General features: G+C 45.4%; 11 protein-coding genes, 2 non-coding genes and 3 pseudogenes across 33 annotated transcripts; 4 read left to right on the top strand and 12 right to left on the bottom strand.

Annotated features, from left to right (window-relative positions):
• Positions 1–43120: 43120 nt before the first annotated feature.
• LOC110548998 (uncharacterized) lies at positions 43121–48272 on the bottom strand (annotated as a pseudogene).
• On the bottom strand, positions 47765–64706 carry Timeless (timeless circadian regulator). 3 transcript variants are annotated; one of them, XM_021637798.2, is made up of 29 exons: positions 64596–64706; positions 59507–59665; positions 59224–59377; positions 59020–59134; positions 58869–58931; positions 57463–57564; positions 57146–57301; positions 56793–56926; positions 56517–56604; positions 56103–56279; positions 55289–55506; positions 54991–55094; positions 54698–54867; positions 53832–53960; positions 53584–53735; positions 52796–52893; positions 52594–52711; positions 52305–52506; positions 51938–52080; positions 51178–51263; positions 50944–51061; positions 50773–50855; positions 50437–50579; positions 50093–50270; positions 49949–50017; positions 49736–49854; positions 48654–48873; positions 48447–48548; positions 47765–48354 (listed from the first exon to the last, which is right to left on the bottom strand). In XM_021637798.2, the coding sequence occupies exons 2-29, from the start codon at positions 59601–59603 to the stop codon at positions 48281–48283; spliced, it is 3612 nt and encodes a 1203-aa protein (XP_021493473.1). In that variant the 5' UTR covers positions 59604–59665; positions 64596–64706; the 3' UTR covers positions 47765–48280. The 3 variants fall into 3 exon arrangements, with proteins under 3 accessions (XP_021493473.1, XP_060233723.1, XP_060233724.1); XM_060377740.1 differs by lacking the exon at positions 64596–64706 and adding an exon at positions 61238–61437; XM_060377741.1 differs by lacking the exon at positions 64596–64706 and having other exon boundaries at positions 59224–59346; positions 59507–59641.
• A 1540-nt stretch (positions 64707–66246) lies between these two features.
• On the bottom strand, positions 66247–71161 carry Mip (major intrinsic protein of lens fiber). Its single transcript, XM_021637799.2, has 4 exons — positions 70802–71161; positions 69751–69915; positions 69272–69352; positions 66247–66432 (listed from the first exon to the last, which is right to left on the bottom strand). Exons 1-4 carry the CDS (start codon positions 71159–71161, stop codon positions 66247–66249), a joined length of 792 nt encoding a protein of 263 aa, XP_021493474.1.
• Positions 71162–83871: 12710 nt separating this feature from the next.
• Positions 83872–87908, bottom strand: LOC110548999 (high mobility group protein B2-like; annotated as a pseudogene).
• On the top strand, positions 87904–90034 carry Spryd4 (SPRY domain containing 4). The gene is made up of 2 exons (XM_021637716.2): positions 87904–88042; positions 88525–90034. The coding sequence occupies exons 1-2, from the start codon at positions 87958–87960 to the stop codon at positions 89061–89063; spliced, it is 624 nt and encodes a 207-aa protein (XP_021493391.1). The 5' UTR covers positions 87904–87957; the 3' UTR covers positions 89064–90034.
• Positions 90003–104893, bottom strand: Gls2 (glutaminase 2). 3 transcript variants are annotated; one of them, XM_021637713.2, is made up of 18 exons: positions 104616–104893; positions 99841–99940; positions 99373–99494; positions 98741–98870; positions 98070–98149; positions 97648–97811; positions 97410–97468; positions 95588–95620; positions 95314–95372; positions 94714–94780; positions 94530–94580; positions 94206–94382; positions 93126–93257; positions 92689–92781; positions 92464–92525; positions 91806–91882; positions 90753–90816; positions 90003–90642 (listed from the first exon to the last, which is right to left on the bottom strand). In XM_021637713.2, exons 1-18 carry the CDS (start codon positions 104795–104797, stop codon positions 90486–90488), a joined length of 1809 nt encoding a protein of 602 aa, XP_021493388.1. In that variant the 5' UTR covers positions 104798–104893; the 3' UTR covers positions 90003–90485. The 3 variants fall into 3 exon arrangements, with proteins under 3 accessions (XP_021493388.1, XP_021493389.1, XP_021493390.1); XM_021637714.2 differs by lacking the exon at positions 104616–104893 and adding an exon at positions 104379–104491; XM_021637715.1 differs by lacking the exon at positions 104616–104893 and adding an exon at positions 102145–102271.
• LOC132652245 (H/ACA ribonucleoprotein complex subunit 2-like) lies at positions 101467–103701 on the top strand (annotated as a pseudogene).
• Positions 104894–105264: 371 nt separating the features above from the next.
• On the top strand, positions 105265–162044 carry Rbms2 (RNA binding motif single stranded interacting protein 2). 9 transcript variants are annotated; one of them, XR_009589936.1, is made up of 17 exons: positions 105267–105429; positions 107325–107461; positions 114592–114631; positions 141111–141277; positions 145965–146023; positions 146534–146625; positions 148534–148691; positions 153799–153878; positions 153964–154073; positions 154282–154328; positions 154479–154569; positions 156209–156283; positions 156810–156920; positions 157407–157487; positions 157822–157906; positions 158325–158464; positions 160839–162044. XR_009589936.1 is itself a non-coding variant. In XM_060377737.1 (16 exons), exons 2-15 carry the CDS (start codon positions 107340–107342, stop codon positions 157900–157902), a joined length of 1314 nt encoding a protein of 437 aa, XP_060233720.1. In that variant the 5' UTR covers positions 105266–105429; positions 107325–107339; the 3' UTR covers positions 157903–157906; positions 160839–162044. The 9 variants fall into 9 exon arrangements, 8 of the variants coding, with proteins under 8 accessions (XP_060233721.1, XP_060233720.1, XP_060233719.1 ...); XM_060377737.1 differs by lacking the exon at positions 158325–158464 and having other exon boundaries at positions 105266–105429; XM_060377736.1 differs by having other exon boundaries at positions 105266–105429; positions 158113–162044.
• Positions 134399–134840, top strand: LOC110548982 (large ribosomal subunit protein eL34-like). Its single transcript, XM_060376912.1, has one exon. It carries the CDS (start codon positions 134399–134401, stop codon positions 134768–134770), a length of 372 nt encoding a protein of 123 aa, XP_060232895.1. The 3' UTR covers positions 134771–134840.
• Positions 162045–162237: 193 nt separating the features above from the next.
• Baz2a (bromodomain adjacent to zinc finger domain 2A) lies at positions 162238–199538 on the bottom strand. Of its 8 annotated transcripts, none has more exons than XM_021637772.2 (30): positions 199342–199538; positions 194860–195008; positions 182873–183010; positions 180767–181360; positions 179298–179483; positions 178397–178615; positions 177136–177486; positions 176284–176344; positions 175793–175901; positions 175353–175454; positions 175012–175222; positions 173309–173409; positions 172940–173062; positions 172280–172507; positions 171909–172163; positions 170679–170893; positions 170315–170389; positions 169972–170152; positions 169816–169875; positions 169588–169732; positions 168058–168689; positions 167710–167932; positions 167436–167591; positions 167205–167356; positions 166387–166676; positions 166170–166302; positions 165924–166070; positions 165319–165545; positions 165095–165238; positions 162238–165007 (listed from the first exon to the last, which is right to left on the bottom strand). In XM_021637772.2, the coding sequence occupies exons 3-30, from the start codon at positions 183006–183008 to the stop codon at positions 164842–164844; spliced, it is 5622 nt and encodes a 1873-aa protein (XP_021493447.2). In that variant the 5' UTR covers positions 183009–183010; positions 194860–195008; positions 199342–199538; the 3' UTR covers positions 162238–164841. The 8 variants fall into 8 exon arrangements, with proteins under 8 accessions (XP_021493447.2, XP_021493449.2, XP_021493450.2 ...); XM_021637774.2 differs by having other exon boundaries at positions 194860–194944; XM_021637775.2 differs by lacking the exon at positions 199342–199538 and adding an exon at positions 198264–198333 and having other exon boundaries at positions 194860–194944.
• Positions 199539–201312: 1774 nt separating this feature from the next.
• Positions 201313–207694, bottom strand: Atp5f1b (ATP synthase F1 subunit beta). Its single transcript, XM_021637759.2, has 10 exons — positions 207491–207694; positions 206878–207060; positions 206477–206651; positions 205793–205914; positions 205395–205579; positions 204812–204970; positions 204587–204709; positions 202835–203047; positions 202214–202415; positions 201313–201558 (listed from the first exon to the last, which is right to left on the bottom strand). Exons 1-10 carry the CDS (start codon positions 207615–207617, stop codon positions 201458–201460), a joined length of 1590 nt encoding a protein of 529 aa, XP_021493434.1. The 5' UTR covers positions 207618–207694; the 3' UTR covers positions 201313–201457.
• On the bottom strand, positions 205655–205726 carry LOC132652583 (small nucleolar RNA SNORD59). Its single transcript, XR_009590181.1, has one exon. It is a non-coding gene; the product is annotated as a small nucleolar RNA SNORD59 (small nucleolar RNA).
• Positions 206728–206802, bottom strand: LOC132652584 (small nucleolar RNA SNORD59). Its single transcript, XR_009590182.1, has one exon. It is a non-coding gene; the product is annotated as a small nucleolar RNA SNORD59 (small nucleolar RNA).
• Positions 207695–214308: 6614 nt separating the features above from the next.
• On the bottom strand, positions 214309–232180 carry Ptges3 (prostaglandin E synthase 3). The gene is made up of 8 exons (XM_021637766.2): positions 231843–232180; positions 222189–222302; positions 221693–221762; positions 220664–220762; positions 219218–219307; positions 216852–216914; positions 216083–216107; positions 214309–215468 (listed from the first exon to the last, which is right to left on the bottom strand). Coding segments are annotated over exons 1-8 (483 nt in total). The 5' UTR covers positions 231845–232180; the 3' UTR covers positions 214309–215448.
• Positions 232181–242752: 10572 nt separating this feature from the next.
• On the bottom strand, positions 242753–255634 carry Naca (nascent polypeptide associated complex subunit alpha). Of its 2 annotated transcripts, none has more exons than XM_021637725.2 (8): positions 255496–255634; positions 254637–254708; positions 244584–244669; positions 244112–244189; positions 243647–243793; positions 243241–243369; positions 243011–243133; positions 242753–242890 (listed from the first exon to the last, which is right to left on the bottom strand). In XM_021637725.2, the coding sequence occupies exons 2-8, from the start codon at positions 254704–254706 to the stop codon at positions 242876–242878; spliced, it is 648 nt and encodes a 215-aa protein (XP_021493400.1). In that variant the 5' UTR covers positions 254707–254708; positions 255496–255634; the 3' UTR covers positions 242753–242875. The 2 variants fall into 2 exon arrangements, with proteins under 2 accessions (XP_021493400.1, XP_060233715.1); XM_060377732.1 differs by lacking the exon at positions 255496–255634 and adding an exon at positions 254897–254963.
• A 6941-nt stretch (positions 255635–262575) lies between these two features.
• Positions 262576–281439, bottom strand: Prim1 (DNA primase subunit 1). The gene is made up of 13 exons (XM_021637704.2): positions 281284–281439; positions 280536–280693; positions 278278–278384; positions 278141–278214; positions 276739–276875; positions 275380–275438; positions 273933–274042; positions 273350–273441; positions 273041–273179; positions 271000–271069; positions 270283–270374; positions 268160–268258; positions 262576–264244 (listed from the first exon to the last, which is right to left on the bottom strand). The coding sequence occupies exons 1-13, from the start codon at positions 281384–281386 to the stop codon at positions 264225–264227; spliced, it is 1260 nt and encodes a 419-aa protein (XP_021493379.1). The 5' UTR covers positions 281387–281439; the 3' UTR covers positions 262576–264224.
• Positions 281440–283833: the final 2394 nt, after the last annotated feature.

Below are 283833 nucleotides of genomic sequence, written 5' to 3'. Positions count from 1 at the left end.
CAAGGGTCCTCACGAAAAGGATGCGTAAACAGTGAAACATCCAGATCTATACTTCTGGGAAGGCTAGTGCTGAACATGGACTTGAAGGTTATATCAAAGAATTAGGCAATGAACCAAAAAGATACTCATTCTGTAAGTGCAGACAGAGATGAAAAAAGTAATCTGACTGAATTCTACCCATGCCAGCAATCATGAAGCAAACGTTGAAGAGGAGTTCAAAACATCAGGATGATAGATAAGATCTTCCAGAACCCAGAGGAAGCCAATTTTAGCTATAGTAGTTCCCTGGTAGAATTTTTGGGGTCACTGGTGTATACTATCATATCATCTGCAAGTAGTGATACTTTGGCTTCTTCTTTTCCAAACTGAATCCCCTTGATCTCCTTTAATTGAGAGTTTTGCTGCATATAGTAGTCTGGGCTGACATCTGTGTTCTCTTAGGGTCTGCATGATATCCGTCCAGGCTCTTCTGGCTTTCATAGTCTCTGTGAAGAAGTCTGGTGTGATTCTAATGGGTTTGCCATTATATGCTACTTGGCCTTTTTCCCTTGCAGCTTTTAGTGTTTTTTCTTTGTTCTGTGTACTTACTGTTTTGATTATTAAGTGGCGGGGGGATTTTCTTTTCTGGTCTAATTTATTGAGTGTTCTGTTTGCTTATAGGCCTCTTCTTTAAATTGGGGAAATTTTCTTCCGTGATTTTGTTGAAAATATTTTCTGGGCTTTTGGAGGCAGGAATCTTCTTTTTCCTCTATTCCTATTATTCTTAGGTTTTGTCTTTTCATGTTGTCTTGGATATCTTGGATGGTTTGTGTCAGGAACTTTTTTAGATTTATTATTTTCTTTAACGGATATATCAATTTCTTCCATTGTATCCACACCTGAGATCCTTTCTTCCATCTCTTGTACTTTGTTGGTTATGCTTAGCTCTGTAGTTCCTGTTTTCTTCCCTAAGTTCTTTCTCTCCATGATTTTCTCCATTTGCATTTTCTTTAATTTTACCAATTGTATCTTCAGATCTTGAACCATTTTGTTGATTTCCTTCACCTGTCTGACTGTATTTTTCCTGTTTTCGCTTCACCTGTTTGAACATTTCTCTGTTTCTTTTCTTTCTTTTAGTGACTTAATTATTTCCTCTCTGAAGGCCACAAACTGTTTGGCTGCATCTTCCTATATTTCTTTATGGATGGTCATAATCTGTTTGACCTTATCTTCCTCTAATTCTTTACATATTTTATTTGTTTCCTCCATTACCCTCTTCACAAGCATAGGTGTAAGATCTTTTTGAATTTCACTTACAGGGTGTCCAGGGCTGCTTGCCCTTGGAAACCTGGGTTCTGGAGATGCCATATTGCTTTGCCTTTTCTTGGTTCTGCTTTAACACTGGCCTACTACTACTACCCATCTACTGTCTCAGGTGTTGGTTGTTAGTTTCTGGTGCCTCTTGGAATCCTGGGATGGGGAGGATCCCCTTGGCAGGAAGATGGTTGTTCCTGAAGGAGGCCTCCTCAGCTTTTTGGGTATGGTCGTCAAATGGCTAGTGCTTCTCAGGTATTGCCACAGCTCACCTCAGGCATATGACCTGTGTGGTAACTGTGGTCATTGGTATTCAGGGGGGCTCTCCTCTTCCCAGGAGAAGTCCTGGAGATAGCTGTCCTGCTGCTGGGTTTCTTGTTCTAAATTTAGTGAGCTGCTGCTGCTGCTGCTCTTACACTGTGTTTGCTGGTTGCAGCCCTCTTGAAGAACCAGGGAGCCCCACAGTTTGTCGGTGGGTTGGTGCTCCTCTCCCTCTACCAAGAGTCTTGTCTAGTTAGAGTGCCCTCTACAGTCTCCACAGTCACCCTCCCACATCCTCCCAGGAGCCTACCCTGTTGCCGGTCTCCACCTTGTCTCAGAGACGTCCCTTGTTATCTCTTGTCTCTAATCTCCTCTGGCCTCCCACCCCACTCTGCTCTCCCCCACATCTAATCCCCAACCTCATTTCCCTCCCCACTCCCTCTCCTACTCTGTTCCCTCTCTTTATCCACTTCCACTGTCTATTCATTTTCCCCTTCCAAGTGAAAAATTAGAAATATCAGTGTATTGGTTACCATTGATTATCAAATAGAGCGAAACTACAATTACTATGAAACAAGCCGCTGGGTGTGTCTGTGAGGGGGCACCTTTGCCAATGCTTATAAGGAAAGACCTACCCTAAATGTGGGTAGCACTATCCCATGAGCATGGGTCTTGGAGTGCACAAAGCGGGGCGGGGGGAGCTGAAAAGATGCCTCAGCAGTTATGAGCTCTGACTCCTTTTTCAGAGGTCCTGAGTTCAATTCCCACCAACCCCACGGTGACTCACAACCATCTGTAATGTAATCTGATGCCCTCTTCTGCAGGTGTGCATTGAGACAAAGAACTCACAAAAATCATACTATGGTTTTTAAACCATAATAAATAAATCATAGTAAGTAAATATTTTTTAAATAATAATAAATAAAAAAATGACAACACACACACACACACACACACACACTGAGTGGTCTGAATGAAGCAGTCACCAATTTCTGCTTCCTGACTGTGGACACAATGTGACATCTGCCTCCTGCTCCTCCTCAGGATCCCCTGCAGCAGTGGACTGTACCCTAAAACTGTGGACTAAAACTTTTTCTCGCTTAAGTTGCTTTTGTTAGAGCACTTTATGACAGCAAAAAGAGAACTAATGAAATCAGTGACATGAGGAAACAAGTACATACCTGCTATCTTCAATGAAAAGAACAAAAGGAAGCTCACAGCTCAAAAAGGCACCAGAATCAAAATGCACTTGGCATAAGTTCTCTCTTCTACCCCCTAGTCAGGTACCCAGGAGGGTCAAAACATTTCTTAGATAATAATTCCTTCTCTTTCTCTGTTTTGATCTCACCCCTACTCATAGACTCCTTGTCTCACCTTCCTTTACCTCCCTTTAGAGAACCAGGCAAAAGGGTTAAAAATCAGCAGCATGGGAGGCTAGAAGCCACGTTGCATGTGAGGGTTTGAGGTTAAAGGGGATATAGATTGCTCACTGTTGAAAATAAAAGGTGTTTCCCTATTGTATCTAAATAGCAGGATCCCTGTTTAATACAATAATACCACAATATTTCACAGACCTCTTTACCAAACATGCTCTAAACTAAACGTCTTTCACGCTTCTTGTTTTAGTTGCTGCTGTTATGTGGCCTCTGGAGAGCTGCCTTCACCTCTAACTAGATTTCTTGACCTGTCTTCCTCTTAGGTATGTCCTAAGTGTTTTGAAAATCCCAGGTGACATTGCGTGTTTTTATGGAACGGCAAGTATTGTGTGAGACTTCCCTCTGCTGTCCCATTTCCAAAGTTTATTTTCTTTAAAGGACAAAGTTGATTTACCCCAACAGGCTTCAAATGAACGTCATAGTCATCAACTATATGACATATGGTTTATAAAAATAATAAAAAGTAATATTTTAATATAAACATTCTAGGGGCTGGAGAGATGGCTCAGTGGTTAAGAGCACTGTCTACTCTTCCAAAGGACCCAGGTTCGATTCTCAGCACCCATATGGCAGCTCACAACTGTCTATACCACCAATTCCAAGAGATCTGACAACTTCACACTAATGCACATAAAATAAAATAATTAAATATATATATATATATATTCTACATTTGTTTTCAAATGGTTCAAAATTACTACAAACATCCTCAGTTACTAACATAGAACTGTGTTTTAACATCACTGTACCCTATTTAATATTTTAATAGCACTTGATTTCTTATTTATATAAATCAGTCAATGCCTCTCTCGGTCCAAAGTTATTTTCGGCCAAACCCATGGAGGTGCCATGCCCACCGCAGAAGTTGACAAATGCAAACTGTAGAAAGAGAGGAACCTCTGTCTTCATGGAGGGCTGTGCGACTTAGCCTGCCCACTGGACCTCACAGCCACTGACACACAGCAGGAAGCCTGTATCCTTGCCATTGTTTCAATTTTAGCAAACCACGCATTCATTTATTTGCAAGATGTTTCAAAATCTCAGATGGCCTCAGGAAATGATGTAGACGGCACAGTCAGTAATTCGTCCTTCTGTATCCCCAGTGTTTGTTTCCTTATGATTAAACAGTTTCAATGTGCTTTTCCTAAACAGCTAGCCAAATGAAACACCAGCTTGGCTGCTGTGGGCTCTCATTTCTGGTTGAATAGCGCCATCTGATGGCTATTCTGTTTGTTGTTTTGTTTTTGTTTTTATTAGAGATAGTTTAAAATTCTTAGTTGTTCCTGCTCTTTCAGAGGCCGTAACAGTAAGAGGGACCCCAGATGAGACAGGACTCACTGCCTCCACAGTCAGAAGAGCCTGCCCAGCAGTCCCACCGCACCCTGCCCCCTTGGCTCAATATCCCTGCCCAAACACAAAAGAATATACTTTCTTCTCAATACCTTGCAGAACATTTTCAAAAAAAAAAAAGCTACAAACGCATGAAAACTTAAAAAACTCTCTAGTGAATGACCACTAGATCAAGGAGGACATTAATAAAGAAATTAAAGACTTCCTAGAAATCAATGAAAATTAATATACAACATACTCATACTTATGGGACACGATGAAAGTAGTGCTAATAGGAAATTAGCACTAAATGCCTTTATAAAAAAAAAGTAGACACTCCACCAAGGACCGTGTATGGATATAACCTAGAACCTCTGCTCGGATGAAGCCCGTGGTAGCTCAGTAACCAATTGGTTTCCCATAGTAAGGAGAACAGGGACTATTTCTGACAGGAACTCAATGACTGGCTCTTTGACCTCCCCACCCCCAAGGGAGGAGCAGTCCTGTTAGGCCACAGAGGAGGACTTTGCAGCCAGTCCTGAAGATACCTGATAAAACAGGGTCAGATGAAAGGGGAGGACGTCCTCCCCAATCAGTGGACTTGGAAAGGGGCAGGGAGGAGATGAGGGAGGGAGGGAGGGAGGGAGGGTTTGGGAGGGAATGAGGGAGCGGGATACAGCTGGGATACAAAGTTAATAAAATGTAACTAATAATAAAAAAATAAAAATAAATAAATAAATAAAAATTAAAAATTAGAGCTATCTCATACCAGGAAACTTAACACCACACCTGAAAGTTCTAGAACACAAAGAAACAAACACACCCAAGAGGAGTAGATGGCAGGAAATAATCAAACTCAGGGCTGAAATCAACAAAACAGACACAAAGAAAACAATACAAAGGATCAGTGAACAAAAGAGTTGGATTTTTGAGAATATCAACAAAATAAACACACCCTTATCCAAATTAAAGATAAGACAGATATAGAGAATATATCAATTAACAAAGTCAAAAATGAATACGGCAAAGACATAACAACAGACACCAAAGAAATCCAAAAAATTATTACATCATACTTCAAAAACTTATACTCCACAAAATTGAAAAATCTAAAAAGAAATTGACAGTTTTCCTGATTGATAGCACTTAACCAAAGTTAAATTAAGGTCAGAGAAACAATTTAAGTATATCTATAATCCCTAAATTAGAAGCAATCATTAAAAATCTTCCATCCAAAACTAAAACAAAGCCCAGGACCAGACACTTTCAGTACAAAATTCTACCAGCCTTTCAAAGAGGAACTAACACCAATCTCATATTAGTCCATAAGATACCAACAGAATCAACATTGCCAAATTCATCTTATGAAGCCACAGTCAGCCTGATACCTAACCACACAAAGTCTCAACAAAGAAAAAGAATTACAGACAAATTTCCCTCATGAACATTGATGCAAAAATACTTGCAAACTGAATCCAAGAACACATCAAAAAGATCATCCACCATGATTAATTAAGCTTCATCATAGAGATGCAGGGATGGTTCAACATACAAAAATCTGTCAATATAATCCACCATACAAACAAACTGAAAGAAATATATATATAAATAATATATAATATAAATGTACTATATAATAATATATAATATAAATATATTATATATATATATCACTGGATACTGAAAAGGCCTTTGAAAATCCAACATCTCTTCATGACAAAAGAGAGCTATCACAGATACAAGGCCCATGCCTAAATATATAAAGGCAACATACAGCAAGCCGATAGCCAACATCAAATTAAATGGAAAGAAACTGAAAGTGATTCCACTAATACCAGGAACAAGGCACAGCTGTCCACTCTCTGCATATCTATTTAATATAGTACTTGAAGTTTTAGCTAGAGCAATAAGACAACTAAAGGAAATCAAGGGAATATAAACTGGAAATGAAGAAGTCAAAGTATCACTATTCATAGATCATATGATAGTATACATAAGTGACCCCAAAATTTCTACCAGAGAAGTCCTACAACCTATCAACACCCTCGGCAAAGTGGCTAGATATAAGATTAACTCATCAAAAATATCATCCTGTATGGTCAAGTAGGATTTATCCCAGGCATGCAGGTGCGGTTCTATATACAAAAACCTATCGATGTAATCCACCATATTAACAAACTAAAAGAAAAAATTCTCACATGGTCATCTCATTAAATGCTGCAAAAGCATTTGGCAAATCCAATACCCCCTTCATGTTAAAAGTCTTGGAAAGATCAGGAATATAAGGCACATACTTAAATACAATAAAGGCAATATTCAGCAAACCTATAGCCAATGTCAAATTAAATGGAGAGAAATGTAAAGCAATCCCACTGAAATCAGGTATAAGGCAAAGCTGCCCACTCTTGCCATATCTCTTAATATAGTACTTGAAATCCTAGCCAGATTTCAAGTAGCAACGAAAGGAGATCAAGAGGATATAAACTGGAAAGGAAGATGTCAAAGTATCACTATTTGCAGATAGTATGATAGTATACATAACTGACCCCAAAAATTTCACCAGAAAATTCCTACAGCAGATAAACGCCTTCATCATAGTGGCTGGATAAAAATTAATTTTAAAAATCAGTAGGCCTTTTGTATACACACAACAAATGGGCTGAGTGAGAAATTAAGAAATCTACACCCTTAACAATCGCCACAAATAATATAAAGTATCTTACTGTAACATGAACCAAGCAACTCAAAAACGTGTATGACAAGAAGTTCAAGTCTCTGAAGAAAGAAATTGATGAAGATATCAGAAGATGAAAAGATCTCCCATGTTCATGGATTGGTAAGATTAACATAGTAGAAATGGCCATCCTACCAAAGGTGATCTACAGATTCAATGCAATTCCCATTAAAATACCAACACAATTCTTTACAGACCATGAAAGAACAATTCTAAACTTCATATGAAAAAAAATAGAATAGCAAAAATAATCCTATATAATAAAAGAATTTCTGGAGGTATCTTCATTCCTGACTTCAAGCTATGCTACAGAGCAATAGTAATACAAACTGCATGATACTGGCACAGAAATAGATTAGTTTATCAATGGAATCAAATCAAAGACCATGAAATCAACCCACATGCCTACAGACACTTGATTTCAACAAAGAAGCCAAAACCACACAACGGAAAAATGAAAGCATCATCAACAAATGGTGCTGGTCTACCTGGATGTTCGCATGTTTTAGAAATGCAAATAAAACCATATTTATAAGCCTGCACAAAACTCAAGCCCAACTTGTTCAAAGACCTCAACACACTAAATCTATTAGAAGAAAAAGTAGGGGGTGGGGGCTGAAGAGATGCCTCACAGGTTAAGAGCACTGGCTGTTCTTCCAGAGGTCTTGAGTTTGATTCCCAGCAACCACATGGTGGCTTACAGCCACCTATAAGAAGATCTGGTGCATAATGAGATCTTGTGTATACAAAATAAATAAATAAATAATTTTTAAAAAAGAAGAAGAAAAAGTGGGAAAGAGCCTTGAACTCATTGGCACAGGAGACAACTTCCTCAACAGAACACCAATGTCTCAGGCTCTAAAATCAACAATTAATAAATGGAGCCTCTTGAAACTGAAAAACTTCTGTAAGGCAAAGGACACTGTCAATAGAATGAAATGGCAGTCTACAGATTGGGAAAAGACCTTCGCCTACATCTGACAAAAACTAATATCCAAAACATATAAAGAACTCAAGAAACTGAACACCAACAAACAAAATTCAATTAAAAATGGGGTACAGCGCTAAACAGAATTCACAAAAGAGGAATCTCGAATGGGAGATAAGCACTTAAGAAATGCTCAGAGTCCTTAGTCATCAGGAAACTGCAAATCAAAACTACTCTGAGATTCCATCTTACATTCATAAGAATGACTAAGAACAAAATCTCAAGTGACAGCTCATGCTAGAGAGGATGTGGAGAAATGGGGACCTTCCTCCATTGCTGGTGGAAATGTAAACTTGCACAACCGCTTTGGAAATCAATCTGGAGCTTTCTCAGAAAACTGGGAAGAGCTTTACCTCAAGACCCAGGTATACCACTCCTGGATACATAACCAAAAGACATTCCACCATACATCAAGGACACTTGTTCAACTACGTTCATAGCAGCTTTAATTGTAATAGCCAGAACAACCTAGATGTCCCTCAACAGAGGAATGGATATAGAAATTGTGGAACATCTACACATTCTCAACTATTAAAAACAAGGAAATCATGGAATTTGTAGGCAAATGGATGAAACTAGAAAGGATCATCCTGAGTGAGGTTACCCAGACCCAGAAAGACACACATAGTATGTACTCACTTATAAGAGAATTTCAGCCTTATAGTACAGGATAGACATACTACAATTCACAGACCCAAAGAAGATAAAGAACAATGAGGATAGAAGGAAGGGTGCCTCACCCTCACTAAGAAGGGAAAATAGAATAAACAGCCTTAGTGGATGAAGAAAGGGAACAAGGTAGAAGAGGGAGTGCAGAGAGATTTAAGGATGCAGATCAGACCTGGGGAGACTGTGGGAGGACAGAGTGCTTACAGAAAGAAGAGAAACCACGGTCAGGGGCATCTTTGTGACAACCTGGAGACCTAACACAGAGTAAGCTTCTGGGAGGATATGGGGGTGGCTCTAGCGGAGACTCTAGGTAGCAAGGGTCATGGAGACTGAAGAGGGCACCCTCTAACTAGCACCCTCTAACCCTAGTGGAGGGAGGGGAACACCAACCCACCCACAAGAACTTTGATTCAAAATTTACTCTGCCTACAAGATGTACAGGAATAAAGACAGGACAGGGATTGAGGGAATGTCCAACCAATGCCTGACCCAAACTGAGACCCACCCAACAGGAGAGAGCCTAACGCTATTAACAATGTCCTATGCTTACAGACTGGACCTCGCATAGCTTCCTCTGAAAGTTCCACCCAGGAGTGAAGCAAAGCAGATGCTGAGACTCACCAAACGTTGGGCAAAGTGTAGGAAGTCTTGTGAAAAAGTTGGGGGAGGGATAAAAGAACCTAAAGGGACAGGAGCACCACAAGAAGACCAACAGAGTCAACTAAGCAGGATCCAGAGGGGCTTGTGGAGACTCAAGCACCAGCCACGGACACCATGGACTGGACCTAGACTCCTTACACAGACGTAGCCAATGCTCAGCTTCATGTCCCTAGTAAGGAGAACAGGGCTATCCCTGACATGGACTCCTTTGCCTGCCTTTTCATCACTTCCCCTTGGTGGGGCTGCATTTCCAGGTCACAGGGAAAGAGAACAAGCTCAGTCCTGATGCAACCTGATGAGCTGCAGTGGTTGGTTGGCGTGGAGGGGGTCCCTTTTTCTGAGGAACAGTGGAGAGGGGAAGGAGAAAAGGGAGGGAGGGTGAGAACAGGAGAGGGAGAAGGGTACTACAATCAGGATGTAAAGTAAATTAATTAATTCATTAATTTTTTTAAAAGATTAACTCAAAAAGTCTATAGCCATCCTATCTATAAATGGTAAACACCTGAGAAAGAAATTAGGGAGACAACATACTTCACAATAGCCACAAATAATGTAAAATATCTTGTTGTGACTCTAAACAAGCAAGAGAAAGACCTGTATGACAAAAACTTCAAGTCTTTGAAGAAACTAGAAAAGATGTAAGATGGAAAGATCCCAAATGCTCATAGATCAGTAAGATTAATATAGTTAAAGTGCCCATCTTACCAAAAGTAATCTATAGAATCAATGCAATCCCCATCAAAATTGCAGCACAATTCTTTACAGACTATGGAAGAAAAATATGGAAAAATAGAAAGCCCAGAATAGCTAAAACAACTCTGTACAATAAAAACTCTGAAGTTATCACCATCCCTGATTTCAGGCTCTACTACAGAGAGAGCGTGGGAAGAGGAAAGAAGGTGGGGGGAGAGTGGAGTTGGGAGGTTAGAGGTCTGGGAGAGAGAAGAGAAACTGAAGGAGGGGCCTCCCTGGGAGAGCCTGGGACCTGCGGAGGTTATGGGGGTGACTCTAGCTGGGACTCCTAGAAGCAGGGATATGGAGACTAAAGTAGACACTCCTGTATCCAAGCAGGACTTCCAGTGGAGGGAGGAGAACACCAACCCACCCACCAAATCTTCAACCCAAAATTAAAGATGGAGCAAAGATTGAGGGAAGGGCCAAACAATGACTGGCCTGACTCGAGACACACCCCGTGGGACAGAGCCAACCCCTGACACTATCAAAGATACTTTGCTATGCTTGCAGACAGCAGCCTAGCATAACGTGGTGGAGAGGCTCCACCAAGCCGTGGATAGAAACAGATGCAGAGACCCACAGCCGAACATTAGGTGGAGCTCAGGGAGTCTTGTAGATGAGTTAGGAGAAGAATACAGGGACCCGGAGGAGCCAAGAACTTCACCGGAAGACCAACAGAGTCAACGAACTGAGGACCATGAGAGGTCACAGAGGTTGAACCACCAACCAACAAGCACACATGTGCTGGACCTAAGTACCCTACACATATGTAGCTCATGAGCAGCTTGGTCTTCATGAGGGTCCCCTAGCAATTAGAGCAGGGACTATCTCTGACATGGGTTCTATTGCCTGCTTGTGGATTATTTTCCCCTTGCTGGGCTACCTTGTTGGGCCTCAGTGGAAGAAGATACACCTAGTCCTGATGGGATTTGGTATGCCAGGGCAGGTTTGTTGGAGGGGTTTCCCCTTTTTTGAAGAGAAGGGGAGGAGGGAAATAAGGAAGGAGTGGGGAGGTGAGACCAGAGAAGATGCGGGAGGGGTATTAATAGGGATGTAAGGTGAATAAATAAATTAATAAAAATGCACAGTATTGGTATAAAAATAAACAGGTTGATCAATGAAATTAAATTGAATACCCAGATGTAAATCCACATATCTATGGACACCTGATTTTTTTACAAAGAACCCAAAATTATACAATGAAAAAAGAAAGCACCTGCAACAAATTCTGATAATCTAACTGGGCGTTAGCATGTAGAAGCATGCAAATGGGTCCAGATCTATCACCTAACACAAAACTCATGTCCAAGTGAAACAACGGCATCTACACAAAGCCAAACACACTAAATCTGACAGAAGAGAAAGTGGGGAATACCCTTGAACATATTGGCACAGGAGACAATTTCCTGAACAGCAAATTATAGCAGAGGCAAAATGATGGACAATTAATAGATGGAATCTCATGAAACTGAAAACTTCTGTAAGGCAAAGGACAGCTACTGTGAAAATCAATATGGAGATTCCTCTGAAAATTGGGACTCAATCTACCTCAAGACCCAGCTGCACCACTTCTGGGCATATACCCAAAGGACGCTCCATCCCGCTACAAGGATCCTTGCTTCATAGCAGCTGTATTCGTAATAGCCAGAAACTGGAAACAACTTAGATGTTCCTCAACCAAAGAACAGATAAAGAAAATGTGGTGCTTTTATACAACAGACTACTAGTCATCTATTAAAAACAAGGACATCATGAAATCTACAGGCAAATAGATGGGACTAGAAAAAAGCACCCTGATTGAGGAAACCCAGACCCAAAAAAGACAAATATGGTATGTATTCACTTATAACTGGATATTAGCTGCAATGGGAAGGATAACTATGCTACAATCCACAGATCCAGAAAAGCAAGTAACAAGGGGGGTCAGGGGGGCACACATGAACTTCCCTGGGTTAGGAGAATAGAATAGATGTTGCTGGTGGCTGAGGAGGGGATGAATGAGGTGGGGGAAGAAAAGAGGGCGAGAGCACTGAGAGAGACAACTGGAACTGGGAGGCTTCTTGGGGACAAGCTAGAAACGTAGAATGGAAACGTCCAGGGTAACCAGAGCTAAGACTCCTAGCCACTGGAAGCATGGAGCCCATGCTGCACACCTCCTGTAGCCAGGCAAGCCTTCCAGTGGAGGGACTAAGGAACCAACCAAGCACAAAATTTCCAACCAACAATTTGTCCTGCCAGCATGATGTGCTGAGTAAAAGTGGAGCAGAAATTGTGGGAGTGGCTAACCAATGACTTGTCCAGCTTTAGACTGATGCCCTGAAGGTGAGCCCACCCACACCATCCCCTGTGGGGCAGGCACCAGAGGGTGGAGAGCCCAGAGACCTAGAATAAAACCAAACACAACTAGGGGAGGGAGTCCATGAAATGATTGTTAATGACATCCTACTATACTCATAGACTGGTGTCTAGCCCAGGTGTCATCGGAGACAATTCACCCAGCAAACTAATGGAAATAGATGCCAAGACCACAGTGAAACATTAGGTGGAGCTTGAGGAAGAGGGAGATGAAGGACTGTAGCAGCCAGAGGGGTCAAGGACACCACAAGAAAACACACAGAACCAACTGACCTGAGCTCATAGGGGTTCACAAAGACTGCATGGGTCTGACCTAGGCCCTCTGCACATATGTTACAGTTGTGAAGCTTCTGTCTTCATACAGAACTCCTAATCATGGGAGCAGGAGTTGACTCTGACTCCCTTCTCTGCCTTTAGGACCCTTTTCCACATACTGGGTTTTCCTGTCCAGCCTTAATACGAGTGGTGGTGTCAAGTCTATCAGCAATTTAATATGCCATCTTTGGTTGATATCCATGAAAGGCCTGCCCTTTTCTGAAGAGAAGTAGAGAATGGGCTGTGGGAAGGAGCTGGGAGAAAAGGAGGGAGTGGAAACTACGGTGGTAGGGATGTAATCATGGGAAAAGAATATTTTTAAATTTGATTTATTTAAATTTTTTTTAAAAAATTCTTATTTGTATATCCAGCTTTTGTCATTTGTTTTGTTTTTAAGATTTATTTATTATTTATACAGGATTCTGCAGGGCATAGGGGAAGAGAGGGAAGGAGGGAGGGACCGGGAGGAGTCGAGGGAGGGGGCCACAGCTGGGATACAAATTGAATAAATTGTAATAAATGATGATGATGATAATAATAAATGGGCATAATAAAAAAGTGTTCTTTAAATCTGATCTTTTTCTGGTAAATATATTTAGCTGTTATCTCATCATTTTCCCATTGCATTTCATCTTATTCTCCTTTAAACACTTGCCACATTACTTTTTCCACAGCAGGTACTACATGTATAGTAAATGGATCTTTTCTTTATCTGTGTGAACATTTTAATATTATCTATGATACTTAAATTTTATCTGTGCCATTGTTTTAACATTATCTAGATAATGATACTGTTTAATTAATGTCTGTCATAACACACCCTAGAATTCAGTACCACCCATGTCCCTGTATGTAACTGAGTATTTTGTCATTTCTAAATGCAGGCAGAGACGAAAATTCTGTTTGTTGTGATAAAACCTCCAGCATTATTAGTTTTGAAAATCTGAATTGTCATGGTAAAACTACATCAATTCCAATGTCTCAAATCAATTCCAATTTTTAAGATGACAGCTCTCTGACTCCTTCTCCATATCAGTCCTGTCTTTTCTACCTCTAGTAAATCTTCAGGCCCATCATCACTGAAGTCATGCCTGTGATGATGTGAGACTGCTGGTCCCTAGTTCTTAGGTACCTTCTTCTTCGTATCAAGCCACACATGCTTTTGTCCTTTAATTCCAAAATTATAATTAAAGAACGGAATAAAAATTACCCCTAAAACCAGTGTCGTCATTGTTCATTCTACCAAAGTCCCACATATGTCGAAGGATGTTCACCAGTAAGTGCAGTATTTAAAATAACATAAGACTGGAAAGAAGGAAAATAAATGTCTTAACTTATAGAATTGGATTATTTGCTTTATGCTCATCAATGTAATATTAAATATCAATAAAAATAAAAATAATAATAATAATAATAATAATTGATGATGAATTAATAGTAAATAAAGTGAGAAAACCCAAAACTAATAATTCAATCTCACTTTTTAAAATAAATGAGCAGGCAAGCCAGAAATAAAAATTAAGATAACTGGCCTCTTCTCATGCATGTAAATTCTAGTCTTTTCTGAGGCATGCATATAATTGTTAGTCTCTTCTGACTTGTGCATGTAAATGCTGGTTTCTTCTGCTTACTTACACTGAGAGCAAGGACACTACTAGAAGGATGCTTCAAAGCAGGGTAGGTGTCATGTTCTTAGGGTGGCCACAACAGCCCTTCATCTCTTCATTAGGAGAAACAGCAGCAATAACAATGAAAAGAAATTTGTACAGCTACCATAGCATTGTAACTGGTGTTAGAAGCAGCTACCTTCATTCAGGTTTGAATGGTTTTCAAAATTTTTTATTTGAAACCATAATTTTTTCTAATTTTTAAAATTATCCTAATGATATTTCTGTTCCATGTAATTGGCAAAGTTTTCTATCCAAATTAGTAAAACCTCTAAGTCCTAATTCTCTGTGCAGCCTGAGTGAGTACATTGGTAAGAATGTCAACATGATAGTGAGTGGGGGAAGTTTGGAACATGGAAGGTAGAGTCTCATATCAAGATAGACAGTCCTTCAATAATAATGCACATATAAAAGAAGTGTTTGTGACCACTTATTAACCATTCAATGAGTAATAAATTCATATGTACCAGCACCAAAGCTAAAAGCTGATAATGCAGATATGAAAAGAATAGTATCAGAGTCCTCATAAACTATCTGGACAAGATCAGAGAAATTGAATTGCTTGTTTGTTTTATGGCTGAATCATTTTCTGGGGCTCAAAATGTGGAACAAAATCAGAAGCTGATAGGCTTGTGGTGAGGTGTGTCAAGAGCAGATGTCCCAAAAAAAACTAATTCTAAGCTTCTTTAGAAAAGAGTAAGAATTTTTTTTTAGCCCAGTTAAGATAGTACAACTATTCAAATCTGAAAAGAAAGTCATTAGAAAAACATAGGACAAAGTATGATTGGCTCACAAACACCATGTCACTCCAGATTAGTCGAGGTTATGGTATTTATGGTATCAGACAGATTTCTTGTCACCTTGATAAAATGTGTGAAACAAACCATTTAAAATGAGAAAAGATCCTGACATCCTTTGATGTCCTTTGATTTCAGCACTTGGGAGACAGAGGCAGGTGGATCTCTGGACCAAGGCCAGCCTGGTCTACAAAGTGAGTTCCAGGACAGCCAGGGCTAAGAGAGACTCTGTCTCGAAGTAATAATTACAATAATGAAAATATTTACTTGGCCTATAGTCTCTAACGTTTCAGCTCATGGTACTTGCTGATGCACCTATGGTGAGGCATCTCACGGCATAGCATGTGCCACAGGAAAGCGGCAGAGAGAAAAATTAAAGGGCCAGGGGCAAGATACACCCACCAATGGGACACCCCTTCCGGCCCGTCCTCCAGCCAGGCCCCAGTTTCTAGCACCTTCCAAAACTGTATCTGGGTATTAATCCATCCGACTGCTGGCTTGCTTAGACCAGAGCCCTCACAACCCAAAATTACTCCTCAGTGGACATTTGGGGAGAATGTCACAGCCAAGTCCTAACGAATATATGTTTGCAAAATTATACCAAAAATACTATAGCAGTCAGACCATGTACTAAAGAACTCCTAACTTTGTATTGAGAATGGCAGAGACCTGGTGAAGAATTTAGCACTGGAGGGCACGGTCATGTGGTCCTTTATAAGCTTAAAACCACAACTGTATTTTAAGCAGAAGCAAATGCAATATTTCACATCATTTTAAATAAGATTTTCAGATAAAGTGGTGTGCAGATAAGTTAGAAATATGTTTTAATATTGTAAAAGTAAGTGACAAGACAAAATATATCATACAAAAGGGAAATATTCCACTGCATCAGTAAAGACTGATTTGCAGGTCTAGAATGATGCCTGAACCATTCAAACAAACACATACTTAACTTTAAATTATATGAAGTATGTATTAAAGTATATACTTAAATTGTATTTTCAAAATATTTAAAACTTCATTGTTTCCTTTGTAAAGAGCAAAAAATAGTTTGTCACTTTTATTTTATTGTCAATATGTGCAAAAATTTAATATCGCTGCCCTTGACCAACGTGTCTAAAAATGTTTGTATTCACTGCACACTTGGCGACAAATACAGTGCTGCATTTGAAACTACACCTTCTTCTGCAGGGCTGCTTCACTTCGAAAGACGTGGGAAGTGAGCAGTGCTGACAAGGTCTGGAGAGAGGCAGTTTACTTGGCAGAGCTGAAGATGTGTTCTAGCTAACGCAGGCTTCCTTGCAGATGTCTGTTCTCTGACAAATTGCTTAATTCCCCAGGAAAAATGATGATCCGAGTGATGACCCACAGCTGTGTGGAGGCCGTTGTGGGTGGGTGCAGCAGGAGGCTGCGTGGCCAAATGCTGGCTGAGCAGTAATTAATCACAGGCAGTTTGCCCACGTTTTGGAAATAGGCAAACTCGTTCTTACATAACTGACGGACTTTTCTCCCTAGGTTCAGCATCCTTTAAGCGGAGTTTAGATTATTCTCCCTCGGAGACGTTTCTAGCCCATCAGGATTCAAGCGAGTCCGCTTTTCCGCCTCTCTGTGAGTCTGTGAGAGGCTGCCTGCCTCCCTGCCCTGCCTGGAACCTGGTGACTCATCTGACAGTTTATAAATGTGACTTTTTGGAGTTGTTTGTGGATAGAAAAGGACTGGAGATTTTCGGGCCCGTTCTCAGTGGCGCAGCTGCTCATGCCTTTCTCAGCACGGTGACAGCACAGGGGAGGGGCGGACCGGCTGCAGCTCTGCTGTGCAGACTTCAAACATGCATCACAAGGAAGGGTTTTCTTCTGTATCATCCTCCTGCCTCCAACTCACCAGTTTATCTTCCTTCACGCAGAGACAGTCAAAGCACGCATATCTAAGAGACGTCTGGGCCTCCACCTGAACGCCAGTTTCGGGGTCTCACTGCCCGCGCACTCATTTGTGCTTAATCAGGCTCTGCTCTTACCCTTCCCCATTCTGCACCATTCACCTCCTTTAAATTTTGGTTGTGTGTCCCCTGACCAGTTCCTTCCCTGATTGATTCTGGAAAACAATAACTGGCCATACCTTAGCCCACACACAACACACACACACACACCTAGTGCCCAGCTTTCTCCTGAGTTACGGTTTTATGGAAATTATAACTTCTGATGTATTACTCATTCACTTTATGTCTTTATAAAATGAGTACAAATTGTATCAGATCCTGGATCTGGGTGGATTTGCCCGCTGCTACATGTCTAGCACCTAAAATTACATCACCACATAGTATATACTTTTAAAAGATTCATGGTAAAATATGCTGATTAAAATCCTAGAACATGGGCTGGAGAGATGGCTCAGAGATTAAGAACACTGGCTGCTCTTCTAAAGGTCCTGAGTTCGATTCCCAGCAACTGCATGGTGGCTCATAGCCATCTATAGTGAGATCTGGTGCCCTCTTCTGGTGTGCAGGCAAAATACTATATAAATAATAAATCTTTAATAAATCTTTATAAAGACAGTTGCTTATTAAAGTGAAGCAACTTAGACTTATTTGGAAAAAGTTAATCGTAGATCTACACACAACAGAATCTATTGCTAATATTAAAGAGTCACTAGGCCATCCCTCTGAGCTAATAAAGATGATTCAAAGGAAGAGGAAAGGAAAGTCATGTCAGAAATAAATAGAAAACTTTTCAAGGGGGAAAGTTAGCACCAGCTTAAACATGGGTCAGTAAAAAAATGGATTTTTCAGAAAAAGTTAATCTCAGAATTTCATCATTTAAGAGGGTAGAAACAGGTGGCATTTCCCCTTTCAGTTACAGGCTGGTGGGCCAGTGCCAAGGGTACCACTATTCTAATAAAAGTTTGGGGCAAATGAATATAGATAGGATTTGAGTAAGCCTCTTTAAAGCCTGCAGTGGGGAATCATATGAAAGAAGGGGAGTTAGTATGAATGGAAGAGGACAGGAGCTCCACAAGGACAAAATAGAGCAGGGCACAGGGGTCCTCATGAGACTGTTTCTCCAACCAAGGACCTTGTAAGGATATAACCTAGAACCTTTGCTCGGATGTAGCTCATGGTAGCTCAGTAACCAAGTGGGTTTCCCTAGTAAGGGAAACAGGAACTATTTCTGACATGAACTCAACAACTGGCTCCTTTACCGCCCCGCCCCACTCCCGAGGGAGGAACAGTTTTGCTATACCACAGAGGAGGACATGGCAGCCAGTCCTGATGAGACCTGATAAGCTAGGGTCAGATGGAAGGTGAAGAGGACCTCCCCTATCAGTAGACTTGGAAAGGGGTAGGGAGGAGATGAGGGAGGGAGGGTGGGAGGGTAGGATTGGGAGGGAATGAGGGAGGGAGCTACGGCTGGGATACAAAGTAAATAACCTGTGATTAATATAAAAAAATAAAAATTAATACATAAAATATTAAAAAAATAAAGCCTGCAGTGAATCTAAGGGAAGCAAACTAAGAGAGAGACGAGGGACCAATGGCACTTAAAACTAAACAACTGAAACATTGCCACTAGACTCTGTAAAGCTTAGGGTGCTTGTCATTTCCAACATCAATATATAGAGTTCCTAGGATGGAAAAAAAAACCCTTCTTGCCGGTACTGGGAGAATGAGCACTGAGTAAACACTTCTTGACTTTATCAAGACGCCAACCTCAGTTGTGTAAAAGCTATGCTTATCAGGAAGGACTCCAACAAGTATGGTGGCAAGAAATGGAGGAGGAAGAATTTCTAGACAAGAGCATCTTTCCAGTTCTTATACATTGGTTGACTAAGGCATTCTGTTGTCTATTATGAAGGGTCTTGGGGGACAGATCTTATAAGGCCTGATTTAAGAAGAAGAAGAGTCTTCTCAATTTAGGGGAGAGATCCATCAAGCTTCTGAGAGTAGAATATGTATTTTTTGTGCTTGAATAAAATATTCTGTACATGTCTACTAGGTCTACATGATTTTTTTTGTTACTCAACTCCAGCATTTCTGGTTTGTTTTTGTCTGGGTGACCTGTCTATTGGTGAGACTTGGGTATTGAAGTCACCCAGTATCACTATGTGAGAGTCAACATGTGATCTTAGCTGAATTGGTGTTTCTGTTATGAACTTTGGTGCCCTCGGTTTTGGTGCCCATATATGTTTAGAATTGCAATATCCTTTTAGTGGATTTTCCCTCTAATGAATGTGCTGTCTTTCCCTTTCTCCTCTAATTAGTCTAAAGTCTCTTTTGTCAGATATTAAAATAGCTATACCTGCTTGCTTCATTTTACCCTGAGGTAATGTCTATCCATGATTTGCTCACTACTGCCTATGCTAGATCCTAGGCAAGTACTGAGGATATTGGGTCCCTAGTAGAGTCCTTCTGTGGCTTGGCAGGTGACACAAAGTAAGAAATTTGGGCCAGATCTAAAGAGTCCTTGAGGAACGGAGGTAGGGTTGAAGGAGGGCCTCCTTCAGGCAAGCCGCAGAAGGACTAAGAGTAAGTCTAGAAAGACTGTAATGGAGAACAAGAAGGAAAGTGCAAATCGCCTTACCTGTACCTCAGCCCGAAGTAGCCACTGCAAGGTCCTGGTAGAAAGTGTTTCTACAGGTTGGTGTGGGCACTAAACATGTATTTTGACTAGAAGGAAAGGCTAAAAGGGTTGGCTGAAAGAGTTAGGGGACCTGAGTCCTCATTAATAATTGGAATCCCCAAGGAATGGTTGTAAGATGGGAGGAGGGGCTGTTGAAAGCAGGCTACACTAGCTCTGTCTTTTTATCTATTTGCTCTTAAGATAGGCTCGTTCACTGACTATGACACTTACCACTTTTGCTGGAGTAACTAGCCAACCAGCAGCTGGAACCTGCCTTTCTCTTCTGTGATATGACATCCTAAGCACAGAGATTGCAGTTGTGTGCTACTGTGCCCATTATTTTTTTAACACAGGTCCTGGATTTGGTTGGTCATGTTCTCCTGGTGAATTCCATCCCTTCAGATTTCTACAATCTTTCCTCCGCTTCTCCTGCATGGTTCCCCAATCTTCGAGGGGAGAGACTCAGTGAAGACCTACAACTTAGACCCTCTCTAATCATGTCTGGCTGTGGGTCTCTGAACCCACTCCCGTCTGCTGCTGAAGGAAACCTCTCTGATGACAACTGTGCAAGGCACTGATCCTAGGTCTCTGAGCTACCATGCTCCAGTTCCTGGCCATCCAGGCAGAGTCCAGAATGGGCTCCTTCTCACGACATGGGCCTAGAGCTAAACCAGACATCGGTCGCTACTTTCACAAGTTCTACACAACCATCGCCTCAGCACACCTTGCAGGCAGAACAGATTGGAGGTCGAAGGTTTTGTGGCTGTGCAGGTTTCTCTTTCGGTAGCCTGCAGAGTACCTTCCTGCACTGAAGAGCATTGAGGCCTTATGCAGGCACCAGCTTGACATCTCTGTGTTCAGGGTAATATGTAGAAGTTGTCCGCAGCAATGGGCTCCACTGTCAGTTTTCTGAGAGTGACACTCTGTCCTAGCCGAGGTTGTTGGAGAACCTCCATAGGACACCTGGGGCCAAAAACGTGAACAAGTATAAAACTGGCCCACCACTGAAGGCCTGTCTACAAAAGGCGACCAACTCAGACTCTGTGTCCTCCATTACAAGGAGTGCTCACTAGGGGACTCATAAATTCCAGGAAGATTCCACTGTGATAGGTTTCCACACTGCCCTCAAATGGCCCCCAGTTCTATCCATCTATCCCCATATTCTCTTTATCCATCCTTTTCCCACACCTGATCCATCTTGCTCCAGTCCTCACCCACCTCCAGTCCACCCACAAAATCTGTTCTACTTAAGCTTCCCAGGGAGATTCATGAGCCTCTACCCGCCCCCACAAGAGCATTTTTCTTTACTTAACCTCTATGGATCTGTGGTTTGTAGCTTGATTATCATTTACTGAACAGTTAATATTTAGTTATAAGTGATTATTTAACATATTTGTCTTTCTGGGTCTGGGTTACCTCACTCAGGATGATCTTTTCTAGTTCCCACCATTTGCCTGCAAATTTCATGATTTCTTTGTTTTTAATTGCTGAGTAGTATTCCATTGTGTAAATGTACCACAATTTCTGTATCCATTCCTCAGTGGAGGGACATCTGGGTTGTTTACAGATTCTGGATATTATGAATAAAGCTGCTACGAACGTGGTTGAGCAAATGTCCTTGTATTGTTGAGCATCTTTTGGATATATGCCTAGGAGTGGTAAAGCTGGATCTTGAAGTAGCACTATTTCTAATTTTTTGAGAAAGCACCAGATTGGTTTCGAAAGTGGTTGTACAAGTTTACATTCCCACCAGCAATGGAAGAGAGTTCCCAATTCTCCACAACCTCTCCAGCATGTGTTGTCACTTGAGTTTTTGATCTTAGCCATTCTGAGGGGTGTAAGGTGGAATCTCAAGGTCATTTTGATTTGCAATTCCCTGATGACTAAGGACACAGAGCATTTCTTTAAGTGTTTTTCTGCCATTTGATGTTCCTCTATTGAGAATTCTCTATTTAGCTTTGTACCCCAAGATCAAAAACTCAAAAGAAAGACAGGAGAAAGACTTTTCTTTTTTTTAAAGAACTTGTAGCAATTCTATAGAATATACAGAAATATACTTTCATGTGCTAAAATGTAACTTTGCCAGTCCAAGCGTGGTGTCTGTTTCCCTGGCCTAAAGCCCAGCAAGGCAGGTATAAATTTTGGCTTAGAGTAACTATTTATTGCCTCTGCTCAACTGGAATCCACCGCATTGACCTTGAACTTTAACAATTGTGGGTGTACTTCACCCTAAGTAACTATAGATGGTGCCAATATGACATCCAAGATCCTCCAGGAATAACTTAAACGTCTAACAATTGTTTGTTTGTTTGTTTTCTTCACTAGTCTGAAATTTTAATGGCATAGTCAAGCAAATTCATTTTACTTTTCTACTATGAAGAGGCACTTATTTATTCTGTAAGATCCCATGAGCTTCACACTCTTTCTGTAATAAGAACACAGAAAATGGTTTTTGAATACTTGACAAATAATCCCATAAATTTAGCAAACATGCCACAAAGCACATAATCGCACCTTAACAATTCATTTTATCTTTCTTTTCAAATAAACCAAGATAAAAAATTAATTGCTATTTACATTGAGACCAATAAAGCCGATTGTAAAATACTGAGAAAACTTCAGAGATTGTCATGTCTTCTTGATAAAAACAGTAAATCTCAAAATTATTTCACCCTTCTCATTAAACCTCAGAAGAAACTGGATTAGAACTCACATTCCTAAGTCCAAAGCCACTGTCCAACCCCCTCCCCCGCTCTTCAGACCCAGGCACCCGCCCAGCTCTTTCTGGTTTAAGACTCTGGGAAACATTCCTTCAATGCAAGCATCAATGGTGAGATTTCCTGACTTGGACATTTTTTTGTCTAGACTACAAATGTTTCTCAAGTTTATTAAAACGTGAGGAGCAATCTGTTCCCATACATATATATGTTGGGGCCACAACAGAGCAATAAAGAACCTTACTCTGTTGTTAACCTCGATAAAACTGATATAATGTGGGAATGAAAGTGATCACGGAGCAGCAAAATCTATATTAGGATTTTGCTTAACTGTGCTTGTTCTTCATCAAGCACATAGAATGGTCCTGATCTTATTAAACTCTATTAAGCAACATGACAGACAACAATTTTTCTCTATAATTAATTACAATATTTAAAAATATTATCATCCACAGGCACATTTCCAATATTTTATCTGCTATGACAAAATTTCTCACATAGAGAGTACACATTTGTTTCTTATAGAAATACAACTGTAGAGGCTGTAATATTATTTTTCTCTGTGTAGAATATAGCTTAGAATTCATTTCCCTCTTTGAAATTTGAGTTTCTCCCTTAATTAATTTGATTTTGACCATAGGTTTGCTGTAAATTGCCTTTATTATGTTTAGGTATGTCCCTTGTGTCCCTAATATCTCTAGGACTTTTATCATGACGGATGTTGGATTGTGTCAAAGGCCTTTTCTGCATTTAAAGCAATGATCATGTGCTTTTTTTTTCTTTCAGTTTGTTTATGTAGTGGATTACATTTATTGATTTTTATATATTGAACAATTCTGCATGTTTGGGATGATGCCTACTTGATCATGGTGGATGATGGTTTTGGATGTGTTTTTGGATTTGGTTTGCAAGTAGTTTATTAAGTATTTTTGCATCTATGTTCATGAAGAAAATCGGTCTGTAATTCCTTTCTCTCCCTCTCTCTCTCTCTCTCTCTCTCTCTCTCTCTCTCTCTGTCTCTGCCTTTGTGTGGTTTTGGGTATCAGGGAAAACTGGACCTCATAAAATGAATTGAGCCATGTTTCTTCTGTTTCTATTTTGTGGGATAATTTAAGGAATGTTGGTATTGACTCTTCTTTGATAATCTAGTAGAATTCTGTGCTAAAACCTTCTGGACCTGGGTATTTGGGGGGGGGAGGTTGGAAGACTTAATGACTGCTTCGATTTCACTAGGGCTTATAGGTATATTTATATTGTTCATCTGATTTTTATTTAACTTTGGTAAGCAGTATCTATTGAAAAATTACCCAATTATTTTCAATTGTACAATCTGGTGGAGTATGGGTTTTTAAGGTATGTCCATATGATTCTTTGGAATTTCACAGTTTCTGATTTTGTTAATCTTGTTAATTTGGATATTCTCACTTGGTCATTTACTTAGTTTGGATAAGGGTTTGTCTATCTTGTTGATTTTCTCAGAGCCATCTCTTTGTTTCATTGATATTTTTGTTTCTGTTTTATTGATTTCAACAAAATAGGATTTAATTGCTTCTTGCCATCTACTGCTCTTGGGTACGCTTGCTTCTCTTTGTTCAACAGTTGTGTTGTTAAGTTGCTAGTATGAGATCTCTCTGATTTTTTATGCCAGCATTTAGTGCTATGAACTTGCATGGTATCCCACAAATTTGCATATATTTTGTATTAATTTTATTTAATGCTAAAAAACATCTTTAATTTCTTTTTTATTTATGACTTGGCCCATTTTTTCATTCAGGAGTGAGTTATTCATTTTCTATGAGATCGTAGGCTTTCTGTTATTTCTGTTATATCAGACCATATCAGCCTAGTAAGTTACAAGGAATTATTTCAATTTTCTTGTTTATAATGTCTGTTAGCTCTAGTATTTTTCTGTTTAGTTTCTGTCTGAATTACCTGTAAGAGTTGGGTATTAAAGTCTCCCACTGTGAGTGTGTGAGAGTCATTATGTTGTTTAAGCTGTAAGGTTTCTTTTATATACTTGGGTGCCCTTGTATTTAGGGCGTAGATGTTATTAATTAAAATACCCTTTTGTGGATTTTTCCTTTGAAGAATATGTAGTGTCTTCCCTATCTCTTTTGATTAGTTTTGATTTGAAGTCTGTTTTCCCAGATAGTAAAATGGCTACACCAGCTTGCTTCTTAGACCTATTTACTTGTAATGTCTCTTTCCAACCCTTTAACCCTTTACCTCTGTGGCCTAGCAAGGCTGCTCCTCCCTTCGGTGGGGAGGGAGGGAGGTCAAAGAGCCAGCCATTGAGTTGATGTCAGAAGCAGTCCCTGTTCCCCTTACTAGGGAACCCACTTGGATGCTAAGCTGCCATGGGCTACATCTGAGCAGAGGTCCTACGTTATATCCATGCATGGTCCTTGGTTGGAGAATCAGTCTCAGAAAAGACACCTGTGCCCAGATATATTTGGTCCTAGTGGCGCTCCTGCCCTCTCCAGGTCTTACTAACTCCTTCTTCTTTTATATGATTCCCTGCACTCTGCCCAAGGTTTGGTTATGAGTCTCAGCATCTGCTTTGATATACTGTTAGGTAGAGTTTTTCAGAAGTCCTCCATGGTAGGCTCCTGTCTGGTTTCTTCTTTTCTCCTACTTCCAATGTCCATCCATTTGTCTTTCTAAGTAAGGGTTGACCATCTTATCCTGGGACCTCCTTCTTGTTTAGCTTCTTTAGGTGTACAGATTTTAGTATGTTTATCCTATCTTTTAGCTCTAGTATCTGCTTATAAGTGAGTATATACCATGTGTGTCTTTCTGCTTCTAGGATACCTCACTCAGGATGATTTCTTCTAGATCCCACCACTTGCTTGCAAATTTCATGATTTCCTTGTTTTTAATTGCTGAGTAGTATTCCATTATGTAAATGTACTACAATTTCTGTATCCATTCCTCCGTTGAGGGACATCTGGGTTGTTTCCAGCTTCTGGCCATTACGAATAAAGTTGCTACAAACAAATGTCCTTGTTGTGTACTTGAGCATCTTTTGGGTACATGCCTAAGAGTGTATGTATAGCTGGATCTTGAGGAAGTACTATTCCTAATTGTCTGAGAAAGTCCCAGATTGATTTCCAAAGTGGTTGTACAAGTTTACATTCCCACCAGCAATGGAGGAGGGTTCTCCTTTCTCCACAACCTCTCCAGCATGTGTTGTCACTTGAGATTTTGATCTTAGCCATTCTGATGGGTGTAAGGTGAAAATTCAGGGTTGTTTTGATTTGCATCTCCCTGGTGGCTAAGGACGTTGAGCATTTCTTTAAGTGTTTCTCTGCCATTCTATATTCCTCTACAGAGAATTCTCTGTTTAGCTCCGTACTCCATTTTTTAATTGGATTGCTTGATTTGTTGCTTTTTAACTTCTTGAGTTCTTTATAAATTCTGGATATTAGCCCTGTGTCAGATATAGGGTTGGTAAAGATCCTTTCTCAGTCTGTAGGCTGTCGTTTTGTTCTGATGACAGTGTCCTTTGCTTTACAGAAGCTTTTTTTTTTTTCATGAGGTCCCATTTATTGATTGTTGATCTTAGAGCCTGTGCTGTTGGAGTTCTGTTCAGGAAGTTGTCTCCTGTGCCAATGAGTTCTAGGTTCTTCCCCACTTTTTCTTCTAACCAATTTAGTGTGTCTAGTTTTATATTGAGATCTTTGATCCACTTGGACTTCAGTTTTGTGCAGGATGATAAATATGGATCTATTTGCATTTTTCTACATGTAGATGTCAAGTTGGACCAGCACCATTTGTTGACGATGCTGTCTTTTTTCCATTGTATGGTTTTGGCTTCTTTGTCAAAAATCAAGTATCCATAGGTATGTGGGTTTATTTCTGGGTCTTCTGTTCGGTTCCATTGATCCACCAGTCTGTTTCTATGCCAATACCATGCAATTTTTATTATTATTGCTCTGTAGTACAGCTTGATATCAGGGATGAAGATACCTCCAGATGATCTGTTGTTATACAGGATTGTTTTAGCAATTCTGGGTTTTTTGTTTCTCCATATGAAGCTGAGAATCTTTTTTCAAGGTCTGTAAAGAATTGAGTTGGTATTTTGATGGGAATTGCATTGAATCTGTAGATTGCTTTTGGCAGGATGGTCATTTTTACTATGTTAATCCTACCAATCCATGAGCATGGGAGATCTTTCCATCTTCTGATATCTTCTTCAATTTCTTTCTTCAGAGACTTGAAGTTTTTTCAAACAGGTCTTCTACTTGCTTGGTTAGGGTCACACCAAGGTATTCTATGTTTTTAGTGGCTATCATGAAGGGTATTGTTTCCCTAATTTCTTTCTCAACCTTTTTTTCTTTGGTATATAGGAGGGCTTCTGATTTTTTTTTTTTTTTTTTTTTAGTTAATTTTATATCCAGCCACTTTGCTGAAGGAATTTTTTTTTTCTATGATTTTGTTGAAAATATTTTCTGGGCATTGGAGCTGGAATTCTTCTCTTTACTCGATTTCTGTTAGTCTTAGTTTTGGTCTTTTCATGGCATCCCAGGATTTCCTGAATATTTTGTTTCAGGAGTTTTTTAGATTTAACATTTTCTTTAACAGAAGAATCCATTTCTTCTATTATATCTTCCATGCCTGAGATTCTCTCTTATATCTCTTGTGTTGGGGATGCAGTTTCTGTTACAATTTCTAAATTTTTAATTTCCAAAATTCCCTCCAATTGGTTTTATTTTAGGTTTGGGTTTGGTTTGTTTGTGTTGAAGATTTTTGTTGTTGTTGTTTATTTTATTTCCATTTTTTAGGTCTTGAAGAGTTTTATTTATTTCCTTCAATTGTTTGTTTTCTTGTCTTTCTTTAAGAGATTTATTCATTTCCTTTTTTTATTCATTTCCTCTTTAAGGACCTTTATCATCTTCATGTTGTTGGTTTTGAGGTCTTTTTTCTTGTGCTTCAGCTGTGTTGGAATATTCAGGGCCTGCTGTGGTTGGATAGCTGGACTCTAGTGTTATTGATTGTATTTTTATGCTGGCATCTAGGCTACTGGGTTTGTGATAATTGTAGGAGTAGGTTGGGGTGCTTGTTTCTGGAATTGTTTTTGTTAGGTGGGTGGATGTTTTGTTCCTTGGCTTCTATTTCCTGTCTGGATTTTCAGGAGTGTGATGCCGGCATGTTGCCTGTTTGTCTGGTGTGCTCACCTGTGTGTTCACAGGAAATGCCTGCTGGGATACTGGGATGAGTTGAAGGGAGGAACATTGGAGGAGAAGGTCTTTTTGATCCCTTGGGGATGGGGTCAGAGAGGAAAAGAAGACTGCAGCAAATTTCCTGCTATAAAATGAGGGATTGGATCTCAGTTCCAGTAGGAGAGAGGTGAGTCCACCTTCAACCTACTTGTTTTGGGAGGAGTGGTCCTTAGGTTAGCAGGAGTACTAGCTGGGGTTAGGAGCTGGGCTAAGCAACCAGTGTGGGGGAGGAAAGTTATAAGGGGAAGATCTGTGTGGTCCACAGGAGATGGGAGCAAGGGGACAAGTGTTCTGCTGCAGAGCTGAGGATGAAACTGTGTAACTTTATCAGGGAGAAGAGAAGGTTTGCAGGCATCCTACCTGGCTTTATGGCAGGTATGGTCTGTGAGTTAGCAAAGGATGACTGCTGAAGTTGAGGGCTGAAATAAAACTGTGAGTTGAGGGAGAGTGTTTAGGAGGTGATGAACTGTGGGATACACAGGGTATGTGGACAGTGCGGGGGAAGGCTGCAGCTGTTGCAGACTGAGGTATGAATTTGGATCTTCAGTTAGTGTCCTTAGGGAATAAATTCTGGTGCTGGTAGCTGGGATAATGGGATAAGTTAGGGGAAGGAAGATTGGGGAGAAGATCTTTGTTATCCTTTGGGGATGAAGTTGGAAGGGAAAGGTCTCCTGCCATGGAGGTGGGGATGAGACAGGAGAATTAGATCTCAAGAGTAGGAGGAGGAGTGTGGTTCCACGTTCACCTTACTTGCTGCCCTGGGTTAGCAGGGTTATCTGCTGGAGGCTAGGACAAAGCAATTAGTGGGGCTGGGGGGCTAGAAAGCAAAGTTCTGTGGGATCCACAGGAGCTAGGAGGAGGGCAGGAAAGGCTGCCACAGGTGTTCTGCTGCAGAGCTGGGGAATTGGATCTGGGGAACAGAGGGAAAAGAGAAGAATTCCAATTGTAATATAATCTATTTTAAAAGTTTTTTTTCTTTTACACTTAATATTTTCTAACCTATTTAACCTATATGTCATGATAATAAAAACTGCATCTTTTGTTTTTTTGTTTTTTGTTTTGGCTCTAATCAATGAATCAATCTCTTTCTGTCCCTCTTACACTTTTATCTCAGTGTAAGATAAAACTATCTTGAGTTGACTTTTGGTATAAAATGTGAGGTTGGAGTCAAGAGCCTTTCCTTTTGAGTAAATAACTGTCTATGATCATTATCTGTCAACTTTATAGAATCTATACTCACCTGGAAGATAGGCCTTTTGACCTTCAGGGATAAATTTAACTGAGGTGGCGACAATCACCCACCATACCCTGACACCATACCCTGGCACCGTACCCTGACACCATACTCTGACAACATCCTGACACCATACCCTGGCAACATCCTGACACCAGACCCTGGCACCATACCCTGACACCATACTCTGACAACATCCTGACACCATACTCTGACAACATCCTGACACCATACCCTGGCAATCCTGACACCATACCCTGGCAACATCCTGACACCAGACCCTGGCACCATACCCTGACACCATACTCTGACAACATCCTGACACCATACTCTGACAACATCCTGACACCATACCCTGGCAATCCTGACACCATACCCTGGCAACATCCTGACACCAGACCCTGGCACCATACCCTGACACCATACTCTGACAACATCCTGACACCATACTCTGACAACATCCTGACACCATACCCTGGCAACATCCTGACACCAGACCCTGGCACCATACCCTGACACCATACTCTGACAACATCCTGACACCATACTCTGACAACATCCTGACACCATACCCTGGCAATCCTGACAACATACCCTGATACCATACCCTGACACCATACCCTGGCACTGTACCCTGACACCATACCCTGACCACATCCTGACACCAGACCCTGGCACCATACCCTGTCTGGGATCCTGAACTGCGTAAGACTTAAGCTATAAGTGCAGGAAGGGGCCTAAGCAGCAACCATGTTCCTCACGCTGCTTCCTGAGTGTGATGTGAACATCTGCTCCTGCTGTCACGAGGCCTCTACTATGCTGAACTCTCGCCTTTAGCTGTAAGCCACAATAAACCTTGTCTCTTTTTGGTTGTTTTTTGTCGTGGTGTTTTATCACAGCAACAGAAAATGGAAGCAGGACGCTATGTAAAACAGCTATGTAAAAAATGAAAAGATAGAATATTCTTTCCTGCACACACAGTGACGTTCCTCAGAAATCAGCTGACTGTGTATCCAGTGGTCTGCTCCTGCGTTCTGTGACCTTTGTAGTTCTTCCTACACCAAAATAATAGTGTCATTTGTGTCATCTTACACTGGAAATTTGGCTCTTTTTGCAGCTAAAATGTTAATACATTTAAATGATGAATTGTGTGGTAGAAGTGACTATGCGAAATTATTTCACATTTACATATGTTTTGCTTCTTAATTATGTATTAATTTATTCTTATTTTCTATTTATTTTAACCTATAGGTAAAATATAAAATCTATAAATATTATTGAATTTCTACATAGTGTTTTGTTATACATATACAATTGCCTAATGTTTAAGCCACGTTGAAAATATTTGTGACCTAAAACCTTCATCTTTTCATTATGGCAAACATTTTCACAGTCCTCCAATCTTCCATATCTTTTGAAATGTACAGTATATTATTGTTACATAGCTGTACTAACTGTAATAAACTACAAGAGCACATGATTTTAGTGCGCTCAAATGAAAAAGCATTTAAGAAGACAGTAACTCCTAGATGTAAGCAAATAATTATACTGTCGTAATGTTGAGGCCAGCAGTAACACACACTCCTAACACAATGCTAATATGGTTGACAAGACAACCTCTTGTCTGGCTAGTTGATAAACATTCAGTGATTTTTTTTTTCTTTAGAACAAATCTAGATATAACTCTGTCAAAAAGCAACTGGCCACATAATTAATTATGTCTGAAATCTTGATGAAATAGATTTCTCTTGTAGCAATTTTGGTAATATTGTACCTTATTAATGATCTAATGTTCTACCTAGTGGTGTGTCCATTATAATAATAAAATAAAATAAAATTCATTGAATCTATAATTACTTAAAAGACATCCACCCTGAAAGAGCACTCTTTAACGGGTTAGGAATTAGAAGATTGAATTGATCTTTTTGGACAAGATCAGGCATGCTCAGAGTGGTATGTCCATAAACTGAATCAATACTTTAATAAATCAAAAAAACGAGCTTGTTTAGGCAAAGGGGGGAAGGAATAAAGTGAGTAGTACTGTATTAACTTTTCTGATTGCTTACAATCTTACATTTACTAAAAAATCAATTGCTCAATTTACTTTTGTGAGCTGAGCCAGTTTTAACATGCCATGTATTTTTTAAATGACCATAAAATATTACACATATTTATAGAATGCTACATGATAATTCAGCATACACATATATATGTATGTATGTATGTATAGATATATATGGTAATGAAATCTAGGCACATACATCAATGAGCCATGGTATGACATACCTATAGTCGCAGTATTTGGGAGACTGAGACAGCAGAATTACAGGTTCTTAATGAGTACCGTGTTCTACTTAGTGTTATATCAAGTATATACTTACTTTATTAAACAAGGGAATTGACAGCTCATAGCCAGCTTGGGCTACATAGAAAGACTTTCACCAAAGAAACAAACAAGGGTAAACATATCATTGTCTGTAATTCATAAGGCAAATTAATAGTCTGACACAAGTTCTCTAGAAAACATACTCAGAGAACTAAGTGCAGATGCCTTTTATGAACTTTAGAGCAACACCTCTGTGGAGGGAGAAGCAAAATTAGACAGACGGCACACTTCCTGTAGAGCAGGTCTCAGCATCCCTTAGAAGTACCCTACTTCAGAAATGTCTTGAATTAACAGAAGGGTCTGAACTTCCACATTGATCAGGGGTTAGACATGAACACCCATGAAAGGGGTTCCAACCACAGCTAGGAAAGATCCCTTGGTTTGGGGCAATTGCAATGTGTAAGCTTCTCAGCAAAAACATTTACGTCCCCTGGGGAAACCAATGCGTCACTGCAGTAGATGGACTCTGAGTAGCAAACTAGAGCATCCACTTTACCATTGTGCGTCCACTTCCTTCAAAGGTAAGTTTACTCCAAATTGCAACTCTGCTGGGTTTCCATTTGTCTCATTATCTAAGAAAAATTACAAGAAAAAATGATAGTGGTCTCTATTCACAGATGATATGATAGTATACATGAGCAACCCCAAAAATTCAACCAGAGAAATTTCTTCAGCCTATAAACACCTTCAGCAAAGTGTCTGGATACAAAATTAACTCAAAAAAAAAAATCAGTAGCACTCCTGTATACCAAGACAAAAGGGCCGAGAAAGAAATTAGGGAAACTACACCCTTCACAATAGCCACAAATAACATAAAGTACCTTGGGGTGACTCTAACCAAGCAAGTGGAAGACCTGTTTGAAAACAATTTCAAGTCTCTAAAGAAAGAAAGTGAAGAAGATATCAGAAGATGGAAAGATTCAATGCAATTCCCATCAAAATACCAACACAATTCTTTACAGACCTTGAAAGAAAAATTCTCAACTTCATATGGAAAAACAAAAACCCAGAATTGCTAAAACGATCCTGTACAACAAGAGATCATCTGAAGGTATCTACACCCCTCAAGCTGTACTACAGAGCAATAAAAAACTGCATGGTACTGGCATAGAAACAGAATGGTGGATCAATGGAATAGAAAACCCAGAAATAAACCCACACACCTATGGATACTTGGGTTTTTTACAATGAAGTCAAAACCATACAATGGAAAAAAAAGATAGTGTTTTCAACAAATGATGCTGGTCTAACTGGATGTCTACATGTAGAAAAATGCAAATAGATCCATATTTATCACCCTGCACAAAACTAAGGTCCAAGTGGATCAAAGGCCTCAACATAAAACCAGACACACTAAATTGGTTAGAAGAAAAAGTGGGGAAGAACCTAGAACTCATTGGCACAGGAGACAACTTCTGAACAGAACACCAACAGCACAGGCTCTAAGATCAACAGTCAATAAATGGGACCTCATGAAACTAAAAAGTTCTGTAAAACAAAGGACACTGTCATCAGAACAAAACGACAGCCTACAGACTGAGAAAGGATCTTCACCAACCCTATATCTGACAGAGGGCTGATATCCAGAACATATAAAGAACTTAAGTTAAACGGCAAAAATCAAGTAATCCAACTAAAAAATGGGGTACAGAGCCAAACAAAGAATTTGTAATAGAGGAATATGGAATGGCAGAGAAACACTTAAGGAAATGCTCAACATCCTTAGTCATCATGGAAACGTAAATCAAAATGACCCTGAGTTTTCACCTTACACCCATCAGAATGGCTAAGATCAAAAACTCAAGTGAAGCAGTCCAATATGGCAGTGACCAGAGCACACCATATCTGAGGGGCACAGGATCTGAAACTCTGAAATTGGTGAGTGGAGGGGCAGCTGAAGCCAGAAGATCCACATTGAGGTTTCCTTGGCAAGAGGGAACAACCTGGGAGCTGAGACCATTTGGCTCCAGGTCACCTGCAAACCCCTCCAGGGACTGAAAGTGGTGAATATGCAACATCCCTGCACTTCCCCTCGCCCCAACCATGGGCCTTTCTCCTCGACAGAGCTGGCCCACAGTGCCCACTACTCCAAGCACAGGCCTCCCTGCTCGGCGGAGGCTGCAGCGATCGCCCCAAGCACGAGCCTCTGCACTCGGTAGCTGAGACAGCAGAGGTGGGCCTCCCAGCTCTGCTGCAGCTGTGGACTGCTGGATGGGCCTCCCAGGTCTGCTGCAGCGGTGGACTGCTGGATGGGCCTCGCAGGTCTTCGGGCAGCTGTACAGTGCCTCCGTGCGTGGCACTGTGCCGGCCTCCCAGGTCTGCAGTGGCAGCAGGTTGGCAGCCGGCCCTAACAGGAGCCTCCATGCTCAGTGACTGAGACAACAGTAGTGGATACCCCAAGTGAGGGTCTCCCTGCCTAGCAGACAGTGGACACCACTGACAGATCTCCTACACACTCATTTGCCCCTGCAGATCCAAATCTGAGAGTAGGGAACAGGGGGACCCCTGTGTTTTCCAATTAGGCCAGCTAGAGAGTGGGTGCACCTTCAAGTGAGTGCATGCAGAGTCCCAGATCCAGGGTCCCTCACACTAGCAGCCAGACATCAGATCCCTCCCACCCACAGCCCCACTGTGGGCAGCATAGGGATCCTTGCGACAGCGTTCTCAACATTGAAGCCCCTGTTCTGTGCGTCTACCACTGGAGTCCAGGCAAACAACTCCTGGAGCTCAGACAGGTCTGAATACCAGGAGGACAGCACAACAGGCCACTGAGGCATTAGGGCACTTGCACATGTGCATTGAGCCCATGAACAGCACCAGCACCTGCACCCCCTCCTGTGCTTAAGCTCCACATTCCAGGCATCTACGTGCTCTAGCACCCTGTCCTTCACGGCACGCTTCCACGCACACACCCATGCTTGCTCACCTGCACTGTGCACCTGTGCCTGCGACCTTCCTCCCTAAGCTACAGCTGAACCACCAACATCCATTCTCAAACCAGTGGACCTCTCTCATCTTCCTCAAGAATACTCCAGACACCAGAGAAAGACAGACCCAGTCTGAAGTACAGACCCCAGGAACAAACAGCAGAAGTTACAGATAAGCAGATGGCTAGAGGTCAGTGTAAGAACACATCCAACAAAAATCAGGACATCATGGCTTCACCAGCAACCCCAACCATCAGTGGACATGCTAATTCATAGAAAACACAGGCAAATGATCTCAATTCTAGGCTTATCCAGATATTAGAGGCACATAAAGAGGAAACAAACAAAGCTCTCAAAGAAATACAGGCAAATACAGCCAAACAAATAGAGGCACAAGCAGAGGCACAATTAGTGGCATATAGAGAGGAAATGAACAAAAAAATAGAGGCCATCATGGAAAGACAGGAATCCACATTCAAACACATGAAGGAAATCATGAAAACAATTAAAATCAATAAAGAAAACACAAACAGAGAAAACCCTGGAGCTGGAGAACTTAGAGAAAATATCAGGAACCACAAAGGTAAGCATCACCAATAGAATACAAGAGATAGAAGAGAAAATCTCGGGTGCTGAAGATACACTTGTAGAAATTGATACATCTCTCAAAGAAAAACTAAAATCAGAAAAGTTCCAAACACAAAACATCCAAGAAATCAAGGGCGCCATGAAAAGACAAAATCTAAGAATGGGAATAAATGAAAAAGAAGATTCCAGGCTCTAAGGTCCAGAAAATATTTTCAAGTAAATCATAGAAGAAAATTTTCTCAACTTAAAGAAAGAGATGTCCATAAGCATACAAGAAGCCTCCAGAACACCAAATAGACTAGACCAGAAAAGAAACTCCTCATGTCACATCATAGTCAAAACACTAAATCTACAGAACAAATAAAAAATATTAAAAGCAGCAATAGAAAATGGCCAAGTAACATATAAAGGTAGGCCTATCAGAATCACACCAGACTTCTTAACAGAAACTATGAAAGCTAAAAGGGCCTGGGCAGAGATGAGCAGCCTTAGCAGGCCACAGAGGAAGACTTTGTAGCCAGTCCTAATGAGACCTGATAGGCTAGGGTCAAAGGGAAGAGGAGGAGGACCTCCCCTATCGGTGGACTTGGGGAAGGGCATGGGAGGAGATGACAGAGGGAGAGTGGGGTTGAGAGAGGATGAGGGAGGGGGCTACAGAGGGGATACAAAGTGAATAAACTGTAATTTATTTAAAATCAATAAATTTAAAAGAAAATGAAAAATGACAGTGGAACAAACTACATCCTCTTCAAGTTCAGCTGTGTTAGGGTTGACTAGGACTCACCATTTCCCTCCTGCACTATCCACGCCATGGAAACAGCAGGTTCCTCTGCTGACACAGATAGCCTACCCAGCAAAATGGACAAGACTCTTTATCCTTGAAAGAACTTGATTCCTGGAGATCATATTTTCAGGACATTATTTCTTATTATGCCTACCTATTGGTAAAATTGGCAAGGGCTAATCAGATAGGTTCCACTCATTTCTTCACTGACCACATTGTGTAAAAAGCATCCTATCTCTTCCTGTTTATCAAGAGAGTTTGGTACACCAGTCGAGTGAAAGAAGACACTAACATTACTGGAAACAACATTAACTAAAAGTTTAAGGACATAATGTCTTCCCTGGCAAAAGCAATCCCATCCAAGGACCAAAACCTTTCATGTTTGTGCACAACCCATGGCTCATTGGCCTCATGTGGTTACATGTGGCTGATGTACAAATTCATAAACTTACTTAAAACATTTCAAGATGTTTCGGGTGACTTATTTTTGTAATTCAATCATGCAGTTATTTAACATAAATTTGTCAAAAGGTCATGTCACACTACAGTAAAATTGGATAATGCACACTGGAGATATGTTGTCAAAAATAGTAGGGACAGGAGCAAACATTTCCTGAATCAACTACTGACATAATAGTAAAAATTTTGCATTAGTCAGTTTTTCATTAATTTAACCAGACACCTGAGGCTAGATCAAGAAAAAAGTTTGAAGAAAAGAATTTTGAAGAAGAGAGTTTAATTAGCTCATTGTTCTGGGGTGATCAAGGGCATCATCTTGTATTTGGTAAGGACTTTGTTGGCAAAAACACATGTGGGAAGAAGAAAAGAGGGCCGGGTCAGCTCTTTCTGTTTAACCTGTACCCCTAGCAGCTAATGATATGAATGCAAGAACCCTCTCATGAGCCCTTGAAGGCCATGCAAGAACTGTGAATCCATTCTAATTGTGATGTTCCAAGGATCCTAACCTCCCCTAGACTCAGTGTCTTAACAATTATACCACTTCTAACATCTCTACATCCCCAGTGAAAGAAACCACAAACAACAGCAAGAGCCCGCTCTAATTCCACCAGTTGGTTCCAAGATCAATGTATTCTAACTTATGGGAATATATGCCATTTCTTCAAAAAAAAATAACATCTTATCATTGAAAAGTATCATCTATAATCTGATACATCATCTATCCCTTTGCGAAATATTTCCAGAGGTGTAAATGCATAGTGCATTTCTTTTTTGATAAATTGTGGAGAGCTGCTTGTTTGTCAGGATGCTTTATTATTGAGCTCTCAGTGAAAAACATGTTTTCACCCTTGCCTTCACCTGTAGACAGGAATAGACAGGAGGTGTTGCCAAGTTCACTTCCTTTTGTTTGTGTGAGGATCACACAGACAGATGGTCGAGGTAAACAAGTTGGACTTTTCAGTGAACTTCATTGTATCAAAGTGCTTTGTTCTGACTGTAAAAAGGGATTGTGGAATAAACCGAGTGCCTAGTTTTCTACTAGAAGCTCTCTCAAACAAATCCCATGTGTAGTGTCTTGGGTTTTTTTTAATTGTTATTTTCTTTCAATCCTCATTCCCCACTCAGTAACTGTTTAACTCTGCTGAAAGCCTCCAGCAATAGATATAAATGTTCTTGATTATATTGCAGTCATGATTACACATTCTCTAAATATATTTTAAAATATTTTGATTTATGTTTAAAATGAAGTAAATTATTAATTATAGCCCTAACCCCAACGCTAGCCCTAATCCTAACCCTAACCCTAAACCTAAACCTAACCATAACCATAAGCCTCAACCTAGCCCTAACAACAACCCTAACCATAACCATAACCCTAACCCTAAGCTAACCCTAACCCTAAGCCTAACCCTAACCCTATACCTAGCCCTAGTCCTAACCTTAACCCTAGTCTAACCATAACCATAGCCCTACCCCTGTCCCTAAAACTAACCCTAACCCTAACCCTAAGCTAACCCTAGCCCTAGACATAACCCTAACCATAACCCTAACCCAAAGCTAACCCTGACCCTAACCATAACCTTATCCTAACCCTCAACCTAACCATAGCCCTACCCTAACCTTAGCACTAACCCTAACCATATTAATAACCTTAACCCTAACCATAACCATAACCCTAAGCAAACCATAACCATAACCCTAAACCTAACACTAGCCAGAGCCATAATAGCCCTAGCCCTAGAACTAACCCTAACCCAAACCCTAAGCTAACTCTAACTGTTAAGCTAACCTTAACCCTAACCCTAGACCTAGCCCTAACCCTGGCCCTAACCCTAGACCTAACCTTAGACCTAACCCTAGACCTAGACCTAGACCTAGCCCTAACCCAAACCCTAACCCTAACAGTAAACTCACCATAACTCTAACCCTAACCCTAACACTAACACTAACCATAACCATAACCCTAATCCTAACCCTACCCTAGTCCTAGCCTTAGCCCTAGCCATAACCCTAACTCTAGCCTTGGTCCTAACCCTAACCCTAGCCATAGCCATAGCCCTAGAACTAACCCTAACCCTAACCCTAACCCTAACCATAGCCCTAGCAGATGCCATACTAGGGACTTGCCATTGGTCTCCATTGTTGGCAGAAGAATATTCAGCAACAGCTAAATCAGTTTTAGTCATTGGGAAGGCATGTTGTTGAACACATACATAACACATCCAAGAAGTTCTTGTCATAATGTTCATTAACTACCTTGTGCTAGTAGCTTACTGACCAATGAAGAACCTATGTGATTCATCTACTTAACTTCTTGGACCATCATTCATGTGATGAATTCAAGCACTTGTTACAAAAATCTTTCCAATTTATACTAACAGTCCCTTATGCCCATTGAAATGTTTCCAGTTCAAAGTCATCTGATCTCTCTTCCTCAGTGCTGCTATAAAGACAGCCAAATAAATCACCTCTGCCTATGATTTCAGGTTTTTAGCCCAATCTAGTTTTGTGCATCAGAATGGCTTTCCATTTGTCACAATTGTTGAGAGCAATTTCCACAAGTGTTTGTCATGCAACAGCAAGTGCTGATATGAACATCACATCGGAAGCCAACCAAGCTATGAATCAAGCCTCATCTTCCCTCTGTCATGAGTCACAGCCTCTTAATGTCCTACTATAGCCACAATCATGAACTGATAAAACAGTGTCAGAATAACAGTGATCAATTTCACAGAAATTGAGACCATCTATTCATCACCTTTCTCGTGGTCCACAGCCTTATCATTATAAGTTAGATCCATCTGCTTTTGTTTTTTGTTTTGTTTTGTTTTGTTTTGTTTTTTCTAATGAACTAATTGAATTTAGTCAATCAGAGAAAAATCAGCTCATAATGAGACATTCTAGATACAGGATCACCTAGTACCCTATTGTCAGTGTGGTCGATCTCTCTACTAGGATTCATTAATGTAACCAAAGTAGCTTTATTTCAGTACATCCCACAAATCCCTCAAAGTGGGTGCTTTAAACAATGTGGATTTGTTTTTCACACTTTTTTGAGGTTAGCACAAAATCAAGGGGTTAGCAGGTATGTTTTATACCCTTGCTATGATGTATGACACCTCAGGAAAACACAAGGGTTGCCTCCTGATGCTTGGAATGGCCTCTTGTGTTTGCTTAGAGGATGCTAATGTTTCTTTCCCTTCCTCTTCTCTATAACAGGGTCTATAGGGGGCAGGCTGCCTGTGCAGCCCAGAGCCTCCTCAGCGCCGGGACCACAGTGTGGGCTTCCACACATAGCTCTTTCTCATATCTACATGCTGCTCAAGCCACACCTTGTACAGCAGCCTCCCTTCTGTGAGGGAAGCAAGTCCCCTGCCAAAGGCCTCTCTAACTGTTCCCACCTCTGCACCAACAGTCTCCCCTGGTGCCCAGAGTTCTCACTTCCCCAAGTAAGTTTATAGACCACTGGTGTCTACTGATGATGACAGATCTCCTCTCACCCTATCCCTCATCCCCATGCACTCATTGTCCCATGTTCCTCCTGAGGAATTTGTCCCCTCTGGACCACCAGTTGCCTGAAATCTCCCCCTTTTCTCTGAGACTGTCTTAGGGCTATTATTGCTGTGATGAAACACCATGACCAAAAGCATGGGGAGAGAAGGTTCTATTTCACTCACAGTGCCCTATAACAGTTCATCATCAGAAACAGTGACAGCAGGAACTCAAACAGGACAGAAACCTGGCAGCAGGAGCTGATGCAGAGACCATCGAGGGGGCTGCTTACTGGCTTGCTCCCCATGGCTTGCTCAACCTGCTTTCTTATTGAACTCAGGCCTACCAGCCCAGGATGGCAACACCCATAACGGACTGGACCCTTCCCCATCAATCACTGATTAAGAAAAAAAGTGCCAAACAGGCTTGCCTACAGCCCAGGCTTTTTGTTGTTGCTGTTGTTGTTGTTGTTTTATTTTATGTACACTGGTGTTCTGCCTGTTTGTACATGGGAAGGGGGTTGTCAGATCCCCTGGAACTAGAGTTACAGACAGTTGTGAGCTGCCATGTGGTTGCTGGGAATTGAACCCAGGTCTTTTGGAAGAGCACCTGGTGCTTTTAACTGCTGAGCCATTGTTCCAGCCTCGTTTGTTGTTTTTTGACAGTGTTTCTCAGTGTAGCCTTGGCTGTCCTGGACTCTCTTTGTAGACCAGGCTGTCCTCAAACTCACAGACATCCGCCTGCCTCTGCCTCCCAGAGTGCTGGGATTAAAGGGGTGTGCCATCACTGCCTGGCATTTTTTTTAATATTTATTTTTATTTTATGTGCATTATGTTTTGCCTGTTTGTCTTTAAGAGGGCGTTGGATCCCCTGTACGGACAGTTGTGAGTTGCCCTCTGTGCTAGTAATTGGACTAGGGTCCTCTCAAAAAGCAGCCAGTGCTCTTAACCCCTGAGCCGCCTCTTCAGCCCGTCTAGCTCTCAGCCTAACAGGCCATGATGTTGCTCAGCCTATGTAATAACACCATAAACCTTCCTCCCTGATCTCCAGCAGAGGGGTGTTGGCCTTGATGCGCTGCTGAGCCCCAGTCTTCACTGCATGTTTGTAGACATGGGCACCCCATGGGTCTCTCTGGCGGCCTTAGCATGGTTAGAAAGTCCACGCCTCATCTCAGCCTTTTTCCTTGGGTTTGACAGAGCGGATCTGAGCAGTGGGGTGCAAAGCTGTTGCCTAAGTACAGCAGCTTCCTGGTGTGGGCGAGCGTTGGACCCTGCGTTCACGGTCTGCTTCTACCCATGGCAGGAAGGCGGGAAAGGCCTACTTGCCCATCCTGCCACAGGCTGAGCACTTCCTGAGAGCTAAAGAACAGAGACCAGGACAGCCCCTGGAAAATCCCTATCTAAGCAGCTAGCTGTCCTATCTGGTTGAAGAAAATCGCCTGCTTGCCTTTTACACCACCTGGCCTACGGATGAAGCTGCAGGCTGCAGCAGTTGGGCAGGGAGTGCAGGGGAGGGTGCAAAGATTATGGTTGAGCAAGGATTTGGAAACAGGATCTGGCATAAGGACGCCCTCCCTGCCAGAAATGAGAAAAAAAGGACCAAGTCCTAATCTGGGTCTATAAGAAATGGTAATAAATACAGAAGGAGGCAGTGAGGCCAGGCCAGTCGTAAGTGAGGCCTAGCTGGATCAGACCTTGCTGTATGGACAACAACTTTCAAACTGCTTCCTTAGGCTGTGGCCTGAAGAGCGCCTAGGGCACAGATGAGACGATGTCTCTTCCCTTCCTTATAAAGTCCCAGTTACAATCCAAAGTTCCATCTCACCAAAGTTAACCCTGGGGGCCAATGCATTATTTATTAGGGTTACTTACAGAGCATGGGTGACCCTAAAGCAGTGTGCCCTGGTTTATAACTCTCTAGACCTTCCCTGAAACCCTCAGGCCTTGCACAGTTAGGGCAGAATTGCCTTTAATTGGCTGGATGCTCAGATGAGAGTCCCCAAGAGCTTCTCTGTCCCTCCTGGGAGGAAGGTAGGTGACCAGCAAGGCCAGCTATGGCAATCTTTGGTAAGCTGGAACAGCAGCATCCTGGCTCCGAGAACAGTCCAGCACAACCTCTCAACCATCAACTTTCAGCTTCTGTTCCTTTTAAGTTGGTCCTAAGAAATGAGAACGTGGGGGTGGGTGGTGGCAAGACGACTCAACAGGTGAAAGTACTTGCCATCAAGCCTGGAGACCCAAATTTAACTTCCAGAACCCAAAGGGGAATGAGAGTGAGACTTATGAATGCTGTCCTCTGACCTGCACACACATCTGACCTTCATGTGTGCTCTGGCATGTGAGTGCCCGCTCACACATTCACACACATTGTAACACACTAACACTATTAACTATAAATAAAATTAAAATTAAAAAAGAAATGAAAGTGACACGCAGTTGCTCAACGTGTCCTCACTCCACATCACTAGACGTCTGCTCCACTTCCACATTGTTATAGGAACCCCCAAATTTCTGTGCAGTCAGTCCATCCAGTGAGGAATGAGACAGCTCTGGGAGGTGTAGACCCAACCCAGTTCCCTGTCCTGTGAACAGGGGAGATGGCTGTTTCTCTACAAATACTCGCCCACTCACAATGATTGCTCAGTCTTTGGCCTCAAGAGACACCGGCATGTACTCCATGTCCCTCCATGTACTCAGTCCATCTCCAGGTCACGAAAGGAGCCATGGAAACCCAGAACCAACCCAGAACTAGTAAGTTCTGGGCCAGCCAGAGCTGTGAGTTCAGCTTGAGCCTCTTTAAGAGCCCCAGAACAGTGATTCCAACACAGAAGCAGCTTTTTATTATCTTATCTGTTTAAGAATTAACATAAGTAGGCTGTGATGGTGCCTCAGTGGTCAACTGCTTGTCTAGTTTCCTGAGGCCCTGGATTCAACCCCAGCACTACAAAAACAAATGTGCTGGCACAGGTCTATAATCTTAGAAGGCTGAAGTAGCAGTCCCTTAAGTTTGAGGGTAGCCTGGGCTACATATCAAGGGCAGTGGCTACATAGCAAGACTGTTGCAAAATATCAGAACAAATCTGGACATGGCGCACCCCTTTAATCTTGGCACTTGGATGGAAAGGCAGGTGGATCTCTGAGTTCCAGGCCAGCCAGGAACCTGTCTCAAAAACAAAACAAAACAGCCCTCCCCCCCTTAATATCACAAAATAAATGACAATGAACATGATCAAGGTGCAGTGTTCATTTGGGGAATTAGAAAACATGAAGTAGGTTAAGAGGGAAATTTCAGCACCCACCACACATTAAAAACTGCCTTTGCACCCTAGGATCAAGGGAAGAAAATGTACCAATTGTAAAATACTGCCAGCATCTAGCTACATGCAGTGCGCCATCTCTGTGTGCAGACCTACTAAAGGGTTATGAGAAAGAACAGGTGATGCCTGTGACACCTTGTCTATCAAAAATAAGCCTGAAAGTAGTTTAGTAGAAGACCCATGAAAATAAGTTTCAAAAGGACTGCAAGCCGGACGACATATACTTGATCTTCATTGGGAATCGTGGTGTTCTTAAATTCTGGGCTTTTCATCAGCTTCTTGCCTACTTCATCTAAACGTTCCCAAGACTCAATGGTGTACTTCTGGTTGACTTTGACTGCAGAAGCCTTGAACTCTCCTACCAGGGCAGTGGAAGGGAGCTTCTCAGCAGACTCAGCCAGCAGCTCTGCCATAGAGGTACCTTCCTCAGGCAGGGCAACTGAGCACCTGACCTTCATTTCCCCGTGCGCCTCAGCCGGGCGGCCAATGTCTTCCAGGACCACTCTCAGCACGAAGAGGGATACTGGGATAGGGGAGCTAAGGAGGGCACCATGCATGAGGGGTCCTGACAGGTGCCAGGGGCCAGCGGGGGGATCTGGCTGGAGACCATGGTTGATGTAGGTTTCTGTGACAGAGGCTGACAGGGCAGGGCACCATTCTGCGTATTCCTTGGAAAGGCAGTCACAGAGGATATTAAGACACAGCTCAGGAACAATATGGCCTGTTGGGAAGGAGCAGCGCTCAGTGAGGGCTGGGAAAACGCTCAGCATGAACCGGTGCCAAGAACAGAACTTGAAAGTCCTCGTCTTTAGACTTCCAATTCCCCTGAACATGTTTTTAAGGGTAAAACATGTTAGAGACTGTTTGTCACCTTACCTGCCTAAAAGACAGCAGCCAGAGGAATGAGGTGGCCCTCTGCCTCAGCAGGTCCCTAGGTGGAGCAGCTGCCTTCCAGATCTCAGCTTCTTGTAGGTAATGACTCTGAAAACATTTACCACCTCTTTCTGAGGTGGACTTTGTCTGACCAGCTATTGTCCCATCCAGACATACATGGCTTCCTCCTTTGTGACTCTGCTTTCCCTAGACCATAGTCCAGTCATTTTAGACCTAAACCAGACCAGGCAAAGCTCCTCTGTATCTTCTAGACAATGGAAAGCTTGTTTTCTCTCTTTTGAGGCAGGGTCTTCTGCAGCCCTGGCTGGCATAGAATTCAACTAGAAAAGGATAACCCTGGACTTCTGACCCTTCTGCCATCACCTCCCCAGTACTGGAGTTTCCAGTATCTGCCACCGTGTGTGATTTGCGGTACTGGGAAGCAAATCCAAGGATTCATGCAGGCTAAGCAAGCACATCACCACCTGCCCGTACTTTAAAGACTTACCAATCAAATGTTGTAAAAAACAGAAACTACCAGCAAATCAAACCGAATCAGAGAGGCTTTCAAGTTTTACTTTTGTTTTTGTTTGGTTTGATTGTTTTTTCAAGACAGGGTTTCACTGTCTAGCTCTGGCTCTCCCGGAACTCACTATGTAGACCAGAGATCCTCTTGCCTCTGCCTCCGAGTGCTAGGATTATGGGCGTGAGCCATACATTAAATCTGTTTTGTTTAAAGACAGTCTCAGACACGTGGGGAAAAGGCATTTGCTGAACAAGCCTAACAAGCTGAGTTCAGTCACCAGAACCCAGGTACTAGATACAGAGTTTGAAAATTTCATGTATATTTCCAAAACCAAATAAATTAAAAAATTATGTGTATGGGTATTTTCCTACACGTATATATGTGTACCACATGCATGCAGTGCCCACCAAAACCAGAGGGCATCAGATTCCCTGGAATGGAGTTACAGATGGCTGCGAGCCATCATGTAGGTGCTAAAAATCTAACCCAGGTCCTCTGAGCTACATTACTGAGCCATCTCTTTAGCCCCCATAAATAGATTTTAGGAAGAGGTCTAGAATTTGAAGACAGAGCAGCTATATTAATATAGCCTAGAAGGATAATAGACCCTATTTGTTGACACAGGGCTTACCTCACCTTCTCTGTCAAAACTGGCCGTGGATTCCTGATCATTCTGCCTCCCTATCCCAAATGCTAGGGTTATAGGTGTAAGCCACCATCCATAGCTGAAGAGTAGACTAAAGAAAAAGACTAGTGCAGTGAAAGACTAGTGTAGTGATGTCATGGGACTAGGAAAGGGACTGGCATATTATTAAGTAGGTATATGGTTTTAAAAACGGTGGAGATGAGGGAGGGAGGGAGGGACTGGGAGGGAATGAGGGATCGGGACACGGCTGGGATACAGAGTTAATAAAATGTAACTGATAAAAAAATAATAATAATAAAAAATAACGAGCACTAATGGCTAAGGGTAAAGGGCAGAATATTGACGTGAATCTGATGAAGATGCTGCCTTTGGGGAGATTTCAGAGGCCAAACTGGCAGTATCTATTGCAGTAAATGATGGACACACTCTATCACACATTTGCAGATTGCAATGATGTCTATGACATGCCTATCACATTGCAAACAATCTAATGGTCCACTGATAGGGAGGAATTTATATCAATTGAGGATAAAGCCATACTGTTGAGGAACTCTGTCCTGTGGCCATGGGATGGCCAAAATCAGAGCAGCTGCACAAAATTGGGCCCAATAACATTCCGTCTTGAAGAAAAGAGAGTGCTCATGAGGCAGCATATAAGGTTATAAAGGAGGCTAAGCAATTATTTTTTTTTTTTGTGTGTGTGTGTGTGTGTGTGTATATGTGTGTGTGTAATGAGGCTCTTTGCTGGTGGTATAGTTGCCTGCAGGTTGCCCTTGCTCCTGTAACTCTGATTAAACCCATGGGTTTATAACAAGTTAGGCTTGGGTGAAATTGTTTCTTTTTAAAATTTCTTTGATCAGAAGGAAGGAAAAGAAGACCTTCCCTACCAGTGGACTTGGGGAGGGGCATGCGTGGAGAAGGGGGAGGAAAGGAGGGGCTGGGAGGGGGAGGGAGGGAACTACAGGGGGATACAAAGTAAATAGAGTGTAATTGATTAAAAAATTATTAAAAATTTAAAAAAAAAAACGTTTTTTAAGTCTTTATAATTTGTGGTGTGAGGTGTGCTAGGCTGACTGATGCTGGTTGCCAGGGCAACCAACCACACAAGGGAGACAGCTCTCAGTACTACTTCCACCCTTGCAAGGGAGTACGAGGCCAACTTTGATAAAACAGTGGTCAATGATCTTAACCAATCATGCTTAAGTAATGAATTCCATAATTCCCCCTGAAGGTCTGAGTTTGGGGGGCAATGATCAAAAGGCAACACAGCCACGATGAGACAGGATAACCCTTCTAGGAAAAATAAACAAAAGTTAGAAATGGAGAAAAGCTCAGGACAAGGCATCCAGACTGGTCAGAGCAAGAAGGTACTGAAGTCCTTGCAAACTTCAATTACTTTTCTTGTTTTGGTCTGGTTATTTGAAGCAAGGTTTCTAGTTTCTCTGTTGCCCTGGTGGTCCTGGAACTCATTCTGTATACCAGTCTGGCCTTGAACTCAAGAGCTCCACCTGCTTCTGCCTTCTGAGCACTGATTAACGGCGTGTACCACCACCATCTGGCTGAGCCCTTGGATCTTTTTTTGTTGTTTTGTGTTGAGACAGGGTCTCTGTGTAGCCTTGGCTGTCCTGGGCTCACTTTGTAGACCAGGCTGGCCTCAAACTCAGAGAGATCCACCTTTAGTCCTGAGTGTTGGGACTAAAGGCATGTACCACCATGCCTGGCAGAGCCCTTGGATCTTAATGACCATTTTCTGTCTGTAGTTTGGCTCCACTGAAAGTCAGGGCAGAAAGATAGCTGCCATGCATGCTGTTTGTTCAAACAGTTCACTTACTCTTCCATCATCACCCAGGACTTTCCTGCCATCTTTCATGGCTTAAACTCTGCTTCTTCCTGGAGCACACGCTAAGATCCATCCTACACACTGGAGGCTGCTGAGGGGTAAGAGTGCTTGTGGCTTTCCCAGAGGACCTGTGTTCATTTCCCAGCATCCACATCCAGTTGTTCACAACTGCCAACAAATGCAGCTCCAGAGGATCCAGATCTTCCCACACAGGGCATACACTTACAAACACATTAAAAAAAAAAAAAAAAAAATCTTTTTTTTTTAATTAAAAGCTTTATTCTCGTTTTTTTTTTTTTTCAAGACAGGGTTTCTCTGTGTAGCCTTGGCTGTCGTAGACTCATTTTGTAGACCAGGCTGCCCTCAAATCTAGATAATCTGCCTGCCTCTCCCTCCCCAAATGCTGGGATTAAAGGTGTGTACCACCACACCCAGCTTGGTTGTTTTGTTTTTTTGGTTTTTTCTTGTTTTTTTGAGACAGGGTTTCTCTGTGTAGCCCTGGCTGTCCTAGACTCACTTTGTAGACCAGGCTGGCCTAGAACTGAGATCCCCCTGAGTGCTACAGGCATGCACCACCACACCCAGCTGTTTGTTTTGTTGTTGTTGTTGTTGTTTTTAAGGTAGAGTTTCACTAGCATGTCTGATGGCCTCATGAGGAGCTGAATCAACAGGCATGCGCCATGTGGCCATCAGAATGAAGCATCTTGAGGTGACACTGCTTTTTTGTGTACTGCAGAAAAACAAGAAAAGAGAAGTCTGTCTTGCCTCTGCCTCCCAAGTGCTGGGATTAGAAGCAGCCCATGCTACCATGCTTAGCTTATCAAGTGTCTTTTAACTCTAACTCTTAAAGTTCTTCCAAAACACAACAGATGGCTGGCTGGCAAACTGAGTGACAAGTCACATTGAGATCAGCAACTTTTAATTTTACATGTTTAATGAGAAATACAAATCAAGGGCGTTTGTCAGCATGAGAGTAATGCACCCCAACTCTACCTCAACTGCAGGAACGGGCTCAACCCTGTGTCCTGGGATCAACCACTAGAAGAAAATGAGGGGAACCCAGGGCCTTCTAGAGAAGGTATGACCCCTCCATGTATTATGTTATAAAGCTCCCTGCCTCATGCTGGGACACACCTCCTGCAGGAAGACAAAGACACAGTCCAAATAGAGCAGTCCAGCTGCCTGTGTATCATTTATTCCTCGTTTGCTAAGAAATGGTTCCCAGAAGAGGATCACATTCCGATGCCAGCTGTGCACACTGATGAACCTGGGGAAGTGAAGGACTGCAAAGAGTCCATCCAACATTGTTGCCTGAAATTCCTGGGCCTTCAATGTAGGGAAGATCGCTTTCAGCAGAACCCAAGTAGCTTCTGTGCCGTCCAACTCCCATCCATCTGTGGCATGAGACATCTGTCTTTTCAGTCATCCTCGTCGTCATCCTCAATTTGAAACCGTTTCTTTTTGTGGCTAACTGGCGTTCCCAGCGCTGATGCTATGAGAATAACAGGGGAGAGTGAGAAATAGGAAACAGGACAAGGCAAATGGCAGAGCAGAAGAAAAAGCTGGCCCCAATCAGAGTCGCACCTTGCCTCCTCTCCTCATCCTCTTCATCGCTGTCCAGCAGTTGCCGCTTCCTGGGGACTTTTTCCCATTCTTTCTCCGCAGTGTCCTCCTCCTGTGAAGTAACTGTAAGACACAAAATTAGAGAGCTGAGTCTGTGTCATCACCGGCCATCACATCCACACGAGCAGCACAAAGTCATCCACCAAGAGGTGAGCGGTGACACCTGACCTTCTGGCGACACCAGGCTTGCTTTCTTCTTACAGGCTGAGGAGAGGACTCTCAGGGCTTTGGCTCGGTGCTCCTCAGTGGGACTCTGCTCTCCAGGGACTCCTGAAGGCAACTCTGGCTCCTCTTCTTTTTCCTCCTCCTTTTCCCACTGATTCAAAGAGGCTGACAGTCTCCGAAGCTGGGTGGAGCTCAGTTTGGCTGGAATTCGCCAGAAGGTTTCCTACAGGGGAACAGCGGGTGAAATTGCTGCATGGGGAAGCCCAGCCTCTCTGATCACTAGATTTTATTCTATTATTCATTGAATAAATATAACCCTTTATCGGGAAGGATTGATAGGAGTTGTGAACTTGACTATTATTCATAACATACACCCAATGTCTAGCTCAGTGCTACATCAATTAGCACTCAGATAATAAGTACAGTTGATAACAAGAAATACAAGAAAAAAATCCAGGTCGCGGAAAAGTGAATGGGTATGATCCGTGCCCAGTATCAAATGGAGAAAAAGGAACATGCTATAATGCTACTGGGCTGGGCACCAAAGTAATTCTTTCAGTTCATGAGTTAGACAGGCAATAGGACTGCTTCTGAGGAAGTGATGTTGGGCTGACCCTTCAGGGCTGGTTGAAGTTCAACAGAAGAAGGCATGTGGGGACACACACGTCTGTGTGTATGTATCTCCTTGTATGTGTGGTTGGAGCATACCAATAGAACTGGGAAGATCAACGGGCTATGCATGAACAAGCCCACCATTTGCAGGGTGGAAAGTAGTCCCGGATAACTGTGACAAGAGGCAGGTGTGAGGGTGGAATGGCCATGGAAAGACAGGCACACCACCTGGAGGCTCTGAACACGCAGAACCACCAAGCATTACACACAGAAGGGACTGAATAGAACTGAGGGCAGTGTGGAACACAGACTTAGGGAAGGGGAGGCTGGAGAGGATGGGGGAGATGCACAAGAGGCCTGATGCAGGAAGCTTGTGGAGCAAAGACAAGGCAGCAGGGATGATCAGGGCGACAACAAGCCGTGCTCTGAATAGGAACAGACATCCCAGCTGACACCACCCCTCTGACACTCACCTGCCCCGAGGCGGGGGACTGCATCCCTAGCTTGCGTAGCAGATGCTGAAACTGTTCGTTCTCCATAGCGTCCTCATTTTCTTCTGTCAGAGGCACCAGAGGGATAGCCTGGGAGCAGCCTGGAACAGAGCCAGCAGCACATGGTAAAATGTGAGGAAGGGTGGACCTGGGTCACGTCAGGCCCAAGCAGTCCCTGTGTCCCACTGCGTTTACCGTCCACTTCCCGGTCATCTGCTGCGCGAATCAGGCAGTTCTGGAGCCACAGGAGGGGAGCAGAGAGGCCTGAGGAAAGAGGGGAAACTTGTACTTGGAGGTGCTCATCCCTTCCGAACCCTCCTCCTCTGACATGTCTCCCACCTTCCTGACGCAGGCTTTGACCAAGGTTTTCAGCAGAGAGAAATGAGATGCCCTCAACTTGTTCTGCTTGCAAGCCTTCCTCTCGCTCGTCATCTTCTTCACTCTCTTCCTCTGACAAATGTTCTTCCTCTTCCGGATCTTCCTGCCAAGAATCTTTCAGGGACTTGTCTCCATTCACCTGAAATTCGTTGGATACAGAGGAATAAAGAACAGGCCTCAGGGACCTTAGTGGGCTTCTGGCTCTGTGCCCACTGAGGGAGCTGCTCTGAAAGCCTTGTGGCAGGGGTCCTAGAGTGCCTTGTGGAGCAAGGCCCAGGCTGGAAGAACCAGGATAAAATGGTTACCACGCAGGAGGGTGCCAGCTTCTTTCTCCGTTTCTTGTACAGTTGCCGTCGCTCAGACACGAACCCCATGGCCAGCAGTTTATCCACTATTCGAGCCCGCGACCGTTTGGCTGTGATATTCTTCATGATATTACCAAGAACATCTGCAGAGGGGGAGAGAGGTGGAGAGGAGGGGAGAGAGAGAGTTTGGATGTTCTAGAGCAACTGGAAAGGAGTACTGGAAGTCAGAGGCTAGCTCGGCTCACCCCAGGTGACTCAAGGTAGCAGGTAAACAGAAGGGGTAGGACAGTTTCCTTAGGAATGAGAGGCAGCAGGCCTCTCTCAGGCCTCACTCACCATCAGAGTCCTGGAACTCCTCAAAGAGCCGCTGCAACTCCAGCTCCTGATCCTCCGTCCACAAGACAATCTGGGTCCCTTTCCTATTCAGGTAGGGGTCAGTCAAGGGGAGGCCTCAGCAAAACAGGTTTCCTTATCCCAGTTCTGGAGGCCCAGAGCAAGTGCCTTTACCTCTTGAAGTCCTTGACACTGTCGGCCAGGCCCATCCGTACCAGGTGGTGGATGACCTGCTTGCGTGTTCGAGGAGCACTTTTCAGGTGTGCCAAGATGGTTTCCACTACATCCTGACCTGTGGTGGAATGGGGCAGTGAGGAGTCTGTGGGCCCAGTCTCACAGTCTCATGAGGTCTCAGTGAAGAGTCTGTGGGCCCTCCTCACAGTCTCATGAGGTCTGAAAGCCTCTTACCTTCCATGTCCTTATGGGTGAGGTACAGTTCTTGGAGCTGGGCCTCTTCCTCAGGGCTCCACACAGAGGCTCTGTGGCTAGAAGACCTGAACAGTGAAAGAGAAAAAAGAGCAGAGAGGTCATGGTTTAAAGACCAGCCCAAAGCTCTCTCTGGTTATTTCAGAGTGAAGGATGAAGCAGGTAACTCAGGTGGGCAAGAAGCAGAGTCCTAAAATATGTTTCCTTCCTTTCTTCTCCAACTTAAGAACCCAACAATCCAAATCAGGAGATTTTTTTTTTTATCTTGGCCTTACAGAACCTGACACTAAGGGCAAAATTGGAGGAAAAAAAAAAGCATTGTGAAAGAGAGGGGGCAAGAGACACAGGACACGAGGATAGGGATTAAGTGAAGCCTATCTTTTTCAGACCAAGTTTCATGTAACCCAGGGTGGCCTTGGACCTTTAACTCTGCTCTTAGTGCCCATCCCCTACGTGTGGGACCACAGGCTAGGGCACCACGCCCAGCTTGACTCCCACATTTTGAGAAAGCACAAAGGAGCTCTTTGCAGACCACCCCACTGTCATCAGTGGCCACCTCTATGAAGGCTAGTGACAGAGAAGAAAACTTAAGGTGGCAGAAGACAGGGTAACCCCAGGAGGACCATCTCACCTCAGGGACCCACTCCCCTCTGAAAGGAAACACTGGAGCAGAGGATCTGCAGATGACCCTGTGACTGGCCGCCTGCCTCAGCTACCCTTCCTCCTCAAGGCCTGCACTCACCCACTGTCGGAGCTGTATCCCTGAGTCATCTCTCGAACCACTGCAGAGTTTTTCCAGAACAGCAGCTCCACAAAGGCTTTCTGATTGACTGCCGCCAATGCGAAGAACTTGCCAAGGATGTATCTGGCAAACGTCACTAGCTCCTGTACACAACAAAAGCAACCATGGCACTTCAGCACCACTGAGCCCACAGGCCTGGGCCCTACGATCCTCTCCCGGCTCCCAGCTTGCCTCCACACCACTCACTGCCTGTCTTCCGCCCTCCAGGCAGCTCCCTCAGCCTGACTTCACTATGTCCTCATCTCTCTGACCATAACTAGAGCATCACCCACAACCCACTGTGCCCCAGTCCTCGGCGGCCCCTCACTTTGTAGGCTCCAGCAGCCGGGTCACTGAGCAGACGATCGAACAGGTAGAACAGGGAGAGTTGGAAGAGCAGACCCTCCATGCCCAGGTCGTGGGCCAGCCGGTGCAGCATCTTGGCCATGCAGTGATTGGTGTGTGCACTATTCTGCCGGTAGCTCCGCAGAAGAAGCGTGTAGGCTCGCACGATGGTTGGGCATGCAAACCTGCACCAGAACACAGAGGGAAGCTACTCAGCATCTGATGGCCAGCGCTTGTCCTCACAGGGGCCCAGCTGATCCCCTCAGCCGCACCGTTTCAGGTAGTCCAAAAAGTTAAACTCCTTCTCTGACACCTGAACCACTTGTAACTCTTCTTCCTCCTCTTCTTCCTCTTCCTGCTCTGCATCTCCTTCTACCGGCTCCTGCTGCCCTGTACAAAGAACAAAAACTGGGTTTTCACTATGCTGATGTAGAGTACAGCTGGAAAGAGAGATGTGGAAAAATGAGGACTCACGGGGAAGGGGTGTGGAAAAGATCTGTTTCAGCAACTCCATTTCTTCCCCTGGGGAAATGTCCGGAGAACCAAATACATTCCCTTCAGGCCACACTTCCCTGGGGATGGACAGAAAAGGCTTTAATCACAGGAAACTGGAGTTGAAATTAGGACTGGGAAGAAACATTAGTTCCTCTGTCAACTGAAAAGAGAATGTAAACTTCTACCTCAGAGATGAAACAGGCTAGAAATTTTTTTTCTCAAGAGCATACTTCTCTTACAGAAGATCTGGGCTCAATTCCCAGCACCCACATAGCAGTGCACACCTGCCTAGAACCCCAGTTACAAAGAATCTGGAATCTTCTGGCCTCCACAAGCATCTGGCCTCCACAGGAAGGCATGTGGCTCAAGTACATATATTCCGACAAAATGTTCATACACATAAAATACATCAAATATACATATAGAGAGAAGCCAAAATAATACTCAGGTGAGAAATGCAACTTCATGTCTGTAGGTATACATACATATACCTGTCTACACAGAATAGACACTGAAAGGTCACACATCAACAAATTCACCATGGTTAACCTTGGCTGGTAGAACTGTATTTCTTCCTTCCATAGTTAACTGTGCTTTCTGAAAATTCTCAACAAAATCCTCCAACTAGCGATCAAAACTTATGTAGAGTTACCGTTGAGAACAGAGACCCACAGCTGAGAGCTTTCTGAACACTGAGAACCCCGGACCCCAGCGAAGGCCTCTCCAATCCCTCACAGCCCATGAGGGTGAACAGGCAGGACTCTTACCGGGCAGACCGCAGGAGGGCCAGGGCTTGGAGGGCCTGGCCAGCCAGAAGGCAGTCTTGGATCCTCAGCATGGCTTCTACCCGCTGCTCTTCCACCGGCACCTCCGAGGCCGCATCAAAGGGGATGATGGAATCTACGCTCAGCTCAGGATCCTACAGATGAACGTGCCATGGGAATGGAGCAGGAGGAAACCCAGACTGTCCAGCGGCACTGCTCTCAAGAAGGACGGGACTTCTACAAGCACCTACCTGGGCGCACTGCAGCAGCTGCTCTGCGAGGGCTGGCCACGTGGCCTCCAGCTCCTCAGGGCTATGACACACATCTCCAGAAGCAACACCCTGCTTCTGAGCCCTCTTCTTCCTCTTTTTTCTTTTGTTCTAGGGAGAAAGCACTGTACAGTAGAGGCAGCAGAGGCGCAGTGTCTGTCCAGCGGCATTAGTGGGGTGGAGTGTGGACAGAGGACGAGGGCAGCAGTGGGCACTGTATTTCCTTGCCCTCTAGGAGAAACAGGAAGTCAAGAGAAAGTGCCATTCCCATGGGAAGAGATATGGTGAGGAAGAGCATAAAATGGCTATTTCTTGGAGTAAGAGATCACCTTCGACATGTTTGATTATAACGTCTTTGAGTAATGCACAATCCTCAGGATTCCCCATTTGTCCATCCTCTGTGACTTTTTTGAGGTGACGGAGTCTCACCACATAGCCTTTATCCTAGAACTCACTTTGTAGACCAGGCTGGCTCAAATTCACAGAGATCCGCCTGCCTCTGCCTCTCAAGTGCTGGGATTAAAGGCTTGCACCACTATGCCGGCAAGCACAAGTGCTCTAACCACTGAGGTGTCTCCAGCTCAATGATGACATAATTGTAAACTATAGCAACTTCAATTACAGGAAGGTCCCGGTACAAGAAAAAACCTTTTAGCTGTTTTTTATTGTGTGTTTTTGTGTGTCTACAGTGTGTGAGGCTGTATGTATGAATACATGGCCGAGGTTGGTGGTTGGTGTATCCTGAGACAGATTAAATATGAACGGGCAACTCCACACTGGCAATGCCACAAGCCTCTGTCCTTCACCCTCCCCTATAGCTCTTCCCACACCCCGGGGCTGCCCTGTACCTGCACCATCAGGTTCCCCCGGCTCCGACAAAACCGCTCCAACATTTTGAGGAAGAGGTGTGTGGTCTCCACCAGGTCACGAAGGAATGAACGTGGATGGTATCTCTCATCGAACTTTCGAAACAGTGCCAGGAACAGTTCTCGGTACTCCATCATATAGAAAATGTTGTCTAGGAGTGGGAACAAGGAAAGAAAGAGCTTGGAAAAGGAGAGACGAAGTTGGGACTTGGAAGAACGAGATTCTAATCAAGAAATGGCAAAGGCCGGGATCAGAGTCCAGGCCTGGCCCTCACTTTTGATGATGCGGCTGCTCTCCCGCACGACCTCATCTGGGCTCATGTCCATCTCATTCACTGTGGCCAGCAGCTCCTGGTAGGCCTTCAGGGCCAGGTGCATCCTGCCAAGGTGGAGGTTAAGGCTCTGGCAAATGTAAATGCCAACACCCTCCCAACAGTACCTCCAAAATGACAAGAACATCGCCAGTCCCAGTACCCACTTCACTTGAATAGGAAAAAAAATTCTTACTCAAGATCCTGGTGTTGAGACTTGGCTAAGGCACCTACTGTGATCGCCACCAGCCTTCCCACTTACCGGCGGGCCCAGGAGGCGGCCTCCTTGCGGTCCGTCAGCATCATCTCATAGTAGTTGGTAAGGTTCTGCTCCACAAAGTGGAAGGTACGAACACTGAGGGTCTCGGAAACGAAGCCAGGGCGGAAGGAGACAGCTCGATTGAAGGCCATAAAGAAAGCCATAGCCCACATGTAGTAGGTTTCATCATGCTGCTGAGCTCTCTCCCGAAGCAAGTGATCCTAAAAACAATTACGTCAGGACCCCAGGACTTCCAACTCCCTTCCAGGTATGAGGGTTGAACCCTTGCACACTAATATAGTTAAAGTGTTTCCCGGATCCCCAATTTCCAGTTTCCTCTAGTTCTCCTCAGATCTGTTCCTATTTCCCGTTTTCTCTGGGGTTATTGCTCCAGAGCCCTTATTTTTCTTCTTTCTAAAGAAGTTTCACTTTACTTTTAATTAATAGTATGTATCTGTACATGGATCTGTACACATGACTGTCATGTCCCTGGAGACCAGAAGAGGAATCTCAGATCTGAAAGCACTGCGGCTTTGAACCTGGGGTGCTGGAATCAAGCTCTCTCCAAGAGCAAGAAGTGTTTTTAACTACTGAGCTTCCTCTCCAGCCCCACCCAGAACCTTTTGCAATCATGTTAATAACCCAGTCCTTAGAATCTTCATTCTGTCAGGGCCCCACTCCCTGTGTGGTCCTAACTCAGCTCCTCTGGGCTCGCCTGCAGGCTATCCTACTTACCAACCCCCGGGCACAGCATTGCTCTGGGCCAGTGTCTCTCCATTCCACCCCTGATTGGCCAGATATTTCCCCAGGCTCTCACCTTAACCGCACCCATGAGAGGGTTGTAACAGTTTTCCAGGAACTCGGAGCAGAAGTCTCTGAGGAAAAGCCTCACGTTGAGGGCAGAGCGGCGATGAGCAGACAGCTCCTGGGCAGCCTGGCGACGCTTCGGCACCCTCCTAGGCTGCTTTCCCAAATCTGAACTGTAGTTTCGGAGCTGAAGGTATGGGTTGAGGCATTAGAAGTCCGAACTACCCCGCCCCTTATAGTTCCTTCTACACTGTCCTGAAATTTTCTTAGAAAAAAATGCCTAGAAAGGCATCAGTGGACGCAATACAATCAATAGTTCTGTTGCCATCAACTTTCCAAGCCTAAAAACAGAGCGGCTTTAATTCCACAGATGGTCAGCTTCCTGTGAAGCCAAAGTCTCCGCCTCGTATGAATGCATACTCACATTGTGAAGGCCTTTGTGAAAGACAACGTCTCGCTCCCCAATAGATTTCAGCCCCTGGACAATGTAGGAGCCCCCAAATCGAGAGTGCCTTCAAGGGAAAAAAAAAAAAATTAAGGTTCCAAAATGACTCCTCAGTTCTCTCTAAGTGTTAGGCAATTATCTTTCAGCAGCAGCTCTGTGAGATAGTTTTAAAATATTACCAGGCCTCAGACTGGTCTGAGTGCTAGGTGTTTGCGGCTGCAAGTCAGAGCACATCAGGAGCAGCCTGCCACCTACCTGTTGCCTCGCTGCAGGGCTCGAGTCCTCTTCTCCGCCATCTCCCGCTGGCGCAGCACCTCCAACTCCGCCACATCCGTGCTTCGCTCCTGAGCCAAGCGCCCCTGCCCTACTCCTGCGAGCTGCTCAGGGTTCTGGATTTGGAACAAAGAGGAAGAATCAGAGTGAGAACAGGCATTTCTGAGCCTCCGTTTACTCCTACTAGGAATGGAAGACACAAGCATTCACAACTGTTGATGGCCTCTGACGGAAGACACAGCTTGGGTTCCCATCGCCGCCCTCCTCAGGTAATCCCCGCTGCTAACAGTGCTAGTCTGGCCACAGGGATCCAGTGGGGTAGAACAGGGTCTAACCTGGTCTCGGAACATGAGGGAAACAATCTCCAGCACATGGAGGCTCCACTGCTGCTCCGCAGATGAGCTGGACAGGAAGAGGAGCAAGTCGTCCATGCCACTGAGGTGGATTGCCCACAGTAGCCGGTCGTGGACACTGGCGTCATCATCGATCCGCTGAGCAGTCGGTGGAGGGGACGGGAGGACATACTGAGCTCCATGGCTCCCCCAGTGCCCAGCTCACCCCTTGCCTAAGGCTCCTCCCCAACTTGTCAGAAGACAGGAAAGCCTGGAAGAGGGGAGTTCATGATAGCTCAGACGGCCCAGGCCCTCTTCACCTTCTCCTGCTCAGCGTCGGTGGGGACATGGAGAATATTCCTGACCAGCAGCAGGATCCGTTCAATCAGCAAGTTGTCTTCTTCCTGTCGATCCTCCCAGCCCTGGGCAATGGGAGAAAAAACTGGCTGCAAGACTGAGTCCTGAGAATCAGGACTGAAAAGAAAGAAAAGGCAGCTGGAGGGAGAGATGGCTCAGTGGTTAAGAACTGAGAGGACTGAAGTTCAGATCCCAGCACACAGCAAGCCAGGTGTCTAGAAAAACACCTGTAACTTTTTTATGGTTTCTATGTGCATGTATACAAACACACTTAGATAATTTTTTTAAAGATTTATTTACTTATTATTTATACAGTATTCTGTCTGCATGTATCCCTGCATGCCAGAAGAGGGCACCAGATCTCATTATAGATGGTTGTGAGCCACCATGTGGTTGCTGGGAATTGAACTCAGGACCTTTGGAAGAGCAGTGAGCTATCTCTCCAGTCTGATAAACTTCTGAAAATAAAAAAAAAAAGCCAGGTATGCTGGCACAGATCTTTAATCCCAGCACTGAGGAGGCAGAGGCAGGGGGACTGCAAGTTCTAAGACTGCCTAAATCACAGAGTTCAACCTTATTCTGGCAACGTAGTGACACCTTGCCCCAAAAAAAACAAACAACAAGAGTGCTAGGGATACATTTTAGTGCTAGAGTACTTGTTTAGCATGCATGCATCAGGACCCAGACTCAATCCCCAGTACTACGGAACAGGGGCACAGACACGGGATGGGACACAACACGACCCAGACTTGGTTAGTGCACTCAGGAGGGTGAGGCAGGAAGGGCATGAGTTCAAGACCATCTTCAGCTACATAGTGAACTTAAGTGTGAAGTTAGCCTGGGCTACCTGAGACTCAATCACAAAAAGGGGAGTGTGGAAGAATAGCTCAGCAGTTAAGAACACTTATTGCTCTTACTGAGGACCTGTATTCAGTTCGCAACACCTAGTTCACATCATCCATAATTATAGGTCCAGGGGCTCCAACGCCCACTTCAGACCTGAGGGCACCTGGCACACATACATATAAGCAAAACACTTGTACATATAAAAAAAAAGTTTTTCTCATGCTTTTTTTCATTTCTCTGTGTTGCCTTGGCTGTCCTGGACTTGCTTTGTAGACCAGGCTGGCCTCGTACTCACAGAGATCCGCCTGCCTCTGCCTCCCTGAGTGCTGGGATTACAGCTATGCCACCGCACCTAAGCTAATAAAATAATTTTTAAAAAGAGAAAGAAAGTGAAGAAGCAAAGAAAGGAAGGGAAGGACGGGAAGGGGGTGGGGTCAAGCAGTCCAGAGAAGTCTCTCTAATGGCCGAGGACCTTCCCAGGCACAGCACCTTGCTCTGCCCAGGGCAGGAAGAACGAACTCACCAGCTGCAGCAGCTCATACAAAGTCTCACTGAGTACTCCAAATGCCTTCTCACTGGCAAAGGCCTGTGGAACAGGGAACAGCCCATAGGTAATGCCCACCTTCTCCCTCCTGTCAACGCTGACCCAACACCCCAGAGAAAAGGCTCCTCACCTCTTTGTAGGCCTGCAGGTAAGTCAGAACCTGCAGAAAATGGTGCCGTACACTGGGGTCCTGAGGCACGCTGCCGAAACAGAGCAAGGCTGGCTGGGTCAAATTTACCATCAGCCTGCGAAGGCGATGAAGGAGGGAGTGGTTAGGTTTCCTTGCCAGCACAGACACTGCACATGGTAAAGGACAAGAGGCTGAGGGACGAACCTGATGACAGCATCGAAGAGGGGCTTATCCTGGCGGTGCTGCGTGAGGATCGGCAGGAGGTCACTCTGCAGGATCTGAGCAGCTCCCAGCTGCTGCCGCACATCTCTCGTCTCGTCCTCATGCCTGAGGTAGCGGATCAAATCCTTCACACTCTCTTTAGAGACAGAATAAAACATCCACCTATAACCCCAGAGGCTGCCCAGGTCCATGAGCTCCTCATACCTGCAGCCCGAGAGACCTCAGGTAGGTGAGGTTTTCCTCCTGATTCCTCAACATTACTCACCCAGGCAATCTGGTTCCTTGTGGTAAGTGCCTCCTTCCAAGTACCCAAGGGCACTACACGTGGCTAGAAGTTCACAGTTCATCATATACAAGTCCATACATCAGAGGCCCAACTAGCAGGAAGATAGGCAATGGAGGCAGGCGATGGAAAAGATGAGGCCTGTATCAACAAGGAAAAGGGATGCGGTCAGGAACAACTGGAGCTTAACACTCAAGAATATTCTGAGCAAGACCCTGCACTGCTTCACTTTTTTTTTTTTTTTTGGCAGGGGAGGTTTGAGACAGGGTTTCTTTGTATAATAGCCCTGGCTGCCCTGGACTCACTTTGTAGTCCAAGCTGGCCTCAAACTCACAGAGATCCACCTGCCTCTGCCTCCGGGCACTGAGATTAAAGGCGTGTATCACCACACCCAGCCTAATTTTTTGCTTCACTTTTTCAGAATTGAAAGTGCTGCTTCCAGGTCCAGGGAAAACAATTTTTAACTAACAAGTTGTTGTGCACAGGACTCAAACCTAGGGAGGGTCCTGTGCATGGGAGCAAACGATCTACCACCCGCTGCATCTTCCACTCCCGGGGAAAGCTTGTTACTAAAGCTTCTTTCTTCTGACTAGAAACAAAAGAGACTCCAGTTTATGAATTAAGACCCGACCCATACCACAGCCAGAACCTGAAACTGGAGAAACATGGTTCAGAGTTAAGACAACCAGCAAGAAAAGGGGGGATCAGCTCTGAGATGTTCACTTCAGAGAGCTCTGCAGCCTCGGGAGGAGTCAAATCAAATCTTCCACAGCTCTTCCTCATACAGACCTACTCTGGGTGTACCACAGGAGTTAAGAGTCCTAGCTTTGGGCTGGTGAGATAGCATGGTGGGAAGGGTGCTTGCCAATAAGGCTGAGAAGCTGAGTACTGTCCACATACCCTACATGGTAGGACAGAACTGACTCTAGTTGACCTCTGACCTCCATGTGTTCTCCTCCTTCCAAAAGAAACAACCCCACTCCCAAGCTCACAATGATTGTATGTAAGATTGTGTATGGAGGGGCAGGGGGGCCCCCAAGTACATGTGTGCTTGTCTGTGCATGCATGTGTGGAGGTCAGAGGTCAATCTCAGGCATCACTCTTCAGGAGCGTCCACCTCACTGTTCTGAGGCAGGGTGGCTCACTAGGATTGGGGGCTTGCTGATCAGGTGAGGGTGACTTGCCAGAGAGCCCAGGGATCCTCCTGTCTCTGCATCCTCAGTGTTGGAAGTACAACCACAAATGACCAAGCCTAATTTGGGGTTTGTTTTGTTTTGTTTTTTGTTTGTTTGTTTGTGTTTTCTTTTTGTTTTTTAAAATACGGATGTTGAGGCTTAAACTCGGATCATTATGGTTGTACAACACTTTAATCAACTGAGCTATCTCCCCAGGTCCCTGTGTAGAATCCTAGGATCTCTTCAGCTTCTGAGGCACTGATATTTGTAAAGGAAGTTCCTTCTCTGCCCTCCAAAGTCACTCATAAGACCCAGTAATGTCAGTGGAAGTTAGCGCTGACAGAACGGGAGGTAAAGGCAGCAAACAGGAGATAATCAACCTCCCCTGCCTCTGCCCTGAAAGCAGCCCCTTCCTCTTATAGAGCATATCCGAATTTATCCAGATCCCCAAGCCCTCACCAGATAGCACAAAGCCAGAATCCTCGAAGCTGGCATTAACAGCACAGGCGCACAAGCACACACACATTGCACTCTTTACCTGTTCCCGTGGAAGATCAGGCACACTCATGGATCTTGTCCCCTGGGCATCTTCAGCTGCACCTTGCTCTTTTGGAAGCACCCTCTAAAAAGACCTTCCCTAGGTCTGAGACCCCACCCCTACAGATAACAGATAACGAAGCTCCAAAGGCCTGAGACCCAACAGTTGATGCTGTCTCCCACACCCAGGCCGTGCTTACGTAACTGCTCTACTTCTCCCTTGACTTGTTAGCACCCCCACCCCAGTGCTAACCTACTTCTGAACTGCAATGCCCAGCGAAACAAGGGGTGAGTAAAGCACTCACTAAATGACCAGAACTAAAAAGGCCTTTTCTCTGCTGCCTTTTCTCAGGGACCTGGTCTCTGCTGAAGTGGCTTCTGAACGCTCTTCCAAGGAGACCACAGGCATTAACAGACCTTTCTTCTCTGTCCTTCCCAAGGGTGGCCTAAGAAGCTGCCAGGAAAAGACTGAAGAATACTTGCTCGGTGTACTCAATGTCAGACTCAGTGCTGCGCCATCATAAAAAAAGAAACTTTTTTTATTTATGGTTGGTTTTGGGGGGGTTGTTTTTATTTTTGTGGGTTTCTTGGTTTGGTTTTAGTTTGGTTTTTGGGTTTTTTTTTTTGTTTTGTTTTGGTTTGGTTTCTTTTGGTTTGGTTTTGGTTTTTGCTTTTGTTTTGTTTTCCATTTTGGAGCAGAGTCACTCTGTATTCCTGGCTGTCCTGGAACTTACTATGTAGACCAGGCTGTCCTCAAACTCAGAGATCTACCTGCTGGGCTTAAAGGAGTGTTCTACCCCGCCTGGCCTGGGGTTGTGTTCGAATTAAGGGCTGAAATTCCCACTAAACGCTCCTTTCCCCCAGTTCCAGAGAGGGCTGTCAGGCTGCGGAACTCCTGACCCACAGTCTCTGACCCACTTCTCCCTTTACGCTGCCTCTGACATCATCCAAAACAACTGCAAGGGATTAGGAGTGAAAGTCCTGGCTCTCTTACATAACCTCCTGCCTTCCCATAGCTGCTGGAATGGCTTCTTCTCTTTCTCCTCTACCAAAGGTTTTGACGGCCAACAAAGAGGAGGCTAGCTAAATGGCTCAGCAGGTAAAAGCACTTTCCACTCCATCTATGAGACCAGAGTTCAGATCCCCCACCACACAGGGAAAAGGCAAGAGAGGTAGTGGCCGATGGTAACAGCTAGCTATGCCTGGACCGAGCAGTGCAGCAGCATAGACAAACACCCTGCCTCACACTGGAAGGAGAGAACTGGCTCCTCAGAGGTGTCATAAATTTAAGAAAAAGGGGTGGATGGCAGGCACATAAAAAAAAAAAAAAACCACAAGAGTTTACCCTCCCCTTTTTTAAATTCTTCTTTGCTTTGGAATTTGGAGGTGAGAGTATTTTATTTCTCTCTTCCTTCAGTTAACTAAAACCTGCATACTTAGTCTGTCTAGCCTCTCCTAGACAGATAGCTATACAGCCACCCATCCACATGGCTCAGGCCCATGGCTCAACTCTGGCAGGTAGGACCTCACCAACAACACAAACATCCCAACACACAAAGCTCCTCTCATAGCCTACTCCCTCCATCCTGGAGGCCTCCTCTTCTTCCTCTGTTATTTCCCACAGTTCTAAGCCTCTGTAACCTTCAAGATACAGCCATTCCTCCCTAAGCCTCTCCCCAACTACCTGCAGGATGGGGACAGAAAGCCTGAACCTGCGCACAGTTTCACCTCAGAGTACCAGGACAGTTTCTCTTCCTCTACTGCAATGTAGTTTTTGAATGTGCTAAGTCCAGTAGCTTTCACACAGGAGATACACAGTTAAAAGACTGCAGAATGCAACTGTCTGTGAGTTCTCTCTGGCTTCACCACAGATGCAGACCAGCCCACCCTTTATCAAATCCATCTCAGCTTATGCCTCTGGAAACGACAGGGTGCTGTGGCAGCCATGTGGCTGCCCAGATTTCTCTTCAAGAAAGTTTGTTCTGGGGCCGGAGAAGTGGCTTCACACTCTTCCAGAGAACCTAGGTTCAGTTCCCAGCATCCACATGGCAGTTCACAGGAGACCAAGAGTCTCCACAGGCAACTGCACAAATCCATACACATACATGTAATCAAAAATAAATTTGGGTTTTTTTTTTTTCCAAGACATGATTTCTCTGTGTAGCCTTGGCTGTCCTAGACTCCCTTTGTAGCCCAGGCTGACCTCAAACTCACAGTGATCCACCTGCCTCTGCCTGCCTGAGTGCTGGGATTACAGGTGTGTGCCACCGTACCTAGCTGTATTATCAGAAGCTCAATACACTTTGTTTAGTGTCACTGATAGTGAACGAAGGTACAATACTTCAGGAACACAAAGAGGGGAGTAACCAGTACTAAGGAGGCAGAGCCTGGTGGATCGCTTGTGAGTCTGAGGCTAGCCTGATCTACATAGAGAATTCCAGGCCAGCCAGGGCTAATATTGACACCCTTTTATTTATTTTTCATCTCTGTGATGTGTTCCTGTTCAAATGTGAATTTGCAGGAGTCAGTTTTGTCCTTCCACCACATGAACCTCTAGGATTTCACTCAGATCCTCAAGCTCAAAACAAGCAGCCCAACCCACTGAGGCATCTCTGTGAGGTGACCACTTGGAGGGATGGGTAAATTGAATCACTGGATTTCAGGCCAACTGCACTTAAGTGACAAGAACTCCCCACCAGAGGGAGTTCAAGTGCCTTGGAGTATGAAATAACACGAAACAAACACATCCTTTCCCTCAGGCTGGGAGTCCAATTGAATGAGAAAAACGTCAGCTGAGTAAGCGGAACCATTAATGACCAAAATGGAGTTTCAAAGTAAACGTAAAACGACGGGCTTCGTTTTTTTTCTTTCCAAAAGAAGATTCTAGTGACAGCATCAAAGACAAAGAGAGCCGTTTAACTAATGGCTCTCGATGTAGCTGTCATCCCCAACGGAGGTTTCACCAAATCTAGGGGCATGAGGATCAAACCCAGCCTACGAAAACCCCGAAAGCCCGTGAATTCCAACTCCTGACGACCACCAGGCCGATGTGTCCTCAGATCTGGCCTGGATGGCCATCCCGGGGAGCCTTCCGCTCTGCTTTCGGAGCTCCCCGGATCCCGGCCTCGCAGTCCCTTCACGGAAGGGACGCGGGGGTGCGCGGGGAGGCGGCGCCGCTGGGCCCAGGCTCGCTCGAGGGGGCGGGGTCAGGACGCGCGTGCGCGCCAGGAGCCCCGCCCCCTCGCCTAAGCGGCGCGCGGCCACGGCCACACACCGTCCCCTGCACGCTTCCCCGCTGCACGCTGTGCCCGCAGCTCGCGGCTGCCCGTGTCGGCCCGGGGTCCTCGCCACACACTCACCCGCTCCCCGCGAGTCCTCCGGAGCCCCGCACATCCAGCAGCCCCGAACCGCCCAGCCGCGGTCTTTCCCGCCACTTGGCTGGGAGCGACCAGTGCGCGCCTGCGCGGGCGGGGCGGGGGGAGGGGCGGAGCCAGCCGGGCGGATCCATTTGACTCCGGGCGAGGGGAGAGGGATGGTTGGTGATGGCATAGGAAGGGAAATCGATAAGGATTGTTTTGTGTGAGTCGGGCATCTGCACTAAAGTAAAAACCAGACGCTCTGGGTTTTCTACTGAATTATAATAAGAATCAAGGTCGAATTAAAGTAGAATTTACAGACATTCTTCCCATTCCAGTCAGGTGGACTATTCCAAAGTCTTACATGGCTGCTTAGAAAAGTTGTGTTTTATTTGGGAGGAAGCAGAGAGGTTGCTGTGTGGGATGGATTTACGGTTGTCTTACTATAGGCATACGTCTTAAAGCTTGAGAATTATATACAGGAGGCTCAGAATAGAGAGGCTTGCAATAAATATTCTTTGTTCGTTCATGGTCACATGCGCCCCTGCTGAGACGGTGCTATTTTACCAACAATACAAGATAGTGCTCAAAAAATCCTATCCAGATTTAAGCATTTGGATAGAGGAGATCGGTATCTGGGGCGTGAGGAAGAGTAAGCAAAAATTTGCTGTGAGAAAAGTGAAAAGACATACAAAAAGTATGTCTAGTGAATAGAGTACAGAGATGCCATTTGCCAAGTTCAATTTTATCTAAATAAATCCCCCGTCTTGCCCCTCAACTCCTGTAAATTTACTTCAGACACCAGATTTTCTGTTTTAACCTCAAAGAGCAATTCTGAGGCTTCAGTACCATTTACCAAGGGCTATCAGGCAGGCCTTAATTTTTCTAGACTCTAGGCTTGTCCAACCCCTGTTTCGCTTGGAAGGTCCCAGGTCCAAGGCTTCTGAATGAACACGCAGCCCCGACAGTGGATGTAGGCCAGCTTCTGTGGTGTGGCTTTACAGAACAACTAAAAACCCAATGTTGACTTTTCTCAGGGCTCCTTCTAGGCTAATCTCTGGGATAAGCAAGCTATGTCGTCTCCCATTTACTCCCTCAAAACTTTTAGGTACACTTGCCTAGTGATCTGGAAATAAAATCTTCAATTCCTCTCCCACCCAGCCTACCAAACCCTGGAATGCCTTGCCTCCTCCGTTCTGCCCGTCTGCTTCCTGAGAGGAGCGACTCCTCTCTCCCCTGATCCCTCGGGAATCAAGGTCCATAACTGCCACTGGAAGCAGGGTAAAGATCAGAAACTTAAGGTCTTGGGTTCCCTGTGCTCACCAAACTGGGCCGGGGGAGGGACATACATGTTGACACCTCTTTTCCCTTCCCTAGCTTTTGTGTCCCCAAACTCAGACGCAGCCACACGCACCCACATTCATATGAACAGTCATGCACACGGCGAAGGTAGCTGGGGCGGGGAGGAAGGGAAGTTTGCACCAACCAGTCGTGAATGCAACTTGAAAGATTTCACACAGCAAAAGGAAAACTGAAAAACATGAGTTAAAAAATAAAGAAGTACATGCCCCTCCCCACAGTCTCTTCATCCGAGGGCTGGCTTGGCCCCTCTCGGAACCCAGAAGCTTCCTCCTCCTCTCTCCAACTGGAACTTTCACAGGGCCTGAGTCTTCAGTTCCACAGGTTCCCCTGTGCCCTCTGGCTGTCCATTGGAGTCACTGGGTCTGGCTCCCTTAAGGATAGACAGTCTCTCAGAAACACTCTTGAGCCGGGGGAAGAGGAGAAAGTCATAGAGAAGGCTGCCCAGGCCCCCTCCGATGATTGGGCCCACCCAGTACACCTGTGGGAAGAGAGAAGGCACGATCAGGCTTTGGGACTCTCAGGGCAAAACAAGACATCCTGCTCTTGTCACACAGGACTGGGTACTGTCTTAGCAGAAGTCAGCGCTGCTGCTATTTTTGGGGCTCTGCATGTTAAGCTTGTGGGACTGAACAAAACACCAACCCACTTGTTTGATTGCTGTTAAAAATCTAGCCTCAAAGGGGCTGGAGAAATGCTCAGTAGTTGGTTACAAGCACTGGTTGCAGACTGGAGAGATAGCTCAATGGTTCAGAGCACTGGCTGCCCTTCCAGAGGACCCAGGTTCAACTCCAGCACCACAGTTCCAGGGAATCTGACACCATCACACAGACATACAGGCAAAGCAGTAATGCACATGAACTATAAATAAATAATTTTTAAAAAAAGAACACTGGTTGCTCTTGCACAGGACCCAAAATCAACTCTTAGCGTCCACATGGTGTCTCACAACCATCTGTAACTCCAGTTCCTAGGGGATGCCCTTCTGGCCCCCAGTGCACTGGACAAGCACTCAGTACACAGACATACACGTAAAACACCTGTATATTAAAAAGGTAAAATATAGCATGTCATGGTCCTGCTCGTCTTTAATGCCAGCGCTAGCAAGGCAAAGCCAAGTGGGTCTCTGGGAGTTCCAAGCCAGCCTAGTCTACATAGCAGGTTCCAGGCAGTCAAGTTTACATAGCAAGAATCTGTCTCAAGACAACAACAAAACCCCCGAAACCAAAAACAAAAAAAAAGAAAGAAATTAAGTTGTTCTTTTAAAAATATCTAGACTATTGTCTGCACATCAAAACCTGTCACTTCCTTCTGGTTCACTACCCATCTTATCCCTCTATCCTACCTCAAACTCCTTAAGCATACATATATTCTATTTGCTGTTATTTTGAACTAGTTTATATATTTCTTAGAAAAAAATTGTAAATTGTGGTAAAATACCTTTTACAATATAAAAGTTACTTTACTAAACATTGTTTACTGTTATTTTGCTTAATAAAGGCACTCATTAGCTCAAGATGACCTCAGACTGGCTATGTAGCTGCAGATGACCTTGAACTCCTGATCCCCTGGTCCTCACAAGTGCTGAGACCAAAGGCATTCACCACTGCCCAAGTTCATTCAGAGATGGGCAGTGAGCTCAGCATTGCCCTTGTTAGTCAAGCATAGTACCCACTGAGCAACATCCCAGAACTGTTTCCTTTGGGTTTGGGGTGGGGTGGGGGGGCTGGGTTTGTTTGTTGTTTTTGTTTTTCTGTTTTTGTTTTGTTTTGTTTTGTTTTGTTTTGTAAGACAGGATTTCTTGTGTAGCCCTGGCTGTCCTGGAACTTGCTCTGTAGACCAGGGTGACTTCAAACTCCGAGATCCCACTTTCCTCTGCCTGGGATAAAATACGTATGCTACCATGCCCGGGCTCTACAGAACTGTTTGTTTTGATGTCAGAGTCACTGTGAGCCAGCATTGCCTCAAACTCAAGGCAGTTCTCCTAAGTTATCCTACTAAGCGCTATGGTTAGCACAAGCTGGTATGCCTGCTTGCTAACATGTTAAGGGTACGCATGCCTCTGTGGTGTTAAATGTATTCACTTTGTCCTGTAACATTTCCAGGATTTTTTGAGTTTGTAAAACCTAAAGCTACATAGCCTGTCTAACCTCCACTCCAGCTTCTGACAACCACCCTTCTACCTCCTGTTTCTAGCAATTTGTATTTCTTTTTCTTTCCTTCTTTCTTCCTTCCTTTCCTCTTTCTCCTCTTCCTCCCTTCCTCCTCACCCTTCTCCTTCTCTTTTTGATGTCATGCTGAACAGGCTGGCCATGAACTGCTGTGTAGCCCAGGATGAATCCTGATCCTCCTGCTCTACCTCCCCGAATGCTGGAAATGTAGGTTTGTACCACTTTGGCTTGTTTGAATGAATTTTAATATTCTACCTTATGTAAGTAGAACTATATAAGAGTTATCTTTTGGAGACAGGTAATTTCATTTAGCATAATGTCCTTGAGGCATATGTTATACCCTATCAGAACTTTTCTTCTTTTTATGGTGGGAGAATACCCCAAGTATCTATAGGCCACGTTTGGTTTTTCCATTCATCTAGCAAGGGGAGTCGGTTGCTTTTACTCTCGGCTATTGTAACTAATGCTGCTGTGGAAATGACTGTACATCATGGCAGACTCTTTTAAGTTATTTTCATGTTTACCGTACATATGCCCAAAGCAGCATCAGTATTACCTGTATTTAATGGTGATGCCAGAGTCCACGCTGGATGCTCTACACAGATAGCTTTCACATGTACTTTTTTATAATACCTTATTTTATAATTGATGGACAGAGGCAAAGAATGAGTCCTTAGTCAGAATCATGTACAATACTAGTAAGTATTAGAACTAAGGTGCTCCCTAGGCCTCTGTGCATAATTCTGATTTCTGTCTTAAGTGTAGTTGCCCATCCAATAGCCTCTAGTTCTCACGTCCAGTGAATACTCAAAGAAAAGCCCCGGCTAACCAGAGGCCCTGATGAGCAATAGCCCTCGCTCAGTTTGTTTCAGAGACAAAGTCTCGCTATGCCATCCATGCTGGCCCCAACTTTCTGGGTGCAAATATTCCTCCTGTATTAGCCTCCCAAGGGCCGGCACTATAGGCATGTACCCTGCTAAGAGCTTCTCTTCTGGGCTCAGTAGTGCAATGTGCACATGCCAGCATGTCAGGGTCTCTGACAACATTCTTAGCTGCATGCTGGCAGAGCAGCACGTCCAGATTGAATGCAGCCTGCAGTCTAGCCGAATCCAAATGTGCTCTGAGACCTTACCCTGTGCTCTTACTTACCCAGTGGTTGCTGAAGTTCCGGGTGAGGATGGCAGGAGCAAAAGAGCGGGCAGGATTCATCCCTGCACCAGTATAATATATCTGCAAAAGACACAGTTGTAACTGAGGCACCCACCCAGCCCTTCCAAGATTCTCTCCTTACAGCCCACATGGCTAGTGAGAGCTGCTATCTTGTTTCCAGCCAGCAGCAAATGGGTTAGTACCAGCCTCATCACTCTCCAGGGTAGACGGTAGCACTGATATTCCATCTGGGGACAAATTTATGGACCCAGGAGAACAGTTCTACTCATGATGTGTAACTTTCCACCCTGAAGTCAAGAAGTTAAAAGAAGTTCATCCCTCCCTTTATGCCAATTGATACTGAAAAGGGTGGATAATACTCATGATTAAAGGTGGGGTGAGGAAGAAAGGACCCTTACAAGTCTACCTTGGGGTCCCTAAAATCCTTCAGTAAGAGGTTTCCCACCTCTCTCACTTACCCCAAAGAGGTGCCCCAAGGTGAGGGAGAAGCCAACAGCCAGGGCCACAGAACCCATGCGGCCATTCCGCCTCTCGTCATATGTAGCAAAGATGCAGAGCACGAACTGGAGTGTCAGGAAGATCTCCACAGTGGTGGCCTGGCCCACGCTTACCCCAGCATGCAGCTGGAGAAAGGAGGGAAAGAGGAGGCACTGTTAGCACTGCCATGCTAGTACCAGGCACCCCTTATAGTTCAGATCCCAGGAAAGGAAAGACATATAACCTGCCCGAGTCAAAGGATTTCCATCTTAGTTTCTCCTAGCAGCACTTCTTTGTTGTAGAAATGATTGCACTTACTTATGGGGGAGGAAACTGAGGCTTTATAAAGTAAAATAAACCTTGGCTGTGGTGGCAAATGCCTTTAGTCTTAGCACTCTGGAGACAAGGAGGGAGGGAGGGAGGGAGGGAGGGAGGGAGGGAGGGAGGGAAGGAAGGAAGGAAGGAAGGAAGGAAGGAAGGAAGGAAGGAAGGAAGGGGAAGGGAAGGGAAGGGAAGAGAAGGAAGGAAAGGGAAGGGAAGAGAAGGAAGGGAAGGAAGGAAGGAAAGGAAGGAAGGACATGTAAGGAGAGCTGGTGATGCAGCCCGTTTGGTATGACTTGCCTAGCATTCACAGGGCCCTGGGTTCCATTTCCAGTACCACATAAACTGGATGTATTTACTGTGCCTGTCATCTTAGCTCTTCAAGGTGGAGGCAGAAGGAGCATCTTTGGCTATATAAGAAGGCCAGGACTAGTGTCCCCATCTCACAGCAACAACAAGAAGAACCTAAATAGAGTTGGAAGGAAAGCTGGAATCTGAACTCAGCTTTCTTGATTCTCCATGGAGGGCTTTATGCTTTTCTTTCCCCTTCAAAGCACTTATTGCTACAAACACACACACACACACACACACACACACACAGAGGCAAACAGAAATGCACACACAAGCATATTTGCATATATGAGCAAGCATGTTAGAGTTAGAGCAACAGTCAAGACACCATGTGCCCCCAGCCCCTTAGCCACCCCTTACCGTGTTGAGTGCTAGGTTTCCTCGGACAGCTGGTGGGGTGACACTGTACAGCACAGCTGCTCCAGCCACAGCTCCCAGAAGCTGGGCCACCATATAGCAGAAGGCGCGGAGCAAGGACATCTGGGAACCCACAAGAAAGGCAAAGGTGACTGCGGGATTGACATGGGCTCCACTGATGTGACCCACAGTCTGCACCAATGTAGCCAGGGCCAGGCCAAAGGCCAAAGCCACTTGCAGGACATGTAGGGGCCCAGGGGCCCAACGCAGTGAGGCTCCCAGACCAAAGAAGACGTAGAAGAGAGTGGCAAAGAACTCAGCAAATATGGCCCTCCAGAAGGAGGCAGACCGAAGTTCCCACATGGCAGTGGGGGGTGGGTGGGCACAGTGCCTAGGTCCCTAATAACCCCCTGGACTTGCCTGGGTGGACAGTCCCCTTTATAGAGGACTCTTAATCCCTGGGAGGGGCAGGTTGAGGTAACTAGCTCTGCCTCTTAACCCCTTCACAGCTGTGGAGATCTAAATCCATTCCCAAACATCTGATAGAGAGGCGGGATTCCCTTCCTCTCTCCTCAGCTGGGGGATGGGGAGCCAGGAGCCAGGAGGATGGGGTTCATGGAAGGAGCACTGGAACAGTCTGTCTGTCTGTGTCAAGGTTGGGGTTCATAGTCCTGATTGACATCTGACTTAGAACATTACTCAAATTTCTTGTAAGGTAGGTGAGTTAATTTTGTTGAATATATTCTGGGCTTGCTTGTATGGGGGATGGGGGGCCTCAGGTTCCTCTGAGTCTATCAGGGTTAAGGGTGGGGGAGGGGATAAGAAGTGGGGTGCAGCAGGAAAACTGAATAACTGAAGAGAATTCTTTAGTTCTCTGGGATTAGGAGACCTTCTCCCATTGGCTGGTTTGGACTGGAATCTGTGGACCCTGCAGCTCTGGAGCAGAATAGTTCTGCTGTGTCTGGCTTTCCCAGAGCTGCAGGTTCCCTACCCCCAGCCCATGCCAGCACCTCCCCTTCCAAACCCTTAGCCTGCCCTTTTAAACCAGAGAGAGAGAGAGAGAGAGAGAGAGAGCACAGAGAGAGCAGAGAGAGCGGAGGGAAAGAGAGGGAGGAAGCCTAAGCTGAAAGTGGGGTTGGGGGTCCTAGAAGGAGGAAAGATGGCACTTATTACACTTCCACCATCACCTTGTGCAGTTTACTAACCCATGAGGGGTAACAGGAAGTGATGAATGAAAGGAAGCATCATCTGGTGAAGCAACTTAGAATGTGTGTTCCAGGACAGCTGTGATCAAGACGCAGGAGCGCTCAGCCTCAATCCCTACACTAAGGTCTGGGAGCTGGATCTGGGGAAGCATGCTGGTCAAGGAAAAAGAAAGAGGTTCAGCTATGTTCAGTCTCAGAGATAGACATGTGACTAGGAGAGGAGTTTTTCTTGTGAAGCAATGGAGGGGAACAGACCCTGCAAGATGGCCTTGACAAAGGCTCTCCTCCAGTGGGGAGTGAGACTGAACATAGGTTAGGGAGTTGTGTTTCTGTCTTCCTGCAATATGTAGCTTGGGTGGATGGTGGAAGGCCCCTGTAACCTACAGAGCAGCAATAGGTGTTGCTGAGCTCAGAGGCACTCAAAGGAACTGATGGAGGAGAAACATCCTTGGACTCTCTCACATTGCAGGAGCACCTAAAGTCTCTTGACTTCAGGTTCTGTATCCTTTCTTGCGTCTCACCCAGTGATGCCCCCAGTCACCTCTGTCAACCCTGGAAAATGCAGGGTTGTGCTGCTTCCAGAAAACACCCTCAGACAGTAGGAGCAGACATGCTGGAGCAGGGTGGGTAAGCATACAAAATGACGGAAATCGTTTCAGGCGCTGGATAGAGTAGTGAAGGCAGACCCTTCGATACATAGTACTGCACCATGAACAAATACATATTTTCTGACCCAAGAACTGCACTTGTCTGTCCAAGAGAAACTCATCTATAGACACACTAGCAGAATGTACGAGAATGTTTAGAGCAGCCATTCACAGTGGCAGAAAACTGAAAGTGACCCAGACTTTCACCAACAGGAGAATGACATGACAAACTGTACAGTCAGTAGAAACAAGAATGTTACTCAATAGTCAACGCATATTAATAGTCAGTGACACTCAATAATAAGGATAAATCTTAGCAAGAAAATAGTTTTAGAAGTTCTAGGGAGTTGTCCATCTGCAGGTATGATTGACAGAACTACTAAGGTAAAGGCTGGAGGACCTCATCCCAGACATCTGTGCCAGGCTCTCCCCGACCCATGCTCAAAGCCAGGGTCACTCACGTGGAATGAGAGACTTGTGCCTGGCATGGATCACCCAGTTGGACATGGAGCCTATTAAATTAGAGTGACAGTGCCCAAGCCTTAAGCACCAAGCTCAAGGCAACCTAAGCTATATAAATATAACAAGCACCAAGCTAACCCAGGGCTATTTAGGAAGACTGTCTCACGGCTGTGAAAATCTTTTTATAAACATTAAATAAAACAGCAAACAAACCAAAAAGCCGAGAGTGGTGGCGCAGGCCTTTAATCCCAGCATTTGGGAGGCAGAGGCAGGCAGATCTCTGTGAGTTTGAGGTCAGCCTGGTCTACAAATCAAGTCTAGGATAGACAAGCTACACAGAGAAATCTAGTCTCAAACCCCCACGCCCACCCTTGAAAAAAAGAAAAAAACAAAAAACAACAACAACAACAACAAAAAAAAGGTCAAGGCCAGCCTAGTCTACAGGATAGCCAGGGCTACACAGGGAAACCCTGTGTTGAAAGAGATAGATAAATAGATAGATAGATAGATAGATAGATAGATAGATAGATAGATAGATAGATAGACAGACAGACAGACAAAAAGACTAAATGGATGAGGATGTGGTCTGGTTGGTAGAGTGCATACCTATTTTGCAGGAAACCTGTGTTCAACTAGAGTAAAAATACACTTTTCAGAATACATACAGATGAAATAAAACCACACAGAGAAGCCAATACGGCACGATATGTGCCTGTCATTCTGGCACATGGGAAGTAGAGGCAGGAGGATTCTGAATTCAAAGAGAGCCCTGAAGATACATAGTTGAGACCTTGTTTCAAAAAATAAATAAATAGGTGCTGAAGAGAGGTCTAAGCAGTTAAAATCAGCACCTGTTTCTCCTGCAGAGAAACCTAGGTTTGCTTCCCAGCACCCACATGATGACTTACAACTATTTATAACCCCAGTTCTGGGAAATCCAACACCCTCTTCTGACCTCTGTGGGCACCAAGCACCCAGGTGATGCACATACATGCATACATACATACATACATACACACATACATACACACTCATACATACATATACACACATACATACATACATATAGACATACATATACACACATACATACACACTCATACATACATACACACGTACATACATAGACACACAGCCAAACATTCATATGCATAAATTTAAAATAAATAAATCTTTTGAAAAGTTTAAAAATAAACAAGTTGGGGTGTATATAAGCCAGTGAGAGAGGCCATGAACAAAGGGTATTCTGTGTCCCCGACAGATAAAGAGCAGTAGTTCCAACGGTAACCCTTGCATTCTTACTTTGTAGGTAGCAAATTCCCTGACCAGATAAAATCCAGGATAATCCACATCTGATTGTTCACAACCACAACCAGTACTTGACATTCAGAAAAAGAAGCTAAATTTCTGTTGAATCAACTTATAAACTCATTGGGGCTCAGTATCTTCTGCATCAAAAAAATATTTTAAAAATAACAAATATGCCATGTGGGGGAGCTCACCTTTAATTCCAGCATTTGGGAGGCAGAGGCAGGCGGATATCTGTGAGTTCAAGGCCAACCTGGTCTACAAAGGGAGTCCAGGACAGCCAAGGCAACACAGAGAAACTGTCTCAAAAAAATAAAAAACAAACAAAAAACAAATATTGTAGATTAAAAGATAAATTGTCTCACACAGAAAAACATTTTAATACACAGAAGAGAATCAATAAGGGTTCTAGTAACACAAAAAAATATATTTTCTCACAACCTGGAATGCTCTTTATAAGAGGGATCAAAGGGGAGCGAAGTCATCACCAATGGTTAGATTTCCTTGTCTGCAGCAAAGAACCTCCCCTCTCTATTCCTTGTCACGTGTCAACAATTACCCAGATGTGATGGCTCCACCTGGAATCCTAGCACTCTACTGGCTGAGATAGGAGGCCAGCCTGGGCTACATACATGTTTGAAACCTGCCTGGACTATAAAGAAAACCGGTGAGATGGTCCACTGAGGTAAGGTGCTTGCCACCAATTCTAACGACCTGAATTCGATTCCTCAGACCTACACAGTGAAAGGAAAGAATCGATTCTCTCGGGTTGTACACTGATCTCCACACACAGGCCCTGGCATACACACAATAATTAATCTAATTAAACAAAAATAATTCTAATAAATAAATCTAATTAAACAAATCACTAACTGGAGATAAGCTCATAACAGTGACTTAAATCTTACATATATGAACATAACTAACATATTAATTGGTTTCCATTAGCTTAGTATATTTATTTTTGAGATGAGGCCCAACTGTAGTCCTGGCTGGCCTTGAACTCAGAATCCTTCCACCATAGGCTCTGAGTAGCTAGGATCTTAGGTGCATACCACTATACCCTGCCTTAGCCTAGACTTAAAAAAAAATAAAAATAAAAATAAAAATGAAAGCAGGGGCTGGAGAGATGGCTCAGAAGTTAAGAGCACTAGCTGCTCTTCCAAAGGTCCTGAGTTCAATTCCCAGCAGCCACATGGTGGCTCATAACCATTTATAATGAGATCTGGTGCCCTCTTCTGGTGTGCAGGTGTACATGCAGACAGACTGCTGCATACATGATAAATAAGTCTTTTTTTAAATGAAAGCAGGTTGTGCTTCCCTTGAGCAGTGAGTCTGACACCACTGCTACTGATCCCGCCATCACAGAAAGTTTGCCAGGCTTACCCGCCCCCCAGTCACGGCTGGGAGCGACAGGGAGCATGGTGAATGGTAGGTGGAACATGAAGAAAACCAGCTCACAGCCTAATCCCTGTGTGAGACCTAACCCTCACCCCAACTCCTCGTTCCTTCCAGATTTCCACCATCTGCCCACGAAATGGCTTGAATAACAATTAAGTTCTCCCATCCAACTACCAACAGGGTTCCTCTGTGCAGCCTGGCTGTCCTGGAACTCAGGCTGCAGACCAGGCTGGCCTCAAACCCACAGAGATGTGCCTGCCCCTGCCTTTGAGTGCCACCACCACCCAGCCCCTTGCGTGAGACCGTTATGTCCAGGCGGAGTGCCTCAAAGGGGCTTTCCCAACACTGGTTTCTTCCTCCTGATGAAAGCCCCGTACTCTGCCGTACACTCTCACCTATAGGGTGATGCACTTGCCAGAGGCCCAAAGCCATGGAGTCACTCAGGTTTGGACTGGAACCTTTAGAAACATGAATTAAAATAAAAGCTTTTCTTGTCATAATTTATTGGTCATGAGGTTTCTTTTATAATGATGGGCTGGTGACTACTACAATCCCCCTAGGGAGGTTTCAGAGATAAAGCAAGTCTCCCCAAATCCTGAGCTGTTGCTTCTAATACAGTGCATATACCTGATTCACAGTCAGTGTGGCTTCTGAGAGGTTGGCCAGGTAGCATTCTATTGCGGGTAAAAACATGTTTTTGTTTTGGTGCAGGTATGGGATGTGGGACTTACTCAGATGGTCCACAGCAGCAGGCTATTTGCCTCATGTAGACTCGGAGAGGAGCTCTTTGCCAGCTACAGATAGTTAAAATCTGAGGACTCTGAAGTGAGAATAAATGCCAGAGCCCAGAGAGTGTGGAGCTCAGAACAAGGCTGCTCCTGGTTGCTGTTGTGAGACAAGAAGTTGGAGATCTCCTGAAATGAGAATTAAACTGGCTCCAAGGAACCTGACGACCCTAACCAGCAAGAAGCAGCTATAAGAGCTGCGCCTCCTCTCCCACTAACTTTCTCCTTCCTACCTGGTTTTGGGGTGTTGGAAGGGATTGGGGTGGAGCATGAGAAAAAGATATAAAAGATGTAAATAAATGAGGTTTTTTGTAAAGTACACCAACAGCATTCCTCTCTGTTTTGCTTATTCCTTAAAGTTATTTAGACTCAGCACCTGCACAACATCATCGTCCTATTCAAGGCAGGGATAGCTGGCTTCCCCAGGTGAGCAGCTGGCTGCAGCATCCCAGTGCAGGGCCAGTGTGAAGGAGTAGGCCAGGACGGCTTCTGTGCTCAGAACATAGCATCCTGTGGACAGGGCCAAGTGGTGGGCACAAAGCTATGGCACAGCCAGAGCTGGATTCAGCCATGCCTAAGTGACCTCAACAAACATCTGTGCCAAGCTGCCCAGCAGCAGCACTCAAAGCCAGGGCTGGCTGCATAGGAGGGACTGTGCTCAGCATGGAGCCCCCACCAGGGCATGGGAGGAAGGAGCAAAGACCAGACTTCTTGTCCTGGCTGCCAGCATCAAACTTTCTCTCCTTCTCCTCTTTCCCTCTGTTTCCCCTTAAGAGCCTCAAGAGGTGAAAGCAGAGCACACTGTGTAGTGTGCAGAAAGCTCTGGGTTCAATCCTTAACATCATAAAACAAAACAGCTATCAGATTCTGACTGGGGTTTTTTGTTGTTGTTTGTTTTGTTTTGTTTTTTGTTTTGCTGTTGTTTTTTGAGACAGGGTCTCCTATGTAGTCCTGGCTGTCCTGGAACTTTCTATGTAGACCAGACTACACTGGAACTCACAGGGATCCACCTGCTTCTACCTCCATCTTGGGATTAAAAGAAAGCAACACCATTCTTGGAAAATTGAATAGGCCTGTTTGTTGATTTTGGCAGTGCTGGGGATTGAACCTAAGGCCTTTTGTAAACTAAACAAGTGCTCTACCATTGGACATCCCCAGTTTAAAAAAAAAATTAATTGGGTGGGTGTATGTACATGTTTGCATATGTGTATGCATGCCACTGGAAGGTCAGAGAATAGCTGTGGGTCTTTCTTTCTCCCCCCTCCTTTTTTTGAGACAGGGTTTCTCTGTGTAGCCTTGGCTATCCTGGAACTAGGGCTACAGACCAGGCTGGCCTCATATTCAGAGATCCACCTGCCTCTGCTTCCTGAACACTAGGATTATATACATGCGCCATCACCATCACTCCACCCTGCCCCACCCCCCTGCCTAGTGTCTCTTGCTTCTCATATCCCACCTTGTTTGAGGCAAGGTTTCCTTTTTCATCACCGGGACTTCGTGGCTCACAAGTTCTGGGAATTTGCCTATCTCTGCCTCCCTCTCCTCACAAGAGCTCTGGGATTACAGAGACACTGGGCCCAGGTAGTCCATGGGTTCTGAGGATTCCAACTCGGGCTCTCTCAGTGGCAAAGCAGATGTTTTACCCACTGAGCCCTCTCACCAGCCCTAGTTTGTTTGTTTGTCTGTTTTTAAGAGTTTGGGAAAAATACAGATTCTACCCTTTTGGGTTTTTTACCTCCAGTACTTCAGCAATCAATTCGTTTTCTTTCTTTCCTCTTCCCCTCCTCCACCCACAGCTCATGCTGCTTCCAACCTGATATGTAACTACTACACCAGGTTATGTGGTACTGGGGCTTTGACCCAAGGCTTCATGTATGCTTATAAGCACTCTACCAACCAAGCTACATCTTAAGCCCCTCAAGTTTTCCTTTTCAATAGAAACTATAGAACAAGAGGAAGAATGGGTAATGTAATAAAATGTGTAATTTCAAAAATAATTATGCCAAAGCCAGATGTGGTGGTGCACCCTTGTGGTCCCAGCACTCAGGAAGGTAGAGGCAGGCAGATCTCTCTGAGTTCAAGGCACCAGCCTGGTCTACAAAAGGGAGTCAAAGACAGCCAAGGTTACACAGAAAAACCACCAAAAAACAAACAAACAAACAAGCAAAACTAATTATGCTGTTTTTACAAATTTTATTTATTATTATTATTGGTGGTGCGTGTGTACACCTTGCGTTATGTGTGTGGAAGTCAGAGGACGGCCTTGTGGAGTTGTCTCCTTCCATCTTTACATGAGTTCCACGGTTTAAACTCAATGGTCAGGGCTTCCACAGCCAGGCGCAAGTGTCTTTACCCTGTTTCTTACTTAGTTATTTGTTTATTTGGTTTTGGGACAGGATATCTATGTAGCCAAAACTAGCCTTGAATTCTTGGGCCTTCTCCTCTACCCCCTAGTTATATGTACCACAGCATTCAGTCTTCTAAGTTTTGGGTTGATAGAAGATCTTATTGTTTTTAGTTGTAGGTGTGTGTGTGTGTGTGTGTGTGTGCAAGTGAATGCAATTGTTCTGGGAAGCCAGAGGCCACATGTCTCCTGGAGCTGGAGTCCCAAGCAGCTGTAGCCTCCTGACATGGGTGCTGGGAACCAAACTCAGGTCCTCTGGAAGAGCAGCAATTGCTCTTAACCACTGAATCATAGCTCCAGTCACTGTTTGAAGCAAGGTCTTTTCTGTAGCTCAGGCTCACTTCAGACTTGCTAAGTAGCTGAAGCTGGCCTCAAGATCATGACCCTCCTTCCCTCTGCCTTCCAAGTGCTACTGCATGCACTTGGAAGTCCAAACATGCACATGCATACACACACACACACACACATATGTGTATATATATATATATGTATATATACACACATACACACACACACAGGTTCTCTCTATGTCACCCTGGCTGTCCTGAAACTCAATATACACCAGGCTGGTCTTCACTGAGATCCACCTGCTTCTGTCTCCAGAGGCTGGTTAAAGGTATGCTCCACTATGATTGGCTTTTATCAGAAATATTAATGTCTTGCAGTATTATCTGTCTCTACACTTGCATGAGTTATCTCTTGGTGAGTAATGCCCAACCTTTCAAAAGCTGGATGTTCCTGGGCTGGTCATCCCAAGTTTACTACTCTGTTCAAGAACAAAAGCCCATTTCCCAGTCCCACGGAATGCTACAGAAGCACCATCTATACTAATAGGGAGAAGGTAGCTCTTTACAGGTCAAGGACTCTTCAAGCAGAGCTCCTAGTCTTCATTCCTTCAGAGTGGGGTCTGTGTAGTTGCCATTGTTACCCCAAAGTGGACCATGGTTGATGTTCCAGCTTCCTGTGGCTACGCTCTAGTCATCTGTTGTCCTTAGTGTACCTAAAATGTAACCACGTTTGAGTTTCATAAACTTTTGACCAGATGAGGAGGAGTATGAAAATGAAATGAGATATGCCTAAACAGTGTATACATTTATTTTTGAGAAAACATCTCATATACTTCAGGCTGACATCAAAGTTACCATTCAGCTGAGTGTTGGGATTTCACCCCACCACTCGTATGAGTGAGTTCGTCCATATGCAGGGTTGGGATTGAACATTCAGCTTGGTGCATGACAGGCAAGCGGTCTGCTGACCTGTTGTGTATATGTTAAGTTAGCTATCTTAAAGTATAAATTAACTGACTTGTGAATGAACCATTTATTAACATAAGCTGTGTTTATCGCGTGTTTATACACCCTCTCTAGTGATTTCAATATTCATGAACAGAGATGTGATTCTTGGGTACAGGTGCCCATTCACTTTTGTCCCCATCACGTAGACTCTCTGTCCGAGCCCCACATTCAGAACGCCCTGTCAGCATGTAATGGAGCTCCATTGTGTGGACAGTTTAAGTAGGACAAAGGCCCCAGCATAACACAAGCCAGCCCAGCAGCCCCTTTGGCTAGCTCCTGAGGCCACCCCCCTTCTCTCGCTTTCTCTGGTTACGCTTTGCTGACTGCTGACTCCTGGCATAGTCTAGAACAATCACCAAGCTCCCAGTTCATCACCCCTCTCCCACCCGTAGTAAAGGGCTCCCGTTAGCACTTGGATCAGACCAACACCCTGTGTATTGTGGAACCCGACCTGTAATTCAAGATACAGAGTAATCAAGAAATCAGTCTGTCTTGTTTCTGCCTTCTTCTCTACTTTCCAGTGAGTCAGATAGGGTAGCCTGACCGGGCCACCTGAGCTCACTGCAGGTCAGGTCAGGTTCTGCTGAGTGTTTTATGTGTCACTTCACATATTGCTGCACTTTTGTTTTTGTTTTTGTTTTGCTTACTCTCCTTGGATGCCTTCATCTATAAACATCTCTCTCTTTGAAGTGTGTGTGTGTGTGTGTGTGTGTGTGTGTGTGTGTGTAGAGTCTGGTCTACAAAGCAAGTTCCAGGACAGCCTGAGCTACTCAAAAAAATAAATAAATAAATCATAAATAAATAAATAACCATAGACAAGTAAAATGATAAATAATAATATGAGCTGGGTGATGATGGCACACACCTTTAATCCCAGGTAGAAGCAGCAAGATCTATGTGAGTTTGAAGACAGCCTGAGAAAATTCCAGGACAGCCAAGACTACGCAAAGGAACCCTGTCTGGAAAAACTAAGAAAAAAAGTAATAATAAAATGAAAGCCGGGCAGTGGTGGTACATGTCTTTACTCGCAGCACAGCGACAGCGCTCGGGAGGTAGAGGTAGGCATATCTCTATGATTTCAAAATCATCCTGGTCTACAGAGTGAGTTCCAGGACAGCCAGGGATACACAGAGAAATCCTGTCTTGAAAAACAGAACAAAAATTAAATTTAAAAAAAGAGAGGGGTGTTGAACACAGGTAGCCTACATGGGTGGACAATGCTTTCCCAGAAGACATGAGTTACTAACTGGAAATCTTAGGTTATGGCTTCCCTTTGAGTTATTGATCAGTGAGACCCCAGAGGCCCTTTAACAACCCAGGCTATTGCTATTGCTTTTAGTTGCCTTCCAGAACTAGCCAGTAAGACTCTTATTGCTGAACATTTCAGTTGCAGGACATAGAGAAATCTAGCTGAATTGACCTGAAACTTCCTCCCTACTGGCTAGATATCACAGAGCCGGAGATGCTATGCTAGAAAAAAAAAAAAATCCATTAATGATGTTATTTATTGGTGAACTCTGCATTTCTACAGTGCAGACCCAGTGTGCCCAGTGTGTTAATAGTGGCTTGAATGTTGTGGGGCAACCAACTACTTTTAAATTGGATTTGAAGCCTGCTTCACAGGAGAAAAGTCATGCCTAGTATTACAAACCAGGTCAAAACCCCTGGCTGCGGAGGCAAAAGACCCTAGGAGGGAAATTGCTACTGTTGTCTTGCAAAAAAACAAAAAAAAAACAAAAAACTGCTGTCAAGCTTCAATTGAAGTATTTATGTTTACACTCATAATTACTGCTACCCTCAACCTTGGGTACAATAACTCAAGGCTCAGGGAACATCACAGAAGAGGAGGCAGAAAGAACGTAAGGGCTGGAGAATGGGAAGAAGTGTCGTGCCATCCTCTGGACACAGCGTACTCTTTGTGCTCATGAACTCATTGTGGCTATGATTACCCACACAAGACCTGCCCAAGATCAGGCCAACAAGAAGAGTTAGCATTTCAACAGGCAACAATAATTAGACTCAGTTGGTTATATAACAAGATGAGGAGGAATAAATGAAAGGGAGAGACACGTTGAGGGTGCTTGGGAAAAAAAGGAGAGAAAAGTCTGAAGTACATATGACCAAGATGCATTATCTACATGTATGAAATTATCAAAGAATAAATAAAATAATATCCATAAAACTATAGGACATTTTCACACTGTTGCCCCATAGACATCTCGAATTTAGCTTCCCTAAACTTATTTTCCTTCAATCCCAACATGCTTCTCCTTCTAGATCCCCTCCTAAGAAAATTACAGATCACTTCCATTCCTCCCCATCTAAGCAGACATTTACCTATTACACAGCTGGGTCATATGACTTCTCTGAGAGCCCTGGTGGCAGAAGACCTTGCTTCTCTGTTTATCTGACCCCTTCTAATTCATGCTCCATGATGCTTCCAACTTTACCTTTGCATGAGAATCTAATTCCTATGTTGCCGTAAACAGCTTCTGACTATCTGGTAACTGCTCTGGATTTCCTCATAGCACACAAGATTATTTCAGAATCAGCCTCAACTTTTCATCTATGCCCCTCAGCATAACCCTTATGGCTCCCGAAATACCCTGTTCTGTCTGTAACCTAGAGCTTTAGTTTAAGCTCCAACAGGACCTCTTCTGTTGCCCATGAGGATGCATGCAAGTATTAAGAATTAATTGCTTGTTAGCAACGAGGCAGATGGGATGGAGAGAGGGCTCAGTGTTAGGAGTGCTTGTTATGGAACTGATAAATGCTTGCTTCAGTTCCCAGGACTCACAGCCACCTTCAGCTCCCAAGGACACTTGCACTCATATACATATAACACACACACAGATGTTGGTGTGCTTTAAAAAAATTATTTACTGTTACTATATCTTTTTCTTCTTACTCCTTCTCAATCCCTTCCAATACCTCAACACCAGGTACGAGAGAGAAAGGGTTAGTGGAAGAGGGGTCGCAATTCTTATAGCTGCTTTCTGCTGGTTAAGGTCATCAGGTTCCTTGGAGCCTGTCCAATCCTCATTTCAGGAGATCTCCAACTTCTTGTCTCACCACAGCAACCAGGAGTAGCAAAGGGGAAGCAGAAGCAGCCTTGTTCTCTCTCCCACTCCACACTCTCTGCGTCTGGCATCTATTCTATCTCTCTAGAGTCCTCAGATTTTAACTATCTGCAGCTGGCAAGGAGTTCCTCTCAGAGCCTGCATGAGGCAAATAGTTTTCTTCTGTGGACCATCTGATTCAGTTCCCATCCCATACCTGGGACCAAAACAAAAACATGTTTATATCCACAACATTTTCCCCTTTTCTGTTTAAAAAAAAGAGGGGGAGAGGGGTTCTTTCAGTATAAATGAAACTTGCTGTTGCTTTCTTAAAAGGAGACAAAAAAGGAACCAAGCCCTTTTGGATCAAATAATTTCTTCTATAACCTCATGACTTCCGGCTGTTCTTATCTGGATCAACTTACTTTTTGCTGTTGAGCCTCCAGCTAAGCTCCTATAGGCCAGAAGTTACCCAGATGTTCTTGCAGAGAAACCAGTCCCGCCAGAACCTACCATATTTCTGAGTTAACACACCAGCCATTTTAAACCTCTGAGGCAGCATTGAGCATTTCCATATCTAAAACTTTTGGCAGCTACTGGGAAAGCTAATGGTGTTAATCTCTTAACCTGAGGCTCCTCCTCTGGCAACTCAGTTTGATCAAGATTAATCTGTTTTCTTTCTTTTTTTAATATAATTTTATTACAAATTTTAAAAAATCAACATCCTAAAAAAAATTTACTGGTAATACAAATTCCTATGAAGTTTTGTTTTTGCTACCAAGAAATTAAAGAAACCATTAAATATTTAGGAACATTCAATATCAAAAGCTTTAAATCTAACTGTACTTTGTACCCCCTGAAAAAGCTACAAACTCCTTCTTTAAAAAAGTATTTTTCTACAAAGAATCTCATCAGCTATACAAAAATCTGTAGTTTTTATACTGATGCTAATGTTGAACTGCACTTGAATTTCACATTTTTAGCAAAATAGTTGCCTGAACACAGACACTCCACACATTTTAGGACAGCCATTTATTCTTCATCCTCATCTTCTTCCTCCTCATCTTCATCATCTCCTTCCTTGTCCTCCTCCTCCTCATCATCTTCTGGTCCATTCTTCTTTGAACCTGTTAGCCTCCCAGGTCCCTTCTTTCCTGCTTCACTTTTACCCTTAGCACGGTATGTAGCAATATCCTTTCCGCACTTCTCCTTTAGTTTAGCCGCCTTCTGCTCACACGGTTGTTTATCTTTGGCAGATTGTTCAGACCACATCTCACCCAGCTTCTTTGCAGTATCTCCAATAGACAGGCCCCGGATGCTCACTTTTGATCTTTGGGCGATGTTCAGAGCAAAAGAGGAAGAAGGCAGGCAGTGGTCTTTTTGGAGCATTAGGATCTTTTTTCTTTCCTTTTTCATCCCCGTATGGAGGAATGTAAATCTCCCTGTCAGAACGAGCTTTGTCGCTCTTGGCCAGATCTTCAAACTGCGACTTTTCTTTGCAGACACGGCCTTCCAGCTCTTTGCAGACACGGCCTTCCAGCTCTCGGAGCGCTTCTTAAGAACTTGGCAAAGTTGAGCAAGAGTCAGGGTGCTTCTTCCTGTTCTTGAAACAAGCTTTTTGCCTTTAACCTTTTCAGCCTGTACAGCCTTCTGCTCTTCCTGCCCAGAGGCTGTGGGAACTTGGCACCAAAAGTACTCAGAGCAGGGCTAGGCCACAACTGAGGAGAATTCCAGCTCTTAGTTACCAGGTGTTCTCCCTTTACCGATGACGCTTTCAAACCCTACTCGCCAATTTTCTAGTTGCATTGCCAGCTCTGCACTGAAACAAAACTAGAGAATCCCTCTGGGAGTAAAGCGGAAATAAAACCAGCGTTAGCAGCTGCAATAAACCTTATGCGCGTATCCTGAAATGGTATATTCATCTCTCCACACCCTACTGTCTCCTGTACGCCATTACTCATTATTTTAAGCCTGATATCTGGGCACCATTTGTTGGCATACTTAAAAAAGACTCTTTTATTTAGGTTTCTTATATATTTTTCTCCTTACTCCACCTCAACCCCTTCCAATACCCCAACACCAGGTAGGAGAGAGAATGCATTAGTGGGAGAGGAGATGCAGTTCTTTCTTAGCTGCTTCCTGCTGGTTAGGGTCCTTGGGTTCCTTGAAGCCAGTCCAATCCTGGTTTCAGAAGATCTACAACAGCACCTAGGAACAACAAGGGGGAAGCAGAAGCAGCCTTGTTCTTTCTCTGACCTCCACACTCTCTGGGCTTTGGCATTTGTTCTCTCTCCAGAGTCCTCAGATTGAAACTATCTGCAGCCAGTTGTGGTGGCACACACCGGTAGGATTTGCTGAAGGAGGCAGAGGCAGGAGGATCACGAGTTCAAGGCCAGCCTGAGCTACACAGTTTTGGAGGGAGGGTTTAAAAATGTAACTAACAAAAATAAATAAATAAATAAATAAATAAATAAATCTTAAAGCAAAAGAAAAAAACCTATCTGCAGCTTGCAAAGAGCTGCTCTCAGAGCCCACATGAGGCAAATAGTCTGCTGCTGTGGACCATCTGAATCAGTCCCACATCCCACACCTGGGACCAAAACAAAAATATGTTTATACCCACAACACACATACATATAACTAAGATAAAATAAATATTTAAAAAATAAGGCAGGTAAATAATCTAAATTATGAAGTAACTTCTTTGATGGTAAAAATAAAATAAGAAATGCCAGGTAAAGCTATTCCCTGATTCAATATAAAATAACAGAGATATAGCCAGAGCTGGCAGGCGCTGGTAGTAATCCCAGCTACTCAAGAGGAGGCACTGTTCCAATGCTGCCTAGGTTACAGTGTAAGCTCCAGGGCCAACTTGGTGAGACCTTGTCTACAAATCAAAACAAACAAAAATATAGGTAAAAACATCTAGGAAGACAGTTCAGTGGTCATGACAAAAGGAAACAAAGAAAGAAAAAAGGAAGGAGAAACAGGAAGACAGAGAAGGAAGGAGGTATGTCTTAAGTGACTATGAAAGCTCTATGGATGCTTCTGGCCTCAAGCCCTGATGGAATAGAAGCCCTACAAAGACCAGTTCTCTCCTCACTACCTAAACTCAAACCTTTAGCAGAGCAGGGTAGGGCTTCTTCAGAGGAAATTCCCTTAACACTTTTGCTCTTATGTTTTAAAGTCAACAAAACAGAGCCAGGAGATGCAACCGAGGCAGGTCGGAGCTGTGGCAACCAGGCTTGAGCTCGTCCACAAGAAGCAGAGCGACTCGGTTGAGGGAAGGTTTGCAGAGGAACGCAGAGGTCTGCAGCAGAAGCCGAAAAAGGCCAGCGAGAAGGAACCCAAGTAGCTCAGTGGCTCCGTGACCAACCCTTTTGCCCTTTGCCTCTGTGCCCGGAGCCCTTCCTGAGTCTGCGGAAGGTCCCTTTCATGCTTCCTCGCCCTCAGGTAGCCTCTCTCCACTGGGCCACTCCCGAAAGGTGAGGTTACTCTTTCCAGTTTTTGTTTTGTTTTAATTTTCCTGTGGGGCATACCTCAAAGTATTAAAAAGCAGCTTTGTAATTAGAAAAACAAAAAACAAACAAACAAAAAACCAAACTGCATCGCTCATGTGGCTGAAAAGGCTAGGCCTGACTGAACCCTGGTGGAGAGAATGAGTCACTGCATGTCAAAAAAAAAACAAACCAAAAAACCAAAACTCTGCTTTTATGCTTATTTATACATTAAAAAACAATGAACACAAGCCATGTTAATCCCAGCACTCAGGAGGCAGAGGCAGGCCGATCCTTGCGAATAGTGACACCCTGTCTCAAATAACAACAACAATAATAATAATAATATAGCAATAGTAATAAATACGAGCAAAATCTGGCACTTGGGAAATTGGGGCAGGACAATCTAGAGTTTGAGGCCTGCAAAGGTTACATAGTAAGACTCTGGTCTCAAGAAAGACATAAAAACAGTAAGCATATATGTAGACACATCCTGTCTAAAGAAAATGAGAGGCTCTGGGAAACAGATCTATGCTATTTGGTGGGGAGCAGTGTTTTTGAGACAGGATTTCCCTTTGTAGCCCAGGCTGACCTGGAACTCAGTATATACAGACCAGTCTGGCCTTGAACTCGGAAACACATCTGCTTCCGAGCGCTCTTCACCACTACCCTGGCATAAACCACTTTTAAAAAATATTTCTTTTATTCTGCCAGGCTTCGTGGAACACGCCTCTATTTAATCCCAGCACTCGGGAAGCAGAGGCAGGCAGGTCTTTAAGAGACGGAGGCCAGCCTTGTCTACATAGGGAGTTCCAGGCCAACCTGGGCTACAGGAGACCCTGTTTCAAAAAGAAAAAAGACTCTGGTTACATAGTCTCTCTGGAAGTCCTACGTAGTTGTGACATGACCGATCCGTCTCTCCACAAGAGACACCGAGCACCGACCACCCGGAGTAGAAAGCCCTGAAAGCCATTTCTCCCAGCAGGGGCCGACGCGTCACCAGGAAACAGCGTCTCGCACCACGTGGTCCGGGCGCAGCGCCGCCATTGGCCGGCGTCCCCGCCGGGGGGCGTGCCCTGGGCGCCGGGGACACAAGATGGCGCTGCCCCTTGCCGGCCGCCGGGTCGTGTACCGCTGGGGAAGCAGGCGATGGGGGGCCCCTGCCGGGGAAGCCCGGAGAGGTAGGCGTCTTCCTTTCTCCGCTGTCACTCCAAGTAGCTATCGTGCGCTCAGAGACCTCCACCCGTCGCTTCTCCCCATCTGCCTCGGTCTAGCGAGAGTCCAAACCTCGGGCTCTCCGCCCTCCGCCTGCCTGGGCTGCTACTTAACTTTAGCTTTTATTTTCTAAATTACTATTATTTTAAAGATGTATTCATTACGTATCCAGTCCCCGCGTGTGTGCCTGCATGCCAGAAGAGGGCGCCAGATCTCATGGTGGTAGTGAGCCACCGTGTGGTTGCTGGGAATTGAATTCAGGACCCTTGGAAGAGCAGCCAGTGCTGAGCCATCTCTCCAGCCCCGTTCTTTCCATCTTAACGTTTAACTTTTCCCGCTTTCCCTTCATCGCCTGGACTGCTTCAGATCAAAACCATCCTTTAGGGTTCTAACCCACTCTTTTTTTGTTCTGCCCCCTCCCACCCATCCACCCCCCATCCGTGCTCAGGCATCAGTTTCAAACTAGAAGAAAAAACTGCCCACAGCAGCCTGGCACTCTTCCGAGGTGACACGGGTGTCAAATATGGCTTGGTGGGACTGGAACCCACCAGGGTGGCCCTGAATGTGGAGCGCTTCCGGGAGTGGGCTGTGGTGCTTGCAGACACCCCTGTCAGCAGTGGCAGACACTACTGGGAGGTCACGGTGAAGCGCTCCCAGCAGTTCCGGATAGGAGTGGCAGAGGTGGACATGTCCCGGGACAGCTGCGTCGGTGCTGATGATCGCTCCTGGGTCTTCTCCTACGCCCAGCGCAAGTGGCACAGCATGCTGGCCAAGGAAAAAGCCCCAATTGAGGGTATTGGACAGCCAGAGAAGGTGGGACTGCTGCTGGACTGCGAGGCCAAGAAGCTAAGCCTGGTGGACGTGAGTCATCGCTCTGTGCTGTGCACACTACAGACAGATTTCCGGGGCCCAGTGACGCCTGCTTTTGCTCTTTGGGATGGAGAGCTGCTAACCCACTCAGGACTTGAAGTGCCCAAGGGCCTCTAATGTGGCCATTGTCCAAGTCCCTTAATCATCCTCACGATCACCTTTCTGTTCTTAGTGTCTAAAGCTGTTTTACTTTGTCTCAAGCAACTGGTAGCTCACAATTCGGTTGGGATCCTTTGTGCAGTATTTTAGCCATCTTCCTCTGGTCCTTACTCTGTGAAAGCTAGGTATACAGCCAAACTTTGCCCTCCTTACTGCCACTTTCCTAGAACATCGGGTGAATTTTCTTGAGTTGCTTCCTTGGGTCCTTGTACTGTGCCCGGATGTCTTAGACTGTTCAGTCCTGGGGTCCTGGCATTTGAGTCGCTACCTCTCCTTCCCTTACCCATATGTAACTTGTTTTGGAGGTTCACCAGATTCTCCAGAATAAATGCTTTCTACCTCTGGCTAGAGAAGGGTTAGCCGCAAACATGGCCTTTTGTCTGATGCACCTCAGATTCTGGCTCCCTCAGAACTTTCCTGACTCAGTGAGCACCTCAATACCACAGACAGCAGTCCTACAACGATGCAGCTATCCGCACTGTTGAGTCCATCTGTCTTCTGCACACCTTGGGTACCCAGCCAGTTGTCAAAACCATTGTGCCAGTTATGTGACGAAGGGGAAGAGACAGTAGGGAGATGTGTGGTCTGGGGTGCTGGAAACTACCCTGGAGAAGCTCCTTCTGCCATCATCCACAGCCAGAGAAAAGGGAAGTTTGACATAATCCATTTTGGAGCCTGTTCAGACCTACAACTCTCACCCCCCCATGGCCACAGAATAAACTCAAAGCATTATTTTGGGTTGAGGAAAGCCTGGTGGAATGAGTGAATATGTATGTGAAATATATATTGTTTGGACTTTGACCCTGAGTTCTGTCTTATTCTACTATGATGGTGATGATGCTCAATATCCTTAGGGGAGGGAGAAAGAGAATGACTAGATTTAGCAAAAAAAGATGATTCATGTAATTAAAGTTTATTTGAACACAAAATACTGTCTCTGTCTATAAAATTGGTGTCAGCAGTAGCAGCATGTCCTGGCTATGAGGGACAGATCTCTGCAGACGTCTACAGCTGGGTGCTTTGGCTCCTACCCACTTCTCTTTCTCTGGCAGATGCATGTGCATGCTAGAGTCTCTCCAAGGAAGTCTCTTGTTCTCTTGGTGGTTTCTTCAGAGAGGAAAAGGGGACCTGGATGAAGACCTGGGCTACTTTTGAGTGGATGAACCATTAAACTATACCTGGAGGTCTCTGTGGCTAGCTCTACTGCAGGTGTCCACTGAGGGAATGGGGTGTTTGATTCCCACTAAAGCATTGGCTTGTGTCACCAAGTGGCCATGTTGATCTCCACTGAAGCAGCTTTCAGTAATATTTTTGGAGGCTGTGGGTTAAATGTGTATCCGCTCAGGCCTTTCTTGAGCAGAGGCTGTCCTGGGCCTGTGCTCACACCATGCTTTCCAAGTTCTCCTTGGACAGGGTCTCAGCCGCTGCCTCGGCCTGAGTCTCGGACAGCAGGTAGGAGTCATGGTATTCCTGCAGCAGCTTGACAACCTCCAGGTGGTTGAACTGCACAGCATCATCCAGGGGAATGTTGCCCCACCTGCAGGGAACAAGGATGCTGGCTAGGCAAGTGGAGAGCACCATTCTGCGCATATGCACAGAGGTTCAGCTGGGGTCACCCTCCTCCCCTTCAGGACTAACTCTTCTCACCTGTCCTTGACAAAAGGATTCACTTTGCAAGCTTCAATCAGGAATTTGACAACTTCAATGTGCCCTAGGAATATGGGTAGAAGGAAAATGAGGGCACTGGCAGGTATTGAACTTGGTGTAGACCTTTAGTAGCTGGAGTCTGCTCCAAGAAGGAGGAGAAACATCCTTGACATTTGCCCCCTGCTCCTAGTTACAATCTGTCAGCTCAAGGGTCTGTAGACTGTTGGAGGTTGGTCTGATGCATATTACTAGCTCTCAAGGTCTGGGTACACCTATCTTTGTTGTGCAAACACACCTGATTAATTGATTAAATGGCCTACATCAGGGCAGGGGAGAATGGGGTAGGTGAGGCTAAAGTTCCCAGACTTTTGGATTGAAGAGAGAATCACAGGATACAGACAGGAGAAAGGGAAGAGGACACCACAATGGGTTAGTGTGGAAAAGAAATCACGTGGGCCTGGAGGAAGGACTCCAATAATGGCATAAAAAGGCCCAGATGAAGAATATAAGCAAGTACCATGGGATTATGGTTGGAAGATAGTTTAAGTGAGGATGGTTAAGGAGGATAGCATTGGATGGGGGGCTGAGAGATAGATGGTGAGGATATTGAGACAGTGTAAGTGAACTATCTGCCTGGCCCAAGGTAAATAAGGCAATCATAAATCTAACAGGTGTCTATATCTTATTATTTGTGGTAGTGGGTTAAATAATACCACTGCAATAATCTTAGGGCTAATAATAACCATTTTTAAAATTTACTACAACAGTAAGCAACATTGGCTGTTGCCCTTTGTGAACACCATAATGGGTTCCACACGGTGGAGGGAAAGGGGTCTTACCCTCCACCTCTCTTCTTGAACCCCTTGAATACCTTCGTCTAAGCTGGGTGGTGGTGGCACATGCCCTTAATCCCAGCACTTTCAAGGCAGAGACAGATCTCTGAGTTTGAGGCCAGCCTGGTCTATAGAACAAGTCCCAGGACAGCCAAGGCTACACAGAGAAACCCTGTCTCAAAAAAACAAAAGCAAAGCAAAAAACAACAACAACAAATACCTTCAGCTGCAGCAACATGCAGGGCTGTCCGGGAATCATAGTCTTTCTGCTCCATATCCATGGCTGACAGAGCAAACCTGAGGGTAGCAGAGAGGAGCTTGGGTCACCCATGTTGGTCCAGAATCCGCAGACAGCATTCTGAATTGGGACCAGACTGGATGCGTTCGTGTCAATCACAGTGATTGCCGTTAGTTCCTAACTTATGGCAGGCACTTTGATTTTACAACAACAAGCAAATCGTTAGGCTGGAGAGAGGGTAAAGTGTTTGCCGGGCAAGCATGAGGACCTGAGATCTGACTTGATCCAAACAACCCACGTTAAAAAAAAAGTAGCTGGACTGTAATCCCAGACTGGAGGTAAGGAACAGAGCCGGAGTAGGTCCCAGGGGCTTGGTAGGTGGGTTCGCTCCAGTCCAGTGAGACTGTGTCTCAGAAAGCAAGGCGGATGCCCCCTGAGGAGGACACTGTCCTCTGGCCACCACATGCATACATACAAACACAGCTGTGTGAACAGGGCCATGTGCACACGCACACTTACTTAAATGCAGTGTGTCAATTCTAACCATAAAACTGAAGCTTTAGCAGTTTGCTGTACAGGGTCCTGACAAGCTGTCTGAGGTAATTATCTCCTTACAGTCATTTAGTCACAGTAGAATTACCTTCGAAGAGCTGAGACATCTCCACTGTATGCAGCGAATAGCAGGTTCACCACGGTCTTGTTCTGGAACACACAGCGTGCCCACCTAAGATCATGGCCTGGAGTCCACCCTTGCTCTACCCCGTGACCCTCCCCCGTGGACCCTTCACCAAAGTCGATGCCTACCGACGTGTTATGGGTGGTTTCATTTTGAAATATCCTTTAGGCCACTCGGAACTTTCCTTACCCGAACTTCTCCTCCTTCTCGCCGGGGGTCTAACTTCCGCGCACAGTGCCGCAGGTTATCATAGTTGTGGAAGTTAAACAGCGACACCAACTTCTAGATTTAGAGGCCAAAGGAATTATTTACTTATCCCTTGCCCTTTCTGGGAGCTCAGAAATTATAGTGCTCTAATTATAGTGGCTACCATTAAATTTTTTAAAAGATGTTTTTACTTATTATACAGTGATCTGCCTGCATTTACACCTTCAAGCCAGAAGAGGGAACCAGATCTCATTATAGATGATTGTGAGCTACCATGTGGTTGCTGGAAATTGAACTCAGGACCTTTAAAAGAGCAGCCAGTGCTCTTAACCTCTGAACCATCCCTCCACCACCACCACCACCCCCATTAATTTATTTTTAATTAAATAGTATTCAGTACTTTATGCAGAACAACTTACCTGGCAGAAGCTGATGCCCCGTTGGCTGTTCCCCAGCTTGTCTAATGGAGGTGACAGACACATCATCCCCATGACATTGGGTACAACCAGGAGGATGGCTCCTGACACAGCTGACTTGGCTGGCAGGCCCACCTGAGGGACAAGTAATGGCATGGGTGAGACCACAACCCACCTCAACTTCTTAGATTTTTCATTTGCCTCTGCCTGTCTTCTCTTACCCTGTACACTAACAGGGAACACTTGCTCAGCCTCTGACTACTGCCTTCTACCCCTGGCTGTCCTTAAACTCACAGAGGTGTCCTGCCTCTGCTTCCCAAGTGCTGGGATTTAAACGTGTATATATATTTTAAAAACTGAGGAGGACCTGGAGAAGTGGCTCAATAACTAAGAGCCTGAACTTCTCTTGCAAGGGACCCCAGTCCAATTCCAAGCACCAAAACTGGCAGGCTCACTGTCATGTGTAACTCCAGCTTGAGGGGGCTGCACACCTCTAGCCTCAGTGAGCACCTGCACTCACCTGTACATAACCCCCTCCCAATAATGAAAATAAATCTTTAAGGATAGATAAATAATTACAGCAAACACAGAGAAGGACTGGGGTGCTGTGAACCAAGGTGGAGGCAGTTCTGTTTGAGATCCATCAACCAGAAATTCTCCAGGGCCTGGAAACAGGGTCAGTGGCACAGCACTCACCTGGCTTGGGTAAGACCTATGTTTGATCCCTAGTGCCAAATCAAACAAGAAGAGGCCAAGGGTAAGGGCATAACTGTAGTTCAGCACTTTAGAGGATGAGGCAGGAGGATCACTGTGAGTCTGAGGCTAACCCCCAACTGCACAGTGGGAACCTGTCATGGGGAAAAGAGAATCAACCCAACCATGCCTCTCCTTGGAAGTTACATCTAAGATGGAAAAGGGCTCTCTGTATTTGAGGAATGTAACGTATTTGGCAAATTCCAACTAAGGATTCTTAGCCTATTTGCCTGGCGAGATGTTTATGAAGGAAGCAAGAGTAATCTTCACCCCATCCTCTCTCCTTGGCACCGGACATGGCAGATGGACAGCAGGACTGGGAACACTCACATGGAAGGCAAACTGGCCAGAGAAGTCATACATGCCGCAGGAATGCATGAGGCTGAGGGTGTTGCGCACGGCCTCAGCACTCAGCACACTCTCGCCTGTGATGGGGCAGATGCCACCGTTGGCAAGAGTGGCCGCCATGACACTGCCCGACTCACAGGTGACCTCCACAGAGCACAGCTATGAAAAGGAAAGAGAGGGGTCAAAGGGCAGTGTAGGCATGAATGCAGCAGTGAAGAATGCTGTTCTTTCACTAGAGAGGAGTTTCTAATGTGCAACAAGAGGGCAGTCTGTCCCATACCCTTGGCCCTGAGAGAGTTTGCTTACCTGGAAATAGAGGTCAAGGGCAGCCATCATGTCTACTCCCTTAGGGAAGCACTGCAAGGGAGAGTAGGGTTAAGAAGTCTCTGTGGACGCGTGATATCACACTGCCAGGGTCTCACACAGTCCACACCCTCTGCCCTCTAGCAGCAGAACCCTCAGTGATTCTCTACTGGCCTCTCCCCGTTACCTTCTTTTCCTTGAGGTAATAGCCGATGGCATAATTCCGATCCCCGGTTTCCTTCTCTGACTGGAATCTGAAGCAAATACCAAATTTAGTGCTTGACTAGAGATGGAGAGGGGGAAAAGAGGAAATGTATGGTTCCTGGGGTACAGAGTTGTGTCACCTGGGTTAGAGTTAAAGTCGTCCCTCTAGTCTCAGAACGTTCGTGGGACCTTCCAAACCTGAACAAATACTTGGTGTAGCTTTGTGGCAAAATGTAAACAGACAAAAAAAAAAAAACCCACCCAAAGCTGTCTAGTCATTCTGTCTTAGAAACCTGGAAAGGTTTTTGTCTTTGAGAGTCTTGAGTAGGGCCTAGGCAAGAGCTATCATGTTGCTTTTCTCATTATATGTGAATAAGAAATGGGATGCTATTTCTCCAAGTAAACAAATGACAGTGAAGGGACTCAGAGGATGCTGGGAGGAATCCCCTTGAATTTCTTCCTAAGCTAACATATATTCTCTTTTCCCTTCCCTCTTCGCCTTCCCCACAAAGTGCACACATATATAATGTGCACATATATACACAAACAGTACAATGTACTTGATCCTTTAACAGAGCCTTACGTGGCATTGCTGAACCCCATGAATTCATTCCCAGCCATCCTATTCAGATACTGCAATACCTGGAAGAGAAGAGGAGCAGGAAAGACACCTTTGACTAAGGAGCCCTATTGGACACACGGAGGGGTACCACCCTGCACCTCTCAGTCCTTATCCCAGCTTTGCCCGGGGAGAGCAGGGCCTCCAAGAGGCACTGGTTCCCACTGCTCTGTAGACAGCTGTAGAAGACAGCACGCCCTAGAAAAGGACAGTAAAGAGCTGAGTGCAAAGAACTTACAAAGTCAAACTTCTCAGCTTTGTTACAGTCCATCTGCAGAGAAAGCAAAGGGAGAGCAGTCAATGCCCCCCGTCTAGGACGAGGGCAGAGGAAGAATCACAGGGGCCACATGGAACTGATGTGTTGGACTAGCCTTGCCACTGGGAATGTGACATTTTACAATGCCTTTTGTTGTTCTGAGACAAGCCTTTGTTGTCCAGGCAGGTCTGTGAATTGTGGCTGAGTGCTCCTCTGGCCTCAAAGTAGCTGATGTTATAGGCATGTGATCCTGTTTAAACAGCTGAGACCTTTTTGCATGCAGGTTTATATCTAGTGACAGAAAACCAAGCCACTAGCCTGCCTAGTGCTGCAAGCCTTTAATCCCAGTACTTGGGAGGTTGAGGCAGGAGGACAGCTTGGGCTATGTAGAGAGAGATCCTGCCTCAAAAGACAAACAGAGCCGGGTTGTGGTAGCACAGGCCTTTAATCCCAGCACTTGGGAGACAGAGGCAGGGAGATCTCTGAGTCCCAGTACTATACAGAGAAACCCTGTCTCAAAAAAAAAAAAAAAAAAATCAAGGAATGAGAATTCAGAGGATCCTACCCCATTCCTTTGCTTTGCCCCTACCCAGTCTCACTCATCCCTATCTGCAGTTTTATCCCTAAGTTCCACCCCATCTCTGATTATTACCATCCTTTGTATTTATTTTTTAATAAAGGTTTCATGTATCCCAGACTAGCCTTGAACTTCAGACCTTTCAACCTCTACGTCCCGAGCTCTGGCATTATAGGCATGTGCTATCATGGTCCAACTCCCATTCTCCTTACCCCATTCTGTATAGCTCCAGCCTATACCTGACTCCACACCGTCTGACAGAAATGCAGTGTGTCTGTTGTACTCAATTATACTGATAAATGATTTTTTTTTCTACTGCCAGGATTGAAACTGGGTCCTCAGATATGCTGGTCAAATGTTCTGCCACTAACCTATATTGATAAATGAAACAAAAACAATTTCTTTTTAGCAGGGCCAGGCTTGAAGTGTGCATGGCAGTACAAATGTTCTACCAATGGGCTTCATGCCCACCTCTGGAGCTAAAGATTTTAGTTGAGAATTCACTAAACTGATTTAGATGGGAATGAGATAAGACAGTCCCAAAATAGGACTGTGGACAGACTGTTACAGAACAGAGAGATATGTTTGCCTCAGTCTCCGCCCGCAGTCATTGCTTCCTGCATATGTCAGCTATAGAGTCAACATTCCCGGGACTCTGACACCTGAGTCGCTAGGGGAAGGACTCCTAACACCACCTTCCTCAGGAGGGGCTGTGATTGGCCCCAGAGTGTCACTGCCCACACTTCCCCTGCCCTGGGAGACCTGCAGCTGATGGCCTATCTGACACCCCTTGCTCAAGGCCAACTCACAGTTGCAGGTGACGTGAATAACTGCCCTGGCCTGGCCGTTCACCCCTCTCTCAGAGTGCCTCTCACCCAGGGGTGGCCAATCAATGCCTGACGGTGTTGTCCTCCCCCTGCCTTTGGCATTTGGCTCTTGGTCCTAGGCAGGGGTCATGACCCGCTCACTTCTGTGAGGTTCAGGAACTCTGGGTGGGGGCATGGAGCACTATGGGGTGAGGGTAAGGGCAGGGATGTGGAAGCTCTCACTAACATCCATAGCATATAACTCGGGGCTGCCCAATGCTTTTTCCATGCCTCTCATTAACCCTTGAGTGATTCAGTACCCCCCCCCCCCATCTCCCTGGAGAGCTAAACAGACAGGGGAATGTAGGCATGAGGGGAGCTGAGAGAATATTATCTTTCAGGAGGTTAGAATGGCACTGACCTTGATCAGGGAGCTGACAACAATGGCACCAGCATTGACCATGGGGTTATGGGGGATTCCTGGGGAAATAGAAACCACTCAGTCTTGTCAGCCACTGAAGAACGCCTATTCTACATTGTTCCCACTCTGAAACTAATCAGGGTTAGGTCCAGATGAGAGAAAAGGCAAAGAAACAAAAGAGGATGTGAGGTACAGGGCTGAGAAGGCAGGTGTGAATGTGCGCCCTGGGGATGCTCACCTTCCTCGTTGAGGGAGAGTTTGTTATAGCGCAGACCACTGGGTTCTTTGCCCACAAACTTGTGCACGTAGTCAGTGCCTAAGGTGCTCACAGAGATGGCATAAGTGAGGGGCTTGACACAGGACTGCAGGCAGAAGGGGATCTTCGTGTGGCCCACAGAATGCCTGGAGACAGACAGGAGCCATGAACGAGGTGGGGCTTCTTCGTTCAACACCTGTGCCCTGCAACTCCTACCTCACCTAGCGTCTTTGTTTGTTTGTTTGTTTGCTTGCTTTTGAGACAGGGTCTTTTTACAGAGCCCTGAGTGTCCTGGAATTCACTATGATGCCAGACTGGACTCAAACTCAGAGATCCTCCTGCCTCTGCCTCCTGGGCACTGAGATTAAAGGCCCTACAAGGCCCAGCACCACCCAGCATCTTACCGCTGCCCGTCCACAGTGCACAGGGAGACGCCCCAGAGGTCTGGGTTTGACTTGGCCAGGTGAGGGATGTAGGCTGCTACCTGGGCATAAGTGGGAAAAGGAGAGAGGTGACCATGGAGACCTCAGCTGTTCTCCAAGTCAGAAACTTTTAGGTAAGAGCTAAAATCTTATCCCCTACGTGGCCAACAGATTCCCTTTTGTGTACTGCTTCCAGAAACAAACACCCAAGCCTTCAGTACCTGGCATCCTTACCTACATGTAGACTGAACCCTGGAGGGATAGCAATGAAGCCCATGGAATATAAAAATTGGCAATTCCAGAACTAGGTTCTCAGGTTTTATCCCTGTAAGTCTCCATGAGGGCTGGATTGAATCTCATTACTTTCAGATGGGGTCTCCCTATGTAACCCACACTGACTTCAAACTTCTGATCCTGCCTCCGCCTGGCTAGAGCTGGGACTACAAGCCTCGCTTCTGCCATCAACACCCATAGAAACATAGTAACATGCTACTAGAATCACACATAGAAACACACAAGACTGTGTCCTCAATTTTAAAGGCTCTGCTTCTCATTGTCTATCACTGGCTCCCCAGACCCAAGCAGAAGTTTCTAAGAAGCAATGTGTATCTGGCCCAGAGCCCCCACACCTCCCTCATTCCCCTGGCCCTCACTTTGCCTCCAGTGAGCTCTTTGGCATCCTCAAATATGCGATCCACATGGCCCGTGAACTCCTCAAAATCAGGAATGACAAACTTCTTTCGGAATGCCTGAGTCAGGAGCACAATGTTGGCACTCACACACCTGGATCCCAGATAAGAGCGTGTTAGGGGCTGGAGAGACACAGCTGGGCCTCACTCAGGGCCATGGAAGTTGGGAGTAAAGAAGGTTGTTAGTGTCCATCTGGTTTTGAACTAACAGCCACGTGACTTTTAGTGTGTCATTTTATCTCCCTAGTTTTAAATTTCCTAACCTCCAAAACAAGATGTTTGAAAGAAAGACATAGGAAGAGATCCCAAGGCATTATGCAAAAACTACTAAAATCAGGGTAAGCATAGCATACGGGCATCAGCATTGAGAAGCCCTGGTATACACGGCCACGTGTGTGTGTGAATACACAGGACACCTTCTGAAGGTGTTCACCAACAGCAGCGCTCACACCTGGACGGGGGCTGGGCCTGGGCAGCGAAGAAATATATTCCTTTATTGTTTTTCATAGTGAGTAGGTATTGCTTATATAATGAATAAAACAAAATTCTTCCTACAGAATTGTTTCGGGGACAGTGCTCGTGTCTGGGGCTCTCACTTTTGAAAAAGATCTCGGTCCAGGAGGCCTCCACTGCTGGACTCCTGGACCATGCGCTGCATCTTGCTCATGCAATCCTGGAGCCGGGGGTCTGACGTCTGCAGTCCAGTGGCCTTCAGTGCCTTTGAGGGGAAAGAGGAGGTCCGGTAAGGTCAGCCAAGGACAAGATACTCAAGTAACTCAACCCCAATCACTACAAAGGCAAAACAAACAGGGTTGGGAACAAGCGAAAAGGCCCGGGCCGCTTTGAAGGCTAACAAGTCTCTTGTGACGTCTCAAGGCGGGTGTTGTCTTCCGGACTTCAGGGAAGGACGACGTTGGCTCTTTAGCCTGGGCAGCCATTGCCCCTCTATTTTCCATCCTCACACAGCAACCCATTGCCTACCCTGCACTTGTCAACCATCCTTATATCATGTTCCAGAGACCCTGAGGAACGAGGGTGCTCCGAACAGGCAGGGCGCCACTTACAGTTGTGAACTTGTGGATGGGGATGCGCTCCTGTCCCTCAGCAATAGTGTAGAAGAGCAGGTCACCAAGTCGAGGCAGCATGCCGCTGTGAGATGCATCACTGTTGGGGGAAGAGACGGGAAGGCAGGGGCCCTTAGGACAATCCCCACTCCTCCTCCTCCTGGAACATGGACCTGTCACCAGCTGCCATCCTGCGCCTCCTCTTTGAGCCATCTGGCAGATTCTGTAGTCCTAACTTTTACTTTTCTGAATAACTGCACTTCCAGATGTCTGGTAGACACTGAAAGCTGAACACATCCAATATGAGTTCGCTTGTGCTTCCCATGAGGCTTGGTACATGACTACCCACCTGGGTGCCGAGATGGAAATGCAGAATTATCTGTGACTGTTCCCACACTCCATGTCTCTATTGAGCTGGTCCCTAACACTGGACAGATCCACCCTCTCTTCTCCTGTGCAGTAGAGTGTACTGAAAAGGGTTCTACTTTGATCCTTAATTGCTGTATGATCTTAGGTAGCTCTCTTAATATTGCTTATCTACGAAGTTAAGGTGGAAATGTCCACCTTATGAGTATGGTATGAGGCTTAAGACTGTACTCCATCACACTCCATCATATTTTATGTCTGACATAAAATAAGCCAAGTACCAACTTCCTGTCTGTTACCTACCACTATACGCTTTGCCATCCATGCCAGCTGTCGCTCTAAAACTTAACATTTCTCCACTCAAAATCCTAAAGGCAGCCATGGTGGTATATACCGTTAGCCAACAATCCCAGCCTGGACTAGTGGCTCATGCCTTGATCCCAGCACTCAGGAGGCAGCCCCAGTGGCAAGAGGATCTCTGAGTTCAAGGCCATCCTGGTCTACCGTTCCAGGACAGCCATGGCTACACAAAGAAACCAGGTCAAAACAACAAAAAAGCTGTGGTAAAAGCTGGGTAAGGTGGCACATCTCATAATCCTATACTTGGGAACTGGAGGCAGGAGGATCAGGAGATCATCCTTAGCTACATAGTGAGTCTGAGGCCAACCTGGGCTACCTGAGACCATGTGAAAAAGGAAAACAAGGGGCTGGAGAAATGTTTAAGAGCACGTTATTCCCAGAGAAGACCTGAGCTCACTTCCCAGGATTTGACTGGGTAGGAGGCTCACAACTGCCTGCATCTCCAGGATAACAGATGCTTCCTCTGGCCTCCATGGGCAACACCCCCCACAATAAACAGAAGTAGAAATAAACATTAAAGCAAAAACCTCAGTTCCAGCTGGGCATGGTAGTGCACACCTTTGATCCAAGCACCTGGGAGACAGGGGCAGGTGGGCTTCTGTGACCTTGAGGCTAGTGAGTTCTAGGACAGCCAGGGCTACATAGAGAGAACCTATCTCAAAACAAACAAAACCAAAGCCCCAGTGCATACAGATTAAGATACTTTTTTCCTTTCTCTTCTGTCTTCTTCATTGTCGTTCTCCTCTACAGTACAAATGCTTTATTTAGTGCTCCTAAGCCACCCTGTGGAACAGTAATGAATAACCAGGACCTAGCTGCAAGTTCAGCCTCGCTGTCACTCTTTCTGATCCCAATAGAATGAGCATATCTTTCTTGTTCATGGTGCCTTTCAAACTGCCGATGTCAGAATGCCTGGTGCCACCCACAGATTCGGCCTGCACCTGCCTGTACTGTCCGTCAGTACTGTGCTGACCATGGCCAGTTCACTGGGCTGCACTCAACTGTGTGTGTGACAACAGCACCGTGATGGAGAGTGGTTTGATTTTGTTTTCTTTGTTGGGGCAGGATTTTGAGACAGGGTCTTCTGTGTAGCCTGGCTGGTCTTAAACTCATGATCATCTTGTCTTGGCCTCCAAAGTGCTGGAATTACAAGCATGGTAACCAATAATCATGGCTATCTCTTTTACTATTATTCTTTCATAATTTTGTACATATATAATATACTTTTACCTGTTCCTGTATTTCCTCTAATTTCCACTCCTTCCTACTTTTATGTCTGGCTAGTTCTCAATTCTTAGTATGGTATCCACCAATCTTTAAAACTACATTTTTTTTCTAATATGTCATTCTTGTATACACCAGTTATGTAACTGGTAAGTAACACATCCCAATTATGACTTCCTAAGTGGGACAGACACTATGAGGCATTGTGGCCTTTGTTTATACTATAAGCCCTTCATGACATTCTTCTTCAATGGCTGTGGTAGCTGTCTTAGAGCTCCAGATACTGCTTCTTCTCTCCCTAGCTTTGAGCAAAGTGTGCGATACATGAATCTTCAATAATGATTACCAACTTACATTACTAGGAAGGCCCTTGGACCCCAAAGATCTCCCACACTGGTAGAAAACTCTGGAGGCAGCTAAAGCAGTGGTTCTCAACCTGTGGATCTCGACTCTTTGGGGTCAAACGACCCCTAGGGGTCACCTAAGACCATCAGACAACACAGATATTTACATGACAATTCATAACAGTAGCAAGCTTACAATTATGAAGTAGCAACGAAAATAATTTTATGGCTGGCCTTAAAAACATGATCATCTTGTCTCGGCCTCCAAAGTGCTGGAATTACAAGCATGGTAACCAATAACCATGGCTAGCTTTTTGTGGAGCATATCACCATAATCCCATAGCTCTCAGGAGGCAGGTGTAGGGGGATCAACAAAGGTTCCAGGCCAGGTATGTCTAAATATTTTTTTAATTTTTTTTTTGTTTTTAATATTTTTAAAGAATCTGAATTACAAGATAGTTCCTCTTTGCTAAACTCCTTTACCCTCCAAACACAAAAACCTACCTACCTCATGGTATCATTCTGCTAGAGCCCATCACCCTCCCATACTGTCAACACCTCTCTCTGCCCAGGCAGCCAAGGTTCAAGACCTTTACCAGTAAGTTCCCTGGAGCACAAGCGACCACAAGAAACTAGGACTCCTAAAAAAAACACTGTCCTCTACTGCACTGAACTATGACGTGTGGGGGCTCCCCACCCCAGGGGCAGTGCAAGGGTTAAAGGGCCTTTGCTTATCCCACCATATTGGTGGAGAGGTAGTTTGCTATGTTTGCCTGTGTCATTCAAATATGGTGTGAGCATGTTCTAAATATCCTTAAGTCGATGTCAGTGATGGGGAAGACAGTCCATTCCCATTCTGCTGTAACAGGGCAGCAGCTACCAGGACAATGTCTGCGGATAACAAGCTTTCCAGCACTTGCAGCTTGGGGTTGGGGAGAAATCACAGGCACCAAGTATTCCTGAGCACTCTGTGTGCAGGGTGGGGGTACAGGTGGGAGTCAGTTTCCTGGGTTAAAGATGAGACCAAAGGAAAAACTGCAATTCAGAGAGACTGAGCAACATCAAAGCTCTGACTGGTTTAGAAAAATCTGTCTTGGACTGCGCTGCTGTAGTTGCTAAGATGACAAAAAGGCCTTTCCCGAAGAGTCTTAGGCACAGGGAGAGGCTGCAGCGAGGAGTACATGTACCAAGAGCTTCTGGTCAACCTGAACCGGGTCGTACAGCCTGATAAGCAAGCTCTACAAGTGTATCAAGAAGGGCGTGAAGCGGAAGCAAACGAATCACTGGGTGAAGGAGGTTTAGAAATTCGTCAGCAAGGGTGAGAAAGGGATCATGGTTTTGGCAGGAGACACATTGCCAATTGAGGTATACTGTTATCTTCCAGTTATGTGCGAGGACCAGAACTTGTCCTATGTCTATATCCCCTCAAAGACGGACTTGGGTGCAGCTAAGTCTTGGTGCAGGCTCCAAGCGTCCCACTTGCGTGATCGTGGTGAAGCCACATGAGGAATATCAGGCCTCTGACAAGTGCCTGGAGGAGGTGCAGGCTCTGCCTATGCCTCTGTGAGAGACTTGGTCTGCAACCCAGCCCCTGTTCCAGGGACTGCTGGGCTGCCTGCAGGCAGCTGCCCATCCTAATGGCATCTCCGCAATTTCCTGCTGTGTGAATTTTCCCAAGCAGCTCCAACAGCTGTTCTCGGAGGTAAGAGCCAGCATCTTTTCCAGCATTGCTATCCCCTGTTGAGCTTAGATGAAGACAGTTCCAAGAATGTGTGGTGAAAGTAAATGCTAAGGCAAACACACACACACACACACACACACACACACAAACCTGTCTCAACGATTTTCCCATTTACGAATAATCAGTGCATTCAACGACCAATTTGGAAACTTGGTATGAGTGTTTTGACTGCGTATAAGATTCTACAGTTAAGCTCTTCTGGAAAAAAAAAAAAAAGAAAGAAAGAAAACACGCCGGCCACATACGCACATACGTGCCCATCAGCAATGACGCACACCTCACATCACCCACTGACGACACGCAGAAACAAGAAACACCACACCACACCGAGAGACCCAAGTGCACCTGGGGCAGGAAGCTGTTCCAAACCCTCAACATCCCCTAAAATACCGGGACCAGGGAAGAAAGTGAGGACGGGGTGCGGGTGTGCACACGTCCCTGCACTCAGACACATGCACCAAGCAACACTCCGCGCCCATCTGCCTTCCCAATTAAGTACGCACCTTGGACAGGCATCATCTCGAAGACCGACCTGCCCAAACGCCCTCCCGGGCCGAGGGCACCTGACCGCCCGAGCGGGCCGGACCCAAAGCCCCACATCTAAAGGAAAGGGCATCGCAGGCTAGTGAGCACGGAGAGGAGGGATGCGCCCTCTGGGGAAGATACTCCCAGGGAGCTAGCAAGAACGACCGCGGGAGTGGGAGCCAGCCTGTCCCCAGACCCTGTCCCGCGAGCCTTACTGATCCGTGTGCTGCGGCTGGTGGCTGTACGGCGTGCCCCCGCCCTGCGCCGTGGCCTCACTGAGGTGGTACCGGACGCCCCCGCCCAGGAGCGGGCCCCGGCTCGGTTGACCCAAGCCTCCCCGCCGGCGGTGGCTGCCCGCGCGGCTCAGCGCGTTCTGCAGAGCCCTCATGGAGCGCATGCCCCCGGCGCGCCGCCCGCTCGGCCCGGGCGCTCCCGACGTGCGAGCGGCGGCGAGGAGGGAGGGGCGGGCGAGTGGCGGGCGACGCCGGGAGCCGGGGAGCAGCCCCGCCGCGGGCGCCGAGCCTGGGGAGGGCCGGCCCGGCCGGGAGGGTGGGGCTGGGGTCGGGGGAGGGGCCAGGCCGGGGCAACCCCGTCGGAGCACCCATAGCCCCTGGCCGCCTCCAGCGCGGAGCACCGCGGGCTCGCTCTCGGATGAGCTGGAAGCCGCGGGGCGGGGAGAGGGCGGCCCCTGAGAGGAGATGGGCAGGGCCCGCGTCCAATCATCGCGGAGGACGCACCCTGGGAGGCGGGGAGAGGAGCGGGAGGCTGAGTCTCCTCCCTGAGTCACGGGGCGGGGCGGGGCGGGGCGGGGCGGGGCGGGGCGGGGCGGGGGCGGGGAGGGGGAGGACTCGGCCTCTGCGCGCTCGGAGCTCGAGGAGACGCGCGGGGCTGGGGTCCTTGGAGTTCTCAGGCGCAGGTGAAACGCCGCTAGAGAAAGCTGAGCGGGCTGCGGGGGCCAGGCCGGAGGGGCCGGCACGCAGTTGCACGCTCTGCGGGCTGCAGGCGCCCAGGCACGGGCGCGCGCTGGCGGTGAGTGGTCCAGACCCAGCCCGCCGCGTCAGTGCAGGCTGTCACGGAGCCGAGGTTCCTACGTTATCTCCCTGCCGTCTGTTCGGTGGCCGCGGAGGAGGGCTTGTATTCTTTCTCTAACGTTCATGCATAAAAATAAGCCAGTGAACACGAAAACGTTTTTTATTGTTGTTTTACAGACAGGGCCTTGGGATATGGCCCTTTTGCCCTAGAGCTCAACTTGTAGCCCGCGCTGGCCTCAGACTCCTGGCCAACCTTCTGCCTCAGCTTCTCTAATGCTAGGATTACAGGTGTGCACAACATACAACACACAAAGAGAAACAGATAGCCGGGGTGTGGGGGGGAACAAGGGCTCCCCATTTTTTATTATTTTTTTTTTCTCTGGAACTCACCAGGTAAACCAGGCTTAACTGCCTCAGCCTCGGGAGTGCTGGGATTAAAGGTGTATGCCACCATTGCTGGTTTGTTTTTTTGTTTTTCTGTTTTGTGTGTTTTGATCATTTACCCCTCTCGTTCTCTTGGGTGGGGAAAAAAAGCACAAAAACCTTTGAGAATTAAAGGGGTGGTGGTGAGCACGCCTGTAGTCCGGCACGGGGGATGTGGAGGCGGGCAGGTCAGTAGTTCAAGGTCATCTTCTGCGTGACCACAGCGCCTCACAGCACTCTCATTTAGTAGGAATTGTATTAGTTGCTGTTATTGAGTGCGTATGGTGTGCCACTTAGTTTTTCTCTCCCTGGAAGTGACTTAAAAAGCAGTAACTAGGTTTGTTTTCAGAGAGGAAAGTTAGGACGGAGACGCCCCAGGGCTGCTAACTAGTTGCTAGCCTGATGAGCACCTTCGTTCAACCTGCTGATTCAGACAATGGCACACATGTGCCCAACCCCCACCCCAGATAAAAGAAAGTTAAGAGTGCTTGCATAAGATAACCCAGAGCTGGGCTGGAGAGATGGCTCAGAGGTTAACAGCATTGATCAACCCTCCGAAGGCCCTGAGTTCAAGTCCCAGCCACCACAGGCTGGCTCCCAGCCATCTATGATGGGATCTGGTGCCCTCTTCTGGTGTGTAGACATACATGCAGACAGAATACTGGTTAAATAATTAAAAAAAAAAAAAAAAGCTAACCCAGAGCCAAAAATAGACAAAAACCTCTGATTACAGGTTCTTTCCTCCATGAAGCCTTCTCCAAAGTTGACAGTTGTAGAAGAAGTATTTTATGCTATGGAATAGTACTGGGCGTTGTCTCTTTGGCTGCCTAGGCTGCATTACCAAGAGACTGAGCAGCATTCCTCATAGATCCCAACATTCGAGAAGCTCGGCTGCAGGACAGGAGTGCAAGCTGGGTGAAGAGGCTACAGGAGCAGACCCCGCCACAGATACAATGTAACCATGGGAACACATCAGAGCCATGCTTGTGTGGTGATGAAAAGGGCAGCGCTTTGCCTTACTGTTCCAGGGGGTATCTAGTTTGAAATCAAGTGGACCTTGTTCTTCCTTCTGTTAGCCATTCCCTGTGTGGCTTATCTCCTCTCCTGCCCAGAGTGCGTCCTCTAATTTGTGGACCACAGCTGCCCTACTCCTGATTTTGCTTTTCAGATAGGGTGTCTCTTAGAGTGCCCTTGAACTTGCTACCCAAGGATGACCTTGAACGTCTGCTCCTTCTCCCTCTACCTCAAGTGCAGGGATTATAGACCAGTGTCACCTTGCCCAGCTTTATTCCCGGCTAGGGACTGAACCGAGGGATTCTTGCATGCTAAGTAAATACTCTACCAGCTCAGCATTCCCATGTTTTTGCTTTATGCTGGGCTCAAAATTTCCTGCCTCCTGCCTTAGTCTCCTAAATAACTGAGATTACACACATCTGTGCCTCCGTTCATTAAGACTCTTTTTTTTTTAAGATTTATTTATTTATTATGTATGGAGTTCTGGCTGCATGTACACCTGCACAACAGAAGAGGACAGCAGATCTCATTATTGATGGTTGTGAGCCACCATGTGGTTTCTGGGACTTGAACTCAGGACCTTTGGAAGAAAGGTCAGTGCTCTTTTTCTCTGAGCCATCTCTCCAGCCCCAATTAAGACTCTTAATACTCAGTATAAACTTAATTCAATGTTGTTTGTGTGTGGTGTATGTATATCGCCTGTATGTGCACACATGGAGAACAGAGGAAGAACCTCAGGTGTCTTTCTCAATGGATCCTTACCTAGAATAATTTTTAAATGTTTTATTTTCTGTATGTAAGTGTTCTATCTGCATGTACACCTGCAGTCCAGAAGAGGGCATCAGATGACCATACTCTTAACCTTGAGCTATCTCTCCAGCCCCACCTAGTCTATTTTTTATTTTTTATTTTTTATTTTATTTTATTTTATTTTATTTTTTTTTGAGACAGGCTCTCACTGTGTAGCCCAGGCTGGCCTGGAATTCACAGAGATCCACCTTCCTGTGCCTTCCAAGTGCTGGGATTAAAGGTGTGTGCCACCATGACGGTGCTTTCCCTTTGATTTTTAGTGTTTGGCCTCACCGTGCCTGTAGAGACCATAGAGGGCGATACAGATGATTGCGAGCTGCCATGTGGGTGCTGGGAACTGAACTTGAGCCGTCTCTCCTGTCCCCATCTTATTTTTGAGTGAGAGTCTCTTACTGAACCTGGACCTAGCAGATTCAGCTAGATCGGATGGCCAGCAGCACCTCACCTTGATAATGGGGTTACATGTTTCCAGTTTTTATGTGGATTCCGGGATCTGAACTCAGGTCCTTAAGCTCACTTAGCCAGTACTTTACACAATGGACCATTTTCCCAGCCTTTAATTTGGGTTTTCTTAAGTATACAGAAGGCTAGTCTTAGCCTTATTCCACAGGAAAAAATATTATTTCTATGAGGCCTTGAGATCTGTTCAAGAGAAAACTGCCATAGGTTATAAGATTTCTAATTATTACCCTGAAGCTATTCACTTCCTTTATCTCCCTTTCCTCTGAATTAGCTTTTTATATAAACAGTAATGAGTTTCAACTTTATTGCATTTTTCCTTTAAATGGGAGCTGATTGGGCAAAGTCCCATAGAACCACCCCAGGTACACTCTGATCTCTTGAGGTAGAGACCGAAGGATGAACAGTTCGAGGCAGCCTCTACTCCATAGTGAGCCCCTTTAACACAGAGCAAACCAGCCGGGCAGTGCTAGACAGGCCTTTAATCCAGGGCTTGGGAGGTGGAAGCAGGTGGAGCTCATGAGTTTGAGGCCAGCCTGGTCTGCAGAGTGAGTTCCAGGACAGCCAAAGCTACACAGAATAACCTTGTCTCGGAAAGCAAAAACAAACAAACACAAAAAAACAAAACAAAAAAACAGAACAAACAACAGCAAATGTTGAGCCACAGAGATGACTCAGGGGGTAGAACACTTGCTGTTCAAGCCTGAATCTGGTAGCCTAAGTTTGACCCCTGGAACCCATGTAAAGTGAAGGGGGAGAACGGACCCCCCAATGATGAAAATAGAAATAAATCACCCTCTCCCTGCCAACCATTTCCTGAAGGAAGCATGGCCTGCTCTGACCAGCAGTTGGCAGTGTTTCACCTAGTTTTCATTGGGGCTCCCTTTCCTATGAAAGGAAATTATTTTATCAGCAAGGATTCTTGAAACTAAATTATATTTAGATAGTGTCCTGGTTGGCTTTTTTTTTTTTTTTTTTTTTTTTTTTTTGTCAGTTTGACATGAGCTGAAGTTACTTGGGGAAAGGGAACCTCACTTTTAAAAAATGCCTCAATCAGAATGGTCTGCAGGCAAGTCAGTAGGGCATTTTCTTAATTAAGGATTGATGTGGGAGGGCCCAGCCCACTGTAGGTAGTGCTGGGCAGGTGACCCTGGTTTATATGAGAAAGCCATTGGAGCAAACACCATTTCTCCATGACCCCTGCTTCCCACCATTGAGAAGCTGACTTCCCTTCATGATGGACTATGATAGGGACATTGAAGTTGAAATAAACCCTTCCTCACCTATAGTGCTTTCGATAATGATATCACAGCAATAGAAAACAAAAAGATAGTGAGGATTAAAAGGCCAGCCTCAGGTGGTGGTATGTGTTTGATCCCAACACTCAGGATGCAGAGGCAGATGGACCTTTGGAGGCCAGCCTGGTCTAGAGAGTGATTTCCAAGGCAGCTAGGGCAACATCACAGAGAAACCAAGTCTCTAAAAAGAAAAGCAACAAAACAAACAAACAAACAAAAAAGACGAAAGAGCCCCTACTTCATAGTCACTCACAATCTGGGAACAAGAGGTAAAAGTGGAGGGCTGGGGTGTACCCCAGTGTTAGAGTTCTCGTCTAGCATGCAAGAAGCCCTGGAACTGCTTTTCAGAACTGAAAAACCGTTAGTTAGAGCTGGGTGTAGGGCTGTGTGATGGCTGATCTTACTAATCAACTTGACACCTGGAGAGAGAGCCTGGTTAAAGCGCTGCCTCCATCAGACTGTCCTGATGCACCTCTTTGGGAGCATTCTGATTGCTAATCAATAGAGGAGGACCCACCCCCCCGTGCGTGGCACCATCTCTAGGCAGGTGGTCCTGGGCTGTAAGTAAAAGCTAGTGAAACAAGCCAAAGGAGATGGTAAGCAGTGTTTCTTCTCTGCCTCAGTCCTTAACGAGGGACTCTGACATGGAAAAGCAAGCCTTTGCTTACCCTTCATTCCCCCGAGTTGCTGTGTTTGTCACAAATAATCTCAGCACTGAGGAGGCCAAGGTGAGGAGAGGCTGGGGCATGTCCCAGCCTGACTATGCAGTGAGACCTCTTGTCTCAAAAAATAATAAAATAAAAGTTCAACTTAAAAGAGGCAGAAGCAAACCTCTTAGAAGTCAGAGGATGTGTGTTGTACCTCATTCCTGTAATGCTAGCACTTTGGACATAGAGGCAGGGTCAGGAGTTCAAGGTCATCCTCCTTAGCTATTCTGAGGCCAGGCAAGACTATGTAAAGAAAAACAAAGCCAGGTGTGGTGGCACCTGCCCATAATAGGCAGACGGGATAGACTCAAGACCCAGAAAATGTCGATTCCTAGCTGGAGCCAATGCAGACAACCCACCATCCCAGCATTCTGGGGTCTAAGGCAGTTAGCCTGTCTGTACTTGTACCACTTTCAGGCAGTACCTGTGGTGGTCAGAAGAGGGCGCTAACCCCTGGAACTGGAGTTACATATGGTTGTTAACTGCCATGTAGGTGGTGGGCACCAATCCTCCAAGTCTCTTAGCTGCTGAGCCACAAGACCAACGTAAGTCAGAGGTCAGTCTGGGCTCCTAAAACAATCAGGAAGCACCTTCGGGCATGCCTTTTCCAGATCACTATCCCACACCCATTCTTCTGACTCTCAGTCTTTTGCATATAAAATGTGTGTTGTGTGCATTTTTGTGTGTACATGTACATGGGCACACGTGTACATGTAGACACACATGCATGCTTGTGGATACCCAAGGTCACTATCAAATGTCTGCCTGGATCACTCTTCACTTTATATTTGACAAAGGGTCTTTCACTAGGGTGGCTATCTAGTTTCTTTGGAAATTTCTTTTCTCCACCTCTCCAGGACTGGGATTACAGGCAGGGTGTGGGGACTCGGCTTTCACAGGGCAGGGATTAAATGTATCCACTATGACTCCTACCAAGTTTTTGTTGTTACTATTTGCTATTTGACAATTTGAAACAAGGTATTGGTTTTTTTGTTTTTTGTTGTTTTTTTTGGGAGGGGTTCGAGACAGGGTTTCTCTGTGTAGCCTTGGCTTAGACTCACTTTGTAGACCAGACTGGCCTTGAAATCGTGAACTCACAGAGATCCACCTGCCTCTGCCTCCCGTGTGCTGGGACTGGACTAAAGGTGTGTCACCATCTGGCATGATTTTCTTCTTTTGGTGTTTGTTCCCAGGCTTTACTGGGGATTGAACAAAAGTCTGTGCATACGAGGCAAATACTCTGCCATTGAACTCTAGTCCAAGACTCGCAGTCATTACTTTGGTTCAATGTCATCCTCATGCTCTTCCAGTTATTGCTATATGGTAATTTAACTATATACAACTGCCAATGTTCAATGATAAAAATACTGAAATTTGGTCTATAAATACAGTCGTTCCATTTGATGGAACCTAATAGTTGAGTTGAGCTGATGAGACCTGTTGGGATCATGCAAATTACGTGTTTTAGAGCTAGCTAGGGCTAGGCAGAACGAATATCTCAGGTGTGAAGAAGACACATGACTAGAAGCATCTAATCAATGCAGTCCTCTGAGAGTGAGTAGACTCCAGTCTGAGAGCCTTCAGTGGCATATGCCTGCAGTCCTAGCAGGTGAAAAGTAGAAGCTCCAGGTGGTCCTCAGCCACACAGTGAGTTCAAGGCCAGCCTGAGCAGCACTGAAACCTTATCTCAAAAAACAAAAAGCCAGGTAGAGGAGTGCATGCCTTTGATCTCAGCATTTGGGAAGAAGGGGCAGGCGGGTCTCTGCAAGTCTGAGGCCAGCCTGGTGTACACTGTAAGCTCTAAGCTGCCAGTGCCATATGCTAAGGCCCTGTCTCACAGAGCAGGGCAGGGTGTAAGGGTGGGGTTGCCAGGATGGCCCAGAGGGTAAGAGTACGTTCTGTTCTTCTAGAGGACCCAAGTGCAGTCCTCAGCAGCCGCAAGGTAGCTTGTAATTCCAGTTCCAAGGGCGCTGCCTCTCTTTCATGCACATTGCGTGCCCATGTGTGGTGTTGCATGCACAATTGTGTGCCCGAGTGTATTGTTACATGCACCTTATACGCCCTTGTGTACACTTAGGCAAACACCTCTTTCCTATGCGCCCGCCCCTTTCCTGTGTTCATCTTTTTTGTCCTTTGAGACAGTCCTACACAGTCCAGTCTACCTTGAAGATAGTAGAGGAAGATGACTTTGAACTCCTCACTCTCCTCCTCCCCTCCCAAGAGCTGGGAATACGGTGGGCGCTCCCATACCTGGCTCTGTATGGTGCCAGTATCAAACCCAAGGTTTCACTCATGGAGAGGACACCTATCACTAAGCTATATCCTCGTTCTTCTCTTTTCTAGTTCTCTCTAGCCCTGCTTCTCTCATCTTTTTACAAGGAGATAAAGTCAACTTTTTAGATCATTTCCATGCCAGAGTACTAGGGGCAGACAGGTCAGTCAATGGAAGGAGCTTATGTATTGGAGATGGAGGCTGCTGGGGTGTCCTTGGCTTGCGTATGCGTTTCATGCTGGCCAGCCCTATGACTTTCCAGCACACAGGAACTGGCCGTGGTGGGATGTTGTAACAGGTGTTGCTCATGAAACAGATCAAGTCCAACCAAATCCTTTACTTGTGATTCTTATTTGGAAATGTATTTTTCTTGTTTTTGTTTTGTTTTGTTTTGAGAAAGGATCTCACTGTGTAGCCCAGAAGAGCTCATGCAATTGTCCTGTTTCAGTGGTGGGAACATTCATGAGTATTGTTACTCACAGTGAAAGGATGTGTGTTCCCATGTGTGTGCATGTGTGCATACATGTAGTGTGTGTTGTATGTGTGTCTGTCTGTCTTGTAGCCTAGGCTGGCCTCAAATTCATTCTCCGACTCTGAATCCTTTTGCCTCCGCATCTCAACGGCTGAGATTCCAGGCGTGTGCAACCACACCCATCCCAGCTGTAGTTTTTGAAAACTGACCTCCAGGCCAGTAGGCAACTTTGTGACACTGTGCATTTAAAAAAATAAATAAATAAAAAAAAGTGCTGGAATGATGATGATTCACAGGCTAAGAATGCTCACTATTTTCCGAGGACCTGACTATGATTCCCAGCACCCCCACCTGGCAGCAGACAGCTGCTTATAATTCCAGCTGTAGGGGAGCCAACATCCTCCCCTGGTTTTGGCAGACACACAGTCACACACTCACAAAAAAAAAAAAACAAAAAAAAAACATGTTTTCTTTCTTTTTATTTTTTGGTTTTCCTTTTATTGAGACAGGGTCTCACTTTGAAACCCTAGAGGTCTTGGAACTTACTATGTAGACCAGGCTAGCCTCATACTCAACAGAGATCTGCCTGCCTCTGCCTCCCAAGTGCTGGGAGTGTACGTGCTACCATACCCAGTAGGAGTACGTTTCTGTTTTTTCAGTGTATGTCCTAGAGAAATTACAAACTAGGATGTACTGACTCAGGGGGCATAAATGTCTCTTTTCCTAAAAGTTGTTACAAATAATTCCTACTCCCCTTTCCAAAACAACTCTTCTCCTGGTCACAGTGGCACTGCCTATAACCCCACCTACATGGGAGCATAACTAGGAGTCTGAGTTGGGAACCTGATAAGCAACATAATGAGGCGCCCCTTACACACACACACACACACACACACACACACACACACACAAATAATAATAAAATAAATAAATAAATAAAACCCAAAGGAATGTTAGTGCTGGGCCCATGAGAACTAAGAATCAGAAACTGATTAATCTAGAAAACTGAGCAGTACAGCAGCGAGAAAGAGAGGAGTCAGAGCAAACATGCTGGAGGGATAGAATTCTCCCTCCTCCCATATATACTTCTCGAGAAGAACTCCAGAACCCTGTTCCTTTCCCATCTCACAAAATTCCCTTTAAAAATACAAACATCTAGCCAGGTGGTAGTGGTGTACGCCAACCTGGTCTACAGAATGAGCTTGAGTACCGAGAGGGCTGTAGAGAGAAACGTGGCCTCAAAAACAAAACAAACAAACAAAAACCTACTAGGATGAAGCTCACAGGGAGATAGGGTGTTGGACTTGGGCTTGATATCCAGCACCAAAACAAAAAACAAAACAAAACAAAAAAACTCCTCAGTTTGTAGTGACTGTAGTTCATGTGTTTTGACCTAACTTTACATCGGTTTGTATATCTGGGCCATTTTACTTTTTGTCCCTAAATTTATTGGACAAACTATAAAATCTAGTAGTATATTTTTGGGGAAGTGTGACTTTTATGCATCTCAAGACTTAACTACCATCTCTCCCCTTTTCTGAGACATTTCTGTAGACCAGGCTAGCCTCAGAGTCACCATTTGGCTAAGGATGACCTCTGGCTTCTGATCCTCCTGAGTGCTGGGGTTACAGGTGTGTGCCACCATGGCTGGTTTTAAACTTTTTTTTTCCATTAAAAAAATCTTTTTTTTTTTTTTAACCCCCAGGACCATTTTATCAGAAACTGAGAGGAAAACACCAGAGCAGGTAAGCCATCAATCTTGGCGGAGGCTGGGAGAAGGAACTGGGTTAAGAGGAAGAAAGAGCCAGGCGTGGTGGCACACACCTGTGATCCCAGTGTTTGAGTGGCAGAGGCAGGAGGATTGCTGTGAGTTCGGGGCCAGCCTGGTCTACAAAGTGAGCCAGGCAGCAACTCTGTCTCAAAACAAAAACAAAAGGAAGAGAAAGAAAGAAAGTTATGTCTTTTGAGTTAGAGTCCAAGAAAGCAGGCAGGTGCATCAATTGAGGTTTGCAAACAGTTGTCCTGGGGGTCAGACTTCTCAGAAAAAGTGGGAATGCCCAGAGGAGGGAAATCTTGCTTAGGATCTGAATATTAAAAGATGGGGGGGGGGGTTAGTTAATGCTTTTTGAGTTATAATTCAGGAAAGTGGGTAGGCTTACCTGTGAAAATGTGCAAGCAGCTTTGAAACTTATCTGATCTTCTCCTGGTACGTATGTGAGCCTCTTGGTCCATCCTAGAATATGCTTTGTTGTCTAGCAGGATTTCACTATCCAGACCCAGCTTGCTTGGAACTCTGTGTAGATCAGGTATGCCTGGAACTCTAGAGATCCTCCGGAGTGCTAAGATTACAGGTGGGAGCCTCAACTCTCAGGAGTCCTAGGATAATCTTAATATTTAAGTTAGTTGAAACTTACCATCACTGTGTGTGTCATGACACTCTAGACAGCTGGTTCTGTCCTTCCTCTGTGGACTCCACGTTCTGAACTCAGGTTTTCACGTGTGTGCAGTAAGCACCTTTACCAGCTGAGCCATCTTGCTGGCCCATAGTATATCCTTGAATAACTAAGATACTAGTTTTTTGAAATGTTCACCTAAGGTCTTCAAATAGTTACATGATACTCTAGTGGATACACACTGGGAGACAGTAACTAATCGTAATGGTACCAACACCTGAGTGTTCACTGAGTGTCAGGAACTTCCTACAGGCTGCATACATGCTGCTTCATTTTGTTTCACTTACACTTATAGGAAACAGGTAATTATTTACTCCGTTTTACAAGTGAGAAATGTCCTCTATATAAGGGACTGTCTCAAAAACAAAAAAAAAATAGGTAGAGGCACTTGTGACCTGAGTCCAGTCCACTTTCCACAGGGAGCCCGAGGGAGCCAGCTCATGAGGCTTGTTCTGTGATTACATGCCCCCCCACACACACAAATAAAATAAATCAGCCAGGCAGTGGTTGCACACTCCTTTAGTCCCAGCACTTGGAACAGGGATACCCTGTCTCAAAGACCATATATATATGTTTCATACATGTGAGGTACTTAGTTTTCTCAGGGTCACTTAGCTTGTGAGTTGAGGAACTGAACTAGAATGGTTTTGTTTTGAGACAGGGTCTTACCATGTAATCCTGGCTGTTCCTGGAGCTTGCTCTGTAGAACAGGCTCAAACTCACAGAGATCCACCTGCCTCTGCCTCCTGAGTCCTGAGAGTAAAGACCAACTTGCCTGGCCTTTGTTTGTTTGTTTGTTGTTTTTTGAGACAAGTTCTCATGATATAGCTCTGGCTGTTCTGGAGCTGGCTATAATGAGATAACCACTTAATATCCTTTGGGAAGACTGTACTAAAATGGCAAGAGTGAGTTGGGGTATGATGAATGAAAGCTTCTGAGGGTAGAAAGGAAGCTCGTGAAAAGCGCTGTGTCCCTGAGACGAAGTTATTTACTTGTTTACTGTACTGGGCTGCCATTTCCATTCTCGGTTGCAATTCCCACGTGGAGGCTGTTCCCACCCTTCCTGTGTCCCTGGAGCTGAGCAGGCACTTCCTGTCCTGTTGGAAATGAAAGTTAGAGTTGGGGGTCGCCGTGCATGCGTGGATTTACTCTGCCGAATGCTGGCACTGTCTGCTCCATCATCACCGCAAAACAGTGGCAGGAAAGCAGAGGGCACAGCTTCATTTTAGACAGAGTTTGGGCTTAGTGTCTGCTGTGACAAGGACAAGCTAACTTACTTCAGGAGCTTGTGTGTGAGGGCATCGGGAGGTCTGAGGAAGGAATCCGAAGGCGGTCTCTCTCCCTTCCTGTTCTAGCTGATGGGTAGGCCTCCTTGGTGTCATTCCTAAGCTGTCTGTTCTTCGAGGGCATATTGGAGGTGAGTGTTCCTGCAACTGTGCGATATTCTCGGCACAGTTATATTCTCCTTTCCTAAAAGCTTTCATATTTTCCTTCCTTATGGAGCATGGCTTTTAAAGAGTTAGGATTTGTTTGTTTGACAGCTCGGGGCTGACCTCCTAGCTCTGTGAACTTCATTCAGCTTGGCTATAAAATCCACACCTGGTGAGTTTTTATACTTGTTTAAGCTTCGTGGGTCTTAAGGGTGAGGAAATAGAATAAAAAGTCAAAGTGCTGGCCAAGGTGGTGCTCCTACCAAGACCTCATGAGAGCAGTATGCTGATTCAGCTTCAGGGTTGTTTCTGGCTAGGTGGAAATCAACACCAGCTTGGGCTACATGAGACCCTTTCTCAAAAAAGTACCAAACAGGGCTGGAGAGTTAGTGATTAAGAGCTATTACAGAGGACCCAGACTTGATTCTCAGCACACCCACGTGGCTCACCAACATCAACAGTTCTAGGCCTCCATTGGCACCAGGAACACACCTGGTACACAATACCCATAAATGATTAAATAAATCTAACTTAAGAATTAAGTGTCTGGGCGCTGTGGCACATGCCTGTGATCCCAGCACTCAGGGAGGCAAAGGCAGAAGGATCTCTGTGAGTTCCAGACCAGCCTGGTCTACAAAGTTCCAGAGCAGTCAAGGCTACACAGAGAAATACTGTCTTGAAAAAACAACAAATACAAAGCAAAACAAAAGAAAAAAAAAGATGAAGTATATGCTGGAAGGGTGGGATCTAGCTCATGGTACAGTGCTTTATCATCTTGGCACCATCAAACAAAACAGCCAAAACCAAGTCAACCAAACAAAACAGGGTGTGATTGTTCCTGTATATGCTTGTAATCTTTCACTAAGGAGTCTGAAACAGGGGGATATTGAGTTTGAGGTCAGTGAGAGCTACAGAGGGAGGCCCTATCTTGTATATATAAGTAAGTAAACAAATTACACAGTTAGATAAGATAGCTTCCACTGGGGCCGAAGGCTTAGCTTGCTGGGAGAGCTCTTGCTTAGCCTCCGGAAGCTGCTGGTTTTGATCCCTAGTACCACCAGAAAAAAAGTAAACAAGATGATGAAATAAAAAGCTTCCACTCGTTAAAAAAAAATCACAAAGCACTGAGGTCTGTGGAACTGTTCCGTTCATAATGACTTCTTAAGTATGAACTCCTGCCGGGAGACTCTGAAATGGGAATACTGGTATCAGCTGGTTAACGTCACCCCAGAAGGAACAGAACAAAGGATTTGAGATTATTTTCATGGTATACTTAATTTGTGTCTGCTTTTTGGTGTACTCACTTTTGTTCTGTTTTATTACATTTAAAAAATGTTGGGGTTTTTTTATGGTTGTTTGTGTGTGTGTGTGTGTGTGTGTGTGTGTGTGTGTGTGTGTGTGTTGGGGAGTACATGCTACAGAATGTGTGGAGGTCAGAGGACAAACTTCAGGAGTGGGTTCTCCGTTGTACCATTTGGGTCCCAGGAATTGAATCCAGATCTTTTGACACTTTTACCTGCTGAAGCAGCATCTAAAGAATAGTACAGCCTGGGCTGGAAGCTGTGATCCTCTTGCCTTGACCCCGTTTGTGTATCCTACCATCAGGAAGTGCCCTTGACTGTCTTGGAACTTGTTATATAGATCAGGCTGGCCTCAGACTTGGTGATCCTTCTTCATACATGCTGAGGTTACAGCTTTAAATAGTATATCACCATTCCTAAGCCATAGTCTTTCTTTTTCCTTATTATTATTATTAAAATATATATTTATTATGTGTGCAGTGTTCTGCTTGTATGTAGGCCTGCACGCCAGAAGAGGGCACCAGATCTCATTACAGATGGATGTGAGCCACCATGTGGTTGCTGGGAATTGAACTCAGGACCTTTGGAAGAGCAGTCACTCTTCTTAACTTCTGAGCCATCTCTCCAGCCCTGCCTTATTAGTTTTTAAAGATCCATTTTTATCTTAAAAAATATTTGCCTGGCAGTGGTGGTGCACCCCTTTGATCCCAGCACTTGGGAAGCAGAGTCAGGTAGATCTCTATGAGTTTAAGGCCAGCCTGGTCTACAGAATGAGTTCCAGGACAGCCAGGGCTACACAGAGAAACCCTGCCTCACAAAACATACAAACAAACAGAAAAAAATGGAAGAGAGAGAGAGAGAGAGAGAGAGAGAGAGCTGGTGAGCTTAAGAATGTTGGTATCCATGGAAGCTAGGGACCATAGAGGTGGTGTGACTCACCCAACATGGATGCTAGGAGTCATCCCCTGAGCCTCCATGATCTTTTTTAATGCATTTAGATTACACTAATATAATTTGAGATCTAAGCTCATCTCACATCCTGCACCTCAGTATGGTTTTCTTTGCATGCTCTGGAAGGCAGAGTCAAGCATGAAATCTTAATAAAATATCATTTCATTTATTTAATTTGTATGTGCATGTGTGGGCATGCCACATTGGTGTTGGGGGGGGGTGTCAGAAAATTATTTATCTATTTTTATTTTTGGTTTTTTTAAAACAGGGTTTCTCTGTGTAGACATGGCTGTCCTGGACTTGCTCTGTAGACCAGGCTGGCCTTAATTCACAGAGATCTGCCTGCTTCGGCCTCCCCAAGTGTTGTGATCAGAGAACAATTTTTGGTAGTTGGTTTTCTCCTTTTACCATGTAGATCTGGGAACCTAACTTAGGCCTAACTTTACTGCTAAATCATCTTACATGCCAAGCTTGAAATCTTGTAGCTGAAAGAAAGTTTCAAATCAAAACAAAATAACAACAAAATCTTTGTCTTTTCATTGATAATAGGATAATTGTCTTTTTATTATAATCAGAACTTTTTCATGGACGAATGGGGATACACTGGAAAAGGAGTAAACCTAAGAACTTTTCTCCCTCGCGTGAATTATTAAGCCTATGGAAAACAAACCAAAGTAGAACATGGTGGGCATTAGGACCCAGTAGAAGTGGCTTTTCCTGACTCTGAGTCTGAGTTTAACTTCTCTCAGTGACGTAAGGAACAGATCTAGCTCCTTATTCCCCCCCTGCAGTCCCCCTTCTCTCTCTCTCTCTCTCTCTTTCCTCTCTCTCTCTCTCTCTCTCTCTCTCTCTCTTTCCTCTCTCTCTCTCTCTCTCCCCCTCTCTCTCTCCCTCTCTCCCTCTCTCCCTTTCCCTCCCTCCCTCTCCCTCTCTCTCTTTCACTCTCTCTCCCTTGCTTGCTCCTTTTCTCCTTTCTCCTCCCCCTCCTTTTCCCTCCCTCTTTTCCTCCCTTCCTCTCTCCCTCTCCTTTCCCCCTCCCTTTCCTGCACTCTCTTCTTTCTGTCTCTCAGCTCTCAAACAGTAAAGAAAAAATGCTGCTATCAGTGACTTCCCGGCCTGGGATTTCGACTTTTGGGTATAACAAGAACAACAGGAAGGTAGGAAAAGGCGCTTTTGGGGACTCTAGCTACTTCCTTTCCCGGGGACCCAGGAGCGCCCTTGGTTTAGCTTCTCCTTTAAGAGGGGATCTGGAAGCCTCTTTCCCTTCCAGCGCCTCTCCCTCCAGCGCTCCTTCCCCTGCCTTTCTGCACCTGGTTCTGGAGTTAAAGGAATTTAGAGCGAGGATTTGTGAGTCGGGGAAGGCAGTGGAATAAAGACAATCAACTTCGCAACTTTGTATCGTGGCTGGACTGCGGATGTGCCGCTCTTGGGGAGAGTGTGACACCTCAGCCCTTGTCCCTAGGCTCACTCCCCGCAAGATCATTTTATCGTTTTGGTTAATTGTGTCCGTGCCGTCACCCCGCTTTGCTTTTTGCTCAAACCACCAGCTAGCTGAAGTTACAGGTAGTCAGAGAGGCTCTTCAGGAGTTGAGCGTGTGCGTCTATAACTGAAGACCCCACCGCACCCCACTCATCCTGGAAGAGGAATTTGGGGACGTAACACGCCTTGGGATTAAGGCAGAAGGCTCTGTGATTCTTTGGGTCTTGCCTTTTCAGCGGGTACTTGGAGCCCTGCAGATAGCCAGCGAACCCTGGAGTCATTACAATTAACCCTTGGCTGCCTGGGAAGCTGTGGTTGAGGGAACAGGCTGGAGAGAGAGGGACAGTCTTGCCACATTTGCCAGAGAATACCGTCGGCTGTCTCTTGGCTTTTCGTGGTATGCAGTGCTGGAGGAGGAGCCGTGAGCCACAGCAGCATGACTTTTTACCCCCTCTGAGCTCTTTAGAGCAGAGATCTATGCTTGTCTGATGGAATGTTGGAGGTGGGGAGAGATTCCTATCTTCGTGGACCTGAACTGACTATTTCAGAGACTCAGAAAACACTGGTATCTCATCCGGCCTGTACCCCAGAGGATCTTAGGAGTCGTTCATTCTGTTAATATGCTCAGGAAATAAAGCTCTACAGCCAGGTGAGGGTTGTGCAGGCCTGTAATCCCAGCACTCAGGAAGCAGAGACAGGCGGATCTCTTAAATTCAAGACCAGCTTGGTCTACGGAGTGAGTCCAGGACAGCCAAGGTTACACAAAGAAACCCTCCTTTTCTTGTGTCTAGAAAAACACAAGAGCAAGAGCAAGCCGGGCCTGGCTCAGGGAGGCAGAGGCAGAATGATCTCTGTTCAAGGCCAGCCTAGTCTACAAATCCTGTCTCAAAAACAAACAAACAAAAAAGAAGAAATGAAGCTCTATGCAAATTTTTTGATTACATATAGATCTCATTTTCAATAGGTATAATATATAGATGGATGTCCTATCATATATACATATGTAATTCATTTTATAGGTATGCATGTTTGAAAGGGGAACATTCCATCTATATTCTCAAATCCATCTAGTACTGTGTAAGAGTCTCATTGTCTTTTTTTATGAGTTTCTTGTTTTTGAGACATGGTGTCCCTCCTTCTCCCAGGGTGGCTAAGGGTGGCCTTGAACTTATTCTGCAGCCCAGGCTGGTCATAGTACGGTAAGCACGGAAGCCACTGCACCTGGATCCTTTCTCATCTTTGTTTTTAAAGTAGGGTTTTATTACATAGCCCCGCCTGGACCTAGAACTTGTGATCCTCCAGCTTCAGCCTCCCAGTGCTCCCATTACAGCTATTTTCTGATTCTCTTTCTCCTCCAAGTTCCTTATTTAGAGTTTTCTCTGCCAGGGTTTAATGTATTTGAATGTATCTAAAATGTCTTTCTAAGCTCTCCACTCCCTTTGGAGTATGGGAGGTGTTTAAGATTTAGATCCCTTTCTGTGCTCTCGTGGTTTGGGTGGTGCTGGTGCTGGGCATGGAACCTAAGGCCTTGCACATGCTAGATACATCCCTGGCATCTAAGCAGACAGCCTGACGTTTCGGTTCTAAGTGTAGGAGAGAGGGGGGAATGAGAGCTAGGACTGAGGGATGTGGATTTAATCTCATATCTCTTCCTGATAATTTATAAGGTCTGGGAAGCAATTCAGGAAATACTGGGAGCAGTGGGCAGGATAGGAGGAAGAGCATCTGCAGAATCAGATGTTTGTCTAGAAGACCTTGGGGGATGGTAGGTAAAAGCAACTGCTACTCAAACCCCATGACCTGATTTTAAGCCCTGGGTCCCATGGTAGAAGGAGAGGATCACTCCCTGCCTGAAATTTGTATTCTGACCTCCACACACACAGTGTAGCATGTTTACACACTCACACACGCAGATATACACTAATGATACTTTTTTTAAAAAGTAATTATAAAAGTCTTTGGGTGTCTGTCAAAATGATTCAGGTGGCAAAGGTCATACCTTCAAGCCTGAGTCCCATCCTGGGACCCACACGGTAGGACACGCCCACAATTTGTCCTCTGACCTCTACTACAATGAGCTAGGTATGTGGCACATGCCTGAAATCCCAGCACTTGGGAGGCAAAGGCAGGCGGATCTCCATGAGTTCCAAGGCCAGCCTGGTCTACAAATCGAGTCTAAGACAGCCAAGACTACACAGAGAAATCCTGTATCCAAAAGCCAAAAAAGAAAAAAAGTCTCTGCATTCTTACAAGTCAAAAGTCAATGTTCTAGAATGCCTAAGGGAGTGATATTTGTATATGGTGCATATTGTGGCTGTGCACAAGGCTGTTTTTGTGTGTGTGTGTGTGTGTGTGTGTGTGTGTATGTATATATGCATATGGGCTTATGAATTTGGGGTATATGACATGAGATGCTCTTTATCTTACTGTTGACACTTGTTTCCAGAAAAGTGTTTTGATGTATTTTCTCGTGTAATCTGTGCTTTGGGGGAGGGGCCCTGATTTTGATTCTTACCATGTAACTCCGGTTGGCTCGAAACTTACTCAGTAGCTGTGTGGGTCCAGCTGCTCTCAAACCGATCGCTCCTCCCTGCTCCAGTCTCCAGTCTCCCAGGGTTGCAGATGAGCACCACCATGCAAAGCAATTTGTGCACTTAAACAACAACAACAAATGTGTATGAGGTTTGGCCCACATGTCTGCATACCACATGTGTGCCTGGTGCCTTTAGACACCAGAACGGGTGTCCAGTCCCCTGAAACTATTGCTGCAGAAGGAGTGAGCTGCCGCATAGGTGCTGGGAACCAACCTGCCTGCTTTGGAAGGATAGGCAGTGCTCTCAACTGCTGAGCCATCTCTCCAGCCCAGTTTGTACACTTTTTTCTTTTTTGTTTTATCCCTGTGTAGCCCTGACTGTCCTGGACTGATTTTATAGATCAGGCTGGCCTCAAACTCACAGAGATCCTCCTGCCTCTGCCTCCCTGAGCACTGGGATTACCACAAACCCTGCTAAATTTTTATTTGCTTTTAAATTATGTTTATGTGCTGGGCAGTGTTGGTGAACACTTTCAATCTCAGGGCTCAGAAGGCAGAGGCAGGCAGACCAGGCCAGCCTGGTCAACAGAGTGAGTTCCAGGACAGCCAGGGATACAGAGAAACCTTGTCTTGAAAAAAAAAAAAAAAAAACACAAAACAATTATCTGTATGTCTGTGGTATGTGCGGCGCCTGCAGAGGCCAGGGGGCCAGGGTCCTCAGGGTCAGACTTGCAGGCATCTGAGCCACCTGACTGGGTGTTGGGAGCTGAACTTGGATCCTCTGCAAGAGCAGTATGAGTTCTTAGCCCCTGAGCCATTTCTCCAGCCCCTAATAATCTAAAAATCTATCTGTCTCTGTTTGTTTTTATTTTATTTATTTTTTTATTTTAGTTTTTAGAGACAGGGTTTCTCTGTGTAGCCCTGGCTCTCCTGGACTCACTTTGTAGACCAGGCTGGCCTTGAACTCACAGAGATCTGTCTCCTAGAGTGCTGGGATTACAGGTGTGTGCCACCTCCCAGTTCTTTCTTTTCTTTAGAAGGATGGGGTTGTAGTGCTATGGAAAAAAACTTGCTTAGCTTTCTCAAGTCTCTGGGTTCAATTCTCAGCACCAAAAACAAATAAATAGATAAATAAAAAATGTAAGTCAGCTGATAAAGGCAGTCTTTCTTGGAATACAGTGTTACATTTCTATGCACTAGAATTAAAGTAACTACAAAAGCAAGCAAGCATGTTGGCACATGGCATTTGCTTGGAATCCCAGCATTTTGGAAACAGAAGCAGTATGACTACATGGAGTTTGAGGTCAGCCAGCCTGTTCACACAGCAAATTCCAGTCCAGCCAGATCAAGACTCTCTTTAAAAAAAAAAAAAAAAGGAAAGAAGGAAGAGAGGGAGGAAGAAAGGAAAGAAGTAGTAAGCAATAGTAAATATATAAAGTTACGAAATGGCCCATTGTGTGCCATTTTAATCCTAGCACTTGGAAGACAGAGGCAGGTGGATCTCTGTGAGGCCAGCCTGGTCTACAAAGTGAGTCCAGGACAGCCAAAGCTACACAGAGAAACCCTGTCTCAAAGCCACAACAACAAACCCCAAAGGGTGTGGGGTAGGGAAGAAACCCTGTCTCAGAAAACCAAGACGGAGCCAGCTGGAGTGGTGCACACTTCTTATCGAAGCACTCAGGAGGCAGAGGTAAACGTTTCTCTGTGAGTTCAAGGCCAGCCTGGTCTACAAAGTTCCAGAACAGTCAAGGCTACACAGAGAAATACTGTCTCGAAAAACCAAACCAAACAAACAAACAAAAAACCAAGGGGAGAAATTACAAAATGGGAAGTGTGGATTTCAGAAAGGGTTCCACAAGATAATTTAAAGTGATTGCTTAAAAAGTTAATGGCCTTGAGTTAGGTTTTAAAAAAAAATGAAGAAAGGGAGATTAGTTGTAGGTCTCAAAATTGTGCCTTCATGTTAGAAGGAGATGAAATGGGTAAGGTAGGAAGATGAAAAATGTGAGAATGAAGGAATTTTTACTTGTGAAGTGTCAAACCACCCCTTCCCAGGCCCTCGTCACAACTTAACTCCTCAGAGTGGCAACTGTTTCCTTCAGTAAAAGGAAAAGGGATTACTTCTGTTTTGGGTTTTTTTGTTGTTTTTTTTTTTCCTATTCCCCCACGTGTCTGTGTGTGTGTGTGTGTGTGTGCGCACACGCATGAGCCTCAAGGCTGAGGGGAGCCATATGTACTTGACTCATTTAGGCACAGTTCAGCATTCCAGACTCTGGCTAGTCAGTTCCCTCCAGGAGTCCCAGAGCCACGTCTGGAGCCTGGTACATCATGTCCACCTGGGATTTATGGCATTTTCACAGGTTCTTGAGACCTAAACACTAATTCTCATGATTTCTTGGCAAGTTTTTTACCTGATGAACCATCTCCCAGCTGTGTGCATGTGCATGCCTGTGTGTGTATATGTGTGTGTGAGAGAGAGAGAGAGAGAGCGAGAGTGCTCTCTGCAGCACAGGCTAACCCTGAACTGATATCCTTATGTCCGATCTTTGTTTGTAGTTGTGCACCACACTGACTGGCACAGGACTGCTTTTTTTTTTTTTTTTTTTAGTTTATATCCTATTTATTTAGTTATTTATTATTTTATGTGTGTGAAAGCTCTAGCTGTATATACATGTGCACGCCAGAAGAGGGCACCAGATCTCAACATAGATGACTGTGAGCCACCATGTGGTTGCTGGGAATTGAACTCAGGACCTTTGGAAGAACAGCGAGTGTTTTTAATCTCTGAGCCATCTCTCCAGTCCTATTTATGTTTTTTTTTTTTTTAAGATGTATTTATCATGTATACAATGTTCTGTCTGCATGTACACCTACATGCCAGAAGAGGGCACAGGCTGTCATCATAGATGGCTGCGAGCCACCATGTGGTTGCTGGGAATTGAACTCAGGACCTTTGGTAGAACAGCCAGTGCTCTTAACCTCTGAGCCATCTCTCCAGCCCCGTATTTATGTTTTTAAGTTTAGGAATGAGTAAGGCAAGAAAGGATCGGACTTAATGGTGATATGTTTGTGCGTTAGGTTGGCAAGGGGTCAGGGTTAAAACTGGCTGGTTTTGTGTGTCAACTTGACCTAAGTTAGAGTCATCAGAGAGGAAGGAGCCTCACTTGAGGAAATGCCTCCATAGAGCCAGCTGTAAGGGATTTTCTCACTTAGTGATCAGTGCGGGTGGGCCTCGACCATTGTGGGTAGTTTCATCCCTGGGCAGGCTGTAAGAAACAAGGCTGAGGAAGCCACGAGGAGCAAGCCAGTGAGCAGCACCCCTCCACGGTCAGCTCTTGCTTCCAGGTTCCTGCCATTTGAGTTCCTGTCTTGATTTCCTTTGGTGATGAACAGTGATATGGAAGTGTAAGCTGAATAAACCCTTTTCCTCCCCAGCTTGCTTTTGGTCATGGTGTTAGGTCACAGTGATAGAAACCCTGACTAAGACAGGTGGAGTGTCACCAAGTGCAAAGGGACGATGCTGTCTTAACTTGTTAAGTTTTGCTTCATGGATGAGATTATTTGCATTTAGACCTCTTGGAACTCTTTGTTCATGTTACTGTGTTCCCTTCCCCTTCGCCCTTTCTCCTTTGAGTTCCTTTTCTGATTTTCTGATTGTTTTGGTTTCTGGCTTTAGGTTTTCTTCTAATTCTGTCTCCTGGTTTGGGGCTGTTTAAGTGGAAGGCATTATGGGAAGTAGTAATTGTAAAGCCATGAAGCTGAAGCACAAGAGAGCGCGGATGGTCCTCGATGCCGGGCATTTCTGTTTGGTGGGTTGGTTTCTCAGAGAGACCTCACACCGTCTTCTCAGAGACAAGGTGCCAGAGAAATGGTGGCATGTTTGGGTTTGGCTCTTAATTCCCATCCAGCTGTGCTTGGTGATTAGGAATCCAGAGTCTCTGCATCCTCCCCAGGGAATAAACTAGTTCTGACAGGCATAGTCCTACCTATCCACGTTGCTGAGGCAGGAGGCCTGCCACAAGTTCAAGGGCAACTTTGGATAGAGTTAGTTCATGCTAGCCTGGACTACAGAGTGGTCTGAGTAATAGCGGGGCACGGTGGAACGCGCTTGGGAGGTGGATGCAAAAAGCCGTTGTTGGCTACACAGCAAGTTCGAGGCCACCTCGGCCATAACTAGCTCTTGTCTTAAAAATCCTAAAACTTCAAGTGGAGATGTTGAATGCTTGCCTTATGTCTATATGCCATAGATAAGCTCTCATCTTTATCACTGTCTCTCCACTTCTAGGATATTATTGTCTCTTTAAAATAGTTTCAATTGTTTAACTATGTGTGTATGTGTCTGCATCTGTATTTGGGTGTGTAGCTACCCACAAAGACGAGAGGCATTAGATCCTCCTGGAGCTGGAGTTGTAGGTGGCTAACTGCCTGCCAGAGGGTTATAAGCCACCAGACGTGGGTGTGGGAACCCAAACAAGGCCTTTTTAAGGACACCAAGTGTGTAGTGCAGGCCTTTAACCACCCCCACTCAGGAAGTAGAGGTGGATGAGTTCCAGGCCAGCCAGGGATACATAGAGAGACTCCGTCTTAAAATAAAAAAGCAAAACGCTCAGTGGGCCCTCCATTGTCTGCGTTTTGTACTGTTTATGTGTGTGCAGTTAGAGACTGGACCTCGTGCACGCTGAACCAGCGTCCACCAGTGAGCTACACTCCAGCCACACTGCAACGCCCGCCTCACTGCAGCCTGTTCTTCCCACAGCGGCCATCACTGCTTCACAACATAGACCTGGGGACTTCTCTGCTGTTTAAAATTATCCCCCTGCCTCTTGTCTTTCATCTTTTGTTTCCCAGCCTTGCTGGCCTTCGGTGTGGAAGAACCGCCTTGTGACTTTGCCGGTGTTGTTGCCTTTTTCTGTGGTATTTTTCTTTAGATTGATTTTATTTGGGGTGAAGGGTTGCTTTTGTTTTATTGGAAACTGGGTCTCACCGTGTTGTAGCGGAGAGCCATCTGTAATGGTCTCTTTGAGAGCCGTCCTTTATGTGGGGTGTTTAAGCCTCTCTACCTCCCTTCCACCAACCCCACCACCTTAAGTAGGAGAGAGGAAAGGTTAGTGGGGAGAGGGGGCTCAGACCCTTTATTTCTCCTGGCTAGTTGGGGTGAAGGGGTTCTTTTAGGGCTCTATACCAATCTCCATCAACCACAGGTGCAGCTAGCAGTCTCCATGCCACTGTGCCCCGAAGCGTGTCTCTCCATCTGTCTGCTCCAAACTGCCACACCGTCTCGTGTCTGGTCTCTCCTGCTACATGCCAAGCGCCAACACTGAACGCCACACGGAATGCCGCATCATTACTTTATTGCTCTCATATTTATACTCTCAGAGTCCTAGCCCGTGCCCCACTCCAGGCCACATGTGGAAGACTCTTACCAGCTGGCAAAAAACACGTTCACATGAGACAGTGAACAGGTGTGCACAAACTATAGCCCAACTAAAATCCACACTCGGGGTTAAAACAAAGGCATATTTACATAACACACAAAGAAGCCAAAGCTTCCATCACACTGTATAGCTCTGGCTGGCTTGGAACTCACTTCAGAACAGACTCATAACAAGACTTTCTTTGGACCACCCACTCTCAATTAATGACACAGAGACTTTTTATTTATTATAAAAGCTTGGCCTTTTAGCTTAGGCTAGCTCTTAAATTAGCCTGTTTATCTTAATCTACATTCTGCAATGTGGCTCATTATGGTATGTCTGGTTTCTTTGGATCTAGCTATTGAATCTTCCTGCCTCAGATCCTTTCCCAGAGTGCCTATCTCTCCCGGAAGTCCCGCCTTTCCTGCCTCAGCTATTGACCATTCAGCTCTATATTAAACCAATCAGAAGGCGTTGGAGGGAGTGTTTATAGAATGTGATGCAGCCATAAGAATAACAGTACCAAAGCCCAGCCAGTAGTCAGATCTCTGCCCTGCAGAAGTCAGCATTTGAATAGTACAAAGACATCCTTGACATACTGCAGTCAGACCACCCTAACACAGACTGGCCTTGACCTTAAGAGATGTGCCTGCCTCTGCCTGCTGAGTGCTAGGTCTAAGGAATGGCCTGGCTTCTTCTGCTCTCTAAACAACTAGGTTCCTCATCCTTGTTTTTGAAGTGTTATTAAAATTTAATCACCTTTCAGAAGAGACTGATAAAAGTAGGTCTCTGTTATGTTCTATTTCTATTGTGTTGGAGATAGAGTGTGACCCGGGTTGGCCTGGCTAAGGGGAACCTTGAGGTCCCCATCAGCCTGCCTCTACCTTTCAAGTGCTGCAATTGCAAGAGAGCTCTACCATGCCTGGCTCTGTTCTTTTTCTGTGGAACTTAAGCCTAGGTTGTTTTTTGCTTGCTTACTTGCTTTCACGGATTTATCAAGGAAAATGAGAACTCCTGAGAATGGGAAGGCTTCAAGGGAGCAAGCTCAGCAGCTTGTGCTCTAGTTACACTTTGCTAGTTAAATGCTAGGTTAAAAACACATACTTTTGAAAAAATGTATAAAATATTGAAGCATTGTCTATTGCTGAATGAATGGGGTACAGCTGAGTAATTATGCAAAAAGTGGATTTAATCTTTTTTTTTGAGACATGGTTTCTCTGTGTAGCCTTGGCTGTCCTGGACTCACTTTGTAGACCAGGCTGTCCTCCAACTGACAAAGATCTGCCTGCCTCTGCCTTCCAAGTGCTGAGATTACAGGTGTTCGCCACCATGCCCAGCAAATTTAATCTTTTTCTCATCTGAAAAATGAACATCTTATGTTAAGTATAAAGCGATGTCCTGGGGGTATACTTAGTTGCTATAGTGCTTGCCCAGTGCACACAAGGCTCTAGGTCCCTTTCCCAGCACCATAAAGCTGATGATGTGATAATGTGTGTTGCCTCAGCATTCAGGAGGTACAGTCAGAAGGAGAAGCTCAGGGTCATCCTTGGCCACTATCTTAGTGTGGGTTACTGTTGCTGTGATGAAGCACCATGACCAAGAGCAACCCAGGGAGGAGGCCTCCAAGCGCCAGCATTATAGGACAGGCGCTCCTGCTCCTGCCTACCCAGGGAGGAGGCCTCCGAGTGCCAGCATTATAGGACGGGCGCCCCTGCCTACAGTCCCACTTACAGAAACAGCATTTGCAAACTGACAGGCTGTGCTTTAACACTTACCCTACCATTTCAACCACCAGAGCATTTTCCAGCCTTTAAAACCTGCTGAGGTTTGGAGATTTTGATCTGAAGCTTTTTCCTCTGTACCTGTGGAGGAAGGAAGGGAGGGAGGGAGGGAGGGAGGGAGGGAGGGAGGGAGGGAGGGAGGGAGGGAGGGAGGGAGGGAGGGAAAAGGTGACAAGTAGAAATAAAAGTGGAAATCTTTAGTATTAATCAACCTAATCTTCAGAAAGATCGTTTATCAGGCCAGTCCTGGTGGTGCACTTCTGTGATCCTAGCCATCAGGAAGCTGGAGGATATGGAGTCTAAAACCAGCCTGGGTGACATGAGGCCTGAGTCCAAAAACAAACAACAAAAAACAGCGTTTATCTCTGGACCACTGGATGTTCTAAATCTATAAGCAGACAGACTCAAGATACCATAAAACCAAACTCTTAAGTCTCAAACCTTGGGACAAATGGTTGAGGTATTATGTAACATATCAAACCTGGGGCCCAGGTTCTCACAGCATCCCTCAGCTCCTGCCTGTTGGAACAGGAGGCTCTTGGCTTGCATACACCTCCCTTACCCTGACCTCTCCAGCCCAGAGGGCTGGGCTGTTCTTCCCTATACAGTCCAGCCGTTTTAGTCACGCTTTTGAGCCTCCTGGCTGTTGCACCTGGTTCTTCTCTCTCCTCTTCTCTCCCTCTCTTCCCCTGCATGGCCCAGCTCAGCCTGCTCATCTCCACTGGGGCTCTCCCAGATGTCTCTGCCTCCAGCTGTGATCTCTCTTTAGCTCCAGTAAACTTTCTTCTCATACCTAGGAGCACTCATGACCTTCCCTTTTCATTTCTTTTTCTCATTCACAAACAAAAACCTGTGGACTTTCCTGTGGGAACTTATCTGCCCCCGTGAAACCTCTAATTTAGAGTATCTAAGAGTGTGTGCTCCGTGCTAGCTGCCAGGTCTCACAGTTTGAGAGGGGAATTGTGCCGTCCGTCCCTCCCTTTCTCCCTCCCCTTCTCCCTGGCTCCCTCCTCTCCCTCCCTGCCCTTCTCTTCTGTTGGGTTCTCACCGTTGTCCAGGCCATGCTGGCCTGCCCTGGAGCTGGATGATAGGTCAGAGCCACTGTTTGTGCTGCTGCTTTAAAGACGCTGACTGAAGCAGGATGGGCCCTCCACAGTGAGACCCCTGAGGCAGACAATCAAGTGTTCTGCAAACTAATGATGACAGAATTCATTTAACCTGGTCCATTTGCAAATTTCAGACCAAGTCCTAAATGTAGTATATGTTGATGAATGAGATAGGTCTCTTTGCCTATTGTTTTAGAGGGGGAAGGATGGTACTGAAGTTCGAACCTTGCACACCCTACTGAACCATGCTCCGGCCATTAAAAAGGGGCACAGGGAGACAAGAAACGGCTTATTCTACGCTTGTCACCTGTTTTTAAAAATCCTTATTATGTGTTTGTTTACTTTTATTTTTTGAAACAAGGTCTTGTAGAGACATATTGGAGAATGCTGGAATGTGTTTTGTTGTAATCCCAGGCGTGTGGGACTGCGTCGGGCTGCTGGCAGCCACTGGCTGGGATTTGCCTCGTGCTCTAGTGGGTCATGGTTTGCCGGCTGCAGACGGTTTCTGCGATTGTGTGAGGTTAGGGCCTGACAGGTGGGGTTGGTGGTGGTTGGCCATCTAGGGAGGTTGGCTGTGGTTTGCTGGTAGCCGTGGTCAAAAGAAACAAACGGAAAGAAATTAGATTCAGGGATTTTCCTAACTCCTCTCTCCGCCTTGTCTTTGCTTCTCTCCTATCTCGTTTGAGGGTTGAAATTGGGGGGATAAAGGGTGAGAAAAAGAACCCACAAAGGAGATGGGCTACAGGGTCTCATATAAGCCAGGCTGGCCATGAGCTCCTGATCCTCCTGCCAATTCCCAAGTGCTGGGATTACAGGTGTGAGCCAGTATTCTTGCCTTTTGCTTATTTTAAAATCTTATTTAGGACTGCATTTGAACACATTTTAGAAACGGACTTCTAGTTTTATAAATAGAGACTGTAGCTGGTAAAAGACCTGACCGCTCCAGTTAGAGGGACAGCAGTGCGTAAGTGTAGACTTGGGAACCATGTTGACACAATCAAAATTAAGACTCTGGGCCTTAGGAGCTCAGTAGGCATATGTAAAACACTTGTCATGCAAGTGTGAGGGCTCTCTAGCTCCCTTTTCAATCCCAGGGCTCCCCTGGCCACCTTGCCGTGGCATGTGCGACCGTGAATGAGAAAGACACCCTGCTCTGGACCAGGTGATGATGGCGCAGGCCTGTAATCACATAATCACAAAACTCCAGAGGCAGAGGCAGGTGAATCTAGTGAGTTTGAGGCCAGCCTGGTCTACAAAGCGAGTTCCAGGACAGCCAGGGCTACACAGAGAAACCCTGTCTTGTAAAACAAAAAGAAGAAAAGGAAGAGGAAGGAGGAGGAGAAGAAAGACTCTGTGTCAAGGTGGACAGTGAAGACCCGCCCCTGAGGGTCTAACTACCACATAAATGACCTGGCACCTCAGCACTCCTACTCAGACATGAACGCATGCACAGGTACACATCATATACACACATCCTCACAAAGCAACCCTCTATTCCATGTGTAGTATGTGAGAGCATCTCAAGTTTTAAAGAACGGCAGAGGTCCAGCAAGGTGGCTTAACAGGGACAGGTGCCCACTGCCGAACTGTGTGTGATCCCAGGGCCTGCATGGCAGAAACAAAGACCCACTCCTTCAGGTCATCCTCTGACCTCTGTTCTCTCATCCACACACACATGTGCACACACACATTAAAAATAATTAAGGCAGAAAAAATAATGTTAAAAGCAAGAACACAGAACCACACCAACAAGACCAAACAACTGGAAAGTTTTACTCTGATAATTTATACATTTTAAAAAATTAAAGAATGGTTACTGTTGTATGTGAGAATAGTGATACTGTGGTTTATGTGAAAATTTTAAATGCACTGGGCAGTGGTGGCACACACTTTTATCCCCAGCACCATGGAGGCAGAGGCTGGCCTGGTCTACAGAAGGGGTTCCAGGACAGCCAGGAACACTGTTTTGAAACCCTGTCTCAAAAAAAAACTAATGAAATAAATGAATGAAAGACATTTTAAAACAATGAAGCAGAGTTTGATGGCACACGTATTTCGTTTCCCAGCATCTGGGAGGCTGAAGCAAGAGGGTCATGAGGTCCAGGGGTTAGTATCTTAGTATTCTAATAGGGTTTTAATTTTTAACTAAAAACTATTATTAAAGTGTGTGTGTGTGTGTGTGTGCGTGTGCGTGTGCGTGTGCGTGTGCGTGTGCGTGTGCGTGTGTGCGCGCGCATTGAAGAGGGGCACTCAGATGCATGTGGAGGTCAGGAGAAAGGGTCTCTCCATCTGCCTTTGTTTGGTTGCCAGTGCGTGCAACAAGTGCCCTCATCTACTGAGTCATTTCACCAGCCTGATTCAGGGTTCTGTTTTATTGTTTTTACTAGCATATTAATTATATATAATAATGAGTTTCATTGTAACTTTTGTCTTTCAAGACAGGGTTTCTCTGTGTAGCTCTGGCTGTCCTGGAACTCACCCTGTAGACCACACCAGCCTTGAACTTGGACATGTGCCGGCCTCTGTGTCCTGAGTGCTGGTGCCTGGCTCATTATGACATTTTCATGCATGTATATAATGTATTTCTATCACACACCAAATCTGTTATCCATTAATCCCTTTCCTCTTCTCAGCTCTTCCCCTTTCTAATTTGTGGGTGCCGGTGAGTCTCAGTAAGGCTGCTTGCAAGGGTGTGGGTGGGTAATTTGTTTGTAGGACCATGCACCTTACCATGGTTACACCACTAAAGAAAGAGTCTACACTTGCCATCAGCACTTATCCTCAGCTAGGGACAGGGCCGTGTGATTTTCTTTTTCTTTCTTTGTATTTTTTTAGACAGGGTCTCACTGTGTACCCCTGTCTGGCCTCAACATGCAGACCTTATGGCCTTGAATTCTGAGATTCTCTCTCTGCCTCCTGAGTACTGGGATTAAAGGTGCCCTCACCATGCCTAGCCTGGGATCTCTATGTTTCTAACTGTACTGGTTAGTTTTAATTGCCAGGTTGACAGCTGAGAACCTCAATTAAAAATTTGCCTTTACCTTTCCCGGGGACAGTGCTTTGATGGTCCAGGATATGACATACCATCATAGGCTCTCCTACAGTGCAGCCCCTAACAAAACCAGGCTGCCTCAAACCCCTGGCAACAGGATTGTTTACCTGTACACCAAGAAGGTTTGGAAAGCACCTAAATCCACATGTGATGCTTGCTCAGGTAGACTTCGAGGGGTTTGTGCTGTGAGGCCTGCAGTCTCTGTGAGATTGTCTAAGACAAAGAAGCACGTGAGCCTGTGGTGGTTCCGTGTGTGCCAGATATGTGCACGACAGGATCAACAGGCTTTCCATATTGAGGAGCAGAAAAACGTTGTGAAAATGTTGAAGACACAGCACAGAGGCAGGAAGCAAAACAAATACGCAGCATGTATAAGTAACTAAAGTCAAGGCTTGGTTAAGAAGGAGGAAAGGAAAAGAAGGAAGAAAAAAATGTCTTTATGTGTTTCCTTAGCTGTTTGCCCTGGTTTGGGTGCTGGTAGTAGTTATAGTTTTTCTTACTTATTTCTGGGTAATAAAACCCAGAGTGGCCCAGGTGGTGGTGGCCACTCCAGCACTCAGGAGGCAGAGGCGGGCGGATCTCTGTGTTTACAGAGATCAGCCTGGTCCAGCCAGGGCTACACAGAAGCCCTGTCTTAAACCCACCAACCCACCAACCCACCCCAGAGTGATGCAATACTGTTGAAACAAGGCTGGACCTCCATTTCCACACCATCAGGGGTTTATTTCAGTGTTTGAGATAGGCCGGCTTTCAGCTTACTATGTAGCTGAGGATGATGTTGAACACTTAACATTTTTGTTTAGATGTATTTTTATTTTACATGTATGAGTGTTTGCCTGCATGTGTGTCTGTGTATCTTGTATATGCATGGTGTCTGAGGAGGCCTGAAAAGGGCAACAGACTCCCTGGAACTTGAGTTATAGACTTTCCTGAGCTGCCATGTGGGGGCTGGGAACCTCACCTGAGTCTCTGCAAGAGCAGCCAGTGCTTCAGATTTGCTGAGCCATCTCTCCAGTCCCTTGTTTTTATTTTCAACGGATGTGTTTACTTGAGGGTCAGATCTGGGTTTATGCACAAGTACAGTGTTCATGGAGGCTGGAAGAGGGTGTCAGATTCTCCAGAGCCACCTGACGTGGGTTCTGGGGACCTGACTCTGGTCCTCTACAGTGTATTTAGGGGGCCTCCCTCTGCCCTCCCTCCGAATGCTGAGAGTAAAGGTGTGCACCGCCATGCCTAGCTCAGTATGTGCTTTCAACTGCGGAGTCGTCTCTCTAGCCCTAAATATGAACTTTCAATCCTTTTGCTTCTGCCTCCAGAATTCTGGGGCTGCAGGCACACAGAACCACACTTGGTTGTATGCCGGCCAGGTGACTGAAGGGTTTCATGGAGGCAAGCACTCTACCGACGGAGCTATGCTCTATCCCTTGTTTTGTTTTGATACAAGGTCTTAGTGTGGTCCAGACTACCCTCGAACATTCAGGAATCCCCCTGCCTCTGTCTTCCGAATGCTGGGATTAAGCAACGTGAACCAGGATGCCTAGCTTCCAAAAATTTTTAAAAGATTTATTTATTTATTATTTATACAGTGTCCTGTCTGCATGTACTCCTACAGGTCAGAAGAGGGCACCAGTTATCATTATAGACAGTTGAAAGCCACCATATGGTTGCTGGGAATTGAACTCAGGACCTCTGGAAGAGCAGCCAGTGCTCTTAACCTCTGAGGCATCTCTCTAGCCCTAGCTTTCAAATTTTAAAAGGGGAATAAATAACACATTTCCTATTCCTCTTCACAGAGATGTCGAGAAGACAAAATGAAATCACACATGACAAGTACTTTTTGAATTGCTATATAAAAAAGGTAGATATGGTGGGGCATACCTGTAATCCCAGCACTTGGTTGGAAAGTGGAGGCAGGAGGATCGGGAGTTCAAGGACGTCCAGAGTTATAATACCCAAACCAGGAGAGGCAAGCCTGGGCTTCATGAGACTGAGTCTCAAACAAATGAACAAACACACACAAAAATGACTGACTTGTTTTATTATCTCACACGTGTGGTTTCATCACACCCTCAGCTGCCCTTTCTTGTCTCAGTGGGTGTGAAGGCATATGCCCTAGCTGGGGTTTCTATTGCTGCAAAGAGATACCATGACCACCGCAGCTGTGGCAACTTTTTTTTAGTTTTTGTTTTTTTGAGACAGGATTTCTCTGTGTAGCTATGGCTGTCCTAGGACTCACTGTTGGCCAGGCTGCCCTGGTCTGCCTTCTGAGGGCCAGGATAAAGGTGTGCACCACCACCGTCCAGCTTTCCGTATCAACTCTTATAAAGGAAACATTTAATTGGGGCTGGCTTACAGTTTCAGAGGTTTAGTCCCTTATCGTCACGGCAGGAAGCATGGCAGTGTGCAGACAGACACGGTGCTGGAGAAGGAGCTGAGAGGTCTACATCTTGATCCACAGGCAGCAGAAGGAGACTGCTGCACAAGGCCTAAGTTGAGCATATGAGACGTAAAGCCTGCCCTCACAGTGACACCCTGAGTCCGGCAAGGCCACACCTCCCACTAGTGCCACTCCTCAAGGGCCGAGCATTCAAACACACGAGTGTGAGGGAGCCACTCCTATTCAAAACCCCACGGGGATGAAAGCATTTATTTTATCTTATAGCTTGTTTACACCATCCAGGGAAGTCAGGGCAGGAACCTGGAGGCAAGACCAAATCAGGGGCCACCGAGGAATGCTGCTTACTGGCTTGCTGCCCGAGGCTTGCTCCTCCTATTTTCTTATGCGGTCTAGGACTCCCAGAGAGGCAGCTCCACTGTGAGCTGCTGGGTCCTCCCACATCAATCATTAATCAGGAAAGTGTTCCACAGGCCAGTCTGGTGGAGGCATTTTCTCAGCTGAGGTCCCCTTCCAGAACCCCAGCTTGTTCTGATACAGCAGTGGCCAACACAAGGTGTCCGGATTTTGATTTGTGTTTTCCCAGTGGCTCGCTTCTGAACTCACTGTTCTGCTTGTCCTCTCAAGGGATAATGTAGACATCTTTTCAAAACTTATCTCTCAGGAATTGCTTGTTTCTTCACGCTTTTACTCTTTGCTTAGATCTTCACCAGCACACACTTTTGTTTTTAAATCAATTTTTAATTTTATTTACATTATTGGCATTTTGCCTGCATATATGATGGTGTCTGATCCCCGGGAACTGGAGCTACAGACAGTCATGTACAGCCATGTGGGTGCCAAGAATTGAACTCTGGTCCTCTGGGAGAACAGCTAGTGCTCTTAACCGCTGAGCTGTATCTCCAGCCCCATCACACACTTTTCATTCTGATAGTGTTCTAGGTTGTGAGCTCTAACTTGTAAACTCCTCATGGGAGTGTATTTAACTATATTACGGCCACGAGCTGTGCACTCAGCCAGTGAGGCTGACGGGAATTTGAGGTCACCCTGGGCTGTATAAATAGTTCACATGGTGTTGTTGATTATTAATATTTATTATCTTTTAGTTAGGCTGTGGTTATTCCTAAATCAGCTGTATACCCAAATCACCACACAGAGATTAGGATTTATTTAGTTAACCTAGAGCACAATGCTGGGCAATAGTTATTTCATCCTAAACCTCCAAGCCCGCATAGTTTCATACCATCCAGATTTCCAACATTTTACTTGCTTTTAGTCATATCTTAGGTTGAGTTTATCTCTCAAGGTGGCTCCAGGTCCTCTCCTCTCAGATCTCTCTCCTCCCATTCACTTCTTTCTCGTCCCCTCTGGACCAGGATGTCCACCGTGTTCTCTTCATTGTCAGCATTAGCTGGATGTTTCTGACAATACAGAGAACAGATGGTGGCATGTTGACACAAACTTGAGACAGGTGATGCTTAGAAGAAGCACCATAGTGCAATGTCTGGATTGAAACCAGATAGTGGGGGAGAGAAGTCAGCATTTGAATAACAAGGGTAAATTGTATACATTCCACAAGAACATGATACCACCAATGTGGGCAGCAAAGACTGCGGAGGGGCACTCTCAAACAAGCAAAGATGCCTGGAAGAGGGTCAGGCCAACCTGTCTGCCTGGAAAAGACGCCCCCCAACCTGTTGAGCTGGCTGCTGGCTGGCAGTGCAGGGTGCTCCAGCTGTCCAGCTTTCTGGAACTCTATGCTGAGGTGGGCTGCCGTGATGTGGCTGTTCAGTCCTGTCAAGGCCTGGGTTCAATCCCCAGCACTACACAAATGAAAAAGCACTGTGAAGTATTCTACCCATTTTATTTATGATTCCGTATAGTATCACTCAATGCTTACATGTAATGGACAACTCAAGTATTCACTGAGTGACTGAAGTAGCCCAGAGGGGCTCATGGATAATTGCTGGAGAATCTGTTACTCCATGGAGAATGTGGACCTTCTCTTAGGCATTATGACCTGGAACCCAAGCAAAAAACATTCATCTGTGTTACAGGACACGGAGGCCACTAGCCTCAGGACATATTGTACGGGTCATTCACGGCCACATTGCTGTCATAGTTACAAAGTAGAGCACTGGGTGTGTCTGTGAGACTGTTTAGGCTTTAAGTTATATAATAAAGATATCCTGTGAACTGGTTTCTCTCATCTTTACAAATACCATGCCTGAACCAGGGGCTATGGCTTCATGGTTGGGAATATTTTTCTCTTGCTCTGGGGGTTAATAATGGAGTTAATGATAGAAAGACCTGGAAGGGACAGGAACTCCAAAAGGAGACCAACAGAGCCAAAAAACAAAACAAAAAACAACAGCTGCGTCCTGGCAACCCTGCAGAGACTGATACCCTAACCAAGGACCATGCATGGAGAGGACCTAAAACCCCTGCTCAGATGTAGCCCATAGACTCAGTCTCCAAGTGGGTTTCCTAGTAAAGGGAGCAGGGGCTGTCTCTAGCATGAACTTAGTGGCGGGCGCTCTGATCACTCCCCCTAGAGTGAGAAGCCTTGCCAGTCTGCAGAGGAAGACAGTGCTGATGAGACCTGCTAGAGCAGGGTCAGATAGAAGGGGAGGAGGACCTGCCCTATCAGGGGACCAGGTGTGGGGCATAGGGGGAGAAGAGGGAGGGAGGAGGCCACAGCTGGGATACAAAGCGAATAAATTGTAATAAGTAATAATAATTAATAAAAAATGCAAAAAAAAAAAAAAAAAGGAGTTAATGGCCCCAGGTCAAGATGAATTTGGTACCCAGGCATGGTGGGACACGTCCGTAATCCCAGCACTCTGGGAAGCAGAGGCAGGTGGATCCATGTGAGTTTGAGGCCAGCCTGGTCTACAAAGTGAGTCCAGCCAGGGATACACAAAGAAACCCTGCCTTGGGAAAGAAAAAGGAATTTGGTGGCATATGAGTGGCTATCAGCCAGGGTTTTGAAATACAGCCTGGTGTGGTGGCACATATGTAATTCCAGCATTGAGGAAACGAAGCCAGAAGGGTTTAAGACTGGCCCGGGATATGTGAGATCTTGTCTCAAACAGAAAACAACACAAAAGACTTTTGAATTGTATCAGTTTAGTTTAGGGTGTTGAAGAAACCATAGCTTTTTGGTAGCCTTCCTGCTTCCGGTAAGAATGTTTCAGTCTCCTAGGCAGTCACTCACACATGCGACCTCTTAGGTGAACACGATTGGCTGGTACCAGCTTTCTAAGTGGTTTTCTTTGGGAAGTCAGATAGTGAGACTTAAGGGCACTTCCCAGATTGTTTTTTCTCCTAGACTCTGTTTTGTTGTTTGTATTTTGAAACAGGGTCTCACCATGCAACCTTGGCTGGCCTGCAGCTTGCTTTGTAGACCAGACTAGCCTCAAACTCATAAAGAACCTCCTGCCCCTAAAACCTAAAACACTGGCATTAAAGATACACATCACCAGCTTTTTTTTTTTGAGAAGGGGGTCTCCAGGCACCTGCAGCCTGGGTTTGCCTAGGCTGGCCTGTCTCTACCATGCTGGGATTAAAGGTGTGTGCCACCAGCTTTCCACCTGTGTGCTGAGGGCCTGAACTCAGATCCTCGTGATGCCATGACAGGCCCGTCACAAGCTGAGCCGTCCCCCAGCTCCGGCATTTCTTGGTACTGTCCAAGTTTACAACATTTCTCAACTTCTTCCAAGTATTATGTGGGATTCTTTTTTTTTTTTTTTTTACCTTGTGGATATTTTTGTGTTTATGTTATTTCTCCCCTTTGTGGTTTGATAAGTTGTGGTGTGAGAGGCAGATGCCAATCATGTTCTGCAGCAGATTTAGGATTAGAAGCATCCTACTGTAACACAAAGCGCCCTTCTCCCGAACTGGCTTCTTTTGTTCTCTTACCGCTCCTGGCTGGCAGGGAGATGGCTATGTACGCTAGTCTTTTATAGTAGAGGAATTCTTATAGTTTCCATAATTATTTAAATAACTTTATAGTATTTTGTATGTATCTGTCGCATGCGAGTGTGCATGTGTGTGCGTGTGCGGGACGCCACAGTGCGTGCATGGATGTCAGAGGGTGACTTTTAGGCGCTTGTTTCTTGACTCCCGTGTTCGTAGACTCTGCTTATTAGGTTTGGTGGTGGACACCTTTACCTGCTGCGTCGGCTCACTGTCCCATCTTACTGTTCTTTTTAGCTGGTTTATTCCCCCTTTGTTTTTGTGTCGTATCTATTTCCCGGGAGTCAGGGACTTCCTCGGTTTCCCACGGGCAGATGGACAATCTTTCCGACCTTCGTGTCTCCCTGCAGCCGTATGTGCCATTGCCTCGGCAGATGGCACCGCCAAGTCCAAGGAACGGCACCCCGAACAGCAGCAGTGGGAGCAGCGGGAGTGACCAGTTGAGCAAAACCAACCTCTACATCCGGGGATTGCAGCCAGGCACTACCGACCAGGACCTCGTCAAGCTCTGTCAGCCGTAAGTGCTGGTCCCAGTACAGCGGCTCCAGCAGCACAGCTTCGCAGCCGCCAGCTTCTTGCCACATGCCCTGAGCGTGAATTGCCAGCATCATGCTTCTACCCCGTGGTCACAACGTATCTCAGAATGCTCGCTTACTGCAGTCTTGGCTTTGTTGTTTTGAGACAGTGTCTTGTGGATCCCAAGCCAGATTCAAACAAAATCAAGTTAAGAGAGAAAGGGTTTCTTTTGGCTCAGAGCTTGCGGTGCAGTCCATCAGGCTGAGGCAATCCGGGTGGTGGAGCTTGAGGCAGCTGGCGACACTCACACCACACCCAGGAGGAGAGGCAAATGGCTGCTTTCTGCTCCTTAGCTCTGTTTCTGCACTTTTGTAGTCCAGGATCCCTGGGATGGCACTACTTGCAGTGGGTAAGGCCCTCAAAGGCACACCAGGCCCCTGTCTCCAGGTGACTCCTGATCCTGTCACAGTGATGCCGATTAACACTGACCCTCACACACTTAATCTCGATGGCGTGTGTGTGTGTGTGTGTGTGTGTGTGTGTGTACTTTTAAACAGGGTATCATGTAGTCTAGGCTGGACGTGAATGCCCTGTCCTCCTGTGTCTAACTCTAGGATTAAAGGCATTTGCCACCATACCTGTTGTATTTTTTTAAGATTTTATCCTTTTTTATTTATATGTACATTTATGTGCATGTGTGAGCTCATGTGTATCACGTGTGTGCAGGTGCTCTCTGAAGCCAGAGGGCATCAGGTGTGTTGGGCCTGGAGTTATAAGCGGGTGTGAGCCACTTGATGTGGGTGCTGGGAACTAAACCCCGCCTTTCAGGAGGAGCAGCCAGTGAGCGCTCCTAACGGCTAGGCTGACGCTGCAGCCCCTGCACAGCTGCCTTTGTTGCTTTATAGAGTTGCCGTTCTGTTGTGGCAAGTGTTTGCGCTGCTACCAGTTTATGGCTATTATGAATGCAAACAGTGTGCTGGAAACGTATACCTTGGTGTGTGCGTGTGTGTTCATGTGTGCCTGTGTGTTGGGTGTATTTCTGGCTCACAGAGTACTTGTCTGTTTAGCTAGTGTAGATAATACTATATGGTTTTCTTTTTGTTTTTTTTTTTTTTATTCTTTTCTCATACGGTACATCCCAGCCAGTTTCTTCTGCCCCTCCCCCAGTCTCTCTCCCTCACCTCCCCATGGTTTTCATACTAAGCGTACTGGTCCTTGCCTGTAATCTCAGCATTCAGGAGATGGAGTCAGGAAGGTTAGGGGTTCAAAGCCCTTTGCTGTGTAACAGACTTGAGCCTTGTGTGTGTTAGGCCCTCTGCCCAGGTGCTTCATGCCCAGTCCAGGAAACTCGGGTTGGCTTCCCTGTGCTTTTAGGCTTTCCTTTTTGTCCTTCCAGGAACTAGTCGGGTCAGCATGTAGGAAAGAAGGGAGAGGGAAGAAGCAAGGCTGAAAGTGTGCGTGGTGACCACGCTTGTGCTCACGCTGTCCGGGAGCATGGGGTAGGACAGCCAGAATTAGAGCCCCATAGCCTGCCTCAACAGACAAAAACGGGGAGCTGGAGAGATGGTCAGGTGGTTCGAAACATAAGCCGCCTTTGAAGAAGAGTTTGCTTATCAGCACTCACACCAGTCGGTTCAACACCAGGTGGTTCAGCTGCCGGTAACTCCAGCCAGTACCTCCTCAGGGAGCCACAGGCACACGGAGACACACAGACCCATGCGGAATTGAGAATAGTGAAGTCTTTAAAAGTCTGTCAAACAAGCCGGCTGGTGGTGGTGCACACCTTTAGTCCCAGCACTCAGGAGGATGAGGCAAGCGGATCTGAGTTCAGGCCAGCCTGCTCTACAGCCCTAGTTCTAGGACCACCAGAGCTACACAGGGAAACCCTGTCTTGGGGGAAAAACAAACAAACAAACTAGTCAAACCAAAATGTAGAGGTGAAGTACAGGGAAGAAGGGATGGATTGGGTGGAGCCAAGGGTGGGAGCGGAGGAAACTCAGCCTGCTCTGCCTAGGAAGAGGGTGTTCCTTACGCTCAGAAGGACTTCCTGCCTTTGTCCCAGTGATCTCTTCTGATGCTAAACTCTGGTTGGCTGGAAGGAGAGGTGTGGCTTTGGACTGGAACTCCTGGTTCTCTGAAAGGGGCTCCTTCTGAGGAGGACACAGCACTGACCCAGCTGTTGCCAGCTGCAGTGGAAATTCTGAGCTCAAAGTCTCAGGCTGCTAGGCTATAGCAGGCTCCACCCTGGGGCCTTGATGGGGATAGCAGCTTGAGTGTCCTCTGGCAGACTTCTTAGGACTCCTTCTTGCCTTATTTTTGGCCTAGAATGGAGCCTCAAAAGATCTTGGAGCAGTGGTTCCCACTTCCTTTTAATCTATTCTTTTCCCAACCGTTAGGGCATTCCCTGGCTTATTTTGTCTAACCCTTGGGGTCCCAGAAGCTCCCCTGGAAAAGGGGGGGATGGGAAGGAGGCAGCCAGAGAGTGAAAACAAACTAATCAAACATCCCATATTCTTTAAGGATGAACAGATTTTTTTAAATGCTTGTTGGGAGTATTAATCTCAAGCTTAGCTCCTGCCAAATGTTTCTGTTCGGCCCTTGTACTTCTGACTTTGTTTGTGGCTGCTGTTCTAGCTCTGACATTTTCACACTTATGGACTAGGATGTAGCCGCTTTTTCTAGTGGGATGCTTCTGGCGTAACCCAAGATCTGCACTACTTCGTGACGCAAGCTCTGGGGCTACGCAGGCCAACTCCCGCTGCCAACAAGGATTTCCAAAAAGGCTGGAAGACAGGAATCTTATAAAATACAGAGTGAAACTATGTCACAGATTTTAACTCATTCATGAAGGCAACAAGATGGAAAACCAAGTCAAAGAGCATGAGGAGTTATATGTTGGCCCTAAAAAAATGTTGGGATAAGGTTGCAGTGGTGAGACCAAGACATAGGAGGTCATAGGACGCATCCAAGATCACTCATAGCTAGAAAGTGGCAGGGCTGGGATGTGAGCCAAAGTAGTTTGGATCAGGCTGGCCTCCATGTACGAGATCAGTAGAGTGTTCGGAGTGGGTGATCAGAAGCAAGAATGTTTATTATTTTTAAAGTATTTAGTTTTAATTTTATATTATTTTATGTGTATGGGTGTTTTGCCTGCATGTATTTGTGCACAGTGTGCATGCCTGGTGCCCACAGAGGCCAGGGTGCCCTGGCCTGGTGCCCACAGAGGCCAGGAGAGGGTGTTGGATTCCCGGGGAGGCTGGAGTCACGCCATGTGGGTGCTGAGAATCCAACCCAAGTCCTGTGTTCTTCACTGCTGAGCCAACTCTTAGGACTTATTTTATTATTTTTAACAGGATAAATGTTGTTTGTCTAAAAAAAAAAAAAAAGACTTAATAATTATTTCTGGCTGAGAGTGGTGGCACATGCCAATAATCCCAGCACTCACTGAGGCAGAGGCAGGTGGATCTCTGTGAGTTGGAGGCCAGCCTGCTCTACAAAGAGAGTCCAGGACAGTCAGGGCTACACACAGGAATCCTGTCTCAAACAAACAAACAAACAAACAAAAGGTTTGTTTCTGCTAGCCAAGCAGTGGTGGCCCACACCTTTAATCCCATGGCTTGGAAGGCAGAGGCAGGCAGATCTCTGAGTTTGAGGCCAGCCTGGTTTACAGAGTGAGTTCCAGGACAGCCAGGACTACACAGAGAAACCCTGTCTGGAAAAACTGAAGGAAAAGCAAAAAAGAAAGAAAGAATTATTTCTGTTCCTCAAAGAATTCCAGCTGAGCTCAAGCTCGGCCTTTATGTACTGTCCCCAGACGTGTCTCAAATATGTTGGAATTGTCAGGACAGCAGTTTCCTGCGGCGCCTGTGTGGGTTAGGTTATATCATGGGACAGTTGACCTTATCTATCAAATAAGACTGAAAAGCTAGGTAGTGACTTTTCTCTTTGCCGTGACAACAAACTGACAAAAAGCAAATTAAGTGAAGAAGGGTTGGCTTTAGCCAGAGTTCAGGGGGATGCAGTCCATCTTGGCAGGGACAGCTGGTAGCAAGAGTGTGGCTGGTCATGGACTTCAGCAAAGCCAAGGGCAGCCAGGGAGGACTAGGCTGTTCACTCCCGGATGCCTTTTCAGTGCAGTGTGGTTTCACCTCCCAAAACTGCGTCACCAGCTGGAAACCAGGTAGTCAGCCACGGGACATGAGAAACATTTCCCAGGCAAACCACAGCAGCCTCCGAGATTACAAAGTACATATCTGGGTATGCCAGGGACAGGTTTTCCTGGGAGGCAAAACCAAGCAGGGCGATCTTCCCCGAGTCTATGCGATGGCGGAGGTGGACCGGGAGGAACACGGGAGGTAGCACACTGATACAGTGCTCACGCTTCCCCCACCAAGCTGTGAGCTGTTGTGCCTCATCCTCTCTGCTGTGCTGGACTGAAACCAGGAACCACGGGAGTCTTTTCTCCCTTAAAAAGGGTTTGTGCCAGGCATTTTGTCACAGTGATGAAAACTAACAAAAACACGAAGCCATGTAGGTCTGGTTGGCCTGAAGCTTATTAGCGAGACCAGGCTGGCTTCTCACAGAGGTCCGCCTGCCTCTGCCTCCTGAGTGCTGGGTTACAGGTGTGCGGCACCGCGCCCAGCTTTTCGTCCTGCCCCATCATCACTCTGCATGTTCCTTTCCCTTAGATATGGCAAGATTGTGTCCACCAAGGCCATACTGGACAAGACCACGAACAAGTGCAAAGGTAAGGATCTGGCTCTCTTAGTGCCTCTGCCTCCTGCCATCTGTGTCTGAGCACCACTGGGCCGGGAGGAGCCGGAGGACCGCCCCGTGGGCTTATGGGGGGTCTGAACCTTTAGGGAAGGGCTGGAAGAACAGGGAAGGTGGCCGTGGTTTGGATAGGGAAGCTTGGACTGCTGTATTCCTCCCTGCCCAGCATTTCTGGGGGCTGTCTAGAGAAGAGGTGGGGGTCTTTTGGAAGTGCATGAAGTGTAGGATTTAATGCCTTCGGTCTGAAGCCGCAGGTTCTTAGGGAGAAGGAGAAGGGCAGAACACCACGAGGGCCTCATTCTCCTCAGCATTCTCAGCCACGAGACCTGAGCCCTGGGTGAGGCGTCACACGGACCTGCAAGCAATCCCTTTCTCCCCGCTACACCATTTATTCGGACTGTAACCCTTCTGTCCTGACAAGCCAGGGCCTCCCACCTTCCAATCACACCTCCCACGTCCCCGTGATGCTCTTCTCCTGTTGCAGGCTACGGCTTTGTGGACTTCGACAGCCCTTCAGCGGCCCAGAAGGCTGTAGCCGCACTGAAAGCCAGCGGCGTGCAGGCGCAAATGGCAAAGGTAATGCCCCAGAGTGCTTCGGAAGTGAAGTGGATGGGCAAGAATTGTCTGCAGTGCTAGTGTGTGTGTGTCTTTGTGTCTCTCTGTGTGTGCATGTGTGCCTGTGCATTTATGTGTGTACTCGCATGTTTGTCTGTGTGTGTGTATCTGTGTGTGTGCATGTGTGTTTGTGTATGCATCACCCACAGTACGGAGCTACCTGATGTGGGTGATGGTAACTGGACTCGGGTCCTGGCCGTCTTGCTAATCCTCTGCAGGGCTTTCTGGTGGCCTCTGAGCACAGACATGCTGAGAAGACTGTGCTGTGTGCGGCAGGCAGGAGGGCCAGGTCTTTTGGCTTTCCTGCTGCTGCCTCCCTGGCTCCACCCTGGCTCCACTTTCCTAGGGACAGATGGTTATAGTTTTGCAACATTCTCTGAGGAAGCCAGTTGTGCAACTCGGGCCCTGAAGAATGTTACATGGCCTGCCACTGCTCCCATAGGACAGGGGTGTGCTGGGAAAGGTTGGGGGAGGGAAGGAAGCTAGAGCAAGGGAGAGAGAACTGAACCTCCTACTCTGATCTCCCTGGAGCTGAGAATTTTGTGTGCTCACCCCGCCCCCATCACCCAGAGGAAATGCCTTTTGCCTTGTTGAGGCATCTTGGATACTTTGAAGCATCCTTGGAACTAGAGTTACAGTAGGTTGTGTGTCGATGTGTGGGTGCTGGGAATTGAACCCAAGTCCTGGAAGAGCAGCCAGTGCTCTTAACTGAAGAGCTATCTCTCTAGCCCCAAGATAGCCATTCTTTTCGCTAACGCTTAAAGAAAACTGAAGCACTGGAAGGCAGCAAAGAATTGCTGAAGAGTTGCAGGACAGCCTAGGCTGCAGAGTGAGACCTTGTCTCTAAAAGAAAAAAGGAAAGAGAGAGAAGCACAGTGCCTGCTCCTCCAAAGGATTTGATCCAGGTCCCTGAACCTACCTACACCTTAAAAGCATCCTAACTCCAGTTCCAGGGGATCCAGTGCCCTCTTCTGGCCTTTGTGGACAGTACACGCATTGGTATGTAGACAACCACACAGGCAAAACACCCATGGATGTAAAAAATAAAATTTGGGGACAAACACAGAAGGAAAGGAAACTGAAGTTGAATGTGGGCTTAAGGTTGTTGGAAACTACTGACTGAGGCAGAATGATGATGTGCAATCACAGCTGGGGAACCAGACCTCAGACCTGCTCCAGGAGTTCAAGTTCATCCTTAGGTACATAGTGAGACCCTGTCTCAGAACAGTAACATAAAACCCAGCCACACACACACATACATGGAAAAAACTAAACTAAAGCAAAACAGGAACAGCAAAAGAACAGCCCTAGGGCAGAACTACCCTTGTAAGTTGTGCCATCTAGGAACTCCCACCCTCTCTCACTTGAGGTGCAGCCTCTTGCTTAAGGTAAACACTGAACAGTCCCTCAGCCCTTCCTCTGCTGCCTTCTCTTTCTCTGGCTTCCCTTCCAGCTGTGGTGACAGGCGTTCCCCCCTAGGCAAGTCTACTGAGGTAGAAAAGAGAAATTGACAGCTGTGGAGTTGACAAGGCAGTCGAAGGGAGTCTCGCCTCTGGGCCAGGCTGCTGTGGGCCAGGAGGAGGGCTTGCTCTGCCTGCCTCTTAAAGACGCAGCCAGGTGCGGCTGGTGGCTTGTGTGGCTGCACTGCACAGGTGTGGACACAGCAGAAACTCTGATGTTCTTCCTGGACTAGGTGTGCAGTGTGTGAGTGGGACGGGTCCTTTGACCCCCCCACTCACACATAGCCAAGACTCACTTTGTTTGGAACCCTCCTACCGTTCCTTCCCTTGAATGTCATTTTGTCTGTGAGGACTGAGGATGGGATGGGAATGAAGACATAAGCCTCCATTTTCACCTTGATGTTCACAGCAACAGGAGCAAGACCCTACAAACCTGTACATCTCAAACCTCCCACTGTCGATGGATGAGCAGGAACTGGAGGGGATGCTGAAGCCCTTTGGCCAGGTTATCTCTACTCGAATCCTTCGAGACACTAGTGGGACCAGCAGAGGGGTTGGCTTTGCAAGGTAAGAGAAGGCTAAGAGTGGCTGAAAAGAAATAAGTTAGGAAACAACACACAGTCATAGACACACAGACAGACAGACACATACACACAGACACAGATACCCAGATGTACAGACACACCTACACAGGCTCACACACAGGCACAGACACAGACATACATACACAGGCAAACACAGACATACACACACACACACACACACACACACACATGTACTCACAGATACAGACAGACTGACACACACACAGACATACAAACACAGACATAGGCATACACACTTAAATACACACACAGAGAGACACATACACAGACACACACAGTGCCCTTCCCCTTTACATGGACCAAAATAATGGTCAAAAATCCCTGATAAGAGCCAGCAAGGTGGCCCAGCAGGTACAGACACTTTGCACCAAGCCTGATGACCCAAGTTTGATTTCTGGCACCCACATGGTGGAAGGAGAGAAATGACACCAGCATATGGTCCTTTGACCTTCACATGTACTGTGCCTTCGGCACACACACAATAAATATATCAAATGCAATCAAAATTGTCTAAAGGCCTGATAGTAAATCAAGTTTGTGTGTGCGTGCTAACTATTGAGCCAAGGGTCTAGCACTTAATTTGAACTGGCTGCAATCCTGCTGCCTTTCCCTCCCAAAAGCTGGGATTCTAGGCCTGCTCCGCACACTTCACCGTGCCTCCTCTTCATCCTGTTCCCATTGCCTGCCTAGCTTTTGTTCCTGTGACTCAGAACAGAATGGTTCTGTTTTGAGCTGAGACTTCCCTTTCTTCTACCTCATTTATGCTCTCTCAAGCCTATACCCCAGATTTACCTCTGCTCCCCAGGAAGGGACAGCAGAGCAGCACCTGGTCCTCAGATCAGCCTGAAGTGGAAGGTTTGCTCCGCCTTCTCAGATGGTTAGGGAGACTTGCATAGAACAAACGCTGCATGACCGCCCTGTGATGTAGGACATAGGAGCCTTAGCGTTCTCTGTGGAGACTGACTCAGATCTGGCCTGTTCTCTAGGCTGCCCTCTTCTGGGCTTAGGTGTCATGGAGCTTCAGCTGACCCCGCCTACCTGAAAATGGCTTCTTTATGTATTTATTTGTTTGTTTTAAGATTTTGTTTGGGTGCTGGCAAGATGGCTTAGCAGGTAGAGGTGCCTGCCAGCCTGAGTCTGAACCCCCAGACTCAAATGGTAGAAAGAGAGACTCCCACGGGTCCTTTGACCCCCCCACTCACATGCCCACACACACAAAATAAATGCATGTAAAAAATTGTTATAAAGACTGTTTTTTGAGCCAGACACAAGCTTCTAATTCCAACACTCGGCAGACAAAGGCAGTAGACTTACTGCAAGGTCAGCCGGCACATCTGAAAGAGTGGTGGGCGCCAAGCTAGTGCACGTGACAGAGGGAGACCCTGTCTCACAACAGGCTGGTGGTGAGGCTCAGTGGGTGGAGTGCTTGCCTACAAAGCATAAAACCCCAGTTTGATCTCCAGCATGGTGTCTGATGACCTAGGTTACAAGAGACGATCTTCCAAAGACCCAAAAACTGTGTGGGTGTTGTATATACCTGTGACCCATGTGCTTGCAATGATAAGTCGGGAAAGTCACTGATTTCGAGGCTCACCTCAGGTACATAGAAATTTTAAAGTTAGCCTGAGTTGATTTCCTCATTCACTCATCCACTCATTCATTCATTTATCTATCTATATCTATATCTATCTATCTATCTATCTATTTATTTTTTGAGGTAGGGTTTCTCTGTGTAGCCTTGGCTGTCCTAGACTAACTTTATAGACCAGCCTGGCCTCAAACTCACAGAGATCTGCCTGCTTCTGCCTCCCTGAGTTCTGGGATTTCAGATGTGTGCCACAGCATCTAGCTCTGAGTTGATTTTATTAAGTCTGTCTCAAGAACAACAGAGGGCTGGAGAGATGGCTCAGTGGTTAAAAGCATTGTCTGCTCTTCTAAAAGACCCAGGTTCAATTCCTGGCACCCACATGGCAGCTCACAACTGTCAGTAACACCAATTCCAAGGGATCTGACCCCTTCACACTAATGCACATAAAATAAAATAAAGCAACAACAAAAGCGAGTTGGTGGTGGTAACACACACCTGTAATCCTAGCACTTGGGAGGAAGAGGCAGGCGGATTGTTTTGTGAGTTGGAGGCCAGCCTTGTCTACAAAGGGAATCCAGGACAGCCAGGGCTTTGTTAGTTGTTAATTGTTTTTAGCTCACAGGGTTAGGGTAAGGGCCTTTGTGTGCTCAGACTGGGAGTGAAGTGGGTATCCTGGCCCACCCTATGGTCCTAACATTTTGGAGATAGAGGCAAGAGGATGGGGAGCGCTTGGACTACTCGAGACCCTGTCTCAAAGAACACCCCATCCCAAATAAAATAAAAGCTGTGGCTAGGGGAAAAAAAATGTTCTGAACAAGCTCAGGGTGACTAGCACCACCTAGTGGCAACGCCAGGTATGACAAGGGAAAATTTCACTGGGCTTGTGTTCATGGCTTTCTGACTTTCCACTTTTTAAAAGAATTTTTTTTTATTTGATTCTTTAAAAAATTTTGAGACATGATATGGTCTTGATGCGAAACCATCCAGGCTGGCTTTGTTATATCCAGGCGAGGTGGCATTTGCTTTTAATCCCAGCACTTGGGAGGCAGATACAGGCAGGTCTCTGTGAGTTTGAGGCCCAGCCTGATTTGTGTAGTTAAGTTCCAAGCCTTTTTACCTTATGTAGTGAGACCCTGTCAAAAGGAAGTCTGCAACAGAATGAATCCATGCATGGGACTTGCCTGTCTTACAGAGCTTAAGGTCCCCTGTCGAGAGAATGGCACCGCCCACAGAGTGAATGGGAGACAGACCGCCAGGGACCTGCTCATAGGTCGACTCAGGCAGTTCTTCATTGTGACTGTCTTTCTGTGGCTCCAGGTTGTGATGAGGTGACCTTTAGGGTCTCGCTAAACTGACCACACTGGCCTTGCACTCAGCCTGTGGTTTAGGTGGACTGAACCTCAGCTCCCCAGTGGCTGGGATTAAAGAACTGCCAGTGTTCGGTTTATTCATGTTTATTTTTATTACATGTTATTTGTTATTTTGCGAGCTTGAGCGGATGTATATATGTGTGGGTACTGGGTGTGCCATGGCAGGAGTATATGGGTCAGAGCACCACTTTCAGGAATCAGTTCTCCTGTTTTACCATGTGGGTTCCAGGGGTCAAACTCATGCCCCTGACCTGCTGAAATCTCTTGCCAGCCAAGTGTAGAGCTGCTGAAGTCCCAGCCTGTGAAGACCGAGACGGGGGGATCTGCAGTTCAGAGCTAACATGGGCTCTCCAACAAGATTCCCATTTCAGAAAACAAAGAGCAAGCAGGAGCTGCTCAGGAGCCTGCGCTGTGGGCACTGTGTGTGCGCACGGTTGGTTTTCCTGAGTGCTCCAGCTTGCAGAGCTCTGGTGGTGAATGGCCCCTGGTGCGCTGTGGGCACTGTATGTGGCAGAGAGAGTCCTGACATGTCCCTCTCCATCACCATGGAGCACGAGCCCTCAACCCCTTTACGCCAGGTGGTGGTGGTGCACACCTTTAGGCCCAGCACTTGGGAGGCAGGAGAAGGCAGATCTCTGAGTTTGAGGTCACCCTGGTCTACAGGACAGCCAGGGCTACACAGAGAAACCCTGCGGGGAGAACAAGTGTGCGTAGCTCTTATGTATGTGGAGGCCTGAGGAAAACCCGCAGGAGTCAGTTCTGACCCTTTGCTATGTGGGTTCTGGGGATCTCTCCGGTTATCCATCTTGGCTGCGGTACCTGTACCCACTGAGCCATGGCAGTTAAAGCCAGTCAACAATATGCCATAGCTAACTGGGCCTTGATAATTACTGCCGGAAATGAAAATAAATATTAACAAACCACAGCTTATATTAGTTTCATCAAGGAAGTGAAACTTTTAGATTTTATTTCTGTGTCTGAGTCTTTTGCCTGCATGTATGTTTGTGCGCCAAGTGTGTGAGCCTGTTGCCTGCAGAGGTCAGAGGATGGCCTCAGATTCCCTGTGGCTGCAGTTACACACAGTCGTGAGCTCTTGAGACAGAACACGGGTCCTCTGCAAGAGCAATGAGTACTTTTACCCACTGAGCCATTGCTCCACCTCACCTCACCCCTTTTCTGAGAAAGGGTCTCATTTTAGCCCTAGCTGGCCTGGAACTTGATAAGTAGATACAGGCTGGCCTCAGACTCTCAGAGACGCACTTGCCTCTGCTTCTCAAGTGCTGAGATTAAAGGTGTGCCACCATCATTAGGAATTTTAAAAAACTGTTCAGTAGACACTTGAAGAAAAAATTACATTTATTTGTTTTTGTGTGTACAAATGTGCATGTTCATGTGTTACAGCGCATGTTTCTAGGTCAGAGGACAGCAACCAGCAGGAGCTGGCGCTTATCTTATATCGTGTGGGTTCTGGGGAAAGAACTCAAGTTGCTGGGCCAGCTATGCCTTTCCATCTTATCAGCCCTCCATCAGGAGTTTACAGTGAAGGGCCAGGGGTGTTCTCAGTCATAGAGTGCTTGATTGTCCTGCATGATGATCTCCACCACAGCATAAAAATCAGACATGCTGGAGCGTTTCTGCAGGTGCAACACTGAGGCAGGAGAATCGGATCAAAGCCACCTTTAGATAGAGGGTTTGATGCCAGCAAGAGGTATATGCCCACACACCCTGTCTTAAAAAAAAAAAAAAATTAAAAGTGGGGATGGAGAGATGGCTCAGAGGTTAAGAGCACTGGCTGTTCCAAAGGTCCTGAGTTCAATTCCCAGCACCCACATGATAGCTTACAACCATCTATAATGAGATATGGTGCCCTCTTCTGGCGTGCAGGCGCACATGCAGGCAGAATACTGTACACATAATAGATACGTAAGTCTTTAAAAAAAATAAAAAAGGAAAGATACCTTCAAGTGAACAAGTGTGACAGAAACTTCATATCTGTGTCACACATAACTTCTTGAGTGTTTGTGGGAGTAGGAACCTGGGTTTTCTCACTGGATGTGTGTAGAATGCATATCCTGGACAGGTGAGAGCCTTATTCCTCATGTGCGTCGTAGGATGGAGTCCACAGAGAAGTGTGAAGCCATCATCACCCACTTTAATGGAAAGTATATAAAGACGCCCCCTGGAGTAGCAGGTGAGGCCTCTGGGACTCGGGCCGGGAGCCTTGGAGGAGTGAGCACTGCATAATGGCCCAGCAACTCTGCCTTTTCTCTCCCCAGCGCCATCTGACCCCTTGCTTTGCAAGTTTGCTGATGGCGGGCCAAAGAAACGACAGAACCAAGGAAAATTTGTGCAAAATGGACGGGCCTGGCCAAGGAATGGAGACATGGTAAAAAGCTGTCTAAGAAGGCAGAGGCACTAGAAAGGGCTGCAGCCTGGTTTCTGTGGCAAGCTTGAGGACAGGATGAGGCACAGCCCTGCTGAGTGGTTCCTTGCTCCAGTGCAGTTTTACAACCTGATACGTCCCCGAACACCTGTCATGGGACCTGTGGGTGGACTCTGAGCTTGCAATATGAACCCTGCATTCTTTCTTACAGGGTGGTATGGCCTTGACCTATGACCCTACCACAGCTCTTCAAAATGGGTAAGGCTATTTCCTCTAATCAAGTCACCTGAAAATGTCAATGGCTTGTGTCTAGGCATCTGGGTGTTTCATTTCAGTTCTCAAAAAGCAGTGAGTGGAGGCAGCTCTGGTTTCCTAAGGCGTCTCATTGAACAAAGCCCATTTCTACAGGTTCTACCCAGCCCCTTACAACATTGCACATGGCCGGATGCTGGCTCAGTCTGCACTCTCCCCGTATCTTCCATCTCCTGTGTCCTATCAGGTAAGGTGTGGGGCTTTTCCAGCTGTGTGTGTTAAGTGGATGAATATGAAGCTTTTCTACACTGTATACACAAGTAGTGGTATCTAAGAGTGTAACGTGTGATTTGTGTATGTATAAAAACAACATGTATTCCTGTATGTGAATGCGTCTGTCACCACTTCCAGAGGTGTTCTCATGAGCTGGCATGGTGGCGCACGTCTTCAATCCCAGCACTCGGGAGGCAGAGGCAGGAGGATCTCTGTGAGTAGGAGGCCAGCCTGGTCTACATAAGAGAGACTTGGTTTAAAAACAAACAAACAAACAAATAAAAGTCAGCCTCTTTTCAAAACCCCAAACAAAGTCATGTTCGCTTCTACTGCGTTTCACTTTCATGTGAGTAAACACATATGTAAGGGGCTTTGGGAGTAATCTTTTTTATAAAGATATAACCATATTAACATATTTTATGTTATTCTCACAACATCTTTTACTTTATGTGTATGAGTAGTTTGTTGTTGTTTGTTTTTTTGTTTTTTTGAGACGAGGTTTCTCTGTGCAGCCCTGACTGTCCCAAAACTCACCCTGTAGATCAGACTGGCCTCAAACTCACAGCGATCCACCTGCCTCTGCTTCCCGAGTGCTGGGACTAACGGCGTGCGCCACCGAGCCCGGCTGTGTGTGCGTGTTTTGCTTGCATATATCCATGTGCACTAAGTGTGTGCTTTGTGCCTGAGGTCAGAAGGTGTTGGAGCCCCTAGAACTGATGCCTTTGAGCTTACTGTGTGGGTGCTGGGAACCAAACCAGAGTTCTCTGGGAGCATAATGAGGTCTTAACTGCTGAGCCATCTCCTGCCCCCAATATCATCATCATCCTCTCTCTCTTTCCCACACACACACTTTTTCTCCCCCGAGACAGGGTTTCTCTGTGTAGCCCTGGTTGTCTTGGACTCACTTTTGTAGACTAGGCTGGCCTCGAACTCACAGCAATCCTCCTGCCTCTGGCTCTCTGAGTGCTGAGATTAGAGGTGTGTGCTACCACATCCAGCTACATTATCTTCTTTTAAAATCACATTTATTCTGTCTGTCTGTCTTTCTCTCTTCTTCTCCCTCTGTATGTGTGTAGGTTGAAGGTTCTCTTTGTCTGCCTGGTGGGTTCTGGTCATCAAGAATTCAGGTCATCAGATTTGGTAGCAAATGCTACCTGCTTAGTTATTTCATCAGCCCCTTTGCTTATTTTTAACTAGGTTATCTGAGTTTTAAAGTGCTAGTATTAAAACAGCTTGTTCTTTTTAATTTTTAAAGTTGATGAGACAGGGTCTCACTATGTAGCACTGGTTGGTCTGGAGCTCCATGAAGACCAGGCTGGCCTTATGCTCAAAGAAACTCAGCTGCCTCTGTTTTCCATGTCCAGCAAAAAGCAGCTTTTTTATTGTTTTGTTTTTGAGACAGGGTTTTTCTGTGTTTCTCTGGTTGTTCTGGAACTCCCTCTGTAGACCAGACTGGCCTCTGCCTCCCGAGTGCTAGTATTAAAGGCGTGTGCCACCACCTCCTGTCTAACAGCTTGTGTTCTGAAGGGACATGTCAGTGGGGGGGGGGGGGCTTTGCGGAACAGTCCCTGAGCCTAGGCAGTTAACGTCTTATTTGTTTTTGCTTGTATCAGAGAATGACTCAGACATCTCCTCTACAAGTACCTAACCCATCTTGGATGCAGCACCAGTCGTACCTCATGCCTTCAGTGAGTGTTCAGACGTGGGCAAAAGCAAGAGAGACCATTTGATGCAAGGAAATGCAAAGGGCTTTGATAGCAGGACATGTGGGCGTGAGTTCTGGCTCAGAGCCTTGTGCAGACCAACAGTGAGCCCTCGTTCTGAGACCTGCAGACTGGAGGTCAGGGTGCTGTTCATATGGCAGAGCTGGATTACTGCCCAGAGTCTGTCTCAGGATTGAAAGTGTCAGCAGACAGTACTCTAGTTCCTGTGCAGTTTGCTTCCCACCTGAGTGCAGCTAATAACGTACCCTTACAAAGCAAATAAACCTCTGGGTGCAGTGGCACAAACCTTTAATCCCAGCACTTGGGAGGCAGAGGCAGGTGGATCTCTATGAGTTCGAGGCCAGCCTGGTCTACAAAGAGAGTTCTAGGACAGCCAGAATTCCAAAGAGTAACTGTCAAAAAACGAAAACAAAAGTAAACAAACTGTTGGTGGCCCTGTTTGCAGCATGAGCGTGTGCTGCCTAACCATTTCCTTCATTGCCTCCTCTAGGGCTCAGTTCTGACCCCAGGGATGGAGCACCCCCTCTCTCTGCAGCCTGCCTCCATGATGGGACATCTTACCCAGCAACTGGGCCACCTGTCACTCAACAGCCTGGGCACGGTAAAGGACTGTCTCTTACCCACCCCTGCCGAGTAAGAACTGCCTGTGCAGTGTTCCTAGGCACAAGTAGTTATGCAGGATGGAAGTGTTGCAGGGAGAGTGAGAGCGAACTCAGAACCAGGAATAATTGCCAGAAGGCAGGAAGAAGGTCAAAAGTTCAAGGCCATCCCTGCCTACCTTTTACCTGCCTTGCAGTCACAGAACTAATGCAGCCTAAAAATTTGCGTATTCGCTTAGGCATCATGCATATTTCCTGGAACTAATAGACTACCATAACAGGAAAGAGAGGAAGCTCAGGTTTCCTTTAGACCTGGCTGCCGATCAGCAGGGAGGTGAAGCAGGGTGTGGAGGAAGGCGGTGAGAGGAGGGAGTGAAGCCGCCCTGTGTCTGGCTGCCCGGGACACATCTAGGCAGCACTCACACCAATGCAGAGCTTCCCAGAGCTCCCAAGCGCTTCAAACTAGCCGAGAAACACTTTCGTTCCAGTTCATGCCGGCAGCTGCCGCCATGCAAGGAGCCTACGTCTCCCAGTACCCCAGCGTGCCTTCTTCCAGTGTTTCTGTTGAGGTAGGAACATTATTTCTTTGTAGTGGGGCAGATTTGTCCTGAGCAAGCCCTCTCTCACAGCACTGCTGACTCTTCCTCACTGGTAGGGGTGAGGAGGGCTTTCACTGGGGTTAGCCTGCTCTCTTCAGTTTAGAGCGGGTTGCTAACGCCAGTTGCTTCAATGCTCTGAAAATGAGCACTTGCTTCAGTATTTTCCAAGGTGGCTGGACCACTTCATGCCCTCCTTCCAGCAGCCTGGGAGCTGAACGCAAGTGTGCACACTTGCGTTTAGGGAGTGGGCGAGTGGGAGGTGACTGAAGGAATGCTTCAGTCACCTTCCTTGGCTGTGATACAGGAGAGCAGTGGTCAGCAGAACCAAGTGGCAGTGGAGGCCCCCTCAGACCACGGGCTCTTTCCTTTCCAGTTCGGCAAGTAATGAGGTAAGAATGTTGTAAGGATGGAACCATGACCTGGGGGATAGCTACCGGCTGTTTGTTCTCATGCCCTCCAGACCCTCTCCAGCTCACGCCTCCTTTGGGAGTCTTGCCCCCGTCTTTGGAGATGCTCCCACACTCCAGAAAGTTCAAGTTCAAGCCCATCTGCAGACAGTGTTGAGCACTGACACGTGGCCATCATTCCCTCATAGGCCCGGGCCAGGGAAAAGCCTGCACTCCTTCTTGGGCTATTTTCCCATCGCTGAAACCATGTTGCTTTTTGTATGTGCTATATTCAAGATCGAAAAGACTGTTCTTATGCAAAAAAAGAAAGAAAGAAAGAAAGAAAGAAAGAAAGAAAGAAAGAAAGAAAGAAAGAAAGTTTCTTGTATTTAATTGCAATGACCTTTCTTCTACCCCAAAGATCCTGACTGAGCTGCTTCTCATCTTCATGAAAAGGTTGGATATGTTGGGATTGCTGAAGAACAAAATATCAGTGCTGGAAAATTGATGAAGGAGCCCTGATTGCTGAATTTAGTTATGGACTATTTTTGATATGTGTCGGTATGTGTTTTAAATATGCAGGCTTAAAATTTTTGTTTTGCAAAGTTCTCAGCTCACATTTTGCACCTCCCACCCTTTAAGGCAGGGAAGATCTCACATGTGGGCTGGGAACATAGACCAGGTCAGCCTTGAACTCACAGAGATCCTGTCTGTCTCCTGGCCGCCCCACTATGCCTGGCTATAGTTTTTTAACTTCTTGTCCAGGTGGCTTTTTTCTCTTCTCCGTTTAGCTGAACCTGCCTACCTTGCCTTTTTACAGTTTTTAACTTTTAAATTTGATTCAAATTCCATGTGGAACTGGGGGAAAGAGAGCAACGCCCAGGTAGAGAAATGAAGACAACGGAGGTGGCTTTTCCGCTGCCCTTCTAGGAGGGCACTCGTCTCCTAGGAGACAAGACTGCACTTTGACTTCAGGAAGCAGACATGTGACACCGTGCAGCCTTTGGAAGTCACCCTTCAACCAACTGTGGTGGCAAGTGCCACTGTACTCACGCTGTACCTTGTCGTCCAGCTCCAGCACTCTGGGAACACCTGCTCTGCCCCCTGGAGGTTCTTGTTCTGACCCAGGTCTCACCCAGCTCCTGCCCCTCCTGAGGAAGTTCTGCCCTTCACTTTACCTAGAGGTGGTTTTGCCATCTCTGCTGCTGTCTATCATCCTTGATCACCATGCCTGGAGACTGGTCACGTGCGCTGGGCAAGTACTTGTTGCGGACCAAGGATGGCCCTGAATACCTGACAGAACCTCAGCCCCTCCTTCCCCCCATCTCATGCCCTGCAAAGTTATCTGGTTCAGAATAGAAGCCTTAAGATAAAAGTATTTCCCTGCCTTTTGGAGTAGGCGAAATCCCCAGCCCAGCCCTGGACACGCAGCCTGTAAAGTTCATGGAACTGACCAGCGGTGCCAGCCGTGACTTTTGAATCCTCACCATTCTGCCTCCCAGAGGATCTTTTCTGCCTGGGCGTCACAGTATCTCCCCCAAGCTGCACGCTGCTGTACTCACGCTGTACCTTGCTGATCACTTAGTTCAGCAGGAGCCATCTTAGCGGGGCTCCCCCTTGGTTGTATGCACATGCCAAGTGCAGTTTGAAGGGATGAAAGTGAGAACTGCTCTGTGTACTGTGCGTGCTTGAGGAAGGGCCTGGCTCAGGAGCAGACTGCCCTGCCCAGCCCTGGTGTGTTTGGACCCCTTCCCCAGGGAACCAGAACACCGGAAATCATTTTCCTTCTTGTGGAAGGACAACAGGGTGCTAGACTAGAAAAAGGCAATAATATACCCAGCTCCTTCCAAGGTCAGGAGGGACCTTTAAAAGTGCCTGTCTTTAAGTGTCCCCACCCCCTACAAGGCCTTCCCCACAATGTGACACATCCCCTTCACATCTCCACTAGACAGTAATGAGAGAGAGAAACGTGTCTGGGGAGAGGCAGGGTAGGCATGGGGGGAGAGACTGGCTCAGCAGCTGTGCGCCCTGCAGACTGGGACTCCAGGCCTGGCGGTGCTGTGCTTTCTGGGAATAAGGGGCTGAGGGGGTGGAGAGCACAGAGTACACAAGCACCAGTTTTCCCACTGAGCTTCCACCCTCATAACCAGTTAAAGGCCTCCAGCCCTCTGTGCCAGAGAGCAAAGCCAGAATTCTATTTATCACTCTGTTCAGTAGACTGGGGCATTCCTGCTGACAATCAGGGTCCTGTAGTCACTGCTGACCCATTGCTGCCTTAAAAATGTTTTTTTCTCTGTAGTTCTAAAGCAATTTGAATGGCTGATCGTTTTAAATTTTGAAATTACCTTTTGAGGTTTCCCTCGTGTAAGTGTACTGGTTAGATTCAAGTGTTTCTGGTTGAACAGGTCTGAGCATGGGAAGTGAGGGCAACCTTTAATTTTGTTTTTATAATGGTTAATGACACGATGTAATTTTTGCTTGGTGATTTCCATCCACTCCGTTTTCCTCTCGTTACTCCAGGAGGCAGTGACTGGGGACAAGTAGGATGTATGCTGTGAGGGGTGGTCCATACAAAATGGCTTCCTAGGAAGCTGGGAAGAGTTGTAAGCCATCCCTTCACACTGCCCTAGGCTCTCAACAGGATGCCGTGTCTCCTGAATTCTGCTTACTTAGAGGCCAGATCTCTCTCAACCGATGTCCATAACACTCTTAAAATACTTTAGCACTGTGTTTTTGTTTCCAGTTAGATAGAACATACTAGAGTCCATGCCTCTAAAGTGCGATCCTTTACTAGGCTCCATCTCAGTCACTAGCATCCCTTCCAGGCTTGTTGGTCCAGGCTGTAGATGGACTGGGCTTTTGGAGAAGGGTGCTGGCAGATGTGGGAACAATGATGAGACAGATGTGGTTTTTGTTTTGTTTTGTTGTTTTTTAGTGTTTTCAACCCAAGGCCTTGAAGAGATGCCCAAAGGTGTGAAGCGAGGCAGCTTTGAAAATGATAAAGACGGAACGGTAGCAAAGCATTATTTGCTACAAGGGGGAAGGACCAGTTTGTGGCTCTTGCTTTCTGTCCTTCTCAGACAAGTAGGCATGCCCCCCGCCCTCGGAAAAAAGTGTCAGGACTACATCGCTGAGGGCTGGTTGTTGCCAAGAGCAATACAGTGAGTAGGTGGTCAGGCCCAGACTCACCCAGCCTTTTCCAGACCCGAGTCCAGAGAGCAAGGAGAGTCTGGTAAGCTGAGACGTGCGCCTTGTTGTGAGCCCGCTTCTGAGCAGCCTGCCTCCTGAAAGTGCCTTCAAGCCTTCCTGAAGTCCACTCAGGCTCTGCAAGAGCTTTCTTTCCCTCGGCAGCTACAGCCAGTCTGTGTTTTTCCTTCGGAACCTCCCTGGAGGTGGTCTCCATGTGCAGTGATGAAAAGCTTGACCCTCAGCACTCTCATGACCACTCTTGTCTGCTTGTTCTAAGCAAGCATTTCCTGTCCAGGCAAATCCCCCAGCTTCTTCATCCTCGTTATTCAACTACCTCAGGCTCACAGTTCAACAGGGCACAAACACTTCCTTGCTTAGCATCATCCTTCACTGCTTTTGTCGTCTTCAAACGCAATTTCCTTGAAATGGAAACTGCTCTTCTGGATTGCCGTCTCTGGCGTTGGCTCCTTGCTCACCTCCAAGTGTGAACCTCCCAGATGGGTCTTTGGATGACAAGCCAGGGGCTTGGCTGTGCAGTCAGATACCAGTTTTACAGCAGAGCTTAAGACCCCAGAGAGCAAGAGAATTGACTGGTGACTGCTAGAGAGCAGAGAGGGCCGTCTGCAGTCTCAACAGGCTGGAAGGGGATGTTTCTGTTCCTGCCCCTCACTGGGTGGGTCATAACTGGGTGATAACTATTGGATGCACACTTCTTACCCTGGAGAGCACGTTAATTTATACTTAAAGACAGGTTTTGTATATTTCCCCTGTACCCAGAAACCTGTAGTTGTATATTCTCCTATGTCTGTACCAACACTACCTCTTGCTTGCTTTGCTGGCTCTCCTTGGCTGACTTTGGGTCCCCAAAATTCCCTGTGATTTGGAAGAGCTTTACTTTTGCTAACTGCAGCCTTTTTTCTTTAAAAAGATGAATAAATAAAACCCAAAAGACTGTGTTAGCATCTCATCCATGACGATGGAGGGAACACTGGTGATGTGCCGCTACAGCACACGGGCGCCATCTGTACACTGAGTTTTCCACCACGCCCGAATAGGATGGCGTTGGCTTCCCACAGAACACAGGTCAACTGGGGAGCTGAACCTGCCCACACCCAGTCGCTACCTCAGAAGAGAAAACGCAAGTCTTCTTTAGTCTCTATCAAATGTGGTTTATTCAATGACAAGCACTTCTCTACAGCCACACCTGTGGAACATCACATGGCAAAAACGAGGTTTTTTTTCTCTAGACTTTTTTTTTAAACCTTATTAAAAATGAGATTGGTCCTAAAAATATAGAAAGAAATAAATTTAAATTCACAAAAAACTGTACATTATCAAAAAGTCACTAAAACACCACATTTGGTTATATAAAAAGTCAGTCCCTTTTGTTGTAAAGGAACACGGAAACTTGTTGGTGTTGATGGTTTCTTGCTGTTACCACAGAGGGGAGGGAACACAAGGGGCAGGGTGGGTTGTCTTTTATTTTTAACCTGCTTTCCCTACCAAATACTCTTTGTCAGTAAGAGAAAATCCACCTGGCTGAGGGGCAGTGAAGATGAGGAAAGAAAAGTGAGAAATGGCCCCTCTCCTACCCCATAATCCCTTCAGCCCCCACTTCTTCACATCAAGTCTAGGACCTCCACCTTCAGAGTGCCTGGTCCCTCGGGGAAGAGGTGGGGCTGGGAGAGGAGCACAAGGCCAAGAGCTAAGGCTCCACTCTCCCTTCCGTTCACCTCCAATAATGAATGACTCCAGTACATTTTATGCTGGGGGAAACTCGCCACGGGGGAAGAAGTTGTCCCCAACTATAACAGTTCCAAACATCTAACACAAAGTTTGTTACGGCGCAGTTATTTAGATAAAATATAAATATTTATGCATAATATAAAGTCAATTCAAATATTCTTCAATCCACCTCTTATTTAAAAGCAAAAAAATTTCTCAAATAAAATTAAGTTTTGAGGTTTATCGACAAAAAAGGCGACTTTAGAAATAGGCAATGGGGTTAGGGAGTGGGGTGAGGGTGAGTTGAGAGGAATAGGGACTGCCCAGGAACCTGCACTGGCCCCACCCCTTCAGTACTGCTGGAGTACAAGGAATGCTGCACCTCACCTGGCACCCTCTGCCCACCACGGAACATTGCTTGGATGCCTCAGCTCTCTGCTTAGGCCAGCTAGCAGCCACCTCCCCAGTGCAAGTACCCGTAATTTCTGATGGGAGGGGCTGTGCTGAGCAGGAAAGCAGGGGCCGGCGGCCCATGGCTATAGCTCAGAGTTAGCAGCTCTCCTCTCACATGCTGGGGGCTTAAGCTGGGCTTAGTCACACACAGGGCAGGGGTAGACCCTTTGCACATCATGTGCTCCAGGGTCTCTGCTGCTGGGGAAGGAGTCCTGGGGACAGGCAGTATATGTGAGGAAGGAAAACACAACTAAACCTAGATACTCATGGTTTAGGAAAGATCCAGTTCTACTCCTCTCCCAGCAAAAGCTCAAGACTCAAAAAGCTACTGAGGAGAGGGAGTGCCTGCTGGAAAGATTGCACAGTTTGAAGAGGCTGGAACAGAAATGACCATGAGCCTTGTCCCCAGAGAAACAGTTCCCATGTTTTCCCAAAGACAAAATGTGATGGTATGAAACAATGGGAAAGGTGGGAATAAAAACATATTTGGGGAAACTGAATGAATCTCATTACACTAAACAGGATTACGATCACAGCTCTTATTTGTGTGCAAGTGCGCACGCACGCACGCGCACTCACACTCACACACTCACACACACACACAAACACACCACCTCTCTCTCCCCCTCTCTCTGAGGCCAGCCAATTGCTACCTGGCCTCCATCTGGGAGGAGCACTCAGACTCAGCAGTAGTTGTCCCTGAGGAGTTCCCAAGAGGGAGGTTTGGGGAGCAGGGAAAGAGGCCTGAAGGCCCAGGGCACCTGCCCACCTGCCCACTCCCCAGCCAGAGTTTCAGAAAAGGCTAGAAACTCAGCACTCGAGGAGGGGCCAGCATCCTAGAGGGTTAACTATTGGCAGAAGATGAGGACAGAAAGACAGGGAACTCTGAACTTTGTTTCCACATAAGGGGAAGAAGATGGGGGCTGGGAAGGGAAAGGAAGAACCCGTACACGACAGTTTTATATTATTGGGTGGGACAAAGTTGTAAAAACTGGGAAGAGTAAGAAAAAAAAAAAGTGAGAAAAAGCGAGAGCAGGGAAAGGACTGAACATGGAAGCAGCATGTTCAGGGCCCGGTGTCCGGCTCGACACACTTGGGAATTAAGTCCACTTTACTGGCCGTCACTGCGGGTCCGCACACAGTACAGAGTGTTTCTTGGTTTCACACATTCACTAGAACTATTGCTATTGTTAAATAACCCCAGGATGCTGGGGCATGTATAGGGAAGGAGGAAGCTGGGACCGGGGAGGACTTCTTCACCCCTCTCCATTTTAATTAGGGAAAAAACAAAAACAAAAACAAAACAAAACAAAAAACCCAGGAAATTTCTTTCTTTTTTGGCTTTCCGTCCAGAAGGACCTCATCTCTGCATCTCTTATTTGAGGAGCAAGAGGAGGAAGGGAAAAAAGGGATTAGGGACAAGAGGATGTGGGTGCTGCTGAGGGCAGAGTCAGGAATCAGCACTGTCTGACCTGTGTCCACCCAGGGCAGCCAATCAGCAGGTGCGAATGGCAGGTCTCTGTTTGGAAGGTTGGAGAAGGTGCCACACGGTGACTCCCACCTCCCTCGCCTCACAGACTGGCCTGCTTTCCCTGATAAAACTCCTCCCAGCGGCTCTCAAAGAAGCGGCGCATGATATGCCCAGCCTTGCCCACTTCAGAGTCGTCCTCGTTGAAGGTCTGGCAGTTGTCAAAAACCAGCAGGGCATCAGCAGCGAACTCCTCCGAACTAGTGTACCTGGGCAGAGGAGACAGGGCTGTGAGCGATCAGCTCTGAGCTACCTGGGCAGGGATGATGGAAAAGCAGGAGAGAGCATCTTCTTACCCTCCCCGGAGCAGCCGCTCTCTCATGGTGGAAAAGTCCATAGGGTTCTTGATGACACGCCGGTACCCACTCACCAGGCGAGGGTTCACAGGCTCCAGGAAAGGCCAGGCTGCATCATGGGACTCCATCTCCATGAGGATGACCCTATGGTGCGGAAAGCACACACTGACTCTCCCAGCCCCTCTGCCATAGAGACAGGCAGCTATCTCTATTCATTAACTCACTCGCAGAATGTGAGATCGCTGTGCTGGCTTCTCATTGACAATCTCCGTCTCTTGGAGGGAGATGGCCCATCTTGTGGGCGCTGAGGCACTGCTGGGCTCTCTCGGCTCCTTGACAGTACCCGTCGCCTCCGACTGTCACCCTCTGAGAAGTTCAGTGGAAAACTACTTTTCCGCTTCTGACCTCGTTTTAGGAAACGAGGTCTGTGGGTGAATTCTTCTTCCACCTGCTGAGGACAGGCACAAGTAAGCAGCAGTATGGGCCTGTGCTGTTGTTGGCCCTCCCGTTCACCAGAATCCTGCTCACACATGGCTGTGGCTTCAAATACTCACACACAAGCCAGCACGGGAATCCATTCAAATTATCAATGGGAGGCGCAGTACATGAATTGTAATTACTCCTATTTCATAAGAGGACAAGACTAGGGCTAAAGAATGTAAGTGATGTTTTCAGAGACTCAACCCAAACATGTTGTCAGAGGCTCATTCATCCCTGGGAGAGCCTTGAGGGTAGGGGACATCTGTGGGACTAGTGGTTAAAAAAAAGGATGGAAAAGAGAATCTCTGAGTCCTTCTTGAGAATGGGGATCAGACAGGGGAAATCTTACTTGGGCCAGACACACAGCACAGAACCAGTCCCCTTCTGGGACAGCCTCCATCTTGGGCCGATGACAGTAAATGTGGCAGCCTCGATCACATCCATCACAGAGCAGGAGAAATTCATCATTGTCACCCTTCCGGCAGACGAGACAGGTCTGGACCAACATTGTGAGGAGGCAGCGTAAGTCCTTCAGCCCTCCTATCACTGACCCCACTCTCGCCAGCTAGCCATCTCCTAAGCATCTCAGACTCACCACTTTGTTGACAGACTTCTCCCACGCGATGGACCTTTCCAGCTGGCCCAGGCACAAGCACACCTGGGCTGCATTGCGGCATCTCTCAAGTGTCTGCCGCCAGACACGCACACGAGGGGTGATCTCGTAGGATCTGCAGGGAGAGTGGGGACCCCGGCATGAGGAAGAACTGTCCTGCCTCTCTCAGGCCAAGCCTTGGGCAGCAGGAGACACTCACATCTCAGCAGTGCTGCCTTCAGGGGCACCATTGGGTGTGCTCAGCAGGACCTTCTCCACCACCACCTCATGGGCGGCCCAGAGGGGTTCCCGCAAGTAACGCCGCTCCACGTTCTGCTCCAGGACAGCCAGCCGCAGCACAGCAAGGTCCAGAGGATTGGTGTTCTGCCGCTGAGGGACGGCTCCTTCCCTGCCCCGGCCCCTCCAAGGGAGATCCTCCTGAGAGTCAGGTAGATGCTCACAGTAGGTCAAGTCCTCTCGGGTAGAGTCTGGGCTAGGACATGTCCAACCCTTCCAGAAGGAAAGAAGAGCAAAACACATTGTAAAGGAAAACATTTCATGTCATGCAACATCACTCAGGAAGAAGAAACCAAGGGCTTTCCTGACACCCTCCCCACAGCCAGGTATGGTGGCTCATGACTGCAATCCCAGCAGCTGCAAGGCTGAGACAAGAAGAAGGCTTTGAGTCACAGGCCACCAGTGTGAGCTACAGAGTGAGCCCTTGTCTCAAAAACCAGAACCTAAGGCTGAGAGAGGACAGCAGCTAAGAGCATAGGCTGTTCCTCAAGGGGACATAGGTTCAACTCCCAGCAACCCCATCTTGTGGTTCACAGCTGTCCTAAGTTCCAGTTCCAGAGGATCTTAGGATCTGTACAGATCTTAGGACCTGTACTTCTGTACACTTCAGTACACTGCACACACATGCTATACAACATTCATGCAGGCAACTCCCCCTACAAATAAATCAAAACAAAAAAATTCAACAAAACCAAAACCTTCCCTTAAACAACTCGCTACCCAACACCAATCCCAGTATACCCGAATCTGCAGATCAGAAAGGACAACCCGCTGTTCTAGCTCCTCCACCCACTGAAGCACAGCCAGGTCTGTCTCGTAAGTCTTCTCTTTGGGGGACCAGCTCATAGTTGCTTCTTCCAAGGCAGGTAGCTTACTAGGCTCAAAGATGGGATCTGGGAAGACAGAGTGGTCCATCAAAACTATAGCATACATCAAACTCCAGCTCAGGTAGGGTCAAGGTCTGTTATTTACCAGCTAAGGGCTGTAAGCAAACTTCCTGCAAGAAGTCCTTGTGCTTGCTAAGATGTTTGTGAAGTGCCTTTTCCCGAATACCTCGGGGATGCAGTGCCTTGAGCATGACATCCAGTGTCTCAGGTTCTCGGATCCACCACCAGCCCGAGCACATTTCTGTGTAGAGAGGGTATGTACATGGACCAAGGGATGGGAACGAAGCATGAATCACACTGCCCACAAAGCAAACTGCTATTACCTCTATGTTTACCCCATCCTAGCCAAGCTTGCTCACCAGGGGGGATAGGCTGGGCTGTCGGCTGGGTTAAGTAACGCTGCTCCACCTGCTTGAAGAACTTGCTAGGAGGCCTCCCTCTGCGCTTTGGTTGTCCTAGCCCTGTGGGACTTTGTGGCATTTCTTCAGAGTATCCTGATGGCCTCTTAGAGGCCCCTCCAGGCAAGTGGGTGGAAGAGAACTGCACTGGGGAACAGAGACTGGCAGCACCAGGTGTATTTATCTGTCAACAAGGAGATATGAAGAAATGAATGAAGATATTCCATGTTTACATATTTCCTACTTTAGGCTACAGTGAGACACAGAAGCCTGGGGCAAGATGAAGTGCAAATAGATTTGGTTACTCACTGACTTAGAGGAGGCAGGCAGCTGGAGGGAGGGAGGAGGCTGGTCCTCAGAAGCTGCAGGGGGAGGTGTAGGAGCAGCATTGCAGGGGATCTGAGCTGAGAAGTTAAACCAGGGACCTTGAGGGTCAGGGCAGGATTCTGCCTCATCAGGCTCTGGCTCCTCCAGGGACTGAGATGGAGCGGAGTCCAATTTTCCTGGGCTGCTATCGGGTGTGAGGACTGAACTGCTCAGCAGGGAGTTGTGGCTCTGAGTCTGGCTTAGCCAAGACAGGAAGGCGGACTGGCTGAGGTCATGCTGGCTCTGACCCAGGGACAAAGGGGAGCCTTCTGGCTCTAGGAACCCATTGTTTGAGTGGAGCTGGGTAGAAGCCTGAAGCTGAGGATGGGGCTGAGGTCCTGGGTGAACTTGAGTCTCTGCTTGTTCTGAATCATGCTCCCCAATGGTTGGCGTGAGCTGCTGCCGAGGCTGCAGGGACCCGGGCTTGGACTTTCGAGGTCGGCCTCGGGACCGGGCAGGAGAAGCAGAGGTGTTGGAGCCAGCTGACTCCTTCTTTACAGAGACGGCAGAGCTGGGTGTTGAAGTGAGTGCTTCCATCAAAGACTCGGTTTCTTTCTTTATTCCATCTTCAGTAACTGTGAAGAGACAAACAGCTTAAGACACACTGCTGTGTAATGGCATCTACAAACAACATGCTTGCTCTTTAAAAGTTCTATTGGTGGTTAATAGTTTACATGCCAATGAACAGAGTATTTCTATGTAGCCCTGAACTCTCTATGTAGACTACGCTGGCCTTGAACTCAAGACATCAACTGGCCTGTGCCTCCCACTAAGAATTGTTTGCTCTAAATGATGACTAGCCACAGCATAATCTTAAACCACTTTACTGAGAAACAACTACAGGTTAAGCACTTCTTGAGACAGGGTCTTGCTGGATCGTTCAGTCTGGCCTTGAACTCCACATCCTCTTGCCTCGGCCTCCCAAGCACTGGGGTCAGTCTTTATCAGCATGCCCAGTGAGTCTCATTTTTTTTGTGTTTGGGATCAACCCCAGAATGATGTGCTAACACCAGCCACTGAGCTACACCTAAGCTCTGATAAGCACTAGAGAGTTTTCAAGCCATTTTAAGTTTTAGTAGCCTTTGAAAAAAATTAATTATGTGTATGTGTGTGCAGATGCCTGTAGAAGCCACAGGCACTGGATCCCTTCAAGTTACAGGGAGGAGGAGTCTGTGAGACATGTGACATGGGAACCCAACTTAGGCCTCTAGAAAAGTAGTACATGCTCTTAACCATTGTGCCCTCTCTCCAGCCCCAATTCTCAGTTGTCCATGAAGCACGCTTACTACCCACATGGCCACAGCTTACAAATAAAGAAACAGAAGCATGCAGCTGGTATGTGAGCACAGGCAGGCAAACAATTTTACTCTGGAGCCTATACTCACAAACTCCACTGCATTGTAAGGTTAAAGCAAGGGCACTAGGCACAATGTTTACTTTTGTTTGACTTCAAGCTTCCGCAGATCCACCTACCTATGCATCCCTCTGATCCTTCCACAAAGATACCAGCCAGACATGGCAATACCCAGTAATGGCGTTTGTAGCGGTCCTGGCCCAAGGAGACTGCCCGAAGCATCTGGGAAGACTGAAGCAGCTTTTTCCTAAAGAAGAGCTGACGCTGGGTGGGAATTGGAAAAAGATGAATGAGAAAACATTTCTATCCGGACATGATAAATGTCCACAAGACTGAAAACACAGTACCTTACTGAGCTTTTCTATGTGGCGCTCGAGCTCTGGAATGCTAGACGCTGTAGCATCAACCTGCACAGAAATAAACAGACATTGAGAAAAGGGGACCAACCAGATCCAAAAACAAGTACTTTCTAACACGTGCTTTCCTTTGCCTTGGGTCTGTACCTCTCCATCCCTTCGACCCCTTCGGCTATGGACAGCTGCCATAGTTTCCTCCTCGTCTTCCTCTTCTATGCCACTGGTTTCCTCCATAATTCGAGAACTACGCCTACGTCCCAGGCCATCTTCTGGCCCCTCCATCACAGCCACAGGACGCCCAGTTCGCTTGGCCAGAGCAGTTTTCAGTCTTAAGAAATAGTGATTAAGGGAAACTGGTGAAGAATACGATGCCAAAAAAGAAACATTTTTTTGGAGCCCTCGCTAGGTGTCAACCAAAGAGGGGCACCATACCAGGCAACAGCATGGCTATGCTTCGCCTTCTTTGAGATTGACTCTGTCCCATCCCTACCTCCGGAGTCGGCCTTCAACAATCCATTTGTTTTTCCTGTAGCTAGACATATTCTCCAGAGTCTTGTCAATCTCACTGCAGGGGAACACGGGTTTTTTGAGAAAGTGGCAGCAAAAAGAAAAGAAAAATTAAGTATTACAAGGGGCTACAGGGATTTCAGTCTAGTCCCCAAACTGGATGAATGACAAAGAAAGGCTTACAATCTTCTTGGGAAGGCAAAGAGAGTTTATGCCAAGTCACTCCAGCATCTTCAGAGAAGAGTGACACACACATATCACCACGAGACTTATGGAGATCTAAGCCCCTCCCCAACCACACTCCTACGCACAGCACAGGATTAACGATTCCCCACCCAAGCCCTCACTTGATGATAATGGTGGAGCCGTTGAGTTCATGCACAAGGAAGGCTAGAACAGCAGCCTTCTGCTGAGGTGGTTGGGCCTGAAAAGGCTGGGTGCGCAGACTGTCACAGAAGGATGGCTCCACTCTATATGCCATGAGGAAGCAGCGTAATATCTCAGACACATTGTCTCTGGTCAATGGGATCTCAGACACCTTCTCACCCAAGATCTTTAGTGACTGTTTGGAAGAAAACATAATGGGAATGAGAAGAGCAACATAAACAACTCAAGTTGGGTGAACCTGAAAGAGAACTACAGGGTTAAGATAAAATTCTTAAGAAAAAAATGGATGAGGCTAGCAAGATGGCTCAGAGGGTAATGCCATTTGCACTAAGTCCAATTAAAATGAGTTTAATTCTCAGAACCCTCTCAGTGGAAGAACTGACTCCCCACAAGTTGTCCTCTGAACACATACACACAATTTTAAACAATTTAGGATTGGAAAGATAGTTATTGCTTTTGAAAGAACACAGGTTTGTTTCTCAATACCTATATGGCAGTTCACAGCCATCTACAATCCAGCTACAAGGAATCCAACCCATGAATATATATATTCATGCACCCAAAAAAAAAATAAAAATAAAACTTAATTATTTTTTTTTTTTAACTTTTTCTTTCTTTTTTATGTTGACAGGGTCTCATTATGTAGCCCTGGCTGGCCTGGCACTTGCTATGCAAAACAGGCTCTAAGAGGTCTACCTGCCTCTACCTCCCAGGTGCTGAGATCAAAGGCGTGTGCCACTATACCCAGCTAAAAAGTTTTTTTTTTTTTTGTGGGGAAAAAAAAAAAAGAGAAAGAGAAAAAGAATGAAAGTCGGCAGAACATGGGACTACAGAGACGGCTCAGCAGTTAGGCACACAGGCTGCTCTTCCACAAGATTCAATTCTAGCACTCACATAGCAGCTCACAACTGTCTGTAACTGCAATTCCAAGGGCTCCAACAATCTTTTTCTGGTGCTTGTGGTACCAGGCACACATGTGGTACACAAACAGGCAGGTAAAACACCTCTACACATAAAATAAAATAAAAAGTTACTGGAAAAACCTGAAAGGCTAAAAAGAAAAACTGCAGTAAGGAAAGGATAAAATGAAAAAGAACTGAAAAAAAAAAAAAAAAAGTATGAAATTACAAGCAGGAAGCAATTATAGCCCCTTACTCTCTGGCTTCTTGCTGGGGCATAGGCAAGCTCACCTGGCAGTAGGAGGGCAGCCCGGGGTCACGAAGGGCAGCCTTCAGCAGCTGCACCAGCAGGTCTTGCACTTTGCCTAAGCTGTCCCCTTGACACAAGAGTCCCTCCTGAAGGACGCCCAGACTAGGAACGTCTTTGGTAAGGTCAAAGCCGAGCACTTTGCCGAAACTATGCAGGAACTCCATGACGGTCAAGCAATCTGAGAAAGCCCGACTGGACAGTGCCAAACCAGGGATGCGTGTGAAGTCAGGCAGGGGCTAGAGAGAGAAAAGGAAGTGGGTTTCCTGTTAAGACTGACCAGGAGGCAGTATCTGGATATTCAGGTCCTTCTGGTAATACAAATGTCCTCAGGCCTTTCCATGACCCTTAATACCTGATGGTCAGTCAGACACATATCCTCTGTGGGCTTCTTCATCTCTTCCAGGATAACCTGCTGCCTCTGCCGTTCCTCCAGACGCCTTTGTGTGACAAGGGTCTTATCTGCTTTACAGGCTGGTTTGGCTCTGGCTGCCTCTTCCTTTCCCTTCACTTTTACCTTTTCTTTCTTTTCCCTCTTCACTTTTTCCTTGAGTTTTTCCGGCTTTGTCTTCATCTTTTCTACCTACCCACCCAGGGAGAAAGGAACAAATAAGTGGCATAAAGATACCTGTCCGGGGGCTGGAGAGATAGTTCAGCGGCTTAAAGAGTACGGACTGTTCTTCCACAGGACCAAGGTTCAAATCCCAGCACCTACATGGTAGCTCACAACTGTCTGTAACTCCAGTTCCAGAGGATCCAGCACTCTCACACAGACATATAACAAAACAAAACAAAAAGATACCTGTCTAGCCATGCCTGATCCTAGTTTCTCCCAAACTCAAGAGTCCAAAATGTAATTATACTATAACACTGAAGAGTGTTTGGAAAAATCTGTGACGGCTTCAGAATCAGACTTGGAAGGTGGAAGTTAACTGTGGTGTAGGGTGCTTGTCTACAATGCACAATGCATCCTGGAGAAAGGAATTGAACTTGGGACATGCATCTGTGCACAAACCTTGACTTTCTTCTTAGTGTCCCTCAGCTTTAAGCTCTTGCTGTCTTGCTTCCTCTTGCTTCTGGCCTGTAAACCATAAGGGAAGTCATTTCTCCTCAAACTCTGAAAGCATCTCTGCTTGGGCTAGGATTCAAAAACAGAAAAGGGTGCTGGAAAGGAGAGGTGAGATGGGATGAGGAGGAGTTGGCAATGGATCAATTCTCTCACCCTAGAGGTGCCCGTATTTTTCTTGAACAAGCCCATTTTTCTAAATCAAGCCCAAGAAGTTCCATCTAACAAATGTGTGCTGTGCTATACTGAAAGTGGGGAATATAAGCACAAGAAAACAGAAAGCAGGTTGTAGAATGTTAGCCCACTGGTGTCACTCACCTGCCCTTGGACAGAGGTCTGACCCTCTCCCCGCTGAATCTTCTGCCTCATCTTCTTTTTGCTTTTACTCATCTTTGCTTTCTCCTCCTCATTCAGTGCTTCTGTGAAGGAAGGAAAGAAATTGAAAAACGAGAGGTAGAAAGACATGCTTGGCATGCAGGGCAGGCAGCTCATGTCTACTACTAAGCTGGCTTCTCATGCAGCTCCATCAACAACAAGCTTTGTTGTTGTTTTGGTTTCCTGGAGGCTTTTGGGCTTGTTTTTTGAATAGACATGGTAAAACATTCAAGAGATATAGGAGTGAGAGAGGCATCTGCTCAGGAGTTGTACACAATGCTGAAACAGCATCACCAGTCCAGAAACCACAGATTAGCTCCAACTGAACAGCTTTGGAAATGGTCCAACTGATGGAAAAGGTGCTGCCAAGTACAGAGTGGCTTATAATCTGCATCTTTCTCAGGCTGTGCAGCAAGGGTAGCAATGCACAGACTGATGTGCACGGCCTGATTTTAGTGGAAAGAGCTGAGAAAGGAAACAGGACTCTAAACTCTCATGGAAAGAGAGCACTGCTGTGTAACACTGGCAACCTGTGTGCACCAAGAAAAAAAAAAGACAGATGATGGACTTTTCCAGAGAACCAGCTCAATACTTTTACAGCACTTTTCATGCTCAGTTTCCACTGCTCACCCTACTCAAAAGACCTGAATCAAAGTATAAACCTGCAAATGACTCACTTCTAACTGGTATTTTGACCTAACAGTACCTTTTCTTTTAGGTACAGATACAGACAGAAATATCACCACACATTACAGTAACTAAATTGTGGACAAATAAGTCACTTAAAGCTTTTATTAAGCCAGGTGGTCGTGGTGTGTGCCTTTAATCCCAGCACTTGGGAAGCAAAGGCAGGTGGATCTCTGAAGTTTGAGGCCAGCCTGGTCTAAAGAGTGAGTTCCAGGATGGCCAGGGCGACACAGAGAAACCCTGTCTCAAAACACATGGCGGCTCACAACCATCTACAACTGTACTTCTACTGCATCTGACACCCTCTTATGGCTTTCACAGGCACCAGGCACAGTAGTAGTGCCTATGTGCAAAACATTTACACATATAAAACAAACCTTTTGAAAAATGAAATATACTGAGGTTGAGCGTTTAACTTTGGTAGAGTACTTGCTAGACAAGTGCAAAGTCCTAGGACTATTCCTGGAATGGGAGAAAAAAGATACAGCCAGACAGCAAAGCTAGAACTCTGAACGAAACAGGACTATTTCATATTCTACACACTGTTAAGTACTGTAATAAGCATTTTAAAATAATGCTTACTTTAAAAATTAGACATTTCCCCCCATTACCTATCCCACTTAAAACAGTGTGCCAATTATCTTTTGGATTCGGGTGTGAAGAAAGTTAGTATAAGCAAGGAGCTGAAAGACAGGAAAAAGCATGGCAGCTTTCTTTTCCTTGGCTACTACTGTATTTAAGGACAGCCCACTGCTTTACTAGTAAACACAAGTCAAAGGAAGAAATTGCCTGGGGGGAAATGTAGTAGTGCTGGGATCCTGTCATGCCTTCCAAGGGACAAGAACAGACTCTGGTCCAGCTATCCAGATGTCAGCCCTTCCTGTGAAATCCAGGCATCAGCAATGCTTCAGATGCCTCCTGGAGGGAGTGGAATGCCTGAGCTACAGACAACACTATACCTTGGGTCTCCGGTTTTCTTGGAAGCCGGCTGTCTGTAGCATTCAATAGCTCAGGCACTTTGACCTTAGGAGGCCGGCCTCGGCCCCGCTTCACTTTGGGAGCCTCCTTGTTTTTGGCCTTCTCATTGTTTCGAGGTCGACCTCGTTTGCCAGTGATTGCTTCAATTCTGGATGGAATCTCCTCTGCTGATAATTGGACCCACTGCAAGCCCTAAGGGAATAAGGGAGACAGTCAGTGCAGGCTACTGAGCCCTCTGAACAAACCCAGATCCCCTGAACCACCAAACTCCACAAAAGGAAGCTATAACTTGTTCCCAACTATGTCACCCTCAAGCCAGCACCTCTGGTGTATCTCTTTCTTCAAAGAAATCTCCAACAGGCATACGGGGACTGAAGCTAAAGTGCTCACGGCGGACACTGTGTACCACATTTCGGCTCAGGTACTGAAAGGAAAAGTGACATCAATAAAGTCATGTCCTGCCATGTCCTTGGCTAGCTATAGCACAAGCGGAACAGGTTCCAGAGCAGACAATGCTAGCCTGCTCTTCTGGGACCCAAAAAAAAGAGTCCTTTAAAAAAAGCCACAAATGGGAGCTGAGTGCAATGGTGATCACCTGGAATCCCAGCGCTCAGAGAGGCAGAGGCAGGAAGAGCTCTGTGAGTTTAAGTCCAGCCCGCTCTACATAAAGAGTACAGGACAGCCAGGGCTACACAGAGAAACCCTGTCTCAAACAAATAAACAAATAAAACAACAACAATAAAAAGCTACAAATGCTATTACCTTGATAACTTCTGGAAATTGCTTCATTCTCTTCCCACAGGGGCCATAATACCAAGTCTCCCCCTGCCACCGATGGCTCCCCTTCTTTATGCGCACTTCTCTCCGCCACCTGCCAGAGAAGCACATGGGCCCTACCACCAGGTCACACCCTACCCACTCCCATGCCACCCAGGACCCAAGCCTACTGAGCAGATCCCCCTACATCTGTCCCCTCGCCTGCTTGCAAACAGTCCCACAGACAATCCTGCACACACAAATAGCATAGCACTTGCTATGTTCAGAGGACCTAAGCTCAGATCCCGGCACTACAACAGGTGGCCTCACAACAGCTTGTGACTCTAACACAGGGATTCCACAGCCTCCTTGCTGCCTTGTAATCTATTCCTGTCTGGCACAATCCTCTCCCACCAAGATGAAGAGAGGAGCTCTTTTCTTCCGAGTCATTCCTAAGTTTGCTTAGGTCAACACATGTGGCAATCTAGAGCATTTACCCATGTTGGAGAGGAAGACGAACTTCTTCTGGGGTAGCAATGCGTCTCTTCAGTACATCACCTTGAGAATAAGATCACAGACATCCAGATAAGAAGTCAAGCAAACTATCGGACAGAGCTGAGCATGGTGGCAGAGGCAGGCATGTCTATGTGAATTGGAGGCCAGCTCGGGCTACACAATGAGTTCTAGGTCAGCCAAGGCTACATGACAAGACAAATAAATAAATAAATAAACAAACAGACAGATAGATAAAACAAAGTAAATAACAGGTTAGTAGAGAAAGGGAGATGAAATTTATGAAATAAACTTCTGTAGCACCCAGGCAGTTAAGAACAGAATCTGGGCTGGAGAGATGGCTCAGAGGTTAAGAGCATGCGTTGCTCTTCCAGAGGTCCTGAGTTCAATTTCCAGCAACCACCTGGTGGCTCATAGCCATCTATAATGAGATCTGGTGCCATCTTCTGGCATGAAGGTGTATATGCGGGCAGAACACTGCATACATAATAAATCAATCTTAAAAATCTCTTAAAAAAGAAAAGAAAATGAACAGAATCAGGCTGACACTTGGAGGACAGAGTCAGGCTAAGCCTCAGTTCAAGGCCTGGTCTACAGAGTGAGTTCCAGGAGAAATCTTGTCTTGAATTCCACCCCCCACCCCCCAAAAAAAAGGTGGTGGTGGGGTGCTAGAGATGACTCAGAAGAACACTGGCTGCTCTTCTAGAGGTCCTGAGTCCCAGAAATTGCATGGTGGCTCACAACCATTTATAATAGAATGTGATTTCCTCTGTGTGCATGAAAACATAGCGTTCACATACATAAGAAAAGGCACTGAGTCTGGACTAGACACTCACCACCACCAGAAATGGTGGCAGTTTCTCCAGTGATCTCTTCCTGATCAGCAGAAGTTTCAGGGACAGTGCTGACATTGTCATCTGCTGGGGAGACTGTCTGGACGGCAGCTGCTGGGCAAGGTACAGGGAAAGCTTGAGAAGTCACTGGAGCTGTCACAGAGGCTTCCAACGAGCTGGCTGGGAGGGCAGGCGAGGCAGCGGGAGAGGCACATGCAGCTGGAGAGGCTGCTGGAGAAACTGAGGGATGTAGCTCAACAGTAGGTGGTTGGTCAGGGGCTGGCTCAGTCAGGGGAGGAGGGAAGTCTGAAGACTGAGTCTCCATTTCTTCCTGTTCAGAGTCAAAGCTATTATCTAAAATTCAAAGGATGGTATAAGTAAGAGAAAACAGTATCAGTAAATGAATTTATCCAATCAAACCCACACTATGGTAAACATAGTTATTTTAAGGTCATTTAGTGGAAACAAAACAAAACAAAACAAAAAAGTAGTTCTAGGGTGCTGGAGGGATGGCTCAGTGGTTAAAAGTAGCAATTGCTCTTCCAGGGGACCACTGTGTATTTCCAGCAGCCACAAGACAGGTGACTCACAACCTTCTCTAACTCCCATCCCAGCAGGTCTGACACCCTCTTCTGGTCTTCAAGGGCAACACACACACACACACACACACACACACACGATATAGATAGATAGATACACACATGAGATATCTATATAATAGAATAGATATCTCGTGTGTGTGTGTGTATAAGCTCAGAGGAACACTAGTACATGTAAAATTAAGTTTTTAAATTAATTAAAAAAGAAGCATTGGCTCTTTTCCTACCCCAAACACTTCTGAAGTTAAAGGGTAAAGCTGGTGCTATCATCACATAGAGAAATAGCTTTTCCTGAAGCAGAAAAGCCTCTACCCTTCTCCTTGACAATTTCCAAGTCTTTCAAACTCTCTACTAAGGGCACAGGTCAAAGTACAATGGTGGCCGTTGTCTGCTTTTTTTGGTTTTGTTTTGGTTTTGAGAGAAGGTTTCTCTGTGTAGCCATGGCTATCCTGGACTTGCTTTGTAAATCACACTGGCCTCCAACACACAGAGATCTGCCTCCCTTTGCCTCCCCAAGTGTTGGGATTACAGGCATGTGCTACCACATCCAGCAGCTGATGTCTTCTTTATTTTCACTGGACATCATCTGTCAGCAAGATACTGTTACACACTTCCCATATTAAGGGCTTAACCCATTCTCTCATGTCGTACCTCTCTCCACTTACCTTGCAAGACAGATTCCCCTAAGACAGGTGGGGAGGTTGGGCTGACAAAGATAGAGGCTGATGTTTGACTGTCGTCTGCCAGGAGGCTGAAGGCAGTAGCATTATTGAGAGAAGGGCAATCAAGGGCAGAGATTACAGGGTTGTCTTCAAGAGGCAGCTTGTCTTCTGCACCCATCAGCTCTGTGTCATCTATACCATAAAGACCTCCACTCACTGGTTCTGTTTAGGGGAGGTGGGGGTTGGGGGGAAGCAAAGCAGAATATTAAGAAAAAAATTAGATAGCAAGATTTAAGAAATACCAGCCCTCCCCAACTCCCAATAATCCAATTCTAGTTTCTAGTGTGATGAATTAGGGAAGAGGAAAGACACAAGAAAGGGCATCACCTCTAGCTTAGACTAACTTGAAACTCACTATGTAGTTCATAACGGTGTCAAAGTCACAACCCTCCTTCCTTAGCCACCCTAGCATGCTATACATTAATATCAAAACAGGAAATACATAGCCCTCTGCAAGAGCAAAGTCAGGAGACTGAAAATGAAGGCAAAGATACTGACTATATATCTACCCAGAGATCCTTACAGAAATCTAGCATTTATAAGACAGGCCTTGTTTTTATATTTAATTGGCAAATGTTTTCCCTCTAGCTACTTAGAATCCAAACAGCCCAACTGTGTGGTAGTTACAGCCTATCCAGTGAATTATCGCAGCCAAGGGCTCTCGGCCAACTGGAAGACAGAAAGAGCCTGGGAACTGAACCAATGCATCTGAGTAAAGTTGGCCCACCCAGCAGTATAGATCATGGTTTACAAAAGGTTTGTCTACAAGCCCCAACACCCCAGAGGCCCTATAATTTTCCCTAGTGCTCTAATGTCTCCAGGTGGCACGCCCTGCCAAGCCCACCTGCTGCCAGAGAGTCAAAGGGCTCAAGGGAGTCTTCACTGAGGATTGGAGTGTCTTCCAGTTGATCAGGAAGATGTGATGGATCATCTAGACAGCTCACTGTGGGATCAGGAACCAGCACAGAGACCTCTTGGTGTAAAGACTCCACAGACGAGACAGAACCATTGTAGCCACAGATCTTGAGTTCTAGGTAGTCCCAGGAGAGACCCAAAGTCAAAACTGATGCCTTCAATTTAGCTCTGCTAGGTGGCTATCATAGGTGTGCAACTCTTACAGAAAGTCCACACACCCAAGGGTATAAATAGTTCTGTTCCAAAATGCACCCTTCCCCAGCCACACTGGTACTCAAGTCAATGTTAAAACATTCTCTTAGTAAACTCTAACTTTGCTTTAAAAAGATGTTCAGCTGGACATGGTGGCCCAAGCCTTTAATCCCAGGTAGGGGCAGGTGGATCTCTTTGAGTTCGAGGCCAGCCTGTTCTACAGAGTGAGTCCAGGATAGCCAGGGCTACTCAGAGAAACCCTGTATCAATAAATTATATATATATGTATATGTATGTGTATATATATACGTATATATATATATATATATACATGTATATTCATTCAATCCAATCAATATTTATTGCCGGTTATATACTGGAAACAGATCCTGTCCAGATATCTAAAGGAGTAGAGCTATATTGCTAACACAAATCATACAACAGGCAAAGAGTAAAAGAGAGTAAGGCCTGAGACAAGACACCCTACCATGTACTTATTCAGTTATTTTTCCCAACAAGAGAAACAGAAAACTAGGATTTTTATCTATTTTTAGGAAAACAAAAGAGGTTAACAACCAAAAATAAAGGAGCTGGACAGACAAGCAGCGGTGCGCCCTGCCCATTTCTTCTCTATTCATAAGCCAGTCACTTGTAGGCTAAGCTCTCTTCAGCAGTACCTAATCCTGCCACAATTAAAACAGTCTCATGGCCTCACCCCTCACTGTTTATGTCCTAACCATTTCCTCTATTTTAACAGAAGCCTCCAACCCACCCTTTTTTGAGACTGGGTCTTAGGTGTCTCAAAGGTTGACCTTGAACTACTCCTTCTACCTACACCTCCCAAGTGCAGAGATTATAGGCATGTGTCAGGATACCTGCCTGATTCATTCATGCTACATAAGCTACATCCCCAGTCTAAGAAGCCCTTCTTGATGCAGTGTCTGTCTGGGCTGTTGTAGGTTCTCCCATCGCCCACCTGCCCTCTCCAGGCCAGCTCTGCATGAGCTTGAAATAATTTGCACTCCCACTCAAGCTGGTGCTGCTGCCACAAAAAAAACCAGCCACTTGGCTCTGCTAATCACCAACATGCAAATCAGCCTGAACCGCAGAGAGCTAGAAAGACAGGTTTTCCTCACCTCAAAAAGCCCCTGTCCCCCAACCATCCCACTTCCCCTCTGCACACCCAGCGCACAGGCCCAGCTATACCTGGCTGCTCTTCCTCCAGCTCCAGGCTGCCTACCAAGCCAGTGCCATTTTCTGCCACAACTGAAGTCAGCTCCTTGTCTGCTGCCTCATCAGGATGGATCCCACTGCCTACATCCTGGGAAGGTGCAAAGGTCTGGATACTAGATCCCAACATTGGAGAAGTCTGTGGGGAGGTGAAAAAACTTGGGGGTCCATTGGGCATCACCTCAAAATTCTGATCAGGAAAAGAATCATACAGTTCCTGTGAATCGAAGTTAAGCCCCATGGGACTCTGGGTACCATTGGCCCAGAACTCTTGGCTCCCAGCTCGAAGATTAGTGTTGTGGGTTGGGGACGAAGGTTGTCGGCTGGCCCCAAGGATACCATTGAGTGGGTATTGTCCCCCAGGGAACTGAGAAAGAAGGGGAGGGTCCTTGAGGTTGTTGCCAGGATTGGCAGATGGGTACTGTGAGTAGTTCCAAAGACAGTCGTAGGCCACGTTAGGGTGATGGAGGTGTGAAGTGCTGGAGGAGTGGGGAGCAGAGTTCAAAATCCCTGAAGTAGTAGTGTGAGATACAGTAGATAAGCCATTAACATTCACATCCCCATTCAAACCTGTCAGAAAAAATGGAAGAGGGTCAGTTATAAACACACACGCAATATGTTGCCAAATAAACTTCAATTAACCACACTGAAGGCACAAGTAAGGTGAGTCCTCATTGCATTTATCTTCTGGGTCTCAAAGGGGACACTGAAGCTGGATGTTCCTGTGCAAACTCAGCAGCTGGTGCTCAGACTTCGAGGTAAGGGTCTGGGGCATCGCCCAGGTGTGCTACAGGAGCTGAGGCAGCAGCTGTCACTGCTGCTGCGAGGCCTTTACTACATGGAGCTACAGCTCCCTACAGTGACTTGTATGCTTTCCCACTCTTGTCCCTTATAGGAACTCTTCCCTTGGAGGGCAGGAATGAGCTCTCTATCCCCACCTGCCTCCTTCCTTCGTGCCTACTTGGGCCTAAAGTAGCTCCAGAAGGGACAGCCTCCACTTAACTGGCACAAGCAGATCCAGAACCTTGTGTTGGGCTAAGAATAGAATCTGCAGTCACCACAGTGACAAGATTCCAGCTCAGAAGGCTGGGGTGAGCCCCTCCCCACACCCTCTGGAGGGTGATATGCAGTAGGTAAAAATCTGCATGACCAGTGCTGCAGAAAGAATCCAGCTCAGAAAATAGCTTTCTTTGACTTTGCAACAGACATCAATAAAAAGGACCAAGATACTAAAGAAGCTGGAAGCAAGTAGGTGGGTACTTAAGTGTGGAAAATAATGAAGAGAAAAAAGGGGGGGGGGTGTATTTATCTGCCAGTGTCCTCTAAGTGACAAGTTAGTCAGTAACAAGTGCAAGTCAGAACTCTTCTACTGCTAAGGAGAAAACACATGGAATTCCACTTCTAAGCAAAATGACGTGAAGTCCTGGAAAATTTAGAAAGGTAACTGACAGAGAAGACTGAGATAGGAAGACTGCCACTAGTTCAAAATCATCCTGGGCTAGAATAAGCCATTACCACAAAAGAAAAAAAGGAAAAGAAAACCACGCCAACAACAACACTTGCATGTGGAATTATAAACTTCTAGGGAAGGCACTGCATACCCACCTTCCACAGAAGGACAAGAGTCAGCGCAGGCCTTCCGCTGTAGGCCTTCTCTACTGTACAAGTTAAAGGCATATTTACTGTGACCTTCACCCACCTTCCTCACCCCTAGTCCAAAGTTCTCCTAAAAGAAGCTAACCAGAGGGCTTTACCTGCTGTAGATCCATACCCTCAGGAGGAACAGTAGGAGCCAGGGAACAGGACCAACAAAAGGCTAAGATAGAAAAGCTTGTATGTTTTTTCCTTATTTTTTCCAATCTAGACTCAAGACAGAAAACTCGGCTTCTATAAGCCCCTAAAGCTTGTTCTCAGAAGCTCAGCTTCTCTCTGGCCAATAGTTAGTTCCATGGATTTACTTCCTGCCACTACCTGCCAGCAAAACATTGTTGTGGGGGTATTTGTGTAAGCCTAAAATATCTCAATCTCCTCTATCAACCTGCTCTGAAGATGCCCATTCCATCCCCAGGTCTTCACACTCACTTTTCCCTTGCTGGGCAAAGTTCATGGGAGACCCGTTAGTGTAGAGGCCCTCCCCTGAAGAAGGAGAGGGTTTCAGTCCTGAGGCAGCTGGTGCAGGGGGAAGGCCAGTGAAGTTAAAGTGGTCGTTTGCCTCCATTTCTGTAGGAGGGAGAAAAGGAAAAAAATACTTGATTAAACAAGGTTATACTGTCATCTATAGGCCATGTCCACTCTCCTCCCTTTACTTACCTTTCAATGTAGGTACTAGGAGAATGGGCAAGTTGAAAAAGAGAAGAAAATATACCCTTAATCTGGACAAAGACCCAACTTTAAGTCAAGCATGGTATCCCATCTTATAAATGCAGCACTAGGGATGTTAAGAAATAAAGCCCTGGATGATTAACAGGAAGGACGAAAGCAGAATTAAGAATTATTGGAAAAGTTTGACCAATCAGGTATTTATGATATATTAGTACACATTAACCTAATGTGAGAGATCTGTTTCTATTAAAAATAAAAGGAAGGAAGGAAGGAAGGAAGGAAGGAAGGAAGGAAGGAAGCCTTTGAATTATGTTAAATAGTTCCTATTCCTGTTGTTAAGGTTCCCACATGATAATCATGCTATATATCTGGTACAAATGTGTAGGGGTCTATGTCCAGCCCGTGCAAGCTCTTTTGTTGGTGGTTCAGTCTCTGTGAGCCCCCATGGGTTAGTTTACGCTGTAGGTCATCTTGTGGTATCTTTGACCCCTCTGGCTCCCTCAATCCTTCCTCCCAATCAGTGGGAAGGACAGACTTGGGAAGAGAGGAAGGGGGCTGGGATCAGGCTGTAAAGTGATAAAATAAAACTAGAATAAATACATGTAAATAGAAACATTTACACTGAAAGCTTTTTTTTTTTTCTTTTTCCAGAGACAGGGTTTCAGTAGCCCTGGCTGTCCTAGAACTCACTCTGTAAAGCAGGCTGGCCTTGCCTGCCTCTGACTCCTGAGTGCTGGGATTAAAAGCATGCACACTGGGAAATCATAAAGCTTTCTTTATCAAGTTCCTACAGATAAAGCAATAAGCAGACCTAGGTGGTATTTTAATTGTCTTTTTAAAAGTTGATTATAAAAATACACAATGCGCAGGAGAGATGGCTCAGCTGTTAGGAACACTGACTTCTTCCAGAGGGCCTGAGTTCAAATCCCAACACCTACATGGCAGCTGACAACTGTCTGTAACCCCAGAATCTGACATTCTCACATACACATACCTGCAGGCAAACCACCAATGCACATATAATAAAAATTCATAACAAAAAAGTTCCTTTCTTAGAAAAAAAAAAAAAAGGAAAATATACCAAGATATACACATACACCAGTGAGATTTGCCTGCACATGTCTACAAGCCTAGCACTCAAGAGGCCAAGGCGAGCAAAGTTCAAGGACAGACTGGACTTCATGGTGAGGCCCTGTTTCAAAGCAAGCAATCAGTACGAATATGCTATATACTGAAAATTAAACATCACTAAGTATGTGTGAACAGTGCAGGCACACACTACATGCACACAAACACATATGCTCACACGCTTGTGCACACGTGCGCGCACACACACACACAAGCTGCTTGCTTATGTGTGTGTAGGCACACATGCCATGGCATTCCTGCCAGGTCTCTCCTACCATGTGAGTCCCAGGGACTGAACTCAGCCCTCAGGCCTAGCAGCAGGAAACTTTACCCTGTACAGCACATGGCATGACAATCCTAAGGTTTTATAGTTTAAATACTATCACTGTCACTACTTTAATCAATTCTAACGAAAAGAAATAAAAATAAAAGCAGTCTGTCTCCTGTTTAAGAGCACATCAGGTGGGGAGAGTTGGGTTTGTTTGCTTGTTTTTTGAGTCTTTCCTGTATCCTACAATAGCCTCCACTCACAGTAACTCTCCTGCCTCAGCTTTCCAAGTATTCAGATTACTAGCATATGACAGCAAGCTCAACTTGGGAAGTTTTCAGTACTAATTTCTCTCTCATATAGAATATCCTAGCTTTATTCTAAAATTACAAAAAGAGCTGACAAGACGGCCTGAGTTCATCCCTAGAACTCACATAGTTGAAAGATAGAAACAACAACTCTCCTCTACATGGCTATTATGGTGCCTGTGCACCCCATACAGAACACACATGCCAAAATAAATAGCAGCCACGCCTCAGCTCTTTGGCTAAGATCAAGTGTAAAGCAAGTAATGGCTTCATCTGCTCTGCATCCATGAAAAGATCCAAGTCTACAGAAGAAAGACCACAGTCTTCCAGGATGTCCCAAATACACGGAAAGCGCATTCTTCAGAACAGGGATCCGAAAAATACACATCGTGTGGTTAATAATCCTGAGCAAAAAACACAAAACAACAGAATTAAATCCTTGTTTTTAGGATGCGCTACTTCTAAAACTTAAAACACAAGAGCAAAGAGAACGTGCAATAGTTCACTTTGGAAATCCTGGAAAGAAAGCCTGAAGAGCCAATTCCACTTGACCTGTACTTTCCCCTCGCTCCTCCAGTTTTAGGCAGCCACACATTGTCTGTTATGTGGGGAACAAAACACATCTTTCTTCCTGTGTGCTCTGGATTATATCCTCAAAGATGGGTCACCCTTCTTTTTGCTGTTGTTGAATCTACACGGAACCTTACCCTTCGTCACTCTGAGAAAATAGCATGTCCCACTTTACAGGTTACATACTGTTAACAAGAAGTAGACACCCCAAAGATATCAGAGATATAAAAAGAATAGAAGCTAATTGGCACCTACCCCAGCTCAAGGGTCACAGGTCCCACAGCCATCCCACTCATTTCATTCCTACATACATGCTGTGGGCTATACAGTGAGAGCAGACTCTTAGGTTCACATCTCAGCTCTACTACTCACTGGCTTCTTTTACCTTGGACAAATCATTTAGAAAAATTTTATGCACTTCTAGGGCTTGTGAGGGTTAAACAAGAAAATCTATATAAAAGCCCTTGTACTAAATGTTGTTTTTGTTTGTTTGACAAGGTCTCACTATGTAGCCTCTAGTAGCCTGGGAGTCACACAAGGCCCAGCTATGGTAGCTTATTCAGAGTTTTACAGACACATACACACACAGTTTAAAAAAAAAAAAAATTTTTTTTTAAAGACAGGTTTTCTCTGTGTAGCTTTGGCTGTCCTAGAACTCCTGTAGACTCAGAGATCCATTTGCCTCTGCCTTCCAACCATTAGGATCAAATAAATGAACCACAACAGCTAGTTTAGAAGATACATCTCTCTCCCCTCTCTTTCTCACACACACACAAAGCTTTCCGAGACTAGGTTTCTATGTGTAGGCCTGGCTCATCTTACAATCAGGGATCCAAATGCCTATATCTGCCTCCCAGGGCAGGTACTAAAGTCATGTACCACCAAGCCCATATTTTCAAAAACTGCTAGTATGGGAGATGCTACAAGAGACTTACTTATAGTAAGTAGCCAAACTTTATACAACTTAACTCCTGATTTCAGATGTCATAGTATAAGAATGTAAGAAAATGTCATATGTGGTGGCACTGCCTTTGATCCCAGTACTTGGAAGACAGAGGGAGGTGGATCTCTGTGAGTCTGGAACTACCTTGGTCTACTTACTTGGCTAGTTGTAGGCCAGCAAGGGCTACATTAGACGACCCTGGAAAATGCTGGGATTACAGGTGCATATCAACATAACTGTATGCCTGTGCATCTAAGCGCATGTGTGTGTGCACTTCACATAGGCAGGGGCCCTCAGGGGTCAGATGAGGTGCTGGACCCCTGGAACTGGAATTACAGAGAGCCATGACCCACCATGTGGTACTGGAAATAAAACCCAAGTCTTCTTCAAGAGCAGTAGGCACTAACAACTGAGCCATCTCTACAGCCCTGTTTCTCAGCATTTTTAACAGAGATCATCCTTATACAAGTAACCCAAGGTACAAGCATCAAGGTTGAGAAACAAAAGCTGTCCCCATCTTGCCCCACACATCCTGGGGTTAAGTTCCAAGCTTTTGATGCTCTCAGTTCCTGACATCAGAAACAGTGATCTTTATATTCACACTGTGAAAACCCCTCCTCCTTGCCTAAACCATCTTCATCCATTAGTTCCATATTAAAGGAGGCCCTGTTATCTCGCCTATTCAAGCCTCTCCTGGAACTGACTCAGACCCCTAAATCTGTTCTCACTAGAGGCTTGATCTCTCTCAAAGTGTCTTCTCTTTAACCTCCCTCATTTCAAACTAGAGCTCTAAATGAGGTAGAAGGAGTTCCAGGCTAGTGTGAGCTGCCTGAGGTAGGTACTACAAACTGAACTCAGGTCCTCATCAAGGGCAGCATGCATGAGATCTCTCCAGCCACTTTTCTTTCTTTTCTCTCTCTCTCTCCCTCCTTCCCTCCTTTCTTTTTGAGACTGGTTCTCACTATACAGCCTTGGCTCTAGTGACACTCAGGATGGAGACCAGGCTAGCCTCAAAGATGTGCCTGTGAGTGCTAGGATTAAGGGTGAGCACCACCACCGCATCCAGCCCTCAATTTTTAATGTCAGTGCCGAAGTTTGCATGTCAGTACACATGTATTCCCTTGAGGCAGGGTCCCTCAATAGCCTAAAGTACACCATCTAGGTAGACTGGCTGGCCACTGAGCCCAAGTATCTTCCAGTCCTGCCTGCCCACTGCTAGGATCACAAGTACATACCACATGCTTGCCTGGCCTTTTTACCTGGGATCAAACTCAAGTCCTTAACTAGTCCTCTCACCTTTGGTCCCAGCACCCAGTCACAGCAGAGGCAGGTAGAGGCTGAAGCTCTGTAAGTTGAAGGTCAGACTGGTCTATGCTTCACAGAGAGTTCCAAGCCAGCCAGGGTTACACACAGAGAAAGATCCTGCCTAAAAATAATATTAATAATAGCCAGGATGGTGGTAGCCTTTAATCCCAACACTTGAGAAGCAGAGCAGGTGGATCTCTGAGTTTGAGGCCAGCCTGTCCTATAGAGTGAGATCCAGAACAGCTAGGGGTACCCAGAGAAACCTTGTCTCACAAACAAACAAAATGTATTATTTTAAAATATCCTACAGGAGGAAAGGTCCCAAATCTCTTGACTTCTCTCCATACTTCTGTGAACTAAGCCTACGACCTTGTACAGACGAGGTGAGCTATACCATCCTTAACAGACTTGGCTAGCTATTCCTTGTAAGTAAGGCAAAGGAATAAAGAAATACTGGTAATATTTAAAAGTAAATAAACTAGCCAGGCATGGTGGTGGCATACGCCTTTAATCCTAGCACTCAGGAGGCAGAGGCAGGGGATCTCCAAAGGGAGTCCAGGACAGCCAAGGCTACACAGAGAAACCCTGACTCAAAAAAAGCAAGCAAACAAACAAAAAAAATCAATAAACTTAGTTCTAAATTTAAAGTTCTAAGAGACCTAATTGAACACTCAAAGAACAGAGTAGGTTTTAAATATTCATTAACTAAAAAGGGAGGCTGTACCTCAGTTGGTAGTACCTTCCTAGCATGCACAAAACCCTGGACTCTATTCTTAACCCATATACACTAGACTGGCATTGAAGTACACATCTGTAATGCCAGCACTTAGGAGATAGAGGCAAGAAGCTCAGAAGTTCAAGGTCATCTGTGGATCCATGCTGCATTCAAAGCCAGTTTGGATTACGTAAGAACATCTTTAAGAAAAAAAGAAAAGGAACTAAAGGAATCATATTTCCTGGTAGAATATACTTCCCTACCAAACATAAGGTCTTGCATCAAAAGACAATAAAAAATTGTCTCCACAGGGCTAGAGAGATGGCTCAGCAGTTACAAATGTTTGCTGATCTTGTAGAAGACCTTAAGTTCCCAGAACCCAGGCAGCTCACAACTACTGTAACACCATTTCTAGAGGACCTGATACGTTCTTCTGATCTCCACAGGCACCTGCACATATGTGGACATACCTGTAATAGTAACTTATTTGCCTGATATAATTGTCTCAGAGGCTTCCTAACTCCATGTGGTAACCTAGGCCTAGTCCTGGAAACGTCTAGCCTCCATACAATCTAATCTAGATTGGATTGTCTTTAGCCTCTGAGATTTACTGCTGAATAAACTCAACCTTTCTCTTTCTGAGCTCTTGTTGGCTGGTTCAACTCAGCTGAATATTCAATCTAGTTTTTCTATCGGCCTCTGAATTGCTGTGCTTGACCTCAAACTAACTCCAGCAATCTGCTCTAATCTCCTGGCTCATTCTCTGTTCTGTCTTTACCTTGTTTTCTCTCCAACCTGTCTCAGTAAAACTCCTCTCTTCCTACACTGATCTTAAATAGCTTCCCTTTCTTGTGCTGTTCTGGTGAGAGTTGGGCGTATCCTATTCTGTCAAATCTTTGTCACTTTTTCTGCCACTCAATTAGACGCAACTTTCAAAACATGGGTGCTTCCTTCTACAAACTAACTTTACTTTCATTGATTGGGATTAAAGGTACATACCACCACGCCTGGACCTACTTTTCTTTATCTGAAACTTGCTCTATACCAGGCTGGCCTTGAATCCAGATCTGCCTGCCTCTGTTTTCTGGATTAAAAGCATGTTTGTATTCCAGCCAGATCACAAAGACCCAGAAGGTCTAGAAGGTCTTTTCATGTGATCTCTTGCCAGAGCAGCCCTGTTCTGAATTAAAATTCCGCTACACACACCCACAAACATATATATGTTAAAATAAAATGAGTCTTTTTCTGGAAAAGTATCTTGATCTCTAGCTAGACTGCTGTGAAGCTAAAGGGCACTGGTTGCTCTTCTAGAAGACCCAGGTCAATTCCCAGCACCCACATGGCAGCCCACAAGCATCTTAACTCCAGTTCCAGGGAACCAGGCATGAATCCGGCACACACACAATCAAATGCCCATATACAATAAATAAATAAATAAATAAATAAATAAAAGTTTAAGAAATTATCTTCTCAGAATCTCAAGAGAAGAAAATTGAAGTTGGAATTGGATCTGTGTATCCTGTAGTCTAAGTCAAGAGACTGGACATCCTGTCAAAAAAAAAAAAAAAGAGCACTCTATGGACCTATCATCCCAACCCAAGATACAATACTCTCAAGGGTGAGGAAAAACCCCAACCTCTTGACTTCTCCGTTCCTACAGTGCTGTGGACTGAACCCAAGGCCTTAGACACACTAGGTAAGCTATATCATCCTTAACAGAGATAGATGGCCTGTCTGGTTTACACTGAGAGTTTCAGAACAGTCAGGGCTACATAGAGAGACCCTGTCTCACAAATAAAATAACAAAGCCAGCCTGAGACCCTATTGCAAAAATGGGGGGAGTGGGGTTAGCATAATGACTCAGAAAAATCCTTCTCTGTCCTAAAGTATAAAAACTCACATTACTTGGGGGGCTGGAGAGATGGCCCAGTGGTTAAGAGCGCTGTCTGCTCTTCCAAAGGTATCCAGGTTCAATTCCCAGCACCTACATGGCTGCCCACAACTGTCTGTTACGCCAATTCCAAGGGATCTGACACCTTCACACTAATGCACATAAAATAAAAATTAAATAAATTATTTTTTTACAAAACTCACATTACTGTCTCACTTTACACACAAGACCAGCCACTATACCAGTTAATAACTTTACATCTAACAGTGTATGAATATAGTAGTTTGGATTGATTTCTTCAAAGGTGAAAGCAAAGGTTACCATCAAGATGACACCATTTCTCTCTTGGCCACACCTAACTCCAGTACAACAGACTTCCAAATGAGCCTCAGAGTCTTCGAGACTTCTGAGAGGCTGAGGTCAGCCCATCTAGCTCTATTTATACCACTGACTTTTCAGGTAAAGGCTTAAAAATAGAACACAGGTGGGGTGGTGGCAGTGCTCACCTTTAATCCCAGCAAAGCAGAAAGCAGAGGCAGATAGATCTCCGTAAATTCAAGGCCAGCCTGGTCTATATAGAGTCCAGAACAGCTAGGGCTACACAGAGAAACCCTATGTCAAAAAAAACAAAACAAAACAAAACAGTGCTCTTGTCAATAAACTCGTATTTCCACATCGCTTCCCTTTTTTGACCCCAACAAAGAAAAATCAATTTACTATTCTGCCAGGTCCCAATTTAAGTAACAGTTAAAGACAGGAGAAGTTAATCAATGTGGTAGGGCCGGTGAGGAGGCTTAGTGATTTAAGGCACTCGCTGCCAAATCTGAGTTCAATCCTCAAAACTCACAGTGTAGGACTGAACTGACTCCTAAAGCTGTCCTCCGATTTCCACCCACACCCTGTGGCAAACATAACTACATCAAATAAATGTGCCCTTCAAGTACTAAAACGGTAAAGCATAGCACTGTGAGACCCTGAATTAAATTCCCAGCACATACATAAAACAGTTCCTATCACCCAGATGCCTGATACCTGGTGCTATCTACATCAGAAGACAAACCAGATGAATCTACCAGTCTATGTCAGAGACACCAGGCCAGACACACTTGATTTTACTGTTTCGGATTATCAGCCACCCATCAAAGCAATGATTCCATCTTACTTTATAAAGATGCTTTTTTTCACAAAAATTATGTATGCCTGTTCCTAGGCTACATCTTTAATCTATGGATTTATATGCAGCTGACAAGTTTCTGACTGAAAAAAAAAATCATGATTTCAATGACAGGTGTACGTAGTTTTCAGAGTAGTTCAAATGATCTTTTTATTTCATTTCTCAATATTTAAACTCTTGTCCCTAACAAAAGCCAACGAAATGGGATCTAGCCAGGAATGGGGCACACACCTAATCCCTTAATTTGGGAGGCAGAGGCAGGCACATCTCTGTAAATTTGAGGTCAGCCTGGTCTACATAGAGAACTCCAGGGCAGCGAGGGTTACCTACAGTTCTACACTGTCGTAGGGGTGATGGTGGATAGGGAAATTCAAAGAAAAAAAAAATTGGAGATTCATCCCACAGTGACAGGGTGGTGGACTCTGTTCTGCATTTGAGAGGGGAAAAAAGGCAGAAGGATTATTCTAAGCCCAAAGCCAACCTAAACTTCAAAAAGTTCATGATGATAAATAAAAAACAAAACAAAGTCTCTGCAGTACAATGGCATACCTTTTAATCCCAGCCCTCAGGTGGTTAAGATAGGCAGATCTCTCAGAGTTTGAAGCCAGCCAGGTCTACTTAGGGAGTTCTAAGACAAACAAGGCTATATAGTGAAACCCTGTTTCAAAATAGAAATAAATAATATAAAAAAAGATCTCAGCTGAGCAGTGGAGCATGCCTTTTAATTCCTGCAAAAGACAGGAGGATCTCGAAGTTCAAGGCTAGCCTGGTCTAAAGTTCCAGGACAGCTGCAGCTTCACAGAGAAACCCTGTCTTGAAAAACAAAAGCAAAACAAAAAAGATCTCCCAGTTTGGTTCAGACCCTCTGACCTCCATGAGCCTTGTGTACCCACAAGCATACATCTATACACACACTCATATATTTTTAAAATAATTTTTTATGTGCGCTCGCATTTTGTGTATGCATGTCTTCAGGAGAATGTTGGATTCCCTGGAACTGGAATTTCTGAAGTTGTGAGCTGCCATGTGGCTGCTGGGAATTGAAACCCCAATCTTCAATTCAGTCAGTGCTCTCAACCATTGAGCCATCTTTCTAGCCCCTGCAGGCCCATAACTAAAAATAATAAAAATACATTATTTTGGGCTGGAGAGATGGTTTCTGCAGTTAAGAGCTGCTCTTCCAGAGGATTGGGATTCAATTCCTAGAACCCACAACCACCTTTTAACCCCAGTTCCAGGGGATTTGAAGCCTGCTTCAGGTTTTTTGTAGGCCCACCCGTGACATACATGCAGACAAAACTCCCATACACAGAAAGTAGAAAGAAAATAATAATAATAATAAAAATGCGGGCACACAGAAGAGGAAAAAAAACCCACTTCAAGAAATGTTCTTTTATAAACAAGAATTAAGTCATAATAGCAAATTCCCCTATTTAGTTCTATAGAAGGTAAAAGTTCCTGGAACCCAAGTAAACGAATAGGTTTCCCTGGAGGCCTAGGCGAGACTCACCACTGAGGAACAAGCTGAACCCTCTGACTAATCATCTGTCCCCATCCACTTATACAAATCATAAACATACATCTTCCCCATTTCCCCTTCTCCTTGTAAACTTATTTGCACAGAAGCTCTGCTATGAAGCAACCGTCATACTTAAAAAAAAAAAACAAAAAAAACATTAAGCAGGATCAAGAAAGCCATTGATTCCATAAAGATCCCAAGTACTCTTGGCAGCTTTCTACACTGAATCTCCCTGCATCGATTGTACTGAATGGTGATCACTTCTGGTGATAACTCAGTTTGATTCTTTATGACCTCCAACTTGGGGCGGCAGGGGGAGGAGGGTCCAGAAGAGACAGTCCTACAAAGCAGAATCAAGATCAATGGGGTCAACTGTAGTCGACTGCTGGTTGATAAATAAATGTTACAGGGAAAAAGTGTAATGAAAGATCTCTCAGGCCATACGTCTCGCAAGGCCCAAGCTTGCCCAGAATGCCAAAGAAAATGAAACCAAATCAGATTAAAATGGACATTTCAAAACAAGAGACGCAGCATCGAACGCACAGCTGCCATTTCCCGGCCACTTCCTGCGGGAGGCTGGGGGAGGGGCAGTTTGTGTACAGATGGAGGAGGTGGAAGCTATCCCCCCCACTCTCCCGAAGGATACAAATCCCCCACTCCAATAAGCTCCACAAAGGATGCCTACTATTGGCAATGACTTCTGGAAGTCGGGAACGCTGGGAAAGAAAGGGATGGTGCGAGAGCATCGTTTCTGCTACGGAAACGGGGATCCCTTTTAGAGAGGATTTCCTTGGAAAGAAATCCCTCTTGATTCGTCCCCTCAGTTCTCGGCTTGAAGCAAAAACCCAGACGCCTACTATGAGTCCTACCACCCTCCACCTCCAGAGCAGGGGATTCTCCCGGGGCTCCCGGGCCCCAAGTCGAGCCTGCACTGTGCCCCGCCAGGCCTTTCCACCGCGGAGTCACCTTCCGACCCCTGGAAATCCCTCGCCCTCCATTCAACGCGGCCCCCACCCCCGCTCCGCACAAACCTCGGGTTCAACCCTCCCAGGGAACCCCGCAGCCAGCCCCTGCACGCGGGCAGCCCAGCCGCCCGGGAGGTGGAGCCCCGCCCGGGGATCCCGGCGCGAGGGGACCGCTCTCCGGCAGCGGAGGCCCGCGGCCGCCGGGCGAGGGGAGCCAGCCCGGGCAGCGCGCCGGCGGGGAGCCCCGCGGGCCGGGAGCCGCCGCCGCCCAAGGGGCGCTCCCCGCGACGCCGGGACGGCGCTCCCCACGACGCCGGGACGGCGCTCCGGCCCCGGGCCACAGACCCTACAGACCTGAGGCGACGGCGGGGTCGGGGGCGCTTCTCCCCGGGGCACGGGCAGGTCACATGGCCGGGCTCCGGGCGCCGGCCGGGGAGGAGACGAGCGCGGAGAGAAGGGTGCGGGGTGCGGGGTCCGGGGGGAAGGGGGTCGCGGCTTAACCGCGGGGCCTGAGCGGAGCCAACATGGCCGGCGGGGGAGGAGTGAGAGCAGCCCGAGAGGGCGGGGCCGCCGCGGCCGGCGGAGCCGCCCACCGAGGCGTCGGCGCCCGAGTCCTAGTGCCCGACCCGTCGCTCCAGACCCGGATCTGGGTCCTAGCGCCGCTCAGAGTACCACACCGCAGGTCCCTGCGTCACCCGCATCTCTCTGAGGGCTTGTAGTCTTGCTTCACCCCGTCAAACTGAAAGGCGAGCCATATCCCAGGGTTAGCCTAAAAGACTGGAGCACATTTCTAGGACCAAAGGCAGATGATGCTTTCTTAACTGTGAGGAGACAGGAGACGCCTGGAAGATAATTTCGGGGATGTTTATTTCCTCAGCGGGGTAGTGAGAAAGGGGAAGTTGATAGTTAGGAAGCCATTTATACCAGGTAAAGGCATGCTGAGAAGGACAAGTCCACTCACCTATTTCCTGTAGGGACAACCTGGTCCTGCCTGGATCACTACTTTCCTGGTGACATCTGCAGGGCCTTGGACATCGGAGAGATTCCTGCACATGGGCAAAGGAGATTCAGCTCTGGCTCAGCTCCTCACAGTCAAGACCCGACTCTAGCCTAAATGTGTGGCAAAAGGGTAGAAGATAAAAACTAGCCAACAAGCAAAATGTCCCAAACGTTGAATTTGCTGCTCCCATACCTGTTCAAACAAGGCTACATAGCTGTGTTCTCTGGGGAACTGCAATGTAAAATCTCGTAAAGAATTAAGAGTTTGGCTTTCACCTAAATGTGTATTGTAGAGACACATTTGGGAAGATGGGAAACAGTGTCATATGAAGTTACATATGACTTATTGATCTTTTAAAATTCCAACTTCTCATTTCCTGAAGAAATTAAGACCCACAGAGGCTCACTGACTTGTTCAAGGTCATACATTAGAAATATGACTAGAAAAAAAACATCATACCCTTTCCTTACATTTCAAGACTTTTCTGGCTTCATAATTCCCATTCGTTTCAATGAAATGTAACTCTACAATGCAAACAATTGCATAAACGATGCAAAGCTAAGTCTGAACACCTAGGAAGACCAACAGAAAAACCATGGTGAGATGCTGGCTGTTGGGACATATCAGCAAATACCTTTCATCTTGGAGGATGCCAAGAGATTGGAAAGCTGGGTGTAAACTGAGTATGGTAGAGCCAAATCCAGCAATCAAAATTGGATTTCCTTACTTCAGAGGGATTTTAAGTGTGGGAGACATACCCCACCCATCATTACAAGTAGTTCAGACAGGCTTCAAAAGAAAGATCTCTATTGAAAAGCCAACGGTGTGGGACAGCAGAAGCCAAGGGGTTCCTCACCCTCAACTGAGGTAAGTAGATTATCAAAGGGAAGGAGGAGACAGGTAAAAACAACTTTTCTCTTCCCTGTTAAAATGGGTTTCTAATTTCAACACAGTGCGTTTCCTATACTGAAGAGGCAGAGATGGGAGGATCACTGTGAGGGCAAGGCCAAGGCCGGCTCGCTCCACATATCGAGTTCCAGGCTAACCACGACTACACGGCGAAACTTTGTCTAGAAAAAACAAAAGGACATTTATAGGTCGTCTGGAGGGGGAGGAGGATACACCTCACGCTTCTAACAGCTCACTAACCTCAAAGCCCTAAGTAGAGGCCAATCTCAAGGGACAAGGAGTCCTTCCTTCCGGAGAAAGGAGAAGTTAACTTAAACTAAGGAATGTCTAACTCCCAAATTAAAATAAATTAAAAAAAAAGGCTAGGTTGGACCTGGCACCGGAGGGCAGAAAGGGGAGGAGGCAGGTGTAGAGAAAAGCTCTTATCTCTTATGCCGCCCAAGTTGCAGATAAATCACCCTACCTCCCAACCAGGGGGTAACCGGTAGGAGCCAGGGCAGGCAGGGGAGGAGCCTGCGCCAGTCAGACGTCCCCGACCACGCCCCTTTGCTTCACTACCACACACCCACACACACCCACGGCCGACTCCGGAAGAGCCGGTTACTCCTGTGCCCCACTATCCCCACCCCTTCCGAGCCCCAGGCCTAGTCGACCGGCCAACTCTAGGACCTGACCCAGCAGCCCTGAGCCCGCAGAGAAAGGTGTAGAGGAGAAGACCACTTGGGATTAAAAGAGAAAAACAGGGCACAATGCATTTCCCCATTTGGTCCGGAAAGGCTGCGGTCATTTTTATCCACCCACTCTGGGGTCTTCCCTGCTCTGTGAAAGAGAAGGTTGGGCTGGAAAACACCCCAAAAGTAAGCGGTTAGTTTTTGCCAGGTGCCGCGTCCTCATAGCACTTGTGGCCCCCCACCCCGTGCCAAATCTGGACAAGAGAGGGCAGACTGATCCCATATGTCCCCAAACATTTCTCAATCCCATAAAATGTGGCTAGTTATCCAACAAGCCTCCCTTCAAAAAGCTACTAAAAAGAGAAAGGGGCACACGGTTACTTTCTCAGCAACCTGTGAGAGGAATATCTGGGGGACTACCTGAACTTCCCTCAAAACAAGCCAGAGGGTGAGAAGTGAAGCGGGGAGGTGAGCACCTGTTCCCCCTCTCTCAAACTCCGTGTTCCTGCCATACCTCCCTGACTCTGGGTCAGCTGCCATAGTTCCAGCCACTCGGGAGGCAAATGGCTGGGGCTTTGAGAGCCATCCTAGCTGCACCCTGGCTGCGCCTTCCCTTTCCCCTTCCAGACACTCGTGGTATCCAACCCCCAGCACCACAGGCTCACCAACACGCAGACACCGTGCCTTCCCAGAACCCTTAGTTTTGACTCAATAGCGTAAGACAAACCCTGACAGCCATTCTCTTAATTCTGGATGCAGGGGCCCCAGACGCTCAGCAGAGGTAGTATTCCCTATTAAAGAGAGCGTAACTGTAAAGCCCTCCCGCTCACTCACTGGACAGATCATACCGTAGCCACGGCTCTCGGTCCTGTAACTACTCCCATTGGTCCCTTTCGCCACTCAGGTTCGGGCAGAACAACCTCGATGTATTTCGGTAAGGTTAGATTCCCTCACAACACACCGAAAAGACTATTACCCCTCCCCTTCTCCAAGCGGGCCTGTGGCCGTCAGATTTAGTCTTGTTTCCAAATTTCCCAAAGGACAGGCTGCGCGGTAGGCACATAAGACAGAGGAGGAGGCTCGTTCTCTCCTGGGGTGGTCTGAAATGGAAAAGGTCGGGCTTCCTCTGCCTTACCCAGCACCCCAAATCCCTTAGGAACACAGCCCCGGTCCTTCCTACCGCAACAGCCGCTAAAGGCGAGGACCACAAGGTTCCCGCAGCGCGACAGTCCCCCGCGCCTGGCCTAGGGGAGGGGCCGATCCCAAGCCGGGCCCAGGGCCCTTCCCACCGAGGCTCGGTGGGCGGTGCTGGCCGACCCCAAACTCGGACGCCGAAGGTCCGGGTGGGACTCAATTGAACTTGGAGGGTGACCGAAGCCCGGCGGACAGAGGCCGGAGTGTGCGCCGTCCCTCCCGCCCTCACGACGGGGACAGTGGCTGGGTGGCGGTTACTCCCCCTCCCACTGGGGTTAGGATGGCGTGGGAAAGCACTGGCTCCAGAGACGCGGCGGCGAGACCCAGGCCGAGGGGGGCGCGGGGGAGGGGAGCCCCCCGGCCGGAACAGGCGGGGTTCCCGGGAGAGGATGGCGGAGAGGCGTGAGAAGCGTCCGGATGCCCGCTCGCCGAGGACAGGGGCGGACCGGGCGAGGAGACGCTGCGGGGAGCGAGGAAGGGCGGCCGGCGCAGGGAAGGTCAGACCCCGGATCTCAGGGGAAGGGGTCGGCCGCGGGGTCGCCCCGCCCGCCCGGCCCGGCCGCAGGGCCTGGAGGGGATGCCGAGCCTCACCTGAAGCAGGGCCGGGCGGCGGCGGCGGCGCAGGTGGCCAAGCCGGGCGGCGGCGGCGCCTCCTCCCCCAGCCCGAGGCCGGCGGCGGTGGAGGGGGAGGTGGCGCTTAAAGGGGCAGGAGCCGCTCGGGTGAGGACGAGCGCTCGGGGACCGCGGTGGCGGAGGATCCGCTGGGGGAGGGGAGAGCGGGTGGCGTCTCCTAGGGGCCAGAACCAGGAAGGATCCCGGACGCAGAAAACACGGAAACTTCTACGACGTAGTTGGGGACGTTGGTGGATTGCACTGCAGAGTACCTGGAGAGCTCTCCCTGCCGGCACTCAAGACTTTCACAAAGGAGGCTAGGGAGACAGTGGGAGCCACGGAGCTTCAAAGAGGCCTAGGGGAGCAGGAGAGGAAACTCAAGGCCGAGCATGTTGGGACCGTGCACAGCAAGCAACTTGCTAGGTAAACACGCGTTCTCCCGGCCCTCTCTACTAGAGCTGTGGAGATCTGGAATCAGGAAATCACAAAGGCAAGAAGCTCCCTGTCCTCCAACCCCCTGGGTATTGTGGAGGGCATCCAAACAGCGTAGTGAGGCTGATGCAGGTCTGTGAGAATCGGCTTTATTCATAGCTCAGTTTGGCCGCGGCCCCCGCCCCCGCCACCCCTTGCAGCAACCTCTGGGGCAACAGGAAGCAGCTGCTAGTGCTGCCCCGACCTGGTGGTGGGTTAGACTGGGTTTCAAAGGCTGGAGAGAAACTAGGTGGAGGAGACGCATCTCCGACAGGACCAAGAGTAATGAAGACTGTAAAATACTTCTTGAATCTCTGCCGCTTAAATGGGGAGTAAGGAGCGCCCCACGGGTGAGGAAGGAAGCCCTAACCTGAGACACAGCCTCAGGCTCTTCCTTAGAGCTGGAACTTGCCAATGCGAGGGTCTCATGTTCAGCCCCTCACCAGCCAAGCCCTGTGTCCCCCACACTCCATTTCCTCTCCTTCACCCCCAAAAGAGCAAAGGTTAGGCCCCACCCCTGCTGAGTCAGCCAGGGAGGGAGCTAGGCATCCCTCAGGCCTTTCCCAGGGACGGCTATCACACTTACCCATGTCAGGCTGGCAGGACTCCAGATTAGGACCTAGCGTCTTACTGTCCTTGGGTCTCGCTTCACTTGAAGGCTACTGTTAGATCCTCCCCAACTGTGAGCTGGGAACTCGAAAACAAAACAAAAAAACCAAAAAAGCTAATGTATGCTTCCTGCGAACCACACAGCCTGAACTGCTGTAGGGTGATGTCCCTGTATGACAGACTGGGGCGGGAGGGAGGAGGGAAGGGCGGGGCTTTCACTGGGTGGAGAGAGGGAGGAGGCAAGGACAAGGCCGACCCAGGAGAAATATGGAGGAAGGTTAGAACTATCTTAATTCTTCAGGTCTGTGGTAAAAGAGGACAGTAAGGCATAATGAAGTAGAGTTGCACCTATCGAGAGGGGAAAGGTTCTCGATAAATGCTGGAATACGTGCATACCGGGATGCAAATGACCTTTAGAATATCAGTTTGCAAGACTGTATTTGGGTGACAAAGCAGAAAGAGGTGACCCGTACTCTTGGGCCTTCAGCATTTTATCTACTCCAGTCAGGATCTGGAGGTGTCCCCACCCCCATAACAGCATTTCCCACAATCCAAGTCCGAGTGCCAACTACCAAGCACAGGCGACTCAGGGGCGCCACCTTCTGTCCAGATCTTGACGAGAGGGACTGGAACCAAGGACGTCATAGATGGAAGGAAGCTGAGGCCACTACCCCATGAGCCTCTCCCAGAGCCCTTCAGGTCACAGGGGCTCAGAATTGGGAGTTGAACTGTCCCCATGGAGCTTCTGACTTATGTGGACAACCTTGCGAGGTGGAGCTTTAGATGCAGGCTCCTCCCCGGGACAAAAGCTCCAGCTGATTTGTAAAAAGTCATTAGATGACAGAAATACTTTCTAGCACATAGCCTATAATAATTTCAAAATGGTGAGATTCCATTCTTGTAGTCTCAGATGCTGCCACAAGAGGCCACTAGCTGGGCCTAAACGCGTTGTAGGGTACAAAATACGCCCTAGAATAATGCACTAAGGTGCACATCTTATCAAGAGAAACTAGTCTTGTTCAAAAGCCCCAACAGCAATAGTAAAGATTGTCGCTGTAACACTGTCAAATCTTCCTAAATTTCCGTAAGGGATGTTAGCAGACCTCTTTTTCCTTTACTCTGCAGAAGCCTCAAACACAAACGTGCACGTCTAGGCTTGTTCAAATATCTGGGGGCAGTATATTAGGATGGAGCCCTAGAGAAGGCCCAGAAGACTCTCACTTGTGACAAATATTCAGCATATCCTAAAAAGTTAATTCCAGTCTTGGAATAAGCCAACCTATTTTCCCTGATGTAACTCTTTAAAAAGCAACAATTATCCACATGGGACCCAAAAGTTTGAGACAGGGTTTCTCTGTGTAGACCAGGCTGGCCTCGAACTCAGCAAGATCCCACCTGCCTCAGCCTGAGTGCCGGGATCAAAGATGAGCACTACTGCACCTGGCAGTACTCAAAACTTCTGTAGCTTCAGTTCTAGGGCATTTTACTGTTTCTGGCAAAATTTATACACATTAAAAATAATCTTGCACCAGATTTGTGTGTGCCTTTAATCTCATTTGGGATGCAGAAGCAGGTTCCAAGTTGAAGGACAGTGTCATCTGTAAAGGAGATACAGGACAGGCTAGCCAAGGCTACATAGTGACTCTTTTGTCTAATAACCAAAAACGATTCTACTACTTAAGAGTAGAAATGGGCATTGTGGAGTTTACTTGTAATCTTGGCACTTAAAGCTGAAGCAGGGTCATGGAGAACAGCCCAGGACTAAACAGCAGACTCAAAAACAAAGGGAAGCTGAAATACGTGGGGGAAAAAAAGCCACAGGAAACTACGTATCACCCACAGAATTTCATCAATGAATGCATCTGTTTGATAATCCTGTTTCAAGCATATGCTAAATGTGGTCTATCTCACCAGCATTGCAGGCTGTTTTAGAAGCAAGACAGACAAATGAGGGGCATACACTTTATTGAAAACGAAATACTCTTCAGAGAGAACACCACATCTTTCTGTGGTGCTATACAGAAAACTGAGCTGTCAGCAGAGACAAGGAAAGGACAGTACAGAGTGCTGAGTTTTTTGGCAAGAGAAACCCCTCATGAGGCATGCTCTTCAGCGAGTTTGTCAGCTTTTGCCACAGCTTCTTCAATGGGTCCCACCATATAGAAGGCTTGCTCTGGGAGATGGTCATAGTCACCTATAGGGGGAAAATGCAGTTAGTAAGAAGTTGAGTTGTTTCAACTCTCTGCAGTACAGAAACCACCTCACTACCTGAAGCTACAGGTCAGACTGATGAATCCTTATAACGCAAGGAAACTTAAAATGAAATTTACTTTTTGTTTTTGGGACAGGGTTTCCTGGCTGTCCTGAAACTCAAGAACCCAGAGATGTACTTGGGTGTACTGGGACTAACAGTGTGCACCACACCTGTGCCCTTCCAAGTGGAATATAAGACAAGATGTGGACAAGAACATGTACTTTATGCTGCTGTTCCAGAGAGCACATGCAGTTCAGTTGCCAGCGCCACATGGTAGCTTACAACCACCTCTAATCCAGTGGCCCGACACCTCTTCTGGTTGTTCCAGAGGGATCTAACCCCTCATGGGATCTTACATGTACATACATGCACATTTAAAACACACACACACACAAGACAAAACCCCTTAATTTAGAGCAGTTGAGTTCAAATTCCAAATTCTTACTCTCTGGCTCAGTAACAAGGGACAGAAGGGTGATGCCCCTTCTAAACATGTATCATTTGGTTGTGTAGGAATGAGAAGACAGCACAGTGAATATTCACTCAAGGTTTCAGTTTTCTGTCATGGCCAGCTTTTATGGTAGAAAAATCTCACCTGCTAAAATCTGCTGGAATCCTTTAATGGTCTCTTTCAAGGGCACTAATTTTCCCATGTGACCTGTGAAGACCTCAGCAACCTGGAAAGGCTGAGACAAGAAACGCTGTATCTTCCTGGCCCGGGACACAGTCAGTTTATCTTCCTCAGAAAGCTCATCCATACCCAAGATGGCAATAATGTCCTGGAGAGATTTGTAGTCCTAGAAGACAGCACAACGAAGTGACAGAGTTCAGTGCATCTCCTTTAAAAATTTAGACCCTAGCAAAAGTCCCAGGCATCCTTAGTCAAGAGCACTGTACTGTTCTCCCTGTCCTCTTCAGTTATGTTACAAAAACAGCTGGTTTTTTTTTTTTTAAACTAGCTCTATAGTCTAAGCTGGCTTCTGTCTCCTGAGTGCTGGGATTAAAAGTGTGTGCTACTACCACCTGGCAGACAACTGTATTCCAAAGGCAAAGTACCCTGAAACTGTGAAACCTCTGCAGCAGTTACCAATCTGCTCTCAATTTTCCTTGCTTACACAAATGACTACAAAAGAGCCAGTCCTTATATACAGTTTCCAAGTTCCTTATGACTCCAAGTCCTTATGGCATGGACCCCCAAAGAGCGAGAGACATTTACCTGCAGAATCTTTTGCACCCCTCGGGCAACATCATAATGCTCACTGCCAACGATATTGGGATCCATAATTCGAGAGGTGGAGTCCAGAGGATCCACAGCTGGATAGATGCCCAACTCAGCAATAGCACGGGACAACACGGTAGTAGCATCCAAATGGGCAAAGGTAGTTGCAGGGGCAGGGTCAGTCAAGTCGTCAGCAGGCACATAGATCGCCTAAAGAGAGTCAAGAATCCATGGAGATCAGTGGCAATCAAGTTTCTGCTTAAGCCACTCATTTTCTGAACCTCTTCACCTGTCTTACTGTAGAGGCCCATGCTGGTCTCAACATCAAGGCATAGGTTTTAGCATCCCCGATGCTGGATTGAGGTGCTGTCTACCCTGTCGGGGCCAGTACACCATGCTACCCTCTGACCTCCATCGTTACGACCACCTTTTATTGCCGTTCTGCTCTTAAAGATCTCCCCGAACTCAATGCTATTGCCCATGGCCACACCAGTGTGCCGATAGTGATAAAGTCTGTTTTAGCAGCCACAGCCTTGAGCTCAAGCCACAGAACACTTGCCCCGCACACGAACAAGGAACAACGAAAGCCAGATGGAGCAGCTCCTGTCTGTAATTCCAACTTTTAGGGCACAGGGTTGGGGAACTGAGTTGGGTAGATAGCACTAGGCCAGCTCATGAGCCTGCAGAAGGTAGAAGAGAGGCCAGTTCTGGAACTGGAGTTTCCACCATTAGGTACTAGGAAGAGAATCTAGGTTCTTGGCATGAACAGAAAGTACTTTTGTTTGTGTAGCTCTGACTGTCCTGGAACTCACTCTAGACCAGGCTGGTCTTGAGATTAGAGATCTGCCTGCTTCTGCCTTCCGGGTCCTGAAATTAAAGGCATGCAGCACCACCACCCAGCTTCAGATACCTTCAAATTATTAGGAGGGGTCAATTTTCTCTTCTTTTTTTTTTTATTTTTTTGAGACAGTGCCATATAGCCAAGTTGGCGAGGAAGTCATTATATAGCTGCGAGTAGTCTTCAACTCCTGATCCCCCTGTCTCTGCATCCCATGTGCTTAAGGTCACAGGTATAAAACACCAGGCCCAGCCAGTAAGCATGCTTTTAATTTAATCTTTTTAGCCTGACATGGAAGTACATAACTTTACATATTATTCTAACTGGTTAACTCATCCTATTTAAAAACCCCTTTGGAGTATGCATGCATTTAATCCCAATACTTGAGAGGACTGAGTTCAAGGTCAGCCCGGTTTAGGTATCAAATTATAAGGCTATATAAAGAGATCCTTTCTCAAACAGCCTCTACCAAATAAATTAGCCCCCTTTTGAGATGAAACCAGATTTCTTTTTTCTGAGACAAGTAACATGGAACTCACTATATAGAACAGGCTGGCCTCTATCTCAGAGATCCACCTGCCTCTGCCTCCTCAGTATTGGGATTAACGGTATGTGCCACTTCACATAGAACAAGGTGGCTTGTGTGTGTGTGTGTAGAAGTATGCCTGGGTATGTTTACCATGTTTACAGGTAACTATGGAGGCCAGAAGAGGTCACCAGATCTCTTAGAGCTGGAGTTAGATGGCTGTGAGCCATCTGACAAGGTCACTGGGAAACCCAAGTCCCCTGGAAGATCTAAAAGTGCTTTTAACCAGTAAACCATCTATGTAGCCCAAAATATAACAAGATTTTACTATCTCCCTAGATTCCTTTTTACCAACTAAAATCTTTATCCACTCAATATTTCTTACCTGCACTGAGGTGATAGATCCCTTTTTGGTGGTAGTGATTCGTTCCTGCATTGTACCCATGTCAGTGGCTAGGGTAGGCTGGTAGCCTACAGCAGAAGGGATTCTGCCCAATAAAGCAGATACCTAAAAGACAAAAAAAACTGAGGATCTTAGTTGTCTACATCTTTATCCTAATATGCCCAATGGTTGAACAAGCCAGGTCCTCTCTCTAGGCTTCCCTCATACCTCTGAGCCAGCCTGGGTGAAGCGAAAGATGTTGTCAATAAACAGCAGGACATCTTGGCCTTCTTGGTCTCTGAAGTATTCAGCAACGGTAAGACCAGTCAGAGCTACACGGGCACGGGCACCAGGTGGTTCATTCATCTGCCCATATACCAATGCTACCTGTAGTAAACACACATCAGAAAAGCTGGCAAAGCGAAAAGGAAGCCACACAGAAAACCCAATATTCCCAACAACTATGGGGTCTCAGATGTCAATGTTTCCATTTGCAAATTTCTTCCCATTAGACACAGAATTGCAAACCCTAAAGATAATTTTTGAACTGAAAATAAGATAAAAAAATGGGACTGCCTAAGATATGTGAACATCTCCCATTCAACACCTTCAAATTCGCAGACAAAGACTGGATTATTTACCAAAACTAAAGTCTAGAATTATCTCCCACCAGAGGAAAATGGTGACAGGAAAGTCAAATACCTTGTTTACAGAGCCTGGGGCTCTTAACACCAAAGATAAAACATGGCTTCAGCTGGCACTAGCTTTCTGAACAGGGAATGATATGGACATAGATCAACTCGGGACTCACCTTGGAGGTGGCATCTTTTAGGTTGATAACACCAGATTCAATCATTTCATGGTATAAATCATTGCCCTCGCGGGTCCTCTCACCAACACCAGCAAACACAGAGTAACCGCCATGGGCTTTAGCGACATTGTTGATTAACTCCATGATCAGCACTGTCTTCCCAACACCAGCACCACCAAAGAGTCCTAGGTTAAGAAGAAATATTTTACACCTCTGGATTCCCCAATTAAGCAACCTTCAAAGAAGGTTCAGTTCAGTTCCCTTCTCAGGAATGGCATCTGGCTTCAGCAAACTCAGAAGAACGAAAGTCAGAAGCTAATCATCAACGAAGGATGTTGGTGCGCGTTCAGAAGCTGTGCTTCCATTCCTTATCATGTGGAAAACATGGACCAACATACCGATTTTGCCACCCTTGGCGTACGGGGCCAGCAGATCCACAACCTTTATACCAGTCACCAGAATTTCCTGCTCCACACTCATCTCTACGAACTCAGGAGCCTCAGCATGAATAGGAGCAAATCTGTGAAGTTCAGAAGGAAGAGGATCAGCATCCAGTCAGTCACTGTGCTGAAGGCACTGAGGTCCCTGCCAATAGTCAAATATAACCCTGTCCAAGTAAGCTGCCATTTATTTTCTTTCTTTTTTTTTCCAGAGCTGAGGACCGAACCCAGGGCCTTGCACTTGCACTTGGGTTGGTAGAGCCCCAACCCCATAAGCTGCCATTTAACATCTAACCTTCTGCAATAACAAATGTTGACTCAGGAACAAATAATCCCATTTCCTGACACTTTCCTTTTACTGAAATTTAACTAAAAAAAAAAACACTACAGATAATTTCTAAACTGTTTAGGAAACCATAACCTAAGCCAACACATAAAACAAGCTTTAAACCATCAAAGGGGCTGGGGTGGATTCCTAAGTAGCAAGTTTTCCTCGATCAGAACGTCTTTATCTTTAGTTTCCGTAACTGAGTACAACAGACTGTGGTACTGTAGGAAAACTGCTTCACTACAAGTTATTACCCTAATGTGTAAAACTGCAAGCACAAGCTCCTGTGTTCACAAATGTAGTGAGGAACTTACTGTTTGGTTTTGATAGGGCCTCTCTCATCAATAGGTTCTCCAATGACATTCATGATTCTGCCCAAGGTCTCTGGACCAACAGGAATTTTGATTGGTGCGCCTGAATCCAGTACTTTCTGGCCTCGAACCAAACCTTCAGTGCCATCCATTGCAATGGTTCTGACGGTGCTCTCCCCTGTCAAAGTGTTAGCAGTTACACGAACCAAAGCGTAACAGCATGTAATGAAGTGTAGCCAAAAGCAAACCCGACTCCCTCTCAGCACCTGAACGTAGCTTCAGCAAATTCAGAAGAACGAAAGTCATTTTGATAAAATCATCACAGAAGGGAGACGGCACGGCGTTTCTGAGCTTAACCAACTCTTTACCACACCTAAAAAAAAAAAAAAAAAAATCCTACTTACCCAAATGCTGGGCCACCTCCAAAACCAGTCTGGTCTCCCTGCCTTGAACTTCCAGGGCATTTAGGATAGGTGGTAATCCCTCATCGAACTGGACGTCCACCACGGCGCCAATGACCGCCACAATTCGCCCCGTGGCTGCCCCAGCCTTCGGGGCCGGAGATGTCTGCGCCGCATAGTCTCTGGCTAATAGAGCAAGATAATGGAAGGCATAGGGGTCAGGACAGCTAAAAGGTTAACGGAACCGCCGATATGCTCCCCAGTAAGGACAAGTTCAGCCTAGACTATGTCTCCCGCAAGCTCGGAAAGCGTGTGGAGACAGCAACGCTGCAGCCGAGAACCCGCCCGCACTGCTCTGCGAACCTCGTGCACAAAACCGCCATTATTCTTGACTGGTAACCCCAGCAAGTGCACAAGGTCAAGGTAGCAGCCCACCACCGCTTCATCACAAAAGGGGCCTGCAGGTCCGATTAACGCTCCCACGAGCGACCGTCCTTGTACTCCCGCGGGTGCACGCTAGTCTGCAGCCCTGGTGGCCTCCCGGAGCAGATTCCCCAGGCCCTGCCTCAAGGTCACGGGGAGAGAACCGAACGCCGCTCCTCGATGAGGCGCTTACCAGGATGGACCGCGGCGGGAGCGGCTCGCAGTAAAATCTGTGCCTGTGGCAGCGACGCCGAAGGGCCAAGTACCCGTAAGGCCCCAGAGGCCGAGGCCGAGGCCACACGGCCCACAAGACTCAACATGGCGGAGTCCGGGTGGAGACTGAACGCCGCAGCGGTCCCTGCCGTCCGTCCTGCTGCTGGGGCGAGGCCGCGACTGCTAGAGGCACAACCATTGGGTGAATCTGTTGCTTATCATTCTCAGTGACGCTCCCATAGGGTAAAAAACTCGAAGCGCCTCAGCCATTGGTCAACGCTAGCGTCAATTTCAAATGCCTTCTTTTAATTGGAGAGGCTACCTCTAAGTCTCCACACCTAATTGGGTAATAGGAATGTCAGTAGGAGAGGGTGCTTGGCGGAACTACGTTTAAGTAAAGGGGCGGGATTCCTGTTGAACGTCTTTGACTGTCCTTGGACCTTGCGTTAGGTGACACCCGTTAAAGTTGGGGTAGATACTGAAGTTGTGGCTCGTCTGTGGCATCAAAACGTAGGGTCTTCCCCACAGTACTGAGGTGAAAGTTTCCAGGCGACTCAGCAGGTCAGAAACCTGGAGACTCTAGCATTTAAATCTATGCAATCAAAGAAATTAAAGCAACCCATCCTAAGACAGACTTCCTGCCTCGAGGAGACAAGGTTATTTAGAACACTCGAGGGTAAATTTGGGTCACCTAGTCACGTAAAGATATTACATGCCTAGTAGCGGGGCGTGGTGGCGCATACCTTTAGTCCCAGCACTTGGGAGACAGGCAGACAGATCTCGAGTTCAAGGCCAGCTGTTAGTATTTATTTAAAAGTTATGCCACGCACATAGCAGATATTTTATGAAAGAAGTTTGTTGGATGGAGGTGGAAAGGTAACGAGGAAAAGGAAGGAAAAAGAATTGGTATTCCCCTCCCCCCCAGGAAAGTAAACGAAGCAGAGAGAGCAAGAGAGGAAGGTAAGAAAGAGCAAACCAAGTCCTTTTATAGCCACACACCTGGTGATACATGACATCATAGGCTACTAGGCAACCCGAGGCTATATGTTAGCACCCTATATGCTAACACCAGCCTGGTCTACAGAGTAAGTTCCAGGACAGCCAGGGGTGCACAGAGAAACCCTATCTCGAGAACACCAAAAGAAAAAAAGAAAGATATTCCTAACTAGACTAAAATCGATGAGCAGAAGTAATAGACTGGCTGTGAGATGTGTGTAGACATCCCTGAGGTAAAGTAGACAGGAAGAATATGCCAGCTGTTTGTCTGAAACCATGTTCCTTTAGTTTGGTTGCAGGTAAGGTGAAAAGCTTTGAGTAGTGAAGCTTAGCGCCTAGAGCGCGAAGGATCTCTGAATGAAAGTGGAGGCTGGCCAGATGTATGTGTTGCTCTAGAAGGAAAATTCAGAGAACCAATGCCATCCTTCCCTGAGATACTGACTTTATTCATCAACAGTGGGAATGAGGTGGGTGTCTAAAAGGAAAACCTTAGTCTTCCTGTGAGAACACACATAGCTGAGTATTGCAGCAGATTATTTCCCATCATTCTCCAGTACTTCTCATCTTTCTGCATGACAATGAAAAAAGTTTCTCACTGTTTGGCAGTGTCTCCACTAGCAAAGGCTGAAGCTGGGGAAAAAAAATCTGAAGTGCCCATATCCTCCTTGCAACCGTGTATGTATTGTTGAAACAGAGTCTGCTGTAGTTGAGACTTCCTTGGACTCAGGCAGTCTGCAGGCTCAGCCTCTCTAGCAGTGCCAGACAAGATGTTGCTCTCTTGTAATCCCAGCACTTGGGAGGTGGAGCCAGTGGTTTAAGGTCATTCTGGACTACAGAATGAGTTGGAAGCCATACTACTGGATAACACTGTGTGACAATAAAAAATAAATAAAATACAGGAAGAAAAAGAATGTCAACATATGATAAGCAAATAGATGAAAGAAAAATAAGAAAATATGGGGCAGAAGAATAACAGGAGGAATCAATGATGTAATGCAAAGCAGCCAGAGGCTGGTCTGGTGAGATGTCAGTGTTAAATACGCAGTTCTTGTAGAGGACCTGAGTTCAGTCCTCAGCCCACATGGTGCCGCTGACAGCTGCTGGACTCTAGGATCCAACACCCTCTCCTGGCTTCTAGAAGTACGGCACTCACGTCCCCCAACACCCGCGCCCCCCAACACACACACACAATTAAGAATTAAGGAGCTGAAGCTGACCTCATGGGCACCATGTAAACAGGTGATGCACAGAAACCCATGCATGCAAAAACACTGACACACACACACACACACACACATCAGGGTGTCATAGAGAACTTGTCTCAGTAAAGAATAAAAAATGGGGGTGTAGGCCAGTGTTAAGAGTGTTCTCCTGCGAAGCAGAGGTCCATTTCAGGTGTCTTCTTCAATCACGCTCCACCTTACTTAAACACAGATGGCTGTTTTGCTTTCATGGATGTGTGGTACCCTTGGAGGCCAGAAGGAGACATGGGATCCCCTGGAACTGAAGTTAGAGACAGTTGTGAGTTTCCTATGTGTGCTGGGAATGAACTTGGGTCCTTTGAAGAATAGCCTGTGCTCTTAACCACTAAGACATTTCTCCAGCCCTTCACCATATTTATTAACTATCTTGTGTTTTTTGAGGCAAAACTGCTCTATGTAGCCCTGGTTGTCCTGGAACTCATTATGTAGCCTCGAACTCACAGAGATCCACCTGCTTCAGCACTCCAAGTACTGGAATTAATGTGAACCATCACACCTGCCTCCAGGTTATATTTTGAGACAGTCTCTTCACTGAACCTGGACCTTGCTGTTCCTGTCAGTGTCAGTGAACTCCCGTGAGCCGAGCCTCCTTCTATGCTTCCCTAATTTGATCACTGGTATGACCTCTCCCAAAACTTGGGGTTTGGAATATATCTTTGTGGGTACTGCACTCATAAAACCAGGTGTGTGGCACGTGCCTATAAACTCAGCACTGGAGATGTGAAGAGTATCAAGGCTTGATGCAGATGGCTCATTAGGTAAGCTTACCAATAAGGGTGATGACCTGAGTTATCTCCCAAGAACTCATGGTAGGAGGAAAGAACTAACTTCTGCAAGTTGACCTTTTACCTCCATGTTTGCCCTCCCCTAAGTAAATGGTTGTACTTCTAAAAATGGGAGGATAAACTCAAGGTCATCCTCAGCTAGATATTCTGGGCTACATGAGACCCTATCCAAAAAAACAAGAACTGGCACAGTGGCACACCTTTATTCAGGCACTCCAAAGACAAAGGCAGAGGTAGGTGTATTTCTAGTCCAGCCTGATCTATATAAGGAGGTCCAGGCCTCTCGAGGCTTCATAGTAAAACCTTATCTCAAAATAAGTAAATTAATATTAGTAAATTTCAAAAGTCACAAATATTCTAAATCATTGAATTTGACAAGTAGGAATTCACTCCACTGTGAAAGGTGATTTGGATGATCTTTATCCAAATATAGAATGTACTTTATGTTTGTGGCTTCACACCTATTAGACAACACTCCACAACTAAGCTTTTTTTCTAGCCCCATCCACTTTGAGAGACAGACCTTTAGGTCAGAATCTCCTGCCTTTGTCTTGTCCGTGGATCTCTTGTGAGTTTGAGGCCAGCCTGGTCTACACAGTGTTGTAATAACACTATGCACAGCATCCTAGGTACATAGTCTGTATTTTTGGTTTTACGGTTTTTTGTTTTTAAGATTTATTATGTGTACAGTGTTCTGCCTACATGCACCTGCACGACAGAAGACTGCACTGGATCTCACTATACGTGATTATGAGGTCATGTGATTGCTGGGAATTGAACTCAGGACATCTGGAAGAGCTGCCAGTACTTTTAACCTCTGAGCCACCTCTCCAGCCCATTTTGTCTATTTTTAACGCGTATGGGTGTTTTGTCTGTCCTGAGGTCAGAAAATGGTAATAGATCTCCTAGAACTGAAGTTACAAATGGTTGTGAGCCCTTGACCTGGTGTTGGGGACAGAGCTCTGCAAGAGCAAGTGTTCTTACCTGCTGAGAGGTCCAGGCCTCTACTCTCCCACTGAGACAGGGTCTCTGTAATGGTTTGGATGAGAATGGTCCCATAGGTTCAAATAATTGAATGCTTAGTCCCCAGGGAATGGAAATGCTTGAGAATTAGAAGGCATGTTAGAGGTGTGGCATTGTTGAAGGAGTGAACCACTGTGAACTGCCATATCGGTGCTGAAAAACTGGACCCAGATCCTTTGGAAAAGCAGCCAGTGCTTACTTAAGCAGCCATCACTCCTGAAACCCAGTTTTTTCCTAGGACTGTGAAACAAGGACCTGCAGGCTATAATTCAGCAGTAGGATACTTGCTGAGTGCATGGGAGACCACAGACTTCACCCCAATTCCAGCACTCAGGATGGAAGCAGGATTGCTAAAGTCAAGACCAGGTTAAGGTACTTAGTAGGAACTAATAAAAGGAGAAACATGGGCCTCCACAGTTCGAAGCCTTGGCTGCACCTCCAGAGGACCCATGTTCAATTCCCAGTATTCCCAAGAGAAACACAGGGTACACAGACCTACACACAAAATAGAAAACAAAGCAAACCCCTCCCTCAAAGGAATGCAATATCCCCTTCAGATGATGACTTTCATACTAGTACCATAGCATAGGAACATACTCCCAAGTCAGTGGTTCTCAACTTGTGGGTTGCGAACCCTTGTGATCTACTATATTATGACTCATAATGTAAATATCTGATGTGTGACCCATGTGAAAGGGTTGTTCAACCCCTAAAAGGGGTTGCAACCTACACACTGAGAAGAGCTTAGAATCTAAGGTGTACAGGATGAGTCCTTCCCAGCTGGAGATGGCTCAGAGGCTGAATACTTACAGAGGACCAGGGCTCAGTTCCTAGTTCATGGTTGTTGCAGATGGTTATCTGTTGGGGAGACACCATCTTCTGGACTCTAGGCACTGCATACACATGGTGCACAAATGCAGGTCACTCAAAATTTTTGTATCTTATGGATTATACAGTTGCCTAAATCTTACCTCCTTGCTTAGAAATAACCAGTTTAGCAAGACCCAGAAGTGTAGCTCAGTGGCAGAGGACTTTCCTATTGTGTGATGTCCAGCGCTAAAATTAAATGTAAAATGCATTCTACTCACCCACAACCCCATTTCTGAGACAGTCTATGCAGCCTAGATTGTTCCAGAACTGGCCATGTAGACCAGGCTGGCCTCAAACTCAGATCTGCCTAACAAGTACTAGGATAAAAGGAGTGCACAACCATGCTTGGCAGAACATGGAAGATTATTCATCTTGGGATTGTTTGTAATGTTTATTATAAGCTCTCCGACTAGTCCTTGGAGTTTTAGCTACATTAAGTACATCTTGCTTTTTAAAAAAGGTACCAATTATGTTTCATTTAGCACAATAAAGTCAGATAGTTTACTGAGACTAGCATAATTTCTGGTAAGGACAAAGTGCATCAACACTATTTCCCAAATCTCTCTGTGGCTATTGTTCCCTCTGCTTTACCAGATACCACCACTCTTGAATTCCAGGCTCATACTAATCTAGACTTTAAGCCAAGCCTTGTTTAAAGCTTATGTGGCCAAGGATGAAAGATCCCCCTGCCTGAACCTCTTCAGTGCTGGGACCACAGACGTGAACAGCCAAGGCTGCAGTTTTTTTCTGCTGTAAATTTACTATTTTTTTTTTTTTTTTTTTGAAAGCAGGTCTTCTGTGGACCAAGCTGTCTTCTGGGTGTTGAGACTGAAGGCTTGTGTCCAAATGCCCAGGTGAAGTATTTTAGTGCTCTGTGTTGGCAGAAGCAGGCTGCTGAGTTCCAGGCAAGCAGATTCCACAGTAGCATCACTGAACCTGCACAGGTTTCCCAACTTCCTGAGCTACTTTCTTCTCAGTCCACTTGTAGACCAGGCTGGCCCCAAACTCAGTGATCCTGACTCAGCAGTAAAGAACAGTTAGTACTTAATGAGGACTATAGTTCAAATTAAGTTCACATTCATTTGTAACTAAAATTCCCACGACCTCAGAAGACCTGGGTTCAAATTCCAGGACCCAAATGGAGCCACTTGTCAACTGTAGTTGAAAGGCTTTTTGCACCTGAGGAAAGCTGTACACCTGAAGTACATTGTGTGTGACAGGGCTTCTCTGTATAACCCTGGCTATCTTGGAACTTGCCCTGTAGACCATGCTGGCTTCAAACTCAGAGATCTACCTGCCTCTGCCTCTCAAATGCTGGGATCAAAGGTGTGTGCCACCAAGCTGCTTTACAATGGAGCACATACATAACCATAGGCAAACACACTTAAAGCTTTGTTTTTAAACTAAATTTTCTAAGGGCAGGCAGTGTCATGCCTTTATTACCAGTCAGACCCTGAAAAGGTGTTTTATTATATAAATAAGCATGGATTTTGAGAAGGCGGGCCTCCTAAATCTGAATTAAGACAGGGTTACTCACTGAATTGGCTGGAAATTCAGAGTAACATGCTTTGCAAACAACCCTGCCAACCTGAGTTCCGGCTCCAGGACAAACACGTTGGGGAAACGACCATCTGCTAGGTTGTCCCATATCCTCCATCAGTGTGTTGGCACACCAGCACAAAGGTTCACTTTTTCTGATTTAACTTCTGAGCTATCTACACACAGAAATCGAGGAATCTTTAGCACTTCATTTAACACTGCCTGAAACAGAACCTGAACAGCAATAGAATGCTGAAACAAAGCATTCCAGCTAGACAAATCTCAGAAGCGATGAAAGAGGTAACATGCAGGAGCTAAAGATGTACAGGAGGACAACACATTTAGTTTTATTTCAATCAAGTCAAACACTTGTCCAGCTGCTGCATATTGAACCCATAGCTTCCCATTACAGACCGACTTTGCAGGGTTTCCTGTGACAGTACAGCAAGCCTCTTTTTTCAAACAGCAGCAGTCCCAAATTTTTCCCTCAAAAATACACTCCATTCCAGTAAAGGGTAAATACATGAAATTACAGCAAACAGACACTTAAAAGGACTGCCAAGAAATCTTCCAACAGTTTATTAGAAAGAATGTAGACATTTAAAAAAATCCCCACTGTCATGAACATAAATTGAGGTTTTTCCAGCCAGAGCATAAGCTGAAACCAAAACAGGAAATTAAAAAAAAAAAAAAAAAACAAAAAAAAACCCAATAGTGTATTAACATTTTCCACTCATTTGCCATACTGACAGTGCAAATACAAATCTGGTCTAAAATGTACATACTCTCAAGCAACAATGTACAGCTTTCTTTGTCCTCCATGCTAAGAGATGTAAAAGCTTAAGGGCCAAACAATACCAAATGTATAGGCTTCAAAAACCATCTAAGTTAGGGCATTCACTAGTTTTAGCTAAAATATACCTGAACACTGACAAGTGGTCACATACAATGATGTAAAGGGTATTCTGAAAAATAAACTTTAGTGGAATAATTCTGAAAGGTACACTGGAAGAATGGCAGTTTAAGATCTCAGCCAATTTGTTTCAGCCTCCTTCAAAGTCCATGGTCTAGGATCTAAACCTGTATGTTTCCCTAAGCTGAGGGCTTCCTAGGATAGAAGTAACTATGTTATGAAGAAGACTTAGGTGAATGTGTTTATTCATCAGTGCTGCTATAACAGTTTGCCTAGTGTCTCAACTGCTTTATGGAATCCTGGGAAATGTTCATGCATAAGGGTATTGCCTTAGCTGACTTAAATTGCCCCATACAATGGTACATTATCAACCCTTAGTGAAGCCTTTAAAAAAAAAAAAAAAAAAAAAAGTTTTTCCAGGTTGAAAAATGGGTTAAAGGAGGCAAGTACAGCATCTGCCTTTAGAGATATCAACTCAGGGATTTTCTCAATTATGAAATCTTGCAGAAGTTATTTTTCTTTCTCAAAATCCAGGCGATGACAACACTCCTTACTCCAGATCTGGCATTTCTGAAAAGATTTTAGAACCAATCAGCGAGGTCTACAAGAGAACTACAGCAGAATCTAACACTAACAAACCACAGCTCCCTAGCTGTCTCCTGGGAACAATTGAAAACTGGGCATGCAGCCACAGCATCAAGAGTAAAACCAGGTCTAAAAATTATGACAAGGCTTTTTGGACTCTTTACTTAGTTTACTAGTCCAATGCCTTTTCCAATTTTTTTTGTTTGTTTTATAAGACAAGGTTTCTCTTTGTAGCCTTGGCTGTCCTCGAACAGAGAACCACCTGCCTCTGCTTCCCTGAGTGTTGGGATTACAGGTACATGCAATGGCACACTGCTTCTGACAGCCTCTTTTGTCCATCCCAGGCACCAGGTATTATGTACAGTTCAGACACAGATGCAGGTAAAAGATGAACATAAAATAATTATAAAAAGTATAATCTTTCCCTCTGCTGAAATTTTTTACCTAACCTATACTCTACTGTTCTTTTAAACTAAATTGTCCTTGAGCACAAACAAACCACAGGTAGTTGGTGTCTGCTCCGAAACCCTGTTCTAAGTATTGACAACCACTGCATCAAAAACATTAAAACAAACAAGCAAAAAATCCATGACACTCACTTTCATCATCACTGTCTTGGGAATCCTGAAAAAGAAAATTTAAAAAGTTACCAAGTTGATCATACATACAAGTCTCCACTCACATTTTTTTACCTTGAAAATTCTAAGCTTTCCCCCCGCCACTACACTGGCAAAATAGTAACACGGAACCTAGGAATTTAATGATCAACTCCAGAACCTATTTCCCTACAGTGATTGACCACGGAGAAGAAGACCCATCTTTCTGTAAAGTGCTGTGTCCTCTGTGATGGAGGTGAGCCCACCCTCAAGTTCTTCCCCAACTTTGTCATCTTCTGTTGGCATAATACATAATTAAGAAAACAATGAATTCTAAATACTGAAGTTGAGAATTCTCCCAAATACATAAACAACTATGTGTTAACATATTAACAGATTGTTGAGGAAGTAAAGACTAATGAAGAAGTTGAGCACATTCCCACTCCTTTATTACTAAAGTCTCTGACCTTGTTTTAAATCCTATTTACATTCTTGGTAAGTGATAATCTTTTAACTCTTACCTTTATGCAATGATTTGTTCAAAACATAAATCCTTAATGATCCACAAATATAATTTCCCTAGTAGGTAAAAATCCCTAAAAACTAGACATCTGAAAAAAAAAAACAGTGTTTCCCTTTAAGATGTTAAGAAACAAGATGGACTGACAGTAAGGATCAGTGCACACTTGCAGGGGAGCTATGAGGATACAAGACCATCTGTAAACTCGCGGTCTTACTATTAGTTATCAGAAAAGAGGGCTCATATACTTACCTCATCTGCGCCATCTACTTCTGGTAAATCCACATCCTCATCACCACCCATGTGATCCATCATCTATTTGAAGCATAAAGTCAGTTTTACAATCTACTTTGCAAACGCTGCACATTCCACAATAGGCTTACAATACAGTGTAAGTTCTGACCAATGAATGAATGCAAAAGAAACTTAAAATACTTTGCTTTCTGTAAAGGGCAGAGTCTAAGTAATCTGAAAACCAGAGAATGAATGTACAGGCAGGTGGCAGACTTCAGACTGAAGTTCAAGATCAGCTGGGCATGGTACTGCAAGCCTACAATCCCAGCACTTGGGGAGGCAGAGGCAGGTGGATCTCTGAGTTTGAAGCCAGCCTGGTCTACAAAGTGAGACCAGGACAGCAAAGGCTACACAGAGGAACCCCGTCTTGAACACCCCCCCCAAAGTAACAAAACCCAAAAGAATATAAAATTTCTCTAAACAAGAAAAGTGCCCCAAAATGTGCCAAGCACAGGCCAAGTGTTGACTAGATAACAGCAATATGATATTTGACAGCTGGTTAGGAGGTAAAATAAGCAAAAAACCTCTACAGAAGTCGAAGCTATTCACCCTCTGAGATTAAGAGCCATTTGAGATGCTAAGTAAGCAGTTAAGCACATGTTGGAAACACAGCCCCTAATTTTTCACTGAGGCCATACTGTGTAGACTGGCCTCAAACTTACTTTCTGGCTGAGGATGACCCTGAACCTCTGATCCTCCCCTTATTAAATTCTGTGCTCACTCCAGGCTTCAAAAATTCTGGAGACTGAGAATGAAAGCAGGGCTTCATGCAAGCTGAGTAAACATTCACTAACTGAATCACTTTTTTCCTTAATATACAACTAACAAATTATTTCCCTGTGTTGGTCACATTAGCATATTTGTGACACTTACAAAACATCATAAAAAGCCTTCTCTGTCCACCATCTCACCTTCTGTTTTGTTTAAGAGACAAGGTCTCAGTCTATCTCCAGCTGTCTTGGAACTATATAGACCAGGCTGGTCTTTGAACCCTGAGATTCTCTTGCCTCTGCCTCCCCAGTACTGGAATTAAAAGTCATGGGCCACTACACCTGGCTCTTATTGATTCTGCCATCAAAAAAATCTTTCCACACATTTCAATATTAACAACTCACCATGATGTTCCTGTTTCTTAAATTCTTTTTATTTTGGGGGGAATGAAGAGATGGGTCAGCAGTTAAGAGCACTTGTTGCGCTTACAGAGGATCTACATTATTTCCAAGGAACCAAATGATGGTTCACAACTAGTCAATCTTCTGAATTCCTCTCAGGCAGATAAACATGCAAGCAAGTGTTCAGACACATGGACAATTGTAACCCAATTGTCTGGGGTCTGGGAACCATGATGGTGATGTTTAAAAGGCATGTGCACCATACAATTCCAAAGCGAGGTAACAGCTGCTAAACTTAAGATTCTAGAATGGTTTCAAGATTGGGCCGAACAACTAGTTGTACAGGACTGAGAAGAGCATTCGTTTTTAAAGGAATTTTCATATTTTTGCTACTGTAGTTCATATATATGGGTGTTTTCACTGTATGTTTTTGCATCACATGCAAGCCTGGTTCCTGAAGAGACCAGGGGAGGATCATCAGATCCACCGGAAGAGCAGACACCTCTCCAGCACTTTATCATTCATCTTAAAATTTAGTTTCACACATTAATATTAAAAGTGTATTTTTGTTGTTGTTTTTATATTTTAAGACAGGTTTCTCCGTGTAGCCCTGGCTTTCCCAGACTCACTTTGTAGACCAATAGATTGGCCTCAATCTCCTGGAAATCTATCTGCTTCTGTCTCCCCAACTACTAGGATTACAGGTGTGTAGCACTTGCCATCAGTAATATTTAAAAGTTACATTTATTTACACATCAGAGTGCACATGGAGGAAGAGCCATTTCACAGGCCTCTTAACTACAATAACTTGCAAGTCATTTTAAAAGCTGACTTTCAGCTGGGCAGTGCATGTCTTTAACCCTAGCACTCAGGAGGCAGAGGCAGGTGGATCTCTGTGAGTCCAGGACAGCCAGGGCTACACAGAGAAACTCTGTCTCAAAAACCAAAGGTGACTCTGGTTGAGAGTAGTTGTTCCTCTGGCAGAAGACCAGGTTTTGATTTCTAGCAACCACGTAGTAGCTCATAGCCTTTGTAACTCCATTTAAAGGGACTCAACACCATCTTCAGACCTCCACGGGCACCAGGTTCTCATGTAGTGCAGACATAAACAAAACAAAACCACCCATATATATTAAAATGAAAAAAAATTAAAAGGATTGTATAGAACTATATTATGGGAACAGAGTAGAGAATGCCACTAAAAGAACTTACCTCAGAGAAACGGTCAAAATTAGACATGTCTTCATCTGAATCATCCTCCCAGTCTTTCCAATTATTGAAGTCCACACTAAGCCAATTAAGCTATAGATCAACAAAAATATTACCTTCCTGTTACTTATAACCACTAATGGGACATAAAATTTGCACAAAAGTGAAAAATCCACAAGAAATCAAAGTCGTAATAAGTCCACAATCATTTTAATGCTTAACTTACCTTTAAATACTCACTGGTAAGGACTGTCTTCTACCCGGAATTAATTAAACTTACAAAGGCTAACCTTAATCCTCTGAAGAGATGGACTGTAAGACACGTTATCAGGCTGCATTCAACCTACAGCTTTGTCCACCATAGGTACTCTGCCAACTAAGCTATATCCCTAGTGCCACTATTTCCATTCTAGAGAGTACCTTACTATGAAACCCTGCCTGGCCTCAATTCCAAAGAAATCATCCCGCCTGCTTCTTACATATTGAGATGACACTTCTTTGGGTTTGGCAGCAATCACCTTTACCCACTAATCCATTCTGCCAGCCTATCGCCACATTCAGCAACACTGAATCTTAAGTGTCACCAAACTTTGTACCCCTATGACAGCCAAGTAACTTATAAAAGCTTTTCCTGTCTTCCTTTTTCCTGTTTAAGATGGACAGACGTAGCTTCTGCAGCCCATGATGGTCCTGAACTCTTGATTCTCCTGCCTCTGCATGATTCTTCATGCCTGGGTAGTCTTCTGTGTCAGGGAGTAAACTCAGGACCTTGAAGACACAAAGTACCAAGGCCACCCCTAAAAAAGGACAGGCTCTGACTACAGAGACAAGCGTGCAGGCTAATTTTATGTCATCCGTCACAACTTGAAAAGAGTTCTCTGAGAGAAGTAAACCCAAATGGGAAAATATCAGTTTTAAGACCAGCTGTAGGACATTCTCTTAATTACTGATCAAAGAAGGGCTCAGCCCACTGTGGTGGTTCCATCCTTGGGCTGGTGGTCCTGGGTTCTTTAAGAAAGCAGACTAAACAAGCCACGAGGAGCAAGCCAGTAGCAGTACTCCTCCACAGCCTCTACATCAGCTCCTGCCTCCAGGTCCTCACCCTATTTAAGTTCCCGTCCTGACTTCCTTCTGTGAGGGACTATGGATGAAGCTTAAGTCAAATAAATCCTTTCCTCCCCACAGCACTAGCAACCCTGACTAAGACACTCAGGCAAGATAGTTTCAATGTCACAATCTTTCTCTCTTAGCCTCAGTGTGCCATCACACCTGATGTGAAAGCCTGCCTCTTAAATGTAAAGTTTCCGTTATCAACTAGAAACTGATTTTATGACACTTGGTGAGAACCAAGAGAACTCCATCTTTTATACTACTATAACATATACTGTAAAAATGTATTTTTTAATTTTTAAAAGGTTAAATGTTCAAACACAGAAAATGAAAACTTACCTTTGCCCTTTCCTTTGTTAACCTAGGCCACGATTGGCCAGATTCTCCTTTTCGCAAACAACATAAAATTGATCTGTCCGTTCTTTTATGCTTGGAATCCTGAAACAAAGGCACCATCACACCATTTTCCCTCTCCATTATCATGATAAAAATAGGCTATCCCTATCTATGTCTCCCTTTTCATACATTTCTTTTTTAGCTTTATCTACTTATTTACTTTTGGTTTTGAGACACGCACGGGTTCTCTAAGTAGCCCTGGCTGTTCTGGACTTGCTTTATACACTAGGCTGGCTTCAAACTCACAGAGATCTGCCTGCCTCCCTAAGTGTTGGGATCACAGGTGGGTGCCTTTGGCTGTTTTTTTTTTTTTTAAGATGTTTTTCTATGTAGGTAAAGCTCTATTGCCTCAACTTTCTGAAAGTTCAGCCTATAGGCACAAGCCACCTAACTGGTTCTTTTTCAATTCTACTTTCTCTAAACTAGCCCTTGGCTACTAACAATCTCTTACTACTTGGAGGACAGGCTTCAAAGGTACTCTCATCTGTCTGGTAACAGAAAGAATACAAATATAAAGGAGGTTGCAAAACACTGCAGTCTCTAAACTCTTATGTTAAGCAGATTAAATGGGCACTATTGTGGTAGTTTGAATAAAAATGACCCCACAGGATCACTGGAGCTGGCACTATTGGGAGGCATGGCATTGTTGGAAGTGTGATGCCACACGGGGGTGAGTTTTGATGCCTCAGAGGTTCAAGACAGGCCTAGAGTGTCTCAGACACTTCCTGCTGATCCAGGTGTAGAACTCCCAAGCTACCTCTCCAGCACCGTATCTGTCTACACTCTCCCATGCTTCTTTCCATGACTATAATGGACTGACCCTCTGAACTGTAATCCAGCCTGAGTTACATGTGTTGCTTTGTAAGAGTTCCATGGTTGTATATCTCTTCAGAGCAATGGAACCCTAAGACAACTATCAGCATGTCCACGTCTCACAATTTAAATCAGAATTAAAGCATCAATACTACTTACATTTGGATCAATACAGTGGAAAAGATCAATTTCATTTAAATGCTTAAAATTATCACTTCCTCCGAGACAACTAAAAAAGAGAGAATTAAAATGAGCCTCTTTAAACAAAAGATCAGTAATAGCTTCAGCAAAAGAAAAGCAAACTAAAGGTTCTCAATTATCTGAAGTAAACTTTGGGTAACACTCTGTGAAAAGGTGTAGTAGTCGGTAGTTTGACGTCACTCTGACACAAGCCAGAGTTATCTAAGAGAAAGGAGCCTCAAATGAGAAAATGCTTCCGTAAGATCAGGCTGTAAGACATTTTCTTATTTGTGACTGATGGAGAAGGGCCGAAAGGCCCAGCCCATTATGTGTAGATTCACCCCTGGGTCCGGGGTTCTGTAAGTAAGCAGCATCTTGTCCTCTGCAACAGCTTTACAGTGGATAGGTAAACCCAATAAATTCCAAGGTCATGGTATCTTATCACATGAGTCACTTTAAGATAAAAGGCAATTACCTGAAAGTAAGTTTGGATTTTTCAAAGTTTACATTAACATCTTTACTGTCTTCAACACAAAATTCAATGAACACATAGTCCCTTCGGTCGTACCACTTTGCAGAAGCAGGCTGCCTACAAAGAAAATGATACATTCAAGCAATTTTGAGTTTAACCTCACATTTAACACAGTAATTCATTTCTCTTCTTCATTACAGTATAAGTTTTACTTTACATGTATCTTACATTCCAAAAACTTCGATAAAGCAACTTAAGGACGTAAAGCTTCCTAGTGGCGATTTTATTTTGGGAGTTGGAAGAATGAGGCAGGGTTCTCATGTAGTCAATGTTGGCCTTGAATGCCCGATTTTCCTTTGCCTACCCACTCAATGGCATTTATCTTTCTAGTATTTTTACAGGACAGAAGGCAAAACAACAACAATAACAAAAAGAAGCCAGGTGGTGGTAGCTCACACCTTTAATCCCAGCACCGGGGAGGCAGAGGGACCTGAATTCAAAGGCAGCCTGATCTACGGTGAGTTCCAAGTGTAACAGGGACTTTAAAGGCAAAAATCTAACATTTAACTCCAATCACTAGGTGATGAGCCTTTAGACCATTACTACTGAAACTAAGATGCATACATTCAATTATACTATTTTACAGTCTCAGTGGCATAATGTCTGTCCACATGTACAGGGTCTGGGTTTGATGCAGCAAAGCCTGAAACAAAAACATCTTGATGTATGTCATTTTGTCATCCCAGAACTCAGGAGACTGAAGGCAAGGACTGGAAATTTTAGGCCAGCTTGGTCTACACACCAAGCTGTTGTCTCACAGAATGCTTGATGGTAGAGAGATGGCTACTCTTGTAGAGGATCTGGGGAGCACTTGTAGTCAAGCTCTACTACTTGAAATGGTTCCAACTCTGAGACCCACCTGCAAGTTGTTTTTAGTCCACATATGTCCAATATATATGCACACACAGTAATCAGTATTGTTTTAAAAGAACAAAAAAACCAAACAATAACAAAAAACTTAACCCCTGCACTTGGGAGGCAGAGGCAGGTGGTGGATCACTGTGAGTCCAACCTGGTCTACAGACTGAGCTCCAGCACAGCCAGGGCTGTTACAAAATGACATATGGTAGCATCCCAATCTGAAATAACAACAGCTAGCTAGAATAAGCTATCTCCTTAGTACCTATTGGCAGATGTCTTGAGCTTTCCTTATTAACTACACGGCACACACTTGGCTTTTTGGTTTGCTTTATGACAGGGTCTGTTTGAGTCTTGGCCTGCAATGAGAGAATTTCCCCACCCACTTGAATACTAGAATTACAGGTGTACATCATCATTCAATTTTGATTTCATATCAAATTTCAAATGCCTCTTTTCCTTATAAAACTTGTAATGAATTGACGTTGACTTTACAGTTTTTAAAAAAACATTTATCTTTTATGTACAGGTACATAAAAGATACTAACCAACAGGTACATACAGGTACCAACCAATGTGCCTGTAAAGTCAGAACTATTTGCAGTAGTTGTTTCAGTCTTGTGGGTTCTAAAAACTAAACTGAGGTTCTTTTAGTTGGCAAAAAGTGCTATGTTACCTTGTCACTGCTGGCCAGCCCTCTTTTCTGACCTCACCCCACAGAATCTCATGTGGCCTGCCAAGGCTGACCTTGATCTCAGGGATCTACCTGCCTCTGCCTGGGATTAAAGATGTTGCCACACTATCTGATCTGTAAGTTTTAAAGTAAATCTTAGCCAGGTGGTGTAGTTAGTCTAAGGTGGATAGATCTTAAAAAAAAAAAAAAAAAAAAAAAGTCTTCAACAAAAAAACACCAATGAGCCAGACAGAAATCTGTGAGTTCCAGACCAGCCAGGGCTGTTACAATGAGAAATCCCTTTCTGAGACAGGGTCTTTCTACATAGCCCTGGCTAAGCAGGAAATCACTACAGAGATCAGACTTGGCTTCCAACTTGTGATCCTCCTAACTCTACCTCCTAAATACTCATCAATGTCAGAAGAGCTGGCTGTGAATCACCCACCATACACAGATGCTGGAAACCAAACTCTAGGCCCTAAGAACAGTAACTACTCTTAACCACCAAGGCATCTCTCCAGCCCTGGCTTAACCCCCCCCCCCTTTTTTTTTTCTTTTAGACTAAGTAGCTCTGGCCATCCTGGAACTCACTGCCTACCTCTGCTGGGATTTAAATCATGCACAGTAACACTTCTGGCCTAGAATTAAGTTAGGAGTGGAAGTTGACAAAACATTTTATTCAGAGGATTGGAAAGGGTAATCCTGTCCTTAGCTGGGCAGATCTTGGAGGCTTCCTGGTTGCTAAGAATACACCAGTAATTTTTAGCAATAAAGAAATTTTTAATTAAAATGGGGAGTAGGGTTCCCTAGTAAGGGGAACAGGGGCTGCCCCCGACATGAACTCAAGTGGCTGGCTCTTTTATCACCTTCCCCTGAGGAAGGAGCAGCCTTACCAGGCCACAGAGGAAGATGATATAGCCAATCCTGATGAGACCTGATAGGAGATGGAAGGAAGGACCTCCCCCCACAACAGTGTACTGGGGGAGGAAGATGGGAAGAGATGAGGTAGGGAAGGCTGGACTGAGAGGGAAATGCAGCTGGGATACAAAACAAATAAATCATAAAAAACAATTTAGTAATAAAGAAACTAGCTGAGAGTGGCAGTTCATACCTATAATCTCATCTAAATTTAGGGTTTGGAATAAAACCCAATCTGAACCAATTGTCCCCCCAGAATGGCATGGGTAAGACCCTGGGTTTGAACCAAAGCACTACAAGTAAGCACTGCATTTTAAGTAAGATGAAAAAAATTTTTTTCTTTTTTAAACAACACTCTTTTTCCCTGTGGAGCAATCCAGCCTTAGAAACTGTGATCTTTGCCAGGCACGGAGGCACACACCTTTAATCCCAACACATGGGAGGTAGACAGGCAGACCTGAGTTAAAGGACAGCCAGGTCTACACAGAGAAACCCTGTCTGAAAAACCACCCCCACCCCAAAAAATTTCTCGGAACTCACATAAAGTGAAAACTATGGACTCCAAAACATTGTCCTCCACATGCATGCCCACACTTACACCTATCACACCACCTACCCCCCTCAAAGGTTTAAATTGGAATTTTATAGAAATAAATAAAACCTATTGAGGACATTAAGAAGTGATAGATAAAATAGTCCTTATCCAAATAATCTTGGCTGTAAACCTGACTGGATTCTAAGTCAACTAAAAGGCATTCTTACAGTGAATTTTCTTGATCAAACTATGTGAAGTGGGAAAACATGCCTAAAAATTCTTAAAAACTACTTAAAAAACTTTAAATATTAAATTTCTGATTTGAATATTGTGTGTGCACATACATAAAGGGCAAAGGACCACTTGTGGGAGTTGGTTCTCTTCCTCCTACCATGTGGATTCTAGGTCCTCAGGCTTGGTTACTAGATCTGAAACCAGGTGCGGTGGTGCTCACTTGTCTGCAATCCCAGCACTCTGGAAGGCAGAGGCAGGCAGATCTATGTGAGATCCACCAACCACCAGATTTGTGTTCAGTTCTCAGCATCTACACCTACATAGGTACCTCAAGTAGCCTGTAACTCCAGCTCCAAAAGCCTAGACACTCATCCAGAGTCCTCAGAAACCCACCACGCACATCTGGCAAACACCCACATGTGATGCTCACACATAAACAGCATCTTTAAAAAGTACTACCATCTAGCTAGATAATATTAAAATCCTAACAATGTACCACAAAAAAATAGCAAGTTTAATAGCAATCACTAAGAAACTATAAATATACAATACAAAGATGTGCTACTTAATCTTTGTGACAGTGGGAAGAACTGTAAAATCTCACTAGTCGTCAATTAATAGCTTCATACGGAAATTACACAAACAGAAAAAAAAAAATCACCAGGAAAGTCAGTGTCTTTCAAGTCTTAGGTGAGCTGAGAGGTTGAGTCTGTTGACAGTAACCAACAGCCCTAAACTAAAGGACTCAGTCTGTCAGAGGCACTTTGTATGTGCTTGTGGTGCTTCCTGAGCTTTCTAAAATAAACAGGCTCAAAACTAATTTTCTTAATTTTGGGGTTAAGGTTTATGTTATGAGTGTTTTGCTTACAGAGGTCAAAGGTGTGTAATCCTCAAGCTGAAATTATGCATGTGAGCCTTCACATGGATGCTGGAAACTGCCCAGGTCCTCTTTAGGAACACATAAGTGTTTTTAGTTTTTTTGAGACAGGCTCTCTCTAGATAACACTGGCTGTCCTGGCACTATGCAGGCCAACCTGGCCTCCAACTCAAAAGAACTGCCTGGCTCTGCTTCCCCGGCACTGGGATTAAAGGCATGCACTACCACACCCAGCTTTTAAGTGCTGGACCATCTCCCAGCCTTGCTATTTTTCAACCACCAATTTACTTTTTATCTGGTTAACATGGGACATAGTTGAATTTAAAAGCATCTCATGTAATCATGCTATACAAAGCACATTAGAGCTTGAACACCATTAAATGTTTACTGGAAGTTTGTACTGGTAACTACACTAGAGATTTATCAGGAGAGAGGAAAATCCTTGAGCCAGGTGAGGTGCCTTGGGGAGGCTAGGGAAGATTACTGCAAGTTCCAGGGCAGTCTGGTCTGTGCTCTCTGTGCAATTTAAAGACCATGACACCGATGAAGAAGGTATATTGGTTATGTAGGAAAAACTACTCAGGCCTCAGCTTCACACAACAAAATTTCACAAAAGTTGATTATATGTTTGTATGTAGTACATGTGCAAATAGCCAACAAGTCCCAGCAACCCTAGTGTCCTGCCCATGCAGCAGAGTACCCGGCTTTTATGTGGGTGATGGAAATGTGAACACAGATCCTCGTGCTGATTCAACAAGTGTTCTTCCTGGCTGAACCATATTTCCAGAGAAAAACTCTCCCTTTCAGAGATTTTTTGTTTTGTTTTTTAGGAAAGTCTTGTTATAAGAGCCTTGTAACTCAGTTCTAGACGGCCTCAAACTATAACAAACCTGCCCTTACACTTCCCAGAGCTGGTATTACACATGGAGGCAGAAGGATCAGAAATTCACTAAAGAGTGAAAACTGTTCTATCTGTATCAATTTGTAATAAAAACAAGACAAAGGAAGATACCAAAGTTCTGCGGAAAGCCAGGCACATTCAAACATGCCTATAATGCCAACATTTTGGTTTCAGGCCTGCCCTGTCTCCAAAAAAAGTTTTAGCTGGCTGCAATGATGTTACCCCTTTAACCCCAGCACTCAGGAGGCAGATTTCTGCGTTTAGGGCCAGCCAGGACTACATAGTGGGAGACTCTCATCCCCTCTCCTAAGAGCTTGCCTCAAAAAATCTGGGAAGGATGTTTCTCAAATTATGTGCCAAGATAACAGGGCACTCCAGAGAAAACTCACAAGACTAGATCTTTTACATCTGAGAGGAACTCAAGACCAGCCATCTACACACACATATTATTACACCATGCACTCCATTAAGTTTTAGCTTCTCAAAGCTGGATTTATTTTTAAAAGGGGGTTAGCCAGGAGGTGGTAGTACTCACCTTTAATCCCAGCACTCAGGAGGCAAAGCTCTAGAGTTCAGGGCTAGTATGGTTTGCACAGTGAGACCCTGTCTCAATCCTCTCTCCCTGCCTCCCCAAAAAACTATACAATAGCTACAATAGCTAACAGGGCTAGGACCACAGCACAGTGGTAGAGCAGTTTCCCAGCATGTGTAAATGAAGCCCTAGGTTCTACCCTAGATAGCAGAAGACAACAGTTCTACATTTGAGAATGTAAACAAAGCTAGGCCTGGTGGCATATGCTTCTAATCTCTCCGTTTGGATGGACTACAGGTTCCATGTCAGCCTGACATACATAGGGAGATATACCCAAAAACCCCAACCCAACCATCTGTTCTATAGTTTTTCTGGTTTGGGGGAGGGAAAAAGTAACTATTTAAGAGTTTCCCCCCCCCAAAAAAAATGATTTTTTTTCTTGGCTTCTAATTTTTTAAACAGAAAATTAAGCAGTAATCATAAATTGGCAATAGGAGTAAACTACAACCCAGAAATGTGTCACTTTGTTTCTATGCCTTCTAGTTAAAGTCTAACTCAGCAAGAAAAAAAGAAAAATCAGTTGCCAGGTTACAGTGGTTAGAAAAATCAACATTGAACAACGACCATCAGTTAACTCTTTTCAAACTTACAAGACGTGAACCAAATACCACATGCTCATTATAAGGCTGGAAAGTTTAAGATTAAAATCTTCAGATTAAAAGTCCCAGATTAAAATCTTGGGAGTTCTGCAAAGGAAAATACAACAAAGAGGCCAGGCATTGTGGCATTTAACTTTAATCCCAGTACTTGAAAGGCAGAGGCAGGCAGATCTCCTTGAGTTCAAGGCCAGCCCGGTGAGATTAAAGCCAGGGCTATATACTAAAACCCTGTCTTAAAGAATTAAAAAAAAAAAAAAAAAAAAAAGAGCCTATTTACAACAAGTATCAAACTGAACACCATCAGTTTTCACATTAGAATTCTGTATCAATAAATAGTTAATAAATGCCTTAATGTTAACAAAACTGTATATACTGAACATTTTTATCTGTCTTGTTTTTCAAGACAGGGTTTCTCTGCATAGCCCTGGCTGTCCCAGAACTCAGAGATCCCCTACCTTTACCTTCTGAGTACTGGGATTAAGGGCATGCACCACTTTAGACAGCTAACATTTTTATCTTTTAAGGAGTTGTTCATATTTATTTTGCACATGTATGGAAGAACAATGCTTATATGCCCAGTGCCCACAGAGGTCAAAAGAGGGTGCTGGGCCCCCCTGAAATCAGTTACCTATTGTTGTCTGCAACCACGTGGGGTCTGAGAATTAATTGAACCCAGATCCTCTGAACAGCTTGACTCTTAAAGGATGAGCCATTCCTTACCCTGTATTTTAAAACAAGACCAGGTATTCAAATATTCATAATGCTGCAAACTTAAAAAAAAAAAGTGTACCAGGTGCGGTGGTGGTGCATACCCTTAATCTCAGCACTTGGAGGGAGAAGCCGGCGGTTTTAGCTAGCCTGGCCTACACAGAGAAACCTTGTCTTAAAAACAAAAGATAAAAGTAAGAGGTGTGTGCACAACTGAGCCTCACTACGTGGACATGACTGGCCTTGATCTTAAAGGTGTGCACTCGGGAGGTGGAGATTCGAAATTCAAGGGGAGCCTCTCCTATATATCAGGACTATAGAGCACCTTGGCAGCATCGACAATCTTTAAGACAAGTCCAGGACAGCCAAGACTACATAAAGACAGAACAATATTCTCTCAAAGAGCTAAAGAGCAAAAACAAACCTTAAGAAAAAGTTACTAGGGCCAGGAGTGGTGATGCACACCTTTAATGCTAGCTTTCAGGGAAGCAGAGGCAGTTGATCTCCAGCCTGGTCTACAGAGTTCCAGGACAGCTAGGGGCTACACAGCAAGGACTTAGCTCTAAAAACTGAAAGTTGATGGAGTTTGGAAAGTAGCTGCTTGATTAAGAGCACTGGCTGCTCTTCCACTGGACCCAGGGTTCAATGCCCAGCATCCACATGGTGACTCACAACCATCTCTAACTCCCTCTAGTTCCAGGAGACCCAACACCCTCTTTTGGCCTCTGGAAGTGCTGCATGGAGGTGATACTGACAGAACATGCAGGCAAAATATCCACACCCACAATGGGTGGTTCACAACTACCTCTAACTCCAGATTCAAATGTAACACCTCTGCTCTCTATGTATACTAGAATTGACTGCATACAAGTATACATATGCAGCACATGCTTGCCGTAAATGTCAGAAGAGGGCACAACACCGTGAGTGATGTGAACTGAACCCAGATTCTCTGCGGTAACAGCAAGCACTCTCAATCTGGGCCCCTTCTCCAAGCCCAATAAAAAGAAATCTTAAAAAGCTGTAAAAAAAGCATTAAGGTATTGTAATTAGAAAAGATGGTTAGAATATATTACCTACGATTTTCATCTATTACCCAAAGAACGTTTTCAAACAAGTCATTTTAGATATGATACTTGCTTTAAAAAAAAAAAAAATTTATGTGCAGGAATGTTTGCCTGCACGTATGCTCACCACATACCCTAAAACTGGAGTTATAGAAGGCTGTGAGACACTGTGTGGGTACTGGTTAATACAAGCCGGGTCCAAGAGTAGCCAGTACTGTATCCAGCTCTCTAGCTCCTAAGTTGGTACTTCTGGATGAGAAGATGTCTTGTTTGGATATGTTCATCTATTAGATTATGTTTTTACTTGTTTTCTCCTTACATATGTTCAATCAACTTGTTACATTAAATATAAAGAGGAAATAACGAGTTCTATCCCCACAAATCTTCCCACAGGTTGTCCTCACCTCCAATAGCACACACAAAAATAAGTTAATACAATAAAAAACGTAAAAGTTAACCTGTTATATATCTAGGATTTTGTGTGTGCTCCAAATTTCTTTACACATTTTCTATAACTACATGCCTTCTTCTAGGACCTTCTTCTCAGCAGCTAATTAGCTCTAGGTTATCATTTATCCATTTAGATTTCTAACCATAAACTATTGAAGCAAGCCCTTAAACTTGTACAATTGTTAAATTTTACAGCCTTTCTATCCCTACTCATAACTAACTTTTAGGGCTGAGCATAGTCCACACCTATACCACTCCCAAACCCTGTAATTCAATTTCAATTCCCTCACTTTTGAAAAGTTTTCTTGATAAGGCCTAGAAAAGGAAAGCTAAAAATTCTTAATAGGTTAAAAGGTCTTTTTACCAAAAAGCTAACACTTAAAAAAGAATCTGTAACCACCTCCAACAAAGTAAGGTCTTCAGGCCAGTAAAATTGTCATCCATACCTATTTAATCCTTCCATGGAAGGAGCATAACGACATACCACCCAAAGTTTACTGAGGAGCACAGAAAAAGTCCACAAGTATCTTGTGACTAGACACGTGCAGAACTACTTGCTGCACAGTAACTACTCGCTGCCAAGGAAGTGGCTGTGTTAACGTTCACCCTTTCAAGAGACCGGAGTTAGGGAGGTCTGGAAGGGCTCAAGGGACCGAGACCTGAGAACGGGAAGTTTCGCTGTGGTGACGGCATGGGCCCCTCTAGTTGCCTAGCAGTGGCCGCCGCCGAGGGCGGAGGGCCGCGTGGTGCCCCATCGGCCGGCGCCGCAGCTTTCCGGGCACCGCCACCGAGCGGCGAGCCTCGGCCGCCCGAGCAGACAGTGACTTTACGGCTAGGGGCGCCCTCATGGCGAAAAAGCTCCCACACGACTTTGGGGCCTAAGGCTAAGTTGCCAGAGTTCCGAGTCGGCCAGGCCGTCCAGGGAGGGAAAGGGGGGTTCTGGCACGACGGAGCCGGCGGACGGAAGGGCCGGGGAAGCGGACCTCCGGGGAGAAAAATGTCCTCCAACGGTAACCGCAACAAGGGTACGGGACCTCCCGCCCCGCGGAGGGCCGCCACCAGCTGGAGAAAGGCGAGGGCCGCCGGTGGGGGAGGGCGGCGGGCGGAGGGCCGTTTCCCGGCAGCCGGAGTCGCGGCGCGGCCTCGCTGCGGGACGACCTTCCCGCGGCGGGGTGTCGCACTCACATGGTGACCAGGGCAGGGGCCAGGCGAACGGGTGGGCGGGCCTCGGCGGCTGGCGAGCGGACTCCTCTCCCGCGGCGACTCCGGCGTCTCCTGCCCGGTCGCGGCCTCTCCTCGCTCCCGTAAGGCGACGGCGGCGGCGGCGGCGGCGGCGGGCTCGACCTCGATGCCCAGAATGCACCGCGCGGAGAGCGGCTGCCTCAGCCCGGGAGAAGAGGAAAGTGCAGGGAGAGGGGCGCGAGGACAGAGCAGGAGCGTGCGTGCGTGCAAGGGCTGGGGAGGCCGGGCGGCGGCTGGTGACGCAGCAAAATGCCCGGGCCTGCCGCCGCGCGTGCGCACTCGGGGCCTCCGGCTCGGCGCGGCTTTCTAGAGATCTCTACGGAAGGGGCGGGCCTGCCGGCCCCTTCGCGAGGCTTCGGAGCCCGCCCTCCTCCGCCCGCCCAAGCCCGGCCGCCCTCCCGTGCGCGGCCTCCCGGACTCGCCTCTCGCGTTAGTCAGCCGTTGGCCGCCAACCGCCTGAGCACGCGCAGCGGGCTGGTTCCCTGAGAAACGTCGGCGCCGCCCATGGAGGCGGCCGGAGGCCGAGTGTAGTGCTGTAGAAACCATGCCGGGACGAGGCGGGCTCCAGGAAGAGGTGTGGGTGGACACTTTTGTGGCAGATAGAGTGTCACACTTTAGCCCGAACTGGCCTCGAACTGGCGGCTACTGGACGGGTTCGGTCCTGTGCCATCAGGCCACCCCGGCTGGCAGCACCGGTTACGTTTGTGGGGAAAACGGTTTTAGTCTTAAAGCCTGGACCGCCTTGGTGTTTTTCGGGGCATTGGAATCCCGTCCTGGGTAGTGGAAATGCGCGGCCTTTAGCTGAGGGGCTGCTTTTGCGAATTTGCCTTCTAGGATTGGGCCTTTCCTCCTGCTTTGAGACATCCGCACCACAAGTGAGACAAGGAGGGAACGGTTTCCAGACATTCACTGTCTCCATGCATGAGTTTATTTGAGGAGTCTGGAGACCTATTTTAAAATTATTGGGCTCCTTTTGTAAATAATGCACTTGGGTTTAGTGAGGTTAGTAACCAAGGTTAGTAACCAAGTATTTGCCTGTCAAAAACTATTCGGGCACGAGACAAGTGTTAGGGAAGAATGGTGTCTTGAAGGGGAGCAGTATGGTAGTATTACCTGTACTGTGCAGTGGAAGCTGTATTCAGATCTGCAGAATGTGGGCCTTGGGCTCAAATATGGCTAAAGTAAAAACTTTTTTAGTAAAAAAAAAAAACTTTTTTAGTGTGTTTTGTCTTGTAGTTCAGGCTGGCTTCAAATTTAAGTTAATTCTGCTTTAATCTCTTATATGCTGGTATTAAGGCCTTTTCCTGGTGTCACTTAGCCCTGATTCTAACTGGTGATGTAGACCTTGTAATCTGGATCCTCCTGCTTGTTCCCCAAGTGCCAGGCTAAATGAAACACTATGATCCTAAGAACTTTATCACCTGTCAAGGAAAAAGAAAATTAGTCTGGCCTAATGGTACAGGCTTGTAATGTCAGGTGAAGAATCTGAGACAACTTTGAGTCCTACCTGGGCAGCATTTTAACTTTGAAGATAGTCTGGGCAACTTCCCTGCTTTCAAATTTTTAATTTTTTTTCTAATGTTTTCGTGTAATTTGACAGCATGTATGAATGTGTACCATGTGTGTGCCTGATGCCCACATGGAGGTCAAAAGAGGGCATGAGATTCTCTGGATCTGGAGTTAACGGATCCTGTGAGCCATGTCCACCCAGTGTTGTAACTGCTGAGTCATCTCTCCAGTTCCCTCAAAATTTCAAGAGCTGGGGCTTGTGGCCCATGTCTTTAATGCTAACACTGTGGTGGGGAGCAGAAGCAGGTGGACCTCTGAGTTTGAGGCAAGCCTGGTCTAGTAACAGGTGTAGCTTGGTGGTAGAGCGCTTACCTGGCACTACGACCACATCCCCCAAAAGAGAAAAGACCAACTGTTACGCTAGAAATACTAAAGTGTTAGAAGCACAAAAAAGTGGTGATCTTAGTTGGGAGAAAAAGAGCAGGCCTTATTAAACTTAGCAGGGATAGAGGCATGGCTCCAAGAGCCATGGCTCAAGAGCGCTGGCTGTTCTACCATAAGACCTGGGTTCAATTCCCAGGAGATCTGACTTCCGGCCTCCAGTGGCACCAGGCATGCACACTGCATAGACATTACATGCAGTCAAAACACCCACACCCACAAAAGTTAGATAAACAAGACCAGGTGTGGTGGTATATGCCTTTAACCCCAGCACTGTTAAATTCAGGCCAGCACAGTGGGTCCCAGGCCAGCCAGGGCCATAAAGTGATTGATACTCTATCTCAAAAACAAGAAACAGAAGGGATGGAGAGATGGTGTACAAGTTGGAAGCACTTACCACTCTTCCTGAGAACATGGGTTCAGTTAGCAGCAGCCACGTGGTGACTTACAACTGTAACATGGTGCACGGGCAAATAGGCAAAGCACCGCTACACATTAAATAATGAAGATTTAAAAAAATGGAAGTGAGGAGTGGAGAGCTAATCCTTCAATTCATAAGAGATTTAGCCTGCCTTTTTCTTTCTTGCAGTGCTAGGCGCTGAATTCGGTGCCTTTGTCCTTTATCTCTGAGTATACTGCCATTCCCATTTGACCAGCTTGTTTTGGTTATTCTCTAGAGCCTAGTTTCTTAAATTGCCAAGGCGACCCTGTGTAAGAAGTGTTTTAAAAACCTTGGCAACAGTAAAAGGTTTCTGAGCTTCCCAAGAACCAAAAATCAATCCAGAATCAAATATGTAATGAAAAGGGAGTACTTCTGAAAGCACATCGCCCACACCACACAGCCCAGCTTCTTTGTAGCCTTGGTTCTAAACACACAGCCTGATCCACTATATACTGCCAGTGCCTTCATGATGCACGATGTTGACAAACACTGCCTGAATGACTTCAGGTCAGATTTGAGACCACTGCATGTAATAGACTGCAGTGTTCACTAACAGTTTTCAGGTTTTTGTTTTTTGGTTTATTGTTGTTGTGTTTTGTTTTTGAGACGTGTTTTTTTCTGTGTAGCCCTGGCTGGCCTACAGACTCACAGAGATCCACTTGCCTCTGCCTTCCTGAGTGCTATGGTTAAAGGTGTGTGTCATCAGGCCAGGCTGTGTGGGTGCTGGGAACTGAATCTGGATCCTCTGCAAAGGTGGCCAGTGCACTTCACTGCTGAGCCATCTCTAGCCACATAAAACTGTTTAAAATTAACTAATTCTGCCAGGTGTGGTGGCACAGGCCTTTAATCCCAGCACTTGGGAGGCAGAGTCAGATAGATCTCTGAGACTTCAAGGCTATTCTCATCTACATGGTGAGCTACAGGATAGCTAGAGCTATGTTGAGATCCTCTCTCCACTTTGCTGTGTCCCTAACAAAGAATTTGTGTGAGTATAGTATACATGAATACAGTTCCCTACAGCGTCCAGAGAGTGTTACATGCCCTAAAGTTGGAGTTGCCACCAAAACTAAAATCAGGCCCTCTTTCATAGAAGTATGTGTTCTTAATGTCTAAGCAATCTCTCCAGCACCCCAAGATTTCTTCATGCAAAATAAGCATAGCCATCTCATTAGTTTGTAAGATTGCCTTCATCTTTGTACAAAATTACATATGTACCAAAGAATTGTTATTAAAAAATAGGGTTTAGGGCTGGTGAGATGGCTCAGTGGTTAAGAGCACTGTCTGCTCTTCCAAAGGTCATGAGTTCAATTCCCAGCAACCACATGGTGGCTGACAACCATCTATAATGTGAACTGATTCCCTCTTCTGGCAGGTGTAAATGCAGATAGAACACTCATATAAATAAAAAATAAATAAATAAATCTTAAAAAAAAATAGGGTTTATCAGTAAATGTTTAAATTTTGTTTTACATACCTATATCCATAACCCAGGTTGTATAAAGCTTTATCCCGTGATCATTGGCAAAAAGTTAAGTTCTGCTCTTGCTCCGAACACCTGTAATATCAGCATTTAAGAGGTAGAGAAAGTAGGATAAGAGGCTCAGCACCAGCCTTGGCTACACTGAAAGTCTGAGATCACCTTGGGCTATATTTTAACTCTCAACTCTGCTGTAGTACTGTGAAAACAATAATGTGTATGTCAATGAGGCTATGTTTATATGTATGTATACACATAAAAACACACATAAATACATTGTTTTCATTTGAGACAGGGCTTCTCTGTGTAGCCTTAGCTGTCCTGGAACTCACTCTGCAGACCAGGCTGGGCTCAGGCTCTGAGATTCCCCCAACTCTTCCATCCATGTGCTGGGATTAGAGTTGTGTACCACTACACTGGAGCTTTAGTAATGCTACTTAAGGATGCTGAATTATGAACTTTTTAAGAAGTCTTGCTATGTTACCAGGTGGACATTGAACTTCTAGGCCTAATGTACTGTTAGAAATAGGAATTTGGGGGCCTGCAGAGAGGGCTCAGCTCGGTCTATTCTTTCATTGGACCCAGGTTCCCAGCAACCCACATGGTGGCTCATAACCATCCATCACTCCAGTTCTAGGGGATCCAATACCCTCTTCAGCCTTTGAGGGCAGCAGGCACACAAGTGGTATACAGACATGCATGCAAATAAAACACCCATATACATAAAATAGGGTTATATCAAAACAGAAACAAATGTTCTCGTGGTAAGCCCAGCATGGGTCATCTTAACCTGTGGGGAGCAAAAGCAACAGGATGAGTTCAGAACAATCAGGTACTTAGTGAGTTTGGGGACAGCCAGGCTATATGAGGGGACCATGCAGAAAACAAAAGATAATTTTCAATACTGTGTATTAGATCATTGAATCTAGACCTGTTTTCTTGGTGCAGGAAATTGGAACTCAGGAACTAGGCAAGCTTTCTGCTGCTGAACAGTGCTGAAGCAGGGATCTTGTGAATGCAAAAACTACCACTGGGCTAAGCATCCCCAGCCTGAAATATAGTACTTTTTATCTATTTTATTTTCAGACAGGGGTTCTCTGTGTAGCCCTAGCTGTCTTGGAACTCTTTCTTTGCAGACCAGGCTGGTTTTTGGGATTAAAGGTGTATGCCACCACCACCTGGGAAATAGGTTATTTTTTTTTTTTTTAGTGCTGAGTATTGAACACATGTACATGCTAAGCAAACACACTAGCACTATATTGTACTAGTGTTTGTTCGTTTGTTTGTTTTTTGAGACAGGGTCTCTATGTAACCCTGACTGTCTTGGTACTCATTGTGTAGATCAGCTGGCCTCAAATTCAAAAATCTGTGTGCCTGGGCCTCCCAAGTGCTGGGATGCACATGAGCTACCATACCTGTCTTCCCAACCATTAAAATACAAAAGTTAGCTTCATGGAGTGGCAGTTATCACTAATGAAGTTTATCTGAGGTGCAATATTGCTAACTGAAAAAATATAAAAGTCATTCATTCATTACCTTGGATAAAACTATGTGAGACTGATTTAAAGAAGTAGGCCACAGGTAGTTAGACCCATGTAGTCACAGACTGAGGCCACAGAAGCTCAAGTTCAGAATCAGCCTATGCAACTTAATGACAGACCCTCTCAAAAAAGGCTTAAGTTACAGCTGTGTATGACTAGAATGGTAGTATAGCATGTGTGAGGCTCAATACAAGAGTTAAAAAGTAGGCTAAACAATGGTGGTATTGAATGTTAGGCTAATTGTATTCGATTTCTCACAATGGATGCTACTGAAGTTTGAAACATGGTCTTGGAAGATTTAACTTGGTAACAAAGTATGAAATGAATTGAAAAAGAACACACTAGACAATACAACTTCAAATTACTGGGAATTTCCTGTATCAAAGATTCTTTTCAAACAACTGTCTTTCATGACACTTTTGAAGACTAGCTCCACTGCATGGCAATTCATAAGCCACTGATCCTCTATTCCTTTAGTTACTCCTCTGTCGCTCCTAACCTCATCTCAGTGCATTTCATAGGAAACTTTGTTCATGGCTTTAGCTATGATCTCAGCTATCAGCTGATGCGACCCAAGTTGGAACAGGTTTCTTTTGCAAATTTCCTGACAAATTTAGTTTTTGGTTGAAATAAGCTCTAGACTCAAACATAGTAGTTGCTTTATGTTCTCTTGTGCTTCATCTTTATTTTCTCACAACTCAAAAAACAGTCCAACTGTAATAGGTAAAATAAACTGTTGTGCCTTATTTGAGCTTTCTCATATCCAAAAGATTGGTTTGATAGTTCAAAAATTGTTTTTGTTACTTTCAAGACAGGGCTTCTCTATGTTTCCTACAACTCTGTAGAGCAGGCTGGCCTTCCTGAGAACTAGGATTAAAGGCATGTGCTACCACCACCCAGCTAAGAATATTTCTAGGGTAAGGAAGAGGCTGCAAAAATGTTTATATTAGACATCAATGAAAAATATTGAAAGATGAAAAAAATGTTCTTTCTCTGTGGCAATGCAAATTATAAAAATATCCTAAGAGGCTGGAAATTTTACTGGACCTTACAGCCATACTTAATACACCATGAAGTCACTCAACAGCTGATCCAGCCCGTTTTACTTGCCTTTACGAGAACACTGCAACAACCAACCTTACTTGGCTTAAATTTCATATATAATCAACTCTTATAACCAAAGCTAATACATGGCTGTTCCCATGTACTCTTCCATGTCCTGCCTTGCAAGTAACTCACGTGTACATGTATGCTATGATAGTCATTTGCTGAAAAAAGCAAATACACAGAATGCTACTTTATAAAATGAATAACCTCTCTCCCACTATTCAGAGATTGCTTCATAGGGTTGGTTATCTTGGCCAGCTGGAGTCAAGTCACCCTTGTTAAATGCTGTTAAAGATGTCTATAAAAGTATCCTTCACAGGGGCAGGGAGAAGATGAGGGAGGGAGGGTGGGATTGGGGAGGGAATGAGGGAGTGGGATACAGAGTTAACAAAATGTAATAAGAAAAATAAAATTAAAAAAAAAGTAATAAAAAAAAGTATCCTTCAGCATGAAGGTGGCACATACCTTTAATCCTAGCACACTTGGGAGGCAGAGGCAGGTGGATCAAGGCCAGCCTGCTCTACAAAGACAGTCCAGGACAGGACAGCCAGGGCACAGGACACAGACACCATCTCTCGAAAAACCAAAAATAAATATCCTTCATACCTAACCCACATGCTTTCTGAGCTGTTGAATAAGAAGATCAAAGCTTTTTGAGAAACAGACAAGAGCTTCTCAAGACAGCCTTCAGTCAGAGATTCAGACTCATGCAACAGATGCTAGAGCATGATAAAAGAGTCAGGAATGTAAAGCAGAGAATTTCCGGGCTTGCTCTTGGTTAAAAGACACCAAGGTAAGTACTTCATTTTTTTTTCCAGAATATGAAAATTTACTACTGTGTTTCCATTGTCAACAGGATAGCAGAATTTGGCTCTTGGGCTCCAACCCCTACTTATTCCAACACAATTCCCTTTGCATGAGAGGCACCTCCAATGGGACTGGCCATCAGGGCTGTGCCCACGTGGGCTTTCTTGTAGTGTTTATCATGCCACTTCCTGTTGGTGACTGTGGAGCTCCCTGGCAGTATGGAGACCAGAACACTTGCCCATCTTGCCAGTGCCACAGGCCCAAGAGAAAAAGTAATTTCATTTAATTCCACACAAACATTATCAGTGATTCTTACTTTGTTATTATGCCCAACCACCTCAAACATCACCTTTAAAAGTGTATATACTCTTGTGGGGGGGCGTGGGCGTGTGTTTTTGAGGCAGGTTTTCCTGTGTCTCTGGCTGTCCTGGAACTCACTCTGTAGACCAGTCTGGCCTTGAACCCACATAGCTCTACCTGCCTCTGCCTCCTAAGTGATGAGATTAAAGATGTGTGCCACTACCAGCCAGCAAGAGTCTATTTGTATTTATTAACGTTTATAGCATAGAAAAAGATTCTAGAAAGCTGAGAGATGATTCAGTTGGCAAAGTGTTTGGCACAATAACACAGGTTCAGTTTCCTAGCATTCATGTAGACAAAAAAAAAAAAATGGATAAAGCAGTTCCAGTAAGGCAGTGACAGGACTCCTGGGGCTGGCTGGGCAGTTATTCTGGCCAAACTGTTCTTCAGGTTCAGTGAGAGACACTTTCTCAAACACTAAAAACACGGGGCCAGGAGGTGGTGGCACACACCTTTAATGCTAGCTCTTGGGAGGCAGAGGCAGGTGGATCTGTAAGACATCTCACATAACCAGTAAGTTATGCCAGAAACATGTATAAACATGCTTTTGTGTTCAAGCAATGAGTGTTACTAAGTAACAAACTCAAAACCTATGTAAATGAGTTGGCTGCTCCATAGCAAAAAAGCACCCCCCAGGGTTTCTGTGTAACTATGACTGACATGTAGGCCAGGGTGGCATGGAACTCCATCTGCCTCTATCAAAGGTGTGTACCACCACTGCCCAGTTCCTTTATTCCAATCTTAACTCTCAGATCACTCAACACTGAATGTTATAGAATGGTTACGAAGGGATTACAGAAACCACAGAATGCAGAGGCAGAGAGCTGATACAGATGCAAAATAAGGTTATATCGAGTTTGAAGCCAGCCTTATAAAAGAGAACTAGGTATGTATAAAGCAAATTTAATGGTATTTTCAAGAAACTGCAGGGGCTAAACAGATGGCTCCATGATTAAGAGCACTAACTTCTCTTTCAGAGGATCCAGGTTCAATTCCTAGCAACCATACCACATAAAAGTTAACCATCTGGGGCTGGAGAGATGGCTCAGAGGTTAAGAGCACTGGTTGCTCTTCCAAAGGTCCCGAGTTTAATTCCCAGCAACCACATGGTGGCTCACAACCATCTATTACAAGATCTGGTGCCTTCTTCTGGCATACAGGTGTGTAGAACATTGTGTACATAATAAATCTTTAAAAAAAAAAAAAAAGTTAACCATCTGTAACTCTAGTTCCAGGGGATCAGGCACCCTCTCATGATCTCCCCAAGCATGACATTAAACTGGTACAGACATACATGCAGGCAAAAACACTAAAAAAATAAATAAATAAATAAATGTAAACAAAGTTCAAGGCAGTGAAAGCTCAGGAGACAGTATTACATGAAAGATGGAGACATGTTCAGGACTGCTTCACCTATTGAAAAACTTAAGTTTTGTAAGCAACAAAAAGGCAGTACTCCACCCTCCGTGAGACTAAGCCAAGAGATTTAAGGCAGTGTTATTGTATAGCCCTGGCTAACCTGGAACTTGCCATGTAGACCAGGTTGGCCTCTCCCACCATGACCCCCAGTGTTTTGAATCAATTCTAATGTCTTTTAACAGCTCACATGTTGAAGGCTTAGTCCCTTCCTGTTGTATACTTTTAGAAATGTATCTGTCCCTCTTTTGCTTTCTAACTTCAATTGGACAAGCAGTTTTGTTATCCCATTTGCTTCTGGCTTTCACATCCAGCCTTACATTTCTTAACATTAGATTACTCTACCCTTTTTCTGAGTCTCCTATAACTCAGGCTGGTCTCAAATTTGCATGTAACCAACATCCAATCCTTCTGCTCCCACATCTTAAGTGTTATTATAGGTGTACGACATGCATACTGGGCATAAGATCATTTTCCCTCAGCTATTTGTTACAGCAACAGAATGCTGAGTAGCCTCAGATACTATTTTATAGACTTTTGAAACAGGCTCTTACTTTGTAGCCCAGGTTGGTTTGAAACTAATCTAGTCTGGCCTTGAACTCATGACACCACACAAAGATAGGAATATAGTTCTTGCCAGGATGTAGATGAAAAAGCTTGAGTATGAGGGCTGATGTGTCCAGTGCTTCGCATATTATAGGTCTCAAAATGGTAAGAGGTTGTTGTGCAAGCCTTAATTCAGTGATCGGGAAGCAATCTTTGTGAATTTGAGGAAAGCCAGGTCTCACTAGTGACTTTCACACCAGTCAGGGATAGATACACCGTCTCAAAACAAAATTAAAATTAGGAGGCTGGCAAGAACCTGCTACCTTTCTTGACAGCCTGAGCTCTATTTCCAGTTCCCTTGGAGCAGAAGAGAATGGACTCCTGAAAGTCATGTTTTTGCTTTCATGGTACTCTGTGACACACCAATGTGTGCCTGGTACCCAGAGTTTAGAAGATAGTAGAGGTCATTGGATCCCCTGGAACTCAGACAGTAGTGAAGCACCATCACATGGTTGCTGGAAATTGAACCTGGATCACCTGGGAGATCTTAACTGCTAAGCCATCTCTCCAGTCCCAGAGTAACAAAACCCAAAACAGGTGTGGGAGCTCACACTTTTCACCCAACCCACATGATGTTGAAGCATAATATCCAAGAATTTGAGTTCCCCTGGGGTACTGTTTTGAGACTGTCTCAAAACAAAAACGAAAAAAAAAAAAAAAGCTTACTGATCACATTGTGTCACATATTGTCAAAAATCTTTTTTGAAATAGGGTCCATGATACAGTTCTGGAACTCACTATGCAGACCAGGCTGGCTTCAAACTCGGAGATCCTCCTGCCCCTGCCCCCAGGTGCTGGGGTTAAAGGTGTGGGTAAGATCAATAAAAAAAACTACTTAAGGGGACTGTAAGATATGGCTCATCAGTTGAGGTTCTTCCAGAGGTCCTGAGTTCAATTCCCAGTAACCACATGGTAGCTCACAACCATTTGTGCTGGGATCTGGTGCACTCTTCTGGTGTGTGTGAACACAGAACATACCTAATAATGTATTAAAATGTTTAAATAAAAGATTTTTGCCCATACAGTGTCTGCACACAGAGATACACACAAACCCTTGGGGTTGAGGGATGGGGAGTGTCCTGAAGTTGGTCTTAAAATTAAGCATCTTCAATTTACTTTCTGGGAAAAGATGAAGCACCTGAGTTCATCCAACAAGAAGCCATAACTTTATTAGTGATAGAAACAGCACAAATTTCAAAGCTGTAGTTCCACTTTTCAAACACCCAAAAGGGAGGAAGGGGTGGGGGGAGATGTCCTTGCTGTCAAATAGTTACATTGTTAATTCCTGTAAAAGGGAAGGAAAAAAGATAATTAGAGGCATTTATAGGCAAAGAGAGAATTCAGGTCATTGAAATCTAAGGAAGCTCAGGTGTTGGAATGAAGATTCATGAGAATGGCTACTCACCATAATAGCATTTACAATATCATTACTGTTGTTTTTCAGAGCTCGGACTGCTTTTGCTCTTGAGACATTTGCTTGTGACATGACTAATTCTATGTCCTTAACTTCCACACCTGTTTCATCAACCTGAAAGAGAAAGAAAGAGCAGTCTTAATAAATCTATACCTTCAGTAGTGTTTAGGAGCAAAATTTGCCAACACAGAGCTTAGAGTTCACAAGATTCCGTGGTCTACCTCTTCCTCTTCACTCTCCTCTTGTACAGTTGGAGTCTGAGTATTTTCTTGAATGTTTGAAACAGCTTCACCTTGAACTTTGAATTTCTCAGCAGCTGCTAACTGTGCTTGCTGTGACAAATCTTCAATCTACATACAAGGCAGAGAATAGAGGCATGTTGAGTTGATCTGTTTGTATTAAGTTAAAAAAAATTCATCTCGGGCAACTCCCTGTTTTGTTAGCTGAGTATGTGTCCTAACTTTGGACTTTCACTGGAGAAAGAAGCAAGCTGTGTCTAGAGATTTTTTGGTATCAAAATTATATGAGAAGGAGCCAAACACCTGCTACTGCAGCAAGAACTGTCTGACGATTAATAGTATTAAACAACTGCTCTGAAGCAACTCACCCAAAGAAAATTTGACTAACCTTGGCTTCTCCAAAAACTATGTAGGTATCTGAAGCTGGGCTCTTGTAGACATCTGGTTTTGTGATGACAAAGAGGATATTTTTAGATTTCCGGATAGTGACTCGAGTGACCCCTGTAACCTGCCGAAGACCAAGCTTGGACATAGCCTACAGAAGAGAAATGAGCATTAAGTTTCTAACTTAAAAAAACAAAAAGGAACACAAGCACCATTCAACATCCTGGGCTAAGTTTGTATTAAAAAAGGATAATTGAGTGTTTTTAGCTATAGTAGTTCACCAAGAGTTGTACCACAGGTGCCTTTTTGGATGTGATAGTCTTTTGTACCCTAAGCTAGCTGTGAACTTGCTACACAACTAGCTTGCCCGTAACTCCCAAATCCTTCTTTCCGCGTGGTGCTCCAAGTGCTAGGACTGCAGATACACACACCGTAGAACCCCAATGCATGTTTTATAACTCCACCTTACCTTCCTTGCCTTCTTTTCACTCCGACTCTGCTTTGCTTTACTGACTGGTTCTTCATCAATTTCAGCTGCTGCTGCCAGCTAAGAAGACAAAAGGGGTTGTTGTTGTTTCCCCCCTCTCTCCAGACAGGGTTTCTCTGTGTAGCCCTTGCTATCCTGGAAGTCGCTCTGTAGACCAGAATTGGAAATCCTCCTGCCTCTGAGTTAAACAGACCTAAAGCTCTGGATGCTTGTTTCCATGTGTTTCTTTACAAAGATACACAGTTCAAATAGCCATGTCCATTATAAGCAACCTTGGTTTGCTAGACCCTCAATCATTATTTTATTTTGGAGGCCTGGTCTCTCTCTGTCACAAGCTGACCTTTGAACTTGCAACATTTCAGTCCCATCCTTCCACATGCTAAGATTATAGGTACTGGCCAACATGTTTGTCTTCGAGTGCTTTCTTGACATAAGTTATTGAGAGGACTCATACCTGGGCTTGCTGTGTGGTTGTCTGTGTGGAGTCTTGTTCCTCAAGCTCTGGCACTGACTCGTCACTGTCAGATTCTGTCCCCGACCCTACGATGACAGATAACTTATGTTCAATAGCACAATTTTTAGAGGTGGCACCTCATCAAAGCCTGCCTGAACTGTCACTGCCTTAATGCAAGGCCTTACAATGCTAAATGTAAGTCAACTGGCTTCTGTCACCCAGCTCAAGGAATCCAAGATCAAGAGATGTAGGACAGTTGCCAGACACAATAAGTAGCTTATGTGCTGCAACTGCCTTCTCTCTCAAGTTCTTTATTTCTTGGTTCAAATACCAGGCATCCACGAGATTCCAAATTTTATCCCCAGCCCACTCATTCCAGAAATATTCAGACAAAAGGCATCTTCAGATACAATTCATCAAAAACCCTTTAAATGGGGTTGGAAAGTCAGAAGCAGTTGTGCACATATATTCTGCCTTTCAAACCACTCACCAAGAGAGTATTACCCCATCACTGGAACACCTCCACATTGTTAAATTCTAATAGTTCTCACCTTTACTAGATACAGGCCTATGATTCCCCCCCCCCCCACTTCTAAATATAATCGACACATCTTAATTTCCCTTCATTTGAAAGGCCAAGCATCAGGAAAGTCTACGGACAGGAGGAAAGCATACACCCACACCATTCTTAGGCCAGAATAAAACAGGTCTTAAGAAAAGGAAGTCCCTGGGCAACCGGTAGTTACTAAGTCTAAGTAGTAAAAAAGAAAAGAAAGAGCTTCAAGTAACTTTTGTTTTTAAATTAAATTCTAGGCCCAGGGACAAGGTTAGTGATGTGGTAAGAATTAGAGTAAACTAAAGGCCTAGTAGGTCTTGGTTTTCAGTATCAGCTCAGTTAGGCTAAAAAGGATGGTTAGATCCAGACCTTAGTCTGGATGACTTTACACAAGACACAAACTTATCTGAGATGATAGAAACCAAGATTTAGTTTCATATTCTTAGAGCTTCTACATTTAAAGTTATCATTTTGTGTACTACGCCCAAACTCAAGCAGACATACTGCACAAAGCGACGCAGCCTAGTTAGTATTGGTGGGTAGCCCCCAAGGGGGTGTGGGCAACACACCATGCACACAGCAAACCAAGACAAATACCCTTGTCGTTCTTCAGAACAGGCTGCTTGGCAGAGGGGGCTGGGGCAGGGATCCCAGCAGGTTTAGGGGTGGGCATGTTGACGAGGACCGGCTGGACAGGCACTTCCCCAGAGTCTGCTTCCGGGGGAATCAGGGGTGGCAGCTCATCCTCATCAGCAGGGGCTGGGAGCTTAGAGGGTGATTCCAGCACTGACCCAGGTGAAGACTCGAGAAATGGCTGTTTAGGAGGCAGAGGGGGAACTGGGGAGGGAGCATGTGTCAGGGAAGCTGATGGAGCAGGCTTTGGAACCACAGGTGCAGATCCAGCCTCAGGAAGAACTTTGTCAGAGGTAACAGCCACCTGAGACTCAGTATCAATGGGACCCTTTGAAGCGTGAAGATCATCGCCCTTTGCAGGGCAAACAGGTAGAGCTTCTGTAGTTTTTGAAGAGTCTTTGTCAACAGGGACTGTAAGAGGGGCTAGAGCTACTGCAGAAAGAAGGGCCTTTGTATCTTTCTTAGCAGAGGGATCTGGGCACTGAGGAGGTAAGGCAGAATTCCTCTTGGCTCTTGGGCCTTTCTGAGTGGGAGTAGCGATGACCAATGTACTTTCTGGAGCAGGTGCAGCAGGCACTTCTTTGAGAGCAGTAAGATCTCTCTTTGCTGGAAGCCTTTCAGATATCTGAGGGGTAACAGTCCCTGTGCTACAAGCAACCAATACTGGGGAAGTTGGGGAGTCTTCTGGGGAAGAAGTGATGGATGCGAGAATGGGAGCCTCTTTAGAGCTTGGAGTCTCTTTAAGTGAGGGAAGAGTCATAGCTGGGAGAGTAGAGACCCTTTTGGAGGATGGGGCCTTTTTAGGAGAAGGAGAGCTAACTGTGGGGGTGAGAGCTTCTTTGGGGGTTGTTTCTGAGGTCTCCTTGGGGGCCCCTTTAGGAGATGGTGTTGAAGTCTCTTTGGAGGTCTCAGTGGCTGGAGCCTTTTTAGGAGATGGGACTGCTGTGGCCTCTTTTGGAGCTCCTGTTGCTGGGGCAACAGGGTCACATTTAATTAACTGGGCTGCTGAATTCTCCTCTGGGGTTGTAGCTGATGGGGCCTTTTGCAGTGAGTTGATAGCTTCAAGAGAAGGGTTTGCTGGGAATTCTTTAGGGTGTGATGTTCTTGGTGCCTTTTTGGATGGAGTTTTGGAGCTCTTGGTGGGGGAGGGAACAATTATAGCTGGGGCAGCATTGGGAGACAGGGCTGCTGGATCATCTTTAAGAGCTACAGTCACTGGGGCCTTTCTACGGGAGGAAGGATTCTTAACTGGGGGCACACCTGGGGTTTCTAGGGGCTCTCTGGGGGAGACAACCATCTCCTGTCTCTCAGCAGGGATGGTTGTTTTGGAGGTGGCAGTTGCTGAGGCCTTCTGTGAAGTGGGAGGGTTTTCCAGTGGTGCAGTGGTGATGCCTGAAGATGGGGCTGCAGTTTTGGGGGTCTTTTGGGAGGAAGGAGGACTCTCCAGTGAAACAGCTGTGAACCCTTTAAGTGAAGTTTCTTTGGGGGCTGCAGTATGGGTGAGTTTTTTGGAAGATGGGGTTACTATTGTTTCTTTGAGACCTGCCATTTTGGGGGTCTTTTTGTGAGATAAGGAAATTTCTGGTGCAACTGCTGTGACCCCTTCAGGAGATGGGGTTGTGGGTGTTTCTTTGGATCCTGCTGTTTTAGGGGCTTTTCTTGGGGAGGAAAGAATTTGCAGTGCTGCAGTAGTGACCCCCTCAGAAGATAGGGCTGGAGTTTCTTTGGAGACTACAGTTTTGGGGGTCTTTTTGGAAGGTGGGGTTGCTGGCGTTTCTTTGGGGATTGCAGTTTTTGAGGCCTTTATGGGAGAGGGAGGATTCTCTAGTGGCACAGCTGTCACCCTCTCAGAAGGTGGTGTTTCTGGAGTTTCTTTGGAGACTACAGTTTTGGGGGTCTTTTTGGAAGGTGGGGTTGCTGGCGTTTCTTTGGGGGTTGCAGTTTTTGAGGCCTTTAAGGGAGAGGGAGGATTCTCTAGTGGCACAGCTGTCACACTCTCAGAAGGTGGTGTTTCTGGAGTTTCTTGGGAGACTGCAGTTTTAGGGGTCTTCTTGGAAGGCAGGGTTGTTGGCGTTTCTTTGGGGATTGCAGTTTTGGGTGTCTTTTTGGAAGGTGGGGTTGCTGAGGCTTCTTTGGAGGCTGCAGTTTTGGAGGCCTTTTTAGGGGAGGCAGAACTTTCAGCTAGAGTATTAGGGGCACCTAGGGAAGATGGGGTCACAGGGATCTGTTTGGGGGCTGCAGTTGGGGAGGAAGGATGTTCCAGTGGCACAGCTATGACTCCCTCAGAAGATGTGGTTGGAGTTTCTTTGGGGACTACAGTTTTGGGGGACTTCTTTAGGGAGAGAGAACTCTCCAGTGGTACAGCAGTAAGCCTCCCTTCAGAAGGTGAAGTTAGAATTTCTTTGGGGGCTGCAGTTTGGGGGGCCCTTTTTGGCGATAGGGTTGAGTTTTCTTTGAGGGCTGCAGTTTTTGAGGCCTTTTTGGGAGAGGGAGAACTCTCTGACACAGTTGTTACCCTTCCAGACAGAGTTGCTGGAGTTTCTTTGGGGGCCTTTTGGAAGGAGGTAGGACTTTCAGCTAGAGTAGTAGGGGCACCTTTGGGAGATGGGGCCACAGGAACTTGTTTGGGGACTAGAGTTATGGGAGCCTTTTTGGGGGAAGGAGAAATCTCCAGAGGCACAGCTATGACCCCTCCAGGTGAAGTTTCTTTGGGGACTTTAGTTTTGGGGGACCTTTTTGGGGATGAGGCTGAATTTTCACTCGGGGCTGAAGATTTTGGGGTCTTTTTGGGGAAGGGAGAAATCTCCAATGGCACAGCTGTGATGACCCTTTCAGGTGAAGTTTCTTTGGGGGCCTCAGTTTTGGGGTGCTTTTTTGAAGTCTTTTTTGGAGAGGGAGAAATCTCCAGCGACACAGCTGTGACCCCTTCAGGGAGAGTTTCTTTGGGGGCTGCAGTTTTGGGGGCCTTCTTGGGGGAGGGAGAAACCTCTAATGAAACAGCTGTGACCACTTCAGATGGGGTTACTGGAGTTTCTTTGGGGGCTGAAGTTTTGGGGGTCTTTTTAGGACAGGTAGGACTCTCAGCTAGAATAACAGGGGCACCTTTGGGGGATGAATTTGCTACAAGCTCACTGCATGCTTCATTTGCTGGAGACGTTGGTGGGGAGGTAGGAGCCACATGTGATACTGGCGGGCCCTCTGTGGGAAAATGGGATGCTGAGACTTCTTTGGAGGCTGCCATTTCTGACGCCCTTTTGGAGGGTGCCAGGTTCATAGCTGGGGCACCCTTAGGGGATTCTGATTTTGGAGTCTTTTGTGGGAAGGGAGAAGTCACAGCAGAGGCAACTTTGAGAGATGAGGTTGCTAAAGTCTCTTTGGGGGTTGCAGCTGCTGGGGCATTTTTGAGGGAAGTGGGAATCTCAGTCAGAGCAATGGGGGCTTGATTAGGAGATGGGGCTGCAGGGGCCTTTTGGGTAGACAGAGAAGTCACAGCCGGGACACTTATGAGAGAGAGGGTTGCTGAAGTATCTTTGGGGACTGCAGCTGCTGGAGTATTTTTAGGAGAGGCAGAAGTCACATTTGGTACAATAGGAGCCGCTTTGGGGGACTGGACTGCTGAGATGAGTTCTGAAGCTGTGGCTTCTGGTGTCTTTTGAGGGGAAGTGAGAATTTCTGCTGCAACCTTTTGGGAGGATACAGAAGTCTCTGTTGGGGTAATGGAGGGCTCTTTGGAGGATGGAGGAATGGGAGAAAGCTTACTAAGTGAGTCTTTTGGACTTTGAAAAGAAAGACTGGCCTCTGGAAGAAAGGAACCCTCAAGTGGAGAAGGAAGAAAAACATCTGGGAGAGCAGAACCTTTCTTAGATGCAGGCCTCATAGTCTGAGAGGAGACACTAGGCTCTGAAGACAGGGAATCAGCCAAATGAAACTGAGTTCCTTGGGAAGACATAGAAGCATCTGGGTGCCCTTCAGGAGAAGAAGTCAAAGACGCCCCATTAGAAACATCTTTCTTTGTACCGGAAAAAGAAATCCCAGCTGAAGGAGGAGCAGGAACAGGTATAGACTTGGGAATTTCTGTCATAGGAACAGAAACATTTTGGGGGGATAAAGCCATAGATGGAGCCATAGGACAACTTTCAGAGACTAAAGGACCCAGAGGGGAAGTGGCAGGAGTGGATGTTTTAGAAGTAGAGTTATCTCTGGCAGTCCCAGGAGCTAGCTCTTTAGAATCCGAAGTTTCATAAAGAAATGGAGCCATTGCTGGGGCAGTGATAGAACTTTTGAGAGGTAGACTGACAGGGTCTGGGCTAACGTAAGAATCTGTCCTGACAGCAGTTGGGGAGTCAGAGCCCAGGAAAGAAGTAGCAGCAACATCTGGCTTCAATACAGGGACAGGTCCCCCCACAGTGTCTTCTGAAGGTCCCTCCAAAGATGATGCAGTCTGGGGATAGGAAGACTCCTTAAGTGCCATTAGGGCCAAGGGTTGTAGAGTAGAATCTTTTCTGGTAGGGAGTTCTGCCTGGGCTGGAGAAACAGTGGCACCTGCATTTAGCAAAACTGAAGTGGGGAGATTTTTAAGGCCTTCAGTGGCTGGCAGAGGAGAAACTGGTATCCCTAGAGTAGTTGATAATGATGGAGCAGGAAGTTGCTTGTGAGTGTCAGGTGCTACAAGAGCGGTAGCAGGATAAGTTGGGTCCTTACTACTTCCATGGCCGGATGAAACTGGAGGAGAGACAGAAGTGGCAGTTGCTACAGAAATGGTAGAAGGGTTATCCATCACAGGGTGGATGGCTTCAACACAGCAGACAGGAGTTTCTTTTAAGCCAGTTTTTTGAGAAGCAGGAACCCGACTTACCAAAGGCTGCAGAGCAGCATTAGAACCACTTTTGGGAATGAGAGACACTGTAGGACACAATGTAGTAGCAGCTAAGTCTGAGGAGCCAATAGGGCTGCAGATTACACCAGTAATACCAGAGGAACCTTTGTCAACAGATGGAGCTGCCACAGAACCAGCAGCCAGCTCATGTCTGAAAGGAAGGGGAGAAACTACAGATTTCTCAGGTGGATAAGATAGCACACCGCGAGACTGTTCTACAGAAATGGTAGGATCTGACACAACACCAGGACCTGACTGACTTGAAGGTTGGATAGGAGAACCCAAAGAACTGTGATGTAAAGTTGAAAGATGAGAGCCCAGAGAACTAGGGGGTGCTGGAGGGATGCTGGGAGTTACAGTGTTTTGAGCAGGTGCATTAACAAGTCCCCTTGGGTTAAGGTTTAACATATTTTGTGGCATAGCTGAGGAAACGGGGATACCTTTGATCAGGGAAGAGATGGTTGGGGGAGCAGTGGATAGCGTCTGAGGACAGGATGTTAATCCAGGTTGAACAGAGGCCAGGGGTGTATCAAGGTGGGAAGGAAAAGCACTGACTACACCAGGAGGACTTGGGGTAGTGCCTTTCAGATTCAGGTCTACCTGAGAGGGAACCTGACTAGGAGAGGCCTTTGGTTCTAAGGGAGTGGTGGAAGCTGTCACAGACGTCAATGGCCCTGACTCTGCTACAGTACCTGGTGAAGATGAGGTGACAGGGTAAGTAGGAAATACACAGCTCTTCTGAACTGTGTGAGGAGCCAAGGCAACCAGAGACAGTGGAACTGACGAGGAATGGGGGCCTTTCTGAGTTGGACCTAACATGGGAGAGGCCAAAGCTAAGGCAGCTGGGGAGATGGGAGGTCCTATTAGGTGTGGGAGGAAAGTCGGAGTGTGAGGGGCAGTTCCCAAAGGCACAACTATTTCAGAAGATGGCTGGGCAAAAGGAACTTCAAAAGGGGTTGAGGAAATACTAGGAGAAGGGAATGGGGAAGGCTGACTAACAGTTACTAGAGGACTTTGTTGGGGGGCCAGGGAGCAAGGAGGGGGAGGTCCAGGCTGCCCTAAAGCAGCAGTAACATTCAAGGCTGAAGACATAGGAAGCACAGCTGGAGAAAAGCAAAAAATAAAGTAAAATAAAAACCAAAACAGGACAAAAAAGGAGATAAAAGGAGAGGGAAAAGGTGAGTTGTGCACATGCCCCACAGGAAATAACGGAGTTTAAAATCTGAGAATGAAGGTCACCACACAGGATTAGACACAGGTGACAAGCAGTATCAACTTTGCCCATACATATCTCAGTAATTAAGTGCACTACATCCTTCTCATTTCCCACGTTCTACAAAAATAAGCCAACCATTTTAAAGGTGGGGCAAATAGTCTAATACTAGCTCATCTCTAAATGGGGAGCACAGTTGACAACCTCCCCACCCCCTCACCAGGATTCAGCCTAGGGCTTCACCCATGCTATGCAAGAACTCTACAACCTAAAATTATAACCTTGGGGCTGGAGAGATGGCTCAGAAGTTAAGAGCACTGTCTGCTCTTCCAGAAATCCTGAGCTCAACCCCCAGCAACCATTCGGTGGCTCACACACAACCATCTATACTGAGATCTGATGCCCTCTTCTGGCATGCAGGTGTACATGCAGATAGAGCACTCATACATAAAATAAATAATATATATGTATATAACCTTATTCCTCTTGAGACAGTCCCATCAAACTTGTTAGGCTGGCCTTGAATTTTTCCAATCCTCCTGCCTCAGCTTCCTAAATGGCTGGGACTACAACCCATGACACTAGCCACCAACTTAACTTAAGGTGGACTGGGAGTACGCCTTCCTCCACCTCCTTCACAAAGTGAACATCATTCCCCATGTTTTGTTTTCTGCACAGGGTTTTAGTATATAGCCCCAGGGGGCCAGGAACTCAGAGGGGTCTAGCTGTCTCTATCTCTGATGGCACCTACCACACCTGGTCCAAGTCTTTTATGAGTAATGTTAATGATGGGTTGTCTGAATAAAGGGAAAAAAGTATGAATACATTTAGGCCCTATGGGAGGAGGGGATCTGATTATGTTTGAATAAATTTTAGAAAGGATATACCTGGCTTAACTCAGTTCTACTAAAGCTGAAACTGAACATTTAATACCAACCAGCCATACTGTAGCAATATTAGCTCTTCAAACAGTTTAAATTTTAGTTATTGCCAAAGGAGGGCAAGGTAAGTATTATATCACGAAACTAAACCCAAATTAAGCCATACTTTCTAAGAGAATTATAATAATAAAAAAGAAAATGCAGGGCCCACACCTGCATTAATCTAGGTAAGTAAAATAGTCCACTATTTGACCAAAATTTCTGAAGAAGTCTAGAACTCTGCCATTCAAGATAACACTGGATTAAATCAAAGAGTTAACAACTGATAAGTACCTAGGAAGGGCGTAAAAACAACAACAACAAAAGGACAATAGTACCCAACTCACAAGTTATTCAGTTTATTAACAGATTATAGGATAAAGAAGTGGATGAACCAGTCTTTCTGGGAGAACTGGTAGGTCAAAGCCTTCTAATTATAATGCAAATACTTCTGAACATGTGAACTAGGAATAAGTCTCGCTGGACCTAAAGATAGGATAAGGTCCACATTACTTGCCTTTATATTATAAACAATGCCTAATTGTTTTCATTCTTTCCATAAGACTTAACAGTTACAGACACCACACAGGTATGACCTCAATACATGTGCATGTTAGGACTAATTAGGAATGTCTTTAACAACACTAAAGACTGCTTTAGATATAATTTTAAGCTAGGACCAGGTTATTCTAAATCCATTTTCAGCTTCCACATTTGTAAAATTTCCTTTAACTCTAGGTTAGTTCTGAAGCTGCAGATCCTCAGAGATGAACATTTCTTTTCTCCACTGCCCATTTCCCAGCACAGGGCCCCACCTCCTTTTTAGTCTAGCAGCTGGATTAATCCCCTCAGCTGCTAAAATTAGACAGGTGGGGAGGAAAGATTTTAATGCTTTTAAGTATAAATAACTTTAATTTCAAAAGAAAACACAAACTGCCATGGGCAACATTAAAAACAGAGTGGAAGGGCTAGAGAGATGGCTCAGGAGTTAAGAGCACTGACTGTTCTTCCAGAGGACCAGGGTTCAATTCCCAGCACCCACATGACAGCTCACAACTGTCCAGTAACTCCTAGATGTGACACCCATCCTCACACAGGCACAACATCAGTGCACATCAAAAGACAAAGCAGAGGACTTGTGTTTAAGATACCCTTCACTTAGTTCTGTAGAACTGACTCAGCAAAACCATTCACACTCTTTTTCAGTGTTTCTAAGTTTCATGTCAAAATTTGTTAACCAGAATTCAAAGCCTATCTTCACACTACATTCTACTTCAGTTGAAAAGCCACAGGAGCTTATGTCAGCTTGGAGTTCCATATAAGGAACTATTGTAGCACACCAGAATCATCTCAACATCATCAACCCCTACAAGTTAACTAACCCAGGCTGAGGCTTAGGGTGGGACACGCTTACAAGCAGCTCAGATCTCATCCACACATGTGACGAGAGGCTCAGTGCCAATCCCGGCTATCTAAAACCCCGACGCTGGCTGGCGTAACTTCACCAAAGCTCAGGTCTCCTTGGCCTGCCTGTGCCACCAGAAGCACCCGGCCCTTCCCTGCTCAGATTTCCTGTATGTCTAGATTCCACACAAGTTTTTCTAGCACCTGGTGTAACTCATAAAAGCCGGGTATGGAATCTGTAACTCTCAAAAGTTAAAATTTTTTACTCTTAAAGTGTCCCCTGTCCCCGTCAAAGACAGAAATTAAGTTTTATTACTAATGCCACAATTCCATTTTAAAAACTTCTTTAAATGGAACTCCAAGAGGCAGAAATATATTTGTCACCTTACCCACCAATAAATAGCTTCAGGAGCAACTTTATGAAACACTAAAAAGCGCTATAGGCACCTACCTGTCTCAGCCTGAGGCTGTGGCAACTCCTGCTCTGTAGCAGGTACGGTTTCTGTGGCTTCACCAGGCATTTCTAAATGGAATAAAACGGAGGCCCGAATTAGCTGGGGCGAATTCACCTGCCCAGCCCAGAGTCAAGCGTTCTGAAAAACTTGTGCAAGAACGATAACAAATCAGGGTCCGGCCACAACCTTCCCGGAGCGACTGGAAATAGGGCGAGAATATGACCCAACCCTCAGATCTCTACTAAAGGGGTCTAACCTCTCACGGAGCCACTTCACTCTGGCGACTTTGCACTGCCCAGGTTCCTTGTAGTTCTCGCCTGACCCACAAGGACAGCAATCGTTACTGCGTGCTCTAAGCCCAAGGAAAGGATCCCAAGGTCTGGACCCTAACGATGAGATTTCAGGCCCTTCTTGAGCCCCTTTGTGTGCTATCATTCACGCCGCTTGGCCTGAGAACCCCGGACTCTCAAGAGCAAGGAGAGTACAAGGTGCCACAAGTTCCAACAACCCCTCGACACACGGCGCTGCAAGTTCCAGGGCAGCGAGTGACCCCTTAACCTCCGCCGGGTTCCTGGGACGCCGTCCGCAACTACAGACGCGCCCAACCTCTCCTGCGCACACCCCAAAGCTTTCCACGTTCCCACGCCTAAACTCCGGGCCAACCCGCGGCCCGTCCGTCCCGCTTCTGCCTGGACGCCAGCCGCAGGCCCCACTTTGTCCGCAGGCGCGGGAACGAGCAGGAACTCCGAGCCCCACACAGCCACCGACGCGCCGTGACAAAACCCCCAAGGCCGCTGGGCTGGCAAGAAGCGAGGATGGCTACGGATAGAAGGCAGTGGCGTAGACCGGACTTACTGTGCGGAGAACACGGAACCAAAATGGCGGTAGAAAGAGAGCGAGGAAGAGCGTGACCCACGCCTGTTGCAAAAGGAAGCCGAGCGCCGAGGGGGCGGGGCCAGCATGCGCTTCCGGGTCAGGCACCGCCTTCACTTCCTGCAGCGACGGAGCAGCTGCTCTCCGGTGCGCTGTCAGCTGTCTAAATAAGGCTGTGAATTCCTAAGAGGACGCCTGGGCCTGCCTGGAGTTGTCAGGTCTCCGCCCAGCCATGGCCTTGACCCCGACAGAGGAGAAGCAGCGACAAACAGCTGCTTAAAACGGAGTCCTGGTTCCCTCTTCTGTTAGGATTGTGCAGCGGGTTCATAAATCACGCCAAGGCTGAGACTGGTTCCACTTGGGAAGTTTTATCAGGGGAAAGGGAGGGGCTAACAAGAGACCATCTCTGGGCAAGGTAGGAGAGAGGGGAGCAGGAGCTAGTTCTCTTATAAGGTGACCCAGAGCATGTGCAGGTGGTCCGCAGGTGACCTCACAGATGCCTGATGTCCATTTTGTCAGGTCCGTTGGGGACTGGCCGTAGAGATGCCTGCTTAGGAATCCCAACATTCCTCCCTCTTTAAAAAGTGAGGAACTAAGAAGGGGGTGATGGTGGGGAGGGCACAGGGGTGACTTTTGCTCTTCAAGCTACTTCCTGCTTATTAGGGCCCTTGTCATTTTCAGGGTATAGCTGGTGCCCACCATCAGGGTTGACTAGATGGTTATTGTCATCCAATTCTGTGGGCAGAGGTTAATAATCCTGTAAGAGTAACTGATTAATGGTTTGACTGGAGAATTTTTGCATTTGTTGTTGGAGGAATGTGAGAAGTTAATAAAGCAGGGTGCAAAAGACAAAAGCAGAAAGATGAGCAGAAGAGGTGTGAGGAAGGGCAGAATCCATTTCTTAATGGGGTTGTCAAAGGCCCAAGAATTAGAGGCCTCGAACTGTTCCCTTTGCTTTTGTATATGTGTCTGGAGTTGTTGGATTTTGTCTTTTTCTATACCCGACTGGTTGACATAAAAACAGCATTCCTCTTGAAGGAAGATGCAAAGGCCACCTTCTTCAGCAGTGAGGAGATGAAGTACTACTGATGCCAATGAGTCGATCCATCCTTGTAGAGTTAGTATTGTCTGAGCCACTTGCTGGAGATCCTGGATAAACTGGGAAGAAAGCTGATGATACAAAGTTATTGAAGTGGCTAGTCCTGCTGTCCTGGTCCCAACAGCTGCTGTGATTGTGCAACAGCCAAGAGGGGCAAGATTTGAATTGCCTTCTTCTCCTGCTGGGCAGCTATTGAGTCCACAACCGGAATTAGTAAGGCCTCCTTTTCATTTATTACCCCCAGCTCAGGGGAAAAGGAGTACCAGCGTGCAAACTACTCATCAGGAAGCAGGCAGACAATGGTAGACCAGAGTACCACAAAGAATCGAGGAATTATTAGCAGTAGGGCATCTGGGTTGAGATGAAGTATTGAGGATTATAGTTTTATTATAGTCTAAGGAACTTAGCATTCCTACAGAGTATGTCCCTGATGCTTTGAAACAACTTGCCATGTCAAAGAGGGTGGTAAGAAAAAGTTAGGAGTTATGGCAACATCAGAGTCAGGGCAGTTAGTAAATGGTGAAGTAAGGTTACTTGACAGAGAAGCTGTCAGTGATAACTCTGAGTTGGTCCCAGGTGGGACACACAGCCAACAAGCTTTAAAATGGTCTGGTTGGAGGTGTTACGGAGCTTGTAAGCCGAGGTCAGAGTCTAAAGTAGGAGACAAAATGACAGGTTTGTATTGTTACTTCTCCTATCCCCAGGGATTGGATAATTGGGATGTATTTTCTCTGGATATGGGTGGTACTTATCGGTAAATCAGGTGTGTAGTGGTGGTAGAGTTTTCCAGTGATGCCTGTTTCCCATCTGGGATCCTAAGGGTCTTGGAAGTAGAAGTAGAGTCTTCCTATACAGGTGACGGAACTTTTTTTGTGCTGGTACGTGTATTTGGCAAGACCAGTATAAGCAGACTCCATATCTGTCTGGTCATTTCTTGGAATAATCTTCTGTTTAGTGAAAGAGGAAGCAAACTCCTAGGGATGAGCTGCAGAGGAGGTCATCTACTTAGTGTATAAGTTTAGATTTAGGGAGCAATAAGAAGAGTAGATCAGAGGCCATGGCCTGGCCCAACAGGTGCGGGCTGTCCCACAATCCCAGGGGTGGGACAGTCCAGGGAAACTGGGTAGAAACAAGGGTGTTGGGGTCAGTCCAGGTGAAGGCAAAGTTATTTTGTGACTGAGTGTCCAAGGGGATAGAGAAGAATCCATCCTTGAGATCCAGAACTGAGAAATGGGAGGTCCCTGAGGGGATAGTGGAGAGGAGAATATAGGGGTAAGCTACAACAGAGTAGAGGGAGACAACTGCAGAATTGAGAAGCCAGAGGTCTTGAACCAGGCAATAGGTTCCATTGAGCTTTGTAACTGCAAATATAGGGGTGTTAAAAAATTAAGTGGGGTGAAGGAGGTTTTTTTTGGTTTTTTTTGTTTTTTCTTAGAAGGTCAGAGAAGGCTCAAGTCCCCCAAGTCTTAAGGGGAAGTAGGTATTGAGCTTAGGTGATATACCAAGTGGGATCCTGTAGCTGAATGACTAGAGGGGAATGGTGCCTAGCGACAGAGGGGTTTTGGACATCCCAGACTTGGGGGTTCACTTGAGAGGCTGGTAAAGGAAGCAGCGTGTCAGAACTGGTAGGTAGGGTAGCTAGAAGGAGGAGAGGATGCTGGTGAGCTTGGGGTCAGGTGAATGGGTGGAGTAAAGGAAATAGATGCTTCCCCTCATTTGGACATTTTGTTGCTATTTTTTCTCTTATCTCTTCACCCCCTTGTATGGCAACTAAGAGCTGCTTCCAATGAACCTATATATATATATATTTTTTTTTTTTTAACTTGCCTTACACGAGAAGCAGCTGAAGCTCCTCATTTTTTAATTATAGAAAAGGGGAGGAATGTTAGTATTTAGGCAGCCTGTTTCCAGGTTGCCTAGCAACCTATGATGTCATGTGTCCCCAGCCAGTAGTCTCACCTAGTAGGCGTGGTTCAGTTGCTCCATAAAAGGACCAACCTGCCTCTTTGTTGCTCTTTGCTCTCTCACTCTCTTCCTCCTCTCTCCTGCCCTCTCCTCTCCCCTATTGTGTCTCACTCCTTCCTTCTCTCTCTCTCTCCATTCAATAAACCTCTTTCATATAAAATCTGTTGTGTATCATCATTTCATCTTTAACAAAATGAGACACGAATTAACAGCAAATGTCACAGAGCCTGTATTCGCACCATTGGAGGAGTGACCTAGGTTTTAGTTTTGGAAATAACCTTTTTAGGACTGGGAAAAACTCCGTTTTCTCCAGAAAAAAAATACACACACAGAGCATACACTACAATTTGTTTCGCCTGATAGTTTGGGCACTTCTCAGATTCAGCTCAACCCATTTTTAGGGTCGCAGGATTGTATAGTAAAAGCAACACTTGAGTGTGGGAATGTAGCTTGTTTGGGTGAGTGACTGCTTAGCATGCAAGAAGTCCTAAGTTTCATCCCCAGTACCATATAAAATCAGAAGTAGTGGTGCAAACCTGAAATCCAGCATTTGGGAGGCAGAGGCAGGACCAAGTCATCCTTTGCAAAACCTCCACAAAGCGAATTTTGTGTGTAAGGCTTTTGGTTCATTTTGTTGAGACAAGGTCTCTTCAGTAGTCCTTGCTGACTTTGAACTCTACCTGATTCTGACTCCCCAGTGCTGGAATTAAAGGCATGGGTTATCAAGCCTGACCTTGCTTTGTGTTTCCAGGACAAGGTCTTACTGTGTAGATCAGGCTGACCTTGAACTCAGAGACCCACCTGCTTCTGAACCTAGCAAATTTGGAGCCAGCGTGGGCTAGATATTGAGAACCTGTCTCAAAACGAAAACCTTATACTCTTTGAAAGTAGAATACATGATAAAACCAATACTTTATAAAAGAAATAGTTACTGACTTAACACACCATCTTTTAGTTCTACAAAATGACTCAACCACTTTGAACCTGGATCACCTGAAGATTTTTGTTGTTTTTACAGCAGGCTCTGTAGGTCCAGGTCTCAAACTTGCTGCAGTCCTCCAAAATGTTGGGATTACAGTCCCACACATACCACTAACTTAACACTTACTTATTCAATTTGCTGTTGTTTTAGGAAGCACTGAGAAACCTGAATATTCTGAAAAGTACTTTAAGTACTTTGGGCTGGCTACATGGTTCAGCTGGTATAGGTGCTTGTTGCGTATGCCTGGCGACTGTCCTTGAAAGCCGTGGACCGATACAAGAGACTCCACAAAGCACACACACACCAAGAGCACATAAACGAGCAAGTAAAGGAAAAAGTGTGGGGGGTGAAAAAAAAAAAGGAAAGGACAGCCTAGATGTGGTGGAGGAGAAAGTTTAGTAGAGATACGTAGGAGAGCAAAGCCAGAGGCAGGGATATCTGTGGGAGTTCCAAGTGGACATGACCATACTGAGCTGGGTCATGTGGAGGGAGGGCAAGGGAGAGGAGATCAGGTGCAGAAGCCTGGAAGCCAAAGGTACAAAAAGTGCAGCCCAAATGTCTGGATTATATACGGAAGAGCCTCTTGGGGCAAGGCAGCCCAGCTTCTGGGCTGAAGAGTTCAAGGTAGAGGGCAGGGTATGTCAGCCATACCCTGTAACAGGTAGGGACTGGGGGATGTTGGGAGAACCTGAAGTCCAGGTCCACTTTGATATGTTAAATAGGCAACCCAGCGTTTGTCCCTGGTTTGAAACTTAATAATAAAATCTGTGCTGGAGATACAACTCAGCAGTTAAGAGCACTAACTGCTGTTTCAGAGGATAGGGGCTTAATTCCCAGAACCTGCAGCACTTCTGTCTGTAACCACAACTCCTGGGAAATTCAAAGCCCTCTTCTGGGCTCTGGGGGCATTACATGCATGTAATGCATAGGCAGGCAAAACGCCCATGCTCAGAAGACAGAAATGAAAGGGGAAAAAAATATTTTGAGCATTTGAGTATAATGAGTGAGAATGAGGATGAGCAAGTCAGGATTAATTGCAGTAGCAGACTTTTACAAGGACTGGGAAATTCTGAACTCTCCCTCATATCAGAGGGAGTGACTACGAACTACCAACAGTTGTTAATACTTTGGCAGTGTGTGTGAAGGCCCAGTTTGATGCCTAGGCCTAAAACCAGGCATGACAAGAGAGCTTACAATGCCAGGACATGGAAAATAGAGGCATGGGCTTCAGTTCAAGGTCATCTTTGACTATATTAGAGAGTTTGAGGCCAGCCTGGGCTAAATAAGACCAACCCTCCACCCCATAAAAGCCATTATACAATCTTCTTTAAATCTCATCTGGATCATTTAGGCTACCTAGTCTATTTCTGCCTCCATCTGGAAGATGGAGACAATAGTTACTGCTTTGGGGTACTGCTAGGATGACAACAGGTAACACATGCAGGACTGTCTCCTACTGTTAGCACTGGAGCTAGTCCAGGCACTGTTACAGATGACTGGGGTCATCTGACCACATCTCCTGGGAGGCTGGGTCAGTTTGAGCAGCACAGCTCAATCTCTGAGGAAAAATCTCCTAGCTACAGTAACTAATTTGAAGGACTCCATTCTTCTGAAAAACAAACCAACCTTGAGGGAAGGGGAATAGAGTGATGTGGGGGTGCAGCTTCCTTACAAACTGAAGTTTCTTTTCTTCCTTTCTTTTTCGAGTTTTTGGACACAGGGTTTCTCTGTGTATCCCTAGATGGGCTGAACTCTCTCTGTAGAGCAGGCTGTCCTGGAACTCTCATCGATCTACCTGCCTCAGGCTCCTGAGCGCTGGAATTAAAGGCGTGCACCCCCACTCCTGGCTTAAGTTTCTTTTCTCAAATCGACCTTGGATTTAGCAACTAAGTACTTCCTGTTGGACAGGGCCTTCCTGGTATACAGATGAGTAGATGTTAATTCCTCCAGCCAGGACTGTGTCAGGCTACAGTGGCTTGTGGACTATTTCTAACTCTCTTGGTAAGTCTAGCCTAGGAGATTTATTGTGTGTATGCACATAAACATGAGGGTCAAAGGTCAAGCCGTTTTTAACCTTCAGTCAGGGTCTTTTCCTCACCTGTGTCAGACTAGCTAGCCCTTGAGGTTCTGGGATTTTCCTGGCTACCGCTCATCTCTCCTTAGCTGCTGGAACCACAGATTCAACCTACTGAATCCAACTTTATATGGTTCTAGAGATCCAAACTAGTCTTTATGCTTTGTGACAGTGCTTCATCCCCTTTGTCAAGCTGTGTGCACAACACAGCTTGTTCCCATGCAAACTGTAACTCTATCGGTGTCTCGCCAAGCGAGGGAAAAGGGAAGTCAATAGTCTTTTGGGTGTTCTGTTGAAGAGCTATACAAGTATTACTTTAAATAAAAAATCTGAGTTGGAGGCTAGTCTGGGTCTACAAAATGAGTTCTAGGACAGCCATGGGTACACAGAGAAAGGAGTCCTATGTCAACACCATCCCTCCCCTAAAAAGCCCTAATGAATCTTTAGTAATTATTTTTAGTTTCAATGTTTTATTGTTTATTTGATGGGTGCTTTGCCTGAATGTATGTCTGTGCACCATGTTTGTGCAATGCCCAAGGAAGCCAGAAGCTTTGGGCTATGTCTGTAGCCCCATAACTATTAAAATAAAATTATATAAATTATAATTCGATATTATAGAAGTTTTATTTGACCCACTATTTTGTAGAATCAAAGTTCTGACAAACACACACACACTTTTTTTGAGACAAGGTCTTTACAATGTAACTCTTAACTCTGCTGGCCTGGAACTTGATATGTAGACCAGGCTGCCTCAAATTCAGAGGTCTACCTGCCCTGCTGCATGAGTACTGGGACGAAAGGCATGTGCCATTACTTCCTCACCCCTTAAAACAGATCCTTTGTTTTGGTTAAGTTGGTTTTATTTATATAAATATATATACATATATATACATATATATACATATATTTGTGTGTGTGTGTGTGTGTATATATATATATATGTTTGGTTTTTGTTTTTTTTTTTTAAGATTTATGTAGGGTGCTCTGCTGGCATGTATGCCTACTTGCCAGAAGAGGGCATCAGATCCTAGTACAGATGGTTGTGAGCCACCACGGGGTTGCTGGGAATTGAACTCTGGAAGAACACTGAGCCATCTTAACCACTGAGACATCTTCCTAGCCCCTAGTTGGTTACATTTTTTAAGCTGCTTCTTTGTGGTGAACTCATCCAGTTTCTGAGGGAAAAAGGAACTAAAACTGAAAATACTTGAAAAAGAACATTCTATTTAACCCTAAAATTCATCTTTGGAAATTTTGGTAGGTTTAGTTATCCATTTAAATAATTTTAAGGAGGAACAAGAGAACAAAAGAATATATGTGACATGAAATCAAAGGGAGGGCTATTTGGTGGAAAGAAGGGGGTAATGAAAAAAGTATAATGATATAAATGTATGTATACAATAAAAATAAAAAGAAAATGTTACTATGAAACTCATTCTTTTATATGTTAACTAAAAACATTAATAAATAAAAAATAAAAACTGGGCATAGTGGTTAACTCTTATAATCCTAGCATCCAGAAGGCTGACATATTTGAACTGTCACAGGTTCTAGGCCAGCATGGTCTAGAGTTGACCTTTTCTCTCAAAAACAACAAATAGACAGTTAAAAACAAAAACAAATACCCAAATCCCCAAAACTGAGCTGTGGTGTGATGGCTATTTTTAGCTGTCAACTTGACTACATCTGGAATTAACTAAAATCCAAGCAGCTGGGCACAACTGTGAGGGACAGTCTTAATTAAATCATTGATTTAATGATTTACACTGGGGTAGAAGGCCCACGGTAAATTCGGGTATTTTGAAGTGGGAAGATGCAGCTTAAATCTGAGCCACACCTTCCGATGGCAGCATGTGTACAGGGCAGGGCAGGAGGAAGTTCCTCCCGCTCACTGGCGGGTGCACTCCTTCACTGGCATGTGTGCCCTCCCTTAAGAACCTAACTATTACAACTGGGCTGCGGTATAGCCTAGGCTGGCCCTGAACTTGTGCTAACCCTTCTGCCTCAGACTTTGAGGTGCTGGAATTACAGAATGAGCCACAACTAACTTATAAGACTGAAGGACAAAGTCGGCATTTATATAAACTTATAGAGGTGAAGGCGGAATACAATATACTGAAACAAACGTTTTGGGGAAATCAGTGCTCACAGATGCCTCTATACACAGTAGCTGATAGAACTGGTCATATCAGACACGTAAGAATTAACATTTTATATTAAATTTTACAAACCTTCTCAGTATACTTATTCCTTGATTCATCTGTTTCAGGATCCTTAACACCAACCCTCTTTGGTCTCAGGAAATCTTCAACATAAATTATTTTTTAAAAAAAGGAAATTCTGCTTTAAGGATTAAGGCACATAGATGATTCTGCTGTATTGATTAAATGGCTCTTAAAGTATTTGGTTGAAAGTGGAAGGCATTCAGATTGATTTTTTATTTGTTTTTTTTGAGACAGCCTTGACTGTCCTAGACTCACTTTGTAGACCAGGCTGGCCTTGAACTCAGAGATCCACCTGCCTCTGCCTTCTGAGATTAAAGGCCTGCACCACCACCGTCCACCACATTATTTTGATGGGAGTTGTTCTCTTCAGAAATCTTTTTGTAAATCTAAAACAAAATAGAAAACAAGAATTTTAAACTAATTTTTTTAAAGATTTATTTATTATGTATACAGTGCTCTACCTGCATGTACCTCTGCAGGCCAGAAGAGGGCAACAGATCACATTATAGATGGTTGTGAGCCACCCTGTGGGTGCTGGGAATTGAACTCAAGACCTCTGGAAGAACAGCCGGTGCTCTTAACCACCGAGCCATCTCTCCAGTCCCTAAAAATATTTCTTAGTTAAAGAATTAGTAAAGGAAAATAAAGCCTTTTATTTACATATTCTGATTTGTTTAATGTTTATATTGAATTCACACACATATAAAGAGTTGTTTCACACTTGCTGAAGCCCACATTATCCACTGGTCCGGTACAGAATGACAATACAAAGGACTTGGTTGGCAAGATGGCTCAGTGGATAAGAGTGCTTGCTGCCAAGCCTGAAGATCTGAGTTCAATCCCCAAGACCTACGCGGGTGGAAGGAGACACACACACACACACACACACTCTCTCTCTCTCTCTCTCTCTCTCTCTCTCTCAATGTTTAAAAAGAAAGAACTACTTTGAATAGGAGCAATGATGAGGTATTTTAAAGTTCATCAAATAAAGACGTATCTGAAAACTGTTCACTAAGAGCAAAATACTGTCTTAGGCACTTTGGACTCCAACACAGATTACGCTAAACTGAAGTGGGAATGGTGTTGATGTTGCTGTAACATTGCTGCTGCTTTCTAGGGTATCTCAGTTGTTTTGAAAATTGCTCACTCTGTAGTAACTTGAGAATGTTTCTAAGAAGAAAATTCATGAAGAGAAAGAATTTTTCAGCTTCGTTACTGGTAAGACAAATATTTTGCAGGAAGCAAATAAAACATACATCTCCAATCTTTAAAAAATTTCAAGACTCACTTTTAACTGTTCTTTAAAGAAAATAATCTCCATAAGAGAAATACACTGCAAATAAAGCATTGCTCGCCGAGTTTGCTTTGAGTTTCCACATGATGAGGCCTCTCCTAGCCAGAAGTTGTCATTTGGCATCACCTCCTTTGGTTATTGACCCCTTATCAGTTCTTTCCTGCATTTAACATTTTATCATCTCCCTGAAACTATGACAACTGCCTCCCCTTTCCATCTCTTTTTCCTTTATTTTTTCTTTTTAAAAGATTTACTTATTTTTATTTTATGTGTGTGTGTTTTGCCTTCATGTACGTTTGTGCACCACATACACGCAGTGCCCATGGGAGCCAGAAGAGGGCGCCAGATCCGCTGGGATTGGAGTACAGATGGTTGTGAGCCACTGTGTGGATGCTGGGATTTGAACCCAGGTGCCCTGCCTTTTCCACCCATCCATTTCTCCAGCTCTCATTTCTTTTTTTAGATAGAATTTTGCTATATAGCCTAGCCTGTCATCAAACCCTCTGTTGTGTCCCAGCCTTCTGAGTGCTGGGATTCCAGGGCTCACCCCCACACCTGCTATCATTCATCTCTCTACTTCAAACAGTTACCAAGTTTAAGCTGGCAATAATGACTTACACCTGTGATTCTAGCACACAGGAGGCCGAGGCAGAAGGATTATCCCAAGTTCAAGGCCAGAGAGGGCCACATAGTGAATTTCAGGTCTGCCAGAGTTATACATGGAAACCCTGTCTCAAAAACAAAACAAAAGAAACAAACAAAAAAAACAAAAGACCAAAGCAACACCCTTATACCCCTAAATCACCATATCTCAAAGACTGTTGAGTATCTGTACCTGTTGATTTCCAGTGCTACTGCACTAATGGCCCAACTGGCCTCTTGAGTTCTATTCAATCCTTATTATTTCCCCCAACTTGCCTTTCTGTTTTTTGTGGTAGGGTCTCATGTAGCCCAGGCTAGTCTTGAGCTCCTTATGGAGTTGAGGGTGATATTAAACTTGTTGTTGTAACTTCATTTTAAAATTATGTGTATGCTTGTCTATGTATGTATGCACACGTATGTTCAAGTACCCTCAGAGGCTAGGAGAAGGCATTGGGTCCCCTAGAACTGGAGTTGCAAATGGTTGTGAGCTGCCCAGTGTGGGTGCCGGGAATGGTACTGGAAAAGCAGTACAGATTCTCAACTGCTGAGAAGGCACTCTAGCCTCTCCCACAAAGACATTTCACACTGATGAATTTGTTTAGTGTGGCGAGGAAACGGCAGGGGCAGGGAACACATGGGGGACAGAGGACAGCTTGCAAATGTGGTTCTTCCCTTCTAACGTGAGTTCTGGGGACTGAACTCAGGTTGCAGGCTTGGTGGCAAGCGCTTTTACCTGCCAAGCCATGTGGCCGGCCCTGATCCTCCTGCTTGCACCTCTGACGTACTAGGATTACAGGTGTGTATGGTGTTGTGCAGTGAACCCAGGTCTCATTTGTGCTAGGCAAGGACTCTACCAACAGAGCTCCATGACTAACCCCAGCTTTGCTTTAGTAGGAGGACAAAGCAAGGCCTCTTCTTCCATAAAAATCTTTACTGTTCCTGTTGCTGCTCAGACCTGGGCACTTTGCCTGAAGGTTCCTCAGATATGTCCTCTCATTTTCTGACACCTATTCCCCATTGCCTATACAATTTGATAACTAGAAAGTGTATCCTAGTTCCCTGCCTCTGCCATTGCTTGTTCTGTACCTTCAGGAATAAACAACTCTGGGCTCAGATGTAGCTCAGTAGTAGAATATTTGCTTGGCATGTATATACAAGGCCTGGTTCTATAGAAAGAACAAACTGTATTTCTCCCTTTTCCAATGCTGTGCTTTTATGAAAATCCTTACTTCTGTCTCTGCTTCTGAAAATCCTTACTTCTGTATAACTAAAGAGCATATTGACATTGAGAATTAGAATTGTTTTTTTGGAGACAGGGTCTCACTATTTACAGTAGGCTGGCCTTGAACTTAGATTAGAAGTCTCTCTGAGATTAGAAGTGTGTATCATTCTGCATGCTGAGATTAAACTCCACCTTCTCCAGACAGGGTTTCTCTAACCTGGCTGTCCTGGAACTTACTCTGTAAAACAGACAGGCTTCAAACTTTGAGATCTGCCTGCCTCTGCTTCCCAAGTGCTGGGATTAAAGGTGTGTGCCACCACAGCCTGGCTAAAGAAGTTGAAGAGCCATCCCTTTCACATTACAGGCCAGATTCAGAGATTTCTGATCATTTGGACTGTACTTCTTGGTATAAAATTAGTACTTTTTTGAGACAGGGTCTTGTACTAAACCTCAAGCTAGCCTAGAACTATGTCCTAGATTGTCCTTTAATTTATGGCAATCCTCCTGTCTCAGCCTTCTATGACCCACTATGTCTAGTTCCAAGTTACTACTTATAGACAAGGACCGATGATGTAGAATCCATCTTTTTTATGTCATATTATCCAACACAGAGTGTGTTTAATAACTCTGTTGGATTAAGAAGCTATCTATTTTTTTTTTAAATAATAACTTTTGGGTTTTTTTTGAGGCAGGGTGTCATTTAGCACAGGATGGCCTTGAACTCCTCATCATCCGGTCTTACCTCCTGGGATTACAGAACTGTGCATGTGCTGAAGCAATAAACTTTTATTAAAAGCAAACAAACAAAAACTAAGGAAGAGGAAGAATTTGCAAGACATTTTGCTTGTTGCCAAGCTTGACAACCCTAGTTCAATCCCCCAGGGCCATATGGTAGAAAGACAGAAGTAACTCCTGCATGTAGAAATCTGATCTCTGCAGGTGCCATATGTCTACATGCACACATGTAGATACACGCACACGCGCACACACACACACACACCTAAATAAATAAACATAAAACAACATGAAACACCCCACTTCGGTTATAATGAATCAAGACTAGAAATAAAGAGTTGCTCATTTTATAGGAGCCTTAAACTATTTAGACTAAGAAGATCCTACTAGACAAAAACACAGTGTTACCGCTCTTCTTGAGAAGTTCCCCTTTCCGGGATTTATCCAGGTTTTCAAGAAACTGTTCAAATACTTTTACATACGGTGCTAGACTGGTCTTCTTATAATCTAAATTATAAAATATGTACATTAGAATAAGCACGTTGGCAGAAAGAACATGAACATTTTAAAACAACCAAACAGAGTTGGTTCTTCAAAAAAGTAAGATTGACAATCCCTTAGCCAACTCAACAAAAAGAGGGAGGAGATACAAATGAACTAGTCAGAGAACAATAGGTGTCATCCAACAGATTCCAGTGAAATGAAGAGTATTAGTAGAGATTACTATGAAAACTTACACTGTAAAAAACTGGATAGCTTGAAGAAATAGAAGGATTTCAAAATTCATATTATCACTAAAACTAAGTCCAGAAGACATAAATAACTTTAAACAGAGCCACCGTGAGATGGAAGCTGGACAAAGCCACTGCTGTGTCACCTGCCCTCCCCCAGGCTTTTGAGGCAGACAGGGTTTTTCTATGTAGTCCTGACTGTCTTAGAACTCACTCCGTAGACCAGGCTGGCCTAGAACTCACAGAGATTCTCCTGCCTCTGCCTCCCAAGTGCTAGGATTAAAGGGGTGGACCTCAATGCCTGACATATTCAACTTTCAAGGAAGATCTCAAATTTTTAAAAAACTTGTTCCACAAACAGAAAAGGAAGGAACACAACCAGATCCATTTTATGAAGCCAATATTATCCTGGTAGCAAAACCAGGAGAGATGCAACAACAAAAAGAAACTACAGAACCATTTCTTTGACGAGCACAGAGGTAAAAATTCTCAACAAAATACTTGAAAACTGAATTCAGGAAGACATTAAGATTATACACTATGGAGAAGTGGGCTTCGTGCCAGAGGCCAGGTTGGTTCTATATATATATATCAATAAATGTAATATATCATATAAGTAAACAGGACAAAAACCACAGAAGCATTTCTATCGATGCTGAAAAGGCATTTGACAAATTCAACATGCCTTCAGGAGAACAGTTCTGGAGATTTTAGGAATAGTTGGGACATACCTCAAAATAAGGTTATATACAACAAACCTTTAGCCAACATCATACTAAACTGAGACAGACCAAGAACACTTCCTCTAAGATCAAGAACAAGAATGCCCACCTTCCCCTTGTATTTCCTTCTATCCTTTTAGTCTTTATTTTTATTTCATGTGTATGAGTGTTTGCCAGCATGTATGTCTGTGTGCTACATGCATGCAACCAGAAAAGGGCACTGGAGCCCCTGGAATGTGAGTTATAATGTGGGACTGGAAACTGAACCTGGGTCCTTTGCAAGAGCAGCACGATCTCTTAACTGCTGAGTCATCTCTCCAGCCCCTCCCCAATCCTTTATGTGATACAGTGCTCCAAGTCTTAGCTCTAGCACTTATAAAATACAGACCTAAGAGGGATAAAAATAGGAAAGGGGGAAGTCAAGTCATACTATCTGTATTTACAGATGACATGATTCTTTAAAGACTCTAAGAATATACTAGAAAACTTGCCAATAATGTATTCTCAGGAAAAGATCACATTTAACTTTTTAAAAATTCTTTTATTTACTTTTAGCGCATTGGTGTTTTGCCTGAATGCATGTCTGTGTGAGGTTGTCAAGTCCCCTAGAATTGGAATCACAGAAAGCTGTGAGCTGCATGTGGGTGCTGGGAATTAAAACCAGGTTCCTTGAAAGAACAGCCAATAAGGGGGAGGGAGGGGACCAAGAGGGGAGAAGGGATGGGCTTATGGGGGGATACAAAGTGAATAAAGTGTAATTAATAAAATAAAATTTAATTTAAAAAAAAGGAAAGAACAGCCAGTGCTCCTAACCACTAAGCCTTCTCTCCAGCCCCAAATATCCCATTCACGACAACTCCAAAACCAGAAAACACAGTGTTTAGGAAGATATCTAACTAGAGATGAGAAAGCATCATCAAACAAGAGGGCAGAGCTATAACAGCATTGATGCATTTACTGTGGAGCTAGTTTCAGGATAAAGGATGACCCAGGGTGGCCTGATGCTGAAGAGAATTAACTACACATGTACAGACAGGTAAAAGCTGTGTTAAAGTGTGGCTTTAGCACATCCACTTACCTCTGACTCTACGTTTGCCATCAGATTCTGCTTCATTCTCCTCATTTTCCTTTTCATTAGTGGAAGTGACATCCAATTCTCGGCAGATGGCACTACACGTAATAGAATGTAGCTTAGTGGGAGAGCGGTTGTCTTAGGATCTAAAAAGCCCACATGCCTGAGGAGTAGCTTAATGGGAGAGCAGTTATCTTAGCATGTAAAAGGCCCATGTGCCTAAGATGTAGCTTAGCAGGAGAGCAGTTGTCTTAGCATGTAAAAGACCCTGGGTACCACTTCTGGCACCGAACAGCAAACAAACAACCTGACAGATAAATCTGAGGCAGAACAATCTCAGTTTTTCATATGATAGAAAGGACTGGGAAATGCAGTAAAGTTGCAGTCAGGGCCTTCCACACACCTGGCAAATGCTCTGGCACTCCTCAAGCCCTTCATGAAGTCCAGGGCGGCCTCAAACTTTATATACGAGGATGACCTTGAACTCCTGATTGTTTTAACTCCATTCCCTGAGGCCAAAGATTACAGGTGTATTCTACAACTCCTGCTCCTATGTACCCCACCAACTAAGCTCCAACCCCATTCCCAGACCTAGAGCCTGTGATCCCCCTTCCTCTGCCTCTAGATCATGGTATATGCCACTACGTCTCTACTCAGGGATTGAGTATAGTCTACTGAAATTTCAGAACAGTCACAAATAAAGAACAGTGATCTGGAACATACCTTATCGTTGGAACGGCAAATGGATCAAACTGATCTACTTTTTGAAAATCAATAGGCACAGAAATGCGACCTGTAAGAACCAGAAGTTATAAATGCTTGATTGTATGTTGCTGTGTCTCTGAATTATTTTTGGTTAAAATTTTACAAAGTGCCGGGGACCTGCATGAGTGAGGTCCTAGGTTCAATCCTTAGCATCACATATGCACACACATACACTCCACATATTGCCCCTGGACACACCCTACATCACACACACCCACACATACTACACATACACTGCACCCCTCTCCTCCACACACCCCACACACACACAACACAATTTTTTTTTCTGAAGTCTTTGCTATTATAACAGCTTTTAAATGTAGTTTTTGGAGACCAGGTCTCTTTATACAGCCCTAGCTGTCCTTGAAGTCACAGCTATGCAGAGAAAACTGGCTTTGAACTTGCAACAATCTTCCTGTCTGCCTGAGTACTAGATGGATTTTATATGCATAAGACACTAAGGTCTCACTATGTAACCCAGGTTGGTCTTGAACTTATGAACCTCCAAGTGCTGAGACAGCAGTTATGCACCACTACACTTGACTACAACAAACATCTTAAGTTGATTTTTATTATTTTTAATTATGTGTGTGTTCTGTGTGAGAGCAGGTGCCTGCAGAGGCATCAGGTCCCCTTGGAGCTGGGGTTATAGAAAGTTGTGAGCCACGTGAGTGGGTGTTACGATTCAAACTCAGGTCCTCTGGAAGAGCAGTGCATGTCCTTAACCACTGAGCCATTTCCCCAGCTCCTATATATCTTGTTTTTTAGAAAATTAAAAAAAAAAAAACCACATTTATTTATGTGTGTATGTGAGTCAGAGGACAACTTGTAGGAATTGGTTCTCTCCATCAACCATGTGGGTCTAAAGATCGAATTTAGGTTATCAAGCTTGATGGCAAGTGCATTTTACCTTCTGAGCCAATCCCACACCAGATATCTTTACAAGGCATTCTGGAAATATACACTCAGGTAGCCATGATATTCTGGTCAGTTGATGGGCGGCACAGATCATAGTGCTATCATAAGGTATTGTCCAACAACAAGCACCTTAGTTTGTACAAAAATATACTGTGATATTTGTTCAATAATAAAGTAAATGGTATTTCTCTAAAGGTATCTATGTTCCCAAGTGATTCATGACCTTTTGACAATATTATCTTATAAATCTACCCGGGACAATACATAAAATCCTTAGCTAGGGGCCTGGAGAGATGGCTCATAGGTTAAGAGCACTGTCTGCTCTTCCAAAGGTTCTGAGTTCAATTCCCAGCAACCACATGATGGCTTACAACCATCTATAATGAGATCTGGTGCCCTCTTCTGACATGTAGACATATATGCACTACAGAATACTGTATAAATAATAAATAAATAAGTATTAAAATCCTTATCTAGGAGCTGAGCACTGATTTCCTTTGAAATGGGGTCCCACTATGGCCCGGAACTTGTGATATAGCTATGAATGAATGATCCTCCATTGTCTACCTCCTAGATTTCTCATTCTCTTGCTGAATGATGGGATTACAGATATATAAAAACTTTGTACTAGGCTTCAGTTTGTTTTTCCCTAATAGTTTTTTTTTTTGAGACAGGACTCTCATATAACCTAGACTGTCTCAAACTCCATGTTGCTGATGATGGCTTTTAACGCCTAACCCTCCCTCATCCACCTCCTAACTAGTGGGAATAAAGGCCTGTACCATCACACAGTTTATGAGAAAGTATGTAGATACTAGCCAACAAGTCGATTCTTCAACCTTTAACTTCACAGACATATGTGTTCACAACTAATGACATCCTTGCCAACACAGAAAATAACGGGCCAGGCTTGGTGGCACATGCCTTTAATCCTAGCACTTGGAGGCTAGGGCAGTCTGATCTCTGTGAGTGATGCTTGGTTTACACAGTGAGTCCCATGCTAGCCAGGGATACATAGCAAGACCCTTTCTCAAAACAAATCAAAACAAATGTTTTTCCTTTAATTTTCTTTACATTGTACCTGTTTTAGGATGAACACTAAAAGGGCTCTTCAGTAAATGATTGATTCCTTTGCTAACATTGATATCCAGGCGTGGAAAACAGTACTGGAGCATAATCTCCCACTCGAGCCAGGGACCACATTTATCATTCTTCAAATTCTAAAAGTAGATGTGAGGCCACAATGAGAATCAGAAGGAATTCCAAAGACGGTTAAAAAGAGAGACCCTTTTCAACCATCTTTAAAGGACCAAGCAAAAACAGTCGTAACTTAATGAGGAATTGTATTTTTATTTTAGTATTGGTAAAAAGAGATTCCAATGGTGTGTACCTGAGATGTGTTGACCACTTTCTTCAAGTGCTCCCAGCGCTGAGAAGAACTATGAAACTTCTGAAAGCCTCTTTGAAGCTCCTCATGAATTGGTGATGTATCATTAAGGAACATACTCATTTGGGATAACTCAACAAATAAGTCTGTACTATTTATTACAAGGATGTTGAAGCCTCACACTTTCAGAAGCTATTAATGGTTCCTAAACATAGACACTAGGCACTTACAGCATTAAAAATTCGTTTGTAAAACAGCAGTAATGATGTGACAGAAAGACTACTAAAACAGTCATAAGCTATTAGAGCATTACGAAGTCTTCCCAGGTCTTATACACATCCAGACAAAATGAGTCCTCATCCTTCAACCACTGATTCTAGGAAAAACTTATAAAATGAGAAAACTATTGTACAAAATAGTCCCATTTCTTACTGTTGCCCAGTGACACAAAAGTGTAGAAGTGCAAGAGATAACTGTGTAAAACAAAAAACTAAACATCTCTGAACATATGAGACCATGCAAACAGCACATGCCTGTCATGTCACAGACTAACACATGACTCACAAAGTAACCACAAGAAGGATATTCTCAGGAACAAGGGCTAAAATCTTATCCCAGTTTTCTTTATTTTCAAGAATATCTTGGCCAATTAAAGCATATTCTTCAAAGTATTTTTTAATTATGTTTATAGATCTTCTATAGGAATAAAAGTAACAAAGTTCCAAAGCATTAACAACAGTCACTCTTACTGGGTGAAGGCACTGCTAATTCTCCCTGGATTTCTAGAACCAGGTAAGTGGAATGAGACCCTCGTGTTACGTAATTGTGTTAAAACTAGACTCATAAAAGGGAAAGAGCCTGGCATGCATCTGTCACAGGATAGGGAGTTATTGGGGATATGTTTGCTTCTTTAAATTTTTTTTTTTATTTTAATTTTTTTTTTTTAATTTTAACGTCTCAATGTGTAACTCTGGATGGCCTGGAACTCACTCTGGAGACCAGGCTGGCCCCTGTAAAGATCTGCCTGCATCTGCCTCCCCAGTGCTGGATTAAATAAAGGCTTGTGCCACTATGCCTGGCCAAAATGATTACTTGTTAAATCCTATTATCTATAAGGTTACTAAAATCATAGAACATGCAACAGTAGTACTAATAACCAAAATGAGGACAGCTTATCAGTATTAGCACATAGGATCTAGTTTTCTTGTTTTAAAATCACAACAGCTGCTTGACACAGTAGCACATACCTTTAATCCCATAGGCCACAAGTCAGGGGCAAGAGGATCTCTACAGAGGTAAACCTGGTCTACATAGTGAGTTCCAGGACAGCCAGAGCAACAGAGACCCTGTCTTAAAAACAAAATAGAATATGGCAACAGCTGGGCAGTGATGGCACATGTGAATTCGAGGCCAACAGAGTGAGTTCCGAGAAAGCCAAGGCTACACAGAGAGACCCTGTATCAACACCCCCATCCCAAAATGGGGAAATTGCATTTGCCTTTGCCACAACTCTGGAGTCAAGTGCAGCAGACATAGTCCTCCCTATCTGTGACTCACATAAGTGGCGCCTCCATCATTTAACCAAGGTCCCTGGGCAGAACAGGGCAGAACCAGCACAGGTGTGAGAACTAAGCAGACTAGGACCTGCAGTCTACTTGTTGACAACTACTTGTGTGACATTAAGTAAATCATGTAATTCTCTAAAACCAACTTTTTTTTAACTACCTTTGTTTCATGTACTCTGTGTTTTGTCTGCATGTATGTCTATGTGAGAGTTACAGACAGTTGTGAGCTGCCATGTGGGTGCTGGGATTTGAACCCTCTAGAGGAGCATTCAGTACCTTAACCACTGAGCCATCTCTCCAGGCCCAAACCCACTTTTCTTATCTTTAAAAAGTCCTGAAGGTCACAGAAAACTGTTACAAAAACAGGACTCAGAGGTGAAAACTGGCAGCAAGAGACTCCTATTCACACACACACACACACACACACAGGAAACTAGAGAACCTCAGGGGGGTTCTTTCCCGACAGACCTGACAAAGGGGTGAAGTTTTTCACTTAGATGAACTTTCTTTTTAACATCTTGACCACCCTGAAAAACAAACCACCAAAAAAGAACTTTAAGTAAATTATAAAGCATAAATTAAGTTATTTAAAAAAGCATCTTTAATAGATTCTATTATTCTATTTAAAGCTATATAAAACCAGAGATAGTGGCTAAATTCTGAAGTATAGAAACTTGGATGCTATTTTATTACTTAAAAAGAGTTATTTTATTTTTGTGAATGTGTCTAGGTACATGTATGTGCACTCCAAGAGTATAGCTGTCAGGCAGAGTCAGATCCCCGGGAACTGGGTCCTCTGCAAGAGCAGTAAGCACTTTTAACCACTGAGCCACCTCTGCAACCCAGCATCTCAATTCCTCCAACTCCCTTTGACAAGATAATCTAGAAGAGCAAATTATTTTTCCTTTTGCTACAAAGAAGGATACTTAGCAACAAGATATTTACTATCTTTTTTTGTTGTTGCTGCTGCTTTTGAAGACTGGGTCTCAGTCTTTAGCCACAGGCTGATCTGAAATTCACAGCCGTCTTCCTGCCTCAAGAATTCTAGCACTCAAGTGCTAGAATTATGAGCTTGAGATGCCGTTTTCATTATTTATACAATGAATTTTAGTTATGTTAGCCAACCCTCATTCCTCTCTGTCACCCCCACACACACTGGAACCCTTCTTCCCAACCGGTCTTCCTCCCACTTTTAGGTCTTGTGCATATGATTGGATGAGTTTCACTGATGAAAATGACACACCCTATGCCCAGTAGCTTCAAAGGAAGGAGAGGGGCCTCAGGGGATCCCTTCTTCCATCCATGAGAAATGAACTGTTGATGGACCCTTATCACATGAAGGCCTTCACAGCTGTAGTGAGCTCACGAGTGCAACAGCTTGGGCATATCCAGAGGACATCTTATTGAGATACATCTTCCCAGCCTCTGGCTCAGTTTTTCCATTTTCTCTCCTGCAATGTTATCTTAGCTGTTCATGTGTGTGTGTTTGTAAAGTATCTTTTAAAAAGTAGTTACCATAAACTGGCCATGGTGGCGCATGTCTGTAATCCCAGCACTTGGAGAGGCAGAGGCAGGTGGATCTCTGTGAGTTTGAGACCAGCCTGGTCTACAGAGTGAGTCCAGGACAGCCAAGGCTACACAGAGAAACCCTGTCTCAAAACACCCAAAAATAAAACAAAAAAGTAGCAACGATAACTTTACATTAAGTGATCATTGTGCTTTAAGATATAAATGCTATAAAAGATAATTTTCTGTGATTCTGAAAGTTCTAAGCTGGGTAATACCTACTAGAGAAAGACATGGCAACTGTTAATTAAGAAACCTTACCTTTACAAGACTCAAGTACTCTACTATCCCAGAGCGTACAGCAGAGGACAACTTTCGGACGGAGTCATCACAGACCCAGCAATGCACGCCTCTCCTTCCTGAATACACCCAGAGGCAGTGCTTAAACCCAAAGTCCTCTGAAGAGGGACAGAAATAGGACATTTTCAGACAATTCTATAACGCAGTCTTTGCTCACTCATTTCTCATGTTTTCCACAAGTGCTCTCACTGTTCATTCCCTGTGGGGGGGGGCGGGATATTTTAAGATGGTTTTGGTTTTTTGAGACAGGGTTTTTCTGTGTAGCCTTGGCTGTCCTGGACTCGCTCTGTAGACCAGTGTGGCCTCGAACTCGCAGAGATCCACCTGCCTCTGCCTCCCAAATGCTGGGATTACAGGTGTGTGCCATCGGGTCTAGCTCATGATGTTGTTGTTGTTGTTTTATCAATAGTACCATATTTTATTTATCAATTCTTTTTTTTAATTACACTTTATTCACTTTGTATCCCCCCATAAGCACCTCCCTCCTCCCCTCCCGGTCCCACCTTCCCTCCCCCATCTTACCAAAAGCAATCTACAGATTCAGTGCAATTCCCATCAAATCACCAACACAATTCATGTTGTATTTTTAATTTGTGTTTATGACACAGGCTGTGCATGTGAGTTCAGAGCTTGAAGGCAGCCGTCTTCCTTTACTGCTGTCCACCTTATTTTCTGAGGTCTCACTGGTTCACAGACAGGCTGGCTCGGCAGCCTCTGGAATCCTCCTGGCTCGCCCTCCCTGTTTGAGGTGTGGTCACCATGCTTGGCCTTTACACAGGTGCTAGATATACAAACTCAGGCATTCATGCTTGCAGCAGCTTTCTCATGTCCACCATACTGACTGGCCTGCAGCCTGCTGTGTCCTGAGCTCCTGCCTCTCTTCATTTCTTCCTTGACTTATTTTCATTAATATTGACGTATGTACGAGTGTATGTCTGTGTTCCTGACAATGACTGCAGAGGCCAGAAGGACCATACTGGATCCCTTAGTAGCCCTTAGTAGAATTAGAGGCAGCTGTGAGCCATGAGCCAATCTACACAGCTGCTGGGACCCAATTCAAAAGTCCTGAGATTTGAGAGGATCCGAGTAGAAGAAACAGAAGTTCAAGGTCACCCTTGGCAATACAGCAAACTTAAAACCAGCGTGGGTTAAAAGACTGTTCTTTTTATTTTTTCATTTCTCTTATGGAGAATAGCACCTAGCACGCAGCAGACTGGACTCGGGGAACACATTCTGGCTTGCTCAACAGCCGTATTAATGCTTTCAATGCAAATTTTCCTCTTTCCTTTTTCCTCTTATGACTCAGGGGGAAATCCTAGAAATGAAACATGTAGATGGAGACAAAGGACCCTCTGACACATACCCTTCAGTGCTCGGTCTATGATGCGCACGGCCATCGTCATGAGTGTCCAGCACTTGGAACAGATGTCTGCAGAACTGAACACAGCCATAGTTACTCGGCATCAGTGACGCGACCCACCCCAGCCTGAAGGGACTTACCTGCAGCATCTCCTCACGTCGTCATAGTCTGTCATGTCAATGTCAAAGACTAGCTCTTTTTCCTGAGCCTGGAAGGCTCCCAGCTTCACCGTGTTGTGTTGACTGGGCTGCCGATACAAAACACCTATTAGTTTCTGTAAGAGCTGCCCATGTCCATTCACACAGAAAGAGTCAGTCAAGTTGGATAATGCCACAGCTATGACCTCTGAGTACTTTGGATCTCACACAATCTGAATTAATGTTTTATTTTTTGTCTACTTACAAGAAGGTGTCATGAATTCACCATAAGTATATGTTGCTTGATAGAAATAAGAAAGCTAGTTAAGGTTTCTAATAAGGAAATGTCTATACAAATAATTCCCTACTACAGGGTGTTTACAAATCTTTCCTTGCTACTATACATACAAATAACAAATATATACTTATTTTAGATCCCTTCAACAGATTAAAAATTATCTCCTCAAATGAGTCTTTGTTGTTTTGAGACAGGGTCTCATGTAGCCCAAGCTGTCCCTGATTGCCAACAAGCCTCATTGATCCTCCTGCCTGTCTCCCACACAATAGGTAACAGTGTAAATATGACCAGCTTTTAAGTAAACTCAGGTCCAAAGTAAGTTCTCCTCCTGCTGAGCTATCTCTCAGGCAGAAACTTTTCTCCTTAAGTCTTTTGCCTGACAGAAGAATCTGACCAGGTGTGTTGGGCATTGCTCTACCCTCTAGGGAGAGACCAGTGACTAAACAAAGGTCTCTATGCTAGGGGAGATTTTATTCTGACCAAAATCTACAAAGTCCCTAAAAATAAAAACATCACATCCACAGCTGGGTGCTTTGGTACACACCTATTCCAGCAACTCAGGAGGCAGAGGCAGGAAGATTATAAGGTGGGGGGGGCTAAGACTGTAAAAGAGTCTAATAAACCATCATTGATATCCTCAGAATTAACACAGAAAGAAAAAGGACAGGATATTTAGAAAGAACATAGCTCCCTCCACAAGGAAGACTATGGGTTTTGTGAATGTGCCTCAATATCTATCAGAACAGACAATAGAAGGTACATACCAAGATGTACAGTTGTACAATTTTACAACTAGGGACAGAAGGAACTAACAGGAAATCCTAAGAGCTCCCAGGTGTTAGGCTTTAGGAAGTGATTCAAACAGCACTAGATTCCCATGTCCCAATGCAACACTGATCAAATGTAGGGTCTCAGGCAACACACGTTCTATGACTACAATCCATGTCTCTTCTGGGAAATTCAACAAAAATGTCTATACTTATTGTTGTGTGCATGTGTGCAGGTGCATGTGTGAATGCCATAGGTTGAGGCTCGTGTTTTCTTCAGCTTCTCTCCATCTTATTGAGGAAGGGTCTCTCCCTGAACCCGGAGTTCCCACTCAGCTAGTCTGGCTGGCCAGCCATCTCCAGGGATCTTTTGTCCCTATCTGGAGCACTTTTTACAGGGGTGCTGGGGATTCCCAACTCAGGTCCTCAAGCACTTTACCAACTGAGTTATCTCCTCAGCCTCAGGCTTATTGTTTTTGAATATAAATTTATTTTATTTTTGGCTTTTAGTCAACCAAATTAAAGTTATCCTGCCCACCCCTACAGGGCTTCCCTTGCAGCTTTGGCTGTCCAGGAACTCACTCTATAGACAAGGCTGGCCTCAGAAACCAGCCTATCTCTGGGATTAAAGATGCCACCACCCCAGAAATAATTTCTTTTTTCATTTAAAGATATGGTCTCATGTATTTCAGACTGGCCTCTACCTCCTTTATGCTCAGATTACAGATATTGCTCTCAGGAATGGGATAAGGGTTCATGCGTGCCAGGCAAGCACTCTTATCACCCAGCCCAAAGCTCAACTTTCTTTTTTTTAACTAATAAGAAGACAAGTTATTAACTGCCAAGTGATTTTTAGCCAGTAGAGAGTTAAAACAAGGGTATAATTTACTTGTCGAAGCCAGGCGGTAGTGGCGCATGCCTTTAATCCCAGCACTCAGGGAGACAGAAGCAGGCGGATGATTTCTTTGAGTTTAGGGCCAGTCTGGTCTACATACAAAGTGAGTCCAGGACAGCCAGGTCTACACAGAGAAACCTTGTCTTGACCAAAAAAAAAAAAAAAAAAAAAAAAAGTTTACTTGTGAAAAAAAGTGTTATCATTTCATCAACTATAATAAACTCTAAAACATCACCTTCAAAATGGGTGGTACTAACCCACTCTGGATCATGAAACAGAATACACAGAAAAGATCCCTTACTCTGTGAGAATACACAGCGCCTATATCGATCTTATACGGATTCATTTTCTGCATCTCCTTCTCCAGATCACTCTGGCTGTTGAAGGACTGGTAACGAATGTAAATATCATCTTTTAATGTGAAGGAAAATTCACGGTGCTGAAAGTAATTCTTTGTCACTGAAAAATAATTTAAATTTCAATTTAGGGCATTATAGAACCTTAACTAATGGGAAGACATTCATATTTTAAAACGACAAGGTCTTACCATGTAGCCTAGGCTGCCCTAGAATTTACTACGTAACCCAGGCTGGCCTTGAACTCGAAAATTCACCCATCTCAGCCTCCCAAATGTAAGATTTTTACATGTGAGTCACTAGGCTCTCTAGAATATTTTTAATGAGTGCCTTTGTGCCCAGCACTATTCCAGATGGCCAGTAATTTGAAGAAGCGTACTATTTCACTTTTGGTAGGGATCAAAGCCTGTCACTGGTGAGGAAGGTGTCCTTCTTCCATGCACGGAGGTGTGACCTGCAACCAGGTCCTAGGAAGAAGAAAGGCATCCTCCTCACCGACGACTCGGGACGGCTGTCAGGTCCGTCTGTCTTTGTACCTGACAGACGGTGGGGCGAGATGGAGATAAGGCAGGGAGGCACCCCGCGCCTGACGCTCAGAGGGCCTTGATACAGTCATTTAAGGACATCCCGCCCAGAGAATCCTCGCACACCGCTCCCAGCCCCACTCCCCGTCCCGTCCCCCGCCTCCATCACCTCCGCCATAGTTGAGCCAGCGATAGTACTGGGCATACGGAAAGAGCCTTCGGTAATAAAGCTTGAGGAGCTCCGGCAGCTCCGCGGGATCAAATGACTCCATGAAGTGAGGAACTAGACTCACACAAGACTGACACCCGAATTGGCGGGAACAGCACCGGATGCACCGGGAGCACGCATTGAAGCGCGCCACCGCAGGGACCGCTGGGAATTGTAGTTCTTGTGAGTCCTGCAGGTGAGGCGGTCTCCGACTGCTCCTTCTGAAGTTATGTAGTCCACCTTTGGGGCTCCGGAAAAACTATCCATCTAGCAACAGGGTTTTCCCCGAAAAGGGGAGACCATCAACATAGTGACTTAGATTAGTAAGAAAAGGGTTTTTTAAATCCTGTGCAAAACATTGGTATTTTAGAAATAATATAATATCTCGTAAAGAGATTTTGTCATAGAATTACTAGATTCAAAATGAAGACCAAGTGAGAAAAATATCAAGGTTATTTAGTCTGAACTTTCTACGGCAAATTAGTCAGCCACCATCTTACACTTTTTGTAGGAAAACAAAGGCCCATAGGAATGCAGGAGATTCGTAGAAAATAAAATAATAAAACGTGGGGGCAGGCTTCAGGGAAGAGACGGCGTCTAGTGGTTCTGAGTGGAGGCTGTTGGTTTGTGAGAAATGTAAGAAGGCTCCATCTAACTAGAAGTGGAGAGACACATTTTACTTCTCTTGTTGGACCAAAATTGCAATCAGGAACAAAATTAAGGAAGTTCTTGGCTGTACGTGAATTGCTGTTTTGGACCCGTTGCTCCAGGGTCTGTTATTTGGACCAGATCATCAATGGAGAGAACAGTTTGTTTCTTGCAAGTCTGACAGATAGCAGGTTTATTTCTTGCACTATTTATAAAATTGTACATAAAAACTTAGTTTTCAGCCTGGTGGTAGTGTCTCACACCTTTAATTCCAGCACTCAAGAGGCAGAGGCGAAGGTGAGTTCGAGGCCAGCCTGATCTACAGAGAGAGTTCTGAGACTCTGTCTCAAAAAACAAAACAAAACATTACTTAGTTTTTTGAGCAATGGCTGCAAGCATAGGCCAGAGTTCTGTTTGTTTGTTTGTTTGTTTGTTTGTTTAATTTCGCATTAACATTATTTTTTTATTATTTTAAACATTTTTTTTTTTAAAGACAGAGTCTCACTTTGTTCCCCAGGTTGGCCTCAAATTAGAGATTCTCCTGCCTCTGTATTTCAAGTGCTGAGGCCATTAGTGTAGGCCACCAGGCTGGTTATTATTTTTGCTTTTAATTAGCAACATTGTGCATATTTCTGGGCTCTGGTGTGTGTTGGTATAATGTACTTGTGAAATGTATACAATTTACCCTTGTTCATTCAAATGCTGATTTCTCTACCCCACTATCTGGTTTCAATCCTGACATTGCATTGTGATGTTTATTCTAAGCATCACCTGTCTCAAGTTTGTGTCAACATGCCAGGATTTGTTCTCTGTAATTTCAATAAAACATCTAGCCAGTGCTGAGCAATGGAGAAAATAGGGTGGGACATCCTGGTCTGGAGAGGAGGAGAAGGAAGCGAGTGGGAGGAGTAGGAGAACAGAGATCAGCAGGACAGGACTTGGAACCATGAGGAGGGATGAGCTGGACCTAAGATATGACTAAAAGCAAGTATAATGTGGGAAATCTGAATGGGAGGAAACTATGCAGGTTTAGATGTTTAGGATGGAGTAACTATTGCCAAGCATTAGTTTAATTAAATAAATCCTAGTCTCTGTGTGGTGATTTGGGTATACAGCTGGTTTAGGAATAATCATTGTTTAACTAAAAGATAAATAAATAATAAATATTAATAACCAACAGCAGGTGTGTTTTAAGTTTCTCAAGGATTTCATTATTTTATGTATATAGGTGTTTTTTCTGCATGTGGTCTGTGCATCACATGCATACAATGCTCACAGAAGTTGAGGAGGACATCAGATCCCCTGGAACTAGAGCTGCAGGTGGTTGTGAGCCACCATGTGGATGCTGAGTGTAGAATCTGGGTCATGGAAGAGCAGCCAGTGCTTTTAGCAGCTGAGCTATTTCTCCCACTCCTATTTCATTTTTTAAATGTCCTTTATTTATTCTTTGTCAATTTCACACATACAAACAATGTGTCTTTTTAGAAAATTACCTATTTATGTTTATGGGTGTTTTGCCTGCGTGTCTGTCTGTGTCCCACATTGTACTAAATAAAAAAGAGTGCTTCTCTCCAGTGCCTCCCTGACCCTTGGGTTCTGGAAAGAAAAGGCTCCTTCCCTTGCAGATCACACTCGGGACAGGAGGACACTAAGATAGACACACAGAATTGTGTGTGCAACAAGCATGCGTTTGTGCATGCATTTGTTCATGCATGAGAGTTAGGGGGAGGGTTCCAGTGAGAGTAAGGGTTAGGGATAGCGTTAGGGTTAGGTTGAGAGTTAGGGTTGAAGTTAGGGTTAGGGATAGAGGTTGGAGTTAGGGATAGCGTGAGATTTAGTGTTAGGGATAGGGTACACTTAGGG

Source organism: Meriones unguiculatus, chromosome 2 (genome assembly GCF_030254825.1).
Source record: "Meriones unguiculatus strain TT.TT164.6M chromosome 2, Bangor_MerUng_6.1, whole genome shotgun sequence".
Classification (NCBI taxonomy): Eukaryota; Metazoa; Chordata; class Mammalia; order Rodentia; family Muridae; genus Meriones; species Meriones unguiculatus.
This window is presented reverse-complemented; position numbering and strand designations above follow the sequence as displayed.

Coding starts and splice junctions, on each gene's coding strand:
- Baz2a (XM_021637772.2), bottom strand. CDS start 183,008: ATGGAGGCAAACGACCACTTTAACTTCACTGGCCTTCCCCCTGCACCA. Junction 170,894..171,908: donor GGCTGCCCTCCTACTGCCAG/GTGAGCTTGCCT, acceptor TCTTCCAAACAG/TCACTAAAGATCTTGGGTGA. Junction 169,733..169,815: donor ACATAGAAAAGCTCAGTAAG/GTACTGTGTTTT, acceptor ATTCCCACCCAG/CGTCAGCTCTTCTTTAGGAA.
- Gls2 (XM_021637713.2), bottom strand. CDS start 104,797: ATGCGCTCCATGAGGGCTCTGCAGAACGCGCTGAGCCGCGCGGGCAGC. Junction 97,469..97,647: donor ACTCTCCCTCAACGAGGAAG/GTGAGCATCCCC, acceptor CTATTTCCCCAG/GAATCCCCCATAACCCCATG. Junction 90,643..90,752: donor AATCCTTTTGTCAAGGACAG/GTGAGAAGAGTT, acceptor TGTTCCCTGCAG/GTGGGGCAACATTCCCCTGG.
- Atp5f1b (XM_021637759.2), bottom strand. CDS start 207,617: ATGTTGAGTCTTGTGGGCCGTGTGGCCTCGGCCTCGGCCTCTGGGGCC. Junction 204,971..205,394: donor TAAAAGATGCCACCTCCAAG/GTGAGTCCCGAG, acceptor TGTTTACTACAG/GTAGCATTGGTATATGGGCA. Junction 203,048..204,586: donor GATCTATCACCTCAGTGCAG/GTAAGAAATATT, acceptor GACTCTCTTTAG/GCGATCTATGTGCCTGCTGA.
- Timeless (XM_021637798.2), bottom strand. CDS start 59,603: ATGGACTTGTATATGATGAACTGTGAACTTCTAGCCACGTGTAGTGCC. Junction 50,856..50,943: donor AGTGTCAAGGACTTCAAGAG/GTAAAGGCACTT, acceptor CTACCTGAATAG/GAAAGGGACCCAGATTGTCT. Junction 50,018..50,092: donor TCAAAGCCTGCGTCAGGAAG/GTGGGAGACATG, acceptor CTCTTTCCTCAG/GCCTCTCTGCTCCCCTCCTG.
- Rbms2 (XM_060377737.1), top strand. CDS start 107,340: ATGTATGGAGTTCTGGCTGCATGTACACCTGCACAACAGAAGAGGACA. Junction 114,632..141,110: donor AGAGGAAAACACCAGAGCAG/GTAAGCCATCAA, acceptor GTCTCCCTGCAG/CCGTATGTGCCATTGCCTCG. Junction 156,284..156,809: donor AGTCGTACCTCATGCCTTCA/GTGAGTGTTCAG, acceptor TGCCTCCTCTAG/GGCTCAGTTCTGACCCCAGG.
- LOC110548982 (XM_060376912.1), top strand. CDS start 134,399: ATGGTCCAGGATATGACATACCATCATAGGCTCTCCTACAGTGCAGCC.
- Mip (XM_021637799.2), bottom strand. CDS start 71,161: ATGTGGGAACTTCGGTCTGCCTCCTTCTGGAGGGCCATATTTGCTGAG. Junction 69,916..70,801: donor GAAACCTAGCACTCAACACG/GTAAGGGGTGGC, acceptor TCCTTTCTCCAG/CTGCATGCTGGGGTAAGCGT. Junction 69,353..69,750: donor CCTTGGGGCACCTCTTTGGG/GTAAGTGAGAGA, acceptor TGTCTTTTGCAG/ATATATTATACTGGTGCAGG.
- Ptges3 (XM_021637766.2), bottom strand. Junction 216,915..219,217: donor ATTTTGACCGTTTCTCTGAG/GTAAGTTCTTTT, acceptor TGCTTCAAATAG/ATGATGGATCACATGGGTGG. Junction 215,469..216,082: donor CCAAGACAGTGATGATGAAA/GTGAGTGTCATG, acceptor AAATCTTTTCAG/AAATGCCAGATCTGGAGTAA.
- Spryd4 (XM_021637716.2), top strand. CDS start 87,958: ATGGCGCTGCCCCTTGCCGGCCGCCGGGTCGTGTACCGCTGGGGAAGC. Junction 88,043..88,524: donor TGCCGGGGAAGCCCGGAGAG/GTAGGCGTCTTC, acceptor ATCCGTGCTCAG/GCATCAGTTTCAAACTAGAA.
- Prim1 (XM_021637704.2), bottom strand. CDS start 281,386: ATGGAGTCATTTGATCCCGCGGAGCTGCCGGAGCTCCTCAAGCTTTAT. Junction 274,043..275,379: donor AAACTTCACCCCTTTGTCAG/GTCTGTCGGGAA, acceptor TTATTCCTATAG/AAGATCTATAAACATAATTA. Junction 271,070..273,040: donor TAGTGTTCATCCTAAAACAG/GTACAATGTAAA, acceptor TGGTTCTTACAG/GTCGCATTTCTGTGCCTATT.
- Naca (XM_021637725.2), bottom strand. CDS start 254,706: ATGCCTGGTGAAGCCACAGAAACCGTACCTGCTACAGAGCAGGAGTTG. Junction 244,670..254,636: donor ACAGCCTCAGGCTGAGACAG/GTAGGTGCCTAT, acceptor CTGTCATCGTAG/GGTCGGGGACAGAATCTGAC. Junction 243,370..243,646: donor TAGTTTTTGGAGAAGCCAAG/GTTAGTCAAATT, acceptor CCTTGTATGTAG/ATTGAAGATTTGTCACAGCA.